The following is a 270,665-nucleotide window of genomic DNA, read 5'->3' on the forward strand; positions in this document are numbered from 1 at the left end:
GTGTCTCCCTCTCTCTCTGCCCCTCCCCTGTTCATGCTCTGTCTCTCTCTGTCTCAAAAATAAATAAAAATAAAAACGTTAAAAAAAATTAAAAAAAAAAAGAATAAAATGACTATTTGTACCAGAGGACAGCTTATTTTAAAGAAAAGTATTGGTAAATCCTTTTATTTTTTTATTTTTTTTTAAACAGTAGGGGATTTATTATCTCATGTAACAGGTCCAGAGCTGGAATAGTTCCAGAAGTATTTAATATCACATTTTAACAATAATCCTAAGACCTAGATTTCCTCCCTCTTCCCTCCACTTTGCTCTATTCAACATGATCTCATATGAACTCTCTTTGTGGTTCCAAGATGGTACCTCAGTTCTAGAAAGCACGTACAGATACAACCATATCCAATAAAAGAAAAGACAGTAACTATACCATGCACCATGATTTGAGTGAAGAATCTTTTCCCATACCCCACACCTGTACCCCAGCCTTTCCCACCAGACTTCCCTTGAAATTTCATTGGCCAGAGCTTTATCACCATCAATGAATAATTTGTAAACAAACCACCACGAAGCTAGATACATTTAGAGGCTTTCAACATTTTTGAGATATGTCCACAGTGAAAATTACATTGTACATCCCAACTCACTACATGCATAAACACATTTCATAATTCATATATAAAATGCAAATGAAAGTTTTACAAATTAAAATACATCCTTACTATGTGATGCATTCAGATATTTTCTATTTTATTTTATTCTCTATATTACTCTATTCCTTTAATCAAAAAAAAAAAAACAAAAACAAAAACAACACTAAATTGATTTTGCAGCTCCCTAATAGACTGACTGTTACCTGCACTTCAAAAAACACTGGCTTGTGTTAATGAGAATGTACTCAAGTATTGTTGGAGAGAAGTGAACTCAAGAATATCATTGAGTCAGTATGGTGAAAGGGGAAATGACTAGTTTTTTTTTTAATTTTATTTTTTATTTTTTAAAATTTACATCCAAATTAGTTAGCATATAGTGCAACAATGATTTCAGGAGTAGATTCCTTAGTGCCCCTTACCCATTTAGCCCATCTCCCCTCCCACAACCCCTCTAGTAACCTCAGTTTGTTCTCCATATTTATGAGTCTCTTCTGTTTTGCCCCCTCCTTGTTTTTATATTATTTTTGTTTCCCTTCCCTTATGTTCATTTGTTTTGTCTCTCAAAGTCCTCATATGAGTGAAGTCATATGATTTTTGTCTTTCTCTGACTAATTTCACTTAGCATAATACCCTCAAGTTCCATCCACATAGTTGCAAATGGCAAGATTTCATTCTTTTTGATTGCCGAGTAATACCCCATTGTATATATATACCACATCTTCTTTATCCATTCATCCATCGATGGACATTTGGGCTCTTTCCATACTTTGGCTATGTTGATAGTGCTGCTATAAACATGGGGGTGCATGTGTCCCTTCAAAACAGCACACCTGTATCCCGTGGATAAATCTCTAGTAGTGTAATTGCTGGGTGGTAGGGTAGTTCTATTTTTAGTTTTTTAAGGAACCTCCATACTGTTTTCCAGAGTAGCTGCACCAGCTTGCATTCCCACCAACAATGCAAAAGAGATCCTCTTTCTCTGCATCCTCGCCAACATCTATTGTTGCCTGAGTTGTTAATGTTAGCCATTCTGACAGGTGTAAGGTGGTATCTCATTATGGTTTTGATGGTAAATCCTTTTAATTAAAGAATCACTTTATAATCTCTAAAGCCAGGTTTTCAGGTAGCAGATTTGGTTAAAGAGAGGTACATCTGTATGCTGTATATTAAAACATACACCTTTATCCATTCATCAGTTGATGGACATTTAGGCTCTTTCCATAATTTGGCTATTGTTGAGAGTGCTGCTATGAACATTGGGGTACAAGTGCCCCTATGCATCAGTACTCCTGTATCCCTTGGGTAAATTCCTAGCAGTGCTATTGCTGGGTCATATGGGGGAGGGGAAGGAAAAAAAAAAAAAAAAAAAAAAAAAGGACGTTAGAGTGGGAGAGAGCCAAAGCATAAGAGACTGTTAAAAACTGAGAACAAACTGAGGGTTGATGGGGGGTGGGAGGGAGGGGCGGGTGGGTGATGGGTATTGAGGAGGGCACCTTTTGGGATGAGCACTGGGTGTTGTATGGAAACCAATTTGTCAATAAATTTCATATATAAAAAAAAAATAAATAAATAAAACATACACCTTTTGAATCTGGCTTGTTTTGTTCTAGAAAGGCCAGTTTTGCAGGGTTAGTAGCATTACTAATCTTCCCCAAAATGAAATTGTAGGTTATTCATTGTACACTAAAGTTGAAGGTACTAAAGGTCTGATTTGGGCCCCCACAATTTAGATGGAAACAAAACAGAAAAAGATTAGCAATAAATGAGGAGAGCATTTCAAAATAAGACATTTGAGAAAAAGGCTAACAGGAAGGTGAAGGAGATTTTATAGTTTAGAGAAGAAAAGTTATAGGGGAGATTTTACATTAACTTTGAGATTTATCTATTTAAAAGCATATCACCAAGTGCTTCTTTTGACATGAGCGACTAAAAAAATAAATAACCCAGAATTACCACCAAAAAGATTTTAGGTGAGACGGTAAAGGACACTGAGGTGAGTTTCTGAGAAGGCCTGAAGCACACAGTTCCATACATCTTTGGTTCCATTTGCCACGAAGCAAGAGGCTTGACCAACAAATGATATCTGGATGCCTCTTCTCTCTGGTTTTACCATTCTAAAAGGAGGAATTGAAACTCCTTCTGTCTCCTTTTCCTTTCTCAAAAGTAGCCTTCCTTTTCTACTTTTGCTGATCATCTCTCCCACCAAGTTAAAAAAGAAAGCATTAAGAAAGAGAAGCCTCTGTAAAAATAACCAAGTAGTGTTCAAGTCTGGGGTGATTGCTGATTACTCCATTTGGCATGGTGATGCTTATATAGTAAAAGTTTGGTTTTGGTTTAAAGAAAGCCATATTGGGACATAATAACACAGCCTAAAAAAAATTATGCCATGGGGCGCCTGGGTGGCTCACTTGGTTGAGTGTCTCACTCTTGATTTCGGCTCAGGTCACCATCTCATGGTTGTGGGATCTAGCCCCATGTTGGGCTCTGCAGAGCCTCCTTGGGATTCTCTCTCTCCCTCTCTCAAACCTTCTCTCCCTTCAAAATAAATAAATAAACTTAAAAAAAATTTAGTCATTTATTCCATGAATATTTATATGCAGGTTTCAAAGGGAGATGGAGAAAGGATGAAGACGTAAGTGTTGACTTCTTATGGAAGAAGAAAAGTGCTCACCAATGGAGAGAGCAAACAAGCAGCCTTCCTTCAGTTTTAGCCAGGGCTGCCTCTCCTCCTGAGTTTATTCCCATATGGCAAGCATTTCCTCTAGGCTCTTATAGCTATGTAACGCCTGAGATGGAAATTCCTGGAACAGGGGGCACAAACCAAAAGTTTTCAAAGATTAGGAATTGCTGGGTTTTGGAAGAGTCCAGGTCCCAGCTCAAAGGCATTCAAATAAAATCAAATGTTAAATATTATACAGGCCAGGGGCACCTGGGTGGCTCAGTCTGTTAAGCATCTGACTCTTGACTTCGGCTCAGGTCACGATCTCACGGTTTGTGAGTTTGAGCCCCACGTTGGACTTGCTGCTGTTAGCACAGATCCTGCTTTGAATCCTCAGTCTCCCTCTCTCTCTACCCTTCCCCCCACACACTCTCTCTGTCTCAAAAAAATAAATAAATATTTTAAAAAACTATATTATACAGGCCAAACAAAACACAGCTGACAGGCTGAGTTCAGCTCCAGGCTCATTATGATTTTACTCCTTTCCTGGAGAATAGATATTAAAGTATTCTCCTCTTACATGTTAAATATGTAAATAATACAGAAAATCTAAACTAGTTAAGAGTAATATCTAGATAGAACATAATTTGCTGAGAGTCTATCTACTTTAGGACAGGTTATTTCTAGAATTTTAGTAAATCTATGATTTAAAGGAATTGTACTTCTGATTTTTTAATTCTTCAAATCAGCTTTGTGTTGCTAAGAATTTTCAGGTTGAAAGAGGTCCTGTTTGAAACACATGGAAGACTTGATATATGTGATATAGTAGAAACAGCCTTCAAATTTAAAAGGACAGATGTTTGGAAGATGGAGGGAAATGATTTCTCTTTTGAGAACATGAGAAAATAATAGCTCTGATTTAGGTAATAAAATAATATTGAAAATTATCTAGCATTCCTGAAATAGGTAATCTGAAATCATATTCAAGTCAGATTATGATCTAATATTGCTCAACATTCCCCTTATCATTTGGGATATTTTGGTTTATTAGGCTAGATGTAGCAATGTCTCATTCATCCCTCACTATTATTTTTTCATCTTAGGTAAAGGAGATATCAGTAGCTGAATTTACTACCTAAAATTCCAAATAAGTTCTTTTTTTTTTTTTTTTTTTAAGTAGGCTTCATGCCCAATGAGGGGCCCAGGGTGCGGATTGAACTCATGACCCTGAGATGAAGATCTGAGCTGAGATCAAGTGTTCGAAGCTCAACCAACTGAGCCACCCAGACCCTCCTCCAAATAAGTTCTTATAATTGGGGAACTTCCAGGGTGCCTGGTGGCTCAGTCGGTTGGGCGTCCAACTTCAGCTCAGGTTATGATCTCACGGATTATGGGTTCAGGCCCCATCTCAGGCTCTGTGCTGACAGCTCAGAGCCTGGAGCCTGCTTCGGATTCTGTGTCTCCCTCTCTCTCTGCCCCTCCCCCACTCGTGCTCTGTCTCTTTCTCTGAAAAATAAATAAACATTATAATTGGGGAACTTCCTGTCAGTTTATAAATCAGAAGTCTTCTATTTTTCTTCTCTTTTCTTTTCTTTATTTTTTTGGTAATGTAAGCTCTACACCCAACATGGGGCTTGAACTCTCGATCCCTAGATCAAGAGTCACATGCTCCTAGGCACCTGGGTGGCTCAGCTGGTTGAGTGTCTGACTTCCTCTCAGGTCATGATCTTGTGGTTTGTGAGTTCAAGCTCCACACTGGGCTTGCTGCTGTCAGCCTGTCAGCACAGAGCCAGCTTCGGATCCTCTATCCTCCTCTGTCTGACCCTCCCTCACTTGTGAGCTCTCTAAAATAAATAAATATTTAAAAAAAGAACACAACAAACTTAAAAATAATCACATGCTCTTCTGGCTAGGCACCCTTATACATCTGAAGGCATGTATGGAAACTTGATGGAAAAGTTAATGGAAACTTGATGGAAACTTAAAGACACAAAAATTTTATAACAATAGAAAAAACTGATACTTTTTTCCTTTTTATGATAATATACAGTAATTCTTTTATTATTATTATTTTTTAATTAATTAATTAATTTTTAAATTTACATCCAAGTTAGCATATAGTACAACAATGATTTCAGGAGTAGATTCCTTAATGCCCCTTACCCATTTAGCCCATCCCCCTCCCACAACCCCTCCAGCAACCCTCTGTTTGTTCTCTATATTTAAGAGTCTCTAATATTTTCTTCTGGTCCCTGTTTTTATATTATCTTTGCTTCCCTTCCCTATGTTCATCTGTTTTGTATCTTAAAGTCCTCGTATGAGTAAAGTCATATGATATTAATCTTTTTCTGACTAATTTAGCTTAGCACAATACCCTCCAGTTCTATCCACGTAGTTGCAAATGGCAAAATTTCATTCTTTTTTATTGCCAAGTAATAGTCCATTGTATGTATATACCACATCTTTATCCTTTCATTTGTCAATAGACATTTGGGCTCTTTCCATACTTTGGCTATTGTCGATAGCGCTGCTATAAACATTGAGGTGCATGTGCCCCTTTGAAACAGCACACCTGTATCCCTTGGATAAATACCTAGTAGTGCAATTGCTGGGTCATAGGGTAGTTCTATTTTTAATTTTTTGAGGAACCTCCATACTGTTTTCCAGAGTGGCTGCACCAGTTTGCATTCCCACCAACAGTGCAATAGAGATCCTCTTTCTCCTCATCCTCACCAACATCTGTTGTTGCCTGAGTTTACACAGAGTAATTCTGAAGGCTGTTCAACAATTCTGAATATTATTTATTTATTTATTTTTTAAAATTTTTTTCTTTTTCAACATTTATTTATTTTTGGGACAGAGAGAGACAGAGCATGAACGGGGGAGGGGCAGAGAGAGAGGGAGACACAGAATCGGAAACAGGCTCCAGGCTCCGAGCCATCAGCCCAGAGCCTGACGCGGGGCTCGAACTCACGGACCGCGAGATCGTGACCTGGCTGAAGTCGGACGCTTAACTGACTGCGCCACCCAGGCGCCCCACGCCCCATTTCTGAATATTATTTAAATGCAATTTTAAGGTAGAAAATAATCAGCAAAGAGAAAAATAAGGGGAGAAAATAATCAGAAATTGTTTTCTCAAAAAATGAATTATCGAGAAAGCCAAAGTCAATAATGGTTTTTAAAAAAATCTAGAACCTAGGGGTGCCTGGTTGGCTCAGTCGGTTATGTGTCTGACCTCGGCTCAGGTCATGATCTCACAGTTCGAGGCCCATGTCGGGCTCTGTGCTGACAGCTCAGAGCCTGGAGCCCGCTTTAGATTCTGTTTTTCTCTCTCTCTGCCCCTCCCCTACTCATGCTCTGTCTCTCAAAAATAAATAAATGTTAAATTTTTTTTAAAAATCTAAAACCTGGGGTGCCTGGGTGGCCCAGTCGGTTAAGCGTCCAACTTCAGCCAGGTCACGATCTCGCGGTCCGTGAGTTCGAGCCCCGCGTCAGGCTCTGGGCTGATGGCTCGGAGCCTGGAGCCTGTTTCCGATTCTGTGTCTCCCTCTCTCTCTGCCCCTACCCCATTCATGCTCTGTCTCTCTCTCTGTCCCAAAAATAAATAAAAACGTTGAAAAAAAAATTAAAAAAAAAATCTAAAACCTAACTTGGCTTACAAAATGCCTTCCTTCATAGAACTCTGCTAAACTTTGATAGAATCCTGGCAAATGCTAGTATTCCATGAAAATGTTCGAACAACTCTGGATTAGACACCTCTGCCAGTGTCGCAGGAATTGTAAATTATGTTTCATTGCAGTACTAAAGTGAAGTCGTAACAAGGTCTTGTTTGTTAAGTTCTGGCTTTGGTATTTGTGTTGTTCTTGAGAGAAGGGGTAACCTGCAGACTTTTGCCTCCTAGCCCCAAACTTCTCTGCCAATGCAAAGCATTGGACTCTTCTAATTTAAATAATGTTTATGGGGCCTGTTCGTTCATTATTCAAACTCAGTAAGAAAACATTGTTACCAAATTTAACAAAACACAACTAGACATTGAAAAGAATGGAGAGCTCCAGTTCTTAGAACATGGAATAAGGGAGCCGCCTGGTGGTCAAAGTGGTACACGGTCTTGTTGCTTTGGTACCTGAGGAATAGTGATTTTACTGTTTTATTAACATAACTGAAAAAGTAAGGAGTAAAAAAAACCAAAACACTGTAGTAAAAAAAAAAAAAAAAAGATACAAGCATTCAACCAAAGGGCCCTCTAACTCACCTTTTCTAAAACCATACTTACTGAAAGTGGTTTATGGAAAATATTGGAACTTGTTTATTTAAAATTTAAATTTTAAAATCCTCTCTCTCTCCAGATATATATCACATCCACACATTCTATCAGTGCTTATCATTTTGTTCAGTTTTAACCCTAAAGATATGCCACAAATCTGACAGAATAACTTCACTGAATGACTTGCAGTTAAGTAACTTTCAAGCACATAGAGAGTCAGATTAAGAAGTCCGATTAATCACTCATCATCAGGGAAATACAAATCAAAACCACAATGAAATACCACTTCACACCAGTCAGAATGGCTAAAATTAACAACTAAAGAAACAACAAATCAGTGAGGATGCAGAGAAAGGGGAACACGTTTGCACTGTTGGTGGGAATGCAAACTGGTACAGCCACTCTGGGAAACAGTATGGAAGTTCCTGAAAAAATTAAAAATAGAACTACCCTATGACCCTGCAATTGCACTACTACTAATTTATCCAAAGAATACAAAAATGCTCATTTGAAGGGGCACATACACCCCAATGTTTATAGCAGCGCAATTGACAGTAGCCAAATTATGGGAAGACCCCAAATGTCCATCAAGAGATGAATGGATTAAGAAGATGTGGTTTATATATGCAATGGAATACTACTAAGTGATGAAAAAATGAAATCTTGCTACTCGCAACGATGTGGATGGAACTGGAGGGTATTTATTATGCTAAATGAAATAGGTCAGTCAAAGAAAGACAGGTATCATATGATTTCACTCAAATGTGGAATTTGAGAAACTCAACAGATGAACGTGGGGGAAGGGAAGGAAGAATAAGATAAAAACACAGAGGGAGGCAAACGGTAAGAGACTCTTAAATACAGAGAACAAACTGAGGGTTGATGGAGGGGGGTGGTGGGTGGGAAGTTAAGTGGGTGACAGGCATTAAGGAGAGCACTTTTCAGGATGAGCACTGGGTGTCATATGTAAGAGATGAATCACTGGTTGTTGTTGTTGTTGTTTTCTAAATATAATTTATTGTCAAGTTAGCTAACATACAGTGTATACAGTGTGCTCTTGGTTTCGGGGTAGATTCCCATGATTCATTGCTTACATACAATACCCAGTACTCATCCCAACAAGTGCCCTCCTCAATGCCCATCAAATCACTGGGTTCTACTTCTGAAACCAGGGCTACATTGTATCTTAACTAACTTGAAAATAAATTTAAAAAGAGAAAGAAAAAGAAACCTGATTAGCAGAAGTTAAATGAAATTCTTCTTAAAAATTACAAAACAAAGCTATTTTGGTATCAGCATATTAGTCAATTAAAATCAGTACTTGAGGGACAGAAAAAAATTAAGACTTCGTTCATGATGCAAAAGCTGACAATCTAGTGAGGAGATAAAGAAGTAACTAGAAACTATTTAGTAGAGTGGTGGAAGATAAAAAAAGTAAATTGCTGCAACTTGGAATTTCAAGTTTATTGGTAATTTGGTAAGAATATTGACAAGATGACTGGCAAAAGAGTATAAAATTGCTTTATAGTAGGGAGAAACAAAAAAACAAAGACTGAATGCCTATTGCAACAGCTCACAGTGGGGTTCCGAATGTCATTTAAAAAAGGGCAGTGGGAGTTAAGGAGATACATATAAGAGTTTTTACTTTAAAATTTTACTGAAAATGTTTACTTTTATATATGTGAGAATATATGACTCCTAAAGGGCATCACTAGTGTCATGGATAAACAAGTTTAACAAACTTATTTTCTTGTACTTTAAAAACTAAATTTTTATTTTAAAAAACCCAAGGGGCACCTGGGTAGCTCAGTTGGTTAAGTGTCCAACTTCACCTCAGGTCATGATCTTGCGGTTTGTGGGTTCAAGCCCTGCATCAGGCTCTGTGCTGACAGCTCAGAGCCTGGAGCCTGCTTTGGATTCTGTGTCTCCGTCTCTCTCTACCCCTCCCCTGCATGTGCTCTGTCTCTCTGTCTCTCTGTCTCTATCTCAAAACTAAATAAACATTAAAAAACAAAAAACAACCCAAGTAGTTCTGAAGTTCTACATGACATCTAAAGAGAATAATTTGTTGAGGCACCTGGGTGGCTTAGTTGGTTGAGTGTCCAACTGGCTCAGGTCACGACCTCACAGTTCATGAGTTCAAGCCCCACACTAGGCTATGTGCTGATAGTTTAAAGCCTGGAACCTGCTTCAGATTCTGTGTCTCCCTCTCTCTCTGTCCCTCCTCTGCTCATGCTCTGTCACTCTCCCTCAAAAATAAACATTAAAAACATTTTTTTAAGTTTAAAGAAAATAATTTGTTTTCTTGAATATATTTTTCTTAGGAATTGAGGTATATTTTCCATGATGTCTTACATAAATTATGGATTGGTTCAATCTATGGAAAGGTTGTTAAGCAAAAGAAAACCTCCCCTTTTATCTGTTCCATTTATCCAATTAAAAACAAACCACACGTTTGGGATACTTACTTCCTTGAATAGGAAATAGTTCCTGTGTTTTTCCATCTTCCTTTTTAACTATATAGAGAGGGAAACATGGCTCTAGGGTTGAGAAGTTAAGTAGGTTGAGGACTTGATGGGAGAAGGAAACACTGGGCAAGAGAAGGACACACATCTACCATCAATACAACTTCTATGTTATCTTTCCACCATCTACCATCTTAGGATATCTTTCAGTTGCTGTTCTCCTTTAAAAATTTTTTAATTTATTCATTTATTTTAAATTTATTTACTTATTTTAAGAGAGAGAGAGTATGAGTGAGAGCAGGAAAGGGACAGAGAGAGAGGGAGACAACAGAGCCTGATGTGGGGCTCGATCCCACAAACCTTGAGCTCATGACCTGAGCAAAAATCAAGAGTTGGACACTTAACCAACTGAACCACCCAGGCACTCCTGCTATTGCTCCTTTTACAGCTGCTTTTGATACTCATTTTTATCAGGAGGGCTACCCCCAATGCCCTAGTACAATACTATGTGCAACAAGTTGGTCCAACAAGGCACTCACTCAAAAAGATAAAATTGAACTTCCGTGTGACTTACCTAGGGAAGGCTCTGCTCTTGAAGCATTTCTACAGGTAATAGGTGAAAGGTGTCTGCATATATTTTTGGAACCAAAAATTTGAATATACGGTGTCAAAGCTGTTCTGTTTAGAAAACCTATAAAGACAGTTAGTTGTACATTCTCTGAGATTTTTAATTTCTCTCAGTCTTTACCATATTAGAACCTTGAAGTTACAATCTTCATCTCTACAGTGCTCATCCTAGTGGTTCACTAGGTCCCACTGCCTATCTTTAATCCTGACTGAATCTGCTTCCTTTTCCCCTTCATCGCTCAATTTTGGATTAGGCTCTCATGATCTCTTGCCAGTGCCACACTGGTTTCCATGTTTATCAATTCCCTTCCTTTCAATTCATTCTTTATAGTATCAGCTGAGTTACCTAATTTGAACCTCCTATGCTTAAACTCTTCCAATGATTTCTAGGATAGGTCCAGACTCTTAGCATAGCATGCTAACCTGTCTGTGATGTAATCCCATCTGGATCATCTGGGTTCTTCTGGGCCATTTCTCTTCATACTTTGCCGTAGTATCCCAAACTCTACTCCAATCTGATATCCTCCCATCCCCTTGGAAAAGCATCCTCTCAGGCCTCTACAGGGCCTAATACCTACTCATATTTTAAGACAATGAAGAAAGTTCTCTCAAAAGGAGAAATTATCTCTGACTCAATTAAAGTGGATTAGGTATCTTTGCCATGTACTTCTGTAATACACTGGACTTTCACTCTGCCATAACACTTATAAACTATACTATAATTTTCTCCAAATCATCTATGAGCAACTTGAAGGTGGGGCTGTGTTTTTTATTTTCTACTATGGTACTTGTTACAATTACACATTAGGTGTTCAAAACGTATTTTGGGGCAACTGGGTGGCTCGGTCAGTTAAGCGTCTCACTTCAGCTCAGGTCATGATCTCACGGTTTGTGAGTTCGAGCCCTGCATGGGGCTCTGTGATGACAGCTCAGAGACTGGAGCCTGTGTCTTCCTTTCTCTCTGCCCCTCCCCCACTCATGCTGTCTCTCTCAAAAATAAATAAACATAAAAAAATAAAAAAACAAAAAACAAAATATATTTTGATGCCCTTCTGAAAAAGGAATTTTCTGGTCACAATGGAAACTGCATTTTTTTTGCAGTTTCTCTCATGCCTTCAGTCCAATCACTTTCCTTTCCAATCTATCCTGCATACCTGTCAGTCCCAACTTCTTCAAATTACTGTCAAGGTCCTTCCTTACTAAGAAAATTTGATCTCCTTATTGTCTATGACAGCAAGTCTAGACATCTGGGTCTGGCTTTTAAAAGATGTTTGGAACTACTTCTGCCTAATTCCCAGTCCCTATTCTCCCTTATCTCTGGTCATTTCAAATACTCTGCCTTTATTCTTCCTATTGAAATCCCACCCATCCTTTTAAGACCTTGCTTAGCAATCATTTCCTCACAAAAGTCTTCTTTGGCTCTTCAAACACATATTGAGCATACAGTTTACCACTAATTTGGTGACTTACATGTCATCTTCTTTGGATGTAACTATTTCTTGTGTAGGCCTTCCCTCCACCACAAGATGGTTTAAGTTCCTGGGGGGAAGGAATAAGATCATACTTTTTTGTATCTAGTAACAGTGATTCAATTTCAAAAAAGTGAATATTATAACAATAAAATGAAAGCTGTCCAAATGTAGAATTGAATTTGAAAAACCCTAGAGAATAAAGAGGAAGACTCATCATTAGGATTAAAAAGAAAGATTAATCACTAGCTTAAGTTAGTCACTCGCAGAGGATGTAAACTAGGAAGATGGATCAGATAGGTGTAGGTGTAAATGAAAATAATTTTACTTGTGATAAGTCCTTATTAAAAGTTTCAGTAGGCCATTATTACACATTTTTCTCAAGCCAACGTATTCATATTTTCTCTAAGGACATTTAGTTATCACCCTGAATGTTCTGCAGAGAATTGCAGCAGTGCCTGCAACATTATATTGTAAGGTTGTGCATGCAAATCTATTATCCTTAAAATATTATTTATGGTGACAACAGAACCTCCTAGAGTAGGCTATGCTTCTCCTGAAGCAAAAACTCCCTTGGCATCTACATAAGACGGGGCCAACACTCTTTTGTTCTATTTTTTTGGTAATATTTTAATTAATTAATTAATTAATTCTATTATTTATTTATTTATTTATTTAGAGAAACAGAGAGCATGAACATGGGAGAGTCAGAGAGAGGGAGAGAGAGAATCCCAAGTAGGCTCGGGCCAACACTCTTTTGTTCTATTTTTTTGGTAATATTTTAATTAATTAATTAATTAATTCTATTGTTTATTTATTTATTTATTTAGAGAAACAGAGAGCATGAACATGGGAGAGTCAGAGAGAGGGAGAGAGAGAATCCCAAGTAGGCTCCATGCTGTCAGCACAGAGCCCGACACAGGGCTCAATCCCATAAACCATGAGATCATGACCTGAGCTGAAATCAAGAGTCAGCCACTTAACTGACTGTGCCACCCAGGTGTCCCAATTTTTTAATTTTTTTAAAGTAATCTCTATTTGGGGCTTGTACTCACCTCCCAAGACCAAGGCTCACATGGCTCTACTGAGCCAACCACACGCCCAAATCTAGCACTCTTTTAAAACATGCTTGTCCCTGTTCCGGACACTTAGCTAATACACTGGATTCACCTAGAATCAAAAACAATGTGTTGCCTTCAAAAACTCATATTGCATTTTAACAAGGACTTATAAAAATTCAAGGATCTGAGAAGATTATTTGATGATGTTTAGCACAAACACAATGTTAGGCCAATAGAGATGTTTTGGTACCTGCTAGGTTTTCAGTAACTGAAAATTGCTTCATGTATGTCCCAGGCTATTCTATTTAACCACTGGGCCATTTTCACTTCTATTTTTGAATTCTCTTGGCAAAATCAGAGGTTGAAAACTGTGTTTCAAAGCAAAATGCAAAATACATTAGAATCTCAAACCAGTTCTGTGGCTTTGGACAATATATTTAACTTCTTTAGCAACAGCTTTTTAAAAATGGAGACAATATGTATTTTGTAGGATTACTATGAGAATTGTCAACCTATGTAGAAAAACTACCACTGTGCCTGGCAAATAGAAAGTATGCAACTATTATTCTAACGTTAGATAATTGTTTATGTTATCATGCTGAGTAATGACAGTCATATTAGGACATTTACTACTCTGGTACAAAACACCTAAAATATCACACTAATAGTCATAATTTCTGGTGACCTCATAAAAATCAAAAGATACAATTATTGTTGTCATTAATATGATCTTTAATAAATGGAATAATGCACCATTTTACAGCAAGCCTTTTTTAAACCTAAAGAACTGTCTTAAAATCTCCTTCTCCAATGTCTCTGTAGCAATACAATCTTTTTATTTAGGTTTATATATATCAAAGCATTTACTTACAATTATTCATAAAAAACTCTTTAGTGGCTTAATGTCAGCTTTCATAGTGGCATCCATAGATAATACAAAAGAAAAGTGATTTGCTTTATTTCATACTCACACTGATCCATCAAACACAACTTATACAGCATAGCAAGGTCTCAGACGGCTTTTACAAAAGCAAAATAACTGAAAGTAATTTTTCATAAATTCATATGATATTCTATCTGTAATGTAAGAGCAAAACACACCAACAAAAGATACCCGTTAACAAGAAAGAGGGTTCTGAGGAATTGCCAATATTTTTTAGCCTTTCTTATTCCAGAAAAGCATCCTCAGAAATGAATACTCTGTAGCTTATGTTTCTCCTGTCCATTCAGAAAAAGCATGGCAGCTACACATCTCCATGTTTCAGCTACTACAACACCCTAAGAGTTAGTGTACTTTACAATTATCCACTTATCTTTATTTGAAAAATTATCAACAGAAAATTAAGGATGATTCCAGCTTATACACTTATACAATATAATTTCCATGGAAACATGACAACAAGGCATACAAAAACTTTAAATAAATAAATGTGACGAGAAAAAGAAAAGCCACAGAAGCCAAGCAATTCAATTTTAACTGGAACCTATCTTTGAATTGCATCTTTTAGTAACTTAGTTTTATTATTAAGCTTCTTTAAAAATGTTTCCCTATCATACACAAGAGAATTGGTAATACGGTGGAGAGCCTGAGACAAGAGACTGGTTACAAATAACTTCACTGCTAGGATTTTAAGTATCCAAACTTTGGGAGCTTGAACATTTGTTTCTGACAAAGTGATAAATAGCTTACCATAGGTTACCTTCTTAAAACCATCCAAACTATTACTAAAACTATAAACTCATTATTTCACTTTTAGAAGACAGTTTTATAATGTTAAATTACCTCAAGAAAATTTTATCTCAGAGGAACTATTTTACTAAGTTCTCCCATTAAAAAACAAAGCAAAATTAAATGATTTGTCCCATCATGTATAACCATTTGCCCAAAGAAGAGAAATGGTCTTAAGATGGTGTTTCAACTCTAAGGCCTAAATATGCTGCAACATGTAGCCAATTAGTTGAGTCATTTCCCTCTATTCAGTAATTATAGAACGGGGCAAGTTTTTATGATTAATGAAATCTGATGTTATGTCTATTAAAATTAAGTCAAATCATAAGATGAAACATTAAAGGAACTGTGTGTGCAACAAACACTTTAAATATTCAACTGGACTAATTGCTTGTTTGCTACCAATTAAAGTTTCTCATGTGCAAAGGGATGAAAAGGGCCCTGAGTTTTTAAGTAATGTTAGGTCTACAGTGTGCGTCTAAAACATGAAGATGTTTCTGAAATCTAAAAGTACAAATAAAATGAAAAAAAAATCTATATGTTGCCTTTTGAAACATTTTTAAGAAGTTGTTTAAAATCCAGTAATTTGCTTAAAAATTCAATGATGAACTGGACGCCCTAGTGATATGATTTATGTCTAAAGATTCCTTCTCTCTTACCCAAATGTTAGAATCTGGGTTGCAAATTAAGTTTAAAAATGAATGTCACTACAATCAGTAGTAGCATTATGAACATCATACTAATAATAACAGAATTGAAATTTTTAAGATCTGATAAGATTTGGGGCACAATTTTAATATACAGCATAAAATCTGAATTATTTTCAAATGTATCAGTCATGAAATAAAATCCTAAATTTTGCTTTATATGCACAAACACTCAATTTTAGCCAGCCACTTAAAAGTTAAATGAAAATTGTTATAGTCCAGTTTATGTTGCAAAATAATAAGTATTTCAAAAGTGGTCTGCAGAAATGTTCATGGATAATACCTAATTATTATAAGGTTTGTTTTTGGAAGTTAATCTTGCATTTTGTGTTTAATATTTGATACAAAGAAATATGTAAAATGTTGTGGCTCAATCATAATGCTAAGCTTGCTGCAATATAGGTTAAAATTCTTAATGGCAAAATTACATACAATTCTGTATGCATGGCTTTTTAGTTGTAACTAATGAGAATATAAAACTGTAAAACTCCACAATAGAAAATGTTAGATAATATAAACTTAAGTACTGATTTTCTGACAATCTGATGGTTGGATCCATTGTCAAACGGTACATCCTAATTCTTAATTCTATTCTACTGAACTATTACTTAACTGAAGTAATGAATTTGAATAGAACATAAAATATAATTTTAGGTGTTCTTAAGCATAAATAGTTCTAAAAATAGGGCTGAGAAGAAAATACTAAGGGAGCCAAAGTAATTTTGTCTGAAGAACTGGCTTAGATGTTGAGAAGCCTGAAGCATACTGAAGAATAACAATAGTAGAGAAGATAACAACTCACTCTCTTTTTTTTACTGCTGGAGAAGAGAAATGCTTTTAAAACAAAACAGGAGGGAAGCAGAATAGACATGAAGAAAATTTTCCTGATACAGAAGATTGCAAATCAGATAACCAAGAGACAGAGTAAGTCAGAAAGAGGTGATTGAACGAAAGTAATGGGTAGGTGCACCAGAGCACCCTGAGATTTCCTCTTTTCTTCTATGTTAGTTTAATCTGAGAAGCTATAGAAAAGCCTTATTTTGATAACATTTGTGTAACTAGCTCAAACAGTGATTTGCCAGACTTACTAAATCAAAGAATATATTTAAGAGTAGATCAGGTAGTTTTGGCTAAAGTTTGCATCGTTCAGAATCTACAAATTAAAATGCAATTTTATCTGCTGAAGAGCAAACTGACAGCAAAAGGTATATTTAGAAACATCTCGGTCTGAAAAAAAAAAACTCCTGGGGTGTATGTGGGAGTGTGACACAATTTCTGGAATAACAGGTCTAGATAATCAACTTACATGTGTACAGATTCTAACAAGTTAGCTTGGAAGTTAAAGTAACAGAGAAAGCAATCCGTGAATAGTTACACAATCACCTGCACATAACTGGTCGTTAAGTTCAACATAAATTTATAAAAGGTTGTATAGAAATACAATGTAATCTCAAGTTCTAGGAGCTAACTACCTCCAATAAAATATTCATTTCCATAAATATAAAAAAAGAAACAAAAAATGTATTGACGTATTTTTCCATAGCAAATGAGTATGAAGAGAGGTTTATAGAGAATGTAAATTCAGTAAATAACTGCAGTCTACCAGGTATTCCATTTGGCTTTAGATACCAAACTTGAAAATATTTTAAATAAAAATACATGTCAAATTTTGTGACAATTCCCACTGAAACACATAACTGCTTGTGTGTTCTTACCTTTCTTTAGTTATTTTCACATTCAGAACCAATGTATATTTTCTGGAATAAGTGTGTACATATAAGGAAGTTATTGAAACTCCTTCATAAGAAAGATACTGTCCTTGTATCCTTCCTACATCCTCCTCAATTAGTTTTCTGGATTAATAAAATTTTCACTATAAGCAGAAATTTTCAAGATGAAGTCAAATGATTGATAACACTTAAAGTCCACGTTAAATTAATTCCTTCAAATCAAGTATGGAATCAATTTAGGGGAAAGTCTCTGTTCCTACAAGCCACCTTCACTTTTCCCTTAAAATTTGCTTTACCTTTATTTCTGCAATGTAAGAATATTAGGAGTGAAGAAAAGTGAAACAATTTTAAGAATCATGATGGCAGATGTGGGATTGAATTTTATCTTGAATTAATAATTATTTCTCAAGCAATAGTCAGTATAGACATGTCTACATGTTTTATGTTTGCCTAACTTCTAAAGGCATTAAGGTATCTGGTTTGGCTTATATACAAGCCACAACTGTATTGGAGTGTTGTAACTGAATTTCTTACAAAATGTCAGTATATTACACATCCTTCCATACAGTGTGTAGGCAGTGTGGTGTGGATGAAAGAGATGTGGAGAGGTAAACCCCAGGTTAAAATCCAGCTTTCTCTATTACTAGGATGTGGAACTTGGGCAAATTACTTAGCTTCTCTTAGTTTCAGTTTTCTCAATCTGTAAAGTGGGAATATTAACTATAATCCTCAAATTGTTGCTATGAAGATTACAAGAGATTGTGTATATATACCCCAGCATTCAGTATATAATAAATTGTATTATTTAATTCCTGTGCCTTCACATAACATTTTGCACTGATAATGTTTTCCCAACCAAATTATGAATTTAAAAAGGGGGAACAATGTTAGGATTCATAATTAAATCATTTTTGTTTAAACACAATTCAAATCAAGTTCTTTCAATGACTTAGTTCTGATACACAATTAGGATAGTTAAGGGATTAATATTAGGCTTTGGTTATCAATTACAAAGCTTTTGAGGTTGTAAAATCAGCAAAATGAATTTTAATATTTATTCATTAAATATTTTATTTCATTCAATATTTTATTCAAAAGCACCCAAATGCTTTTCTACATGCAAAATTTTGTGACAGCAGTTAAATATTAGCTTCAAGAAACATTTATTATTAGATGAATAAAGTTACCAAGTATTTTAAGTAATTTTGCCTGCTTGTAGATTACAGATTCTGAATCAGTCTGATATACGATTTAATTTAAAATTTATTAAAATGATCTACTTTCTACTTCTATTTTTTTCAGAGTCTACTAAAAAAACTAGGGAAAGAAAATTATTTGTTTTAAATATGCTTGCATGAAATGGGAAACTTATAAGGATTCTTCTAATTTGGTATATAAATTTTTGAAAGCATTTTATTAGTCAACATCAAAAAAAAATGCTAGAAAAATTAAAACCAACTAGACTAAACACAAAGTAGAATGTAAGATAACTCTTCTTCTGTCAGGAAAAGATGATCAGGTCTAACTGATGTTAGACCTCCAATGGTTATTTATCCTCAATGCTTTCAATTGGAGAAGGAATATCATTTATTTTGACTCAAAGATATCCTACAAATGTTTGAAAATAATATTCTGAAATGCAGTTCAAAGACATTTAAAGGCAAGAGAACTAAGTGAAAATTTGGTGGGAAAGATATAATTTGTTTCACAGATAGAAGAATAACTGTATCAGAAGACTGAAAAATATGTTAAAGATCTGAATCAACAGAAGGGCCAATAAAACATAAAAGGTGGAAGTCCTAGGCACTAGAAAAATAGAATAAATGTTAAGTGATGTAACATCTAACTCATAGGATCATAGCAGATGGCAAAAAAAAAAAAAAAAAGGTGGCTTATATAGTAAGTCATAAATATTTTGGACAGAAAATTGGGAAATTTAGGTTGTCTTTAGCTAAATGAAGATAGAAGAATATGAGTGAGAAAATATTGTTCAAGAGATAAAAACCTAAAAGCAAGAATATGGGGATTTGTGTTTTCCTCTTAGCTTTTTAACCTCCCATAGAAATCTTAGATCTTAAATAATGTCTATATAGAGAATTTGGAAAAATTAAGTGAGATCATCACTGTTTGCAAATTGATAGAAAATAATCTGTGCTTATAAAAAAAAAGTCCCTTATTTGACATAAAGTGCTTTATTTAAAAAAAAAAAAACATGCTGAGGTGTTGTTTAGAGATAGTTATCAGTATTGAAAGAAGCAAAGGAAGCTTTTAAAAAGACAATATGATTTGAAGGATATATAACATGTTATCACTAAAAGGTATATTCTATTATAATGTAAATAATAAATGCTTCTCACATATCAAAGATCATATGAAAAACTGGCAAAAAGAGAAATTATGAAAATAGGATTAGTGAGGAAACAGTTATGAAAAAAGAGGTAAGCCTCAGTCTGCTCAAAAATGATAGGTTTGGCAGCAATCCTTCCTTCCACAGGGATGTGGCATGCCAGATGAATGATTTTTCCACACAGTGTTTTAGGTCATGGGAAGAGGACTCATTTTCAGATAAAGTCACCAGGCTTTGCTTAGGAAGGGAATAAAAAGATATTACCAGTTCAAAACTACAAATTATTTTTGAAGTTATTTTAAATGGGAAATGTAATTTTATTTGAGTGAAAGACGGCCTATTCAGAGAATGAAGGCTATAGCATTATGTAGTCTTAACCATCTACCTACTTAAAAATTCCATATAAGTATAGCTCTATAAGTTTTCTGATAAAAATGTGTTTCTTAAATAAATGAATATGGAACATGAACATACATACAAAAAATAAAATAAAATGAAAAAAGGCTAATATTTGACTTTGTCTACTTTGTTCTATGCTCTCTTATGAACTTCCAAAAACCAGAACCAAATACGTTTGTTAAAATGCCTGGAAAGAAACATTTAGGACTTGGAAGGTTAAAATAAATGGCATTTCAAATTAGGTTTTGGTAGTTCCTTCTCTAGAGCCCTTTGAGACAATGTTTCTGCATTCTCCATTAGGAGAGAGAAAGCAAGAAATCAGGTAGCTGCTTTCTCTTGTGCAAAATTCACTGTCATAGAACTGACCTGCCAAAAGTATGGGGGGTGGGGCAGAAAAATGTACTCATGGAAGAATGTGTGCTCTGTTAGGAAGAGAACTTATAAGAAAGCTTATTTGTGGACTATAGACTATTGCACGTTCAAACAAAACACAAGAGAAAAGAATGTCCAACAGATAATATGTTCACAACAGTTCAACATATAAACTAGCTTGGGCCCAGAAATAAAACATGGATACCAGACACCACTGCAGTCAAACCTGTCTTAATTTGCTTCTGTTTTAATGACCTTTAGAAACTGGTCCAAACTGATTATCAGCAATACATTGTTTTTGCTTTTTTTCTTAAAAAAATATTTTGAGACCACTTTTGATACACACACATATAATTCTGTGGTCATAACAGACAAATATAACTTTAAGGAGACTACACAAAAGTGCAAAACTTAAAAAAAACAAAATTAAAAAATATGGAAGCATAAGCTAAATTTTTCTGCATAGCTGAAATCTATTTAAAGCAAGTCCTGTTGCAGGGGTGGGAGGGGATACTGACAGGAAGATAAAGCAGTTTTAATGTCTTCTGCACATTTAAATGATGCAAAAAATAATTTCACTCCATAGGCTTGAAAATATTTCACAGACAGTTCATTCCTATATCTTTAGACACCATGGTAGTAGCAGTGCCTCCTTCTGCAAGGTAAACTGCGGTGCTGGATTTGGAATGAACTGCCCTGTCACTGCCATTGTTGTTGACCTCACAGTCCAGAGGTTCAGTGGAGATGACCCAGGTGGAGGGGCGCCACCGCTTAAGAGAATAGGGAGTTTTCACACGTTTCTTGATCTTTTCACCAGATCCTGATTTGCCATCTTGTGTTGATTCACCTACTGGAAATAAAGGTACAGAAAAATAAACTATATATAAAGAAACTATTAAATAATAAAAACTTAGGGTTGTAACTTAAGAACAGAATAGACTAATTATCTACAGGAGATTTTAATAGATATTACTTGAAATTCATGATGCCAGGTAATTATTCTCTAGGCAAAACTTAACCAACTTATTTTGAGACTCTTCAAGTCCAATGTTTTTATAACTGGTTGAATTATTATATAAGGACAAGCAAAAACAGAGGAGGAAATGAAAACTTCTCAGCTGTATTCTCAAATCCTTTGGTTATTGGTAGTGATCCTAACTTGGCAAATGCATTTAATCACTCTACTTAATGTTCAAAGCAGATCAAACTTTATTTTTAATTTTTAATTTTTTGAGAGAGAGCGAGAATATGTGTGAGTGAGCGGGGGATGGGCAGAGAGAGAAAGAGACAGAATCCTAAGGAGGTTCTAAGGGCAGAGCCCCACGTGGGGCTCCAACCCACGAACTGTGAGATCATGACCTGAGCCAAAATCAAGAGTCAAACACTTAACAGACTGAGCCACCCCAAAAAAGATCAAATTTTAAAGGCACCTGGCATATAATATTTTCAGAAGAATGACACAAATACTATAATACAAATTTTCTAGTAATTCCCCCTTCCCACACTGACAAGACATTTTATTGATATGAAGCCCTGCCACAGGGTGTGTCAAATGATCTATGATACAAGCCACTCAAGCAAAGGGCTAGATTCTACTGATTTTTTTTTAATGTTGTTTTAATGTTTATTATTTATTCTTGAGAAAGAGAGAGCATGAGTGGGAGAGGGGCAGAGACAGAGGGAGACATAGAATCTGAAGCAGGCTCCAGGCTCTGAGCTGTCAGCACAGAGCCCAATGCAGGGCTTGAACTCGTGAACCACGAGACATGACCTTAGCTGAAGTGGGATGCTCAACCGACTGAGCTACCCAGGCACCCCTTTACTGATTAATTTTTTAAGTAAGCTCTATGCCCGGCATGAGGCTTGAACTCATGACCCTAAAATCAAGTTGCATGTTCCACTGACTGAGTCAGCCAGGTGCCCCTCTACTGATTAATTTTTTTTTAATTTTTTTAATGTTTTATTTATTTTTGAGACAGAGACAGAGTGTGAGCGGGGGAGGGGCAGAGAGAGAGGGAGTCACAGAATGTGAAGCTGGCTCCAGGCTCCAAGCTATCAGCACAGAGCCCGATGCAGGGCTCGAACTCATGAACCGTGAAATCATGACCTGAGCCGAAGTCGGACGCTTAACCGACGGAGCCACCCAGGCGCCCCACTACTGATTAATTTTTGAGACCTAAATCCCTTCAGTCCATTTTGTAGTCCTTGGCAACAACCATATAATATGACTTTGAGTTTTTTAATAAAGTGCCGTCAGTCTAAAACATAAATTGTTTTGTATAATGATGACTATTAAAGATTTTGGTGAGCTCTCCTGTCTTGTGTTATAACCTCTTTATAGCCAGAAACCAAGTATCAAGTTATTTGTTTAGATTTCTAGGGGACCCAACGACACAATGCTATAGGCATGTAGGAGGCTCAACATGTAACTCTTGAAAAAGATGACACTAAAAAAACACACAAAAAAAAACAAAAAACAAGAACAAGTTTGTTTTTTTTTATAGTGACTTTTTCTGAATTTTCTCTGGACTTCTCAGATTTATTAAGTTTAGTCTGATAAAATCTACATGTGTCTAAAACAGATGTTAATATACTCAACAAACTGTTTCAAAAGTTCTACTGGCATCATTCTACCTGGAGCTTTTTTTTTTTTTTTTAATGTTTATTTATTTTTGAGAGAGAGAGAGAGAGAAACAGAGCATAAGCAGGGGAGGGGAAGAGAGAGAGGGAGACAAAGGATCTGAAGCAGGCTCTGTGCTGACAGCAGACAGCCTGATGCTGATGCAGGGCTCAAACTCACAAACTGTGAGATTATGACCTGAGCCGAAGTCAGACATTTAACTGACTGAGCCACCCAGGTGCCTGTTACCTGAAGCTTCTAAACTTGTATTTACTTAATCTCAACCATTCACCACAAGTATGTAAACTGTGTTATAAACCAGGAGCTATATAATGTATGTATTAAGTTGGTAATTAATTATTCTGACTATTGTGACATTGACTATTTCATTATCAGCAACAAAAAACTACTTTTTTTCTTTACAATAGTCTGATCACTTTTGAGGTTCAACCAAGTAGTTTATTTTATTTCCAAAAGTGGTAAAAATAAGTAATTGCTAGTTGAAACACATTTTGATTTTATCTAATTAATTATTTAAATGGTCCCAAAAGACAAGCAGGAGAGATTAAATGATCCCTGCACTTACACTGCAAACTGCTGCCATCAAGAACGTTTGTGGCTGAAAGATCCAGAGAATTAGGCCTCTGTGCTTTTCTGGGCTTTGATGGTCCAGGATCTGCTACTGTGCTTGAAACACCCTGCGTAAGATCATCTTGCTCTGAACATGGATTACTGTTGTTGTTATTGGAATTAGTTCGGCCACCTTCCAGTGGCCGTTCCCTCCTGTCCACAAGACGATCCAGAACACCTTCATCATGGCCAGCCTGTTGCTCTCGTCTCAGTAAAGGTTCATGCTCATCAGGACTGGAATTAATATTCAGCCGGGTATCCTCACCAATGAATTGATTCTGCAGCATTTCTTGGCCCCTATGTGCCACTGTGTTGGTTGTCTGGCCATTTGGTACTGTCCCATTAACATACTGGGTAGCGGCAGTGTGGGAGTTAACACTGTGGTTTCGACCTGCCACACCATTCATTGTGACCGTCACCACATGAGGTTCTGCAGCATTGATTGTATTCATCTTGGCAACTCCAGTTTCTACTTGTTTCAAGTTTGATTTGTGCTTGCTGCCAAATTTCAGCCGGGGCTCCTTGGTTGAATTTTTGGTGTTTAAAGGCAAACTAGTAGGTCTCTTAGGAAGATTCTGTTGCTTGGGCAGAGGATAGATCTGAGTGGGTGGAACATCAGGAATTAAACATGCTTGGCCATTTGCAGCTTGAGTGAAGTCCTGCTGTCCAGTCACTTCTACTGCAAGTTTTATGAGTGGGTAAAGCAAGCTAGAACTGGTACTGCTCAGTGGGTCTGGTCCACTGAACTGTTTAAGAGAATGCTCCATGAGATTCTCATCAGAACTTTCCTTGAGGTTCTTATCAACTTCTTTTGGGTCCAGCTTGTTGGTCTCCAAGTCTTCTTCTGTCAGTTGTAAGCAGACAGGGGTTGGCCCAATTGGTTGTGAAACATTTGTGGCATGCAGATTTGTTTCATCTGAGTATGGCATCTCAGATATAGTGGTCATGCCAGTGCTTGGAGTGAGGCCAGTGGTGTTTGTGGTTGTTGTATTGGTGGACAGGCTGGTGACGCTTGTTTCAGGGCTGGGGATTCGAGCTTGTGCTTGCTGTCGTTCATAGTTAATTGAATTTCGGTTCTTTTCCCCTATAGTCAAAGGTGTGCTAGACATTGAATGCTCAGAGGAAATATTCTTCACAATGCTGTCAGTATGATGGATAGAGTCTTCAATGTATGAGGAAGAAGAATAATCAGGATAAGGGCCAATCTTTGGCACACGCCTATTGTGTGACAGGTTGCTTAAAGAAAGAAAAAAAGTGCCACATTGAGAATGTAAATTTATGACAAACTGACCCTCCAAGTTTAAGACCTCTGATTTTAGAGTATAAAATGCTCTTCATTTTATTCCTAACCCATATTATTCTAGAAGTTATTTTAAAATTCTGATCGCATAATCAAGTATCAATTAATAACTTGCTAAATGATAGTTTTATATTATTTAAGACTACTGAAAAACTTATGTTGATCTAGATATGATTTTCATAGATGTTCATTATTTTGATTTATAGGACTTAATTTAAATATGTCCCCTATAGTTTTGTAACACTACCAAATATATTTTTATGAATTGTATTCTTGCACAACCAGACAAAGTTTCATGAGAGGAGGAGCCATGGTGTATATTTCTTTTGTACTCCTACAATCCTAGATACATCATTGTGGCTACTCAACAAATACATTACCAGTTAAGTTCCAATGGCCAAATGGTATAAAGAATATAAGCGTTTAGGTTGTTCTAAAGTGCTTCCATTAAGAGGCAGTCTAGCAATAGAATGTATCTTCCTGGGGGTAAACTGAGCCATATCAATGAAAGTCCTACAGCCTAAGAGTATAATGCAGAGTGAGACAGATAAAGGAACAACAATTCAGAACTGCTCTCCAGTTCTTCACAGCCATCAACACCCGCTGAGAGGGATGGTTTTTGAGCATTACACTGTAACTTATTTAGGTTATTTAAAATAAAAGCCAGGACTAGCTTTAATTAAACAATGGCAACATTAATAGATACAAAATGTTATAGGAGAAAAGCAGCAGCTAAAGGAAAAGAGGTGCTATAAAGAAAGACTAATAAAGTTATGAGGGGAATGACAGGAAGGTGAAGAACAAAAAAGCAGCTGTACTGCACAAGGAAAGGACGTCTAGGTAAGGTTCAAAATAATGAAATCTAGAGTAGAATGACTATGGGATGAACCATGATTTAGGGGAAACTATTTAGAAGTGACTGGACATGAGAAACAGCATGTAAAGCATAGAACCGAAGGACTGTGGGGGGCAAAAAATGGGCAATGCAAGGAGGGGGGAGTAGCATCAAGGATTTCTTCTTACCATTCAGGAAAAGTTCAAAAGCACTTAAAAATAAAAGCAACTGACTCTTGAGAGAGGTAGAAGTAACATGCTAGAGTATAAAGAAAATACAGAGATCAGGGAAGACAGAAGTAGAAGACTATCCCCAGGTATGCATAGAGTGAGAAAATTTATATTTAGAATTGCTAGTTTTTACCTTCCTTGACTTGCTGATACATAAGGAATAAGGGTTCACATGCTGAAGCTAATTCAATCTAAACATAAGCAGTATAAACCCAATTTTGGGTCTATAATTCATAATACAAATTGCTCTTAGAAATTAGAACAATAGAAAATAGCAAAAAAAAAATATTCAATAATCAAGTATATTTTTATCCCAGTTTTCTCTGGTAACACTTTCCTGGGTGCTTTTCTGAAAAATTTTTAACATGTATTAAATAAAATGATAACTTTGTGGGAAAATTCCACCCCCAAACATGGAACAAAAAAAGTTCCAATTTTTTAAAGAAATTTTTTTTAAAGCCCATTTATTTAGAACCAAAAATCATAGTTCTAACAGAGAAATGTCTCATAAAGTAATATTCATGATGGGATAGAAAGACCTTATGAATTGCTTTCATGTAAAAGTAATAGAAGTATATTCTATACAAAAGAGCATTGGATAGGAAGGCTGGAAACCTTAGTCTCCAGGGAAACAGTGGTTAGATACACAGGCGAGTTCATAGTTTTATTCTCTCTTAAAAAAAAAAATTAAAAATTAAAAAAATTTTAAAAAGCAAGAGAGAGAGGGATAATAACAACCAACGATAAATTAGACAATTTATGTAGAAGTGCTTATAAACTTTTGGAACTATGAAAGTGTTTTGCCTTTATATTTTAGGGAAGTAGGAGCATTAGTAAAGACTAGTCTCTTTTATTATATTTTGAGATACAGAAAAACATAGATTCCATCTTGTACTTCTCCCAAGCAAAAATCTCTGTGAAAAAACAGGCATATTGAAAGAAAAATTATAATGTTAAAGTATATGAGTTAATCATTGCCTTATTAGACTGGTTTAATAGCATTTTTTTTTCCTATTCTCTGTTTAGTCTCAATTTTCAATATTGACTGATGAATGCCAAAGCCCTCTAAGTCTTACCGTTCATTTTGCATAGCAGTAGACATGGGATTGACTGTTGGGCTCACAGATTTGTTTCTTTCCCAAATCATCATAAGTTCAGCCATCCTCTCCTCAGCACACTGTGCAGTAAGCCTAGCTTCTGCATCCTGGTCCCAACAGTCTTCGATTGTCTCCTTGAGTGACCTCACTGCCTGTAATAAAGTAAATGTCAAATAGTATATCTTTAAAGAAAATTAAGTATTGAGATTTTGAGTGACATGAGATAAAAGAATGTTCTTTAACCAATATTTTACACAGCTATCATAAAATATTTTAGACTTCAGAGATTTGTAAAGGGTCACATTTCTCAAAAGATGAGGAACAGCTAAGCAAGCAGGGTTTAACTTAAACTCCTAAAGAATTACCCATAAACGTAAGCAGTTGTAAAAAGTTACATGGTTCGCCAAGGTCACAGGTTTATGTCATTATTCATTCACAGGACTGTTATTTCGATCAATAACCATTAATCTCACTTCAAAAATGAGCTTTGAATTTGATGGAATTTTGGCACGAGGCTATCTTCAATCTCTAGGTGAGCTTTTTTACTATTAGTAAAGAGTACTACATTCTAACTATGAAATTTAAAGGGTTGGCATTTTCTTATTCTTTAAACTAGTTTCAATAGTAGTATCTAAAGCAGTCTTATTCTGTAGTATTCACCCAAATCAGTAGTGAACAATAGTCTCCCTTTTGGGGAAAGTTGGTTTGAACTTCCTTTTAAAAAACAGATTTTTGGGGTGCCTGGGTGGCTCAGTTGGTTAATTAAGGGCTCGACTTCGACTCAGGTCATGACCTCGTGGTCCGTGAGTTCAGGCCCCATGTCGGGCTCTATGCTGACAGCTCAGAGCCTGGAGCCTGCTTCAGATTCTGTGTCTCCCTCTCTCTCTCTCTCTCTCTCTCTGTCCATGCTGTCTCTCTCTCTCTCTCTCTCTCTCTCTCTCTCTCTCTCTCAAAAATAAACATTAAAATAATTTTTTTTAAGTAAAAAACAGATTTTGTGTATTTGACAAACTGTCCATCCAGAATCCTTTCAGACTTGTTTTTGGATTTGTTGTTATTAAGCTTGAAAGTTTTTCACCTGCTGATATTCATAGTTCTTGTGCCTTTAAAACACATTAAAAAAAAATTAAGGTAATGGTTGTCAGATTTAACAAATAAAAATATACTACTTAATTTTAATTTCAGATAACTGACAAATAATTTTTAGTATATATTCCATGCAATGCTTAATCTGAGCATTTTATCTCATAAGCCTATTTTAAGCTAAAATCCTTGTTAGCAATCTTGGCAACATTTTTTGTGTTTTCCTAATAATCTCTGTTCTTGACAAACAGATCCAAACATGTAGGAAATTTGATAATGTTTATTCTGGGCATAGGCTAAATGAATACCTGCACCATGGCCCACCCCTGACACCATCTTTCCTGCTCCCTTGGGTCTTCTAAGCTGCCTGCCTCAGTGCCACAGCACAAATCCAAGACTATATCTTTTAAGGCTGAAATTTATATTGAAATTTTTTTACGTTTATTTATTTATTGAGAGAGAGAGAGAGAGAATATCCCAAGCAGCCTCTGCAATGTCAGTGCAGAGCCCTATGCGAGGCTCAAACCCATAAACCATGAAATCACAGCCTGAGCCAAAATCAAGAGTTGGATGCTCAACCAACTGAGCCACCCAAGTGTCCTGAAATTTATATTGAATTTTGAAATCTATTTTAATATATGTTCCAGGCTCTGACTACTGAGTAAAATTCAAACAATATAGATATCAATTAATAATCTTCTCATTAAATAATAATCTACCTATTTCTCAAATTTTAGAAGAACCTGAAGAATAGATACTGATCATACAGAGTTTAAGGGCAACTGTGTAATTTATGTTATGTTATGTAATTTATTTATGTTAGAAGTAAAGTTGAATCTGTTATTTATGGTAGTTATGTTCTATAAAGTTGCTGTAAATGCTGAATTAGTGAACACTGAACCATTGTTCCTGGGGGAAATACGGGGTTAGACTCCTGTGAGCCTCTGGCCACAAGATTTTTGCCAACTGATCAACACATAATCTTGTTTTGTGTTTCTGTTTAAAGACATCTTTTTTCTTAAAGTTTATTTATTTTGAGAGAGAGAAAGTGTGGGGGAGGAGAGGCAGAGAGAGAGGAGAGAATCCCAAGCAGGTCTGCATGCACAGTGAGGCTAGAACCCATGAACTAAGAGATCATGACCTGAGCTGAAGTTGGATGCTCAACCAACTGAGCCACCCAGGCGCCCCCCTGTTTAAAGACATCTTTAAAAACAGTTATTAATTATTAACTATGCTCATGGCCAATAGCACTCTACATAATCGCCTAACAAAGTAAATCTAGCATACATTTTTCTTCTTCAAAAGGCACATCACAGCCTTTTAATGCTTCGGAGCACTGTACTCAGCACTTCAGCACTGCATGTGGGGCTATTTTAACCCAGAAATCACTAACAAAATGCCCCAAATGTGAAAAATATGCTAAACAAATGCCAAAAAGGACACTTGTTTATAGTATAAGAGATGAAACAAAAAGACAGAGTGCCTTGTTGATTTCATTTGGGAAAATATACATCTGATGACTAAAGTTTTTTGCTGCTCTGTGTACATCCATGAATGACCATAAAAGCGTTCAGAGTACTGATTTGGGGATTACAAATCAATTTTAGCAGGTAGTCAAATTCCACATATGAAATCTGTAAACATGAGAAAAGACTGTATGTAATGGATTTAAAACTGACTTGGATTTGAAGACCACAAAGGAAGTTCAGAAATCAACTTAATTAACTTTTTAAATAAACGCACCTCTAAAAACTAGTTATACATTTATCTTAGTGGATTTTGATATTGGTTTGATAAAATGAGTTTGTCTCCAGTTATGAAATGAGAATTTTTTCTTTTTATTTTGAAATAATTTCAAATTTACTTTCTTGTCTTTCACAGCCTTGACATTTTTGAGGATTATAGGCCAGTTACTTTTTAGAATCTCAGGATTATAGGCCAATTACTTTTTAGAATCTCATGATTAGATTCAAAGTTTGAAACTTTGACAGAAAAATCACAGAAGGGATGCTGTGTTTTTCTCACTGCATCTTATCATGTGGTTCACAATTTTGATTTATCTCATTACTAGTGAAGTTAACCTTGATCACATGTCTGAGTTGGTGTCTGCCAGGGTTCTTTCTCTATTGTAAAGTTCCATTTTTCCCTTTTATATTCAATCAGTGGGTTTTTTTTTTTTCAACGTTTATTTATTTTTGGGACAGAGAGAGAGAGAGAGAGAGAGAGAGAGAGAGAGAGAGAGAGAGAGAGCATGAACGGGGGAGGGGCAGAGAGAGAGGGAGACACAGAATCGGAAACAGGCTCCAGGCTCTGGGCCATCAGCCCAGAGCCCGACGCGGGGCTCGAACTCACGGACCGCGAGATCATGACCTGGCTGAAGTCGGACGCTTAGCCGACTGCGCCACCCAGGCGCCCCAATCAGTGGGTTTTTTAAAAACTTCCATCAGTGTTTTTGGGGTGGGAGGAATACTTAAAGTGTCTGTAAATATAATGTTCTCTATACACTTTTCACCCACCATTTTTGGCATCTCGATGTTTGTTGGCTGAATTTCTGTGATGATTGCTAGTTACAAGACATTTAAAAAATGATAGTAAACACAAAATAGAAATATGGACAAAGGGCACATAAAGGAGAAGTGCAAATGCCTTATAAAATATGCAAACATGTTTAATCTTATTCACTATGTTGAGGCAGTACAGTGTAGTATTTAAGAATATTAGTTCCCAGGGGCGCCTGGGTGGCGCAGTCGGTTAAGCGTCCGACTTCAGCTCAGGTCACGATCTCGCGGTCCGTGGGTTCGAGCCCCGCATCAGGCTCTGGGCTGATGGCTCAGAGCCTGGAGCCTGTTTCCGATTCTGTGTCTCCCTCTCTCTCTGGCCCTCCCCCGTTCATGCTCTGTCTCTCTCTGTCCCAAAAATAAATAAACGTTGAAAAAAAAAAAAAAAGAATATTAGTTCCGGTTTTGTAGCAAGAGTGCCAGCTCAGTTAAGAACCTGGCTTCAAATCTTGGCTCTACTACTTACTAGCTGCAAATTAAAACAAGATCCATTTTCACCTATAACATTAACAAAGATTAACAAAGGTTCCTATCCATCAACCATCTGTTCTCCTAATTTATAGGCAACCAATGTTACTAGTTTCTTGGGTATTCTTTCAGAGAAACTTAATGACATTTTTCTTCAAACAAATACCTGTCATACACACAAATTTATAGCTCCATTCATTACTAAACATAAAGTGTAACACAGTGAAGTGTACACAGTGAAATCTTTCTAAAGCCAAGATTTGGACAGCTTTCCATATAAAACTGAAAGAGACTGTTCTTCCCCAAACAGAGCACTGTCTATTGCACAGAGTCCCATTCACCAATTGCTGGCCCAGAAGACTCAGAAATACCAAAATCCAAGCAGCTAAAAATTGTATATTGACTGTTCTCTGTATCTGAAGTTAAGAGAGACATGGAATGAGGCTCTATTTATTACTTTTCATTATACAGTTGGGAAATAATTTTCAAAAAACTTTTTCAAAAAGAGACCCCACCCTCCACCAAAACAAGACAACTCATCAAGGCATTGTCCTGGATGTATGAAAATTTGATAAACAGAAACCTTGGTCTCTACCTCTATGAAGTTTCCATTTTTATGATAGAATCATCACTGATGCATAATAATACATAGTGGTTAACAACTGTTGAGATCTTACTATATACTAGACTGTGTTCTAACTCATTTAATTCTTTTATATTTTAAGGAGGCTCTATGCTTAATGTGGGGCTTGAACTCATGACCCAGTAATCAAGAGTTGTATGCTCCACTAGACTGAGTCAGCCAGCCCCTAATTCATTTAATTCTTATTTGAAATAAGTGGGAATTATCATCCCCACTTTTCATATGCAGGAAAAGAGACCCAGAGGAGAAATTAGGGCACACATCTAGTAAATGGCAAAGCTAAGGTCAAAGCCCAGGCTGCATAGCTCCACAGTTCATACATTATCGTATGTTGAATGCCTCTAAACTATGCTGATAGAACACAGCCAGTTCCTAGTGAATAAATGGGTTCTATTATAAAAGTTGTAAGTTGATTTTTTTTTGAGAAAAATCTTTATAAGTTCTAAACAAAGTATAAATAATGGTTAGTAAGTCATTTACACAAGTAAAGATTTAGAAGTAAATTAATATAATGAAATAGGGGAAGGGAAAAATAAGAAAAATAGCTGAGAATTTAAAGAGGTTGACTACAAACAGGATTCTGAGGTCCTGAATAACGATTTGGTCATAGATGGTTGTTCTAAAAGTAAGTAAAGCAATACTGAATGTCCCAGAGTAAGTAAAAAAATAGAGAAGAGAAGATTAAGGAAATAAACTGTATAGAAACAGAAAAATTAAGTCACCACTGGGGAGTTAGTTTAAGGTCTTTAAACAAATATTGAAAAAGGATTTGACAATTTAGATGAAATGGACAAATTCCTTCAAAGACATAAGACATAAACAACAGATGACTTGAATGGTTTCTGTATCTATAAATACGTAGTTAAAAAATTTCCCATTGAAGTAAAAGCAAAAATGAACTATTGGGACCTCATGAAGATAAAAAGCTTCTGCACTGCAAAGGAAACAATCAACAAAACTAAAAGGCAACCAACGGAATGGGAAAATATATTTGCAAATGTCATAGGACAAAGGGCTAGTATCCAAAATCTATAAAGAGCTCACCAAACTCCACACCTGAAAAACAAATAATCCAGTGAAGAAATGGGCAGAAAACATGAATAGACACTTCTCTAAAGAAGACATCCAGATGGCCAACAGGCACATGAAAAGATGCTCAACGTTGCTCCTCATCAGGGAAATACAAATCAAAACCACACTCAGATATCACCTCACACCAGTCAGAGTGGCCAAAATGAACAAATCAGGAGACTATAGATGCTGGAGAGGATGTGGAGAAACAGGAACCCTCTTGCACTGTTGGTGGGAATGCAAACTGGTGCAGTCGCTCTGGAAAACAGTGTGGGGGTTCCTCAAAAAATTAAAAATAGATCTACCCTATGACCCAGCAACAGCAATGCTAGGAATTTATCCAAGGGATACAGGAGTGCTGATACATAGGGGCATTTGTACCCCAATGTTTATAGCAGCACTCTCAACAATAGCCAAATTATGGAAAGAGCCTAAATGTCCATCAACTGATGAATGGAAAGAATTGTGGTTTATATACACAATGGAATACTACGTGGCAATGAGAAAGAATGAAATATGGCCCTTTGTAGCAACGTGGATGGAACTGGAGAGTGTTATGCTAAGTGAAATAAGTCATAAAGAGAAAGACAGATACCATATGTTTTCACTCTTATGTGGATCCTGAGAAACTTAAGAGAAGACCATGGGGGAGGGGAAGGAAAAAAAAAAAAGAGGTTAGAGAGGGAGGGAGCCAAAACATAAGAGACTCTTAAAAACTGAGAACAAACTGAGGGTTGATGAGGGGTGGGAGGGAGGGGAGGGTAGGTGATGGGTATTGAGGAGGGCACCTGTTGGAATGAGCACTGGGTGTTGTATGGAAACCAATTTGACAATAAATTTCATATTTAAAATAAAATAAAATAAAATAAAATAAAATAAAATAAAATAAAATAAAATAATAAAAATTTCCCATAAAGAAAACTCCAGGCCCAGATGGTTTCATTAATTAAGTCTACCAAACATTCAGGAAGGAGTTAATGGCAATTCTACCCAGGTCTTCCAGAAAATCAAAGAGGGAAGAATATTTCCCAACTTATAAGGGTATCAGAGAAAATAGCAGAGGAAGGAGACCAGTGAAAATTCTTCCCTGGAAGTACTAAAAATCCTGGTAAAAACTGTCAGAATTGGGGTGCCTTGGTGGCTCAGTCAGTTAAGCATCTGACTCTTGGTTTTGGCTCAGGTCATGATCTCGCAATTTGTGAGTTTGAGCCCCACATTGCGCTCTGTGCTGGAAGTGCTGAGCCTGCTTGGGTTCTCTCTCTCTCTCTCTCTCTCTCTCTCTCTCTCTCTCTCTCTCCCTCCCTCCCTCCCTCCCTCCCTCCCTCCCTCCCTTCCCCTCCCCAGCATGTGCATGTGCTCTCTCACTCTCTCTCTCAAAATAAATAAACATTAAAACCCCCCACAACTTAAGAAAAAAAACTGTCAGAATCAACCTTATTGAAGCTCTGAAAGTTGCTCAAATGTTTATAGCAACCAAGTAAAATATGAAGATGGTAGCCTGTGTTCCCCATGTGGGTATCTGGTCCCAGAGGGAGGAAAGTAATATTGTTTCCAAGAAATTATGTTGTCTGTTTTGACAGGTCTATGAATTCCTTGAAGAACCCATGAGAGGGGCCTGTCTTTATTCTGCCTAAATCAGAACTCTCTCAGGAAAGAGAAGTAGATATGACTAAATGGAGAACATTCCTTGAAATCACTGAAAGTCAAATAACAAGTGTTAAAATACAACAAGTGGGATAAAATACAACAATTGAGCCACAAAACAGAAATGCTGAAAGTGAGGGAGGAAAAGCTGGGGTGTTTGAGACTTTGGGGGAATGAGGGTTTTGAAAAGCTCCTGCATAGGGGCGCCTGGGTGGCGCAGTCGGTTGAGCGTCCGACTTCAGCCAGGTCACGATCTCGCGGTCCGTGAGTTCGAGCCCCGCGTCGGGCTCTGGGCTGATGGCTCAGAGCCTGGAGCCTGTTTCCGATTTTGTGTCTCCCCCTCTCTCTGTCCCTCCCCCGTTCATGCTCTGTCTCTCTCTGTCCCAAAAATAAATAAACGTTGAAAAAAAAATTAAAAAAAAAAAAAAAGAAAAAAGAAAAGCTCTTGCATATACTGGGAAACCTAGAAAAGTCATGCATTTATCCAGGATGGGATGCATGCTCAGAGAAGACCATAAGCTTTCATAACTGGCTGTCTTTAGGCTCTGCACTAGCAGAAAGTGAAGGCTAAAGCAGAATCGTAAAAGGTCTGGATAAATGTTAAAGGAGGGCCTCAACACAAGGTCAATCTGCAAAGACCCAAGGAGTCTTTTCTTTTCTTTTTTCTTTTTTTCTTTTCTTTTCTTTTCTTTTTGCCCATCAGGATGTTAAAAATGTCCAGTCTTAAATAAAAAATTACAAAGCAGGCAAAAACAAAAACAAAAACAAAAACAAAAACAAAAAACCAAGAAAGTATGGCCTATTCACAGGAAAAAAGAAATTAAAGAAACTGTCCCTGAGGATACAAAGATACTGGGGTTACTAGAAAAAGAGTTGAAATATGCTGAGGAACAGAAACAAAAAAGAAATGAAGAAAAATAAACACAGCCTAAAAGATTTGTGAGACACCATCAATTTTACCCAAATACACATAATGGAAGCCCCAGAAAGAGATGAAAGAAAAAGGGGCAGAAAGAATATTTGAAGGAATAATGGTCAAAAACATTTTAAATTTAATAATAACTTAATAATAATAATAAATTTAATAACAGAAATGAATCTACACATCCAAGAAACTCAATGAACTCTAAATAGGAAATACTTGAAAAGATTTATCCTGAGACACACTAGAATCAAACTATAAAAAGCCACAGATAAAGAGAATCTTGATAGCAGCAAGAAAGAAGTGACTTGAAATACACAAGTGATCCTCAATAAAAGTTAATAGCCAATTTCTCATCAGAAATCATGAAAGCCAAAAGGCAGAGGAATGATATATTTAAAGTGCTGAAAGAAAATGAGTGTTAACCAAGAATTGGGTTACACAAGGATTTCTAAAATATGAAAACAAAAATATATCCATGAAAGAAAAAATTGACAAGTTGGACTCCAGCATAATTAAAACCATCTGTTCCTATAAACTGTTAGGAGAATAACACAAACCATGGTCTGGGAAGAAATATTTTTAAATCATATATCTGATAAGGGACTTGTATTCAGAACATATAAAGAACTTCAAAAGTTAACAGTAAGAAAACAATCCAATTTAAAGTAGGCAAAAGACTTGAACAGACATGTCCTCAAAGAAGGATGGCAAAAGCAAGTGAAAAGATGCTAAATATTATTAGTCACCAGGGAAATGTAAATTAAAACCATTATGAGATACTACTACATACCTATTACAATATCTAAAATTAAGAAGAATGGCCATACCAAGTGTTGGTAAGGATGTGGAGGACTAGATAGAACTCTCATGTACTGTTGGTGTGAATAGAAAATGGTACAGCCACTGTGGAAAACTGTTTGGCACTTTCTCAAAAGGTTACACAGACATGTACTACATTCTATTCTTAGGTATTTACCCAAGAAACTGAAAGCATATGTCCATACAAAGACTTGTATATGAATGTTCATAGGAGGTTTACTTGTGCTAGCCAAAAACTGGAAATAATCCAAATATCCACCACCAAGTGAATGGGTAAACAAATTGTAGCATAACCATTCAAAGGAATGCTACTTAGTAATAAAAAGGAATAAACTAATGACACACATATCAACATGGATGAATCTGAAAATAATTATGCTATGTGAAAGAAGCCAGATAACAGTACGTACATATTGTAAGATTCCACTTATATAAAATTCTAGAAAATGTATATAAATCACTAGTGACAGAAAGCAGATCAGTAGTTGCCTGGTGATTCATGGAAAATAGAGAGAGGCAGGAAGGAGACTTCGAAAGGGCACAAGAAAAATTTGGGGGCTAACTGACATGTTCATAATAAGGACTGTGGTGATGGTCTTGGGTATACACATATGTCAAAACTTAATGAATTATATATCTTTTTTAAAAAAAATATTTACTTATTTTGGGAAGAGCACAAGTGGGAGAGGGGCAGAGAGAAGGGAACAGAGGATCCGAGGTGGGCTCTATGCTGACAGGCTGACAGCAGCGAGCCCAATGTGGGGGCTCAAATTCAAGAACTACGAGATCATGACCTGAGTCAAAGTCAGATGCTCAACCAACTGAACCACCCAGGTGCTCCAACAAATTATGTACCTTAATATGTGCAGTTTAATCTATATAAATGATCTCTGTTTAAATGTTAAAATTTGTTGAGGAGATAAAATAAGATTAGAGAAAAATATTCAGGCAAAATCAGATGAGTGCTTCAACAAGGGACTCTAACTGCAAATATATAAATAATGATACCCAGCATTTGGGTAAATGAGATAAAGGGGTTATCATTATTAACAATGATGAAGAAAAACAAGCAGAAAAAGTAGGGAAAAAAAGAAAAGAAACTTTAAAATCTTTCCCACCTAATGACAGGAAAACGGAAGTGAGGGCTCATGGATGGGTCATGACATGAAATTAGCTTAGTGGGTTGGGAAACAACATTTAAAACAAACAACTATACCAGTCTCCCCAAACTGAATACTCTAGGCTAGAATAGAAAATACCAAAATATAGAGTATGTAGTAAAGTTAAGTATAATCCTCAAGGCACTAGATCATGAGGTGCATGTGTTATTTCTTAATGTAGATTGTGTGAGAGGGAAAAAAGTATGGGAAATGCTAAATTCCAGATCATAGCAAAAGTTTGCTGATTTGTCAAGAAGAGAATAGTAAAAGTTGAAATAAGTATGAAAAGAAGAAGGGAGGGATAGTTTCTGGGACACATAGTATATGTTAGAAGACTGGATTTAATGGGTGGAGAAAGAAAAGATTAGAGGAAAAAAAAACAACTGAGGAACTTTCAAACTTTTACATGACAATACATTGAGATAAAACTGTTGAGAAAAAGAGGTTATACAGAAATAAGACTAAGGAATAAAGATAAGCCAGACAAATGATTTCAAAAGGGGAAAGAGAATAAGCCAGTATTCAAAAGAGATTAAGAAACAGAGGCTCAGAATTTGGAAAAGAATGAAAAATATGAAGAATGGTGGTGTGGTTAAACAAATTATAATCTGGACATTTTGTGTATGAGAAAAAAGCTATTTAAAAAATAAATTTTGCCTATAATTTCTTATTATTCCAATTGAAACTGTGTGTATGTGTGATTGTTACAACAGTTCATTTTTAATATAAACTCTGTAAGTTCAGGGGAAAAAAATAAGTCATTCATAAATCCAATATTCAGAGATAACTATGGTTAACATTTTCATGTATTTCCCTCAGACTATTTTCTATACTTCCATTTTTTATAAGAAAACTATTCCCCTCCCCCTTTTTTAAATGCCTATTTATTTTTGAGAGAGAGTGTGAACACAAGCAGGGGAGAGGCAGAGAGAGAGAAGACGACACAGAATATGAAGCAAGCTCTGGGCTCTGAGCTGTCAGTGCAGAGCCTAACACGGGGCCCAAATCCATCAACTGTGAAATCATGATCTGAGCCAAAGTATGACACTTAACCAACTGAGCCACCCAGGTGTCCCCTTCCCCCTTTTATTGCCTGATCTATTTTAGGTCCCTGGCAGTTTTTCAAAACTAGTTTTTACACTCATTTATATTTGGAACATTTTGAGTTTTGTTATTATAAAATATTTTTAAAATTCAATGCAATTATGAAGCAAAAATATCTTCTTTTAGATATAGAGGTATCTTTCTCTTTTTATAAACTATGCATTTGTTATATTCCTCTCTAGTATTGGATTGTGTTTACAAAGAAGCAGTTATATTGACTATAGCACATTAGACTTAAATGGATTCACTGGAAGTAAACCAAGTATTACTTATTCCCTACTTCCCTACTCTAAATTGGAAGCACAAAGTTTTCAGGTAAATATGAATACGATGCATATCCTGTAATGGCAAGGTTATTAAGAGATACTTGAAAATAATGAGTCAAATTTCTTTGGTGAAATAAAATATTAAGATGAAGTATTTTACTAGATAAAATTTCATACAGAAATTTTTCCTTAAGAGATGCTTTACTGTGAGGCTAGCATATCTAGTGAATCCTGGTACGGGATTCAGCCTCACCTCTGCCAAAGCCTTTTTAAAGATATGTCCCAGTTCCCAAACAGGGACTGCAGTTTAGAGGCAATCTTGGGCATATGTTTTTGGCAATAGGTCTTCAATTGCCTTGAAGAAGATGTCAATCTCATCTGAAGCGGAAGCCTTCCTTGACCAATGGACAAGATGACAAGTGGAGATGACCAATGGAGAAAATATTCAGTCTAATTCTGTATGGAAAAATATGACATCTCTAGCCTCTCTTTGACATGCCGCCATCCCATATAAGTGGGGATCAAGAATGAAAATACGCCAATCCTATGAAGACAACCTAAAATTAAAATGCAAAAATACATAGTAATATGATTTAAATTGCTTAATGAATTTTTCATTTTTGTTCTTTAACTACAGTCAAGAAAATTATTTGTACAAAGTATCAAAAATTCTGATTTACACCTTGAGAAATAATCGAGTACCTATCACATTCTTTTTTTTAATGTTTTTTTTTTGAGACAGAGAGGGAGAGAGAGAGAGAGAGTGCACACACATGTGAGTGGGGAAGGGGCAGAGAGAGAGGGAGACAAAGGATCCTAAGCAGACTCTGCACTGATAGCTGTGAGCCCGATGCGGGGCTCGAATTCATGAACCGTGAGACCATGACCTGAACCGAAGCTGGATGCTCAACCAACTGAGCCACCAACGTGCCCCACAAATTCCTGTCATAGTCTTTTTTTTTTTTTTTTTTTTTCACCGTTTATTTATTTTTGGGACAGAGAGAGACAGAGCATGAACGGGGGAGGGGCAGAGAGAGAGGGAGACACAGAATCGGAAACAGGCTCCAGGCTCTGAGCCATCAGCCCAGAGCCTGACGCGGGGCTCGAACTCCCAGACCGCGAGATTGTGACCTGACTGAAGTCGGACGCTTAACCGACTGCGCCACCAAGGCGCCCCTCCTGTCATAGTCTTAAAACAAGAACAGATTATTATGGAAGAAGCAAACACTAAGAATTTCTAGAAATTATAAATATAAGAGTGGAAAGTAAAATTTTAATGAACAGATAACCAATAGTGTGGTGAAGGTGAAAAATGAAAGAGTGATTTAAAAGCTAAAGCTGAGTAAATCTTGAACAATGTAAAACAGAACAAAAAAAAAATGGAAAATACAAAAAACAAATTGAGACCTGGAGTGTCAAGTGAACCAATATTTTGAGAAGGAAGAAATGGAAGAGGAGAAATAATTTTTATTTTTTTTTATTTTTAAAGTTTACGTATTGATTTTGAGAGCGAATGAGAGAGAGAGACAGAGCATGTTGGGGGGGGTGGGGGCTGGGCAGAGAGAAAATCCCAAGCAGGTTCTACACTGTAAGCACAGAGCTCAAACCCATGAACCATGTGATCATGACCTGAACCTAAATCAAGAGTTGGATGCCTAACTGACTAAGCCACCCAGGTGCCCCAATTTTTAATAATACAAGAAAATCCCTCCGAATTGAAGAAACTTCTGAGTTTTCAAACTGAAAACCTGTCTACTGCAAAGCAAAATGTGTGAAAAGATCCACGCCTACATATGTCCAGGTGAAATTTGATAATTTCAACAATAAAGTAAAAGTGTAAAAGCTTATAGAGACAAGAAAACAAGGGCATAAAACAAAGAGACAAAAAATAATGAAATGAGATTAGATGACTCTGGAATTCTTAATATGTCTGAATGCTTGAGGACAATAGAGTAGTGATTTCACAGGAACCACTATGAGGATTTTGTGATTTTGATCTTGAAATCATTACCTGGCCAAATTATTATACAAACATGAGGACAAGATAAAAACATTTTTGAGGGTGCAGGTATTCATACTACCCATACTCATACTAACACATATCACTTAAAGAGGCTTCATCAAAGAAATAATGACTTACAAGAAAAAGAATGAGATTTTTTTTTTTAATGTTGCTTCTTGGTAGAATCTATAGAGAAGAAAGAAATTAAAAAGCGCCATGTATATCAAAGAGAATCCAGTGGATGGTGACTTTTGAAACATTCTTTCTCAAGCAGCAGAGGCTTATATTAACTAACATAGGATTTTTACTTCCTTCTCTATGAGTCCAAGCACAATACTATATTGTACAGTGGATGTTTACATAATCATAATTCTACAATTTCTGATGTTTTTATTTTGAATTTTAGAGCAATCTGTAGACAAAACACAAATTATTTAATAATAGTTACAGCATTACAAAACTAGGAAAGAGCAAATGAGAGATAATAAGAAATAATAATAGATATGGTAGTCACAGTTATAACAGTAACCTCCAGAAGAAAAAGTTAGAAACAAAAACCAAAACCTCAGAATGCTGTTAACAGGAGTTACTTTTGAAGAGTGGTGCTAGGGATATGTAGTCTTTTCCTTTTCCATTTCCTTTTTTATGCCCTTCTATTTAATTTGATTTACCATGTATAGGTATAACTTTATAATTCTTTAAAAAATGTTTAAAATAAGAAATATAGGTACTACCATCAATAAAGGGTAATTCAATAATTAGGATATATCATACAATAGAATACTGACTAAATGGATAAAGAGATACATGACAGGTATTGACATGAAAAACTGTACATAAGCAAAAAATGATACTGGATAATGAAATGATCCTACTTATGTTAAAAGAAATTATATGACAAAAAGAGAGAGAGAGAGTATGTGTGTGCATGTGCGTGTAAATTTTGTAAGATATTTATAGTGCTGTAGCAACAATTTACTAAAATGGCAGAAGCCTTTGTAGATATTTTAGCATTTTAGACCACATTTGTTTTTTAAATATTTTATTTTTTTTAATGTTTATTTATTTTTGAGAGAGAGAGAAAGACAGAGTGTGAGTGGGGGAGGGGCAGAGAGAGAGGGAGATAGAATCCGATGCAAGCTCCAGACTCCGAGCTGTCAGCACAGAGCCTGACGTGGGGCTCAAACTCATGAACTGTGAGATCATGACCTGAGCCTAGTTGGACGCTCAACCAACTGAGCCACCCAGGCACCCCTAAAGATTTTATATTTAAAAAAAATTTTTTTTAAATGTTTATTTATTTTGGAGAGAGAGAGTGAGACAGAGTGTGAGTGGGGGAGGGTCAGAGAGAGGGAGCCACAGAATCGGAAGCAGGCTCCAGGTTCTGAGCTGTCAGCACAGAGCCCCATGTGGGGCTGGAACTCATGGACTACGAGATCATGACCTGAGCTGAAGTCGGACGCCCAATGTACTGAGCCACCTAGGCACCCCTGAGATTTTATTTTTAAATAATCTTTACACCCATCATGGGGCTTGGACTCACAACCCTGAGATCAAGAGTCACATGATCCACCAACTGAGCAAGCCAGGAAGGCCCTAGAATGCATTTTTTAATAGGCAGAATTTAAAGCATACCTTGGTTTCTTTTTTAGGTAGTTTAAATTTCTATTGAATATGTAAGTCTGCACTAATTAACATTTTTGGTACCACTCTCAAGAGAGTAAGATGGAATTTCAATAATGTTTAAAAATATTAATCTGTTAATTATTCCAGCTGTTATTCAATTTGGCAAGCTCAGACACAATTTAGTCTCTCTAGTATTTTTACTTGGAAAAAACTACATCTGAACCAAAAAGAGGACTTTTTTATATTGAAAATTTTGAAACTGTATAACATCATAAAAGTCAAGCAAGGATTTTTGGCATTAGACAACTCTAAAAACTATTAACATTAACAGTCTATTTTTGCTTCAAACAACATTAAAACATATTCAGTCATAAGTCCTCTTTTTAATAATTTAGTTTTTTTCTTACCAGGCTGTTTTCTTTCCAAGCTTCTGGGAATTTGGGTCTCTGTTTTTCCCTAGACACCAGAACTTGCATATCTTCAAAAGTGGGATGGTTTCCAACTTCTGTCTGAAAAGCCATCTGGTATTCTGGTACAGATTCACCTGTGTATTTTTTTAAAAAATGAATAAAGTAAAATTTTGAATTATTATAAAATGATGGAACAGGAGCAGAATTTCTGATACTAAGTAAGCAAAGAAATTATGTCACAATCTTTTTTATTTTTTTTTAATCCTTTGGGCCTATTTGGAAATGCAAAAGAGATCCTTTTGTGGGTTTAATACAATATTAATTAATAAAGGTTTTAACTAAAATAGTCTTTAATAAATTAAATGTCTGTTGATAAATCAAGTGGTAGTTTCAATAATGGACATAGCTATTTTTTTTTTTTAATTTTTTTTTTCAACGTTTATTTTATTTTTGGGACAGAGAGAGACAGAGCATGAACGGGGGAGGGGCAGAGAGAGAGGGAGACACAGAATCGGAAACAGGCTCCAGGCTCTGAGCCATCAGCCCAGAGCCCGACGCGGGGCTCGAACTCACGGACCGCGAGATCGTGACCTGGCTGAAGTCGGACGCTTAACCGACTGCGCCACCCAGGCGCCCCCGGACATAGCTATTTTTAAATGGCTTCTAGAATTACTAAATTGGGGGGGATTATTACATACATAAGGTGCATTTAATACTTGAAAATGCCTGAATTCTTACCCCATACAGGGATTGAGGGTGGTGAATATAAGGAGAAAGCCCAGGATATAGTATAACACATGTCTGTAGAACCAAATGTAAGTGTCTAGGATGTATAGTCATCATGTCTTAATATGTCACTGGCTCTATTATAGTCCAGCCAGATTGTATCAAATGTCACAAAAATTTTTATGATAATGGCCACGACAGAAAACTCAATATACTGATTTTTAAAAAATCCCTAAGAAGTAATATCTAGATCAAGGATTTTTAAGTATCATTAACTATTCTACCACTATTTAATAACCCTATTTATCACCCCTAAGCACAATCAGCTGCTTGTGATAAGAAGCTTTGATTTTTACAAAATGTGATCAAATTAAACTTAATAAACATACTGTGCCATACAGAAGACTGCTGGGACAAGGGTCAGAATACCAGTGGTCTAGTCAAAATCTTGACAAAGAACACAGGAGAGAGACTGTCTGCTGGCCCCAGCTCCCATCCCATTAGAGTGACACGATAAATTAGAAGGAAGAACACCAGAATGCAGGATAAGGCACTTAAGCTCCAATCGTGTCTTCATCTCTACCCTGGAAAAGTCATTTAACAATTCTGTGTTTTACTTTTCTTGTCAGCAAAATGGCAATGTCTGTCTTCCTTATCTCACTCACATGGAAATAATACAAAAGTTATGATGACCAGATAGAAAATACTTTATAAAACATTTATTTAAGTTTTACGTTTCAATTTTCAATTTGGATATTCAAAAACCTATAAACATTTTCCCTCCACCAATATTAAAAAAGATTATATTACAAAGATTAATTTTATAATTTATGCAACATAACCCAAAAGTTTTGGAATATTGCAGTATCTATACAAATGATATTTTGTAACTCTAAAGATTTAAGCAAATACTTATTGTTTTTTAAGTTTATTTATTTACTTTGAGAGAGAGAGAAAGTGCAAGTGGGAGAGGGTCAGAAGCGGGGTGGGGGGAGGCGGGAGGGAGGGAGAGGGAGGGAAGGAGGGAGAGGGAGAGGGAGAGGGAGAGGGAGAGGGAGAGGGAGAGGGGGAGGGAGGGAGGGAGGGAGGGGGAGAGAGAGAGAGAGAGAGAGAGAGAGAGAGAGAGAGAGAGAGAGAGTCACAAGCAGGCTCCATACTGTCAGCACAGAGCCCAGTGCGGGACTCTAACTCATGAACCATGAGATCATGACCTGAGCTGAAATCAAGAGTCGGATGCTTAATTGACTGAGCCACTCAGGCACCCCTAAGCAAATACTTACTGTTGACAATCACCATCAATATTGAACTTGAAAGACAAAACCAGAAGTTTTAATCCTGCTAGTTAGTATATCACTTTTGTTCATGAAACCTCATCTAATAAAACCTCAATCCATAATGTTTGTGAACCAGAAGATATTTACTAGTACATCATATCTGTTTCTCTGAGACATATACACAACACATATAGATGTCTTCCAAGTATTATTTATTAGTCACTTTTTTTTCAAATGCTGGTTAAGTAGAATAACTAAAAATTCATAATTTTACTTATTTGTTTTAAGCAGGTCTAAAATATAATTAGAAAACCTACTAAATAAAATTGATATACAATCTTGTTTTGTGAATGAAATGACATTAAGAATTGCAAATTTCTTTTTTTTTTAATTTTTTTTAAGTTTATTTATTTTTGAGAGAGAGAGACAGAGCGTGAGCAGGGGAGGGGCAGATAGAGAGACACACACACAGAATCCAAAGCAGGCTCCAGGCTCTGAGCGGTCAGCACGGAGCCCGATGCAGGGCTCGAACTCACAAACTGCAAGATCATGATCCGAGCTGAAGTCCGATGCCTAACCGACTGAGCGCCCCAGGCGCCCCAGAAGAATTGCAAATTTCTAAGAAATCTTCATGGTTCTTAATCTAATTGTTCAATAGATACTTGTTTAGAGCTAACTTAGTATTAGGCACTAGGGACACAAAGATGAATGTTAATGACATCATCATCATGAATTATATTAGTCTTACTGGATTTCCTTAAAACTTTATAAACATTGGATTGCTCAAGGGAGGTTTTATAATCCCACTTTCTTTCAAATTGTCCAAAATAGATCAAATATCTAGAATATCAGATACCATTCCCTGCTTCTCACCTCATTTGCTATTTGTTAATTATGTCTCTAAGCAGTTAGGAACATTTTAGTTCCCTTCTTAAATTATGCTTATTCTTTCTTCCTTCTTCTTTCTCTTGCCTTCCTTTTTTATCTTCCTTTCACATTCCTTCTTTATATAAACATTGCAGCATTTCACTCTTTCTTTGTAATACAAACATCTAATTCATTTATTCTGCATATATTTTACAGCGAGAATCAGTCTACATTACATAGTGTTTACATTTAATAATAAAGCATGTACTGCATTTGGAGGTGTATCATATAAATCTGAAAAAAATGTTTTCCAAAAATGTTATAATTATAACATGCTATTCTCTATGCTTATTAATATGTTTAAGGGTTCCTTTTTATTCAACTTCCATCCCGTTTCATTGTTAACATTTTTAAGAGTATCTTGTATCTTCTTCCTGTGCTTTCCTAATACTTTTCCTTCCCATACTCTGATATTTCCATCTTCTCTATTCCACAGAAACTCCTCTAGAATACTAATGACCTCTTGTTATTTAAATTCAAAGATCATTCTTCAGTTCTATTTCCTTTTGACCTTATATTACATCTATTGCTATCAATCTTGGTTCTTAATATTTTCTAACACTGACTTCCAAGATACTATGATTTCTTGTGGGAGATGCAGGAGAGAAGCATCAAAGGAAAAGACTCCAAAAGGGAAGGGCTGGAGAAGGTGCAAGGCCTTAGGACATGTTTACACAGCTGAACATGGCTGTGGCAGTAAGGAACCCCTAGAGCCATTAACACTGTCCAGGGCCGATCCTCCTTCACACCTGACCCTTCCTAGTGTTACAGAAACCAATTAACTCGAAATGTAACCTTGAAAAGCTAAACCATTAGACTGATTAACACTCTTGCTTAGCTGACTTTATGCACATAGTCTTTAGCAATTATCCTAATAAAAAGACGCTTCATCCTGGAGTTGGGACTCCAGTATGAGGACCTTCACTTAACTGCACTTTGTTTGCAGACTCATCTTTTGCGACTCCGGCCATACTCCCTACAACAATTTCTTAGTTTTCTCACTATTTTTCTGACCAACAGTCTTCTAAACTAACCTACTGGTACAGGGAGGTCCCCCAATATTCAGTCTTTATGCAATAATTTTTTGCACTCTTCATTTGTTCTCTTAGCAGAGTGCATCTACTCATAAGTTCCCATTTACCATCTTTACATAAACAATTTCTAAATCATTTCACTTTTAGTTCTCTCAACATCCTTTTTATTTAAAAAATTCTTTATTTTTTAAACTTTTTAGAATGTTTTATTTATTTTTGAGAAAAAGAGAGAGAGAGAGAGAGAGAGAGAGAGAGAGAGAGAGAGAGAAACTAGCAGGTGAGAGGCAGAGAGAGAGGGAGACACAGAATCCAAAGCAGGCTCCAGGCTCTGAGCTGTCAGCACAGAGCCCAAGGCAGGGCTTGAACTCATGAACTTTCAGATCATGACCTAAGTTGAAGTCGGATGCTTAACCGACTGAGATACCCCGGGGCCCCTTAAAAATTATTTTTAAAAACTTTCTTCAGCTGTCCATCAATACCCCATCTGAAAGTCTTCATAATTGGAGAAACTCATGTTTCCAATATAAACCAATATTTTTTCCTAAGTTCCTGGCTGCCACCCTCATTATTTCTTAGATCTCCTAATATTTCTCAGTTCCTTAGATTTTCTTACAATAGCTAAGCAGAACCACACATTTCTTCTCTCCATTTCCATATCCAAGATTATAAGATCTCTTAATGCAACTCTCATTTTTTTCCTTTATTTTTATTTTCATTGTGGTTAAATATACATAACACAAAATTTACCATTTTAACAATTTTTAAGTGTATAGTAAGTTCTATGGCAGTATGTTAATAATGTGCAATGATCACTACTACCCATCTCTAGAACTTTTCCATCTTCCCAAACTGAAACCATGAATCCATTAAAATAGTAACACCTTATTCTTTTACATGTTTTTAAAAGATGCTTATTTATTGATTTTGAGAGAGAGAGAGCATGTGCATGCACACGAATGGGGGAGGGGCAGAAAGAGAGGCAGAGAGAGAATCCCGAGCAGGCGCCGAGCTGTCAGCATAGAGCCTGACACAGAGCTTGATCCCATGAACCATGAGACGACGACCTAAGCTGAAATTAACAGTCAGACACTTAACCAACTGAGCCACCTAGGCACGCCTTACCTATATTTTTTCTTTTAAACTATTGTTGTTGTTGTTTTAAGTAATTTCCACTCCCGGTGTGGAGCTGAAGTTGTGACCCTGACCCAGAGATCAAGAGATGCATACTCTACTGATTGAGTCAACCAGGCACCTGTCTTTTTCCTTTTTAAACCGCCTCTAGTTCTATTTCAATTCCAACTACATATCTGCTAAATTAATCTTCTGCAAATAAGATTTAATTGCCTTTCCATTTTCATACACCTGATATTATTTATCAGGGCAAAAGCAATAGTTATTCTTTGAATGCAGTAATTGTTGAAAAAATATTGCTGATGGTAATGTACTAATGCTGGTTTAAGAATTTTAGTCAGTCATGTTTCTAAAAAAACAAAAATTCTGAATTAGGATATATAAAAATATCTGTGGTCTAAATTCCAGTAATATAAATAAAAAGTTTCAAAGTTCTAATAATGCTGTGATACTACTGCAATTCTGCTATGCCTAGAAAAACACCTCAACTGAGTACTCTGTACTTCCAATTAACTAGAAAATATACTTCTAAATAATAACTGCCTAACCTGTAGTTAATCTAAGTAATTATTAATTTATTTTATTTTTAGAATTATAAACTACTGCTAATTGTTTACTGTTTTTAAAGCAAAAAAAAAAAAACAAAAAACAAAAACAAAAAACAAAAAACACCTCAACCCCACTACTAATCTTTGTTATTATTAAATAGTTCCATTATATAGTTTGTCCAGTGCTGGTTCAATTGACCATTTTTCCTGTTTCTATACTTTTAATGGTATTATTCCTATAAGATAGAAGCCATATATATCAAGTCATTTTGTACACCATCTAGCAGAATGCAATGCACACATATTGGTAGTTAAAGTTTTTATAGGACAATAATGAGAGTAATGTAATCCTAACAAAAAGAGAAAAACTATAAACTCATTTGGTTAATTCAAATAAGGCTTAAATAAGCATTCATATTAAATGGGTGTTCTTTCATTGAAAGGAAGGAAGGAAAGCAGGAATCAGGAAGTCAAGAAGGAAGAATGAAAAAAATAAAGGAAGAAAGAAAGAAAAAAGTGTTCCAATGGTAAATTCATTGTTTCTAACTTCTTGGGTCAATTCAGGGAATATTTTAAGTATAGCTTATCAAATGTTCAGAGGGTGCATAAGGACAACAATGACTGCTAAAGCAATCTAACTAAACACAGATAAGTTATTATGAACAATTAACTAAATTGCATTCAGGGGTGCTTGGGTGGCTCAGTTGGTTAAACATCCGACTTTGGCTCAGGACATGATCTCCCAAGTTTGTGAGTTCAAGCCCCACATCAGGTTCTGTGCTGACAGCTCAGAGCCTGGAGCCTGTTTTGGATTCTGTCTCCCTCTTTCTCTCTTTCTCTCCCCAGCTCACACTCTGTCTCTCCATCTCTCTCAAAAATAAATATAAAAACAAACACCTGCACTCAGATGCAAAGTTGGGATCTGTTTACAAAGTTATTTCTAATTGACATCCTTCTGCTAATAATGTTTCTGAACACTAGATGGCAATAAACTAAAGGTTTAAGTGAAAGTAAAAACATAAAAGTTGATTCAATTTAAAAGTCGAAAAAGAGGATATAACTGCTTCACTCAAAACATGTATCAATTTTTGACAGCAATTCTCTTACCTGGGAAGAGGTCTGTACATCTCATAAATATCTCCCAATAAATGAGTCCAAGTGCATACATGTCTACTTGTTTCAAAGCTGATTCACAGTCCCTCAAGTTCACAGCTCCTTCTAGAACTTCTGGTGCCATATATCTGATTGTGCCAACCTGATAAATTAGAGTGACATTTTTCAGAAACATAATGTAGCATATTCTGACATGCATACATCAGACCAGAAGTTATACATAAATTTCATGTCAACTATATGTCAATGACACATTATTTGACCTTATGTATATCACTGAAACTTTCTATACCTAATTTTTTACCTACAAAACACCCTTCTTGAATAAACTGTGGTAAATCTTTTCTATTGAATACTATTCATCAATCAGGAAGAATAAGCTAAACTATCCTATGTATGTCAATGAAGAAACATTTGCAAGACACAATGAGAAAAGTGCAATACAATAGTATAATATAAAAAGTATAATAGTATGTACGTCATTTAATATATATATATTTTAATATTTATTTTTGAGAGACACAGACAAAGTATGAGCAAGGGGGGGCAAAGAGAGAAGGAGACACAGAATCCGAAGCAGGCTCCAGGCCGTGAGCTGTCAGCACAGAGCCCGATGCGAGGGCCAAACCCACAAACCATGGGATCATGACCTGAGCTGAAGTCGGATGCTCAACCACTAAGCCACCCAGGCACCCCCATAATTTAATATTTAAAAAAATTTTTTTTAATTAAAAACATACATACACATGGAGAGAGAGACGTGTATGGGGATGCAGAGAAAAAGGTCAGGAAGGATGTGGTCCACATTTCAACAGTGATTATCAGAAGGTGACTGTCCTGTCTTAAACTTCGAAATTTTACTCCTGCTTCAAAAACCAGTTCTTAAAAAAGAAAATACAGTTCCTACAATCCTTCTCCCAATGCCTCTCAAAAATGAGTTGTGAGGGGCACCTGGGTGGCTCAGTCTGTTACGCATCCAACTCTTGATTTTGGCTCAGGTCATGACCTCACAGTTCATGAGACTAAGCCATGCATAGGGCTCTGCGCAGATGGCACGAAGCCTGCTTGGGATTCTCTCTCTCCCTCCCCTGTGCTTTCTCTTTCTCTATCAAAATAAATACATAAGTAGATAGATAGATAGATAGATAGATAGATAGATAGATAAACATTTAAAAAAATGAGTTGGAACAAGCAGCGATTTCCATAAAGAACTGATAAACTTCATGCAAGGTCTTCTGTAGGTCTTAATTTTATAATTCCTAATATGCTGTAATTGGTAGCATATAAGGGTAACTGTCCTGGATAGATTTTTTTAATGCTTCATTATCTTCTCGAAGTACATCAGAGTGATACCTTTTGTATACACTCACCTCACTTATGGCTGCATTATCTTCTTCCCCTGGGCGTACCAGTCTATTTCCAGTTAGCCTCATGGACAATCCAAAGTCACTAATAACACAGGTTCCATCATTTTTCACCAGGACATTTCTGCTGTTCAAATCTCGATGGGAAATCGCAGGTTTATAATGATCTGTTTAGATAATTTCAAATATTTATTAATGCTTAAATAGCACTGTTGGACATAAACATGCAGGTAATAGGGACTACAAAAATATAGATGATTGTATTATTTTTCTGCCATTTAATTTTCTAATAACAGAAAGGGACACAAGAAAGCAGTTTCAACTCATAATCATCACTATTTTCACTATATTTTACAACATAAACTACTGTTGCATGTGTAATTAAGCTTTAAATATTTAGCTGCAACTAATAGCCAACATGCTATTGCTTCTAATTTTAAAACATACTTGTTTTTTTCCCCTTTTTCTAAGGGTAGCAAAAGGAGGCAACAGAGAAAGAAATATTTAGTATAAATAACTAAAAAAAGTCAACTTGCCAAGATGCCTCCAAAATCTGTATATTGTATGTTATACTATTCTCCTATGGCTTCACTGATCAAACCTATGACAGAACATCCCAGTTCTGCCCTCAGGGTTAGCCCTGTTTCTAAGCCCACCTCAGTTATTCAAATCAAACTAGAAAAAATTTTACAATGGACCTGGAGAATAAGTATAGGAGCTGGTATCTCACAAGATATGAAAACCTGTTTTCTGATTTTACAGAGAAGCAGAGCACTATTATACTCACATTACTTATCACTAGACTATATGCTCCATGAAGGTAGAAAGAGAACATGTTTTACCTGAATTCAAAAGGCTTGGCACACAATAAATGTTTGCTGACTGAAAGAATGTATCTAACCTAAGCTGCCCCACCAAAAACATATTTCTTTCCTCTCTTTAAGGAAACCTTATATAAATATTATATTAAGCAAAACTATAGCTCCTGAGTTGAAAAAAATTGTTATACAATTTCTGAAATTTAAAATAAGTCTCTAGGTATACAAAGAAACAGAGCAATCAGAACAAAGTCAATGATAACTTTATTGAGTATTTATATTTAGGCCCAAATAGGCTCAGTATTTACATTCATTACTCTCATTAATGAATATCAGACTATAATTTCACCAACAATGAAACTAAAAACAGAAGATAATGATTCCTGTCACAATTGGAAGACAAAAATAGTAGTTAAAAAAGAGTTGATTTCTTGTTCATTTTCTCCCCTCTCACCTCCTGGTCTAGCCTTCCAAAGCTTGTACTAACATGGCTCACTCAGCCCCTAAAAGAGTTGCATTTCTTATTCTGGATAAAACCACAATACTAGTACGTATAGTATAATCTCAAGGTGATATTTATACAAGAAACTTATAGAGATATAAAAATGTTTCTATATTTGGAAAATTTTTGTAAATTAATACCAAATCAATACTTAAAGATCTCACACTTAAGGAAATTAGGCAAAAATAATGGGGAGAATGGGCAATGAGTCAATGATACAGCCAGAGAAGAAAATAGGGTAGTACCTTCTGTTACTATACAAGAAAAAAAAAAAAAAAGACATGAAATAATGAAAGAAGAGGGGTGGGGAGCAAAGAAGGAAGGGGGTAAAGAAGAAAACAAGGGAAAGGAAGAGAAGAAAGGAAACAAGATAGGTTTCATTACCAATGTAAAGGGTAGAACTATAGACTGCCCTTTTGAGAGACTTTTCCCCTTAAAGTTCTCCTCGGTATTCCTTTTAATCCTTTTCATTTGGGGGTAGGGAGTGCAGAGAAAGGAGAACATACAATAATTTTGCCCTGGACAGTAGCACTGTACTAGGCAAATATTTCAAAGAAAAGCAGGGCATACTATTATTTTAATTGTGTTAAAAAATAAAACCTGAACAACAAATAGTCTCTGTGGACACATACACACAGCAAAGGACTTAGAAGGATGTACATAGTTAATAGTAATTTTCTGTTAGATTTGAGTGATCTATAATATGTTCTTTCTTTGTTAGATTCGGGGGGAGGGGGGAGTATGGTAATAAGTTTCACTGACATTATCAGGAAAAATTCATAAGGAGGACAGTTACAAATAAATAAGCAGGCTCAATTCCTCCTTATTCTGAAGCTAAAAACAGCTAAATAAAATAATAATAGTATTATTTCTTACCATAAAATTTCTATGCCAAACAGCAAAGTTACATTTGAAGATACTGGGGGTAGGGGGTGGGATAGGGAGTGTGCCTGGGTGGCTCAGTCAGTTAAGTGTCCGACTTCAGCCCAGGTCATGATCTCACAGTTTGTGAGTTTGAGCCCTGTGTCGGGTTCTGTGCTGAAAGCTCAGAGACTGGAGCCTGCTTTGGATTCTGTGTCTCCTTCTCTCTCTCTGCCCTTCCTCTGCTCGTGTTCTCTCTCTCTCTCTCTCTCTCTGTCTCTCAAACATAAATAAACGTTGAAAAAGAAATTAAAAAAAAATGAAGATACTATGAAAAATAGTGTTCTCTGACAAAAAGTGAAATAACACTTTAAATATTTTGAAATAATACTGTATATTTCCAATACCTTTAAAATATTAGGTAAAAGCACAAATTCAAATAGCTACTATACTAAAAAAAAACCACAAAACCCCCAAAATAGCTATTGTATTTATTTATTTTTTGCAATACTATGTATATACTCAGTTTAAAAAAAAAAAGTTAACTAAAAAAAAGGGGGGGGTTAACTAGTTTAAGTGATATTAGCTAATAATTGAAAGTAACATCTACATCTAAATAAAACTCTTATTTGATGGCAATCATTCTTTTCATTTTTTTGAAACCTTGCTAAGTCATGCAAGTCTTGAAAAGGGGAATGAGGATGGTATTTTAAGTTCTGCGCTAAGCCAGCTTTTTAAGTGAATTATAATAATACTTAAGAGTAAGGAAGCATAGTCCAAATGGTTAGTGTCCTAAAGCACCAGAATAAGTGCATCAAACTGCTGACATAGGCGATAACATTGGTCAATTCTGTATTCAGGAAAAGCAAGATGTCAAGATAAATGAAGTGATAAATTATTCAGGAGAAATTTTTTATATATGAAGCAGCAGCTAGAAAAGATGACCCACACTATTATACAATAGAACAAAGATCTAAGAAACTGATATATTAAAGATTCTCTTATCTACAGGGGTCAAAGAAACTGAAAAAACAATATTCTGGGGTGTAGTATGACAAGAAAATCCGTAAGGGATGAGAGCTTGAGAAAGCACTAAGACTGATTTTTGCAACAAAGCTAATTTAGATGTGCCTGTGATGTATGTTTTGAAACAAAGTGAGAAAGTAAATGTATTAAAAAGATGTTTTGAACAACTACCAAAAATGTGCACAGATGCTGAAGAAAACTGTAGTTATGACAAAGAACACAAACCACAGTTCTGAAACACTGGCGAAGATCAACTCCCCAGCATGCATTATCCTCCTTCTACTCAGTAACAGAATCCAATATTATTTGATATAGCAACACAGCCAACACAGCCAGCTTAAAAACAACAACAATAATAACACCAACAACTGTATTTAAGTGTGGTAGTTCAGTGTGAACTAAGTTCTGTAAAATAAAATATACGTATGAGAGTAGAGCTTCTGGAGGCAGAAGGGGGCAATTCCTTCTACCTTCCCTTCCTTTCCCTTACTGATTAGAATATAGCATGATGGACAATGAGGTGACCTTGAAAATGTAAGCCATATGTAAAGAATAATGGAAAAAAAAAAAGAATAATGGAGGAGAACTATTACTGGAGGCTTAGGCTACACCAAACCAATTTTAGACTCTCTCTAAATTCTTACATAAGAAAGAAAAAAAAATTCATTCTTATTGAAGCCTGTGATTTTTTCCCCCTGACAGATTTGACCAAACCTAATCCTAGCTAAGAGAAACACTAAGTTATAAAAAGATATGTGTAGGTTTTATACTAAAGACCAGTCAAATATAGAATAAAAATCCATATGATGTTAAAACTAAAGAATTGGTAATGTACTGTATTTCATTTAAATAAGCAAATAAATGCAAGGAAATGTACTACAGCCTAGCTAAGAGCTTCTCAACCTAAGTTCATTGATGGACTTTAACGGGTCTGAGAACCCCTAGAATCAAAAGAACATTTTTGAAAGTTTGCCATACATGTATCTTTACAGAGGTGTTCAGAGCTTTAATCAAAATCTCAATAGGATCCATGACCTCTCTAGGGTCTCGAAGTCCTTTTTCTTATTCTTCCTGTTATATTTCAAATATATTTCCTCAAGCCAGATACTTCAAACAACTGGCTAATAATAAATCTGCTATTATATAAAATATACTCTTAGTTTGAAGATATGAATACAATTTCCCTTTGTGAATTTTGCCCCACATGAGTGTCATTCATCTTCTACTCATTGTCTTACCTCCTCGTGGCAATTCTGTATGAAGATAAGCCAGACCTCTAGTCACAGAATGAGCCAGACGGCAAGAACTGACCCAATCACTTGTATGGAGACTCAAATACTTGCAGAGAGATCCCTATATAAAAGAAGAAATACACAAATACAAAAAAAAAAAAAAAAAGTGGAATTAATTTACTTGTACATAAGGAGGTAAATTAGCAGTAGCCTGACAAAGTATTTAAGTAGGTTAGGATTCCATGGAGATTTAATGAACTATGACATTTCAAAATCTCAAAACAGTAAGACATTTCTGTGAGTTGAGAGGGGAGAAGATGATGGAAAGGATAATTTAAAATTATTAATTTTTTTCTCCAATGTTAAAAAGTATAAGTGAGTATTTCATATTAAATGTTTCTTTTGTTTCTGAAATTAAGATAGAAAACATAGTCTTTTACATTCTTTCTTTATACTGTATCTCTTACCAGTACAAATACAAATTAAATTGTTATGTTTTACAAGTATGAAACAGAAAGCTTTCATAAATACGTATGTGTCAGTGCTATTCAAGGTGCTCATCCACAAAGTATTTACCAGTCAGGGATAAGGAGCTTGCACAAGAATGAACGTCAGTCAAAACACTGTTTCCTTCATCAAGAAAGTCTTGCTGAGAGGGAGAGACAGACAGACAGACAGACAGATGAACTAAAAAGTTAACTAGTGACTTGGTTGATTCACATTCTGATGTGAGATCCTTATCTCACAGCAAACCATTATTAACCAGTTTGCAAACCACCAATGTTCTACATAACAGTAGTCCTCCTAAAATTCTGATTGACAGCTAATATAAATGTCAGTTTAATTTTTATAAAGAACTTACATTGGGATAATACTCCATCACAAGCAAATATTCCATGCGTCCATCTGCAGTAACTCTCTCATCTCCAACTATAAAGCGAGCAATGTTGTCATGTTCCATTAAAGGCACTCTGTAAATGTTCTTCTCATTGATAAAATTCTGACGGTTTGCAAAGGAAAACACTTTTACAGCAACTGGACGTTCATCTAAGGAACCTTTATATACTGCTCCATATCGACCCCGGCCAATCAGCTGTAAATTTGTTTTGAAGAAAGCAAGGTATTATTTCATATCACAACTGAACAATCAATTTTCTAGAAAAGTGTAAATCCAAATGTATACCACAGTTCTCTATTGCTTATAGTTTAAATTACTCCACTGTCAAGAAACTAATAAATTCTACATCTCATATGGCTCAGGAAACTCCTATCAGACCCAGCCCTCCCATAGATAACAACTATGAACTCTGAACAAAATTTTAAAAAGAAATCTAAAAGTGCTAGAGAATGAACAAAAGGAAGTAGATTCTGAGGGGAGTCAACACTTAAAAGAAAGGAATGCCATAGGGTGAACTACTCATTTTTATAGCTTTTAGCCTGAAAGCAGGCTGACACGAACACTGCACAGTGCAGTTAGAACTGCGATAGAAAATCTATAGTCTTCCTGGCCCTAGGAGCCAGAGGACAGAATTTAGGGCAACCAAAAATGCTGGAAAGGGAGAGGAGAATCCCACAAAGAAGACTGAGAGAGGGGGAAATGAAATGAATACTTGAGACCAATTCCAGCTAAAGATAAAACAATTGCAGTGAGATTTGAGCTTCCATCTAAGAGACAAGGAGTTCACAGTACGTCCAACCAAGTTAACTGCCTACTAAAACAAATAATGGAAATAAACACACTTTAGAAAAACCTACCAGAACACAAGGTCTCCTCAATATAACATTCACAATATACAGGACACAATAAAAAAATAAAATCAGCAAAATGCAACCCATTCTCTTCATTTTTGGCTTCTGGGGATTTTACTTTACTGAAACAGGTTAAGGATTTACCATCATTTATTTAATATTTTTGTCATATTTAACTATTTCTAGGTTAATTACTTAATAAACAGACTGCCTTTTAGAAAGGCTGTATCAATATATAGTTAAATCAGCAATGTTTGGGAGTATTTTACTCAGTCCAGGATAAAATCCTGTGGTTTTAACTAGTATTTTTTTTCCAATTTAGTAAATTGGACATCTTATTATGCATTCAAAAGCTACCTTTAATTCTTTTATGAATTGACACTTCATCTTTTTGGTCCATTTTTTATGGATTGTTGCTTCTATATTGATTTATACTAGCTCTTTAACAATTGTACTTTATGTGTTGAAATGCTTTTTTGAATATTTTAACTTTGTTTATTGTATTTTTCTCCCAAACAGAAGGTTCCTAAAATGTTTTATATAACTAAATCTACCATATCTATTATTTAACAGTCTCTAGTATGGGGATCATAGTTTATTTATTCTAATAATAATCATAAAAACATTCATCATGGTAAGACTATAACATAGGTTCTGAGATATTACCATATAACAGTTGTATGTACCTATAAAAATATGCAATATATGCACAAACAAGGAATATTTATTTGGCATATACCATGGGTTGCTTGAATGGCACATTCTTCTCAGAATTTCACATGTCTTTATTCCTATACACTATTGCAGTCTATACTCAAAGATCATCTCCTTTCTGGGGCGCCTGGGTGGCGCAGTCGGTTAAGCGTCCGACTTCAGCCAGGTCACGATCTCGCGGTCCCTGAGTTCGAGCCCCGCGTCGGGCTCTGGGCTGATGGCTCGGAGCCTGGAGCCTGTTTCCGATTCTGTGTCTCCCTCTCTCTCTGCCCCTCCCCCGTTCATGCTCTGTCTCTCTCTGTCCCAAAAATAAATAAACGTTGAAAAAAAAAAAAAATTTTAAAAAAGATCATCTCCTTTCTAAATACACTTTCCATCTCCTTTCTAAATATACTTTCTTTACTAAACCGTTTTCCATCTTTTTCTTTTTATCTGTTTTATTTTTCTCTATAGCACTTACTACTACTAGAAGTAATATACATTTATTTGTTTCACCTCTTTGTAGACTCTTTCCCACTAGAATACAAGTCTCAAGGCGGCTCTCTGTAGTTTTTACCTATATTCTCAGTGCCTGAAATAGGCCTTGGTACCAAACTGATAGTTAATAAATGCTCAAGGAATAAATGGATGAATGATGCAGTGAGTGAATGAAGTTACTGTCTCAGATATACTATGAGAGCAGAAAGAACAGTCCATATGTTCTAAAAGCAATCTTACCTCCAACAGTTTCAGATTATCTAGGTCAAGAGAGGGTTCTGATGCTGCTGCCTCCATCATGTTCATACTGTGAAGACCTTGTTTACGGTCTCCTATAACAATAGGAAAAAGAAGTTGCTAATGTACGGTTCTCTTAAAATCTTTATTACACTTTTTCTTATAATTGCTAAAAAAGAAGAACTACAGAAGGCAAGCAGCAAGATTTATGCCCAATGTCACCAAGAGTAAAACTATTTACTAAACTAAGAATTATCTATAAATGAAGATGAATGATGAATAATAACATTAAAGCTGAATTTTGGGAGATAGTTCCAGTAACAGACCTAATTTAAAATTCGAAGAAATATTGCAGAAACATTAAAGAAGGTTTTAATAACTTAAAAAAAGTGATTCAAATGAATGAATGGGTACTGATTTTCTAAAAAGCTCATTAAACCTAAAATTTATTAGCACTGACTGGACAATTGGGGTGCTTGAGTGGCTCAGTCAGTTGGGCATCCAGCTTCATTCAGCTCAGGTCATGATCTCACAGCTTGTGAGTTCAAGCCCCACGTCAGGCTCTGTGTTGACAGCTCAGAGCTTGGAGTCTGCTTCAGATTCTGTGTCTCCTTCTCTCTCTGCCCCTCCCCTCCTTGTGCTCTGTCTCTCTCTCTTTCTCAAAAAATAAATAAACATTAAAATAAATATTAAAAAAAAAAAGAACTGACTAGACAGTTGATGATACTGAAGATTTATTTATTTATTTATTTATTGGTGTGAAAATAGTATTGTGGTTACATATATTTTGAGTCCTTATATTTCAGAGATAATACTAAAGTTTTTACAGATAAATGACATATGTAATTTACTTCAAAATACCCAGTACCATGAAGGGTGTGGTGAGTGGGGCTATGGATGATATATAGATGTAATAATCATTGAAGTTGGGTGATAGATATTTTATATATGCTTGTAACTTTTCATAAAAACTAAGAAAAAAAGTTTGCGAAGAGAGGATGGGACCTACTGTAGCACAGAGTTTTTTTTTAGCATAGAAACTTTAAAAAGGAAAAAACTGATTCTGACTAAATGGTATATTTGATACAAAAGAACAAAAGGAGATACTTTTACCTGTCAGCATCCTGTATCCAAAGCATAAGGCAACTATCAAAACAGCTAATACAGAGACTGATGCCAAAGCAATGATTATTGTCTCATCTCGGTTAAATGAATGAGGTGGACCTAAAAGAAGACAAATTTTAAAACACAGTTATTTCTTATTTTATCATTTTGTTAAGAACTGACAGAAAGGCTATATCAATATATAGTCAATCAGCAATGTTTTTGCATCAAAGGAAATTAAAGAAAAATAATAAATTTGTGATGGTCACAAATTATGTGTTTTTAATCATACAAATGATCTTATAGATTTACAACACTGAAACACCTGTTGGCTGTGCTAATTAATGAATATCAACTACATCATGGAACAGCATAGGCAGAATAATACAATATTAAGAGAACAGTCTTTGGAATCACATTTGGTTCTAAATCCTGACTACGCCACTCTTAGTGGAATTTGGAAAATTATTTGCCTTTTCTGATCTTTAATTTTCTCATTTATAAAGTCAGTACTGTCTACCTCAAAAGTCTTCTGTGAGGCTTAGATGGGAGTCTAAGTACTTAGTACCTTGTTGAGTATATATTATTTATGCAATAAATGGTAGTTTATCAATATTGATATTATGATTATTAATGAAAAGAACATGGCTTTACAGGCAATGAAATCTGAAGTGGACTTAAAACTCAGTTCTTCCACTTATTGCATGACCTTGGAAAAATTTCTTCACCTGTCTGAGCCAAAGGTTATTCACCTGCAGATAGGGAACACACATATCTAAACTACAGGGCCATTACAAGCATGTAAACTATACTATGTGTTAGTTCCATTCTGTGGACCAGATGAAACACACTTTAGGATGGATTTCCACAAACCGGAGCACATTCAGAAGAGAATAGTGAAGAACTCTAAATTGTGATGGGTAGAAAGAACTGAAGTGTCTGGTGTGGAACAAGAAAAACACTAGAGAAGATAAATAATTGTCTTTATGTGGAAAAAAGGACTTAACAGCTAGCGAGAACATAAGATCCAATCAGTGTGTGTTCAAGGACAGCAGTTTTTAACTCAGTATGCACAAGAATTTATGGCTGATAAATAGAGCTGTCTAAAATGGAATGAGTTACCCTATGAAATAGCTGTTCACATATTTTTTTTAATTGAAGGTATTCACTGTTTGGTAATAATGACCAGAGGGTAGGCTTGATGACTGATAACATCATTATTTAATAATTGTTTACATTCAAGGGGCGCCTGGGTGGCTCAGTCGGTTGGGCATCTGACTTTGGCTTGGGTCATGATCTCATGGCTCATGAGTTCCAGCCCTGTGTCGGGCTCTGTGCTGACAGCTCAGAGACTGAAACCTGCTTCAGATTCTGTGTCTCCCCCCGCCTCTCTCTGCCCCTGCCCTGCTCATGCTCTGTTTCTGTCTCTCAAAAATAAATAAACATTAAAAAATAATAATAATTCTTTAAATTCAAATTCAAGCATATGTTATTTTAAATCTTTTTCACTTTGGACATTATAATTATGTGTTGTATCAAACTAGAAGCCTCTGGCAAAGTCAAAAGCTTCTATAACAAAGAGTTCCTCCAATGTGCATTCCTGTTCTAAAGGAATGTATTTGTGTCAAATTAAACACAACTGAATATTACAATGTCAAAACAATATCTCTATAGAAGAATCTTCTGGTGCACTATAATACTTACTCATTTAGCAAGTCAAACTCCAGGCTTGTACCTAAACCCAGAGTCACTTTATTATTTTTAATTTTTATTTATTTATTCAAGTATAACATATAGTGTTAATATTAGTTTGAGGTGTACACAATATAATGACTCAAAAATTCTATGTATTTCTCAGCACTCATCAATATATGTAACAATCATTTAATCTGCAGTATATTTGGGGCGCCTGGGTGGCTCAGTCGGTTAAGCGTTGACTTCGGCTCAGGTCATGATCTCATGGTTCCTGGGTTTGAGCCTCACGTTGGGCTCTGTGCTAAAAGCTCAGAGCCTGGAGCCTGCTTTGGATTCTGTGTCTCCCTTTCTCTTTCTGCATCTCCCCTGCTCACACTCTGTCTCTGTCTCTCTCTCCCAAAAATAAATAAACATTAAAAAAAATTTTTTAATCTGCAGTATATTTACATACTTATCATTTAACATAATGATAATTGTACCTTCTTCTATAGAATAAATTATAGGGAGAAAGCTACATATAAAAACTCATTTTATGGGGCGCCTGGGTGGCGCAGTCGGTTAAGCGTCCGACTTCAGCCAGGTCACGATCTCGCGGTCCGTGAGTTCGAGCCCCGCGTCAGGCTCTGGGCTGATGGCTCAGAGCCTGGAGCCTGTTTCCGATTCTGTATCTCCCTTTCTCTCTGCCCCTCCCCCGTTCATGCTCTGTCTCTCTCTGTCCCAAAAATAAACGTTGAAAAAAAAAAAACAAAAAAACTCATTTTACAATCAGATATCACTTCTCATATACTAGGATGGCCATAATTTAAAAAAAAAAAAAAACAGAAAATAAAAAGTGTTGGCAAGAATATGGAGAAATTAGAACTCTTGTACATTGCTGGTGGGAATGTAAATAGTGTAGCTGCAGTAGAAAACATTCTGGAAGTTCTTCAAAAAGTTAGACATAGAATTACCATAAGACCTAGCAATTCCCCTCATAGGCATATACCCAAAAGAACTGAAAACAAGTGTTCAAACAAAAACTTCTACAGGAATGCTCATGGCACACTAATCATAATAGCCCAAAGTGGAAACAACATGAATGTTAATAAACCGATGAATGAATAAACAAAATGTATTACAGACTGAACTGTGTTCTCTTAAAATTCATATGGTGAAGACTTAACACACAATGTGATGGGTTTTGGAGATGGGACCTTTGGGATTAGGTTTAGATGAGCCACGGGAGTGGGGCCTTCATGATAGGACTAGTGCCCTTATAAGAAGAGATGTCAGAGGACTTTCTCTCTCTGCCATGTGAGGAAATGGTGAGAAGGTAGCTATCCACAAGCCAGAGAGTTCTTAACACAATCCAACCAGGCCGGCACCCTAATCTTGGACTTCTGGCCACTAGGACTGTGAGAAAATAGATTTCTGTTGTTTAAGCCACACAGTCTATTCTGTTTTATTGTGGCTGTGAGGGTGGCAGAATATAATACCTCATAATATGCCTCTTTGGCATAAGGACTATCTTGAGCTGGTTATTTTTAAGAAACACCAGACACAGAGGCAACTGGGTGGCTCAGTCGGTTAAGCATCTGACTTCAGCTCAGGTCATGATATCCCGGTTTGTGAGATTGAGCCCCGTGTAGGGCTCTGTGCTGACAGCTCAGGGCCTGGAGCCTGCTTCCAATTCTGTCTCCCTCTCTCTCTGCCCCTTCCCTGCTTGTGCTCCCTCTCTTAAAAATAAATAAACACTGAAAATAAAATTAAGAGAAAAAGGGAACACCAGACACAGAAGCAGCTCTGAAAACCAAGTAGAAGTTACCCTTTTATAAAAGGCATTTACATTTGTAAGGAAAATCTCCATTTGTAAGGTGTCTCCCTCTCGGTACTAGGAAGACAAAAATGACTAAAACTCTTGAAACTTTAAAAAAAATTTTATTTATTTAAAAAAAAAAAGTTTATTTATTTTTGAGACAGAGAGAGACAGAGCATGAATGGGGGAGGGTCAGAGAGAGGGAGACACAGAATCTGAAACAGGCTCCAGGCTCTGAGCTGTCAGCACAGAGCCCGACGCGGGGCTCGAACTCACGGACCGTGAGATCATGACCTGAGCCGAAGTCAGCCGCTTAACCGACTGAGCCACCCAGGCGCCCCTAAAACTCTTGAAACTTTTATCAATAGAGAAGACAAGGACTTAAATCTACATAACAACCATACACTTGTTTACTGTGCTTTTCCTAGTAACAATCCGTTACTGGTCTTTCCTTAACCCACTCCCCCTTCCCCATTTTCTTTTGGCTTAGCTGGAGACAGTATTTACCCTGGTTACTTGGGCTACTTCAGAGATTTACTCAATTTTTCTGGGAATCTCTCATGTATGCAGGAAGTATATATGTTAAACTTCTATTTGTTTTTCTCCTGTAATACTGTCTTTTACAATGAAGGTGGAAGGGATGTGACACTATTTTTGAGAGAGAGAGAGAGAGAGACAGAGAGAGAAAGAGAGAGCTAGTGAGCAAGGGGCAAAGAGAGAGAGGGAGAGACAGAGAATCCCACCAAGGGCAGAGAGAGGGAAATGGAGGGAGAGAGAGAGATGGAGATGGAGAGAGAGAGAAGGAGAGGGAGAAGGAGAGAGAGAAGGAGAAGGAGAGAGAGGGAAAGGGAAAGAAAAAGAGATGGAGAGAGGGGGAGACAGAGAAAGAGAGAGAGAAAAGTGAGGTTCACATTCACTCGGAATGGAGCTTGTGCTCACCCAGAGCAGGGCTCAAGCTCACCCAAAACAGGGCATGAGCTCATCAGATGTGGAACTCAAACTCACAAACCTTGAGATGATGACCTGAGACGAAGTCAAATGCTTAAGGACTGAGCCACGCAGGCCCCTGTTTTCCTATTGTTAACAGTTCTTTGCATATTTTAGGACACAAATCTTTGATATGTGTTTTGCCAATATTCTATCCTAGTATGGCTGGTCTTTTCATTGTCTTGGTATGAGGGTAATGCTGGCTTCACAGAATGAGTTAGGAAGTGTTCCCTCTGCTTCTATTTTCTGAAAGTGATTTAGAGAATTGGTATCATTTCTTCTTTATTATTTTTTTAAATTTTTATTTATTTATTTTTGAGAGGGAGAGAGCACAAGCATGAGCAGGGGAGGGGCAGAGAGAGGGGAAGAGAGAGAGAATCCCAAGCAGGCTCTACACTGTTAGCACAGAGCCCGATGTGGGGCTCGAACTCACAAACTGTGAGATCAGGACCTGAGCAGAAATCAAGAGTCCGAACGCTGAACTGACTGAGCCACCAGGCACTTAGGTATCATTTCTTCTTTAAATGTTTGCTAGAATTCAACAGTGAAACCACCTGAGCCGAGTGCTTTCTGTTTTAGAAGGTTATTGATTATTGGTTGAGTTTCTTTAATAGATAATGCCTATATTTCTCTCTGAATTTTGATAGATGTGTATGTTCAAGGCATTAGTTACCAACCTTGTGGGCAAAGAGTTGTTCATAATATTCTTTTATTATCCTTCTAATACTCATGTGATTTGCAGTGATGACCTTTCTTTCATTCTTGATTATTAGCAACTTATTTCTCTTTTTTTTCTTAGTAGCTTGGTTAGATATTTATCAATCTTTTTGTTCTTTTCAAAAAAACCAGTTTTTGGTATGGTTGATTTTTTTCTCTATGAACTTTTTGTTCTCAATTTAATTGTTTCTGATCTTTTATTCTGCTTATTTGGGATTTAATTTGCTCTTTTTCTAGCTTCCTAAGGTGGAAGCTTAGGAAATCACTAGGATTTATTATCTAAAAACAAACAAACAAAAAAACCGGTTATACACAATTAAATCCAATTTCATTCAGTTAACATTAAAAAAAAAAAACCTGCCCCAAATTTTACCACCAATGTGACAGACAAAATACACTTATATTTTTCATATAGTGAGGCTGCTCTTTACCTGGATCAAACAAATTCACAAGTCTATTATGAAACAAAGTTTTGGTATTTTCAAATTAGAAAGGCTGCATTTTAAAATGGGTTTTAATTTTCTTGTGTAATTCAAATACATGAGTTAATAAAAAAGATTCTCTAAGTCTATATAAGAAATAATATATATATATATAAGAAAATAATAATAAAATATTGAAAATTATAATAGTAATGTGACATTATGGAAAAACCATCTCTGCAAATGAACAGCCAATGTTGTAATTCCCCAAAGAATTGAAGTACACTACTTATATGAAAAGTGTATTTTAAATTCAATCAGGAATAAGAAGTCATGAGAAATCTAGTTTTATTTTAAAAGTCTTTAAAAAATTTTTAAGTTTATTTATTTATTTTGAGAGGCCGCATGAGAGCAGGGGAAGGGCAGAGAGGGAGGGAGAGAGAGAAAGAATGGGTGAGAGAATATCCTAAGCAGTCTCCATGCTCAGTTCAGAGCCCAGAACCCCAGGCAGGGCTCAATCACACAATGTGAGATCATGACCTGAGCGAAAATCAAGTCACTCACTTAACTAGGTGAGTCACCCAAACACCCCTAAAAAGTCTATTTTTAATTTCTGAAATATGTTGACACTTTAAAATTTTAAGAATTTAAAACTTAATGTTCTTTAGTTTATGTGACATTACAAACTGAAATTTAAAATGTAACAAAGCATACATTCTCTATTCTAAAATAACATTGTATATTAAAAAAGTATAGACCGTTTAACACAAGTGAAAATTATTAAAGATAGAACATTAAGATTTGGCCTTCTAGGTTAGATATTCTTGTTTTTATACTTTTTAAAAAATGTTTATTTATTTTTTTTTAGAGTGAGAGAGAGAGAGACAGAGTGAGAGCGGCGGGAGGGGCAGAGAGAGGGAGACACAGAATCCCAAGCAGACTCCAGGCTCCACACTGTCAGCACAGAGCTGGACACATGGCTCGAACTCATGAACTGTGAAATCATGACCTAGGCTGAATTTGGATGCTTAACCAACTGAGCCATCCAGGCAGGTACCCTTAGATATTCTTATTTTTAACTACATTATGAAAATACTGTATACTGCTAAAGTGATGTATATTTTAATTCTATCAAACTTTTATTACAAAATAGGAATAATTTTCCTAGTCTATTTTTCTTGTTACTAGATAGTAATTTTAGCATTACAAAAATTTCTGGAAAAAGGATACAATTATGTAATAATAATATAAATAGTAAGGTTTCCAGAAATATTCCCATTAAAAAAACTGTTTTTGTCACTGATTTAAGCAACAGAAGCGTTTCACAACCTATGAAGAAGAGCAATATCTTGAACACACTACAAATGTTAACCATATGGTACTTACATACTTTTTTTTATTTAGAGAAAAGAATACTCTACTAAAAATTATGCTGCTTAAACTATAACTAAAACTATGACTTATAACCTTGAATATATATTTTTTATTTATTGAAATGACTCCTTAAGATTATCTAGTCATAGATTTTTCTTTTTCTTTTTTTTTCTTTTTCTGGAGAGGAAGGGCAGGTGAGTCATAGATTTTTCAAAATCAGTTTATAAAAAAAATCAGTTTATGTGAACTTTAAAAAGACAATAAAAACAAACTGGCTTAGGTATCCCTAATACCTTTTCACAGAGTCTGATTTTTCTGAGTCTCTTTTTGAATCTAACATCTATATTCTGTTTTCCATACACTTTTTTTTTTAATTTAGATATAATTTACTTCTAACATTACGTTAGTTTTCGGTAGGCAATATAATGACTCAACACACATTCTTTCTTATGTGCCATTAAAAACATAATTGGGGGGGAGGTTGCCTGGGTGGCTCAGTTGGTTAAGTATCAGATTTCAGCTCAGGTCATGATCTCACAGCTCATGAGTTCGAGCCCCACATCAGGCTCTGTGCTGACAGTTTGGAGCCTGGAGCCTGCTTCAGATTCTGTTTTTCTCTCTCTGCCTCTCCCTGGTTCTCACTCTGTATGTGTGTGCCTCTCTCTCAAATATAAACATTAAAAAAATTTTTTTTAACTCTTTTTAATGTTTATTTATTTTTAAGAGACAAACAGAGACAGAGCACGAGCAGGAGAGGGGCAGAGAGAGAGGGAGACACAGAACCCGAAGCAGTCTCCAGGCTCTGAGCTGTTAGCACAAAGCCCAATGCAGGGCTCGAACACACAAACCATGAGATCATGACCTGAGCCGAAGTTGGATGCTCAACCAACTGAGCCACCCAGGCATCCCAAAACATAATTGAGAAGAAAAATACAGCATTTCTTAAAAGAGAGCTTTCCACTATCATCTCTGGAATTTTGTTCCCAACCACTGATATCCAATCTAAAAATGTTAATGCAGGTGCTTGCTTGCTTGCTTTTTTAAAGTAAGCTCTACACCCAGCATGGGGTTTGAATTCACAACCCCAAGATCAAGAGCTCCATGTTCTACCAAACAAACCAGCCAATCACCCCAATGTAGTTGCTTTCTTGTTCATACCAGAAAATGCCAACGGGAGATTGCTTGCTTTATTTTTAATCTTTTCATTATAAAAACTTCCTACTATACACAAAAGTAGAAAGTACACAGAATCTTCAATTACCCAACACTACACCTTAGCAATATCAACATTTTTGCCATCCAATGTAGAGTTTTCAAACAACAGAACTCCTATGATTTCCTCAAATGGCCTGTTGACAGAAACATTGAGGAGTTGATGTTGAGTGGATAATCTACCAGGATAATAAGTTCACATGTGTGCAGATGGCAAGCACCATATTTAATCAATTTTGACACTGATCTCATCTAAAAATCTCTTAAGGTGGGATGCATCAAGCAATTGACAGCATTTTACAATTAGTTGATAGTGTTTTTCTTGGTGGTAGGAAAAAACACCCCTCCCCCTTACATCCTAAGGATAAGTCTTTCAATTATTGGTTGTTTAGATAGGATGAAATATCACATCAGATATGCTTAAATGTGAAAAATTTATTTCCAATTCTGCTTAAGATGTAAAAGGATGCAAGCAAATTTTGCTTCTACCCTAATAACAAGCCAAGACACCTAACAAGCCACTTAATAAACCTACAAAATCTTTTCTCTAAAGCTCATTAAGAGCTAATGACACAAAGAAACCAGTATATTAAAAAAACTAGTAAGTTACAACCCTTTTCTAAGAGAGAAGATTTCTAAAACTGCCTTTATCCTTGATGATGCAGTGAGCTGAAGAGGACACCTCCCATAGATGTGAGTAGGAAGAAACAGCTGAACATTTAACAAATTCTTAAAGCATAAGAGTACTGGATAGCATGACAGCTAAGAGTATCTAGGGCTGTGAACACAAAAAGAGCTTACAATCACCTGCCAACTCTTTTCTATAGGCCTTTACCAAGTACTCACAAGTATGAATAGAGGCAGGACAAGAGAACTGAGAGAACCCTCTTAAGTGTGGGTACACAAGGCCTGCGGAAGCCTGAAAAGGGCAAGAGAGCTGAGACAAACCTTTTGGGCAATGCTGGCTTTCACTGATTACAAGACAGTGTCCAACTGTGGTTGGCCAAGGGGTATTAAAGTTTAGAGAGTTTTCGGGTGCCTGGGTGGCTCAGTTGGTTAAGTGTCCAACTTCAGCTCAGGTCATGATCTCTCGATTCGTGGGTTCAAGCCCTACATTGGGCTCACTGCTGTCAGCCCATCAGCGTGGAGCCAGCTTTGGCTACTCTGTCACCCTCTCTCTCAGTCCCTCCTTTGCTTGCACTCTCTCTCTCAAAAAATAAATGAAACATTAAAAAAAGAAAAAAGTTGTGAGAGTTCTTTCCTGAAGTGCCAGAGTATAGGGTTTACCAAAGACTAAAGGCATAGAAAGAGAACTACAAGAAATCCTATAAGCACTGAGGTCTTAAACCAAACTTAGGCGAATGTTCATCCTGCCCTCAAATCATTTGAAACCTATAATGAAATGAATCAAACTAAGCCAACAGCAAAGCCCAGATACAGCTAACAGACTACATTCATTTAGCCCTTCATCATAGTAGCTTGACAAAACAGTGTATCTTTTTCTGAACATAAATATTTTAGACTCTTCTTTTATCCACAATGTCCATTACTAAACCAAAAGTCAAAAGATGTGAAGAAGAAAATCTGGTTCAATCTCAAAAAGTAAGTCATCTGGGGCACCTGGGTGGTTCAGTCTGTTAAGTGTCTGACTCTTGACCTCGGCTCAGGTCATGATCTCAAGGTTCCTGAGATGGGGCTCTGCACTGACAGCGTGGAGTCTCCGTGGGATTCTCTCTCCCCCCCTCTCTGTCCCTCCTCTGTTCACGTACACACACACACACATACTCTCTCTCTCTCTCTCTCTCTCTAAGTAAATAAATAAACATTAAGGGGCACCTGGGTGGCTCAGTTGGTTAAGTGTCTGTCTTTGGCTCAGGTCATGGTCTCGCAGTTCGTGAGTCTGAGCCCTGCACTGAGCTCTGTGCTGATAGCTTGGAGCCTGGAGCCTGCTTTGGATTCTGTGTCTCTCTCTCTCTCTTGCCCCTCTCCCACTCTCTCCTCTCTCTCTCTCTCTCTCTCAAAAAAGAATTAAACAAAATAAATTAAAAAAATAAACATTAAAAAAAGTAAGTCATCAACAGAAACAATCACTGATGACGAAAATATCAGACTTAAAAAATAACTATGATAAATGTGTTTAAAAATATAGTGGAAAAAGTGGACACATGAATGAACAGATGGGAAACATCAGATGAGATATAAAAAAGCCAAATGGAAATGTTAGTGGATGTAAAGAATTCTTTTGAGGGGTGCCTGGGTGGCTCAGTCAGTTAAGTGTCCAACTTCCAACATTTATTTTTTTGAGAGACAGAGACAGAGCATGAGTGGGGAGGGGCAGATAGGGAGGGAGTCAGATTCTGAAGCAGGCTCCAGGCTCTGAGCTGTCAGCACAGAGCCCGACACAGGGCTTGAACTCATGGACCGTGAGATCATGACCTGAGCCGAAGTCGGACTCTTAACCGACTGAGCCACCCAGGCACCCGTGGTCTGCTTCTTTTCAATTAACATTGTCCTAGATCATAAAGAACCCTCCAATTTATGTTGTTTATACTACACTGCTTACCAAAAAAAAAGCTTGTGAACATCTTTCTGTATGTTCATTGAGTTGTTCAAATCTTCTGTTTATTGAATATTTGACTGCTTATCAATACTAGAAAGTTGTGTTAAAATCTTCCATTATAGGGGCGCCTGGGTGGCGCAGTCGGTTAAGCGTCCGACTTCAGCCAGGTCACGATCTCGCGGTCCGGGAGTTCGAGCCCCGCATCGGGCTCTGGGCTGATGGCTCAGAGCCTGGAGCCTGTTTCCGATTCTGTGTCTCCCTCTCTCTCTGCCCCTCCCCCGTTCATGCTCTGTCTCTCTCTGTCCCAAAAATAAAGAAACGTTGAAAAAAAAAAAAATTTAAAAAAAAAAATCTTCCATTATAATTAAGAACAGAATTTGTCTACTCTTTTAGTTGTATCCATTTTTGGTGCATGTATTTCAAACTATATTACTAACTACATACAAATTTTAAATTGTTCTATCTTCCGTTAAATGAATATTTGTCATTATAAAGTAACCCCTTCTTTGTCTCTGGTAATGTTTGATGCCTTAAGGTCCATTTGATCTGATATGAATATATCTAATATTCATATATTTTCCCCACCAATTTATTGTTTATCTTTCTGCATCCTTATGATTTATATGTATCTCTTGTAAATAAACTAAACAGGATTATTAGTGTGTTTTTAATTTTTGTTTTTTTTTAAAAAGCTTTGTTGACATAATTCACATAGCATACAATTCATTCATTTAAAGTGTACAATTTAATGGTTTTTGGCATATTACATTACTAATTTTTAAAACTTGTGATGAATATATAAAGTTTGCCTTTTTAACCATTCATGATTATAAAAGGGAGTGGCATTAATTACAGTGACAATGTTGTGCAATCATTAACACTACCTGTTTTCACAACATTTTTATCACTCCAGTGAAAAACTTTGTAACCATTAAAGAATAAATCCCTATGCTCCCCTTCTCCCAGCCCCTGGTAACCTCAAACTACTTTCTGTTTCTATGAATCTGCCTACTCCTAATATTTCATATAAGTGGAATCATGTAATATTTGTTATTTTGTGTCTGGTTTATTTCATTTAGCATAGCACAATGCTTTCAAGGTTCATCCATGTTGTAGTATGTGGGCTATCTTTTCATTTTTTGATACATGCTTTGAGGCACAAAAGTTTTTAAATGTGATGATGTCCATATTTGTCTATTTTTACTTTTGTTGCTTGTGTTTTTGGTGTCATAGGTAAGAATTCACTGCTAAATCCAAGGCCATGAAGTTCTAAAAGTTCTATGGTTTTGGCTTTTATATTTAGGTTACTGATCCATTTTGAGTTAATTTTTGTACATGGTGTGAGGTAAGGGATCAACTCCATTCTTTTGCAAGTGGATGCTAGTGCTTTAAAATCAACCCAAACACTCTTTGTCTTTCAACTGGAGTGTTAAATTCATTTACATTTAAGATAATTAGTGACATCTTTGTGTTTATTTCTATTATCTTATTTTAGACAATTTGCCTTTGCCCATCTGTTTTCTGGGCAATAGAAAGACTTTAGAATACTTTTCCAACCCTCTCAATTATTTGCTAGTGATGTTTTATATTTTAATACCTTTTTTAAACCTCATAAAAAATTATTAAGAGCAAAAGTATTGGCATACAGAACTTTAATATACTTCTGCTTGTAGTCCAAATTGGTACAACTGTTTTGGAAACAGTTCAGCTTTATTTACTAGAGCTGAAGATACATACACACAATGACTAAGCAATTCTACTCCTAGTTATATACTTTGGAGAATTTTGTGCATATGTGAACCAGGACATATGTTCAAGAATGTTGATAACTGAATCATTCATAGTATACAAAAATTAGAAAAAAAAAATATCTATCAACAAGAGAATAGAAAAGTAAATTGTGGTATAGCCATACAATAGACTATTATACAGCAGAACTGACTTGTATTCATTATATTTTTAAAAAGACAAAACACAAAAAATACCAGAAGAACTATAGTTTTCTCAATAGCACAATTTTTTTAAAGCTTACTTATTTTGAGGGAGAGTGTGCACAAGTGGGGTATGGGCAGAGAAAGAAAGAGAAAGGAGGGAGGGAATACCAACTAGGCTCTGTGTTAACAGCCCGATGCAGGACTCAATTTCATGAAACGGGGCTCGATCTCACGAACCAGGACCCGATCTCATGAACCGTGAGATTATGCTGTAAGCCAAAATCAAGAGTCAGTATCAGGATACCTGGGTGGCTCAGCTGATTAAGCTTCCGACTCTTGACTTCAGCTCACATCCTGATCTCACAGTTTGTGGATTCAAGCCCTGACAGCCTGCTTGAGATTCTCTCTCTCTGCCCCTCCCCCTGCTGGTACTCGGTCTCTCCCAAAATAAGTAACTTAAAAAAATGTAAAAAGAGTCACTTAAATAAGTAAGCCACCCAGGCACCCCTCAATAGTACAAAATTTTAAAACATATTGTGTGAAGCAAGACACCAAAGAAGATGCTATGATTTAATTTATATAAAATTCAAAAGCTGAAACAATTAAACTACATTAAACTTGGGCATATATCAGAACATAGAAAAGCTATGAAAAGCAAGGAAATGATTATCATAAGAGTCAGAATAATAGCTACCCTTAGGAAGGAATTATGAGTTGTGATTAAGAAGAGATAAAATACAGGGGTCATCTGGGATATTCTCCTTGACACAGGTTTGATGATACTTCATGTTAAACTATGTTTTACATGATATGTTTTACTATAAAACACACACAGAAAAAAGACTAAAATAAAATGCACCTAAATGTTAACAAGGATTTTTTTTTTATGTTTATTTATTTTTGAGAGAGACAGAGACAGAGCATGAGCAGGGGAGGAGCAGAGATAGAAGGAGACACAGAATCCGAAGCAGGCCCCAGGCTCCGAGCTGTCAGCACAGAGCCTGTCACTGGGCTTGAACCCACGAGCTGTGAGATCATGACCTGAGCTGAAGTCAGACGCTCAACCGACTGAGCCACCCAGGCGCCCCTGTTAACAAAGATTTTGAGCAATTTTTATAAATGTACTTTCTAAATTTTCTACAATAATATGCACTATTTTTATTCTTTTTTAAAATTTTTTAAATGTTTATTTATTTTTGAGAGATTGAGAGAGGGTGAGTGGAGGAGCAGAGAAAGGGAGGGACACAGAATCCGAAGCAGGCTCTAGGCTCTGAGCTGTCAGCATAGAGCCCAACGTGGGGCTTGAACTCATAGATGCTCACAGATGGTGAGATCATGACCTGACCTTAGTTGGACACTTAACCGACTGAGCCACCCAGATGGCCCTGCCCTATTTTTATTCTAAGCAGGAAAAAAAAAAACAAAAAAACCCAAAAAACCAAAAACCAACAGCCATCATTTTAAAAGAGCTCACTTCTTGCTTTCTAGGGGTTCACAGTGTCGTACCAGTTTTTGTGCATGATTTGTCCTTTTCATTAGTGGGATACAGAGTGTGCCTGTTTTGTTATCAATGAAGAATTATCTGAATTACTATGTTGTACACCTGAAACTAATATAACATTGTACATGAACTACACTCAAATAAAAAAAATTAAAATAAAAAAAAGAATTATCCTCCAACATCTTACTTTTAGTGTCCCAGCTTCTCTTAAAGTCTGAGTTTAGAAATTCTAGTATATGATAACATAAGATTTACTGAAGAAATACAAATCCTCCTTACCCTCTATGCCAAACAAACTGCATAATAAAATGATAGTTTTCAACCTATTTTCCTTTGTCTACAAAATGTAAGCTTACTACGGGCATCTTATCAACTTCACAGCAATTTCATACTGTTACCTTTGAATCCTAGTTCATATTAAATGGCCAGGAAGTTTACCCAAAGAGAAGCTATTATCCTCTGCTCGCTCCTTATTCCAAAATATTCAAAGATAAGATTACTGGGGTCCCTGGGTGGCTCAATCAGTTAAGCGTCTAACTTCAGCTCAGGTCATGATCTTGCGGTTTGTGAGTTCAAGCACCACATCAGGCTCCGTGTTGACAGCTCAGAGCCTGGAGCCTGTTTCAGGTTCTGTGTCTCCCTCTCTCTACCCTCCCCCACTCATGTTCTGTCTCTCTGTCTCTCAAAAATAAACATTAAAAGTTTTTTTAAAAAGGTAAGATTACTGAAACAGGCATATAATAAATCAAATGCACTGGGCTATCTAAATCTTAGAAGAATCATCAACATAAGATAATCAAATGATTTCTTTAGAATGAACCACAAAAGTAAATAAGGGAGACAAAACCACTTAAAAGATGTTCTTAAGTACACTTAAACTGTTGTGTGTAATTACGGGCTATTGAAAAACCATGAGGCAGATAGATCAGCCTGATATGAAAAAAAAGGTCTGGAATGCTGTTTATGAGCAGAAGCTTGGGGCTGATCATGAGGCCAACAAGAATACTGCAAACAGATTCCAAAAGGAATAAATGCTTTTGTAAATCAAGGAATGTTCCTCATATGTGTGTGCCTATTCAAATATCACCCTTTTCAGCATTTATCTATATGTAAAGAAAGGGCTTTGTTAACAACATCCCCAGATTACAAAGCAATGACAGACATCCAAAATATACAGTTAGGTCCCTTTTCTTCTGCAAACGATCCATATTTTATTCAGCAAAATTAACAAGCATGGTACTATCTTTAAAATAAATTATGGTATCAAACTCTTTATGGATAACACCCATAAAAAAAAAAAAACAAACAGGGGCCAGCAATCTAAATTAAAAAGCCATCCTGGGGTGCCTGGGTGGCTCAGTCTCTTGATGTTGGCTTGGGTCATGATCTCATAGTTCGTGGGTTCAACCCCTGCATCAGGCTCGATGCTGACAGCACAAAAAGCCTGCTTGGGATTCTGTGTCTTCATCTCTCTCTGCCCCTCCCCTGTGTGTAAGCGTGCTCTCTCTCAAAAAAAAATAAATGAACATTAAAAAAAAAGACATCTTATTCTCCATAAACAAAGGTTGTAGAGGGTGTGATTACTTTTAAGTGCATTTTTAAAGTGTATTTATTTGTTGAGAGAGAGAGAGAGAGAGAGAGAGAGAGTGCGTGCAGTGGAGCGGCAGAGGGGCAGGGGGAGAGACAGAATCCCAAAGAGGCTCCACACTGTCAGCACTAAGCCCAACCTGGGGCTTGATCCCATGAACTGTGAGATCGTGACCTGAGCCAAATCAAAAGTCAGAACTCAACTGACTGAGCCACCCAGCACCTCATAGAAGGTGTGATTTAAACATGCTTCGTAAGAACGTAAGTGCTGGTTTTACTTGGAATAAAAGGCAAGATAGCCTTGAGTGGTATCTTCTCCTCTGCATGTCATATACAGATAATCCTTGAGAAAAACTACTAGAATAGAAATGTGAGGTACTACATTTTACATTTTGTCTAACAAAAGATATTCTTAAGTAGGGAACTAGAGGAGAGTCAAATATTGATTACCTAAACCAACAGTGAGGAGCTGGAACTTAACAAGCTTTGAATAATTTTTATTTTATTTTATTTAAAAAAAATTTTTAATGTTTATTTATTACTGAGAGACAGAGACAGAGTGAGAACATGGGAGGGGCAGAGAGAGAGGGAGACACAGAATCCGAAGCAGACTCCAGGCTCTGAGCTGTCAGCACAGAGCCCAACATGAGGCTCGAACCCACAAACCATGAGATCATGAACTGAGCGGAAGTCAGACACCCAACCGACTGAGCCACCCAGGCACCCCAAAAGCTCTGAATAATTTTTAACAGGGAACAAAGAAAACGAGTCTCTGCCTTCCACCTGACTCAACTGTTCAGCTAAGGAAGAAGAAACGTGTGTACCAGGAAAAGCTCTTTGATTTGGAAATACAGCTGCTGGACTGATTTCTGAAATATATGGATTAAATACTGCGTGAATCAATTCATGTACGTACAGAGCTTCTTTAACAAATATACTTTGTTTCCCATTGAATATTTTAGAGAGATATACATACAACATACTCAAAACTAAGCTCATTATTTCAACCCATCCCCCAAAAGGGGCAATTTCCCTTGACTATTAATGTCACTGAAAAATGATTAGTACAAGATACAAAATTGCTGGAAAAAAAAGCCAATGAGTATCTGCAATTAAATATGTTTTTAAACTTGAACCACTTTGTATAAAATACTCTTAAAAATACAATGTACATTTTTCCTGCCTTCTTAAACTAGACATATTAAAGCAAATTTCTTTTTATATGACTGGGTTTATAATGCTGAATAGCACTTGGTCTACAGTGATACTCTTAGAATCTATTAGGGACTCTTGGACCACTGAGTTTTTCTAAATTATTACATCTGATTTCCAATTTTTCCATCTCATCCTTTTTCTGCTCTTTTTGATGTTGTCAATGTACTTGACAATGTTTTTTATAATCTGGACTAACTTGTTATAAAGGAATGTAAAGTATAAGAAAATAGACTAAAAAGATTTTTCTAAAAATTATGTGAGTTTTAATACAAAAATTTTGTAGCATCTTTGCTGCTTAAAGAGACCTCATGATTACAGTCTTGATACAGTTATAGTCCATGAAATTAAGATGTTATCAGAATCCAATGAAATTCTGATTCCCAATATTCCTTTCCAGCATTTGGTGTGAGAAATTGCTCACCATGTCAAAACAGATCTGCACTTCCAGAGTGTGTAGCCATTGGTGCTTTGCAGGAGGTAAGTGAGGCCTGTTTGGTTGTCCTTTTTTTGAAGACGCCAGCCTGGGTATTATCCATGCCAAATGTGTAACAATTATGCCAAAGTAGCACACCACACATGTGGAGAATGTGCTTAAGAATCCACTATGACAGGAAACATTTCATTTAAAAAAATTTTTTGACAATTTATTTATTTTTGAGAGAGACAGAGTGCAAGCGGGGGAGGGGCAGAGAGAGAGGGAGTCACAGAATCTGCAGCAGGCTCCAGGCTCCTAGTTGTCAGCACAGAGCCCTACACGGGGCTTGAACTCACAAACTGTGAGATCATGACCTGAGCCAAAGTCCAATGCTTAACCCACGGAGCCACCCAGGCGCCCCGGAAACATTTCATTTTTAGACACCAACAAAAACCCACTTTTTTCTTTCTTCCTGTTATTGGTAGTTCTGAATGTTAGACATTTTCCCCCATAAGGTCAAAAGGTACCTACCTTAAAAACAAATAAAACAAAACAAAACAGTACCTACCTAAGTATATAATTGAAAAGGGAAAAATAGGGGACAAAAATCAGGTACTGGTAGTTTTTCCATTTTCATTTGTATGTGATTTTTTTTTAAAAAGAGAGAGAGTATGTGTGAGTGGGGAAAAGGGGAGGGAGAGGGAGAAGAAGAGGGGGAGGGGGAGGGGGAGAATCCCAAGTAGGTTCCATGCTCAGTGGAAAGCCCAACACAGGACTCAATCCCACAACCCTGGGATCATGATGTGAGACGCTAACCAACTGAGCCACCCAGGCATCCCATTATGTTAATTTATGTAAGTGAGGGGACAGAAAGCATTGGCACAGTCTAAATGTTTCAGTGAACAAGTTTCAGCAGTTTAACTTTATCACAATTATAAATAAACCTGCAAATGTTTCTGGACAACCCTAGCATTTGGATTTTTTAAAAACAAGTAAATTTCTTACCGACAGAAACTAAGTAGTGTTTGCAGCATTTTTATCATACAGTAGATTCCATCCATTCATTACACTTTTCTGAGTTGTCCTACATACAAGTAAGTACATGTTTTTAATGTTGTCTGTCTTCTGCACTTTTCCTGTAAGTTTGCTATTAAAATGAATTAAACTAGTTTTTAAAAAGTGGTTACACAGGTAACTTTTAAGGTCTTTCAAATTCCAAAATTCTGTATGAATCTTCTAATCTTTTTCTGAAGGTTTAGCATTCTCTTTGCTTTTATTCTCAAATTTACAAAAGAAAATGCAATATAGCTTTTACATAAAAATATTCATTCATCCAAAATCTGAAATAGGAATTACTAATTTATAGAATAGTGAAGATGAAAAAAGTGTTAAAAATTGTTTTAAATATGTTAAAAAACCATGCCAATGGTTAATATTTCAAATAAAAAACTTTCCAGGATATGTCATATGGTCTAAAAATATGAGATCCCTGAAAAACTGCCAGGAAAAATATTTCAATATGTGCATTCATATATGCGTGAAATAAAAGAGGCCTTTGACTAGAAAACTCATAACTTGTTTTTTGTTTCTTTAAAAATCTTTCTCTTTTAAACATATATGCTATACCCTAAATTGTTTTGTTCCCCTAGCTCTAATAAACCCTCTATTTCCTCCCTATTAGCTTTCTCAATTAAATACTCAGCCAAATGTAAATACTGCTATGTATGCCTGTGTGCAAAGGCTGGGCTTATGCAAGCAAGCGCTTCCTGAATGCAGAACAGACAGGGAACCGCTGTCTGCCTTATTGGAGCCTGGGATGTTTCTGTTTACAAATCCTGGAGCCAGGCAGGGGCTACTACTGGAGGCGTGCTGTCTGCTTCCTTGCTACACTCAGCCTTTGTCTGGGTCTGTGTCAAAGAAAGAACAACATTGTTGCATGTGCAGCAAGCAACAAAGGAAATCCTAACTATAACACACTGGTGGTTTTGTTGGCTCCTTAATCTTTTACAACTCTGTGTGGAAAGGCAAATTAGGGATTAGGTTTAAAAACATTTTTTTAAAGCAAGGTACTTATTCATAAAAACAGAAAAACATTTAAAATCAAAACAATCAATGTGATCAGTTAAATGAACTCCTTAACAAAATAATTCAGATTCCTAAATGTCATTTCTGTAATGATGATATACTCTGCAGCTCAATGTTTTGAACAAATATTTTTACAAGGAATAAACAATGTTGATTTATTCTAATATGTTTGGAATGGTAATTATATAGTAATCATAATCAGATTAGTGTTTATGTTTAACGTCTAAAAAAACAAACTAAGAGGAAGCAGATTTCTTGTTTATTTCTTTTCCAAGTTGGTATGTAATACTGAATATTTAAGACTACTTTAAATTTAACTTGTCTCTTTAATCACTGTGAATAGACCTAGCTTGTAAGAAACAAACACAATAAATAACAACAATAACAAAAACAGTTCATGTTCTGCTGAGTCCAGGCATTTTACGGCTGAATTATACAAGGAATAATGGAAAACTAAAGGAAAGAAAAAGAGAAACAATCCAAGTTAAACCAAAAAAGGGGGGAGAGAGATGTGACAAGAAAACACAGAAAAGACATTCAATGCCTATCCTTCTTAACTTTTTTTTTTTAACTTTGTAAGTATTTATGATTCTAATTTCTTTAAAATAGCTGTTTTGTGGTTAGAAGAGACTGAATTTTAGTATTTTATTTCCTTCATTAAAGAATGAATTAAAACTAACAAAATTAATTACATTTCTTAGAATAGTCATTAAATAACAGAAGGATAAAATAGCATTTAGGTAAACAGATTAAGAATTTTTAGTAAATACAAGAAAACAGAAGATAAAGATTAATCTCTACACTATGCTACCATAAAAAAGATTCATTAGAGTATAAAGAAAACAACATTTAAAATGCTCTCAAAATATCTTTGATATAATTCTACCAGGCCAAATTGCCTTTTTCTATTGATATTTTATTTTTTAACTTTATACATAGATATGATAAAACAAAAGGGTTGTTACTCCATGCAACAACTTTGGAAAATAATTATTTAATACTTCTTAGAAAACATCAGTAACCTAAATAAGTAAGAATTGTCAATTCAAGCCTAAATTAACATGGAAATGTAACTATTACAATATCTGGTATTTAAAATAAAACAAAAACAAATAAAAAATTAAAATCTCACAATACAGAATGAAACCAAAGAGGTGAATCACTCAGAGATCCCTACTCAATTCCTAACTGGTCTACAAATGATACTTCTAAATCCAGAATTCATGCTAAAGACTCTTGTTCTCAGAAAATGACCATGAAATAATCCAAGTATAAAAGTGGAAATTTATCTTCCAGTCATTTGCTTATTACTAGAAAACAAAATATGAGTTGCATTGTACATATAACTTCCCCTATTTGATGTTCTTTTAATTATGATAGTAATGTGCTCAATATTATAAGGAAAGCAAGAAAGATGTGTACAGAAAAATAGCTTTTTGCCTATTAAATTTGTTTTCTAGTTTTTCCCATGTTTTCCTATTTTTTAAACCATTTTTATTATGAAACAAATCCCATATACACAATAGTGTTTATAATACAAATGTACAGTTCAGTGAATTAGTATGAAGTAAACATGCATGTAGCTATGACAAGAAATAGAATATTTAGGATCATAAAAACCTCCTACTTGCTCCTTCTTGTTCATAACAGCCTTTCTGCTTCCAGTAACAGGCACTACTCTGACTTTTGTGGTAATCATTTCCTTGCCCTTCTTAATAGTATTACATTCTCTGTATGCTTAGGTTTTGGGTTTTATTATGCCTATTTTTGAATTTTATATAAATGGAATTTTTATGTCTTGCTTCTTGTTTTCAATATGTTTTAAAGATTTAACCATGTTGTTGTATGCACATGAAATTAATTCAGGGTTGCTTTTCTATATAACAAATGCAGTTATTTTTCCTTGTAATGAGTCTGTGACTTAAAATGATAATTAGGAGATTATTGTAGCTAATCCCTATTACGCTCATAGAAACATTCCACAAATGTATACATTGGGATTTCAGTTATATTTAATACTTTTAAAGTACCCAATTCTGTTGGCAAGAGAAAAATATTAAACAAAGTAGACAAATGAAAAGCTGCGTATCCTCTTGCTGTTTCTAATGTTTTGGCAGCAGAGGCAATAGCTAGCAGCCAAGAAGGCCAGAGTTATTAAAAGATGCACTAGTGTAGGAACAGAGCAGAAAAAAAAGCTTACAGATAGGGAGATAGGACAGAGGAAAATGTGTCTTTTTAGACAAGGCTTTATGAAATCAGCACTGTTCAGAAGATCATTCTTTTGTTTTTTAAAGTTTATTTATTTATTTTGAGAGAGACAGAGAGAGCATACGTGAGGGAGGGGTTAGAGAGGGAGGGAGAGAGGGAGAATCCCAAGCAGGCTGCGCGCAGTCAGTGCAAGCCCAATGCGGGGCCCAAACCCACAAAACCATGAGATGATGACCTGAGCCGAAATCAAGAACTGGACACTTAACCAACAGAGCCACCAGGTGCCTGCAGAAGACCATTCTTTTTTTTTTTTTTTTTAATTTTTTTTCAACGTTTTTTTATTAATTTTTGGGACAGAGAGAGACAGAGCATGAACAGGGGAGGGGCAGAGAGAGAGGGAGACACAGAATCGGAAACAGGCTCCAGGCTCCAAGCCATCAGCCCAGAGCCTGACGCGGGGCTCGAACTCACGGACCGCGAGATCGTGACCTGGCTGAAGTCGGACGCTTAACCGACTGCGCCACCCAGGCACCCCCAGAAGACCATTCTTAATCCACATTTAAAACCACTGAAACCCTTAATTCATCCTTTCCATATTTCTCAGATTGTTCCCTCATCCCTTACCCTCAAAATATCTACAGTATCTTATTTGACAATTCTTTAAAGGGACCTTTCTAAACATGCACATCTGGTCTTTCTTAAAAGGACAGTAAAAGGAATAGGGTCTTCATCAGACCATTATTGATATTCTTACCCAAACTGTCCCTGAATATTTGTCCAGTTCCTATTAAACCCCACTCCTTAGATGGTGAGAACAGGGAGGTAAAGTGACAAATACCGAGACACTGGTAAGGCCAAAGGGGAGTTAGGGTAATTCTTGCTGGTACTGTATCTTTCTCCAACACAGACACTTCTGTTTTTACCCTTCCTTTTCTTTTATGTTCCTTTCTTTGTCCCTTTACATATTCCTGTCTGCAAACCTACCTTAGAGGCACGCAATGGATGGGGAGCCTGGGTGGCTCGATCAGTTAAACATCTGACTTCGGCTCTGGTCATGCATGATCTCACAGTTAGTGAGTTCGAGCCCCATGTTGGGCTCTGTGCTGACAGCTCAGAGCCTGGAGCCTGCTTCGGATTCTTTGTCTCCCTCTCTCTCCGTCCCTCCCCTGCTTGCTCTCTCTCTCTCTCTCAAAAATAAATAAACATTAAAAAAAATTTTTTAATGAAAAAAAAAAGCAGCACTGGTGACATTCTGTACAATGTAGGAAGTTCTATTTTTAATCCAAATTTATATAACTTTTCAAACAAAGAAGCCTTACTGATCTTATGATGTCTATATGATAAAGATGAGATAAAAGCAATTTAAGTTTAAAATGAACTCTCTGAGCCAAAGCATAAGAGACTGTTAAAAACTGAGAACAAACTGAGGGTTGATGGGGGGTGGGAGGGAGGGGAGGGTGGGTGATGGGTATTGAGGAGGGCACCTTTTGGGATGAGCACTGGGTGTTGTATGGAAACCAATTTGTCAATAAATTTCATATATATAAAAATAAAATAAAATAAAATGAACTCTCTTAGTATTTCATCAAATTGCAAAACAAACCACAGTAAGCTTTTTAAATGATTGTTCTGTAGCTCTAATCCTTTGATAGATCCAACACTTCAGAAGTTATCAACTAAAAACACTGACTTAAAAACGAAAATGTATTGATCCTCAATAACTGACAGGCTATATTAAACAATGTAGAAAATTACATAACTAAGACATTTGCATTAAAAGCTAGCAGAGTGAAAAATAATTTTTATTTATATCATTTGCAGTACATTTTGGATGTCCATTCTAATATACAACAATTTTTATTTTAAAAGGAGTGAGCACTTTTTAACATACAAAACAGAGTTAATACTAAATATGTGGTAGGGTCCCCTCACTAAGGAAAAAAAAAAAATGTCAAGGTAACCTGGCTATGTGCATACGTGACAACATCCCTCAGGACTTTATAACATGAGACCACTTAATCAGACTGCATGTTTGTGTGTGTTACCATATATGGGAGACAAAAAAGTAAAAAGAAAAAAAATAAATGTACTCCATGTGGCGTTCGGGGCTCAGTTCTTTGGGTACGAACCCAACTGAGCAGTGCCGGCACAAATAAAGTTGTTTCCTAGAAAGAAAAGCCTTGGTGTCACGACTCTTCTGTGTGAGAATCCTGCTACAAATAAATAGGTGCTAAAAGAAATTTGCCTTTTAAATTTTGAAAGTAACTCTTTTTTCATTGTGTTTGTACTCCTTGTGATCAAGTAATCCACTATGAGAATAACTTATTCTGAGTAGATGTTACTCCTTGATACTGAGGCCAGACAGAGAAGACCTCAAGTGACACTGCAGCCACATGACTAGGATGGGAGGACTATAGCCTTTAGTGAGTCTTAGACCAGGGACTTTAAAATCCTTCAAGATTTAGGGGCGCCTGGGTGGCTCAGTTGGTTAGCTGTCTGACTCTTGATTGCAGCTCAGGTCATGATCTCACAGTTCATGAAATTAACAGTTCAGAAGATCGAACCCCCAGGTTGTCAGGCTCTGTGCTGATAGCATGGAGCCTGCTTGCGATTCTCTCTCTCTTCTCTCTGTCCGCCCCCAACCTCTCTCTCTCTCGAAATATTTAAAAATAAATAAATAGATAAATAGATAGATAGATAAATAAATAAATAAAATCCTTCAAGATTTGGAACAGTCTTGCACAACTAAGCTATTATCCAAAATGCAAAATAGCAGCCCTACTAAAAAATATCCTTGGCCATGCAAACTTGAAAATGTTATTACTGAATCTACAGGGAACATCAGATAACACTTGTAATAGCCTTAATTTTTTTTCTATATATACAGAAATTTTCATATGAAAATTCATATGAAAAATTTCAGAGGAAAAAGCAGTAATAAAAAAAGGAATTGTGGTCACTGCTGTCAAAAACTTGGAAGTGAAAAGAAAATAATAATTTAACATTGAGGGGCAAGAATAGAAGCTGACAAAAGTCAAAACACTTTTTATTTAAAAAGTATTACCTTTTATTGCATGCTCCATCACATGCAATAAACATACATTATGTTCAGAGGTCTTAATACATAACTATAAATATTTAACTACATATGTATTAATTATCTATTGTTACATAACAAACTACCCCAACACATACTGACTTAATATACATCTATTATCTCAGTTTCTGTGTGTCTCAGGAATCCACACACTGCTTAACTGTACTCTGCTTCAGGATCTTTCACAAGGCTGCAGTCAAGGTTTAGGTCAGTGCCAAAGTTATTTCAATGTTTAAGTGGGCAAGTATCTGAGCTCACTCAGTGGTTGTTGGTAGGATTCAGTTCCTTGCAGGTTGCTGGACTTTGGGCTTCAGTTCCTCTCTGGCTTTTGGCAGAAAGTAGACCTCATTCTTTGACAAGCAGCCCTCTTCATCAGAGCAAGATACCAGCAAGATAGAACTCTCAGTCTTTTAAAATCTAATTACAAAAGTGATATCCTATCACCGTTGTCATATTCTTTTTGTTAGAATCAAGTTACTCAGTCCTGCCTACATTCAGGGAGACAGGATTATACAGAGGTGGGAATACCAGGAGGCAAGGATCACTGGGAGCCACGTCAGAAGCTGCCTACCACAATATACTGGTATCCTCCACTTTTTGAAAGTTTGAATTACATCACTTTGCTTCATGAAAGACACAGTACCTGTTTTCACTAGCCAAATTAAATCTGGAGAGGATTTTTTTAAAATAAAAAACGTCAAAGAGTGAAAACAGCATTCAGCATTTGCTGTTACAGGAACAGTACACAACCTGAGCAGTGAGAGTGGTTCCACCAAAAGCTCTTTCCCCCGGAAATATGCTCAGCATCTCAGCATCAAGCTGCCATAGCTGTGAACTGTGTTTGTGAGCATTTGTTCTTTATCTTGATTTATTCTGTGTATCCATTAGCAAGATGTGTCCTAAGATACTAGGAAAGCCTAAGAGATGTTATTTTTTGGGGTCTTGGAATGCTCAAAAAATTTCAACTTAGCAAAGTTTCATAGGAACATACTACTTTCACACAGTGGGGAAAACTGTATATATATATTTGTTTCTCATTATTTATGGTAGTTATGTTATATAAAGTCATTGCACACACTGAATTAGCATATACTGAACCAATGCGCTTATAGGAAATACAGGGTTAGGGTCCTGTCAGCCTCTGGTCAAAACATATTCACCAATCCCATCAATACATAACCTTCTCTTTTATGTGCTTCTATTTAAAGATGCTTTCTTTAATATACTGTATATTGTTGATTCATTAACATTGAACTCACAGCCAACAGCACTATAGCTCATGCCCCAAAGAAGCTTACCTAACACATTTATTTTCTCTGTAAGGTACATCACAACCTTCTTGTGCTTAGAAACACTAGGGCAGCACATCAGCCCTACACTTGGGGGCCACTTTAGACTGAAAAATCACCAAGAAAAATGCAAAAAAGTCCATTAAATAGGCTGAAAAGGACACTTGTTTCCAGTATGAAAGCTGAAGCAAGAAGGCAAGAACATGTCCATGATCAACCTCAGCTGGGAACAGGCATGTCAGGCAAGTTTTTGTTATTATGTGCATGTCTGTGAATGACCAAGACAGCGCCATGAGTATGGACTTTGGAGTTACAAATAAATTTTTAGTAAGTAAGAGAAGTCATAAACATGGAATCCAAGAATAATGAAGACTATTTTATTCATTGCTAAAAACCCTGAAAAAAAAGTATATACCTCAGAAAAATAAAGCAGAATAATTCATTGTTTCAGAGATAACTCCTTATGGCTCTTTTTTTAGTGGAGGCTGGAGTTAATGAAAGATGAGAAAATATTATCTTTGTTCTGTTTCTCAACTGAGAAAGACATAGGAACCTGAATACATTTCACAAGAAACTCAAAAAACAATCCTTTCTTCAAATAAAAAAAGGTCACAGAATATAGGCTCTCATATAATAAATAAAAATGAGCAAAAAAAATGTCCTTAATGGTAAAAGAAAAATTAAACGAGGAATGATGTTTGTAACAGCTGGTTTTTAGAAAGACTTAAGGACAGTTCTCTCCTAATCATAACTATTACTTATTAAATGTTTAGTATATGGTAGGCACTTTATATGCACTACCTCATTTGTACTATACAACAATCATATAAAATAGGTAGTATAACTCTGTATATGAGGTACCTGATATAGAAAGAGGCTAAGTAACCTGTTTAAAGATATGTTTAGCAAGTAGAACAGCAAGGTTTTTAACCCATGCACTGAGACTGAGAGCCAAAGCTCTTAATCATTATGCTATATACCTCCCAAAGAATCAAGTGAATATTTCTGAAACAATGCACTTCCCCCCCCTCTTAGATGATCTTGTTTTTTTTAGCAGCTGATCAGGCTAACTTATTTTATACTATAGCTAGAACATAATGTACTTTTTTTACAGAGACAATTTGAGAAGAGCTTATAACAGTATTTGAGTTGTCAATGCATTTCCAACCAAAACTGTATCTGTTCAACTACTATTAAATATTATTTATCAAAAAGACAAGAAATAACGAGTGTTGGTGAGGATGTGGGAACGGAAACCCTTGTGCACTGCTGGTGGGAATGTAAATTGGTGTGACCAACTATGGAAAAAACTATGGAGGTTCCTCAACAGTTTTAAAATAGAACTACAACATGATCCAGCAATTTCAATTTGGGTATTTGAAGAAAACAAAAACAGTAACTCAAAAAGATGTATGCACCCCTATGTTCACTGCAGCATTATTTACAGTAGCCAAGATTTGGAAAAAACCTACATGTCCCATCAATGGGTGAGTGTGTGTGTGAGTGTGTGTGTGTGTGCACATGTGTGTGTGCATAGGAATATTATTCGGCTATAAAATAGAAAGAAATCTTGCTATTTACAATATGGACAGATCCTGAGGGCATTATGCTATATGAAATAAGTCAGACAGAGACTAGTACCATATAATCTCACTTACACGTGGAATGCAAAACAAAACAAAACCCAAGCTCATAGATACAGAGAACAGATTGGTGGTTGTCAGAGGAAAGGAGTGGGTGAAAGCGGTGAAGAGGGTCAAAAGAACAAACTTCCAGTTATAAAATAAAAAAGGCATGGGGATAAAATGTACAGCATGGAAACTGTAGTTAATAATGCTGCACTGCATATTTGGAAGTTGCTAAGAGAGTACATATTAAAAGTTCTCATTACGAGAACAAAAAATTTTATAATTACACACAATGAGAGATGTTAACTGGACTTACTGTAATCATTTTGCAATACATACAAATAGTGACTCATTATATTGAACACCTGAAACCAATAGAATGTTACATGCCAATTGTATTTTAACTTAAAAAAAAAAAACAACATACTACTATAAAGCCAGTTGCTATTCAAATCAAGCCTAGTTTCATCTTGGTTTTGAATGTTTTTGAAGTATTTTCATGTTTTTGTGACTCTACTTCTTATGTTATGTTGGAAGATGAAACCACTAAATATTTATTAAATGGATAATCAGTTTTTCTACATGAACATATACAGAAAATTGTCAGTGATCAGAGAGATACTACAAGGAAATGAGAAACAGTTAAGGCAGGTAGAGAGGAACACACATGAATTGGAAATAAAAGGCAAGAAAAATTACATATGTTAAAATACACACATGGAAATTATATCTTGCTTCTAAATCCAAACTTGTCTAGTATTTCAGAAGACATTTATTTTTAAATACCAGTTAATTCCATCATACAGGCTCGGGTCTTAGATTTTACAGACCAAATGTTTCCACTGAGTTTGTCAGTAAAGCCAGATTAGTCACAGGTTTTGCCTTGCTCATCAGGACAATCAAGTAATAATAAAAATTTTGAAAACACCAACATGGAGGATTACTTTTTGTTTTGTTTTGTTTTGTTTTGCGAGAGAGAGAATAGGGACGAAATATGTAGGTATGGATTAGAAGTGAGATTCAATAGGGCAGAGCTAGCAAAACTTTAGAATGAAAACTGACCAACACCACATAATATGTGAAAAAATCTTGTGGAGCACCTGGGTGGCTCAGTGGGTTAAACATCCTACTTTGGGCCAGATCACGATCTCATGGGCAGTGAGTTCGAGCCCCTCAATGGGCTCTGTGCTGACAGCTCAGATCCTGGGACCTGCCTCAGATCCTGTGTCTCCCTTCTCTTCTGCCCCTCCCCTGCTCACCCTCTTGCTTCTGTCTCTCTCTCAAAAAATAAACATTAAAAAAGAAAGAAAGAAAGAAAGAAAGAAAGAAAGAAAGAAAGAGAAAATCTTGTTACTATTGCATTAAAAAACCAGTATTTTCTGAAAGATACATACTTTACTTCTCTTGCACCACCCTTTCTCCACTCATTTTTTTTTAAGTTTATTTATTTTTGAGAGAGAGAGAGAGAGAGAGAGAGAGAGAGAGAGAGAGCATGCTAGTGGAGAAGGGGCAGAGAGAGAGAGAGAATCCCAAGCAGGCCCCACACTGTCAGCACAGAGCCCGATGCAGAGCTCAAACTCACAAACATAGATCATGACCTACGCCAAAATCAAGAATTGGATGCTTTATCAACTGAGACAACCAGGCACCCCTCAACTAATATTTTTATTTTTTATTTATTTTATTTAAAAAATTTTAAGGTTTATTTTTTTTGAGAGACAGAGAGAGAGAGAGCAAGCACAGGAGGGGCAGAGAGAGAAAGAGAGAGAATCCCAAGCAGGCTCTGCACTGTCAGCACGGAGCCTGATGTGGGGCTCGAACTCATGAACCATGAGATCATGACCTGAGCCAAAATCAAGAATAGATCGCTTAACCAATTGAGCCACCAAGCACCCCACTAATATTTTAGTAAGTATAAAAAAGAACAACATATTTTGTTTTGTCTCTTGCTAAAATGCTTCATGAAGTACTAAGCAAAGACTTCTAGCCATCCTTATTTCCCTTTTGTCTATTTAATCACTTTAATGCTGTCATAGAAGCAGTAAAAACTGAAAAATCATTATAAATTCACAACAGCTAAAAACCTATCTGTGGCTCAATGCCATATGTCAGCTTCTTCAAATGTAGGCTTTCTTTTCTATTTTCTAGCTTGGTGTGAGATAAAGATATTTGCTGCCAGACACTGAAGTTAAAATACTTAATCTGAACCACACAGCATAAATTAGAATGTGACTTCTTAAACCTTTATTCAATCTTTGTTTCTCATCAATTTGATATAACCATCAACTTAATGAATGATTTAAATAAAAGAAAATAAAAGTATTCTATATCTTTATACTGACTTTCATCGGAGAACTTTGAACATCAAATACAACAACTTAAGTCTATTTAATTTTTTAGAAAATGACAAGTTTTTGTCTGCTTTTCTACTAACTTAATTACTTTGTTTACTTTGTAGTTAGGGAGGTTAATTACACTAATTCCAGAAAACTTATCAAGAAGCTGTTCTAAAATAAGTGTTCAAACCTTACAGTAATTATACACTTCTTTCAAACTCTGGGAATTTACAAACACATAAGCATGAATTAAGGGGATAAGAAAGTAAAATACTATAAATATACATTAATTTACTTAAAGACTGATTTTATTTTTAAACAAAATGAATACTACAAAGTCTCTTATGGTTTGAAGAGACTCAGAATAATACAGTTCACTTTGCTGAAGTGTCAGACTTCTGGATTTAGGTGGTACATGGACATGTAATAATGAAAGTTAGCTTCCTTTCTTCTGTCTAATTATAAAAGAAGAAAACCTCAACTTGGTGACAATGTATCTCTATTACCTCTCAAACATTTGGTATTCTCTTTTAACACAGAGAAAGTAAGCTTCAAGTTTCAGACCATTTGGCAAACAACAACATCCAGCTACCTAGTATATATAATATGGTTTAGTTTTCTTATTTTATTTTTAGATAAATAATTAAAGTTACCTTTACTTATGACATTGGCTTTCCATTTATAGTAGTAACGGAAAGTTTCCCTTTAAAGGACATATAATTTTTAATGAGATCATTTGAAGAAAAATATTAAATAATAAAGTAATATGTCATGTGAATATAGAAAACATGTTATGATACTCAGTGGTACAGAGATATGGTGAAAAAATCATGAAGAGTCCTTAAATTTTAAGAAATGTAACCAAGTATTTTCAAAATGATCTTACCTCTCTTCCTTCCAAATGAACGAGCAAACAAATATAAACTGCCCCCCCCGTTTGAGTGTAAGAGTAATGATTAATAACAACTGATTATGAAGAGTAACAGGTAAAAACACTAGAAAGTAATGGTTAATAACAAATATTCTGGAGTCAAAACACCTAGGTTTGAATCTTGGCTCTTCCACTTACTAGCTGTGTGACTTGGTAAATTACGTATCTGTGTTCTCAACTTAAAGTAAGAATGTAACAGTAACCATTTCATATGTTTCTGTAAAGGTTAATTGTACAAGTTTAATGCATAGACAACACTTAGAACAACATCTGACACATAATAAATATTTCAAAGTATTATTTAGCTAGTTTTGATTTCACTATATGCTAAATGCCTGAATTTCTTTTATATTTTTATTGTAAAGAGACTGCTCAGTCTAGTAAGTCTATAATCCTGATAAAGTCAATTAAAATTTCACTACCACATGTATCCCATCTGGAACAACATTTTATAAGAATCTTAAGTTTACTGCAAGTATCTTATGATGCAAAACTCATTAAATAATTAATTTGTGCCCTATCTCATTGTCTCCAAAAATATATATAGGGCAGTTTTATAAGGCTACATAAAATCTTTAATCTGTAAAAAAAAAAAAAAAATTAAGAACTAAAGGTTAAGTGGAATAACTTTTCTCCACTCCCCTAACTCCACATCAAAGAAATCTTGAAATGATTATAAGACTCTGTGGCTCAGCAAAATTACAGATATTCACTTATGGCCATGGGTTAGTCTGTCATATTTTCCCTGACAACTCCTGCCCCACCTTAAAGATTCCCTGCTCTCATATGCTTTAGTTTCTATCACTAAGTACCTTATGGTCTTCAGCTTCAACTGAGGTTGGTACAAAAAACAAGCTTTTTCTAAGGAAAGAGAGCTAGAGCTATATTTTGTTATTCTCAGTCACCCATATATTTATTTCTTCACTGCCACCAGGTCTAACCCTACTCCGTGTATGAGGTATAGCAGTAAGAGGGCAAGTAAACATGGTTCTGGATATTGTGTAAATGCATACTTGATGAGAAAGATATAATTCCAGTAAGAGCAATGAATAGTTTGATGTCAGGAAGTAAACTGTTCAGCTGAAAACAATCGAGAGAGAAATGAATAAGCTAAACAGAGAACATTAAGTACCTTCTGTTGTTCCCTAGAACATAACCTTTTAAAAAGCCGTAACTTACTTGTGCATCATTTTCTTTACCAGTATTAAAATATGCCACAATTGCACGTTTTGAGTAAGGGTCTCTGAATATAAGATCATGTAACAGCATCTATTTAGGAAAAAATTTCTATATTCCTGAATTATTTTAAAAATTAAAATCTGGTGTTTCATTTTTGGGATGGCAAAGAAGAACAGGAAAAAGTAGGGCTTTTTTGTACTTTACCATGATGAATCTAAAATAAGGGAGTTAATAATTGTTTTTTGTCTGCACTTGGCATCTCATGAACTATTTGTCCTTTTTGAAAGTAGCAACCAGCTTTCATAAATAACTGTCCATTAGTGAGTGAATCCACTGAATTCACTATTGCCAGATTACAAATAATAACAAATCCTATTCCTTTCAAGCATTTGAAAATATTTCCAAACTTATACATTAGCATATATCCCTTTGTTTATTAAATTATTATTTAACAAACATTTACTGCACTTCTACTACTACATACCTAACACTGCATGAGTCACTATGGAGACAAAGGGGCATTAATAAAAAGTCCTTATCACCAAAGACTTTAGACTCTCATAGAAGAGTGTTGTATGAAAGGATAAGTTAGCACTCCCCTTAACAAAGATGTAAGAGGCCCTCAGGCCTGACAATACACATATGGTTTAAGGCATTGCCATGTACTTTGTGGCACCAAACTATCGTCTTTATGATTTCACTTATGTGTGGAATCTAAAAAACAAACCAAATGAATAAACAAGCAAAAAAAGATTCAGTCCTACAAATACAGAGAACAAAGTGATGGGTACCAGAACAAAGGGAGTAAGGAAATGGGCAAAATGGGTGAAGGAGAGAAAGAGATACAGGTTTCCAATTATGGAATGACTAAGTCATGGGAATAAAAGGTACAGCATAGGGAATAGAGTCAATGATATTGTAATAACGTTGTATGGCAACAGATGGTAGTTACACTTGTGGTGAACATTAAATAGAGATATTGAATTGCTATGTCGTACACCTAAAACAAACATAACATTATGTGTCAACTATAATAAAATGTTTAAAAAAATGAATCTAGTAAAAGAGACAAGAGGACAATTACAAAATATGTGAAAATTTAGGTATGATGCCTGTAACTTCTGCATAAAAGGTTCAGAAAAAAAATAGTGATATCCATATGTATATAGAGAAAGGGAAAATAATAAGGCAAATATGCCAGTATGTTTAATAACTGGTGAATCTGTGGATAAAAGGTATATGGAAGTTTTTATAAGTTTGAAATAACTTCAAATATAAAAGTTTAAAACATTTTTTTTGTTTGGGCCCCAAATAGTAACATCTGACATTTACTGTCAATACAATAATAGGCAAAAAGTTAAAAAAAAAAAAAAAAGATAAGCTGTAAATCAAATCTGCTAAAGACAACCATTTCAATGAATGACCATTCAACCTGAGTATTAGGCATCGTTACTCAATAGGACAAAGGGTTTTTTTTAATTATTATTATCTAATGGTTAATATTTACTTTTGAGGGAGAAAGCATGAGCAGGGGAGAGGCAGAGAGAGAGGGGGAGAGAAGATCTGAAGTGGGCTCTGCACTGATAGCAGCGAACCTGATGGGAGTCTCCAACTCACAAACCATGAGATCATGATGTGAGCCAAAGTTGGACACTCAACTGACTGAGCCACCCAGGCTCCCCCAAAAGGGTTTATTTTTGACTGAACTACCCAAATATTAAGGAGACATCTTCAAAGAATTTATAGATGTGACAGCACTATGAAATTTAAAAATATTATGCAAATGCAAGGCTTTAATAGCCATCACAAAAATGTCATGTGAGGTATGGAGATACTGTTTCAGTGTAAGTTTTATTTTAACACCTTGATTAATGTACAATTTGGCGCTATAAAATGAGCATTGAACTTTTAATGAAAGCTATTAAGGGTGTTTCCTTAGAAAGGGCCAAGGTTCAAAAGAAAAATTTTTTTAATGTTACAAATGCATGTTAAATTACTACTTACAATGTAGCTCCTGTCATCCCTATGGTATCAAGACAAACTGAGAAGGGATGAAATGACTAGATTTCCAATGATTCTAAATCATTTTTCTCAAAACTAATTAGTTTCATTATTGAGAAAGAATATTACAAATGAACAACAAATATAGGAAATTAAAACAGTAAAAACAGGGGTGCCTGGGTGGCTCAGTCAGTTGGGCATCTGACTTCAGCTCAGGTCATGATCTCACAGTCTGTGAGTTCAAGCCCCATGTCAGGCTCTGTGCTGACAGCTCAGAGCGTGGAGCCTGCTTCAGATTCTGTCTCCGGCTCTCTCTGCCCCTCCCCCACTCTGTGTCTCTCCCTCTCTCTCTCTCCCTCAAAAAAAAATAAAAACATAAAAAAAAAAAAAAAACGCATGTGAACCTCACTGATAAAAACAATCCAAATCATTTTTCAAAATGATCTCAGCAAAGTTTTATTTAGCAATACTAGTGCTGATAAAGATATGATGAACTATGCATTCTAGTATATCACTGATGGAAGAATGTGAACTGTTTCCACCAATGGAAACGCATTCTGGCAATAAACGAAGAATTTTAATACTGATGCCACTGGATATAGAAATTATAAATTCTGGGGGGGTGCCTGGGTGGCTCAGTCAGTTGAGCGTCTGACTTTGGCTCAGGTCATGATCTCACAGTCCCTGAGTTACAGCCCCACATCGCACTCTGCTGACAGCTCAGAGCCTGGAGCCTGCTTTGGATTCTGTGTCTCCCTCTCTCTCTGCCCCTTCTCTGCTCATACTCTCTCTCTCTCAAAATTAAATAAACATTTAAAAAAATTTTAATAAAAAATTATAATTCTGGTAACTGTAATTTAATATAATATTACATATACAAGGATGCCTATTGTAACAAAAAACCAGAAACCGTCTAAATGTCCAAAACCAGGGGAATGCATAAGGAAAATATCTAGTTGATGAAATATTATACAGCTATTAAAACTGATGACTATGAAACATACACAATAACCTAGGAAATACTAGTCTACTAAACAAAAAACAGGATCTAAAATGCATTTTTTTCTTATTCTTTTTTCTTTTTCTTTTTTAAGTAGACTACCCCCAACATGGGGCTCTAACTCCTGACCCCAAGACAAAGAGTCACATCCTCCACCAACTGAGTCAACCAGGCACCCCTAAAATGTGTTTTTATCACTAATACAACTATACAAAGATTAAAGAGAAACACTAGAAAACAAACATTCAAAATATTAACAATGGTTATATTTGGATATAGGTAATTTCTCTCCTTATCAATTATCTCATTTTTCTATTTTTCTAATTTAACAAGCAGGTATTCCTTTAATATTTTCCTTATTTATTTTTTCAAATTTTAGTGAAAGAGAGAGAGCAAGTGGGGGACAGGGGCAGAAGGAGAGAGAATCTCAAGCAGGCTCTACACTCAGCAAGGAGACTGATACAGGGCTCAATCCCACAACCCTGGGATCATGACCTGAGCCAAATCAAGGGTTGGTTGTTCAACTGAATGAGCCACCCAGGTATCCCTAATATTGTCTTATACAAGTAGTACACAAATATACGAACAGGTTAAAGATTAAAAGACTACAAGAGTATGAGAATAATATGTAACCTTCCCCATCAACAGTCACCTGACACTATCCCCCTTTTCCATCTCTGATAAGTTTGCACTGTGTTTCTAGTAATTAAACATATTTAAATGTTTTTAACAAATATTTATGTTAAATATTCAATAAATGATATTTTTATAACAGAAAATTTTAAAGGAGAAAAAAATCACCATCACCAAATTTTCTACTGATGTATTATTTTATAACCATGAACAAAAAGTTCTGCTTAATTCTATATTTTAATTTCTTTAAACTTCAACACTTACAGATTTTTTATTTTGATCAAGCACCTATTATTTATAGACTAAATGTTATTCTATATAATAATGATTATTTTTCTTGAGATTAATGAAAAAAATAATATCCATTTTATGCACTAACTTCAAATTTACTTGCTTTGTTTACCACAAAATATATAAATGGGTTAATGCTCCCAAATTAGAGCATTTAATTAAAACATTTTCCCTTTTTATTGGGCTAACATTATTGATTCTTTGTTGGCAACACTTCTGCTTTTGGTTCAAAAGGTTACAGCAGACCAAAATCTAGGTAAAAATCTAAAATGGGCCATAAAAATCTTGAGAACTTATGCATAAATTCACTTTTCTTACAACTACCTAGATGTAAAAGTGAAATTTAGAGACCCTGTTTTGTTTATTTCTTTGTGGAAAATAAATGTAGTCAATTGAGTATAATTTCTTTTTTTTTTAATTTTTTTTTTAACGTTTATTTATTTTTGAGACAGAGAGAGACGGAGCATGAATGGGGGAGGGTCAGAGAGAGGGAGACACAGAATCTGAAACAGGCTCCAGGCTCTGAGCTGTAAGCACAGAGTCCGACGCGGGGCTTGAACTCGCGGACCGCAAGATCATGACCTGAGCCGAAGTCAGCCGCTTAACCGACTGAGCCACCCAGGCGCCCCAGAGTATAATTTCTTAATAAAAGCTAATGACTTTGAGTAGATAGGAACTACATGAAAAAACTTCCTATTGCTCTCAGTTTAGTTAGTGTTTCATCAAAACATTAAAGGAAATAATCCCAAAATGAAGATCTCAGGGTATGGACTGATAAAAGCTATTGACTGAGAATTCTTGAAATGTGCTACATCTCAAAAATATTTCTTAAAATTAATTTTTTATTCAGAAAAAATTTAAGACTTCCAGAACAGTTATAAGAATAAGAATAGTATAAAGTATACCCACATATTTACCTTTATCCATATTCAATTATTGTTACCATTTTACCCCATTTACTTGTTTTACCATTCTCTCTTTCTAGAATACACACATACACACACACACACACACACACACGCTTTTTTTAAAAGTATTTCAGAAAAGTTAATATATATACATTCTAGCTCCATGTTTCTAAACATTTCTTAGAATGTTTCCTAAGAATATGGATATTCTCTTACATAACCAGAGTACTGATATCAGGTTCAGTACATTTAACATTGAAATAATTCTTTAATTAGGGCACCTGGGTGGCTAGGTTGGTTAAGCGTCTGACTTTGGTTCAGGTCAAGAGCCCCTACTTCATTCAGATCCTCTGTCTCCCTGTCTCTCTGCCCCTCCTGGGCTCAAACTCTCTCAAAAATAAAAATTAACATTAAAAAAAAAGGAAATAATTCTTTAATCGTCTCTTTTGTCAACTGGTCTAACAATGTTCTTTATCACAGTTTTTTATATCCAGTATAGGAGAGTTAGGTATGGCTTAGTTGTCAAGTTTCCTTAGCCTCCTTTGATCTAGATCTTTCCCACAGTCTCTTTGCCTTTTATGACACTGACATTTTTGACAAATCTCCTTTTTGTAACAGAGCATTCCTAGTTCATGGTTTTTCTGATGATGCCTCATGATTAGATTCCAGTTATGCAAATCTTACCTGAAATACAGTATTCTATTAGTGAAACTGTGTCCTTCTCAGGGTATCATGGATGTCCATCTACCGTCTTCACTAATAATATTAATTTTAATGACCTGGTCAAGGTCTTATCCAATTCCCTCACTTTATAATTACTAATTTCTCCCTTGCAATATGTGGGAGAGACTTTAAAACAATGCATATATCCTGGTTACATATTGAAAATGCCCTTAGATTTAGGATATTTTTATTATTCTTGTCTGATCCAATCTTTACCATGATAGCTGCAGGATAATTTCCAACTCCTTCATTTACCAGTTGGAAACCTGGCATTCTATTATAAACAAGTACCCTCTCTTCTACCTTCTCTGCTTTCAGCATAGATGCATGAGTTCATTTTCCCTCCAATGGTTTGCAATTTGCTACTGTACTTTTTTAGCACTCAAATTGTCCCAAATTTAGCCAGTAGGAGTTACTTCAAGCTAGCTCCTTTGTAACAAGTCTCCACCTGTTTGGGGGCATTTCTTTTCTTACTTTCTAGTGTTATAAGACACTTTGGGCTTATCTTGTACCTATCCTGCTCCCATCCTAGAATAAGTCATTTTTCCAAGGAGCCCAACTTCCTTTCAGTGGGAAGTGGTATAAAAGTCTAAATCTGGGTGCGCCTGGGTGGATAAGTTGGTTAAACATCTGATTCTTGACATGACTTGGGTCATGATCTCATAGTTCCCGAGATCAAGCCCCACATTGGGCTCTGGGCTGACAGTGCAGAGACTACTTGGGATTCTCTCTCTGTCTCTGCCCCTCCCCTTCTCACATGCATGTGTGCGCTGTCTCTCAAAATAAATAAATACACTTTAAAAATATGGGGCACCGTGGGGCACCTGGGTGACTCAGTTGGCTGAGCGTCAGACTTCAGCTCAGGTCATGATCTCACAGCTCGTGAGTTCAAGACCTGCATCAGGCTCTGTGCTGACAACTCAGAGCCTGGAGCCTGCTTCAGGTTCTGTGTCTCTCTCTCTCTGCCCCTTCCCTGCTTACGCTCTTTCTCTCTCTCAAAAAAAATAAACAAACATTTAAAAAAATGTTTTTTTTTTTAAATATGGAGCACCTGGTTGGCTCAGTCAAACATCCAACTTCGGCTCAGGTCATGATCTCATATGTTCCTGAGTTCGAGCCCCACATCGGGCTGTGTGCTGACACCTCAGAGGCTGGAGCCTACTTTGGATTCTGTGTCTCCCTCTCTCTGCCCCTTCCCTGCTTACGCTCTTTCTCTCTCTCAAAAAAAATAAACAAACATTTAAAAAAATGTTTTTTTTTTTTTAAATATGGAGCACCTGGTTGGCTCAGTCAAACATCCAACTTCGGCTCAGGTCATGATCTCATATGTTCCTGAGTTCGAGCCCCACATCGGGCTGTGTGCTGACACCTCAGAGGCTGGAGCCTGCTTTGGATTCTGTGTCTCCCTCTCTCTGCCCCTCCCCTGCTCATGCTCTCGTTCTCTCTCAAAAATAAACATACATACATACATACATACATACATACATACATAACTAGGGACGCCTGGGTGGCTCATTGGATTAAGCGTCAAGCTTCAGCTCAGGTCATGATCTCACGGTTTGTGGGTTCAAGCCCCACATTGGGCTCTGTGCTGACAGCTCGGAGCCTAGAGCCTGCTTTGGATTCTGTGTCTCCCTCTCTTTCTGCCCTCCCCTGCTCATGCTCTGTATCTCCCTCTCTCAAAAAATAAATAAACTTAAAAACAAATTAAAAAATAAATAAATAGAAACAAATAAATAAAGTCTAAATCTGGGCATTACATTTGCTTACTGCTACTGGGGTGCTAATGCTTCTTGTCCTTTTCAACAAATAGAGCTAAGAAATCTACATAGGTATGTGTATGGGTATACTACACACATGAATATAAATATATACACATACAAATATATACACATATTTATATGGCCACCTATCCATGCATGTAACACATACATATGTATGTTTTTAAAGTCATAAATCCATACTTACACCTTGAATTATAATCTACTCACATAATATTCTCTTGTCTTCCCATCTATAATTGTATGTGCATATTCCCTCAGTAACAGCACCAGCTCCCAAGAACAACACCATTTACTCATTTTTTCTTAATCCTATTATACATCTAAGGTTGTTTCAGAATTGCTGTGTTCCACACTACCAAAAAGCAAACCTAAAAGAGTTCAGTACTTGTTTGCAGTTCTCTTCCATCTCTTATATCCCATCTTGTCCAAAAGAGTATATATAATCAAACACTGTGTTTGCAAAATCCTTATATAAGTTCTTTCATTCTTTTTTGTATACTTTCCACTCTACTCTCTCCTTCCATTGTTAGTAGCCAACTTCATTATTTTCTGGTTTATCTTTTGTTTTTGTAAATTATGGCAAGCTCTGTTTTACACCAAAGACAGCATAGTATATATGCTTTTTATTCACCTAACATTATCTCTAGAAATCACTCCATATCAATTCACAGGGATCTTACTCATTTTTTGTTATAGATGTATAGGTAGTTCTCCATTATATGTATATACCAGAGTATATTTTAACTAATCTCCTATTCCTGAACCTTTAGATATTTTCCAATATTTTGCAGTTACAAATAATACTGCAATGGATAACTCTATGCATATATATTTTAAGTAAGCTCTATGCCCAATGTGGAGCTTGAACATGACCCTGAGATCAAGAGTTGCATACTCTACCAAGTGAACCAGCCAGGTACCTCTATGCATATGTATTTTTGTACTGTTAGAAATATATCTTCAAGATAAAATCCTACAGATGGGGGTGCTGGATGAAAGAGTAAGAAAGCACACATGTAGTTTTCTTAATATTGCCAAATTCTCCTCCACAGGTGTTGGAAAAGTACCATATTTTGATTCAAAATTATTTGGTAATCTACTGATACCTTAGAAATCCTGGTGCACCTCTTTTGGATTTCAGGTGGTAGTTAGAGTAGTCTCATGAAGTTTTGAACTCTCCCTCTCACTCCTGCCCAAACTGATGATTTTATATATTTTTAAATTTTGCAAATCTTTGCAGAAAGGAATTAACAAGGAAAAGTAAGATACTTAAAGTACTTACTGAGTGGTGTTGTGTCTGGAGGTGGAAAATTCTCAGTAAAGTTGACATTACACAAGTCTGTGCTACAGCAGCAGAAACGGTATGTTCCATTCTGAATTGAAGGAGGGGTAGTAGTTACTACACATTCTTCATAGTGACATTCCTGGGGATCTCCAATGTGAGACCAACATCCTACAAATTGATATTAACGTAAACAAGTTAGGGATTAATACAATATATAAAATTTAAAGAAAAATAACAAATTAATAATTACAATCAATGTGACAGAATAAGTGCATATACATACATGTTATAAAACACTCCTGCAAATCAATAGGAAATACACATTGTTTAAATAACAAAAAAATGGCAAAGTATTAATAAGCATTTCATGGGGAGAAAAGCCACTAATAATGGTTTAACCTCATCATTAATCTAAGAATTACTATTAAAGTAACATTAATATTTCATTTTTATCTATTAAATTGTTCTAGGCTTAAAAAAATAATATACAATTGTAACAAGGTTTCAGTAACACTCCCATATACTCCTGGAGGGAATGTAAATGTATATAGCATTTCTAGAAAGCCATATGGCAATTTTTATAAAGAGCCTTTAAAATATTCATGCCTTATAACTTAATAAGTCTACTTCTAGCAATCTATTCCAAGCAAATAATCAGATATAATCAAAGATTTAAGTTCAAAGATATCTACTGAAGCGTTATGTATTATAGTAAAACTGAAAAACAGTAAAATGTCCAACAACAGAGTAATGTGTAAGTAAATTGTGTGTACACAATATGTGTGTATACAGTGAAATATTGTACAGAGGTTAAAAATGTTCTCAAAGAATATTTAAAGATATGGGAAAATGTTCATACTATAATTTAAGATAGGGAAAACTGGGTATGAAATTGTTTATACATACTACATCATTCTAATTTTGAAAAATAAGTATACGCACATATAATAAACATAGAGGTACATAAAAAATATACCTGCAGGGAATAAACTAATATGGTAAAAGAGCTTGTAAGAGGATGGAATTGTAGACATTTGTTTTTCTTCTAGTTTTTTATATTTTCTAAACTTCATAGAAAGAAAATACATTGTTAACATTATAATAGGAAAAATATTATAAAAATAAGCTAAAATCTAACTACCTTTCACAAATATGGAGTTTATGGATGAATATATACATGGATATATATTTTAAAACTGTTTTCCTAGAGAGAGTTTTAATCCATGTCCATGTCCTTGTTAGATAAATTTCAATGATATGAAACACAAAGTTATTTCAGGTAAGAAAAGTATGACTTGCCTTGTTTTACGAGGTTTATATCCCCTTTTGATTTCTCCCAAAGGCCATAGCAAGTGCTACCTTTTGAACATAATATTGTTCCATTTTCATGAGAGATTCGACTCTCACCTATGCCAAGGTCTTGTTGATAGGGATCTTTAAATGCACAGAGACGTTCTTGGTTCTGAGAAGCTAAAATAAATAAAAGAATGACAAATTTATTTTTATGACAATCTTAGCAAAGCATTATTTTATGAAATCTTAGTCATTTTGAAAGGCATAATAAATTTTCCACTAAATCCCTATCAAGGCTTGAATAAATTTGTAATTTTATATTTATTCAATAACTTCTTCCTGTTCATTAACTAGCACCAAAGAAGAATCAAACCTGAAAACTGATTTCTCAAAATCAATCCCTTCTCACACAAATTATTCTCACCACTCTATTAAACAATTTAGGTATGTGAGTAAAGAAATATCATTTTAAAAGTTCATGGTTTAAATTCTCAAAACTTCAAAACATAAAAACAAACAATTTAATAAACTAGAGGGCTAAATAATCTTGTAAAATTCTGCAGGACTCACATTTATCATAGTTTAAAGTCATTTGTAGAAAGCTAAACATACATCATTGGGCACAGTAAACTATGGATAAGGAGAGTGACTACCAGTGGAGTACATGGTTTCTTTTTAGGCAGATGGAAATGTTCTAAAATTAGATTGTGATAATGGTTGCACAATTCTGTAAATTTACAAAAAAATAATCCATCACTTAAAATAGTATACAAATTATACCTTAGTAAATTTGTTTAAAAAAATTTTTTTAACGTTTATTTATTTTTGAGGGGGGGGAGAGAGAGAGGGAGAGGGAGAGAGAGAGAGAGAGAGAGTGGAGGAGGGGCAGAGAGAGACAGAGACAGAATCTGAAGCAGGCTCCATGCCCCAAGCTGTCAGCACACAGTGACACAGGGCTCGAACTCATGAGCCGTGGGATCATGACGTGAGCTGAAATCAGACACTTAACCGACTTAAGCCACCCAGGCGCCCCTAATATCCTTAGTTTTTAAAACAAATTTACTGGGGCACCTGGGTGGCAGGTACGCAGTGCAGAGAAGTGAACTGGGGGATAGAAAAGCTGCAGAGAAAAGGGAGCTGCTTTCGCAGAGACTGAACAGGGAAAGAAGAGAAAGGGGAAGAGTGCAGGGCATCGGGATCTGTGCAAGAAAAGCATCCCCCCAAAAAGCAGCTGGAGAGAAAGAAAGAGAAAGAGTGAAAACACTTGCAGGAGACTGACTAGGAAATCCGTTCCCAACAATCATTGACAGGGAGAAAAGAGAGGTTTTCAATACCACCAGGATTCTATAAACAGTGGAGCACAAAGTGTGAAGTTTAGGATCTCAGTGCCTGGTGGTGCTCCGGTGAGGAAGTAGGGTGAATCATCAAGAGCAGGCAGTGCCGGTCTGTGGGGTCCATGTGCCACAGAGGGGAGAAGCAGTTTCCTTGCTTAGAGTGCATCTGGTAGAGGTGTTATGGTCTCCCCACAGGCAAAAGTCCCAGTGGACCCCAGAAAACTGCCATATTTATTGATATTGGGACAAAGACGCCAGATTGTGGCAACACCTGGTGCTAGCTGTGTGTTATGATTTGCCATAATCTCTGAACCTTTGCTGCTGCACAATCACTGAAAATGCTGAACATTTTCTGAGACAAGCTGGAACCCGGCCATTGTCCAGTGAGAGACTGTCCCCAAGAAAGTCTGCACAGGTCCAAGCTGCTGGGCCTCTGAAGTGTGGGATTTTTAGACACAACCCCTTCTGGCATAAAACTCTGGAGGAAGGTGCCACCTGGCAAATGGACAGCTTGGACACAGACAGGATAGAGGCAGGAAGTGGATGGAGGCCTGAGACAAAGGAGAGACGCCTGATCAAGGCTCAGTGAGAGTGCGAAGTTCCTGCACCAGAGACTAGGAAGCTGGGTGAGCCATTACCACCTCTCCCATGATGTGCATGCACACATCCATAATCACACCACACAGATCCATCCCAGTAAGCTAAGCAGCACCACTTCAATGGAGAACGGAGCCATTACATCAACACCTGCCCAACTACACCCTCCAAGCACATCCCCAGAAGACCAACAGAAGTCACTCCACCTGCTTAGTGTATGGACTATAGAGTGATTCATAGTTTCAGTTCCAGGGGAAACTGGATATAAGTTCATTCAGTTTTCATTCTGTTTGATGGTTTACTTATTTGTTCATTTTCTTTGCTTCTGTTTTTGCTTAAGTTGTTTTCTTCTATTTCATTTTCTTTTATTTTATTCTGTTATATAATTTTTTTTTTATTTTTAAGTTTTATCTTGCCTTTTTTTCCTATCCTTTCCCTTCTTTCTCTACTCTATCAAGCTTCTTTCAATAAGCAGACTGAAACATATCCAGGATCTAGCTTCCTTTATTTGATTTTTGTACTGTTTTTAATTTTTTAATTTTAATTTTTTATTAATACATTTTTTTCTTCCTCAAAAATGACAAACCAAAGGAATTTACTCAAAAAGAAAGAACAGCAAGAAATGACAGCCAGAGACTTAATCAAACAGATATAAGTAAGATGTCTGAACTAGAATTTGGAACCAGGATAATAAGAATACTAGCTGAGGTTGAAAAAAGCATAAAAGACACCAGAGAATCCCTTTCTGTGGAGACACAAGAAACAAAATCTAATAAGGCTGAAATTAAAATGCTGTAACTGAGATGCAATCTTGAATGGATGTCATGACATCAAGGATGGGCAAAGTAGAGCAGTGAATCAGTGATGTAGAAGATAAAATTATGGGGGTACCTGAGTGGCTCAGTTGGTTGAGCTCCCAACTTCGGCTCAGGTCATGATCTTGTGGTCCGTGAGTTTTAGCCCCACGTCAGGTTCTGTACTCATGCTCGGAACCTGGAGACTGCTTTGGATTCTGTGTCTCCCTCTCTCTCTGCCCTCCCGATTGTGCTCTCTCTCTCTCTTTCTCTCTCTCTCTCAAAAATAAATAAACATCAAAAAAAAAAAAGAAGATAAAATTATGGGGAATAATGAAACAGAAAAAAAAGAGGGCAACCAAGGCAAAAGATCACGATTCAAGACTTAGAGAACTCAGTGACTTATTAAAAAGGAAAAACATCCAAATCATAGGAGTCCCAGAAGATGAAGAGAGAGAAAAGGGGGCAGAAGGTTTACATGAGCAAATTATAGTGGAAAACTTTCCTAATCTGGTGAAGTACACAGACATCAAAATTCAAGAAGCACAGAGAACTCCCATTAGATTCAACAAGAACCGACCATCACCAAGGCATATCATAGTCAAATTCACAAAACAGACAAGAAAAGAATTATGAAAGCAGCAAGGGAAAAAAAGTCCTGAACCTATAAGGGAAGACAAATCAGATTCACAGCATATCTATCCACAGAAATGGGGCAGCCTAAAAAGAAGTGGCAGGATATACTCCAGTGTGCTGAATCAGGAAAATATGCAGTCAAGAATTCTTTATCCAGCAAGGCTATCATTCAAAATAGAAGAATAGATAAAGAGTTTCCCAGATAAATAAAAACTAAAGGAATTCATGACCACTAAACCAGCCCTGCAAGAAATTTTAAGGGGGGACTCTTTGAGTGGCAAAAAGACAAAACAAAACAAAAAGACCTAAAGCAACAAAGACAGTGAACGTCACCAGAAACACCAACTCTACAGGGAACACAATGGCACTAAATTCATATATTTCAGTACACATTCTAAATGTAAATGGATTAATCAGGGAAATACAAATCAAAACCACACTGAGATACCACCTCACAATAGTCAGAGTGGCTAAATTAACAACTCAGGAAACAACAGATGCTGGTGAGGATGTGGACAAACAGGAACTCTATTGCACTGTTGGTGGGAATGCAAACTGGTGCAGCTGCTCTGGAAAAGAGTGTGGAGGTTCCTCAAAAAATTAACAATGGAACTACCCTTCAACCCAGCAATAGCATTACTAGGAATTTATCCAAAGGATACAGGAATGCTGATTCATAGGAGCACATGTACCCCAATGTTATAGCAGCGCTTTCAACAAGAGCCAAATTATGGAAAGAGTATAAATGCCCATCAACTGATGAATAAAGAAGATGTGGTTTATATATACAATGGAATATTATTCAGCAATCAAAAAAATGAAATCTTGCCATTTTCAACAATGTGGATGGAACTAGAGTGTATTACACTAAGCAAAATAAGACAAAGACAAATATCATGATTTCATTCATATGTGGAATTTAAGAAACAAAACAGATGAACAAAGGGGAAGGGAAGCAAAAATAAGATAAAAACTGAAAGTGAGGCAAACCATTAACGACTCTTAATACAGAGAACAAACTGAGGGTTGTTGGCAGGGTGTGGGTGGAGGGATGGGCTAAATGGGTGATGGACATTAAGGAGGGCACTTGTTGGGATGGGCATTTGATGTTATATTTAATGATGAATCACTAAATTCTATTCCTGAAATCATTATTATACTATATGATAACTAACCTGGATTTAAATTAAAAAAAAATTTTTTTAGGGATGCCTGGATAGTTCAGTCAGTTGAGCGTCTGACTTTGGCTCAGATCATCATCTCACAGTTCATGAGTTCGAGCCCTGCATCAGGCTCTGTGTTGACAGCTCAGAGCCTGGAACCTGCTTTGGAATCTGTGTCTCCCTTTCTCTCTGCCCCTCCCCCACTCATGCTCTGTCTCTGTCTCTCTTTCAAAAATAAATAAACACTAAAAAAAAAGAGGAAACTTTGGAAATAACCTAAGTGTAAAATATTAAAAAAATTTTTTTTAATCAATATAAAGCCAGAAACAGAAATGTTCAATCACACCTTTTGCTGAAGGAACAACCAATCTATTTCAATGCTAGTTAATCTTTTTCCATACACATAATCTGATTTAACTAATTCTAATAGAATATTTGCCACATAACTTATCAGTTAACAAATATTTATCAACATTGCTGAGAATACCAAAGAAATAAAAGGTTATCAAAAGCAACAGCTAATCTTTATTTGGTTTCTTAAAGTTGACTTTCCTAATATGTTTGACTAGTCAGAATAACAGTCTAATACACATGACCAATATATTTATTACTCATGGGCTTCTGACTTATTCAGAAGAAGAAATAAGTGACGTAAGATACACATGAAGATAAGGGTGTATCTTATTTTATATACTATGGCTTAATTCACTAGCACCTTAGCACTGGAAATAATCTGTGAAAATAATGTTTTCTGAACCTACAAAACTAAGCACCAAACTCTGAAGAAAAAATAAAAGAGCCAAGAACTATGTACCCAAATCCATTTCGACACATAGACCTGCCATATTTATCATAAGAGAAGCACCATCAAAGTATTGGGCAAGGCAAATAAGATATTCACAAGTAGGTAATATAGAGTTCTACCCTTCAAGCATCTTACATGATCTGTTTGGAGATACACAGTAATTACTGATTTCAGTAATCACAAAGAATAATTACTAAAAATAAATGTAACTTGATTTCCATATTTAAAACCATTTAGGCAGTCTTCTATGAAATATTACTAATATCAACTAAAGAGCCAGAAAATAAAGTACAGCCTATTTATAAAAACCAATTCTAGGACATCAGTGTAATTATGATTCTACCATATTTCTGCAACATGTAGCCACATATTCAAAGTCATTTAATGACAAGTTTAATTATAGTTACTAGGTTATCTCGCACATTTAATACCAGTATTTCTTTAAGCTATCCTAATGTGCAAACTTTACAAATGATTGCAAAGGTTAAAATCAAACATATTTCTAGATATAAAGTAGATACAGCAAAAGATTCATACTTAAAAGTTTTGAACTATAAACAAAAACTTTGTAATGCACATATAAAAAAGCATATCTATATGGCATAATTGCTTTTTCCTATCCCATCTCGTTTAAAAAATTTTTATTATTTTTTTAGTAATCTCTACACCCAACATGGGGCTCAAACTGACAACCGTGTGATCAAACATCTTATGCTCTTCTGACTCAGCCAGCCAAGAGGCCCCTCCATTTTATTTTGAAGGTTTTGAGGATTTTTTTTTGAAGTCTAATGCCTCCCTCCTCAGTGCAAACATTCCACATAATCACTACACAATACCAAAATCAAGAAATTGACATTAAGATAATTCATACAGTTTATTCAGATTTCACCAGTTATGCATGCAATAATCTATGTGTATGAGTGTAAATCTATGCGATTCTGTTACATTCTATCAAAATCACAATACTCAACTGTACTATCCCAAGATTCCTTCATGTTAACCATTTATAATCACCATCTGTTTCCATTCCTAAAAAATAGCAACTACTAATCTGTTATCCAGCTTGATAATTGTTATTTCTTGATTGTTATATAAAGAGAATCATGCAATACATATCCATTTGAGATTGGCTTTTTTCACTAAGCAAAATTTCCTTAAGGCTCATCCAAGTTGCTGCCTGTATCAACAGTTTATTACTTTTTATGGAGTCATATTCCATTGTATGGATGTACCACAATCTGTCTAACTTTTCACCCTTCAAAAGGTCATTTGGGTAGTATCCAGGTTTTGGCTACCAGAAATAAAACTGCTACGAACATTTGTGTACATGTTCAATTTTAACAGAAATTTTATTTAAAGTAAAACGAGAATAATATTCTATAAAGTATGGTGTCTACAAAAAGGAACTTGACATTAGACCATTTGCTCTACCAACAGAATACATTATGCCCCATCATATACATTTGTGCACTAAAAACTTACATAGCATTCAAATTCCCTTTCTCTGACCAAGTACTTATAGTACTGTCAGTAATTGGCTTGTATTACAAAATCTTGGTTTAAAGAGTCATGCAAGTAGTAGTCCTTACATATAAACAAAGTAAAATGTGGCAAAATAAATAACAGCTAATTATGGCATTAAATATCTGAAATGAGAGACTCCAGTTACGGGGTGTTTTTTTGTTGTTTAAACAAAGACTGGTCCTTTGTAATAAGGTCAAACAGGCCAAGTATGCCCTCTTTCCCTTCTGATGCCTGGACACCAAAGGCCGTTTAATGTGGAAACCTCTGCTGGCCAGCTTTTCCTAGAAGCATGCCAAGGACAAGATTGATCCATCAATCTTTATCTCTATTTTCTTTCCCCTACATTAAAAGTAAATAGGCATTTGGCAAATAAGTTTTCACATAATAAATTGTGAATTTCACATTAAAATACTCAAAACTACAATGAAACAACAGTACTACCATCTATTAGAATGAGTAAAAGTTAAAAATAAAACAAAACAGAAACCTCTCGACAATATCAAGTAGTGCCAAGGATGTTGACACAGATGGGGAAACAATTCTAATAAAAATGTAAAACAGTACAGCCACTGTGGAAAATAGTTTCATATTTTCTTATAAGTTAAACATTTAACATTTAACTCATTAACCCCACTCCTAGGTGTTGACCTAAATGTAATGAAAATCTATGTTCACACAAAAACTTACATGTAAATGCTTATAATGACTTTATTTGTAGCCACCCAAAACTATTTATAACCCAAACGTCTCTCAACTTAAGAATGGATAAACAAAGACATGGAGAACTTGAAAGCATATTATTAAGTGAAAGAAACCAATCTGAAAGGCTACATACTGTATTATTCCAACTATATGACATTCTGGAAAAGGCAAAACTATGGTGACAGTAAAAAGATCAGTGGTTGCCAGGGGTTGGGGGAAGGGAGGGATGAATGGGCAGAACACAGAGTATTTTTAGGTCAGTGCAATTCTTCTGTATGATACTGTAATGATGGATGCATGTCATTATACATTTGTCCACAGAATGTACGATACCAAGAATGAACCCAAGATTAAACTGTGGACTCTAAGTAATTATGTGTTATCTGTAGGTTCATTAATTCTAACAAATGTATCACAGAGGTTCAGGATATCAATAGTGGGGGCAGCTGTGCCTGTACTTTTCCACTTCATTTTGCTGTGAACCTAAGTCTGCTCTAAAAAATAAAGTTTATTTAGGGCACCCGGTTGGCTTAGTTGGTTGAGTGTCAGACTTCAGCTCAGGTCATGAGTGCAAGCCCCTCATCAGGCTCTGTGCTAATAGCTCGGAGCCTGGAGTCTGCTTTGGATTCTGTCTCCCTCTCTCTCTCTCTCTCTCTCAAAAATAAATAAACATTAAAAAAATTTTTTTAAGTTTATTTTAAAAAAATGGTACTTTTGAGAAATGCAATGCTTTATCTCAAAAAGAAATTTCTGATGCATAAAATTCAGATATAAAGTAACTTGGTATGGATGATTTTCAAGGATGTGAGAGGAGGGTGAGGGTTCTTGTGGCCACACATCTCAAATTATATCTAAAAGGTGACTGAATGGTGTAACCTATTGATGGTGGAATATTTATTATTTTTTAGCACATAAAAGAATTATCAATAGTTCATATAAGGAAAATTCAGATTTTATACTTAGGATAATTTTCATTAGTTTACCTATAATTTATAAGGGAAAAGAACAAATGCAATCAACACTAAGTGCTTGTTCCGTTCACTAGCTGCAGAATTACATGCATTTTAAAACATTTTTGATTTTGTAACATTCAGTGATAGACAACAAGCCAAAACATCAGACTATATACATTATCCTTCTCACACTCCATTTATTTGTTTTACCTCTTCCTCACATCAACCTTTTTCTCATAACCACAAATATTCAACATGCCAATTTCCTCAGAGAGATGCAATCATATACATTTTTAATTCTACTATACAAGCCCTACTTAGTATCACAAAAGTAAAACCTGAAGCACAGATAGAGAAATCTCCTATAAAACATTCTTCTTCTTAACATAAACCAGGCTTAGTCTTCAACAGTCATGTCTACAAAGTAAATCTAATGAATGGAACATGTGACCCTGTATTGTGTTTACATCTATCCATTTATTTATGTCAAATTAAAGAGGATTTTTTTGTGTGTGTTCCCTTTAACAAATCAAATTTAGTTCTGAAAATTAGCTGGCTCATATTCAGTATTTCCAAGATAGTGATACTGAATATATTTCTGAGGAAATATACTGAATATATTTTCTGAGGAAGTCAATGTCATGAAGTATTTATCCCTAACCTAAAAACCTCAATGGCTATATCAGAAGTTGAGAAGAATACCACCATAAATACCAGTCTCCAGCTTATGTTCAACCAATTCTGCCCTCATCAGCCATTAAAATGTACAACCACTTTATTTCTAGTGGAAGAACTGCCACTTTCCCTCATCTGCCTCTCTAGCTAGGATCAATAGGAACAGTTATAATACAATAATGAAGATTTGTCTACTACCTTCAATCAATTCCTTCCTGAAAATTGGCAAGGTGGTAAAAAAAAAAAAAAATCTAGTCAATGATAATCCTACAATGTCAAAATCAATTCTCACCTAATAGAGAGATATTTACATTTCAAAATATAAAACATGCTAAGTATAAATCTTCCCGTAGCTTTGGTCAAACATTTCATCCTTTGCAAAAACAAACTAACTTCCTTCAATTAATAGCAAATATTTGTTACCTTGAGACAGAAAAACATACATTTAACTATTAAATGGAAATTATAATTGGAATCTTTGCGATATTCCCAATAATCCTATGAGATGGGCATTATCATTTCAATTTTACAAAGAAGGATACTAAAACATACAGAGGAATAAAGAAGTTATCCCAAATCACCCAGCTGCTAAGTATCAGGGTAAAGTTTCAATCTCATGTTTGTCTGATTCCAGAATGTCTGCCAAATAGATATTAGGCTAACTTATCAGAAAATTTAGGGTTTTTTTTAATTGTTTCATAATTTTATTTGATGTATTTCATTTTTCTTTGTAGTTTCAAGTTTTTTGTTGTTTTTTTTTTTTAATTTCAGGAGAATTTAGTGATTCATCACTTACATATAACACCCAGTGGTCATCCCAGCAAGTGCCCTCCTTAATGCTCATCACACATTTAGCCCATCTCCCTACCTACCTCCCTTCCAGCAACCCTCAGTTTGTTCTCTGTATTTAAGAGTCTCTTGTGGTTTGCCTCCCTCTCTTTTTATCTTACTTTTGCTTCCCTTCCCCTAATTTCATCCGTTTTGTTTCTTAAATTCCACATGAATGAAATCATATATTTATCTTTCTCTGATGCAGTTTCAAGTTTTTATTTGAATTCCAGTTAGTTAAAATTCAGTGTAATATTAGTTTAAGGTGAAACTTAGATTTTTATTTTCATTATTTTTTCTTTTGAATTTCTAATTATTTTCATTCAATTTGTTGTATTTTAAACTGTTTACATAGCAAAAACCAAAGGTATAAGCAGTAATCTTTGGATAGAGAGAACTGAATGTTCTTTTGATTTCTGTGCCCTTTTGAATTCTTTTTCTATAATGAAGACCATGCATTATTTCTATAATGAATTTTAAAACTAATTTAACAAAAAAATTAAAAGGGTCTAAAGTTTTTTTTTTTTTTTTAATTTTTTTTTTTCAACGTTTATTTATTTTTGGGACAGAGAGAGACAGAGCATGAACGGGGGAGGGGCAGAGAGAGAGGGAGACACAGAATCGGAAACAGGCTCCAGGCTCTGAGCCATCAGCCCAGAGCCTGACGCGGGGCTCGAACTCCCGGACCGCGAGATCGTGACCTGGCTGAAGTCGGATGCTTAACCAACTGCGCCACCCAGGCGCCCCAAAAGGGTCTAAAGTTTTAAAAGGGCTCTTTTTCTTCTTAAATTTTAATGATTATACTCTACTTATAGTAATGTTTTGATGGATATTTAGTTAAAAAGTATTTTCAAGTATCAATTTATATTTCTAGCAATATAAGACTAAAAAAGATAAAATGCCCAAAGAAACACAAAAGATAAAATACCCAAAGAAATGCCTTCCAAACAGCTTTGTTGCACCATAAAATCATAACTGGAAAAAGTATCCTTCAATTATTTTGTTATTTTGATAAACACAAACAACTCATTTCTCAGTAAGTTGCTTTTCATCATATATCATGGAAGGTCAAATTTTTTTAAAATTTTTTTTAGACATTTATTTATTTTTGAGAGACAGAGCACCAGCAGGGGAGGGGCAGAGAGAGAAGGAGACACAGAATCCGAAGCAGGCTCCAGGTGCGGGGCTTGAACCCACAAACCGTGAGATCATGACCTGACCTGAAGTCGGATGCTCAAATGACTGAGCCACCCAGGCGCCCCGAAGGTCAAATTTAATAAATGATAAGAATCATTAAATAAGTTTGACTCTAGGTGGGCCTAGAACCAAAGCTACCAGCCTGCTAGACAGATTACAACCATGGGGGTACTCCAGAATTGTTCCAATGGGTCTGTAGCAGGTGCAACTGCTCCTCAAGCATCATCTGTGAACTGAATGAGTATGTTGTCCACAATAAAGGCATTACTGATTTGCAAATACACTAGATGCCATTATGAGTCATAAATGCCATTTAAGAAAATTTTTTTTAATTGTTTATTTATTGTTGAGAGAGAGAGACAGAGTGTGAGCGGGGGAGGGGCAGAGAGAAAGGGAGACACAGAATCTGAAGCAGGCTCCAGGCTCTGAGTCGTCAGCACAGAGCCAGAATGGGGTTTGAACCCACAAGCCACGAGATCACAACCTGAGCTGAAGTCGGATGCCCAACTGACTGAGCCACCCACGCGCCCGGTAATAAATGCCATTTTAAAGTATGGATAAATTCAGTGATTACATATTTCTTTTTTCTCTCTAAAATCTTTAAAAAAAATTTTTTTTAATGTTTATTTTTGAGAGAGACACAGAGCATGAGTAGGGGAAGGGCACAGAAAGAGAGAGACAGAATCTAAAGCAGGATCCAGGCTCTGAATTGTCAGCACAGAGCCTGAAGGTGGCCTTGAACCCACAAACTGTGAGATCATGGCCTGAGCCGAAGTCAGACGCTTAACCGACTGAGCCACCCAGGCGTCCCTCTAAAATCTTTTTTAAATAGGCAATGCGCTGCATGGTTTAAAATACAGAAATATAGGGGCGCCTGGGTGGCGCAGTCGGTTAAGCGTCCGACTTCAGCCAGGTCACGATCTCGCGGTCCGTGAGTTCGAGCCCCGCGTCAGGCTCTGGGCTGATGGCTCAGAGCCTGGAGCCTGTTTCCGATTCTGTGTCTCCCTCTCTCTCTGCCCCTCCCCCGTTCATGCTCTGTCTCTCTCTGTCCCAAAAATAAATAAACGTTGAAAAATAAAAAATAAAAAAAATAAAATACAGAAATATAAAGATACATAGTGAAAAGTTTCACTCATACCTTTGTTCCCAGTTGCCTATTCAAATGGTCCCTTCATTCCACCTCAGGAAACAACTATTCTCAACTAAGTTACTTAGGCATCCTTCCAAAGTTTCTTTATCATTACATATTTTCTAAATCAACAGATTCTAAAAGGCTGATGTTAAAAAGAAAAACTATTTATTACTTTGACAATGCCCCAAATTAAGGCAAATATATAACTGAGAAGCTTCAGTAGCCATTCAATCCTGGCATCATCAAAGAATGGAATGTAAGTAGCCTGGTATATGATAAATCATGGGCTTCAGAGTTGGGTGAATCAGAATTCAAATTCCAATTTCCCTACTTGCTTCAGTTTCTTAATTTGTACCAAAAAAAATAAAAATAAAAATAGGGGCACCTGAGTGGCTCAATCAGTTAAGCATAAACTCTTCGTTTCTCTCAGGTCATGATCTTGCAGTTCATGAGTATGGGCTCTGTGTCAGGCTCTACACTGATGGTATGGACCTGCTTGGGATTCTCTCTCTCCCTCTCTTTCTCTGCCCCACTGGTAAGCGCGCGCGCTCTCTCTCTCTCTCTCTCTCAAAATAAATAAATAAATAAACTTTAAAAATTTTAAAGAAAAATAATAAAAATAAAAATAAATATCCTAATTTGATGGATGGTTGGTAGGATATTTGTGTAAATCAATTTGTGCAAAATATGGGAGTAATATTAATCTTACTCTCCATGTAATTTTTTAAAAAATGGTTTTTAAAAACATTATACAGTATGATATCATTTATGAAAAATAAAATAACCCAAAATAATAATGTAGGTTGTTTATGGATGCATATATGTGTTGAAATTATAGGTATAATGAAAAAAAAAAGGATTCATACCAACTTCAGGAGAGTGATCAGTTTTGGTAAGGACTACAGGAAATGAAATTAGGGAGTGGAGATTTCACTAACCTAATACATGCACACAAACATTTTTTAAACAAATCAAGTGCAAATATGACAAAATGTACCACTTGTTAAATCTTGGGCTAAGAAGAAAATCATGATAAAATCAACAGATGCAGAAAAAGCACTTGAAAAAATCCAATACCCATTCATGATGAAAACTCTCAGCAAACTAGGAATAGAGGGAAACATCCTCAACTTGATTTTGAAAGTGAAGATGGCATGTCTGGGCAGGGGGTATATTAGAATTCTCTGTACTTTCCATTCAATTTTACAGGTAACATAGAACTATTAATAATATAGACACTCTTTAAATATATATATGGGGGGAGATGAAGAGGTATGATGAAAAACTAGGTAAAAGATGGAATTACTGCAATAATTACATTTTTAAAAAGATTTAGACAGTTACACTTTGTATTTTGATTGGTACATGCTGGTCGACACCCTGAGTACAAATCAACACATGAACAGCAGTTTCTAACTTAGGCAGGACCACTTGTCCAGAAGAATCAATTGGAAATATGTGGAAGCAATAAAGACATACCTTGTTTCATTGAGCTTTGCAGATACTGGATTTTTGACATACTGAAGGTTTGTGGCAAACTTGCATCATGCAAGGCTCTCAGCACCATTTTTCCAACAGCACTGGCTCGCTTTATGTCTGTGTGTCTTATTTTGATAATTCTCACAATATTTCAAACTTTCTTATTATATAATCATTATGGTGAACTTTGAATAGTGATCTTTGCTTTCACTATTGTAATTGTTTTGAGTTGCCATAAACTGCAACCATATAAGATGGATAATTTAATTGATAAATGTTGTGTGTGTTCTGATTGCTCCACTGACCAACAGTTCCCCCATCTCTCTTCTTCTCCTTGGACCTTCCTATTTTCTGTGACACAACAATATTGAAATTAGGGCAGTTAATAACCTTACAATGGCCTCTACATGATCAAGTGAAAAGAAGAGTCACACATCTCTCACTTTCAATCAAAAGCTAGAAATGCTTAAGCATTTATTTACCCTCCGTATCCAGAGCCTAAATAGGCTAAAAGTCAGGCCTCTTATGCCAGTTAGCCAAGTTGTGAATACAAAGGAAAATTTCTTGAAGGAAATTAAAAGTGCTATTCCACTGAACATATGAATGATAAGAAAGCCAAATGGCCCTATTGCTGATATGGAGAAAGTTTTAGTGGTCTGGATAGATCAAACCAGTCACAGCATTCCCTTAAGTCAAAGCCTAATCCAGAGCAAAGCTCTAGCTTTCTTTAATTCTATGAAGGCTGAGAGAGGTGAGGAAGCTACAGAAAAGCTGGAAGTTAGCAGAGGTTGGTTCATGAAGTTTAAGAAAAGAAGCCATCACTATAACAAAGAAGGGCAAGATGAAGCAGCAAGTACTGATGTAGAAGCTGCTGCAACTTATCCAAAAGATCTAGCTAAGATAATTAATGTAAGTGGTTATACCAAACAACAGATTTTCAAGGGCACCTGTGTGGCTCAGCCAGTCAGGCATCTGACTCTTGATTTCAGTTCAGGTTATTATCTCATGGTACATGGATTTGAGCCCTGAAGGGACAGTGCCGAGCCTGCTTGGTATATTCTCTCTCTCTCTCTCTCTCTCTCTCTCTCTCTCTCTCTCTTTCTCTGTTTCCCACCCCCCCTCTTTGCCCCTCCCCTGCTAATGTCTGCTCTAAATAAATAAATAAATAAATAAATAAATAAATAAATAAGTAGGTAAGTAAACTTTTTTAAAAAAGAGAGATTTTCGATGTGGATGACATAGCCTTATATAGGAAAAAGATGCCACCTAAGACTTTCATAGCTAGAGAGAAGTCAATGACTGGCTTCAAAGCTTCAAAGCACAGGCTGGCTCTCTTGTTTGTTAGAAATTAATGCAGCTGGTAACCAAAATGAAACCAATGTTCATTGACTAATCCCCAAATCCTATGGTCCCTAAGAATTATGCTAAATCTATCTTCTTATATTCCATAAAAGAACAAGAAAACTAGATGACAGCACATCTGTTTACAACATGGTTTACTGAATATTTTAAGTGCACTGTTGAGACCTACTGCTCAGAAAAAAACAAAACAAAAAAACCTTTCCAAATATTACTGCTCACTGAAAATGCACCTTGTCACTCAAGAGTTCTGATCAAGATGGACAAAGAGATTAATGTTGCTTTCATGCCTGCTAACATAACATCTATTCTACACCCCATAGATCCAGGAGTCATTTTGACTTTCAAGTCTTATTATTTCTTTTAACTTTATTTATTTATTTTTAGAGAGACAGCACGCACAAGCAGGGAAAGGGCAGAGAGAGGAAGAGAGAATCCCAAGCAGGCTCTGTACTGCAGGGCTCGATCTCACAAACTGTGAGATCAGGACCTGAGTTGAAATCAAGAGTCAGACACTCAACTGACTATGCCACCCAGGCACCCCTCTAGTCTTATTATTTAAGAAATACATCGTGGAGTGCCTGGGTGGCTCAGTTGGTTAACTGTCTGACCAGTGTTTTGGGCTTAGGTCATGATCTCACGATTCGTGGGTTTGAGCCCCAAGGAGGGGTCTGCGCTGACAGTGCAATGCCTGCTTGGGATTCTCTCTCTCTCTCCCTTCCTGCCCCTCCCAAGCTCATTCTCTCTCTCTCTCTCAAAATAAATAAACAAACAAACAGAAAAAGAAATACATGTGAATGGCTATAGCTGCCATAAACAGTGATTCCTCTGATGGATCTGGGCAAAGTAAATTGAAAACCTTCTGGAAAGGATTTGCCATTCAGGTTGCCATTAAAAACATTAATGATTCATGGAAAGAGGTCAAAGTATCAAAATGAACAGGAGTTTGGAAGATGCTGATTCCAACTCTCATGGATAACTGAGGAGTTCAAGACTTCAACGGAGTAAGTAATTGCAAATATGGTGAAAAATACAACAGAACTAGAATTAGGAGAGTCTGAAGATATGACTAAATTGTTGCAATCTCATGATAAAACTTGCACAGATGAGGAGCTGCTTCTTACAGATGAGCAAAGAAAGTGGTTTCTTAAGACAGATCTACTCCTGATGAAGACACTGTAAGGACTGTTGAAATGACAACAAAAGATTTAGAACATTACATAAACTTAGCTGATAAAGGAGTGGCAGATTTTGAGAGGATTGATTCCATTTTTGAAAGTGTTCTACTGTGGATTAAAATGCTATCAGAAGTATTATGTGCTACAGAGAATTTGTCCTTGAAAGACAGAGTCAATTGATGAGACAAACTGTTGTCTTATTTTAAGAAATTGCCACAGGTACCCCAAACTTCAACAACCACCACCCTGATCAGTCAAAAGCAACCAACATCAAGATAAGACACTCTGACCCCCCATTAGCAAAAAGATGATAACTCACTGAAAGCTCAGGAGAGGGTATTTTTTAGCAATAAAATATTTTTATTTTTTGAAGCTTATTTATTTATTTGGTGGGGGCAGGGGAAAGAGGGACAGAAAGAGGAGAGAGAGAATCCTAAGCAGGCTCCATATGGTCAGCACAGAGCCCAATACTGGGCTGGATCTCACCAACCGTGAGATCATGACCTGAGCCAAAATCAAGAGTTAGATGCTTAACTGACTGAGCTACCCAGGTGCCCCAGCAATAAAGTGTTTTTAAATTAAGGTAGGTACATTGTTTTTAGATATGATGCTATTGCACACTTAGTAGACTACAATATAGTGTAAACATAACTTTTATATGCACTGGGAAACCAAGAAATTCATTTAACTCATTTTTTTAAAGTTTATTTTGAGAGAGACAGAGGCAGGGCAAGTGGGGGAGGGGCAGAGAGAAAGGGAGAGAGAGAGAGAGAGAGACAGAGAGAGAGAGAGAGAGAATCCCATGCAAGCTCTGTGCTGCCAGCACAGAGCCCGATGTGGGGTTCAAACTCACAAAACCATGAGATCATGACCTGAGCCGAAACCAAGAGTCAGATACTTAACTAACTGAGCCACCCAGGCGCCCCCCCATTTGACTCACTTAACTGTGATATTCACTTTACTGTAGTGGTCTGGAACCAATCCACAGTATTTCTGAGGTACGCATTTATTTTGTTTGTTGTTTTGTTTTGGTTGTCACATGACTGGGGGGGGTCTTCATTAAGCTTTAAGCCCATGGCCAGCGGTACTAAATATTCTGCAATACGCAAAAAAGCTTTGCTGGTAAAAGAAACATCCTCTCCAAAATGCTATCTCACCCCCACAGTAGGGAGGTACAAAGGAAATTTATGATATGATTCTTGATTTTTAAAAGGAAGACAGGAAAATATAATATACATAATTAATTCAATTATGTGAATATGTTTGTCAAATAAGAGAATGTAAAAAAAATGTGATTTTTAATTTTCCTTAGATTAGGTAGTCAACTGAATCCAATCAATTCTCTGCCAAATGAACTGCTGCTTCTGATTTAAAACTCAGATTTTCGGGGCGCCTGGGTGGCTCAGTCGGTTAAGCGTCCGACTTCAACTCAGGTCACGATCTCACGGTCTGTGAGTTTGAGCCCCGTGTCGGACTCTGGGCTGATGGCTCAGAGCCTGGAGCCTGCTTCGGATTCTGTGTCTCCCTCTCTCTCTGCCCCCACCCTCGTTCATGCTCTGTCTCTGTCTCAAAAATAAACGTTAAAAAAAAAATTAAAAAAAAAAACTCAGATTTTCTTGCTTCCTCTCTATCCTGGAATCATTTTTGTGTCAGAACTGTTAGCACAACTCATAATGAGCATTAGACTTTCAGAGGTGAAGCTAGATTTTAGTTCCTCTTCACCAACCTGGGAATGGTGGACTAATTACAAATGTTTATAGATTTTCCTTCTTTTTTTAATCCAACCAATTTATTAGCATCAGCTAAGTACTGTTCTCTTTTTATCATGTTTGTTGATATCCTGAATCCTTTCAATGCAAAGAGTTCGGTCTTCTTTCAGAATAGGAAAACAATACTGATTTATGCTTTGATAACAGTTTTCATTCCTTTTTCTTATCTCTGCTTCAGAAATGACAGTAATATTACAAATCCATAGTCTCCAAAATCAGTACATTCTATTTCACTATTTTCATTTTTTCCTCTGCTCCTGTGAGAGCTTGTTGAAGTATTCTTCCAGGCCATTATTCAGTCTTTATAGTATGTACCATGTCTGGGTTTTTTTTTTTTTACTTCTTTTAATACTAATTTTATTTTTCCTATTGATTTTTTTCTCCTTTTAATAAAACAAATTTTCAAACCACAGAAAAGTATGACATAAACCACATCACCCACCATCCAAATAAAACAAATGTTAATACTTGGGCTTAAATAGCTTGAATCCACTCTAAATGTTACATTTACACCTGGAAATTTCTCTGGACCCTTCCCTGATCCTGTTTCCTGAGAAGAAACTGCACTCATGAAATTTGTATTTAACCTTTAAATCTATGCTTTCATATTTTTACTACATATATATATGTATCCATAAACAGCATTTGGCATTGTTTGAGGGTGTTTACTAAAATATGCATAAAATTGGGGTGCCTGGCTGGCTCAGTTGGTAGAGCATGCAACTCTTGATCTTGGGGTCATGAGCTCAAGCCCCACATTGGGTGTAGAGTTTACTTTAAAAAGAAATCTGCATGAAAAGTAGTTCACAGAATCCTGGAACTTTTTAAATTTAAATATTATTGTTTGTAAGATTCATCAAAGTTTATTGAATTTTTAATTACATCCTTCAAGATGTAAGTAAGTACAAGGATGTTCTTCCTCTCTGTTTAACAGTACTCTTGGGCTCCTGTTTGATTCAGTTAGTAGAGCATGTGACTCTTGATCTCAGGGTCATAAATTTGAGCCCCATGTTGGATGTGAAACCTACTTGAAAGAAAGAAAAAAGTACTCTTAGGATTCTTAATAGCATGAGTATTCTAATGCCAATTTAAACACTGTGGCTTTTTTTTTTTTTTGGCCTCTTTAACTTCATATATTTTTCAAATGTAGAATCAATTTCTAAGAATTCTAAATAATGTTCTATTTCTCCATGATATGCAATTTTCATTACTTTTATTTAACAGAATTAAGTAAAATTCTATTGAATAAATCATGTTTGCCAAATAACTAAAAATGGGTTAAAAGAAGGGGTGTGAACATTCTAGATCTGAGTATCCAGGTAGTAGCTGACAAAAACAGTGATAAGATTCCAAAAAACTAGAACTTTAGAAAGCAAAGGAAGAGAGTTCACTTAGTCAAATGGAAATGCTTAAAGAAAAAAAGCAAGGATTCTAGCAAAGACAGTATGAAAACAACCTTATTTTTGGCAACAGGACATCTTACTTTCTCAGTCCAACATTTTGAGAACAGCCTACACTTTTTCTATCTTCAAGATATAGCATACAAGCTAAGACTATAAATGTAAAACTCTAGAAATTGTACACAATTATAGAGAACAGATTTTTCAAACGAACTCTATAAAAGCTTTTTAAAACTTAGTGATAACTGGGGTGCCTGGGTGGCTCAGTCGGTTAAGTATCCAACTCTTGATCTTGGCTCAGGTCATGATCTTAAAGGTCTGGAGATCGAGCCTGGAGTAATGATCCGTGCTGAGCATGGATGGAGCCTGCTTGGGACACTCTCTCCCTCTGCCCCTGCCCCACTCCTGCTCTCTCTTCCCCTCTAAATAAATAAATAAATAAATAAATAAATAAATAAATAAATACCAATTTATACTTTAGAGAGATTTGGCAGACATGAAAATTGTAGTTATAAGTATCAGTTTACTTATAGGCAGATACATACTGAAGAACAAAATAAATAAGAAAATTGGTTCAAAGAATATAAAAAATTCATATGTCAAAATGAAGGCAACTTTTTAAATTAAAGAAAAATGTGAAGAGGAAAGAAATGATTATGTCTTAGCTGGCATCTACTTTGAATATCTGTTAAAATCAGAGATACAGAAGGGGTAAAAAGGAGAGATTGAAATAATAGAGGCCAAATTCTAACACAAGACACTGACAAAGAAAATAAGAGAATGAAGCATTCAAATTTTTTAAAAAATCAATTTTATAGATGTGGTAAATGAATGTTTTCAGCAAAGAAGTATCAGTATATAAAACTGGCAATGTGTTAATATGCCATTTAAGCTGAAGATGTCCAGTCATTTATTTAAAAAAAAAAAAAAAAACAAAGAAACTTTATAATCCATGTTTTCATTTTTAAAATTTTATTTTAAGTAGGCTCCATGCCCAGCAGGGGGCTTGAACCCTGAGATTAAGAGCTGCATGCTCTACTGACTGAGCCAGCCAGGCCCCCCTTTGTAACCTATGTTTTTGTTGTTGAGTTGTTGAGTAGCAATGCCTCATTCTACTGTTTGATACTGGGGGGGGGGGGGGGGGAGGGCAGTAATGAAAGATTGACAGAGGAGAATTAGCATATGTTTCCAAAGATCTCAATGGCTTATCTGTAGTAATTTTTTTTAATATGAAGCTGCTTTCTAAAAATAAATTGATATCTCACTTTATTATTTTTCTATTTACTCTTTTATTCTAAAAAAATCATTATAGATGTATATTGCTGAAGAAATCACCAGAAAATTTGTTATGAGAAACTATTCACTCATATCCCTATAAATAAGTTATGCTAATACAGATTCCTATAATAGAGCCAATATCAAGATCTATTACATGGGACTTTATTATAGAATTTTATTATTTGACAGTTTATAAGAAATGGCTAAAGTTTTTTAAGTATTCTCTATTTTAACCAGATCTCCACTTATGAAAAATCTTGAAATGGATGTCTTAGTATAGTACATATAAGGAGCACACATTAATAAACAAGAACTGACTCAGTGGCCAATACATACACAGTATTGTGTTAGATGCTATATGAGACTGTAAAGTATTCATAAGACAGTTGTCATTGGTTCTAAGTTTGTTCAATGAATAATTATAGAGCACCTTCACAGTGACTGGGAATGAAGCAACGAACAAAATCCTTCATAGTACAAAGCAATAATTAACTGCACTAGATGTGACCACGACAAATACAAAACCCCAACATATATAAGGCTATTGGTCTAGCTCAAAATCTTACAATATGAAGTGTAATCTCATTCATTATTTTGGAGCACCTGGCTGGTTTGGTCTAAAGAGTATGCAACTCTTGATTTCAGGGTCCTGAGTTCGAGCCTCATGTTGGGTACAGAGACTACCTAAATAAATGAATAAATACAACTTAAAAGAAAATCTCACTTATTATTTTGGATCAATAATAATACTAGTGTAGACAGACAGACAGTTAGATGATACATCTATTTTGAAAATAGGGGCAATGTGGCAGACCACCGGTATATGGGTTACTAGAATGGTATATCCCCTCCCTCTAAAATGAACAAATTGGTATTTGGCACTTTAAAAAAATAAATGAAGGAAGGGAGGGAAGAAAGAATACCAATGACCTGATACACCTGTTGTTATCAGAAAGAACAGTTCATACTACACTGCACCATCTAGGAGATACCCACAAGTGAAGTTACATACACTGTATGCCATCTCCAAACTCAGGTTCACCATGACTTGCAGCGATATATGAAAGGGCTTTGAAAAGTGCTATACATATAGAAACAATCTTTCTGATAAGATCTGAAACAAGTAATTAGCAATACTCCTTTAAAGTAAAAATTATACAAAAGAATACACTATGATGATAATACAGCAAGCAGGTTTAAAAAAACAAAAACGTTAAAATGAAACTAATCATTGCACCGAAACAAAAAACTCTACTTTTTAAAAGAGTTCATTATAATAGTTTTTCAGGAAGGACAGCAGACTCCAAGTCAGAAGCAATCAGAGCTTTGCCTCTTACCCAAAATGGGACTAACATCTTTCTTATGATCTGTAATGATCTTGAAAGGCCTCCAAATATTCTCTAAATCAGTACTATCCAATATAATTTTCTGCAAGTACAGAAATATTCTATAATCTGTTCTGTACAATAAAACAGTCAGTAGATATATATGGCTATTCAACACCTGAAATATGGTTAATACAACTAAGCCACTGAATTTTTTTACTGTTTATTTTAATTAATTTTTTTAAGCTTCAGTTAATTTAAATGTAAATTTAAAAAAATTTTTTAACGTTTATTTTTTGAGAGAGACAGACAGAGTATGAATGAGGAAGGTGCACAGAGAGAGAGGAGACACAGAATTGGAAACAGGTTCCAGGCTCTGAGCTGTCAGCACAGAGACTGGTGGAAGGCTAGAACTGAGGAACAGCGAGATCATGACCTAGGGCTGAAGTTGGGACGCCTAACTGACTAAGCCACCCAGGTGCACCTAAATGTAAATTTATTATTTTTTTTTTTTAAATTTTTTTTTTTCAACGTTTATTCATTTTTGGGACAGAGAGAGACAGAGCATGAACGGGCGAGGGGCAGAGAGAGAGGGAGACACAGAATCGGAAACAGGCTCCAGGCTCTGAGCCATGAGCCATGAGCCCAGAGCCTGACGCGGGGCTCGAACTCACGGACCGCGAGATCGTGACCTGGCTGAAGTCGGACGCTCAACCGACTGCGCCACCCAGGCGCCCCCTAAATGTAAATTTAAACAGATACTGCTATGGACTTATGTCTCACTCAAAATTCATGTTGAAGCCCTAACTTCAAGTGTTTAGAGATGGAGCCTTTGGGAGGTAATCAGGTTGAGTTGTAACCTGAGGGTGGGAACCTCACGATGGGATTCGCACCCTAATAAGAAGAGAAACGAGACAGCTGGCTTCCTGTCTCTCACTCATCCCTCTCTACCATGTGAGAACACAGCCAGAAGATGGCATCTGCAAATGAAGAAGACAGTGCTTACCAGAGAACAGAATGAGCCAGTATCTTGAACTTGGACTTCCAAGCCTTCAGAACCATGAGAAAGAAATTCCTGTTGTTTAAGCCATTCAATCAAGGTATTGTGTTTTGACAGCTCAAGTTCACTAACACAGCTTAGTGGCTATATTAGTACATATTACATAGTGCAGCTCTAGTAGTTTATATAATATATACACAAGGCACCACATATAAACAAAAATAGCATGAGATTATACTCACTTTTTGTTTTTATTCTTTAAAGTACAATTTTTTTTCTTAACGTTTATTTATTTATTTTTGAGAGATACAGAGCACAAGCAGGGGAAGGTCGCTCAGAGAAAGAGCGAGATGCAGAATCTGAAGCAGACTCCAGGCTCAGAGCTGTGAGCACAGAGGATGTGGGGCTTGAACCCACAAATTGTGGGATCATGGAACTAAGCCAAAGTTGGATGCCCAACAGATTAAGCTACCCAGGCACCACTCTTTAAAGTACAATTGTAAACTGTTACAATTGTCACAATTTTAACAACCCTGATCCTCCATAAAAATTTCCTTTTCCTCAGATCAAATACTATAAAAGAGTTCTTAATATCATAACGTGTTACTAAGTTACAAAAGGTCATCAGACTATAACCAAGCATTATATATCAGGCCTCTTGCCAAATTTGTTTCCTGCAAATAGCCTTTTCTTAGCTAAATGGAAGTTTAAAACACCAGTATTCCAGTAGTATTTTGATATTTAAATTCTTTATTTTTTTATTTTTTATTAAAAAAATGTTTTCATCTTTATTTATTTTTGAAAGAGAGACAGAGTGTGAGCAGGGGAGGAGCAGAGAGAGAGACCCACACACACAGAATCTGAAGCAGGCTCCAGGCCCCAAGCTGTCAGTACAGAGTCCGACGCAGGGCTCGAACTCACAAACTGTGAGATCATGACCTGAGCTGAAGTCAGACGCTCAACCGACTGAGCCACTCAGGCACCCCTGATATTTAAATTCTCAAAAACAAATTTTTTTTTTAATTAAGTAAGCTCCATGCTCAACACAGGGCTTGAACTCATGGCCCCCCGAGGATTAAAAGTCACATGCTCCACTGACTGAGCCAGCCAGGCTTAGCCAGGATATTTATTTATTTATTTATTTTAATTTATTTATTTATTTACATCCAAGTTAGCTAGCATATAGTGCAACAATGATTTCAGGAGTAGATTCCTTAATGCTCCTTACCCATTTAGCCCATCGCCCCTCCCACAACCCCTCCAGTAACCCTCTGTATGTATATATATATGTGTGTGTGTATACATATATATATATATATAGATGTGTGTGTGTACATATATATATATATGTACACACACACACACACACATATATACACACACACACACACACACACACACACATACCACATCTTCTTTCTCCATTCATCCATCGATGGACATTTGGGCTCTTTCCCTACTTTGGCTATTGTCCATAGTGCTGCTATAAACATTGGGTGCACGTGCCCCTTCAAAGCAGCATACCTATATCCCTCGGATAAATACCCAGTAGTGCAATTGCTGGCTTGTAGGGTAGTTCTATTTTTAGTTTTTTGAGGAACCTCCATACTGTTTTCCAGAGTGGCTGCACCAGTTTGCATTCCCACCAACAGTGCAAAAGAGATCCTCTTTCTCAGCATCCTCGCCAACATCTGTTGTTGCCTGAGTTGTTAATGTTAGCCATTCTGACAGGTGTGAGGTGGTATCTCATGGTGGTTTTGATTTGTATTTCCCTGATGATGAGTGATGTTGAGCATTTTTTCATGTGTTAGTTGGCCATCTGGATGTCTTCTTTGGAGAAGTGTCTATTCATGTCTTTTCCCCATTTCTTCACTGGATTATTTGTTTTTTGAGTGTTGAGTTTGATATGTTCTTTATAGATTTTGGATACTAACCTCTTATCTCATAATCGTTTGCAAATATCTTCTCCCATTCTGTTGGTTGCCTTTTAGTTTTGCTGATTGTTTCCTTTGCTGTGCAGAAGATTTTAATTTTGATGAGGTCTCAAGAGTTCATTTTTGCTTTTTTTCCCGTGCCTCTGAGGATGTACTGAGTAAGAAGTTGCTGAGGCCAAGGTCAAAGAGGTTTTTGCCAGCTTTCTCCTTGAGGATTTTGATGGCTTCCTGTCTTACATTTAGGTCTTTCATCCATTTTGAGTTTATTTTTGTGTATGGTGTAAGAAAGTGGTCCAGGTTCATTTTTCTGTATGTCACTGTCCAGTTTTCCCAGCACCACTTGCTGACGAGACTGTCTTTATTCCACTGGATATTCTTTCCTGCTTTGTCAAAGATTAGTTGGCCATATGTGTGTGGGTCCATTTCTGGGTTCTCTATTCAGTTCCATCGATCTGAATGTCTGTTCTTGTGCCAGTACCATACTGTCTTGATGATTACAGCTTTGTAGTATAGCTTGAAGTCTGGGATTATGATGCCTCCTGCTTTGGTTTACTTTTTCAAGATTGCTTTGGCTATTCGGGGTCTTTTCTGGTTCCATACAAATTTTAGGATGGTTTGTTCTGTGTGAAGAATGCTGGTGTTATTTTGATAGGGATTGCATTGAATATGCAGATTGCTTGGGTAGTATTGACATTTCCACAATATTTGTTCTTCCTATCCAGGAGCATGAAATACTTTTCCATTTTTTAGTATCTTCTTCAATTTCTTTCATAAGCTTTCTATAGTTTTCAGTGTATAGATTTTTCACTTCTTTGGTTAGATTTATTCCCAGGTATTTTATGGGTTTTGGTGCAATTGTAAATGGGATCGATTCTTTGATTTCTCTTTCTGTTGCTTCATTGTTGGCATATAGGAATGCAACCAATTTCTGTGCAATTGATTTTATATCCTGCCACTTAGCTGAATTCATGATCAGTTCTAGCAGTTTTTTGGTGGAAACCCAGGATAAATTCTACTTAATCAAAAAATAAATAAATTCTGCTTAATCAGAAATAAATAAGAAAATAACATGAGGAATGGTCTCAGTCTTACTCCAATGTTCTGCTCATCTTCTTGACATTCTTTACCAAAACTTAAAATTAACAGCATTCCTTACTAAAATTTATGATTAAAGGTAATCAGCACAATTAAAGATGAAAGATAGAATTTGGGGAAATAAATTGACTATAAAGTACTTATTCAAAAAACCTGACCACAGTATAAATTTAGCTGAGATCCACAACTGGACCATGTTATTGCTTTGCTTGATTTTCATTTCCCAAATCCTTAAGATGGTGTATAAGGGCCTGCATGATCTAGCAGCTGCAAATCCTTCCCTCTACCTTCATCCCAACAGAAGCCACAGAGTACCATTCTTTCTCACGTGAAAGCCTTCATGAATTCTACTCCCTCTACCTAGAATGCATCACTTACTTAAGTCCTATTCACTTTAACTTTTCTTCTTCAAACAATCTTTCCCTAATCACCCTAGACAAGTGAAGGGGGAACTCATATTATATGCTCTATAGGATTGGATTCTTCACAAAATCTCCACACTTACTATTGTAATGTGCCTGGCTTAATTCACCAAATTATAAACTCTATGACAGCAGAGTCTGAGTTCTTGTACACCACTGTGTCTTTAGCACATGACACTATGCCTAGCATTCAATATATGTTTATTTAATGAGTAAATGATTGATGTGTTTCCTTCCCCTATTTTTTTGCCAAGGACAAAAAGTATTATGAGAACCATTTTTTTTCCCCAAATGAACAAAAGGAAGAGCATACAAGCAAAATGGAACCATATGTCTATGCAAAAACTAGTATAATAGTAGCTTTATTTAAAATAGCCCCCAAACTGGAAGCAACCCAAGTCCATAAATTGGCGAATGGGTCAATAAAGTGTAACATATTCATATAATACTACTAAACAGTAAAAGGAATAAACTATTGATACATGCAACAAATAAGGATGAATCTTAATATCTTTGTGAAAATGATATCACTGTGAATAACACTATGTATGAGAACATATCCTAGAGTTTCATTAATATGAAAATTCCATTTATATGAAATCCTAGAAAATACAGAGTAATCTAAAGCAGATCAGTGGTTGGCTGGTGCTAGGGGCAAAGGTAAAAACAGAATATAGAGGGACATGCAGAATCTTTGGGGAGATGATGAAAATATTTTGTATGCCGATTGTGGTGGGAGGCTTTCATGAGTATACAACTACAAAAATTCATTGAACTGTACAGTTTAAACACATGCAGTTTATACCTCAACTAAGTCCATTTTTTATTCACTTTTTTTTGACAGAGAGAGTGAGACAGCATTCGAGTGAGCAAGCGAGGGAGGGGCAGAGAGAGAGGAAGAGGAAGAGGGAGAGAGAGAGCAAGAGAAAGAGGGAGAGGTAGAGAGAGGGAGAGGGAAGGGAGAGAGAGAGAGAGGAAGAGGGAGAGAGACAGAGGGAGAGGGAGAGAGACAGAGAGAGAGAGAGAGACAGACAGAGACAGAGACAGAGACAGAGACAGAGACAGAGAGACAGAGAGAGAGAGAGAGAGAGAGAGAGAGAGAATCTTAAGCAGGCTCGATGCCCAGACACAGAGCACAATCTCATGACCTGAGTTGAAATTAAGAGTCCAATGCTTAATAGAAACCCAGGCACTCCAGTCCATTTTTTAAAAGGCAGAAACACAGGGGGCGCCTGGGTGGCACAGTCGGTTAAGCGTCCGACTTCAGCCAGGTCACGATCTCGCGGTCCGGGAGTTTGAGCCCCGCGTCGGGCTCTGGGCTGATGGCTCAGAGCCTGGAGCCTGTTTCCGATTCTGTGTCTCCCTCTCTCTCTGCCCCTCCCCCGTTCATGCTCTGTCTCTCTCTGTCCCAAAAATAAATAAACGTTGAAAAAAAAAAATAAATAAATAAAAGGCAGAAACACAGTAAAAAGCTGAACAAGAACAGGATAACATAGTTCAGAGAAATTTTTTTTTGCATGTTGCAAATAACTAATATATAGAGATGTTTTATTGAGTCAAATCTATAGTCCTTTTAAAAACGGGTTCTGCGGATAAACGTAAATTCTCATTTTAGTTTTTGTTGGCAGGATTTTTTTTAAGACCTTCACTGTCTGTCCAAACAACCCAAGAGTCACATAACACCCATTTTTCAGTAGCTTTAACAATATTTATCTGTACTGGAGAAGTCTAAATGTCTTATCTTTACCCTGGAACAAAGTTCAGGGACTAATTCTGGGTATGTTTGTGTTTTTGGCTTCTGTTTATCTAAGTGTCAAAATGAACTATCTAAAATAAACAACACAAGAACCTTGCAGTAATGGGGCAAATAATGGAATAGTTGAAGCAACAATATCCCTATCCTAGAACACAAATTTCTTAGGACAAACAAAACTGGGATTTCAGAGTATCATTACAATTCTATTAAGAAATACGCAAGGGAAATAGTGGCTTAACGTAACAGAAATGTCCCTATAAAATCTGGTATAAAAATTTCTAAAATTTGATTATAATCAAGTACAGAAGTCTTTTATTATTCCAATCCTTTCAAAAATTAAACAATTGTCCCTTAATTTATATTTCTGCATCCAGATTATAACAGATTAAACTGTCATTCTGACATTCCCATAACGTCAAAGAGAGAGCAGAGTGGGAAGAAGATTATAATCTTCATAAGATGCATCTTTAAGATGGGTTCAGTGATTCACTGACAGGACTCACAGAACTCATACTCAACAGCTGTAATTTTTTCCAGTAAAATAATACAAACCAAAATCAGCAAAGGGAAAAGCCCTGTGAAGCAAAATCTGAGAAAACGAGGTACAAGCTTCAAGAGTCTTTTCCCCATGGAGTCATACAAGAGGCACTTAATTCCTCCAGCAGTGAATTATGACAATATGTATAAAATACTGTCTAAACAAGGAAGCTTACTAGAGATTCAGTGTCCGAAGTTTTTATCGGGGGACTCGTCATGCAGGCACCCTCTACTTAGCACAAACCAAAATGCCAAACTCCCAGAAGAAATGGAGGTACTCAACATAAACCACACTATTCGTATAAACAGTTTAAGTATAATAAATCACTCTTATCAGTTATGAACACTTTTCTGCATAGATGTCTAAAGAGAAAGGCAATCAAAAGCTGATTAAAACACACAAATACATACACACTCAACAACTGTGAGCTGACAAAATCTGTCAGGTAATCCAAGCACTCTCAAACAGCAATGAGATACATTGTTCTCCCCTAATTCACAACAACAGTAAACCACAAATAACAACAACAACAACAGATAAGCCAGGCTCAAACCACCAAGAGGTTTATATATCCTCGGGCCGACAAAACAATCACTCATTAATGATTCAGTCAACTATTTATTTATTTTTTTTTTTTTTTAATTTTTTTTTTTTCAACGTTTATTTATTTTTGGGACAGAGAGAGAGACAGAGCATGAACGGGGGAGGGCCAGAGAGAGAGGGAGACACAGAATGGGAAACAGGCTCCAGGCTCTGAGCCATCAGCCCAGAGCCCGACGCGGGGCTCGAACTCACGGACCGCGAGATCGTGACCTGGCTGAAGTCGGACGCTTAACCGACTGCGCCACCCAGGCGCCCCATCAGTCAACTATTTATTAAGTGCCTGTTCTATGCTAGGCAATGTTCTAAGTCTGGAGATATGGTGAGAATAAGATACAGTATACATATACAACATAATAGTACCCATACAAATAAACAAGTCAAAAAACTGTAAACAAATACATAAGAATTTCATAAGAAGGCTTTGGATGACTCAGTTTTTCTTCCCATGTTGTAATCAGTGGTCATTCTCAGTAGCTATTCTTAAAAAAAAAAAAAAAAAGAATAAATTTTAGAATATCCTAAAAATATCCTTTATCTACATAATTTGCCACAGCTTTCCTGGAGAGCAACTTAGTGTTTTACATAATTTTTTTAAGGATTTTATTTTTAAGTAATCTCTATACCCAATGTGGGGCTCGAGTTTACAATCATGAGATCAAGATTCACATGCTCCACAGACTAAGCAAGCCAGGCACCCCATTACATAAAAACTTTAAATGTAAATGACCTTAGGCCCCAAATTCTCTTTTAAATTTTTATACAAAAAAAAAAAAGAATACATAAATATGTATGAGTGTACTTATTGGAACATCATTTATAACAGTAAAAATTGGAAATAATCAGTTCTCTCAGATAAATATTTAGGCTATCAAAATCGTAGTATATTCCAAAATAAAACACTATGAAGCCATGGAAAGTTGTTTAGATTTGATAACTATAATATATTTTTTAATAGAAAAGACCATATTAAACACTGACAACATAATTTCATTTTTGTTCATTATGTATGAGAGAGAGAGGAAGGGAGAAGAAAGTGTGTGTGTGTGTGTGTGTGTGTGTGTGTGTGTGTGTGTGTGTAAAAGATCTGGGAGGATATATTCCAAAAAGTGGTGAGATTATGAGTTGTCATTGCTGGTACAGTCTTTATTATACACAACTAATGGGCCCATCACCATGGTTTACAGACAGATCAAGTAGTAAAAGCAGAAGCAAATGTAAAAGTTTAGAAACTGCAAGTTATTGTGCATAATTAATTATATAGAATTCTCACTAGCATATTAATTTTCAAGTTTTAAGTTGTTTATATACAATTATGTTTGTATATTTTGGAAGTTATCTGTAATAAAAGGACTGACACACTACCCTGAAGTTTATGGTGATGGAATGTAGCAAGAATCTCACATATTTACTATTCTTTAAAAAAAGAAAAAGTCTAATTCCCAAGGAAGTTATTTGGTTCAGTTTTTTAAAGATTAAGAAGCATAAGATATAGAGAGTTAATAATAAGATAATAATAAGATAATGGAGAGTTAATTCTATAGGTAAAAAAAGGTAAATAAAAGAGTGCATTGTTTGATTCAAAGTTGATCACATGTCTAGTGCTCTAAGAAAACAAAAAACAAAAAACAAAAAAACAAAAACAACAACAAAAAACCTGGCAACCTCCACAAAAAATATTTCTACCCAAAAAAGTCTCACGTACAGAATAGACTTACTAACCTCTCTAAAAATCACGATATAACTACATATATAAACAAACACAAAAAACAACCCGAACAATCATGTGGAGCAATCAGAGCTCTCATACATTGCTGGTGACAATGCTAAACAGTACAGCCACTTTGGAAAAGTTGGGCAGTTCCTTATAAAAGTAAACATATACTTCCCATGTTACTTAGCAATTTCCCTTCTATGTACTCTATGAAATGAAAACATATGTTCACACAAAGACCAGTATACAAGATATTCATTTATAACAATAATTCAAAATAGCCATAAGAATACTACTCAGCAATAAAAAGGAATGAACTACCGATACATGTAACATGGTTGAATCTAAAAAACATACTAATGAAATAAGTCAGACACAAAAGACTATGCATAGTATAACTTCATATACAAATGTACATATACAGGGGCGCCTGGGTGGCTCAGTTGGTTGAGAGTCCAACTTCGGCTCAGGTCATGATCTCGCAGTTTGTGAGTGTGAGCTCCACGTCAGGCTCTGTGCTGACAGCTCAGAGCCTGGAGCCTGCTACAGATTCTGTGTCTCCTTCTCTCTCTGCCCCTCCCCAACTTGTGCTCTGTCTCTCTCTATCAAAAATAAATAAATGTAATAAAAATTTTTTTAAATGTACATATACATATATGTGGAATATCACAAATACAAAAATGTCTAATTTAATATGAAATTGAAAGTCTTTTTTTTTTTTTTTTTTTTTAATGAAACGGATAGGGGCACGCCTGGGTGGCTCAGTTGGTTCAGTGTCTGATTTCAGCTCAGGTCATGATCTCACAGCTCATGAGTTCAAGCCCCGCGTCAGGCTCTGTGCTGACAGCTCAGAGCGTGGAGCCTGCTTCGGATTCCGTGTCTCCCTCTCTCTCTGCCCCTAACCCACTCGCATTCTGTCTCTGTCTCTCTCAAAAATAAATAAACATTAAAAAAAAATTTTAAAACGAAAAGGATGAGGCATACCTTTTTTTTTGTGAGAGAGAGAGAGAGAGAGAAAGAGAGGGTGCAAGTGAGCAAGGGGCAGAGAGAGAGGGAGAGAGAGAAAAAATCCCATGAGAAGCGGGGGGGGGGGGGGGGGGGGCGGGGAGAGAAGCAGGCTCATTCAAAGCAGGGCTCGGACTCGCCTGAAGTGAGGCTTGACCTCACCTGATGCGGGGCTAGAGCTCATGAACCGTGAGATCATGACCTGAGCTGAAGGCAGATGCTTAACTGATTGAGCCACCCAGGTGCCCCAATAAGGCATACTTCTAAATGAACAGTTAGTTCCATATAAGTTAATTTATTATACTAATTAATAAATCAATTTCACATATATGAAATACTAAAAATAAAATTATTGAGACAAAATTATAGAGACAGACACTGATGATAGTTTGGAGCAAGGGGTGAAAGCAGGAAGCAATGGTAAACAGGCAAGAGGAAAAATTCTGAGGATGAAAATGTTCTTCATGATTATGGCGGTGGTTACACAATCATATTCATTTGCCAAAACTTAACAAGTTGAATACTTAAAAGGGTGAATGTTATTTTACTTAAATTTCATCAACACTGTACAGAAAAAACAAAAACAAAACACCAAGCCAACAACCCAGCCATAACCTACTATCCAATACCCACCAAAACAAACCTGGCTAAAAACATCTCCAAAGTCTTAGGTAAAATATGCATGCTATTTGGTCAAATGTCATTACAATAATACGTATATTCACATGGACATACAAGTATATGTATCTGCTCCCAAATATCTAAGAATATAAATTCTTTTTTTTTAATGTTTATTTATTTTTCAGAGAGAGCATGAGCAGGGGAGGTACAAAGAGAGAAGGAGAGAAGATCCGAAGTAGGCTCCATTGAAGGGCTCATGAACCATGAGATCATGACCTGAGCCGAAGTTGGATGCTCAAGCAACTGAACTACCCAGGCACCCTGTCACTCCCCATTTTTTTATGTTTATTTATTTTTGAGAGACACAGAGAGACAGAGTGTGAGCAGGGGAGGGGTGGAGAGAGACAGAGACACAGAATCCAAAGCAGGCTCCAGGCTCTGAGCTGTCAGCAGAGAGCCCAACTTGGGGCTTGACCCACGAGCCATGAGATCATGACCTGAGCCAAAGTCAGATGCTTAACCAACTGAACCACCCAGGAGCCCCTCCCTTTTTTAAAGTTTATTTATTTGTTTTGAGAGACAGTGACAGAGAAACAGCATGTGCACACTGGTGGGGGGAAGGGAGCAGAAAGAGAGAGAGAGAGAGAGAGAGAGAGAGAGAGAGAGAGAGAGAATCCCAAGCAGGCTCTGAGCTGTCAGCGCAGAGAGTGACATGAGGTTCCATCTCATGAATAGGGAGATCATGACCTGAGCTGAAATCAAGAGTGGGACACTTAACCTGACACTTAACCTGACACTTAACGACTGAGCCACCCAGGCATGCCAGAATATAAATTCTTAAAACCAAGTTCTAGGCTTTCACTTTGCCCAGATATTCGTTCATATGTAAATTAATATCAAACTACTTATTTATATAAACAACTATGTCTTTTATAGTATAATCTATCCCAGAAAGAACAGAGCAAATTAAATTGGGTGGGGAAAACTTATGCTCTCAGTAAAACAGTGTAATGGAGAAAGTGCTAACCTGGGAATCAAAAGAACAGGTCTTTCCAAGGATTTAATGGAATACAAAAGTTTTATTTTGTTAAAAAGCAAAAGGCCCAACTTTCTATATTATCAATCTATCAGGATCTTTTATTTTCCCATCACATTAAATACAGAAAGGCCTTTTCTTTCCAGAGATTTGATATGTGTTAGCTTCTTTTTTTTTTTTTTTAATTTGCTTGGTTCTTCCTTTTTTTTAAGGCTTTTTTCTTTTTCTTTTTTTTTTTTTTTTTTAGGGCAGTTTTAAGCTGACAGCAAAATTGAGGAAGTACAGATATTTCCTGCAGACATCAGCCCTCACACATGCATAGCCTCCCTTATTATCAATATGCTTTAGCAGAGAGGTGCATTTCTTACATATGATGAACCTACATTGACACATCATAATCACCCAAAGTCTACAGTTCATTTTTGGTGTTGTATATTCTATGGGTTTAGACAAATATATAATGACATGTCTCTATCATTACAGTATCATACAGAATATTTTCACTGCTCTAAAATGTTGACTTCTGTCTTACTCTATTTTCATTGCCTGACTTTTTTTAAACTTTTTTTTTTTACTGTTTATCACTATAATCCATCTGTCACTTACTTGTATGTATAATTTGAAATGAGACTATAAATTGACTTTTACCCCAAAGCAAACTAATCTTTCCATTCCTACATATCAAATGAACTTACCTTTACCACTTAAAGGACAAAAACAAAAAACAAGCAAACCTCCCCTGTCCCAAAAAACCCCACCATAGGTCTTTTTTTTTTAAGTTTTTACTTAAATTCCAGTTAACACAGTGTAATATCAATTTCAGCTGTGCAATATAGTGATTCAACACTTCCACACAATACTCAGTGCTTATCACAAGTGCACAAGTGCACTCCTTAATCACCACCATCTGTTTAACCCTCAATCCACCTCCCCTCTGTGTTTTGGTTCTATCTCTGTCACCAATCAGAAGGTTACTTGAAACAAATTACATTATTTTTTTAGGTTTCGATCTAAAAATCAAAAAAATATGTTAAGCTTTCTTCAAGGCCCCATCTAACTCAACATCTTGGCTTATATAATTCTAAAAATTTCCTTACAAGCAAATGTGCCCAAATCACTTTATTTCAATAGTAAACTTTCTAAAAAAAATTAAAATAAATGAAAAAATTTTCTCTCTATTCTATGAATCTAAGTTTAAACTCACTAAGGAAAAACTTCCCTGAGAATTATTTAGCAAAATTTTAAGGCAGGAACTGAGTTTTCCTACTAGAAAAATTAAAGTTTTGTAAAATTTTATGGAGCAAAGTTAAACATTCCTGTGAATGACAAAAAATAGCAAAATCTAGACTGACAAAAAAGGATATGATTGTATTTCTTTCTCTAAGCCAGTAAAGTCCTCAACTAGGGGCAATTTTACTCCCCAGAGGACATTTGACAATGTTTGGAGACCATTTTAGTTGTCACAACTGCAGGTGGTGGTGACACTGACATCTGTGGGTAGAGGCCTGGAATGCTGCTAAAAATTTTACAATGCACATATGTTCCCCCACCCCCCCATGCACACACACAAAAATTATCCAGCACAAGATGTCAATAGTGCCAAGGTAGAAAAACCTTGCTCCAAGAGTATTACATGTAATATATCTTCTCAGTTAGTGGGCAGAGATATATCAATAGAAATATCCCATGTGGAAAGCAGACAAAAAGGCATGTTCTTTCTTGTACCAATCCTGAAAAACCTTTTTATGTGATACTTCCAGCACCCACTAGGATAGCTATAAGCAATAAAAATGTTGGCAAGGATGCAGAGAAACTGGAATCCTCATATATTGCTGGTGGGAATATAAAATGGCACAACCACACTGAGAAACAGTCTGGCAGATCCTCAAAAGGATAAACATAGAATTACCACATGACCCAGCAATTACTCTCCTAGATATGTACCTAAAAGACTGAAAACATATATCCACATAAAAACTTGTACACAAATGTTCACAGCAGCAATAGTCATAAGAGGAAAATAAAAACTTGCAAACCCCTCAAATTTTTATCAACTAATGAATGCATCAATAAAATGTGATATGGCCATACAATCGATTTTTGGTTTAAAAAAAAAAAAGCATTCATGTGGAATCTCAAAAGGCCCTTAAGAGCCAAAACAATCCTGAGAAAGAACAAATCTGGAATTCTCACACTTCCTGATTATGAAACATTACAAAGCTACAGTAATGAAAACAGTATGGTGCTGGCATGAAGACATACTTATAGACCAAAAGAATAGGAATACAGCACCCAGAAACAAACCCTCACATATATGGTCAAATGATCTGCAACAAGCATGCCAAGACAACACAATGGGGAAAAAACAGTCTCTTCAAATAAATGGTGCTAGGAAAACTGGATATCCAAATGCATAAGAAAAAAGTTGGACCCTTCCTTACCTTACACCATATAAAAAAACTAACTCAAAATGAAGTAAGACCTAACTATAAGTCCTGAAACTATAAAAATCCTAGAATCAAACACAGGGGGAAAACTTTATGACATGTGATTTGTCAATAATTTCATGAGTATGACACAAAACGAATAGACAACAAAAGCAAATAAATACAGACAAATGGGGCTATGTTAAACTTCAAAACTTCTGCCCAGCAAAGGAAACTATTGAGACTAAAAAGGCAACCTATGGAATAGGAGAAAATATTTGCAAATCACATCTCTGATAAGGGATCAATATCTGCAGTATGTAAAGAACTCCTACAACTCAAGCACACACACATACACACACATGCATAAAGCCAAAAAACACGACTAACCAATTTAAAAATGGGAAATGGATCCGAATAGACATTCCTCAAAAGAAGATACAGGAATGGGCAATAAGCACATGAAAAGATGCTCAACATCACTAATTAGGAGGGAAACGCAAATCAAAACCACAAGGTATCACCTCATGCCCATTAAAATGGCTACTATAAGAAAGAAAGAAAGAAAGAAAGAAAGAAAGAAAGAAAGAAAGAAAGAAAGAAAGAAAGAAAGAAAAACAAAGAAACTAAAGAAAAGAAAAGAAAAGAAAAGAAAAGAAAAGAAAAGAAAAGAAAAGAAAAGAAGAAAGTTAAAAAGTGTTACTAAGGATCTGGAAAATTGGAACTCTTGGGCACTGTTGATGGGAATGTAAAATGGAGCAGATGCTATGAAAACAATATGGAGGTTCCTCAAAAAATTTAAAATAGAACTACCATATGATCCACCAGTCTCACTTCTGAATATATATCCAGGAGAACTGAAAACAGAATCTCAAAGAGATATGTACACACCATTATATTAGTCAGCTAAGGCTGTTATAACAGAATACACAGACTGTGTGACTTAAACAATAGAAACTTATTTCTCACAGTTCTGGATGCTGGACGTCCAAACTCAAGGTGCTAGGCAATTTAGTTCTCTCTTTCTTGGCTTGAGACAGTCACCTTCTCATCATGTACACACATGGCAGAGTGGCAGAGAGGGGGGTGGAGAGAGAGACAGAGACAGAGACAGAAAGAGAGAGAAACACATGATGAAGCGCATGCACTTGAGAGCACGCTCTGGTAGCTCTTCCTCTTCTTATAAGGACATTAACCTATTGGATTAAGGGCCCCACCCTAACCTTTATCACCTCCTTACTGGCCCTGTCTTCACATACAGTCACAATGGAGGGCACCTGGGTGGCTCAGCCGGTTAAGCATCCGACTGCAGCTCAGGTCATGATATCACATCCATGGGTTTGAGCCCCACAGTGGGCTCTGTACGGACAGCTCAGAGCCTGGTGCCTGCTTCAGATTCTGTGTCTCCCTCTCTGCCCCTCCCCCCCATCAAAAATGAATAAACATTAAAAAATTTTTTAAAAAAGGGGCACCTAGGTGGCTCAGTCGGTTGAGCATCCGACTTTGGCTCAGGTCATGATCTCCCGGTTCGTGAGTTCGGGCCCCGCATCGGGCTCTGTGCTGACAGCTCAGAGCCTGGAGCCTGCTTCAGATTCTGTGTCTCCCTCTCTCTCTGCCCCTCCCCCACACGCACTCTGTCTCTCTCTGCCTCTCAAAAATAAAGAAAACTAATTAAAAAATTTATTTTAATTTTTTTAAAATACAGTCACATTGAAGCATTGGGCTTCAACATGTGAATTTGGGGAAAACATAATTCAGTCCATACCACCCATTATTCACTGCAGCATTATTCATAGTTGCTAAGAGGTAGAAGCAATCTAAATGTTCATTAATACATGAATGGGTAAAGAAAACATGGTAAATACATACAATGAAATATTACTCAGCCTTTAAAAAAGAAGGAAATATTGTCATATACTATCACGTGGATCAGCCTTGAGGACATTAAGCTAACAGAAATAAAGCAGTCACAAAAAGACTGTTAGGGTGGGGCTCAAATCCAATTGGTTGGCATGCTTATTGCAAGTACGCAATAGATCCCCAGACCCCCCCATGCTTCGTGGCTGAAACTCTAAACCCAGGAAATAACACCTCTGCACCCCTCCACCTAGCCCCTGGCAACCACTTATATGAGGTATGTAAAGCAAACTCACAGAAATGGAAAGTGGAAAGAGGGCTGAACAACAATTTGCATCTACTTGCACACTTGCAAAATGTTGGGAGGGTGAATTTCATGTTATGTTTTTGCCAAGAAAAGGAAGAAAGTAAGAAAGAAGGGGGGGGAAGGAAGGAAGGAAGGAAGGAAGGAAGGAAGATGTAGGAAGGAAAAAAGAAAGCAAAAAGCTCTTGATACATGCTACTTAACATGGGTGAAATATTAGAGCAAATATGTGAGTTCAGCAAGGTTGCAGAATACAAGATCAATATACAAAAATCAATTATATTTGTAACACTAGCAATGAATAATCCAAAAGTGCAATTAAGACAATTCCATTTACAAAAGCATCAAAAAGAATAAAATTATTAGGAATAAATATAACAAAAAATGCATGATTTGTACACTGAAAAGTACAAGATAATGCTGAAAGATATTGAAGAAGCACTAAACAGAAAGACATCCCACGCTCATGGATTGGGAGGCTTAACATTGTTAAAATGGCAACACTCTCCAAATTAACCAACATGTTCAGTGCAATCCTTACATAACATTAGCTGCCTTTCTTGCAGAATTGACAAGCTGCTTCTGAAATACATATGGAAATGAAAAGAACTCAGAATAGGCAAAACAATCTTGGAAAAAAACAAAGTTGGAGGACTTGCATTTCCTGATTTCAAAATTTACTACAAAGCAAAAATAATCAAGACAGTGTGGTAATGACATAAAAACAGATATATATCAATTATAGAGAACTGAGAGATCAGAAATAAACCCTCATATTAATGGCCAAATGATTGTTGACAACAGTGTCAAAAACTCAACAGAGAAAACAGCCTTTCCAACAATGATTGAACTGGATATCCAGGCAACTGGACATTCAAAAAAAATAAAGCTGGATCCCTCACCTCACACCATATACAAGAATTAATTCAAAATGGACCACAGACTTTAAATATTAAGAAAAACTATAAAATTCTCAGAAAAAGAAAACATAAGCATACATCTTTGTGGCCTTGAATTAGGCAAGTTTCTTAAATATGACACCAAAAAATTATAATAAAAGCAAAAATAGGTAATTTGGACTTAATTAAAATTAAAAACTTTAATGCTTCAAAGTGCACCATGTAGAAAGTGAAAAGACAATTCAGAGAATGAGGGGGAAAACTGCACATTATAGATCTCGTCAAAGGCTAGTATTCAGAATATAAAAAGATCTTGGGGCACCTGGGTGGTTCAGTCAGTCAGGCGTCTTAACTTCAGCTCAGGTTATGATCTCCCGGTCCGTGAGTTCAAGCCCCGTGTTGGGCTCTGTGCTATCAGTTCACAGCCTGGAGCCTGCTTCGGATTCTGTGTCTCCCTCTCTCTCTGCCCCTCCCCCACTCGCTCTCTCTAAAAATGTTAAAAAAATTAAAAACATATATATAAAAAGATCTCTTACACTTCAGTCAATTATGATCCCACACTTCTACTCCCAAGTATATACCCAAGAGATATAAAAACATATACTCACACAAAAACCTGTACACAAATATTCATGACCACATTACTCATAATAGTGAAAAAGTATGAATAACCTACATGTCTATCAATTGATGAGTGGATAAATAAAATATGGTATATCCATAACAGAATACTAGGCAATAAAAACAAGTGAATCAATGATATTTGCTGCAACATGGATAAACCTTGAAAACATTATGCTCAACAAAAGAAGCCAGACAAAAAAGGTCACATACTTTATGATTCCATTTATATGAAATGTCTGGAATAGGCAAATTCTTTTTTTTTTTTTAAGTTTATTTATTTATTTTGAGAGAGAGAGCGAGAGAGCAAGAGCATATGTAGGGTGGGGTGGGGAGAGAGAATCCCAAGCAAGCTCCACACCGTCAGCACAGAGCCCTGTGCGGGATTCAAACTCACAAACCATGAGATCATGATCTGAGCCAACACAAAGAGTTGGACGCTTAACTGACTGACTGAGCCAGGTGCCCCCGGAACAGGGAAGTTCTTATAGACACAAAGTAGATTAGCAGTTGCCAGGAGCTGGAGGAAGGAATGAATGAAGAATTCCTGCTAATGGGTACACGGCTTCTTTTGGGGGTGATAAAAACACTCTAAAATTGACTGTGGTGACAGCTGAACAACTCTATGCTAAGAATTGCTGAATTCTTATTTGGGTAACTTATATGGCACGTAAATTATTTCTCATAAAGTTGTTACAGAAAAGAATATTACCTGCAAATGTTACACTTTTATTAAACGATATATAACATGTTAAAATTTATTTGCAACAACTGAAAATAGACAAGGAAAAGATATAAAAAAATCATTTAAAATTCCTGAAAGTGGTAAATTTAAGGCTTTTGAGGGAAGCCCAAAAAAGAGATTTTAATTTACTACAAAGAAGAATTTTCAGGGGTGCCTGGGTGGCTCAGTCGGTTGAGTGTCCGACTTTGGCTCAGGTCATGATCTCGCTGTCAGTGAGTTCGAGCCCCACGTCGGGCTCTGCGCTGACAGCTCAGAGCCTGGAGTCTGCTTTGGATTTTGTGTCTCCCTCTCTCTCTGCCCCTCCCCTGCTCATGCTCTGTCTCTCTCTCTGTCAAAAATAAACATTAAAAAAAAACCTTTTTTTTTTAAAAAAGAATTTTCAATAACATGGGAAAGCATGGAAATAAGAAAAAGCAAAGTCTGAAGCACAATTCCTACTGCAAACAATATATTTTTGCAAAGATTTAGTAAAAAATTCTATAGCTCTGTGTCTTGCAAAACTGCCAAGTCTGACAAAGCCAACTCAGGCTGAGGTTATTTTCAGTACTGCTGGAGAAACACTTTTGGGGGGGTGGGGGGAGAAGTGTATCATTGTAGGGGGTGGCGGGAGATGAGACAAATCTTTTAATGTTCCTTGGCCACAGCAAGTTTTCTTAAACTCTAATTCATCCTTAAGGTCCAAAGAGCTTTGCTTTACATTTTTCCATGTTGTTTTTTCCCCCTACACTGAACTTAGAAAAACTGCAAACACAGACCCACAGATCTGTACAAAAAGCTGTACAAAAAGAATGCATCATTTTCTAGGAATAGGACCATAAATAAGTTAGAAATATGAACTATTACTTGAAAAGAACCAGGGAAGTCAAATTTTCTGTTAAAAAGCTGGAATTTGGGGCTCAGTTGGTTGAGCATCTGACACTTGATTTCAGCTCAGGTCATGATCCCAGGGTGGTGGGATTGAGCCCCGTGTTGGGCTCTGTGCTGAACATAGAGCCTACTTGGGATTTTCTCTCTCTCTCTGCCTTTTTTCCCCACTTGTACTCTAAATAGATAGATAGATAAGATTCATCCTATATGTAACATCTCTCTAATAGATGATCTACTTAAATTTTTCAGGAGCTTACTACAGTTGACCCTTGAACAAGATGGAGGTTAGAGGTGCAGTCAAAATTCCACATGTAACTTTTGACCCTGAAAACTTAAGTAGCAGCCTCCTGCTCATTACCAATAACGTAAACATTTGATTAACACATATTTTGTATTATGTGTATTATATATTGTATCTCGCAATAAAGTAAGCTAGACAAAAAAAAAAGTTTTTTAAGTTTATTTGAGAGAGAGACATCGCACACATGCGTGCATGAGAAAGCACATACGAATGAGCAGGAGACGGGCAGAAAGAGGAAGAGACAGAATCCTAAGCACGCTCCACACTGTCAGTGCAGAGCCTAAAGCCAGGCTTGAACTCATGAACCATGAGATCATGACCTGAGCTGAGATCAAGAGCCAGATGTTCGACTGAGCCACACAGGTGCCCTGACGACAAAAAAAAAAAATTATTAAGGAAATCATAATAAGGAAGAGAAAGTACATTTACCATACTATACTGTATTTATTTTTAAAAATCCACATATAAGTAGACCCACATAGTTCAAACCCCTGTTGTACAAGGGTAAACTGTAATTCAAATCACAAGGTCAAGAAGCAAATAAGATCTCTTTATCAAAATAGTTTTTTCATGAAAATGGCCAATTTATTATCACTATTACCAATGATGTGTCATTATATAGTTAACTTAAAACAGCATAAGAAATGCTTTTGAGTCATCACCTAATACACACATACACACACATATATGTGAAACAAAAATTTCATAAAATTTTTTTACTGTGTGCAATATACTCTTATTTTCTATTCTTTTTTTTTTTTAATGCTAGTCACAGCCCACAAATCAAATCAGAAGTACAGAAGATAAAACTCTCCTGAATCACAATGGAAGTACAGCTTAGTATAAATTATGTTTTTGAATGAAAACACAGTAGTAAACATGGATTCTTATTCCTCCCAATTTATTGGCTGGGTTGTTTGCAACTGATTTTGCACTTCCCCTCTTTTGCCAGGTGGCTGTGTTTTGTATCAAATTAAAATTAACTCCTATCCCTGCATTCGATTTTTTTAAATGTTTATTTATTTATTTTGAGAGAGAGCAAGCAAGTGAGAGAGGGAGACAGAGAATCCCAAGCAGGCTCTGCCCTGTCAACACCGAGCCTGACCATGAGATCATGACCTGAGCCGAAATCAAAAGCCAGATGCTCAACTGACTGAGCCACTCAGGCACCACTCTGCATTCGTTTTTATACCAAAGAAATTGTTGGGACAGGTGAGGGTGTGGAAGGTGATCTTCCATTCCTGACACACGTACAATACGGGCACCTATACCCATACACAGAGGATAGATGGATGGATATTTATTTCCTAGAATTGATACTTCATTCAATTAATTTGTACATATCTGTTGTCTATGATCATAGCTATAAACTTTGTGTAACCACTTCTGAAAATGTTCTTGGGAATGAATGCAACCAGTTATCAGTACGGGAAACACAATCACTTGTAAATCATTTCCCTTAAATTATACTCTTTCTCCATAGTTGCAACATGTTATCTCTTTCACTATGTTACTTTTCTTCAGAAAATAACAAACTTAAGCCTTTGCTAAAAATTCAATAATCTATCCTAATCAGAAAAAAAAAATCAGCAGTGACAATTGAAAAGACCAAGACATTAATTTTGCCTGGGCCCTAGCATAGAAACACTTAGGATCAAGGCCATGGTCTCAATCCGGAGAATGTTACACCCAAAAGCATCTTTGCTCTTTCCTCCAAAAGTTGATTACTGTCCTCTGCTCTACCACAACCACTATAATTAGACACTGCTTCTTATGAACTGAGCCTTAATCTTAATATCTGTCCCAGGGGTTCTAAATCTAAAGGTTTTGAATTTTTTTTTAAGTTTATTTATTTTGAGACAGAGAAAAAATGAGCAGGGAAGGGGCAGAGAGAGCAAGGGACAGAGAACCCCAAGCAGGCTCTATCTCATGAACTGTAAGATCATGACCTGAGCTGAAATCAAGAGTTGGACGCTTAACTGACTGAGCCATCCAAGTGCCCCTAACCTTAATTTTTACTTCTGGTTTTCCTATCTCTCTGGTCAGTTCTTAGCTATTTTGCAAGCCCCTTGACCTCTATAGACTTCCTAAATATTGGTAATCTCCAGTGTTCTATTCTGAACTGTTTTCTATTCACTCTAAACTTCTCTGAACAATTCATTAGCTTCAACAGCCTCATTACCAGCTGTTCACTAATGACTTACAAATCTCAAACTGAAATCTTTTTCTTCAGCTCCCAATTAGTGTATCAAATAATGTTCCAGACATTTTAACTTAGTAATTCATAACCATCTCACATGAAGAATTTCCCAAAATCAATTAATCATTTCTCTTCTCTCTCCAGTTTCTAATCTGTTCCTCCTCTTGCATGGGAAAAGTGAAGAAGGTTATAGGGGGCATAGAGGGAAGATGGTCTAAGAGTACAGTGGGAAGGTTATGAGTGACTTAAAACATTCTCTTATCTTCCCTATGAAATACACATCTTCTTGAAATTATCACTCAATCCAGAGATGTTCATGTCACCTACTCCTCATGATTTGACTTCCATCAGGAACCACCTTCACTGTCAAATTGCCGATATCCAAAGAAAAATTACATTATTAATATCCCTAAAGAGCCTGGGTATCCAGTAAAGATGAAGTTTAGACATAGACCTTGCTTGCCTCCAATCTGGCAAACAATACTTTTGAACAACCTAGACAGTTGCTTGCTACCTTACCAGCTGGCAGATGACTTTATAACTTCAGCCTCAGTGGATCACGGAATAGGGTCAGGTCAAACTTCAAAGCGGCAACATATAATGAATCACTTTATCATTTTAGTTTAAGAAAATTTTATCTTCTGCTGTCTTTGGCATGTTTTTAATTAAGGTTAAAACTTACAAAGCAAATGCCAACAGTATTTGATGAAATCATTTTAAATATTTTAAGATTAGAATCTAAGAAAAAACAGATGTACACATCTGTTGCACATTAGATAACATCTTAATCAGGGATGACTTGAGATTTAAAATTAGAAAATCATGAAGTAAAGAGTGAACATAGACTGTAATTTCAGAAAGAATGAATGAGGCCATGATTTATACTCAATTCATTATTATTTATGCTAACTACTATTTTCCAACATCAGCACTACTGGCATTTGGGGCCAGATTATCATTGTGGGGGCTGTCCTGTGCATTGTAGGATATTTGGCAGCATCCCTGACTTCTATCAAGTAAATCCTAGTAACACCCTCTAGTTGTTAACAACCAAAAATGTCTCCAGACATTGCCAAATGTCCTGGGTAAAAAAATTGCCCCTGGTAAAGTACCACTGTGCTAAGGAAGGAAACATGATGATAGAGACTAATCTCAAATAACTAGTAAGAAATAATTCATTACCTATAGTTAGATAATGAATTATTTTTCTACTTATATGTGAATATGGGGAAACCACTGTGACCTGAAAATTAAAAGTATTTTAAACTATAAAATGAAAACAAAACCTAAAAGGATTTTCTGACTGCATGACCCCTTAAGAAGCCATCTCTTCCTGAAAAGAAGAGGAAAGAAACTAAGATTTGTGACTTAAAATCTATATTGTGTTGCATCAAGCTAGTTATTTTATAGAATTTATTATCTGTAATGACAAAAACCCTACAGTGATAAATATATATAACATTCACATGTAAATAGAATGTGTAAGAAAAAATATATAAGAAACTGGTAATAATGGTTGCCTTGAAATATGAAGACAAAGAATATGAGACATGCAGTAGACAAAAAATCAATCACAATAGTCCGGAAACCCTGCTTAGGCATCTATCTGACTTAAATAACACATCATCAATCTCATTCTATAATTCAATTACCTTAGCTCATTCAACTCTTCAAAATCCAAATATTCAAAATCCAAGAAATACAAAAATAGAAATAGTCCCTACTCTCAAGAAATGTATAATCTAGGGGCATCCGGCTACTTCAGTCAGTAGAGTGTGTGATTCTTTATCTCAGGGTTGTGAGTTTGAGCCCCAAATTGGGTGTAGAGATTGTTTAAAAATAATATCTTAAAACAACAACAACAAAAGAAATGTATAATGTAGGGTGCCTGGCTGGCTCAGCTGGTAGAACATGTGACTCTTGATCTCAGGGTTATGTGTTCAAGCCCCACGTTGGGTGTGGAGGCTACTTCAAAAGAAAGAAAGAAGGGCACCTGGGTGGCTCAGTCAGTTAACTGTCCAACTCCTGATTTTGGCTCAGGTCATGATCTCATGGTTCTTCAGTTCGAGCCCCACATTGGGCTCTGTGTGGGGTACCACATGGAACCTGCTTAGAATTCTCTGTCTCCCTCTCTCTCTGCCCCTCCCCTGCTCATGCTCTATCTCTCTCAAAATAAGTAAATAAGCTTTAAAGTTTATTTTAAAAAGAAAAGAAAGAAATATATAATCTAATGGCAAAAACAATCATGTAAACAGTGAATCATAAAAAAAATTTAACAGTTCTTTTACCAAATACTAAATACTGCTATGGATTGATGCATACCCCCAAATTCACTGTATCCCTCCAAATTAAGTGTAACCTCCCAATGTGACTGTATTTGGAGATATGGCTTGTAGGAGGTAATTTTTTTTAATGTTTATTTATGTATTTTGAGAAAGAGTGAGTGGGGGAGGGGCAGAGAGAGAGAGAGAGATTGAGAGAGAGAGAGAGAGAGAGAGAGAGAATCTCAGGCAGGCTTCATGCTGTCCGTGCACAGCAGGGCTCAGAGCCACCCAGATCCTCCTAGGAGGTAATTAATTTAAATGAGGCCACAGAAAAAAATAATAAATGAGGTGGGTCATAGGGTCCTAATCCAATAGCAATGGTGGTCTCATAAGAAGAGGAAGAGAGAGATTTCTCTTTCTCTCCACATGTACATATCAAGGAAAACCCATGGGGGCACACAACGAGAAGGTAAGGTAGCTGTCTAAAAGTCAGGAAGACAGCCCATACTAGAACGCAACCATCCTGGTACACGGTTTTGGACTTCTATCTTCCAGAACTAAGAGAAAATAAATTTCTGTTGTTAAAACCACCAGGTCTATGGTACTTTGTTATGGAATCCCAGGCAGATTAACACAAATATGTACTAAGCCAGACACTATACTAAGACTAGAATAAAAAAGATACTCATTCTAGGGGCACCTGGATGGCTCAGTTGGCTGAGCATCCGACTCTTGATTTTGGCCCATGTCACGACCTCAGGTTGTGGGATTAAGCCCCACATCAGGCTCCACGCTCTGTGTTCCTGCTTAAGATTCTCTCTGTCTCTCTCTCTGCCACTTTCCCCTGCTCACACACTGCCACTCAAAAAGAAAAGAAAAGAAAAGAAAAGAAAAGAAAAGAAAAGAAAAGAAAAGAAAAGAAAAGAAAAAAGAAAAAGAAAGAAAAAGAAAAAAGAAAAAAAAGAAAAAGAAAAAGAAAAAGAAAAAGAAAAAGAAAAAGAAAAAAGATATTCATTATAAAATCAAGAAAAAAAATTCTACCCATGGGGCACCTGACTAGCTCAGTCAGTAGAGCATGCAACTCTTGAGCTTGGGATCATGAGCTCGAGCCCCACACTGAAGGTAGAGTTTACTAAATAAAAAAGAGAGAGAGAGAGAATTCTACCTTTCAAGGACTCCACTGTTTAACAGGTGAGAAAAACAAAATACAATGTGGTAAATGCTCTACTAGAAGCAAAATAAGAGGACTTAGAAAAGCCAAATACAGGGGTGCCTGGGTAGCTCAGTTGGTTAAGTGTCCGACTTTGGCTCAGGTCATGATCTCAATGGCTCGTGGGTTCAAGCCCCACATTGGGCTCTGTGCGGACAGCTCAGAGCCTGGAGTCTGCTTCAGATTCTGTGTGTGTGTGTGTGTCTCTCTCTGCCCCTCACCCATTCACGCTCTCTCTCTCACTCAAAAATAAATAAACATTTAAAAAAAAAAAAAGAAAAAGAAAAAGAAAGAAAGAAAAGCCTAACACTGATTCATCTCTCTAGAGAATGTCAAGGAATATTTTTAAATATTCTCATCATAGGCCTGTAGCTTGAGCTGAATTGTGATAGATAAGTAAGGATTTACAAGGGAGGCCAGGAGAGAAGGAAATTCCAAGCAAGGGGAAAATTCCAAAAGCAAAAAGCTTAGAAAGAACATGTTAAGTTCCAGTAACCATCAACAGTTCTGTGTTGCTGGAATGCAGACTGGGAGAGTAGTAGGAAATGATGCTGAAAATGTAAGCAGGAACTAGATGATGGATGTGCCATGATAAGGAGTTTGAACTTCATTTTGTGAGCCACAGGGAACCACTGAAGAATTTTAAGCAGGAGAACAAAATGAAGATTTGTATTTTAGAGAAGTACTCTGGCAGAGTATGAAAAAGAGATTGGGGTGGGGGGGAGAGGAGAGAGGAAGAGGCATTATACCAGTGAGAAAGCTAATGCAGTAAGCCAGAGAGAAAAATTATAAAGGCAGGAACAGAGAGAAATAAGAAGGGAAGAGATTAAAGAAATATTTGTGAGGCCAAATGGAAATACTAGCACAGACTTTGAAGTAACACACAAATAATTAACAGTTAACTTTGCACAAGTTACTTAGCCTCTTTGAACTTTGTTCCCTTACCTATATAATGGGAATAAGAAAAATCACTCAAGGCTTATTGTAAGCGTTAAGAAAATAATTTCTGTATGCTATAGTTGTTTCTAGATAATGTTAATTTCCTTAGAAATGATAGGATTATCTTGGTATCTAGTTGGATGCTCTGGTGGAAATAGGCATGGAAGTTAGAAGAATAATCAAGAACCAAAGATCACCCTGTATTTGTGGCCTGGGCAAGAGGGTAAATACTGGTGTCAATAAGTTAGCCAGGAAATAAAGGAAGAAAAATTTTGAGAGGAAAGTGCCCTGACAGAAGTAAATAAGATGCTATGGGCACATGCAAAAACTTCTAGCTAGAGGCATGAGGAAAGATGGAGAATTTATGATGCACCCAAAAACGCCAAGTAAGATGTTGAGAGATACAAAGGCATTCAAGAACAATATGAACAGAACCAAATGAATAGGAACTATGAATTATTAAGTTCTGATGACTACAGAGACTGAATGTGTGTGTGTGTGTGTGTGAGAGAGAGAGAGAGAGAGAGAGAGAAAGAGAGAAATTGTGTGTGTGTGTGTGTGTGTGTGTGTGTGTGTGTGTGTGTTAGGGAAGGAGTAACAGGAAAACGCAAAGTTAATAATGTAGAATGTTACAGTGTGTCCTATAAACTTTGGTCTGTAGATAGGAAGCTGCTACAGTTCTTGGAGCCTGTAAAAAATGACACTGCAACTGCACCTGGGGAAGATTCAATTCCTCAAAATGTGGAAGAAGTGTAGTATGAATAGATAGGGAGTGGGTGAAACAATAAAAAGCGTTTCCTTTTTTTTTTATTAAATTTATTTATTTTAAGAGAGAGAGAGAGGAGGAGAGAGCATGTGGGGGAGGGCAGAGAAGTGGGGGAGGGAGGGAGGGAGGGAGGGAGGGAGGGAGAGAGAGAGAGAGAGAGAGAGAGAGAATCCCAAGAAGGCTCTATGCTGTCAGCACAGAGCCTGATGTGGGGCTCGAACTCACAAACCATGCAATCAGACCTAAGCCAAAATCAAGAGTCTGACACTTAAAGAAATCAGCCACTCAAGCACCCCGATAAAAAGCATTTCTCATAATAATGCAATGGAGGCATATAAAAATTTTAATTAGAAAAGTGCTGTAAGAATGGAAATAAAGATGCAAGTGAAGTGAAGAAATCAAAGTACCTCAGAGAAATAATATAGGAATGAAAGGGTTTTGTTTTGTTGTGTTTTTTGGGGGGGGGGAGAGAGAGAAAGAGCACATGTACACACAGGGGAGAGGCAGAAGGGGGGAGAGAGAGAGAGAGAGAGAGGGAGGGGGAGAGGGAGAGAGGGAGACGGAGAGGGAGAGGGAGAGGGAGGGAGGGAGGGAGGGAGAGAGGGAGAGAGAGAGAGAGGGAGAAGGAGGAAGAGAAAGAGGGAGAGAGAGGGAGAGAGACAAAGGGAGGGAGAGGGAGAATCCAAAGCAGGCTCCAAGCTCAGTGCAGAGCCTGATGTGGGGCTCCATCTCATGACCCTGGGATCATGACCTGAGCAAAATCAAGAATCAGATGCTCAACCGACTGAACTACCCAGGTGCCTGAGGAATGAAAAAGTTTTAAGGCTCTTGTTATAGGCCTCTTTTTTTTTTTTTTTTTTTTTTTTTACTTAGTAACTTTATTTTGGCCTGCAAAAGTATTGCATGCTCACCACAAAATTCTATTGCAGAAATATATAACATCCAGTTAATCACCAAATACAATGAATTTTACCTCCAAAGTATCTCTAGACTTCATCTACATAACAGATACTAATCTCTACCCAATGCACGATCCTAGTCTAGGCTGTTATCATTTCTTGCCTGAACAAACATTGATAGCCTCTTTACTGATTTCTCTACATCCTCTCATAATCCAGTCTCTATGCAGTAACCAGAATAATTTTACTTTTTAAAAGTAATATATACACAAAATAATTTAAAGGTACACCAGGAATATATTTAAAAGTCTCCCCCCTTCATCCTAGTCCTAAAGCCATTTACTTCCTCTCTGTTATCAATCAAAATAAACTAGATTATATACTGTAATAATCACAAAATCTCAATGATTTTAAACAACAAAAGTTTAAAAAACAAAAAAAAAAAACAAAGGTTTATTTCTTATCTTGTTCGATATCCTACTGGTCAACAGGCAAGCTCTGTTCATCCTGATGACTCAGAACTTAAGAGATGTGTTAATTCCAGCCATGTATTTAATTGTTAATGTCAGACCTTCCAGAATTTTTTTTTATCCTCCTTCTGGCATTTCCTTGATTAATGATGCATCTGTTCAGATGTTTATTAACCATCCAGGTTGCCTATTTTGTGAATTGCCTATTCAAATAATTTCCCACTTTCCCTTTAACTTGTTACTTTTTTTAAAGGTGTTTTTCATATTTTAGATAATACTTAATTGGTTGTATTTGTTACAAATTACTTTCTCAATCTGTAGCTCCTTTTTCACTGCAGTATCTCCTGTTGCACAGAATTTTAAAATTTAATGCAATTAAATTTTCCTTTATTCTTTGATTTTTTTGTAACTTTTAAAAGAAATCTTTTCCTAAGCCAAGGTTATAACATATGTTTTCTTTAAGTTTTACACAGATTTTCTTCCCCCACATATGAATACAGATGTCACTTTTGGACCATTTCTAATGACCTTCCTCAGTATCAGATTTTTTTTTTTTCATATGTTTTGGAATCTGAGTTTGCAGGCTCAGAGTTTCTGTTTGCTCTCTCCAATTCCCACTCACTAACTCCTCTCCAGCATATTTTCAAGTGTTTCCCTTAGTACAGAACTAGTTCCTATAATGGCATTTTGACATTCAAACTCTGCAAAGATTCATGGGGTATTGCAGATCCTGTCACGGATTCAGTGACCCTGGCTAAGTTCCTGGTATACAGATGAGTGTCTTCATTCTCATATTCCTTAGGTCCACAATTTATGAAAAAATTCTTAAGCCCCTGGTTTTTTTTGGGGGGGGTGTCAGGGGGGAGGGGGGACTGTTTTTGCTTCCTTTCAAGGAGAAAGTTTCAAGCTGGGACCTTGGTTCTGATCTTCCTACATGGTCATTTTTGGACCCAGTAACCCTACAGGAACCTAGTTTGTGCTCATCATTGCTAACTTCTAGCCCCATAATTTGGTTATGCACAATACTTTGCTTTACTATCCCAAGAAGATGTTAACTTGTTTTTGACCTTAGATGTTATCTCTTAATATTACTCCTGTTAATGCTGTTTTTGGAATAGGCATCACATATCAAATCACAAAGAAACACTTTCACTAACAGTCCCTGAGTCATCATCTGGTCCTCATGAGAAGGAAAGCTGGTAAAAAGCAGATAAAAAGGGCCAGCCAGATGTCCAAGACCGGATACTTCCCTTGCATGCTTTTGCCTTCTGCAATCTTGCTTGCCTCTTGTATCAGCCTGCAGCCAGGAACCAGAAGCTTGACTGTACTAGTCCCACCCAACCGGGAAGCACATATGTATGAAAGACCAGTAAAACTGAGCCAGATGCTCAGCCTTTGGAGGTAACTCTGCTGGGCCAGAACTGGTGAAAAATAGTCTTTTCTGACTCCCCGAGTGCATATTGCTTGTCCCTTCCTGAGTGCCAAGTATTTGCTGTAACATTTTGGTGCACTGGTCGGGAAGCTGTGGAGCACCGGCATTTCAGGCACCATGACAGGAAGGAAGGCCTGCCACCAGTGGTTTCACTGAACCCTGACCCTCACTGGCCGGTAATAAACAGCTGCTGCCTCATTCTAATGGACCCTAGGGGGAATCAGAAAATTCTGCCAGAATAGGACTTCGGATCTGGTGAGTGTATCCGGGGTCCCAGGACCAAGTTCAGGTCCTCCCTAGAGGCAGAAGGGGAGCTTGCTCACCTCCCAGGTGACATATTTGCCGAATAGGACACGGAAGTCCTGGGTGGAAGTCTGCAATCTGTCTGCATGTGTGTTTGAGTGCTTGTGCTTCACGGTTCGGCTATGGAGCCTGAGTGCATCCTACCCTGAGATACTGTAACGATCTCCTATGGCTCAAGCAGAATCAGGTCCACAGAGGCTTGATCCAAGTCATGGGTTTATACTGACCTGCCAGTGCTAAGAGGCATCTAAGTCCCCGCAAGGGGAGCAGCTAGACAGATGAAGTGGCCTCTTCCCTCGCGTTTGTCCTGTGACACCATACATTGGAAGGATACCAGGATTGGGGGGGGAGGGGTGGAGGTTAAATTCCTCAAACCAAGGTTTTGGAGGATATGAGTAAGAATTTTAAAAAGGAATTTGCAGGTGATTATGGGGTCAAATTGACCCCAAGGAAATTACATACCCTCTGTGAATTAGAATGGCTTATGTTTGGTGTAGGCTGGCCCCTGAGGGCACCCTAGATGTCCCCACAGTCCGAGCTGTTTATAAAATAGTGGAGACCCCAGCCACCCGGATCAATTCCCATACATGGATCAGTGGCTGGAAATAGTCCAAGTCAAGCCTCCTTGGGTCCAGTTCTGCCTTAACAGTAAGGGACAATGTAGGGTTTTAGTGGCATGGGCCAAGAAGAGACCTCAAGCAGATAAAACCGCCCCCCATCCTCCAAGAAAATTCAGAAATCCTTCCATTTCCTCCACCATATGCCCCCAGTACCCCATCAATCAAGGGAGGGCAACTTTGCCTTCCTGATAGTCCACTCTGACGGTCTTGCTTCAGCCAGCAGCTAGTCGGCCCCAACCAGGGACACCTGAACTGGTAGGTCCACGGCTCAAGACCCCCAAAAGCGATGAAGATGCCACTGTGGGAGATGATTAGGGGTCGCCAGAGAATAGGCCCTGATGGGACCCTACAGGAGGTGGGATCAGTTTTCTACTAGCAACTGTTCTCCAATACTGACCTCCTAGGCTAGAAGCACCACATGCCGCTCTACTCTTGAGAAGCTGCAGGCGATGACAGATCTCCTAGAATCCAGAATCCAGACTCACCGCCCTGCCTGGGCTGACTGTAAGCAGCTCTTGCTTACCCTTTTCAACACAGAAGAGCGCTGACGAATTGTCACCAAAGACAGAAAATGGCTCCAGACTCAGGTACCAAATGGACAACCAGACGTTGAGGCTTGGGTACGGCTCGTCCTGAAGAGGAGCCCCACTGGGACCCTAACACAGAAGCAGGAAGAGTCAGATTATAAAGACACAGACTTGCCTTCCTCCACGGGGTAAAAGCAGGGGCCAAAAAGCCCAACATGGCAAAGGTATCTAAGGTCCTACAAAATCCAGAAGAGAGTCCCGCTGACTTCTTTTTTTTTTTTTTTTTTTAATTTTTTTTTTCAACGTTTATTTATTTTTGGGACAGAGAGAGACAGAGCATGAACGGGGGAGGGGCAGAGAGAGAGGGAGACACAGAATCGGAAACAGGCTCCAGGCTCTGAGCCATCAGCCCAGAGCCCGACGCGGGGCTCGAACTCACGGACCGCGAGATCGTGACCTGGCTGAAGTCAGACGCTTAACCGACTGCGCCACCCAGGCGCCCCAGTCCCGCTGACTTCTATGAAAGATTATGTAAAGCCTTCAGAGTTCATACTCCGTTCGACCTAGAGGCCCCCAAAAACCAGTGCATGGTCAATGCCGCCTTCATGGGACAGGCCCAAGGTGACATTAGACAGAAGCTCCAAAAATTGGAAGGATTCCCTGGAAAGAATGCCACTGAACTACTGGAAATCGCCAACAAGATTTTTGTAAATCAGGATCGAGCTGCCAGAAAGGAGGCAAACCGAAGAATGAAACAAAAGGCAGCTCTCTTGGCTGCGGTTTTGGGCGACCACACCCTCCAGAAAGGCCTCCATGGAAACCACGAGGGATTCAAAACAAAAAAGAAGGGCACCACTGGGATGGGATCAATGCACCTATTGCAAAGAATTTGGACACTGGAAAAATGAATACCCCAACAACCAAAAAGGAAAACCAAAAACCTCTGCTCCAACCAGCTACTACCAACCAGAACCACCTGAGGCTGACCTGATCAGACTGGGAGGAGTGGACTCTGATTAGGAAAGACTGGGCTCTATCCAACTATGCCCCCATGAGCCCATGGTCAAAATTAAGGTAGGGGGCCAGATCTTTCCGTAGAGAAGCCACCATCGTAAGAGCCCCTGGGACATAAACCCAAAGGCTATTTTGTGGTCCCCAACAATGCTGGCTGTGGGAGGAGGGGGGGGGGTGTCACAAAATAGTTCATGAATTCCTGTATCTACCTGACAGCCCGGTCTCACTGTTATGTAGAGAACTCCTAGCCAAGTTGGGCCCAGAAACAGCTGTCACTTCTGATGGACAGACTCAACTGCACCTAAACAAAAAGGCCCAACTCATGATTTTGTCCCTAACAATCCCACAGTAAGAGGAATGGAGACTATATACTTCCCCTCATGGTGAGCCAATCATGGCCCCCGAGCTAGAAGCTGAACCTTCAGTTTGGGCAGAAGGAAATCCCCGTGGTCTGGCACCCCCCCCCCCAATATTAATTGACTTAAAGCCTGGGGCCCAACCTGTCAAAATACACCAGCATATGGTCCCACTGGAGGCACTCCTGGGGATCCAGACACACTTGGACAGGCTACTCAATGGGGACTTCTAAAACAATGCCAGTCCATATGGAATACTTCCCTGCTGCCTGTGAAAAAGCCTGGGACAAATAATTACCGCTCTATACAGGACCTAAGAGACATTAAAGAAGCAGTCGTCACACTGCTTTCAGCGTTGCCTAACCCATACACTCTACTAGACTCACACCCTCTGAAGCAGGATGGTTCACATGTCTAGATTTAAAGGATGCCTTCTTCTGCCTCCAGCTACTGGCTAATAGTCAACCCCAATTTGACTTTGAATGGGGAAAACCCTACCACAGGGGCAAAGGAACAATTCACTTGGACTAGACTGCTGCAAAGATTCAAAAATTCACCAACCTTATTCGGTGGGGCGCTGTTATCTGACTTAGCCAGGTTTCTGGGATGGGACCTAGGATGTGTCCTCCTCCAATATGTGGATGATCTCCTGCTAGCCAGTCCCATGTGGACCCAGTGCCGGAGGGAACCAGGGCCCTATTCAGGTTACTAGCAGAGGCAGGATACCGGGTGTCAAAGAAAATGGCACAGATTTGCCAATGGGAAGTTAAATATTTGGACTTCAAAATTACCCAAGGCAAATGGAAGCTGGAAGCTGAAAGGAAACAGGCAGTCTATGCCATTCCAGTTCTCACTACCCTTCAGCAGGTCCGAGAGTTCCTAGGAGCAGCAGGACTCTGTCGGATACAGATCCCAGGGTTTTCAGAGTTGGCCAGACTGCTACACCAGGCACTAAAGGGGGAAGAAAGGGCACCCCTTTTCTGGGGCTCTAATCAAGAAAAGGCATTCAAAACCATAAAAACAAAACTCACAGAAGCACCGGCCTTGGAACTCACAGATACATCACAAGATTTCAACATGTTCACACACAAAAGGAATGGGGTAGCCCTGGGGATTCTCACCCAGGAAGTCGGACCTTGGCAGAGACTGGTGGCATACCTTTCAAAGCTCATTGACTCAGATGTGGCAGGATGGCCCCCGTGTTAGGGCCCTGGCAGCCACCACATTTTTATCAAGGAAGCAGACAAACTCACATTGGTGCAAAACCTAAACGTTAAGGTTCCCCATTCTGTTATTACCTTGATGGATGCCAGAGGGCAACCCTGGCTAACTCATGCTTGGATGACACAATATCAGGGACTGCTATGTGAGAACCCACAAATAAGAAGGAAAACCATAAAAACTCTAAACCCTGCCAGTTTCTTGCCTGCAGTGGCAGGGGCCCCAAAGCATGATTGTCTAGAGGTACTTGATGAAGTCTATTCTAGCCAACCCAATCTATCAGACAGACCCTTACAAAATCCTGACCTCATCCTGTACACCAACAGCAGCAGCTTCATGAACATAGGCAAAAGATATGCCTGTTATGCAGTAGTCTCTGACTGTGAGGTCATAGAAGCAAAGGCCCTTCCATAAGGATGGTTAGCCCAAAAAGCAGAACTGTGGACCCTAATGAGAGGACTAGAATTCAGTAAAGACAAACGGCCCAACATATACACTGATTCATGCTATGCCTTTGCCACTCTACATGTACATGGGGCTCTATATAAGGAGAGTGGACTTTTGACCACAGGAGGGGAAGAAATCCTAAAACTATTAAGGGCAGTCAAGGAATCGGAAGTAGCAGTCATCCATTGCAGGGACACCAAAGAGGAAAAAGCTCAGTGTCAGAAGGTAACCAACAGGTAGACACTGCAGCTAAACAAGCAACGGGAAAACAAACAACACCCTCAAAAATCATGCTGGCCCTGGAACTGTCAACTTCCACAAGGTACATAATCCAAGAAACAAAATGGGCAAAAAAGGAAAAAGGAGGGCAGACAAAAGAAGGGTGGTGAGTACTTCCAAACCAAAGAGTCTACATACCAGAGCAGCTAGCCGACCAGGTGGTTCTCCAACAGCTCACCCACCTAGGAAAAACTGCCCTTGACACCTTATTGAGCCGTTACTATTTAATTGCTCGACTCCTGTCCCTCTGTGCCTCGGTCTCTCAATGCTGCCTCCTCTGCGCTCAAAATAATGCCAAACAAGGCCCCACTGGGCCCATGGGAATCCAACGCTATGGACAGGCACCATTCGAATATCTGGAGGTATACTTTACTGGAATAAGACCCAGCAGAGGATGCAAATATCTTTTGGTATTCATCTGCATGTTTTTGGGCCAAGGTTGAGGCCTACCCCACACACACCAACAAGGCAGGAAAAGTAACCAAGGCCTTGCTAAGGGACATCATTCCCAGACACGGAATGCCATTAACCACAGGCTCAGACAATGGCCCGGCTTTTGTGGCCAATGTGGTGCAACAAGTAGCCAAATCCCTAGGTATCCAATGGAACTTACATGCAGCCTCCCGGCCTGAGAGTTCAAGGAAAGTGTAACATATGAATCGGACCCTTAAATCAGCCATGGCAAAACTATGTCAGGAAACTAACTTGCCCTGGCCAGATAGGCTACCCCTAGCTCTCTTCTGAATATGCTGTACACCCCGGGCAAAAATAGGATTCTCCCCATTCAAGATCCTATATGGAAGGCCCCCTCCACTAGTCAAATTCAAGGGGGACCTGACAGAGCTAGGGAATTTAGAAATACAAAATTTAGTAATACAAAAAGGATTAGGAAAAGCTGTATTTGAGATATATAGATGGGTAACAGATGGGATATCTATTTCCCTAGGAATAACTGTACACCCTCACAAACCTGGGGATCAGGTCTGGATAAAAGATTGGAAAAGGGAACCACTCAAACCTACCTGGAAGGGATCCTATTTACTTGTGCTAACCACACCCACAGTCCTCAAGGTTGCAGGACTAACCGCCTGGATCCATTATCGATTAAAGGCAGCCCACCTGTCACCTGACAACCACTTGGAATGGAAAGTAACTGCTAACCAGAATAATCCTTTACAGATCACCCTTAAGAAAATAGCAGATGAGGGTCACTTGAGTGGTTCAATCGGTTAAGCGTCCAACTTTGGCTCAAGTCATGATCTCACAGTTTGTGGGTTCAAGCCCCACGTCCAGCTCTGTGCTGACAGCTCAGCCTGGAGCCTGCTTTGGATTCTGTATCTCTCTCTCTCTCTCTCTCTGCCCCTCCCCTGCTCTCTCTCTCTCTCTGTCTCTCTCTCTCAAAAATAAATAACATTAAAAAGAAACTAAATTCATTGTGGAGCGCCTGGGTGGCTCATTCAGTTGGGCATCCAACTTCGGCTCAGGTCATGATCTCACAGTCCATGAGTTCGAGCCCTACGTTGGGCTCTGTGCTGACAGCTCAGAGCCTGGAGCCTACTCCGGATTCTGTGTCTCCCTTTCTCTCTGCTCCTCCCCTGCTCATGCTCTGTTTCTCTCTGTCTCAAAAATAAGTAAAAACACTAAAAAAAAAAAAAAAAAAAGAAGATAGCAGACGATAAGCAGCCTGTAGCCAACAACTGAAAACTCTCTGTAAACCAAAAGCTTGAGGAAATCACCAAGCAACTTAACTATAACAAATCATTCTCTCTCAAATTTCATTGTCATCCCCTACCTATTTCTCTTTCCATACTTGTTGCTATACTGTTTGCTGTAGGGCTTACCCAAATTACTTCCACAGACTGATGCCTCAGTAATGAACTCTTGTTAGCCTTCCTCTACTAGCGTCATGATGCCTTATTCTCCTTAGATGTAGATGATCTGAATTATGATTGCTGTCCCGACTTGGAATAAGAAATTGTTGGAAACCTACCCTTAAAAAAAAGAAAAAAAAAAAAAAAGAAATTTCTCCTGTTAATGCTAAATACTCTCGTAAGAAACGATGGCCCTCCTCAATGTAATGATGACTGTTTCAAGACCTATCACATGAGCTCCTCCCTTTTCCCTGCCCTGAATTGCCTAAAACAACTCCTAGGACAGGGAACTAACAAGGCTTTCATCACATACACATATCAACATGCAAAATGTTATCAATCTGCCTTGCTCTGTTCCTATGACGGAAAAACTTATTGGCAAGGAAGAATTGGCAGGGAACATCATGTCATGGAACCCCAGACAAATATGCCTGCTGGTCACAACAAACCCACTTTGGATTGTCTGATGATGGGGGAGTCCAAGACCAGGCCCGTAAGGAGACAACCCAATAGGAGGCATAAAATTCTATAAAGCAGACTTCTGGAAGTCTGCCCAGTAGACCCAAGCTTCCAAAAATCAGACGCAGTGGGCCTTATGACTTTAACTCTCACTTATACCAGATTCTAAATTCAACACATCACCTCCTCAACTCCTCTAACCCTAAGTTACCCAAGGACTGTTGGCTTTGTCTCTCTCTAACCCCCTTATATTATGAGGCCACTGCAGTCCCAGATAACGTAACCAATATGGCTATCCCCACAACATGTCAACAGATAACATAACTGTCACAATAGGGCCCGTGGTTACTGATATAAAACTAATAGGGCGGGCCTCCTTATGTTTTAAGGGCCAATGGGGAACAACCCCTGTAGGTAACTTAACTAACAACCAATGCAACCAAACTGAGATATACAATCAAACAGGTAAAAACTAAGAGTCATGCTGGTGACTTCTCCCTGCGAGAATATTCTTTGTTTGTGTAACCAATGCTTATTTGTGCATGCCTGCTAACTGGATGGGAATTTGCACCTTTTGCATTCCTAACCCCCAAATAAATATTCTCCCCAACAACCAATCCCTTATAGCTCCCTTGGCTGCACATACCTGGTCTAAATGAGCTATCCAAGCTATACCTCTACTAATTGGGCTGGGAATCACTGCCAGAGTAAGTACTGGAGTCAGGGGAGTAGCCTCATCTATTTCCTTTTACCAAAACTATCCCAAGATCCGACAGATGACATAGAACAAGTTGCAAACTCCCTGGTAACCCTACAAGCCCAGGTAGACTCTTCAGCAGCAGTAGTATTACAACATAGAAGAGGGCTAAACCTATTAACTGCTGAGAAGGGGGCGGGGGGAGATATGTCTCTTCCTAAATGAGGAATGCTGCTTCTATGTTAACCAATTAGGGATAGTTAGAGATAAAGGAACAGATAATCAAATGGAGGCATGAATCAGCAGACTCATGGAACTCTTGGCGCAACCTGATTCCTCCCTTTAGCTGGTCCTCTCCTAACGCTTTTCATAGCCCTCCTGTTTGGTCCTTGTATTCTTAATATGCTAACCAGATTTGTTTCCTCTCACCTAGAAGCTATAAAACTCCAGATGATGCTCCAGCTGGACCATTCCAGCTGTTGCTACTCTCCTTTTGATGGCAAAGAACCCTAGCTGTCACATTCCTCCCTTCGACATCCTTGTCTAGCAGGAAGAAGCCAGAAGGGTCTTTGCCCCTCTTCCTGTGGCAGCAAAGGGTTCCCTGTCCCCCACAAACTGATCTTCTCTAAGTCTGCTACAGCAGCTTAAGAATCAAGAGGCAGGAATGAGAAGGAAAGCTGATAAAAAGCAGATTTAAGGGCCAGCCAGATGTCCAAGGCCAGATACTCCCCTTGCATGCTTTTGCCTTCTGCAATCTTGCTTGCCTCTTGTATCAGCCTGCAGCCAGGAACCAGAAGCTTGACTGTACTAGTCCCACCCAACTGGGAAGCACATATGTATAAAAGACCAGTAAAACTGAGCCAGATGCTCAGCCTTTGGAGGTAACTCTGGTGGGCCGAAACCAGTAAAGAATAGTCTTTTCTGATTCCCCGAGTGCGTGTTGCTTGTCCCTTCCTGGGTGCTGAGTATTTGCTATAACACTCATATCTTTGTTGATACTTTTGTGCAAATATCTTTATGATTTTATAATTGTTAAAAAGAGAGAGACAAGGTGCACCTGGGTGCCTCAGTCAGTTAAGTATCCAACTCTTGATTTCGGCTCAGATCATATCTCATAGTTTGTGGGATTGAGCCTCGCACTGAGGTCTGCACTGACAATGAGGACTCTGCTTGGGATTCTCTCCCTCTCTCTCTCTGCCTCTCCCCTGCTCATGTGCTCTCTCTCAAAAATAAACAAACATTAAAAGACAAAGAGAAAGAGAAAGAGAAAGAGAAAGAGAAAGAGAAAGAGAAAGAGAAAGAGAAAGAGACAATAGCACCCGGCTGGCTCAGTGGTGGAGCATGCAACTCTTAATCTTGGGGCTTGTTAGTTCAAGCCCCGTGTTGGGTGTGGAGATTAGTAAAAAATAAATAAACTTAAAAAAAAAAAAAAAGACACACACACACACACACACACACACAAACTGAAGTCACTTATGCCAAGCCCCACATTAGCAAAACCAAGACCTAATACACAACCTGACTGCAGTTTCAACTTTTCCCAAGAATGCAATGTTAAACCAGTAAATCTGGAATTTCCTGATCAGCACTAGTGAGGTAATCTGCCTGATAGACTCTGTCCCTCAAAGAAACATGAGGTAATCTCTTTGTTTCTGCCTCCTTTGGCCTATTAAAGTCTCCCATTTGTTCTTCAGAGCTCCTTCCTGTTGCTAGATGGGATGGTCCTGATTAATAAATCACTGAATGACACCAATTAGATCTTCAAATTCACTCAGCTGAATTTTGTTTTTTAACACAATATGCAAACTTCACTGACAATCAGATACTGAAAATAGCAACTTGAAGTACTCTGTAGTGAGCACTTCAAATTAGCTAAAGAATAAGATAAATAGCAGCTGTCATTCACAAGTTTCTCTTGAAATATTTTCTGCTTTTTGAAGTGAACTCAAGAAAAACATTTAATAAACTTTAAAATGACAGTACATGTAATTTAGTGTACACTCACTTTTCAAATTCCTGCATTCTCCTTCATGTACAAAAAAAAAATCAACAGTTACCCCACTTCTGCTTTTCTAACATCTATGAATTTTAGTGGAACTTTTGTTGTTGTTGTTGTTGGGGGAAGGGGGGAAATTTCTTACCTATGGCTGAACTCTGATGCTATTCAACTATCTCCAAATTCCTAAAATTCCTCTCCTCTAAGCACCTCTCCATCCTAAATCATGAAAAACTTGTTTAGAAACATGTTAAATAGGGACAGATTTGCTACCAAATGCTATAGAAAATGGCAAGAGTACTAGTTACACAGACTTAAGATTCTAGGAAGGAAAAACCTTCAGTGATAGGTAACTGTAGGTCTGCAAATACATAATTTCCTAGTTTAAAAAACAAATGCAACTTTTTTTTTAATGAAGCTTGTAATATTTTTCTCCTAAATTGGATCTCATATATAAAGCACAACTGCTAAGCATTGCCTTAAAAACTCTTCACCCTTCTACAGGTGTTTTCAGACCCCAGGCAGGATGTGTGTGTAGGTAACAAATGCATATTCAGGAATACCAGCAGGTCTCATCCTCCAACTTAAATCAAGAAGCTTTAATTGGAAGCAATATTTGAAAGGGGTCTGGTTATGTAAAGTAAAGCAATAAAATTCACTGAGTTTCTGTATATAAATTAGTCTAATTAACTCTACTGTCCTATTTAGTAAAGATATTCCCTTCAAACTTAATTTTGCAATTGCTCAATATTTCTTTGGATATATGTATTTTTTTAAAGATTTTATTTTTAAGTGATCTCTACCCCCAATATGGGGCTCAAACTCACAACTCCAAGATAAACAGTTGCATGCTCTCCCAACTGAGCCAACCAGGCATCCCTGTACTTTTATTTTTTAAATAAAGTTTTTTTCTAATTTCTCAATGTGCTTTTCGGAGGGAAAAAAAAGTAGTGAAAAGCTCAAGAATTAACAGGGTACTGTTTCTTCTGGAGACAGTAGACATTCTAAGCATATAAGATCATACTCAAGGAAACTAAAACTCTAGTGGCACCTGGGAGGCTCAGTTGGTTAAGTGACCCACTCTTGATTTCGGCTCAGGTCATGATCTCACAGTCCTCAGATGAGCCCTGTGTGGGTCTGAGCTCAGCACACAGCTTGCCTAAGATTCTCTTTCTCCCTCTCTCTCTCCTTCTCTCTCTCTCTCTCTCTCTCTCTCTCTCTCTCTGTCCCTCCCCTGGACACTCGTGCACTCTCTCTCTCTCTAAAATAAATTAAAAAAAAAACCAAAAACTAAAACTCTATTTCACATTTCCCAGGCAAGACTGTACTTAAACATAAATCCAAATGAGAATCAACAAAACTACCTGGAAAAGGTTTTTAAATCAATCACTAAAGAAAAAAAATTTTTAATTGTTAAAAAAGTATAATGTTGAATTTTAAAATGAAAACAATTTAATTTTCAAATAGATGAGGGGAAAACTTACTCTTCCTGAAATCTCAGTGAATGTCAAAATATATTTATATGTGCTTTTATATATTTTTTAATGTTTATTTTTGAGAGAGAGAGAGAGAGAGAGAAAGTGGGGGCGGGACAGAGAGAAAGTGAGAGAGAATCCCAAGCAGGCTCTACACTGTCAGCATGGAAACCAACACGGGCTCAAACCCACCAACCACCTGAGCTAAAATCAAGAGTCAGCAATTCAACTGACTGAACCATCCAGGTGCCTCCAGACACGTGCTTTTATATTTCTTAGGCAAAGCAGATAGTATAATCTAAAATGAATATAGACTTTGGAGCCAGATCCTGAAATCTGGTTATTATATTGGACAAATCACTCACCTAATTGTATCTATCTTCCTTTTCTTCATCTATAAGGTTATGGATGTTTTTGCAGATTTAGATAAGGAAGGGATATATATTAAACATATATAATTAATAATATACAACATATGTAATATCATCAATAATATATAATGTTTAACATATAATATACAAATAGGTTATCATACACACAGTTGATTTTTTTCAGTTGATTCTTATATTTTCTACAAAGTCGTTGCAAACAATAAATTAGCAAATACTGAACATTTAGGAGATAATACAGTTAGGTTCCTACAGTTGATTTCATCAGCTAATCAATATATAACATTGTTATATGTGTGTCTCAGTTTAAAGATGCCTTATTTAATATATGTTGTTAATTCATTAACACTGAACTCATGGCCAACAGCGTTATAACTCATAAGAATGAAGCTTGTCTAACATAGGTATTTTCTCCATAAGGAAAAAAGCCTTCCTGCATTGAGACACACAAGATAACACTTCAGCACTTTGTCTGTGGGCCATTTTAAAGAGTGAAACAACGAACAAAAAGCATAAAAATGATAAAAAGGTGGCACTAAACAGACCATGTAAAGGACACTTGTTCATAATATGAAAATTGAAATATGAAGGCAGAGTATCACCTTGTTCAACCTCAACTGGGAACATGGGTATCAGATGACTCAGATTCTTTGCAGCATGGCATATGTCCATAAATGAGCACAAAACTGCCATGAGTATCAGTTCTGGGGTTACAAATAAATTTTAGTGAGTAGGCAAATTTGCAAATATGGAATCCATAAATAATGATGATCAACTGTGTGTATGTACATATACACACATACGCAAACACAACATATAGTACACATGCAAAGAATATTTTTCCTCTTTCTGCTTAAATGATATAACTTCAGAGCTACCAATGAAATAATTACTGAAGACATTGGACCAACCACAGGTATAAACATAGGAAAATAAGTGTGCACACCAAAAAATTTTTAATAGTGTGGTTAATGATTATATAAACTCTAGTTTTTAAGGTTTATTATCACCTGATTATAAAATTCACAAAACTAACAATTCTTGCCTGTATTTTTATTGAGAATTCTAGGTACCAAAATATAAGTTATATCTTAAAAGTATAACAGAGCATAACTCATAAGTGATAACAGATTGGGCTACTATTCCCATCATAGGAAAAATAATGATATAACCTCTAGCAAATGAGAAAATGCATGTGAGAACATTCTGAATACAATACAACTAAAATTCAAAGTGATAATCTTTGATCTTGGTAAAGTTCTCCTGGATATAATATATATTTTCTTTATATGACTTCAAAAAAATAGTAAAAACTCAGAACACATTCTAGGCTAAAGGGAAAAAAATTCATTCCATTTGGCACAAAGCCATAGGACAATAGCACTGTTACAAATTAGCCATTTCAGGGGCGCCTGGGTGGCGCAGTCGGTTAAGCGTCCGACTTCAGCCAGGTCACGATCTCGCGGTCCGGGAGTTCGAGCCCCGCGTCAGGCTCTGGGCTGATGGCTCGGAGCCTGGAGTCTGTTTCCGATTCTGTGTCTCCCTCTCTCTCTGCCCCTCCCCTGTTCATGCTCTGTCTCTCTCTGTCCCAAAAATAAATAAACGTTGAAAAAAAATTTAAAAAAAACAAAAACAAATTAGCCATTTCAAAACAAGGTTAGTAGGTAATGGGGGAGCCTGAAATATGCTGTTGTCCTTTTTCACAGACACTTAAATAACATTTTAACAAACAGAATACGTTGGCCCACCATGAAGAATATTCAGAAACTATCATTTGCATTTCTACGCAAGCTCTAACAAAATTCAACTTTTCTAAATTTTTTAAAAAGTGTTTATTTTTGGGTTTTTTTTAAATTTTTTTTTCAACGTTTTCATTTATTTTTGGGACAGAGAGAGACAGAGCATGAACGGGGGAGGGGCAGAGAGAGAGGGAGACACAGAATCGGAAACAGGCTCCAGGCTCCGAGCCATCAGCCCAGAGCCTGATGCGGGGCTCGAACTCACAGACCGCGAGATCGTGACCTGGCTGAAGTCGGACGCTTAACCGACTGCGCCACCCAGGCGCCCCAAAAAGTGTTTATTTGTGAAGGAGAGAGAGACAAAATGTGAGCAGGGGAGGGGCAGAGAGAGTGGGAGACAGAATCCGAAGCAGGCTCCAGGCTCTGAGCTGTCAGCACAGAGCCCTGTTGTAGAGCTGGAATCCACAAACTGCGAGATCATGACCTGAGCCAAAGTCAGACACCTGACTGAGCCACCCAGGCACCCCAAAATTCAACTCTTTTTTTTTTTTTTTTTTTTTAAATTTTTTTTTTCAACGTTTATTTATTTTTGGGACAGAGAGAGAGACAGAGCATGAACGGGGGAGGGCCAGAGAGAGAGGGAGACACAGAATGGGAAACAGGCTCCAGGCTCTGAGCCATCAGCCCAGAGCCTGACGCGGGGCTCGAACTCACGGACTGCGAGATCGTGACCTGGCTGAAGTCGGACGCTTAACCGACTGCGCCACCCAGGCGCCCCAAAATTCAACTCTTTAAAACTGCAGCCAAAGGTATTCAAAAGAAAGGTACCAACATAGGGCAATTTTATTTCATATAATATTAAATTCATAATACATAAATTATGGAAGAACAGCTATACTCAAATGACCTATCTTTGGACCCATACTCCAAGGTGAAGAGTTGTTCTAACTTACGATAAACATGAATCCAAACAAACAGGCCTTGCTTCATTTCTCCCAGTTTATTACCTTTAGCTCATATCCTTTTGTTTTATTACATTTTTCCATGACTTTCTACTCTTCGACAAACCTAGTATAAAAATGCTCAGGCTTATCCACTTTGGGCCTTCATTTCCTTATGAAGGCTCTCGTGTCATGTAAAACTTATATTAAATAGATTTGTATGCTTTTCTCTTATTAATCTATTTTTTGTCAGAGAGCCCCAGCTGAGAACCTAGAAGGGTAGAAGGAAGTTTTCTTCCCTACAATATCATTCTATGTTTGTGACAGTCTGAATCTCAATGTAAAATTTCAAATGGAACTGAAAATAAACCCATGTTAAAAAAAAAAAGGTGGGGGAGGAATGAAAAATAAACTGAAAATTCAGTATTTATAATGAATCTCGTACCAAATAGTTTTAGAAACTATTAAATCAATAACATTTGGGATACCAAGATTTATGAGACTGAGCACCAAAAAGGAAACTCTTAAAATCTTAACTATACCGGGAAGCTTCCTCTCCTTCTATGCAGAGATACCATACCAAAGGACATTTTTTGAAAGCTTTCATTTTAACCATTCTAAAATGACATAGTGGCAGCACAAAAACACCTGTATGTTCAAGTACAAGGGAAGCCATATATAAAGTATGACATGTTCACCTAGGTAGAGTTATGTTACAGCTAATTTCCTGATGTAATGCTTTATATTTTAGATTAAACCTGAGGGCTGAAAAACTATTTGAGGATTCACATAGAACCAAGTCTATCGGGGCTCAGTTGGGTAAGCGTCTGACTTCAGCTCATGTCATGATCTCACGGTTTGTGACTTCGAGCCCCACCATCGGGCTCTGTGCTGACAGCTCAGAGTCTAGAGCCTGCTTCAGATTCTGTGTTTCTCTCACTCTCTGCCCCTCCCCTACTCACACTCTGTCTCTCTCTCAAAAATAAACATTAAAAAAAAAAAAGACAGAAAAAAAGAACCAAGTCTATTCAGGCTCAAAAGTCAAAACTTCCATTGCAAAAACTTCTGACAATTCCCCTAGAAATTTCCTGACTAGCTTCTATTATATACAGAGAATACAGAAACATATATTCCACTTCTCTAAGCTAACTCTTTCCATCTTGATGAACACATACCACAGAAGTCCCCTATAGCTTGCTCTCTCCTCTCCATGTCTTATTTTAAAACTTTCCCAACAGCTTAACTGACTCCCCGTCTTACCATCCTGCAATCTCTACAAGTTAAAGGTTCCTACTTTTTTCCTCATAACCTGAAATCATTCTATCTATACTAGATCCTAGTCATTAATCTCTTTCATGTATGAAATTCAACTATTCAGACATTTCTCTTCTCAACTATTTCCTTTCTCTACTCAAATACAGCACCCCTCCTCCCTGGGATGAAAATAACCTCAATTCACAATGATTTTGGACAGAGGGTTTGTTTTAATTTTTGACTCAAATGTAAAGAGTCAATCCAAAACTGGAATTATCTTTTTTTTCCTAAGATTTGATTTTTACGTAATCTCTTCATCCAATGTGGGGCTCGAACCCACAACCCCAAGGTCAAGAGTAGCATGCTCCACTGACTGAGCCAACCAGACACCCACCACTGAAATTACCTTTCATATGTCTATGATTTTTTCTCAGGTGAGGGAGTTCCTTGTTTTTCATTTTGTTTGTTTGTTTATATGTATGTATGATTTTATTTTTATATGTATGTATTTATGATTCTATTTGTAAGTAATCTCTCCACCCAACATGGGGCACAAATCTACAACACCGAGATCAAGAGTTGCATGCTCTACCAACTTAGCCAGCCAGGTACCCCAGGAGTTACTTATTTTAGATTCAAAATTTTTAATTCCTGGGGTCCCTGGGTGACTCAGTCGGTTAGGCATCTGACTTCAGCTCAGGACATGATCTCACAGTTCATGGGTTCAAGTCCCGCGTCGGGATCTGTGCTGACAGCTCAGAGCCTAGAGCCTGCTTCAGATTCTATGGTTCTCTCTCTCTCTCTCTGCCCCTCCCTGTTCATGCTCTTTCTCTGTCCCTCAAAAATGAACAAACATTAAAAAAAATTTTTTTGTAGTTCTATTGCTGGGTCATAAGGTAGCTCTATTTTTAACTTTTTGAAATGTGGATAGAACTGGAGGGTTATTACACTAAGTGAAATAAGTCAGAGAAAGACAGATATCATATGTTTTCATTTATGTGGAACTTGAGCAACTTAACAGAAGACCATGGGGGAAGGGAAAGGGAAAAAAATATTTACAAACAGAGAGGGAGGGAGGCAAACCATAAGAGACTCTTAAATACAGAGAACAAACTGAGGGTTGATGGCGGGGTGGGGGAGAGGGGCAAATGGGTGATGGACATTGAGGAGGGCACTTGTTGGGAGGAGCACGGGGTATGCATGCTGTATGTAAGTGATGAATCACGGGAATCTACCCCCAAAACCAAGAGCATGCTGTACACACTGTATGTTAGCCAATTTGACAATAAATTACATTAAAAATTTTTTTTATTTCTAATTCTTAATTCTAATGGTGCAAAAAAATTTAAGATAATAACTACATGGACAAAATACTTCGCCAAAAGAAAGGATACTTTTCATAACAATTTTAAAATAAAATTTATCAAATATGAATGAATCTGCCTAAAGAATTAATAGAAATTTAGTCTTAAGTTTTGGTGACTTCATCATTTTCTTACCTCAAGAACTCCTTCTACCACCTTAAATATTTTTAGAATTATAAGGGACACTATCTGTCTTTTCAACATTATATTCTGAATATACTTTAGGGGCACCTGGGTGGCTCAGTCGGGTAAGCGTCCAACTAGTGATTTTCCCCCAGGTCACATGGGGCTCATGTCAGGCTCTGTGCTGGCAGTGCGAAGCCTGCTTGGGATTCTATATCCCCTGTTTCTCTGTCCCTCCCTCACTCTCTCTCTCTCTCTCAAAATAAATAAACTTAAAAAAATAAAAGAAAATATTTTAAACTCACAGAAAATGTGCCAAAATAGTACACTTTTTGCATAACCATAACTCAGCTTCTCCTAATACAAGATCTTATACAACCAGAGTAAAATTATGGAGACCAGAAAATTAATACTGATACAATACAATTAACTAATCTACAGACCTTATTCAAATTTCATTAATTTTCCCACCAATGTGTCCTTTTTCTGGTCCAAGGATTCAATCCAAATCTGAAAAATTGTCATGTTTCCTAGTCTCCTCCAATAAATGTAGTTCCTTGGATTGATGTTTTTTTCCATGACCTTGAGACTTTTTAAAAGAAATAGTAAGTTATTTTATAGAACGTTCCTCAATTTGGGTTTGTCACTGTTTTCTCATGATTAAATTGAGAAAGCTTTTCTAGCAAGAATACCAAAAAGGTGATGGGGCATGTGGGTGGCTTAGTCGGTTAAGCGTCTGACTTCGGCTCAGGTCATGACCTCACAGCTTATGGGTTCGAGCCCCACATCCAGCTCTGTGTTGACAGCTCAGAGCCTGGAGCCTGCTTCAGATTGCATCCCCCTCTCTCTCTGCCCCTCCCCAGCTCACGCTCTCTCTCTCGAAAATAAATAAACTTCAAAAAACATTTTTAAAAAAGAGTATCAAAGAGGTGATGCTGTATCCTTCTCAGTATACGTTATCAGGAAGAATATGAGATGATAATGTGTCTGTGAGGGTGGTGTCTCCAGATTTCTCCACTATAATTAGGGTTTCTCTTTGTAATTAAAAAATATCTTGTGGGGAAGATACTTTGAGACTATGCAAGTATCCTGTTTCTCACCATACTCTCACCCACTAATTTTAACATCCAATGACTGATTCTTGACTGCAACAAGAACCTGTGTGGTATTTACCTAATTTCTTATTTATTTCCCCATTCATTCTCCATTTATTAACTGGAATTCTACTGTAAAAAAGAGATGTCCCTCAATGTTGTTATGAAACAAACTGCTCTAAAATATAAAGTTTATAGGGGCGCCTGGGTGGCGCAGTCGGTTAAGCGTCCGACTTCAGCCAGGTCACGATCTCACGGTCCGTGAGTTCGAGCCCCGCGTCAGGCTCTGGGCTGATGGCTCGGAGCCTGGAGCCTGTTTCCGATTCTGTGTCTCCCTCTCTCTCTGCCCCTCCCCCGTTCATGCTCTGTCTCTCTCTGTCCCAAAAATAAATAAACGTTGAAAAAAAAAATTTTTTTAAATATAAAGTTTATTAATTAAAAAATAAATTTAATTTTAAAAGCTGTCCCTTCTCCCTTGTTTATGTTAGTATAGACTCGTAGATATTTATTTTATTCTATGGATTCTGATCCAATACTTTTTTTTTTTTTTTTTTTTTTTTTTGGTCTCAGCTTTAGCTAGCAGAAGTAGCTTCAAGCAGGCTGTATCTTTCCAACATACCCATTACCATTTTTTGAGCACCTCCTTACTTTCTGGTACCATTAAATGTTCCAAGTTCATCTTGATTTCCTTGCTCCAGCCCTGGAATCAATCCTTTCCCTCTGAGTTCCTTTTATTGGAGAGTGTTATTCAGAAACCAAGATCTGGGCAATAGATTGCCACTGTAGCATCATTACTTCTAGGCTGTCTCTGTGGAGACTTAAGAGCCTAGATGTCATTACAATATTTTTACTTATTAGTTCAAGACAAGTATACACTTAAAGTAGAATTGCTAAAAGCAATTAAGAAACATTAACCCATGCCTCTATGAAAAATAAATGTACTAATTAGAGTACAATATTTGTGTATAATATTTTTGTCTTTTATGGTTTTTCAAAGTAACTTAAGCTAGTTCTTTTTTTCTCCACCCCTTCAGTATGATATTATTCATTTATAACATAATTAGGTTCATTTGTTATTATTTATATATCTTCTTGAGTTCTTTCCACATTCTGTTTGATCTGATTTATTTATTTTTGGAATCATGAATCTGTTTAAAGGAACACTTAAGAAGAATATTTTATTTTGTTTCTTTGACTAATGAATGAGAATGGGAAGAAAACATTATCTCCTTGACAAAGAAACATTCACAATGTTCCTCATATTAATGAATCCATTCAAGACATTCCAGACATGTCTAGACACAGGACACTCCATCCCACTATACTAAAATCAAAATATAATACAAAGTAGATAAAGAAACAGATAAAAAAGAAAAAAAAGCCTTATACAACCATTGTTTGATGCTTTACCCTGTGTTTCCAAGATAGTTCAAGTGGAATGTGAAATAAAAATATGGGCAGACTTCCTGTTTCCTTGTAGGCCCTACGCCCTATTTCCTGCTCTTTCAAATCAGAAGACTGATTACAGTGACTGAAAATCCTTACTATAATTAATACTAATGCTTACAAGAATCTAAATTTTTATCTATTTTAAAAACACTTGTTAGAAGCATCCTCTGTGTGCTTTATACACCTTTATCTTTAAATGAGAGCTTTAAGGAAGACCCATTAACTCTGCTATGGTTCACAATCATTTGTTTTCTCCCTAGATTTTATATACTGTTGTGCCAGTACATCTGGTGATAATGAAAAGCTAACAGCAAAAATTTTGTCAAGACCAATTTTTTTGCGAGAAGCAGTTTAACCAATAGTGCATATGGGTGGATATTTGATAGAGCTAAGAAACAACCATAGATATATGGTTTCTGAGAGGAAACGAACATATGAAATTATTTTGCCACTTCGAGTGCCTGGGTAGCTTAGTTAGTTGAGCATGCGGCTCAGGTCATGATCTCATGATTTGTGGGTCCGAGCACTCTGTCAGGGACTGTGTGCCGACAGCGCAGAGCCTGCTTGGAATTCTCTCTCTCCCTCCCCCCCTCCCTCCCTTTCTCTACCCCAACTCCCCCCACCCCACCCCAAATAAATAAATAAACTTAAAAAAATTATTTTGCCACTTAAAACTGCACAGTTTTGGGGCGCCTGGGTGGCGCAGTCGGTTAAGCGTCCGACTTCAGCCAGGTCACGATCTCGCGGTCCGGGAGTTCGAGCCCCGCGTCAGGCTCTGGGCTGATGGCTCAGAGCCTGGAGCCTGTTTCCGATTCTGTGTCTCCCTCTCTCTCTGCCCCTCCCCCGTTCATGCTGTCTCTCTCTGTCCCAAAAATAAATAAACGTTGAAAAAAAAATTAAAAAAAAAAACTGCACAGTTTTTAAAAAGCACTTCACTGAAGATGTTTTATATAAAATAACCCAAAAATTTTTGGACATCACATCCAAGCCATATATTATATCTTAGCTTTTTACACATCATCTCATATACAATTATATTTGAGAATTATACACTATTTTTATACAGTAAGTAAATTTAATTTTTCTCAATCAACCCTCTCTGTTTTATTAAATTCCAAGTTAAAAGAACTTCTTTAAAAAAAAAAACACTATGGGCACCTGTCTGGCAAAGTCAGTAGAGCATGCACTCTTGATCTTGGGGTCATGAGTTTGAGCCCCATGTTGGGCATAGAGCCTACTTAAAAAACAAAACAAAAAAACACTAGTTGCACACCTTCAGAGCATAATATTTATGCAGAATACAATGTGAATACATTATTACGAAGCAGTACCTTAACTAGATCACACCAATATTTATAATAACCAACAAGGTACCTCAAATGGACAGAACAAATATAAGCATGGAGAATGATGCCTGAACAGACTGCTCAGGCATACTAACCGAGACCTCAGTCACTACTAACATTGATTACACCATCACCACAGCTTCAAGTTTATTAGACTATTCTTGCCATCCCTGCATAGCAGCCAGGGCACAGTAGTGATAGGGTGAAACGTGTATTAACCAAGTTCACAACTTTTCACATGTGCCTAACCTGGAATGACACCACAACCCAAAAATTTTGCCAGTCTCTGGCACAGAGGTTTATTTATTCACTGATATTCAACTTGGTATGGTTTCCCCTAAAAAGCAGGGTCCAACCATAATGGATTGGTTAGGTGTACCCAGAGAGCAATTTTAATTTGCTAAAAATATTTCACACTCATGAAACGATGTTCATGTCCCAGAAAACAGAACAGTTAGACTCCTGAACAGAACAGACTCCTAACAGAACAGTTAGACTTCTGGCCTGATTCTTAAATTCCTATTAAATAATTTAATTCTGTACAAATGGTTAATAGTATATAATCAATTTCCTTAACTCATTGGTTATAACCTGAGATCCTTCTGACAATACAAAAGAGCTAGCAAGGATACTCAGAAAAATAATAGTCTCTCACCCAGCCACAGAGTACAAAAAAAATTATGTTACTTCTCATCTGGGGAGGAGGGTGCTCACAGCTCTGAGAGTATACAACTTACTTGGAATCCAGAAGGCAACATGAAACATGAACAACCAAAAAAACTTCTATCATATCCCTTCTTACTCCTATTACTTGCCCATCTTAGACAACTACTTATGCTGAATTTGATACACAGAAGAAAAGGTAAAGATAGGGCAACCCATAATTCCTTTTCCTCTCAGTCCTTCCTTACTCATCAGTAAGCCAAAGGCAGAATGTCGGAAGAATATGCATTTATCAAAAATTAAAATAAAAGCAGCTGAATTAGTTTTGTACAGTGCTTCTACTGTTCTGATATAAAACAAACTATACATACAAATACAGCTACAAAATATGATTGTATAATTTCAGTGATTGCACAAATGAGTTAATTATTCTTATATTTGCATCTTGTTTTATTTTATTTTTTAAGTTTTTATTTATTTTAGGGGCAGCTGGGTGGCTCAGTTGGTTGGGTGTCCAACTTTGGCTCAGATCATGATCTTGCAGTTTGTGGGTTCAAGCCCCACATCGGGCTCTGTGCTGACAGCTCGGAGCCTTGAGCCTACTTTTGGATTCTGGGTCTCCCTCTCTCTCTGCCCCTCCCCTGCTCTCTCTCTCTCTCAAAAATAAATGTTAAAAAAAATTAAGTTTTTATTTAAGTAATCTCTGTATCCAAAGAGGGGCTTGAACTCACAACCCCAAGAACAAGAGTCTCATGCTCTTCTGACTGAACCAACCAGGCACCCCCATATTTGCATTTTAAATGGACACTGCACAATGCAAAAAAGAATGGTAAAAGTCAAGCTAATGATTTAAATTTTTAATTATTCTTTACTTAGAATGATATTAAATGATAAAAATACCTTATGATAAGTCAAAAGAAAGACTGCAAAAGAAAGGGAAAAGTTGTGTATTTTAGTATCTTTTGGGGGGGAAGGGTGCAAAAAGGTGGTTTGATTAAAGCATGGGGACAGGACTCATGGGCAGGAAGAGCTGCCTACATTTTAGTATTTTTAACAGCACTTTCTTCTTGTTTTTGAACAAAAGGGCCCACATTTTCATTTTGCCCTAGGTCCCACAATTATGTACTGCCCTGCCAACAGTCAACCTTTCCATATCTGGACTTCTTATGAATGAATAAAAACATGATAGCAGAGGAAATGACAGAAAACAGTACTAACTACTGTATCTGGTTTTCTCTTCGGGCTTCAGGAAAACAAAACTTCATTACTGTCAATTTATAGTCTAATAGGAAAAATCTGGGAACCAATGCTCTAAATGGAGTTAAGTATCCAGACATAGTCTGACATGATAAAAGGTTATCAGTCAGGGAAGGTGACAGCCTTGACACAGCTTGAATCATAATAGTCTTTTATACTTAATTAGTACTATTACAATAAAAATTTTGACCAAAAGTCAAGTTCTATGAAATATACTCCCATAAGCAATTCTATGAAATACATGCCTAACCATGTAAAAACAGAATCATTAAAGCATCTGAGGCTAAGTTAAAATACTATCCAAAGAATTCATCAAGTCAAATAGGAGTAAGTATCTTTTAGAGTTAGAAAGGGCCTTTAAGTTCAACTACTTATTTTATTTTAATTTTTATTTTTGCTTTATTTTTATTTTACTTTACTTTATTTTATTTTATTTTATTTTATTTTATTTTATTTTATTTGTCCCCACAGAACGAAGTTTATTCCTGACAAAGTTCCACTCTCCCCTCACCAGCCCAGGACAAGCACAGACTACCTGGGGTGAAGATGGTGGGCCTCTGAGAAACAGGAAAGGACCTGGCCTCAACCACCTTTTTTTTTTTTTTTTAAAGTTTATTTAATTTGAGAGAGAGAGTGTACATGCATAAGCACGGGAGGGGCAGAGAGTGAGGGAGAGAGAGAATCCCAAGAAGTCACCCCGCCATCAGCACAGAACCCCACGTGGGGTTGGATCCCACAAACTGTGTGATCATGACCTGAGCTGAAATCAAGGGTCAGACACTTAACCGGGGGGCGGGGGGGGGGGGGGCCTGGGTGGCTCAGTTGGTTAAGGGTCTGACCCTTGATTTTAGCTCGGCTTATGATCTCATTGTTCAAGCCCTACACTGGGTTCCTCACTGGCAGTGTGGAGCCTCCTGGGATTCTCTCTCTCCTCCCTCTCTGCCCCTCCTATCCACCCCCCCTCAAAATAAATAAATAAACTTAAAAAAAATAACCAACTTTGGATCCTCTGCTTTAGATCTTCTGTCCCTCTCTCTCTCTGCCCCTCCCTTCCTTGTTCACTCTCTCTCAAAAATAAACAAACATTTTTTAAAAATTAAAAAAAAAAAGATATGAGAGGCACCTGGGTGGCTCAGTCAGTTGAGTGTCCAACTCTTGATTTTGGCTCAGGTCGTGATCCGAGGGTCACAGAATGGAGCCCCATATTGGGCTCCAAGCTGACAGCCTAGCCTGGAACCTGCTTTGGATTCTCTCTCTCCCTGTCTTTCTGCCCCTCCCCCCATTCTTTCTCTCTCTAAAATAAACTTAAAAAAAAGATATCATGGGCACCTGGGTGGCATGGTCGGTTAAGCAGCCAACTCTTTTTTTTTTTTTTTTAACGTTTATTTATTTTTGGGACAGAGAGAGACAGAGCATGAACAGGGGAGGGGTAGAGAGAGAGGGAGACACAGAATCGGAAACAGGCTCCAGGCTCTGAGCCATCAGCCCAGAGCCTGACGCGGGGCTCGAACTCACGGACCGCGAGATCGTGACCTGGCTGAAGTCGGACGCTTAACCGACTGCGCCACCCAGGCGCCCCAAGCAGCCAACTCTTGATCTCAGCTCAGGTCATGATTTCACGGTTAGTGAGTTCAAGCCCTGCATTGGGCTCTGTGATGATAGTGCAGAGCCTGCTTGGAATTCTCTCCTTCTCTCTGCCCCTCCCCCACTTATGCACGCAAGCACACTCTCACTGACACTCTCTCTCTCCCAACATAAATAAAAACTTAAAAAAAAAAAAGATCACATGAAAACCGCTTCAACCAGTGTTTAAAAGGCAGGGTGAAAATTACAACCCAGGCCAGGAGGTCTGCATTAGTTTGGTAGGAATGGTGAAACAAAAGTACCACAAACTGGGTGGCTTAAGCAACAGAAATTCATTGTCTCTCAGCTCAGGAGGCTAAAAATCTGAGATCAAGGTGTCAGCAGGGTGGTTCCTTCTAAAGACTATGAGGGTTAAATCTGTTCCATGTCCGGTCTTAGCTTCTGGTGATTTCCTGGCAATCTAGCATTCCTTGGCTTATAGATCTCTACCTTCATTTTCACATGGTGCTCTCCCTGTGTGCATGTCTGTGTTCAAATTTTCCCTTTTTACAAGGACATCAATCCTATTAGACACCACTCTGAGTGTCTATTTGTATGACTGTGTATGTAAGTACACATATATAGGTCATGTGTTAAGAGAGGGTACATAGATTTCATCAGATTCTTAGAGGAATACAGGACTTTTTTTTTAATTGTGTTGTTTTTATCCATTTTATGTTAATGCATAAACTTTTTTTTTTTTTTTAAGAGAGAGCACAAGCAGGGGAGAGGGGCAGAGGGAGAAAGAAAGAATCTTTTTGTTTTTCTAATGTTTGTTTATTTTTGAGAGGAGGGTGTGGAGAGAGAGGGAGAAAGACATCCAAAGCAGGCTCCAAGCTGACAGCAAGGACCCTGATGTGGGGTTTGAACTCTTGAACTTCAAGATCATGACCCGAGCTGAAGCCGATCCTTAACCAACTGAGCCACCCAGGTGCCCTGAGAGAGAATCTTAAGCAGGCTCCACACTCAGCCCATAGCTCCACATGGGGCTCGATCCCACAACCCTGGGATCATGACCTGAGCCGAAACCAAGAGTCAGCCACTCAAATGACTGAGCCACCCAGGCATCCCAGGAATACATGACTTTTAATAAAAAGGTAAGCATCATTGGCATAAGCAAAAGATCACTGTATTAAGGGCTTACAAAATTCTAGGCTTCCCATTATCTTTAACTGATGAGATAGGATCATTACCTTCTAGAAGATCTGGATCCCAGTTCTCATCATTCATCCATCTATGTGAGACTTTTCTACAAAACTATAAACCTCCTGAGAGCAAAGGCAGTTTTGTTCATTTCCATATTCAAGAACTTTACCCATGGAATTTGGCAAACTGTAACTTTAACTATATAACTTTCCCCAGTCTTGGCATAAATTTAAGAATATTATGAATTTTTAAGATTTTTCAGACATCCAGGAGTTGTTTTATTTTAAGCTAGGTATGCCAAAAAAAGATGGAAAACAATCAAGACTGAGTAAAATACTCTCCTGAGTCATTCAATCTAATCATTTCAAATTATAATCATGTGGGCACTAGAACAACCATAACTATTCAAAGTTACTTTCAGGGTGCCAGTCAGTTAAGCATGTGACTCTTGATTTCAGCTCAGGTCGTGATCTCAGTGGTTGTGAGAGCAGGGCATGCTTGGGATTATCTCTCCCTCTATCTCTGCTCCTTCCCTGTTTGTCCATGCCTCCGTGCATGCATGCATGCATACATGCTCTCTCTCTCTCAAAATAAATAAATAAACTTAAAAAAAAAAACCCACAAGTATTTTCAAGCTGTTGGTCTCAATGCAGAATTTTACATTTCAGTAGTTCAAAACCTGAGCCAGGCAGGAACCCCTGGATACTCTCTTTTGATATTACACCAAAACTCAGCAAGTAGCAATTTCTTAATAATTACAAAATGGAATCAGAAAACCATATATTGATGAACTTTTTATACTGCTATAAAATTCATTCATTTATCTTGCCCTTTGAAAGGATCTTTTACTCATGCAAAATTGTATAACAACACACAATGTCCACTTGCAATATCTGCATCATCTACGAATGCCCAGATTAGTCCGATGAGAAACAGAATATTCACAGAGTCTCAAATATCTCTTCACAAGTTGCCTTTTAATTACAAAGGGAAAAACAGTAACTTTATCTGGCAGATACCATTTAAACCAAGTGACAAAAGTTAACAACAACAGTAATGAGGCAAACTGATGTCATGTGCTCCTTGATATGATGCACTGAGAAGAACCCAACATTACTTCTCTGATATTTCTGCTGAAAATCCATTACTTGACTCTAATCATGAGGAAACATCAGATAAATTCAGATTGAGAGGCATTCTACAAAATAACCGATCTGTACTCTTTCAAAATGTCAAGGTCATAAAAGATAAAGACTGAGGAAATGTCACAAATTAAGTAAGTATAAATAAACATAACAACTAAATGTAAGACACGATCCTGAATTGGTCTCCTGGACCCGAAAATTTTTTTTTCTTTGGCTATAAAGAACATTATTGGAACAATTAATGATACTTGAAGGTCTCTTAAAAAATGGTATTATGTTGATGTTAATTTCTTTTGTTTTTAATTTTTTTAATGTTTATTTATTTTTGAGAGAGAGAGAGACACAGCACAAGCAGGGGAGGGGCGGAGAGAGAGGGAAGCAGGGGTAGAGAGAGGGAGACAGGATCTGAAGGGGCCTCTGCAATGACAGCAGACAACAAAAGAGAGCCCAATGCCAGGCTCAAACTCAAGAACTGCAAGATCATGACCTGAGCCAAAGTTGGATACTTAACCAACTGAGACACTCAGGTGTCCATAGCTCATTTCTTTTTTAATCAAAGGAAACTGGGAAACTCCATCAACACAGAGAAAAACATTATGAGAAAAAATGATGTAAACTAAGCATTTCCTATAAATCATCCTCATAATTTTTAGATGATGAAATTTTTACCTACATAATTTAGCAAACATACAGAAGTAGAGTCACTTTAGAGAAAACATTTTTAAGTATTTCTTATAAATCCACACTTAGGCAATGTTAATATCTGAAAATGAAACACAATCTTTATTCTCTTTTAAAAAAAACAAAAACAAAAGAAACTTAATGGAGCACCTGGCAGACTCAGTCAGTAGAGCATCCAACTCTTTATCTCAGGGTCATGAGTTCAAGCCCTATTTGGGTGTATGGCTTACTTTAATTTTTATTTTATTTTTAATTTTTTTTTGTTTATTTATTTTGGGGAGAGAGAGAGCATGAGCAGGGTAGGCACAGAGAGAGAAAGGGAAACACAGAATGGGAAGCAGACTCCAGGCTCTGAGCTGTCAGAACAGAGCCCAATGTGGGGCTCAAACCCACAAACAGTGAATATCATGAATGAATAATGTCATGACCTGAGCCGAAGTCAGACACTTAACCAACTGAGCCACCCAGGCGTCCGGGGTGTAGAACTTACTTAAAATTAATTAATTAATTAATTAATTAATTAAAACCACTACTAAGTCTCATTTGTGAAGCAAAATTTTCATTAAATTTTTTAATTACATCTTTTCATGAAAATTATAGCAGAGATGTGTTTCATGGAATTATTTCACATAGTTTATGAATGGTACATTCTTGACGTTTGGGATACTATCTTTTCATTTTTAAATTGTCCTGGGCATCAGAAATGTATTTTAAAAGACGTGTGGAGGTCAGGTTGCAACTTGTCCTGCTCCGCCTGCTTCTATCCACCTAGGTAAAGGGCAGCACCGGTCATGTGGGTACCTTACTCTGTTCCTACCCCAGATCCAGGTTATTGGATGGAGATAGACACACAGATAAAGATTTTTTATATGACCCTGCTCTTCTCTGGAAAACAGACCCAACTCATTTATTTCCTATTCTTCAAAGATACCTTACCAGAAGAAAGGAAATTATTATTGGCAGGTCTTGAGCATAAAACAGTACTACTGACCCATCAAAGCCAAGTATTGGTTTCTTTTAACTTAGACCCATAGACCCTTTATAAGAACGAAGAAGAAAAATCTCATTGATATACTGTCAATGACAGGGTGAGCTCAGGAACCAGACTACCTGAATTCAAACCCTTGCACTATCACTAGCTAAAGTACCATGGAGAATTACATAATTTTTCTAAGGCTGTGGTTTCTTTTTTTTTTTTTAATTTTTTTTAATGTTTATTTTTGAGAGAGAGAGAGAGAGAGACAGAGACAGAGCATGAGTGGGGGAGGAGCAGAGAGAGAGAGAGACACAGAATCTTAAACAGGCTCCAGGCTCTGAGCTGTCAGCACAGAGCCTGACACGAGGAGGCTCGAACTCACCAGCCCAGCATGAGATCATGACCTGAGCTGAAGTCAGACACTTAACTGACTGAGCCACCGAGGAGCCCCTAAGGCTGTGGTTTCTTAAATAAGATTCTATACGTCATAGAGGTTGAAAAGATTTTTTAAAATAACAAAATTGGCACAATATCTCACACGTATTAAGTACTCAAAAAATGACAGCTAATATGTTGTTAGTTTTTCAAATCTAACATATAACACTAATTTATAACACGTACAGAGAAAAAGAGCTCTTTCCCCTTTTGGACAGGTTAATTTTAATGACAATAACTAGAGGGGTGCCTGGATGGCTCTGTCAGTTAAGCTTCCGACTCTTGATTTTGGCTCAGGTCGTGATCTCCCGGTTAGTGGGTTCGAGCCCCTCATCTACCAGCCCAGAGCCTGCTTGGGATTCTCTGTCTCCCTCTCTCTCTGCCTCTACCCCTCTCAAGCTTTATCTCTCTCTCAAAATAAACATTTACAAAACTGAAATAAAATAAAATAACTAGAAAAGCCTACAAAAGAAAAGGAGAAAATGAAAATTAAATCAATGGCATGGCCCAATATTTCAAACTTCTTAGGCTAATCTAGCTAAGGTGGTCTAAAGTTGGTTATTAAATTTAAAATCTACATCCATTACAAAAAAGCTTGAAATTCAAATAGACATAGGTCTGTTTTATTTTAAACATGATATATTCATCAAAATCTTTTAAATTTAAGTATTTGTTTTAAGGGATGGCTATTTTCTCTAATATTACTCTGGTAAAAAATAAATTTAAAATATAAAGGCTATTAAATTTTGTAACTTCTAGAAATACTCTTAATAAAATTATAAAAGTAATTGCAAAGGGTTAAGAAATCTAGTAGTAAAAATGACAATAAAACAAGGGGCCACACAGTTAACATGTGTATATGTCTGGTGTTGGTTTATTTTGTTTCCTTGCTTTTATGTTTTTAAGGATGGGGAGACCTGGTTATGATTCTGTTGATAACAGGGGAAAGGAGATAGAAGAATACAGTGACTCCAGATGACCAGCAGAAGAATAAGCAGTCAAAAAGAGTATATACTATAGTGAGAATGTTTATGAAAAAATGAGTTTGATGCACCAATTATTCTTCAAAACCTTTATGTATATTATGCAGATGTCTTGTTCTGATACAAGTATAGTAATAATTCAACATCTCTTGCTGATGGAAAAAAAAACAGTAACTTACAGGAAATCCTCTCAACTTCACAAGCATTTCAGTCCTTTATAAAATATTTCAAACTTTTGATAACTTATTATAAACCAAATTGCATATAAAATATACCAAATAGGGGGGCACCTGGCTGGCTCTTTATCTCAGGGTTGTGAGTTTGAGCCCTATGTTGGGTGTATCGATATATTGGTATTTTGGTATATATACCAAATATATTTCTTCAGAGAACATCAATAACACTGTATGGCTTTTTTAGCAATTATACTTCACTAAACCTTGTATGACTGAAACCCAAAGGTTCTTTGGTGAGCACTATAAGTATGGAGTGAATTAATGAGCTACATAATCATAATGAAATATCATTTTGAGACTGGAAATAATTATTGTACCTTGGAGTCTGAGATCTTTTTAAAATTTTTTTTAACGTTTATTCATTTTTTGATAGAGACAGAGCATGAGTGGGGGAAGGGCAGAGAGAGAGGGAGACACAGAATCCAAAGCAGGCTCCAGGCTCCGAACTGACAGCACAGAGCCTGACGCGGGGCTCGAACTCACGGACTGTGAGATCATGACCTGAGCCGAAGTCAGACACCCAACCGACTGAGCCACCCAGGTGCCCCCTGAGATCTTTTTAAAACAGGATTAAGGAAAAGTCATCTCACTAAAGTATTGTGTCCCTCATTACCAGGAAGAAGGCTAAGTGATAAGTTCAACCTTTAACTAGGCACAGTAATAACCACAGTAACTGCAGGACTAACAGAAAAATAAAGAAAAGGAAGCTATCAGGAAAAAAAAAAGTTGGATAGTCAATATTCTCTGAAAATTAAGAGAAAAAAGTAGTTGCTTTTCCCTATTAAGACAAATTCACATCAAATTTTAATTATTAGGGACACCTGGGTGACTCAGTCAGTTAAGCATCGGACTCTTGATTTTGGCCCAGCTCACAATCTCATGGTTCCTGGGATCAAGCCCCACATTAGGCTCTGCACTAACAGCATGGAGCCTGCTTGGGATTCTCTCTCCCTCTCTCTCTCTCTGCCTCTCCCCAGCCTGCTCTATCTCTCTCTGTCAAAAAAAAACAAAAACAAACCCTAAAAAATTTTTTTTAATTAGACTAAATTAGTAGAAAAGATACACAGTAATACTACAGTAAATGCAATCCAGCATGATGAACATCAAACTTAAGAATTAACATTCAGGGATGCCTGGCTGGTTCAGTCAGTAGAACATGAGACTCTTAATCTTGGAGTCATGAGTTCAAGCCTCATGTTGGGGGTAGAGACTACTCACACAACAACAACAACAAAGAATTAACATTCAGTCTATAACAGAAAACACGAATAGCCACTTTTCCAAAGAAGGCATCCACATGGCCAACAGACACATGAAAAGATGCTCAACGTCACTCATCATCAGGGAAATACAAATCAAAACCACACTGAGATACCACTTCACACCTGCCAGAGTGGCTAAAACTAACAACTCAAGAAACAGATGCTGGCAAGGATGTGGAGAAACAGGAAGCCTCTTGCATTGTTGGTGGGAATGCAAACTGTGCAGCCACTCTGGAAAAGAGTGTGGAGGTTCCTCAAAAAATCAAAAATAGAACTACCTTATGACCTAGCAATAGCACTACTAGAAATTTATCCAAAGGATACAGGAGTGCTGATTCATAGGGGCACATGTACCCCAGTGTTTATAGCAGCACTTTCAACAAGACCCAAATTATGGAAAGAGCCTAAATGTCCATCAACTGATGAATGGCTAAAGAAGATGTGGTTTATATATACAATGGAATGCTACTTGGCAACGAAAAAGAATGAAATCTGGCCATTTGCAGCAACATGGATGGAACTGGAAGGTATGCCGAGTGAAATAAGTCAGAGAAAAACAAATATCATGTTTTCACTCATATGTGGAACTTGAGAAACTTAACAGAAAACCATGGGGGAAGGGAAGGGGAAAAAATAGTTACAAACAGAGAGGGAAGGAGGCAAACCATGAGACTCTTAAATACTGAGAACTGAGGGTTGATGGGGGTGTGGGGGAGAGAGGCAAATGGGTGATGGGCATTGAAGAGGGCACTTGTTGGGAGGAGCACTGGGTGCTATATGTAAGTGATGAACCACAGGAATCTACCCCCAAAACCAAGAGCACGCTGTACACACTATAGGTTAGCCAATTCAACAATAAATTTATACACACACACACACACACACACACACACACACACACACACACACATTAGCAGAAGTGGTGAGCATCTTTTTTTTTTAATGTTTATTTATTTTTGAGAGAGGGAGAGACAGAGTGTGACCAGGGGAGGGGCAGAGAGAGAGGGAGACACAGAATCCGAAGCAGGCTCCGGGCTCTGAGCTGTGAGCACAGAGCCCAATGCGGGGCTTGAACTCACCAACCAGGAGATTGTGACCTGAGCCGAAGTCGGTCACTTAAGCGACTGAGCCACCCAGGAGCCCCAATAAGTTATATTTTTAAAAAATTCAGCCTATATTCAATACTAAGCTACAGCTTAGTCAGAATGGTGACACACAAAAAAAAGTGCAATAGGGCTCCCAGAGTTAATGTATGGGATGCTGGTTATATGCACATTTTTACTTTGTAAAAATTACTCTATGAAAATTCATTATGCTAAGTACTTAAAGTTTATGCACTTACCATATACCTTAAAAAGTCAAATATGGATAGAATTTGGCTCTTAATAGCTAACCTCCAATTTATTTAGACTTGTTTTTCTTTATGAGTCTATAATCTTATATTTTTCTAAATTAAAGGCTTTAGAAATGAATAATGCTGCTGCTGCACACAAAAAAAGTGCTAACTTATAAATAATTCTCTTAATTCAAGATATTTTTTAAAAGATTTTATTTTTAAGTAATCTCTACACCCAACATGGGGCTTGAGCCCACAACCTGAAATCAAGAGTCATATGCTCTACCAACTGAGTCAGCCAGGTACCCCAATTCAAGACAATTTTTTAAAGTATAGGAAAACTTGCCATAGAGAAAACTATTTCGAAAAGAATTTTAATATACTGGGATATTGCAGAGTAGAAAAGCTTCTTCTGAGACTAAAAAGGAAAACTGATAGAAAACCTTTTTTTAAATATATACTCTGTATATCTGCTAGTTTTTAAATAACAGAAGAAAAAAAAGCCACTAATTCTACATATCTTGTGAATGTTTAAGTATCTACAAATTAAAATAGTAAACTGTGTAAAATTCTGCTGTTGAGGTATCAGATTCGGAAAACAGACTTTGCTAGCTATGTTAGGTCTTCTTGCAGTTAGCCATTATTATAATTTTTTTTTGTATTTGTTAAATGTAACATATTTGTATGGGATCTTATTGACCACTGTGTATTCTTATGTGTGTTTACAGTACTTTTTAAAACAGAGATGATAATATTTCATTTACTCATTGACATAAAATCTTTATTTCATTTAAATTCCACCCTGATTTTACCCCCAATTATTCCATTTCCTTATGGAGCTATCACTTCATATCACTCCATATCACTCCTATCACTTATAGGAATATAAGACATCTTCATTGGTCAAAATCTGTTATTGCTCATAATCTGAGGTCTACTTAGAAGATTTTTAGTGGGGGGCACTTGGCTAGCTCAGTCAGTAGACCATGCAACTCTTGATCTTGGGGTCATGAGTTCAAGGCCCTAATTGAGTGTAGTGCTTACTTTGGGGGGAAAAAAAGGTGTTTTGTTTTGTTTTGTTTTGTTTTTTGATGAGACATTAGAGACTGCAGTCATGCCAACTTTATTCCAGAGTCCAAGTATGAAAACTAGCAGCCTCCAATTTGAAAGTACCTAAGGATGAGAAAAAGTTTCACAGACAAAAAACTACTAAGGATATATGAATGAGGACTTCCTGATGATATGTGGGCAGAGAGGGTGGGGTAGAAGACCATCAACAAAAAACAACAAAAATCTCAAAGTGATACACTGAACATTACCTGTACTTTAAATGAGAATACAAATGAGACATGACCCAAGTCTTCAAACAATGCAATAATAAGCCTTTTAAGAACAGGATGAACAGGAAAGTCCTCACTTACAAAGGGCCATGTAACTAGGAATTATTCCTGTAGTCTGTATTCTCTGCATCATAAAGGGTATCTAGGGGGATGGATTCTACCCTTATTCTTTGAATTATTACCTGAGGCAAAATACTTTCTATGTTGACATAAATAAATAAAAAAGTATAGATAACACTAACACATATTTGTAGAGTCCTTGAGGGGCACTTGGGTGGCTCAGTCGGGTAAGCATCCAACTTAGGCTCAGGTCATGATCTCATGGTATGTGAGTTCGAGCCCCAAGTCAGGCTCTGTGCTGACAGCTCGTGAGTTAAACCCCTCGTCAAGCTCGGTGCTAACAGAGCAGAGCCTGCTTGGGATTCTCTCTCTCCCTCCTCATCCCACCTCTCTCTCTCTCTCTCTCTGCCCCTCCCCTGCTTGCATTTGCACTCTCTCTCAAAGTAAATAAGTATTTTTTAATGAAAATTAGATCATGAAATTACCCTGCTTAAAATCTTTCAAAAGCATTTTTTATTATCTTAGAATAAAATTCAAACTCTTCATCTTTATACTATCGCCTAAAAGGCGTCACATGATTTGGCTCTGGCCCACCTATCTAAACTTTAGTCATGCATCTCTCTTCCTACATCACTATACTTCAGTCACACCAGTCTCCTGTCTAATCTTATAAAATACCAACCTCTCCCACCTCCCATCCTTTGTACTTTCTGTTCCTCTACCTGGAATGTTCTTTCTGCAATTATTCACATATCTGGCTCATTTAAATTCTTCAAACATCACCTTGCAAGGAAGGCTTTATTGACCACCTTAATTAAAGTGGCCTTCCTATTTACCCTCTAATACAGTCCTGTGGCATTTATCATAATCTCTAATTATCTTGTGCATTTACGTATTTACCACCTATGATCTGTCTTCTCAACAAATATGTAAGTGCCATTTGAGGCAGGGATCCAAACACCTTGTTCTTAGCTCTAAGACACTATGACATTCTTTTAATCTTCATAAATATAACATGTAAAAGCTAGATTACAGAATGTAAGTGTTCCTACTCTTTTGCTCAATATTTCCTTACAACACTATTAAATAGTGTTCAAATACTAGAAAACATAGAAAGGAATATTTTTAAAACGAGCAGGGGAGTGCTTTATCTCATTTCATGAGTGTTACAAACTTGCCTTCTTATCCTTAAACTCATGATGTCTTCACACTTATTTTAACTGCTTCCCTATAGAAAAGCACTATGCCTCCCTGGGATGGCCATTTAGCCTTGCCTCCTTCATTAAGCATACTTGGCAACATTAGGTGCATTACAGTATATAATTTGCTTCACATACAGCCCTTTTTCTTATACAACCAGTTTTTTCATATGTAATTAGAAAAGAGCTGAATGAGAAATTTTCCCAAAAACACTGGAAAAGAAAATCTCTGAAGATGACAATATGAAGAAGCATTTTTTTTTTAATTTTTTTTTTCAACGTTTATTTATTTTTGGGACAGAGAGAGACAGAGCATGAACGGGGGAGGGGCAGAGAGAGAGGCAGACACAGAATCGGAAACAGGCTCCAGGCTCCGAGCCATCAGCCCAGAGCCTGATGCGGGGCTCGAACTCACGGAGCGCGAGATCGTGACCTGGCTGAAGTCTGACGCTCAACCGACTGCGCCACCCAGGCGCCCCGTGAAGAAGCATTTTTAAGTTATCTATACTTTTCTCCTTAGAAATGTACTCATAAAATACTGAAACCAGAGAATCATTTTCTCCTACTACTGTGATCTATTTAAATAAGATTATAGATATAGGGGTGCCTGGTTGGCTCAGTTGGTTAAGCATCTAACTCTAGATTGCTTGGCTCAGATCATGGTCTCACAGTTCATGAGAGCCCTGCATGGGACTCTGTGCTGGCAGGCCAGAACCTGCTTGAGATTCTCTCTCCCTCTCTGTCTCTCCCCCTCTCGTGCTTATTCTCTAAGATAAATAAACTTAAAACACATGAGATTATAGATTTAAAAAATTCATAGGTTTAGTGAAACATGTTGTTTTTTAGGGGAAAAATAACTTAGTGACCTTGATCCCAACCTTAGTATGCTAAAGATGTAAGATATCATTAAAAAGTGTCTTGCTGAAGAAAACGATAAAGCACTCACATCAAGGAAATATATTGTTGCTGCATCTGTAAAACCCCCAAAATTCAAGCAGACAGTATCTATCATGAACCATTTAATATATATATTACCTAATAATTAAAATAGGGTTCTTTCCCTCACATCTCTCTTTGACATTCTCTGTCTTCTTTTATTATCTATATCTCAGTTCAAGTGTTTCCTCTCACCTGATTTAAATTTTGTAGTCAAATAAAATAGATGTGACTAGATATCCCCAAAACTCCAACTGTCAAGAATAAATGTAGAGGGGGCGCCTGGGTGGCTCAGTCGGTTAAGCGTTTGACTTCGGCTCAGGTCATGATCTTGAGGTTTGTGAGTTCGAGCCCCGCATCAGGCTCTGTGCTGACAGCTCAGAGCCTGGAGCCTGCTTTGGATTCTGTGTCTCCCCCTCTCTCTGCCCCTCCCATGCTCATGCTCTGTCTCTCAATAAATAGAAGTTAAAAAAAAAAAAAAAGAATAAATGTAGAGGGACAAATGCGGCTGTAAATGCAACCCTAAACAGTATCAGTGAGCTCTTGCATGCATATCTCTATCCTGGACTGCTACTTTTATTGTTACCTCCTTAGCCCATCTATACCTCCTCACAGCCTTCCCCCACAAAGGATGATGCTATTAGCCAGATCTCAACTCTTCACAGCAGAGTACAACAGCTAAGCCAACTTAAATAAAGCAGAATACATAACAAATAACTTCAGCCTTCATCACCATCCAGCTCATCCAGGGACTCAGTAGGATGACTGTCAATCAGATCTAAAACTCACTGGCCACAGGAATGATAAAGGATAACTCAGGTTGCTGAATTTTCCCCTTCTCTTTTTTTGTACAGTTCAGCCCACTTGACTAGTCCTCTCAGCCTCTGTCCCTGCTCCTTAGGATGGCTTAAACCTATGTTTACACACATTTGGTCACTATGCCTTGGCCACCTGGCTGCTCTTCTACAGAATAAATTCATAATCGAGCCAATTCTCTTAGCCCAACCTCAAGGGAACTGTTAACTCTATTACACTCTTGTCCAGTCACAATGACCTATCCACTGCCCAAATTGTTACCATACATTTTTTAAATAACTGTCTATATACATTCTGTATATCTTATTTCAAATTAAGATTTTTTAATCCAATCAGCAGTTGAGCATACACAATTGTATTTACGCTCTTGTCCTATAATAGGGTAAGTAATAAGTATGTTAAATATTAGGACCACAATTCATACTACTCTAGACCCTAAAACAGTTACGATATATAGATACATATATACTGTTTTTTCAATGAATACATGCTAACTTAGAAGCAGAACTGATCAAGCAGTAATAGTCTTTCTGCTAATGAATCAAATATTCTTATTATACAGCTGATGTGAAGATGTTAATTTATCCTAACTTTACTGCTTTAAGGAGAACAATTCATAGAATTTCAAAGTTGAAAAGCATCTCAATGTGATGGATTTTTTTAATTTTATTTTTTATTTTTTAAAATTTACATCCAAATTAGTTAGCATATAGTGAAACAATGATATCGGGAGTAGATCCTTTAATGCCCCTTACCCATTTAGCCCATCCTCCCTCCCAAAACCCCTCCAGTAACCCTCAGTTTGTTCTCCATATTTATGAGTTTCTTATGTTTTGTCCCCCTCCCTGTTTTTATATTATTTTTGTTTCCTTTCCCTTATGTTCATCTGTTTTGTCTCTTAAAGTCCTCATATGAGTGAAGTCATATGATTTTTGTCTTTCTCTAATTTCACTTAGCATAATACCCTCCAGTTCCATCCACGTAGTTGCAAATGGCAAGATTTCATTCTTTTTGACTGCCAAGTAATACCCCATTGTATATATATATACCACATCTTCTTTATCCATTCATCCATCGATGGACATTTGGGCTCTTTCCATACTTTGGCTATTGTCCATAGTGCTGCTATAAACATGGGGGTGCATGTGTCCCTTCGAAACACCACACCTGTATCCCATGGATAAATGCCTAGTAGTGCAATTGCTGGCTTGTAGGGTAGTTCTATTTTTAGTTTTTTGAGGAACCTCCATACTGTTTTCCAGAGTGGCTGCACCAGCTTGCATTCCCACCAATAATGCAAAAGAGATCCTCTTTCTCCGCATCCTTGCCAACATCTGTTGTCTGAGTTGTTAATGTTAGCCATTCTGACAGGTGTAAGGAGGTATCTCATTGTGGTTTTGATTTGTATTTCCCTGATGATGAGTGATGTTGAGCATTTTTTCATGTGTCGGTTGGCCATCTGGATGTCTTCCTTGGAGAAGTGTCTATTCATATCTTTTGCCCATTTCTTCACTGGATTATTTGTTTTTTGGGTGTTGAGTTTCCTAAGTTCTTTATAGATCTGGATACTAACCCTTTATCTGATATGTCATTTGCAAATATCTTCTCCCATTCTGTCGGTTGCCTTTTAGTTTTGTCTTTTTCTTTTTAATATGAAATTTATTTTCAAATTTGTTTCCATAAAACACCCAGTGCTATGGATTCTTTTTAACAGCATGAGAACATCTTGAAAGGAAATATGGTTAAGAGCAGAGACTTTGAGAAATCAAGTCCTTAGCCTGAATTCCAGCTCTTCCACTTTCTAGGTGTATGGTTTGGGGTGATTTATTTAACCTCTGTGCACCTCAGTTTCTTTATCTATTAAAAAATAATACCTAGGGGTGCCTGGATGGCTCAGTTGTTGAGTGCCAAACTCTTGATTTCGGCTCAGGTCATGATCTCAGGTTTGTGGGTTTGGACCCCATGTCAGGCTCTGCATTGGCAGTCCCGGATCCTGCTTGGGATTCTCTCTTCCTCTCTCTCTGCCCCTCCCCTGCTCATGCTCTCTCTCTCCCCCTAGATAAATAAATAAACATTAAGATAATAGTAATAATAGTACCTGTATCACAAAAGTGATATCAGAATCGTATGAAATAAAGTAAAAACCTTAGCATAATACCTGTCAAAAAGAAATAATAAATAATTTAATAAGCAATCAGTAATTATTAGAAGTACATTCAATTAAACAAACTACCTAATCTGTTAGTCTTTTCCCTAATTCAAAAATAAGAAAAATACCTTTCAGCTATTTTGATTAGGGAAAAATATACATAAAAACATTGCACTGGACATGCATTTGACATTCATAAAGAGGGATGTTAGTTATTAAACAACAGCTATTTCTCTTTCTCTTTGTTACTCTCAGTAGTTATCTAGTATAGTTCTCTGTATTCAAGTATTACTTATGTAACATTTTTTGATATATCTTTTATACAACAGATTCTTTTAAACAATAATGAAGTATTCATTAGCTGCAGAAATTCACTGTTTCTCCAACACAATTTTCAAGATAATTACTGAGGTCATGACTCAGTTGAATCTCACAGGAATCTCTTTCCAAACACCTTAACTAGATGCCATGTTTTAAACAACAAAAGTCTCTAATTAGTGACCTAAGTAAGTAAAATGGGCTGAAAAGACTTCAGGAATCAGCTCACCAACCGGATGATAAATGCAACCCACAGTAATTTTAGTACTCTTAACCATATTAACTTCCTTCTGATAGTCACTTATTTAATTATTCAGAGTTCTCTTTTCAAATATAATTTCTTGCTTTATAAAGTCCATTTTTTTAATTTAAAAAAGTTTTTTTAATGTTTATTTATTTTTGAAGGAGAGAGAGACAGTGAGAACTGGGGAGGGGCAGAGAGAGAGGGAGACACAGAATCCAAAGCAGGTTCCAGGCTCTAAGCTGTCAGCACAGAGCCCTGTTGCGGGGCTTGAACTCACGAGCCGCAAGATCACGACCTGAGCCAATGTTGGGCGCTTAACCGACTGAGCCACCCAGGCACCCCTAATTTTTTTAATGTTTATTTTATTTTGAGAGAGAGAGAGAACTGGAGAGGGGCAGAAAGAGAGAGGGAAATACAGAATCCAAAGCTGACTCCAGGCTCTGAGCTGTCAGCACAGAGCCCAATACAGGACTCAAGCCCAAACCACAAGATCATGGCCTGAGCTGAACTTGAACTATAATTCTTCGCTTTAAGTAATAGCCCCCAAACTTTACAATTTCATAGCTACTGTTTAAAAATGTCTGAATTCACAAACTCTGCAAGAGCTTACCCAATGAAGAATAGTATGCTTCTTTGGAGCCTACACCAGTACAAAGATCAAAGAAAGGCAAGGCCACAGGAGGCCTGGGGGCTCCATTGGTTAAACGTCTGACTTCAGCTCAGGTCATGGTCTCACGGTTCATGAGTTTGAGCCCTGCATCAGGCTCTGTGCTAATAGCACAGAGCCTGGAGTCTGCTTCGGATTCTGGGCCTCTCTCTCTCACTGTCCCCCTCCCCTGCTTGTACTCAATCTCTCTCTCTCTCTCAAAAATAAATAAGCATTAAAAAAAAAAAAGAAAAAAGCAAAGCCCCACCAAGCTGAGAGAATTTGGGTGGAAAATGACACACAATATAAGAGGAAATTAAGTAAATTACTTTTTCTCCCTTCTCCCTGAGACTTCCTCCAACTCTGCCCTTTTACCTTTTGCTACTATTCTTCTTTCCTATCTCTATATACATCCTATGAAATATAACCACTAGACTGCACAACTAGGATTACAAAAATGTTCCAGTTAATGCTATGTATTTCCATACACCAACTCCAGAGAATAGGTGTTGTTGTTGTTGTTTATGTAGGATTCACATCCAGTGCAGAGCACAACTCAGGGCAGGGCTTGATTGAGATCAAGACCTGAGCTGAGATCAAGAGTTGGACACTTAACCAAATGAGCCACCCAGGCACCCCACAGAAAATAGGTTCTAACTCAAAAATATTCTACATACATTAAATGTATGTACGTGCTCATGCATTTTAAGCCACTCATATTAATCATCTATTGATTTGATATTCCCTCAATTTTTATAAGCTAGAAACCCAAACATCTAAGGTTCTAAGAAATTTTTAAATTTAAGTAATAGGTAAGGCTCTAATTGAGAGCTAAAAATGTCTAGGTTCCCATGCTCAGGCATTTCAAGCAATTGATATTAGACATCTATTTACCATGACAAACAAAAAAATCTATTATGACATGTTAACAGAAGTATATTTTATGCATTTCAAATTAACTTCCCCAAATAGTGCCTTTCAGTGGAATTCAGTCATTAAAAGACAATTTGGTCATTAAAAGACAATTCAGTGAATTCAAATGGAATTCAGTAACTAAAAGACAACTTGGCTATATAGGAAGTAGTAAAGCACAGCAGTTAAGAGCATAGGCTATCTATGTCTATATTACAGCTTTATTAGTTATGTTGCCTTGGGCAAGTTTCTTAATATCTCTATGCCTAAAAATCCTCATCTGTAAATGAAGATAATAATACTATCTGTCTCATACTACTATTATGAGTTAATATATATACAACTGAATAGTTCAAGGTGCATTAAATCATCTAAACATTAAAAAAAAACAAAAAACAAAAAAAAACTATAGACCTACCTACTAAATTGGTTACTTGTGGATATAGAGAAAGCTTTTCTAAGATAACACAAAATCCAGAAGTCATAAAGGAAAAAACAAACAATTCTAATTGCATAAAATCATATAAATATCACCTTCAAATCAATAAGAAAAAGAAACAAATCATTAGAAAAATTAATCTGATATATAAACAGGTAATTCGGAGAAATACAACTGAACAATAACCATATGAAAAGAAGTTCAGTTTCACTAATAACTAAAGCACTGCAAACAGAAACAAAATACAGTAAAACCCTGGATTGCAAGTAACTTGCTCTGTGAGTATTCCACAAAATGAGCAAACATTTCCAGTAAATTTTAATTTGATAAATGAGAAATGTCTTGCAATATGAGTAGTATGTGAGGCTGAATGTCACATGATCAGAACTGAGCCAATGGTCCTTGAAACTCGCTCTAATATATGACTGCTTTGGATTACAAGCATGTTTCCAGAACGAATTATGCTTGCAAACCAAGGTCTTACTATACGATGCTTTGGCTTTGGCAAAAATTGAAAAGATATTATATAACATTGGAAAAGGTAGAAGAAAATGAAAGTTCTGTGAGTGCCTGGCTGTTTCAGTTGGGGGAGCATGCGACTCTTGATCTCAGGTTGTGGGTTTGAGCTCCATATTGAGTGTACAGATTACTTAAAAACAAAATCTTGGGGGGGGCGCCTGGGTGGCTCAGTCGGTTAAGCGGCCGACTTCAGCTCAGGTCATGATTTTGTGGTCCGTGAGTTCGAGCCCCGCGTCGGGCTCTGTGCTGACAGCTCAGAGCCTGGAGCCTGTTTCAGATTCTGTGTCTCCCTCTCTCTGACCCTCCCCTGTTCATGCTCTGTCTCTCTCTGTCTCAAAAATAAATAAACGTTAAAAACAAAAAAATAAAATAAAATCTTGGGGCACCAGAGTGGCACAGTCGGTTAAGCATCCAACTCTTGATTTATGCTCAGATCATATCTCACAGTTCATCAGTTCAAGCCCCTCATTGGGCTCCGCACTGACAGAGTGGAGCATGCTTGGGATTCTCTCTTTCCTTCTCTCTGCCCCTCCCTGACTCGTGTGAAGGCACACTCTCACTCTCACAAGTAAGTAAACATTTGCAAAAATAATAAAATAAAACCTTAAAAAAAGAAAAACCTTAAAAAAAACAAAAGAAAATGAAAATTCTGACACTGATATACTACTAGTAGAAATGGAAACTGGTACAATCTTTTGGGGGGGAAATTTGGAAGTTCACATCATATCTAAATTTTAAATGTGCAAACTTTGACCAAATGATCTTACTTCTACAACTCTCCTTCATGACTAATAACAAAAACTTGTACATAAGATATATAATATAATTCTACCTTTATTTAAAAGACAAGGGGTGCCTGGGTGGCTCAGTCAGTTACATGTCTGACTTTGGCTCAGGTCATGATCTCACGGTTCGTGAGTTCAAGCCCCACTTTGGGCTCTGAGCTGACAGCCTGGAGCCTGGAGCCTGCCTCGAATTCTGTGTCTCCCTCTTCTCTCTGCCCCTCCCCCACTCACGTTCTGTCTCTCTCTCAAAAAAAAAAAAATAAATAAACATTTAAAAAAATAAATAAAAAATAAAAAATAAATAAAATAAAAAACAAACTCTAGGGGCACCTGGGTGGCTTAGTCGGTTAAGTGTCTGACTCTTGGTTTTGGCTCAGATCATGGTCTCATAGTTTTGTGGGTTTGAGCCCCACGTCGGGCTCTGCGCTGACAGCACAAAGTCTGCTTGGGATTCTCTCTCTGTGCCTCCCCAACTCATGCCATCTCTATCAAAACAAAAATAATAATAAACTTAAAAAACAAACTCTAATTACACAGATGTTTATTTATAGTGCATACAAAAAAGTATGAAAAATTATCCACCAAACTATTAACAGTGGTTACATCTAGGGAACAGAATTTAATAAAAAGTAAAATGGAAATGAATTTTTTTTAATTTTCTATATTTCATTATCATTTAAAATCGTTTTTACAATATTTAAAAAATTTTTTTTTATTTTACTTATTTATTCTGAGAGAGAGAGAGCAAGCAAGCAGGGGAGGGACAGAGAGATAAGATGAGAGAGAATCCAAAGCAGGCTCCGCACTGACAGTGTATAGTCTGATATGGAGCTCGAACTCACGAACTGTGAGATCATGACCTGAGCCAAGATCAAGAATGGGACGCTAACCAACTAAGCCATCCACATACCCCTACAGTGATCTTCTATTACAACTTTAGGATTCTGAAAAACAAGAAAGATTGTTAAAAGATATAAAGTCAAAATCTAAAAGCCAAAACAAGTCTTAAAATACAAAGCAAAGCCAACACATGTTTGTCTTATTACTTCCTTACAGTCACCATTGGTCCTGTTTCCCAAATTCCTTTTCTAGATACTTGGAAAGATCTAGAGGTTAGGGGAGACTAAATAGTGAGTTTTAAGTGAAAGCGATGGGACGGTCTTCTAGGCAGAGCATATAAACTGCCATGAAAGACCTTCTTATACGTTCTTTTACCTCTAGCACTGCAACCATCAACTTTCAAGATGGTAGCATTCCATCAAACCAGATTCCTGAATGATGAGCAGAATACTCCTGCCAGTCTTCAATGGACATACAGTATGAGCAAGAAATAACCACTGCTGTTTTAGAATAACCTAGCCTATCCAAGTGATATTCTTCCAAAACCACGCATTAACACACTGGCTTTTAATTCCAAATAACTAGAATTTAATCTATTTTCAGGTAATGAATTTAATCTATTTTCATTAATCTATAAAGCCTATTAGTTGCTTAGTGTACAAATCTGAGGTTAGTATAAATCTAAGACTACTGTCTTGCTCTTAGTAGAGGGACTTAGCAGCAAGGATCAGTAAAACTGAATTTTTCATAAACCTAAGTAAATGGACAAAACAATGATTCCTACAGAAGAGCTGGATAATAACTAGTGCGAAAAACTAAACTTCATTTAGAGATTAACATTCTTAACACCATTTCATCAAGCTAACACATTGGTTTAGCCAAAGGAAAAATAAATATCCCAGAAAAGTTATCTCTCACAAAAAAACTTTATTTCAATAAGTAACATGAATAAATTCATCTCTTGTTATCATTTGGCTGTTTTTATCTTGCCTTTCATGTCATCACAATATGGCCCTTTGTGTAGTAACTAAATTTAAAAGTTGCTCTTTACACTAGACTGGCCCCTAAGGATTCTAATCAGTAACAACAGATGGAAACCTTAAAAACTTATCCTCAACTAAATATGTCATCGTTATTCTTCTGATCTAACTAGTGTTCCTTTCCAAAACTGAAGCTTTGAATCATTAATGAAAATGTTTATTATCTATCAACATTTGAATGCTACACACAAAACCAAAACCTAAAACATCTGTTATCATTTACTGCAAAATAAGAGACCATAACCAAGACATAGTTCAGCCTGAGAAATTATTCCTGAATGATTAAAATCCAGTAAGATATTCAGATGCCTAAAATACTGTTCCAAGTATTTTATACCTTCAGGCTAACACGATATATATTTCATGAATGCTTTGCTTTGGAGTTATAGAGGCCTAAGCTTGAATCCCAGGTCTCCCACTTACTCAGTTTACTCATTTATAAAATAAGGAAGAATAATAGTACTGATTAGCTTGTTTAAAGGATGAGATCACACAATAAATATGTAAGGCACTTAGTGGCTATGTTAGAGGCTCAAGAAATGTTCATTTGACTCCTCCTTTATTCTCCCAATGTATAGATTTATTCATTACATGTAGCCACTGTCAAATTATACAGAATAAAGTATCTTAAATCTAACCTCTTCTAAAACATTTGATTTTCTAAATGTTTTCTTCTGTGTAAAGTTAAAAGCACAATAAAAGTTGAGCATGCAGAGATCAGCAGATGCAGTCATAAGAAGTAGGGGCCAGATTATGTAGAATCAAATGATTGTGACTTTTATTCTGAATGACAGGCAGAGGTTTTGGAGAGTTTTAAGCAGAGAAACGTCATGATCTGACTTCTGTTTGAAAAGGTGACCCAGGATACTATATTGAAAAGCGAATATAATAAAAGTGACTGTGTTGGAGAAAACAAAGGCCACTGAAAAATTACAAGTGAGAAAAGATGGTGGCCTTTAAACTAATGTGGTACCAACAGAAGTGTTAAGAAGTAGTCAGATTCTAAATATATTTTGAAGGTAGAACCACGAGTTTTTGGTATCAGAGTGGATATGAGTGTAAAAAAAGAAAGAGACAAGAATATCTTCAATTTTTTTTTAATTTTTTTTAACGTTTATTTATTTTTGAGACAAAGAGAGACAGAGCATGAATGGGGGAGGGTCAGAGAGAGGGAGACACCGAATCCGAAACAGGCTCCAGGCTCTGAGCTGTCAGCACAGAGCCCGACGCGGGGCTCGAACTCACGGACTGCGAGATCATGACCTGAGCCGAAGTCAGCTGCCCAACTGACTGAGCTACCCAGGCGCCCCCAAGAATATCTTCAATTTTTGAGGGCTGCCTGAGTGGCTAAGGCAGTTAAGCATCTGGCTCCTTATCTCAGCTCAGGCTTTGATCTCAGGTTTGTGAGTTGAAGCCCCATGTTGGGCTCCACACTGAGCTTGAAGTCCACTTAAAAAAAAAAAAAAAAAAAGAGGAAAAGAAAAGAAAAGAAAAGAAAAGAAAAGAAAAGAAAAGAAAAGAAAAGAAAAGAAAAGAAAAGAAAAGAAAAAAATATCTTCAATTTTTGGCCTAAACAACTAGAATGACAGAATTGCCATTTGCTGAGTTGGGTAAGAATACAGGAAGAACAGACCTATAGAAGAAACTAAAGGAGTTTGTTTTAGGACATATTAAGTGTGAGATAACTATCAAACATCTAAGCAGAGATGCTGAATACACAGATGGTTACACACAACAGGATTTCAAGAAAAGAGGTTTGGGATGGAAATAAATTTGAAATTTGTTCACCTCTACATGCTATTTTCTTTTATAGGGAAAGTGTAACTTTTTTTAAGTTTAATTATTTATTTTGAGAGAGAGAGAGAGCACAAGTGGGGGAGGGCCAGAAAGAGGGAGAGAGAGAATCCCAAGTAGGCTCTGCACTGACAGCACAGAGCCCAATGTGGGGCTCAAATTCATGAACCATGAGATCAAAACCAGAGCCAAAACTAAGAGTCAGATGCTTAACTGACTGAGCTACCCAGGTGTCCCTCTACATGCTATTTTTAAAGCCATGAGAATGGATGAGAGCAGGAAGATTGAGTGGCTCAGTCAGTTGAGCATCTGACTTTGGCTCAAGTCATGATCACACAGTTCATGGGTTTGAGCCCCACATCAGGCTCTGTGCTGACAGCTCAGAGCCTGGAGCCTGCTTGGGATTCTGTGTCTCCCTCTCCCTCTTCCCTTCCCCCACTCACACTCTGTCTCTCTCTCAAATATAAATAAACATTAAAAAAAAAAATTAGAATGGATGAGATCACCAAAGTATAGACAGAGAAAAGCAAAGGTCCAAAGACTGACCATAGAACTGAACTGAAAGTCCAGAAATAAATCTATACATCTGTGCCCAACTGACTTTTTAAGAGTGGGCATTCCATTCAATGGGGAGAGCAGTCTCTTTAACAAATGGCACTGGCACAACTGGATTCCCACGTGCAACGAATGAAGCTGGATCCCTGTCTCACACCATATATAAAATTTAACTCAAAAAATAGATTAATGGCATGGGGCACCAGGTAGCTCAGTCAGATAAGAGTCAAGTCTGACTCCTGGAGCGCCTGGGTGGCTCAGTTGGTTGAGTGCCCGACTTTGGCTCAGGTCATGATCTCGCAGTTCATTGAGTTCAAGCCCCGCATCAGGCTCTGTGCTGACAGCTCAGAGCCTGGAGCCTGCTTTGGATTCTGTGTCTCCCTCTCTTTGCCCCTTCCCCGCTCATGCTCTGTCTCTCTCTCTGTCTCTCAAAGATGAATAAACGTTAAGAAAAAAAAAAATTTAATACGGCTTTAAAAAAAAAAAAAAGAGTCAAGTCTGACTTATGATTTCCATTCAGGTCATGATCTCACGGTTTGTGGGATCAAGCCCCATGATGTGTGCAGAGCCTATTTGCAATTCTGTCTTCCTCTCTCTCTGCCCATGCCTCTCTCTCTTTCTCTCTCACAAAATAAATAAATAAACATTTAAAAATGGATCAATGACATAAGGGCTAAAACCATAAAGCTCTTAGAAGAAAAAATTGGAGTAAATCTTCACAGCCTCGGATTTGGCAATGGATTCTTAACTATGACACCAAAATTATGCATACCACCAACAACAAAATATAGATAAACTGGACTCCATCAAAATTAAAAAATTTTGTACATCAAAAAATATTATTAAGACGATTTTAAAAAATAGGAAAGAAACCTAGAAAATAGGAGAAAACATTGGTGCCCTAATCCATTCAGGCTGCTATAACAGACTACCAGAGACTGGATGTCTTCTAAACAACATTTCTCACAGCTCTAGAATATGGGAAATCCAAGATCATGGTGCCAGAAGATTCAGTCACTGGTAAGAATCTATTTCCTAGATGGCCATCTTTTTGCGTAACCTCACATAGCAGTAAAAGGAAAAGATCTCTCTGGGGTCTCTTTAATAAGAACACTAATCCCATTAATGAGGGCTCCACCCTAATGACCTAATCAACTCCCAAAAGCTTCACCTTATAATACATCACCTTGGGGGTTATGATTTCAACATGAAATTTGAGGGGACACATTCAGCCCATAACATACAGAAACCATCTACCTGATAGAAAGTTAACATTCATAATATAAAAGAACTCTTACCACTCAACAACAAAAAGACAATCCAATTAAAAAAATAGACAGGGGCACCTGGGTTGCTCGGTCGGTTAAGCATCCGACATCAGCTCAGGTCGAGCCCCACGTTGGGCTCTGTGCTAACATCTCAGAGCCTGGAGCCTGCTTCAGATTCTGTCTCTATTTCTCTGCACCTCCCTTGCTCACTCTCTGTCTCTGTCTCTCTCCGTCAAATATAAAATAAAACATAAAATTTTTTTTAAAAAATAGACAAATGTTATTTAAGGGTACAAACTTGCAGCTAGTAGATGAATAAATCCTGGATACAATGCACAGTGATTATAGACAAATATATTATAAATTTCGAAGTTGCTAAGAGACTAGATCGTAACTATTCCCAACACAGACACAAAAATGATAATTACACGACGTAATAGAGGTGTTAGCTAATATTATGTAGGTAATCATAATGTGATATAGAAATGTATCAAATCAATATGTGGTACACCTTAAACTTATAAATGTTATGTATCAATTATATCTCAATAAAACAAATTCAAAAGAAAAAAAAGGTAGACAGAGGACTTGAGTAGACATTTACTCAAAGAAGATATATAGGGGTACCTGGGTGGCTCAGTCAGGTTGAGTGTCTGGCTCTTGGTTTCAGCTCAGGTCATGATCTCACCGGTTGGTGGGTTCAAGCCTGAAGCTGGGGCTCTGCGCTGATGATGTGGAGCCTGCTTGAAATTCTCTCTCCCTCTCTCTCTGCCCCTCCCCTGCATGCTCTCTCTCTCTCAAAATAAGCTTAAAACAAAAGAAGATATGCAAATTGTCTATAAGCACATAAAAAGATGCTCAACATGATTTATCATTAGGAAAATCAAATAAAATCAAAACCATAATGAGACACCACTTCACACCCATTATGATGGCTCTAATAAATAATTTTTCACAAAAATAAAACAGAAAGCAATGAGTGTTGGCAAGAATGTAGAGAAACTGGAATACTTGTTCATTACTGGTAGGAATGTGAAATGGTACAGCCACTATTGAAAATAGTTTGGCGGTTCCTCAAAAAAAACTAAACATAGAATTACCATATGATCCAGCAATTTACACTTGTGGGTATACACCCATAGGAATTTAAAACAGAGACTAGAACAGATACTGTATAATAATGTTCACTGCAACATTGTTCACAATAGCCAAAAGGGGAAAACTCAAGTGTCCATCAACAGATAAATGGATAAACAAAATGTGACATATACACACAATGGACTATTATTCAGCCCTATAAAGTAATGAAATTTGGACACATGCTATAACATGGATAAACTTAAAAACATTATGCTAAGCAAAATGAGCCAGTACCAAAAGGACAAATATTGTATGATTCTACTCATATGAAATATCTTAGAGTAGGCAAATTCAGAGACAGAAAGTAGATTAGAGGTTACCAGGGGCTGGGAGGAGGGCGGAAATAGGAGTTATTGCTTAATTGTTAAAGTTTCTGTTTGGGGTGATGAAAACATTTTGGTGACACACATTCAATGTGTGTTACACAACACTGTGAATGCAATTAATGCCACCAAATCGTATACTGGAAAATGGTTAAAGTGGCAAATTTTATGCTATATATGTTTTACCATAATTTTTTTTAACATTTATTTATTTTTGAGAGAGAGGGAGAGGGAGTGGGGGAGGAACAGAGAGAAAGGAGACAGAATCCAAAGCAGGCTACTAGCTCTGAGCCCTCCACACAGAGCCTGACTTGGGGCTCAAACTCACAAACTCACAAACTGTGAGATCATGACCTGAGCTGAAGTCAGACACTTAACCAACTGAGCCACCCAGACGCCCCTGTTTTACCATAATTTTTAACTTAATAATATACCAAAACAATGAATTGCACATTTGATTTTTTAATGTTTTATTATTTATTTCTGAGAGAGAGAGAGTGAGAGAGAGAGAGAGAGAGAGAGTGTGTGCGCAGGGGAGGGGCAGAGAGAGAGGGAGACAGAATCCAAAGCAGCTCCATGTTCTGAGCCATCAGCACAGAGCCTGACACAGGGCTTGACCTCACAAGCAGTGAGATCATGACCTGAGCCGAAGTCAGACACTTAACCGACTGAGCCCCCCAGGGGTCCCATGTACATTTTAAAGGAGTAAATTGTATGGTATGGGAATTACCTCTCAATAAAGCTGTTTTACAAAATTTACTTACCAGAAGTTAAAATGGCATTAGTTAGATCTCAACTGATTTAGAATGTGTGATAACTGAGTCAAAAGCTACGCTGAAATTGACTTTGGCATTATTTATCTTTTTTTCTTTTTATTGTTTATTTATTCTCGAGACAGAGACAGAGCGTGAACAGGCAGAGAGAGAGGGAGACACAGAATCTGAAACAGGCTCCAGGCTCTGAGCTGTCAGCACAGAGCCTGACACAGGGCTTGAACCCACGAACTGTGAGATCATGACCTGAGCCGAAGTCGGACACTTAACTGACTGAGCCACCCAGGCACCCCTGGCATTATTTATCTTAAAATTAAAATAATTTCTTACACCATTCACAAAAATAAATTCAAAATGAATTAAAGACATAAATGTGAGACCTGAAACCTTAAAAAATCTTTGAATAGAGCATAGGCAGTAACTTCTCTGACATCAGCCACAGAAACATTTTTCTAGATAGGTCTCCTGAGTCAAGGGAAACAAAAGCAAAAATAAACTATTGGGACTATATCAAATAAAAAGCTTCTGAACAGCAAAGGAAACAATCAACAAAACTAAAAGACAGCCTACTGAATGGGAGAAGATATTTATAAATGACATATCTGATAAAGGGTTAGTTTTCAAAATATATAAAAAAGTTACACAACTCAGACACCAAAAGAACCAAATAATCCAATTAAAAATAGGCAAAAGACATGAACAAACATTTCTTCAAAGACATACAAATGGCCAACAGACATGTGAAAAAATACTCAATATCACTCATAATCAGAAAGATGCAAGTCAACAGATTCAGTAATTGGTAAGAATGTGGTGTGCTGAGAATGTGGAGAAAAAGGAACCCTTGTGCACTGCTTGGAAATGCAAACTGGTGCAGCCACTGTAGAAAACAGTATGGGGTTCCTCAAAAAATTAAAAACAGAATTGCCATGTGATCCAGTAATTCTGCTATTGGGTATTTACCCAAAGAATACAAAAACAATAATTCAGAAAGATATACGCACCCCTATGTTTATTGCAGCATTATTTCCAAATTATGGAAGCAGTCCAAGTGTCCATCCATAGATGAATGGATAAAGAAGATGTGGCAAAATTAAATAAATTAAAAAAAAACAGGGGCACCGGGGTGGCTCAGTTGGTAAAGCATTCAACTTCAGCTCAGGTCATCTCACGGCTTGTGAGTTCGAGCCCCACGTTGGGCTCTGTGCTGACAGCTCAGAGCCTGGAGCCTGCTTCAGATTCTGTGTCCCTCTCTTGCTCTGCCCCTCCCCTGCTGTGCTCTGTCTCTCTCTCAAGAATAAATATAACATTAAAAAAAATTTTTTAATAAAAAATAAAAAAAGTTCTAAAAAATATGTGGCATACATATGTATATGTATATGTATACATGTACATATACACACACACACACACAAAACAATGAAATCTTGCCATTTACAACATGGATGGATCTAGAGAGTATAATGCTAAGTAAAGTCAGAGAAAGACAAATATCATGATTTCACTCATATAGGGAATTTAAGAAACAAAAAAAAACAAACAAAGGAGAAAGAGATCAACCAAAAAACCGACACTTAACTGTAGAGAACAAACAGAGAGTGAGGGGAGGTCACCATGGGGGGGGGATGGATCAACTAGGTGAACAGGATTAAGAGTACACTTATCATGATGAGCACTGAGTAATGAATAGAACTGTCACATTACTATATTGTACACCTGAAGCTACTGTAACACTTCAAGTTAACTATATTGAAATTAAAATAAAAAATTAAATTAAAACAAAAGACATTGTATAAAAGTTAACCTTCTTAGACTAACTTCTAACTAAACTTCTTAACTAAACTTAAAACTATTTAAAGTCTACCCTAAAGTCCTTTCCAACTCTAAAATTCTAGGATTCCAACTATTTTAAAAGCACCCTTAAATAAATAAATAAATAAATAAATAAATAAATAAATAAATAAAGCATCCTTTATATTTATAGATTATTCTTAGTTATGGATTGTTCTTTATACAGCCTTTCTTTAGAACACTTTGGTGATCCTAACTCAACATAGACAATCAACATATAAAATGTATTTGCAAAAAATTAAGTTTCTTTCAAAGCAGTACTTTTACCATTTCAGAATATCCCACAGATTTCCCCAATCTAAGCTAAATTCAAAGTACTATATACATATATATATACTCAATAATAACAAAATATAACATTCAAAATGCTATACACTTACTACTAACTAAATATACTTTCTTTTCTCATACCATAAGCAAAAGTGCTATAAATACTATACACACCATACAGGTGAACCCCTTCACTTTACAATGAGGATATTGAGACCAAAAGAAGTGATATGCCCAAAGTAAATAGTTGATGGTACCATTAGGAAGGAACTCAAACCTTTCTAGCTTCCAATTCTGGTTGCCTGTTTGACTTAGAAGTCATCTACTTTCCAGAATAATTAAAGCTTAGGAGAAGAGTAACAATAAAAGAAAATCAACAAGGAAGAGGAGTTGCAATAAGAAAAAAGTATACTTAAGACAATCTAAGGGAGATTTAAAAAAGAAGAAGAAAACATTTATGGAGAAGAGAAGATGGAGATGATATATAACCAGGGAAATGCAAAGTTAATAAAGTCAGATGAGGAGAGTTAGAAGGAAGGGGTGACCAAAATTGTCAAATTCTGTAGAAAAGTCAAAGAAAACAAGATTGAAAAGTCACTTGGATAAGGCAATTAGAAAGTCACTGATGATTTAATATACAGCATGGGACAAGTAAGGAGTTGAGGATATAGAAGTCCATAGGTGTTCACTCCTCTTTCAAGAAGGCTGGCAGAGAAGAGAGAAATAAAAGGAGGGTAGAGATCAGCTAGAAGACACACAGGAACACAGTCTCTTTCCCTGTGTTGCAGAATACCTTCAGGAATTTCTCATCCTGAAAGAAAGGCAGAGAAGAAATAATACAATGCTAGTAAGATTTGCAAAATACCTACTCTTGCCAAATAGCATGAAATCTAATTCTCTTTCTTAAAGTGATATAGGGTATGGCATAAAATGTTTGGGGGAGAAGAGGAGGCCCTTATTTTTCTTTATATCCACCAATATTTTGAAAAGAACCCTGCACAAAGGAAGCACTAATAAATGTTTGTTGACTGGACATTTTAGTTCTCCTTCCACATGTTATCTATCCTATTCATGCCCCCGTACCCTTCTCCCTGGTCCCATAGGTGCATACTGGAATAGAAACTACATCTAGTCAAACACTTACTGTATTAAGTACAATTAACAGCAAGAAATAAATGTTGTGTTCTAATAGTTCTGATAATACAATGTATTCTAAAATGTTCATGTCAGGGGCACCTGGCTGGCTCAGTAAGTAGAGCATGTGACTACTGATCTCGGGGCTGTGAGCTCAGGCCCCACATTGAGTGTAAAGATTACTTAAATATAAAATCTTAAAAATAAAAATTTTTTTAAATAAAATATTCATGTCATTTACCCACAAGCTTATTTCTAATGTCACATAGACCATACATAAATTATAAATGTATTCTTGTAATCCAGCAGCCTTAACTGTCATATCCATCGCACAGATCTAAAAAAGTTTAAGGGGCAGCTGGGTGGCTCAGTTGGTTAAGCAACAGACTTCAGCCCAGGTCACGATCTCACTGTTCGCGGGTTCAAGCCCTGAATTGGGGTCTGCACTGACAGTGCTTGGGATTCTCTCTCTCTCCCTCTCTCTCACTGCCCCTCCCCCACCTGATCTCATGCAGGCACTCTCTCTAAATAAATAAACTTAAAAAAAAATGTTTTAAAAATTTTTTAAATAAAAAAAGCTTAAAAAAAACAAAAACAAATCAAGTCTATTGCCCTCAAAATTCTACTAAAGCCATCTTTATTGCTTCTAGAAAGGATTCACAGACTAGACCATTTAACTACAAGGGGGAAATAGTCTGGTAATATGGGAGTCTCTTCAACATGTGTAAGTACTATGCAAGATGGTAAAAAATAGTGAATTTTGAGATATCACAGCATTCATATTTAATTTTTTTCTAGCAGACATCAATTAAATCAGAATATAATTCTTTGGTGGACAGAAATTTAAAAAATGCAATTTATCCACTTGGAGTACTTACTCCATGGAATACTAATTTGTAACTAAAACCAAATCAATGTTATCTAGTCTAATTTAACACTATTTCTATTGTAAATGTTTCATCAACCGTTCTCATGTAAATTTACTAAAAGTAAAACCATTTATTTCTACTAACAAGTAGTTTTTCTTTTTGGAAGAAGGAAAAGGAAAATAAAATGGTCAAAATACAAGCTAAATGAACATATACAATATTAGGTGAGCAAAGCACTTTTTATTAAAGAGCAAACCACCTTTAAGACCAAGATTAAACAAACAAATAGCATTTTTTAAATTTTAAAAAAGAAAAAGGTTTTAGATAATTACTTAAAGCTTAAAATAAGAAATGTTTGTACTAATGTGACTGAATAAAAGACCCAGAAAGGCACAAAAAATTAAATAAATAAAGTAAAATCTGAGAGTTAAAAGAAATCTTAGATCCTATACTTCTCAAACATCAGAGTACATAAAATTTACCTGGGGAAATGTTTGTTTAAAATGCAGATTCCCAGGGCACCTGGGTGGCTCAGTCTGTTAAGCATCAGACTTCAGCTCAGGCCATGATCTCACACTTCATGAGTTAGAGCCCTGCATCAGGCTCTGTGCTGACAGCTCAGACCCTGGAGCCTGCTTTGGATTCTGTGTCTCCCTCTCTCTCTGCCCCTCCCCCACTCGTTCTCCCTCCCTCTCTCTCTCTTTCAAAAATAAACATTACAAAAATAAATAAAATTTTAAATATAAATAAATAAAATGCAGATTCCCAAACTCACTGTTCAGATATTCAGATTAAGTAGGTCTGGGGTAGCTGCCTGGAATCTGCATTTCAAACATAATCTGGTCCAATCCCATAATATTACAATTGAGAAAACTAAATTGTGTAATCTGTCCAGAATCACACGGAATTCAGGTCTCATTAACTCAAGACAGGGGTCTTCTTACAACACCACTTAAACTACTTTATAGTTGAAGGAATTAAAACAAAGAAAGAATAAATTAATACATCATTTGAATAAGTGAGCAATCTTAGAACACTTCCTGGCTCCAATTTCTTTTTATTATTCATTCATGTAGTATTTCTTTTTTAATTTTCTTTTAATGTTTATTTATTTTTCAGAGACAGTGAGCACAAGTGTGAGAGGGGCTGTGAGAGAGACACAGAATCTGAAGCAGGCTCCAGGCTCTGAGCTGTCAGCACAGAGCTGGACACGGGGCCTGAACCCATGAACTGCTAAGATCGTGACCTAAGCCAAAGTCAGACGCTCAACCAAATGAGCCACCCAGGCACCCCTCATTTAGTATTTCTTAAACATCTTTTATCTGCACAACAATATGATAGATTGCAAAACAGTTTAAGGTAGGAACCCTGTCCTCAAAAAGAAATTTGGAGGACAAAGCAAATACATAAACTGACATTCAACAAATATGTGAATAAGTACCAAAATAAGTGGTATGGTCATTTATAAAATTGACTGATTTACTCTGACTTCATTCTGTACCTTTTCTACTTAGAATTTACCCATCAGAAATCAATACTCAATTTCTTCTCTTTCTATGTTAAAGTTAGCCTTTAAGGGCTCCTGGCTGGCTCAGTCAGTGGAGCATGCAATTCTTGATCTCAGGGTCATGAGTTTGAGCCCCATGTTGGGTGTAGAGATTACTTAAAAATAAAATCCTGTTTTTAAAAATATTCATTTATTTTGAAAGAGAGAGAGAGAGAATGCACACACAAGAGTGGGAAGGGCAGAGACAGAGGGTGAGAGAGAAACCCCCACACTGTGTGTAGAGCCCTACTCGGGCTCATTCCCACAACTGTGGGATCACAACCTGAGCCAATATCAAGAGTCTGATGTTCAACCGACTGAGCTACCTAGGTGCACCCAAAATATTTTTTTTAAAAAGAAAAGTTGGCCTTTAATGAGAGTTGTCCTCATTTGAAATTAATCTCTCTATTCCCACTTTTCATATTACAGGAACACCAACACCACTACTACCACATCACCCCACATGCCAGGGTAGGCTTGTGGAGAGATCAAAGCTGGTATAATTTTTATGCAAAGGCCTAATTAAAAGTCTGGCCCTGGGGCACCTGGGTGGCTCAACTGGTTTAGCACTGGACTCCTAATTTTGGCTCAGGTCATGATCTCACAGTCTTGAGATCGAGCCTTGTGTCAGGCTGTGCACTGGGCATGCAGCCTGCTTGGGATTCTCTCTCTCTGCCCCTCCCCCCCCTCTCTTTCTCTCTTAAATAAATAAGGGCTCCTGGGTGACTCAGTTGATTGAGCATCCAACTCTTGATTTCAGCTCAGGTCATGATTTCAAGGTTTGTGGGATTAAGTCCCACACTGGGCTCTGTACAGACAGCACAGACCCTGCTTGGGACTCTTTCTCTCCCTCTCTCTCTCTCTCTCAAAATAGATAAAGATTTTTTTAAAAAACTTCTTTAAAAAATAAACAAACAAACAAAAAAAGAGTCTGGCCCTGCTCAAACAGTAAGAGTTTGGACTATCTTCCTGACCATATGTGGTAGACTGACGATCCCAATTCTTCATTCTCCAGCAATAGTACCACATGTCCATATATTACCATGGCCTCATTATAGCCAAAGTGTACTTCACTACTCCTTGTCTTTAGTCTTGGCCAAATAAGATGTTAAAAGAACAAGAGTCTAAAAATGGCTAGGGACTGAACTTATCCTCTTGTACTTCTGCCATTGCCATAAGACAAGCTTCCCTGCAGAGAGATGTTACCCTGACCTCCAGCCTGGGCCCAAGAATGAGACAAATGGAGCAGAATAAATGCTTATTGTTGTATGCCACTATATTTTTATGGCTACCAGCTATTATGCACCAAAAGCTGACTAAATCACAATACTTTAAAAATCCAAACAATCACGACTGATTATATAAACTTGCCTAAGGGAGAATCTTTCAGGGTTTAAGTTTTAAAAAATGTATAGTTCCCAGAGAGATCCATTCAGTACATCTACGCTATAGTGCCAGAAATACGTATTTTATCAAAAACCGCAGGTGATCCTGTTGCAGTGTTCACATGGCAAGAAACACAAAAGTAAAGATTACTAAATTTCTAATTCCTCAACAATATTTATTAACTTCAATGCTCAAGAACACTAAATAGGTGCATCTTCCTGTAGACAATGTATTCCTATAGAGATATAAAACTGAAATCTAATTAAGTGTGGCACCATGGCTGGCTCAGTCAGTAGAGCACATGACTCTTAACCTCAAGGTTGTGAGTTCAAGTCCCAGGTTGGGCATAGAGCTTACTCAAAAAACAACAAAAAAAATTTTTTTAAAGAAAGAAATCTAATCAAGTGAATTATTTCAAATGCATAAAGATTCAGCTAACATTGATGTCAGACAGCCATTGGACACATCTAAGCCAGCCAAGGAGGAGGAGGATTATGATGTGATGCAGAATCCTGAGTTTCTTAGTTGTCCTGGAGAACCTTCGAGGAGTGAATCCCAACAATAAGGCTATTTGAAATGCCATGGGTTCCCTGGCCTCCCAGGCCACCAAGGATGGCAAGAAAGAAGAGAACAAGAAGACTGGAGGAAAAGGTAGCTGAGCCTGCTCAAGCACAGGGGGGTAGGGTGGGATATAGGGTTAGCTATGTAACCATTACAACCTAAATGAAGAATGAAGACTTTTTTTCAAAAATTTATTTTGTTAATATTTATTTATTTTGAGAGAAGAAGGAAAGAGAGAACACACACAAGTACAATCAGGGGAGAGGCAGAGAGAAAGGGAGAGAGAGAGAGAATCCCAAACTGACAGTGCTGACAGCATAGAGCCTTTTGCTGGGTTCAAACTCATGAACTGTGAGATCACGACCTGAGCTGAAATCAAGCAGAATGCTTAACAGACTGAGCCACCCTGGTGCCCCCCGAATTTTTTTAATAGAAGCTGGGTCTGTGGTAAGTACTGCATTGTATTTTATCCTTTGATTAAAATTAAGAATTCATTTATAAACCAAACACATTTTTTAATAAATTCTAATTTTTTGCATACAAAATGTTCTTAGAATTAAGGAATCCAAGAACTAGATACACTAAATGGAAAAGAGGGATTCAAAAGAAATAAAGGATTCACCTATGGCCCCAAAGAGGGATGTGATATCAGCAGGTCTTCTAGTATTTTTTTCCTGTTCAGCAGTACTATTTGCACCTGTCTGGTTACATCATTACATCTATGTAACCCAAGTCTACGTAGGCCCTCTCTAGTCACCTTGTACCTAATGAAACTGAACTCGCCACTCCCATATTAGGCAAAGTTTTCACATTTAGAATAACATCCGCAATAACCAGTGCTGAATGAAGAACCTGTCAAGTGTCCCTACTTCTTTTCAAAGGCTGATTTAGTGAAGGCACTACTCTATCTTATGTTCCCAATTAGAGTGAACTGTTGTTATCATTAATGTGATAGGTAAGGGTACAGGCTATAATCCTGGCTCCACAGTTTACGGTGTGGTGAGTTATTTAAATTCTCTGCACTTCACATGCCCTCTCTGTAAAAGGAACATAATTACAGCTGGAGTATGGAATTGTCATAAGGATCAAATGAGAAAACACATGGAGAGCTGTTAGAATAGTTGCTGGCACAGAGCAAGCATTCAATAAACACTATTATTATTACATTATTATTATTACTATTATTGTTATAGCTTACAAATTTTGGCATCTGCTACTATGTAATACTAATGAAGACTAAAACCACTTTAAAGTAGTGATTCTTTCAATCCCTCCTTTTTAAAGGACATTATTCTAATATTTTATTTACCAAATACAAATTAAATTATTTTTAAATCAGTGTTCTTTCCTTTACTGTTATCAGTTCTGATCACAAAATGATAAGCCTGTCAGCTATAAATGAGAATCTACATTCTAAAAAGGTGAAGAATAACAAAGAACATGAAAAGTCTATGTTCTGAGATCTCTGATCATAGAATGACTGCTTAAGCCTAAGGCCTTTTATTCTCTTCATATTTTACAGGAATCACAAGACTTACAGCTAGAGAATTTAAACAACTAATACAATTTGAAGAAATCTAGAGAAAAACTGTTTGTTTTAATCCCCAAAGGAATTGTGATGATTAAGAATTTAAAATACCAGTTTCAAAATATATTCAATTCAAAAGTTCAAATTCTTTTAATACAACTACACAGATTTATCATAGACATAAGACATTAATCAACAATATCAAAGGCACTAAAGGAAACTTCAAATTTTCTTTCAGAATTTTCCCAATGCAGACTCTTAAAATGGAAATAAGCAAGCAACCTCTGTGTTTAACATAGCAATGAGAAATGTGAATATTAAAAATACACTTATAAAAATAAAAAAGTAACTGGAAAGCTGTTATATTGTCCTTCACTCATTTTTAAATTCATAATCTATTTGGCCATCCTACACCAAACTTAAGAATTATATGTACAGTTCACTCCCAAAAATTTCTAAGAGCGTATCACCAAAAGACCGCTTGAAAAATAATTGCAGATGAAACATGACGCTTTCTCTCAGGTATCTGAGAACTTAAAAAAAAAAAAAAAAATCCTAAGGAAAGGATGACTACTGTTTCCCTTTAAGCTTAGTAAAATGTCAAGGAACTTTTAGGACTCAAATCTCCTACACCTCTAATGTGAGGTCAAAGTTGTCTCAATGACAGGAAAGCCAATTGATGCCAGATGACTAAAATGTAAAGTTATCGAAAATGCTTTTAAGGCCAAGAGTAATTCCAAAAGCATATAAAATACGAGTGTATCTAGGTTGAAAAATGGAAATATAATTACTAAAATACTTTGGGACAAAACAATACCAATGATAATAATTAACATTCTTATACAATGTATTAAGAATCTCAAAGTTCTGGTTTACTCAACATTTATTCAATTCATTCCGTAACATTTCTGAATAATGAAAGTAACATGGACTCCCAAAGAGTGATCTAAATCTAAAAATAAGGTTCAAGTGTGCGTTCTATAGTTGATGTTCTTTTTAATGTAAGCCAAATCCGCTTCTTTACATTAAAATAAAAATCTACAGCTGTGTTTGCAAAGATCTCATAATAGACACTGTTCATTGGCGATTAAAATATTATTTTTAATCCTTGCATTACCTCACAGCTAAAAATGTCAAGATACCACACCCAGTATGTCTTTCCCCTCCCCCCGTGGGGGGTGAGGGGGGATATGGAAGTAGGGATTCGAAACTACAAAAACATGCAAGGTTATTTCCCTAGAAGGAACGGGAAAGGCGCGCAGGTACGGGACGCGGTTCCCTCCACAGCGATCGCTGGACGCGTCGCGAAGGGCGAGCTCAGGCCTTGGCCTCTGCGGGCTCCCCGCCCGCCACCCGCAGGCAGGGGCAGTGGCCCGACGCGCCGCCGGGGGCTACTCACCGGCCGCAGTGCTGACCAGCAGGACGGTCCACACGAGCGACGGCATCCGCCGGGGCCGCGGCAGCGAGGAAGTCATCCCTGGGCCAGCCGAGAAGCAGGAGAGCAAAGAAATATGGAAAGTAAACACGGGCCGAGAGATACGGCCGGGAGGCTGGTCCTCGCTCTCGTCCGACTTGTCCGGCCCGGTATTACAATGCAGTCTGAAAGGACAAATGGCAGATGAGAGGACCTAGCTGCAGAGCTTTCATTCCGCTGCAGAAATTCCCTTCATTTCTCTCCCTCGCGGCTGGAGAGGTTCATTCGCCTAGAACCGGGTGTCTCGGCCACCCAAACTGAAGGCATGTCCGTGTGGAGAAGCAGGGAGACAGAAAGAAGCCCCGCAGTTATTTCCCTCGTAGTTTCACGATGTCAAAAAAATATCCAGGTCTGGGAGAAAACATATCCAGGGTGTAGGGGGATGGAGAGCGGAGATTCGATGGCGGGGCTGAGGATCAGAACAAGTTCCCGACTGCCTGGAAGGGCGAAGCCGGGCGGGCGGCGGCGGCACCCGGCGGCACAAGTCGCATCGCCCGTGGCTCCAGGAGGGCAGGATTCCTTTTTAAGTTTCGCTTCGGTGCTTCCTTCACTCGGATTTCGAGAACAACAAACCCTGTTCATCGACTGGATCGAAAAAGGTGCCTGCCTCCATGGTCAAACCACAGCCTTCAATTCAAGCCTTCGCCGAACAATCCTTCGAGGTTCTGCCAGGGCCCCGCCGGAGGGCTGAGGGGCAGTAGGAAACGAGGGGGGGAGGGGAGGGGTCAGCAGGCAGGGCCCGGAGCTCCCCGAGACGGCGGGCGGAGGGGAGGTGCGGGGAGCTGCCCTTTCCAGCCCTCCTGGATTCGCCTCTCTCTCTCTTTTATTGCAGCCGTTCGATCTTGCCTGAGGTAAATTCCACGAATAAAAGCCTCTTCTCCCGTCAATGGCTCCTGTGAGCGAATCACAACCCCTCTGAAGAAGCCGCCGCCGCCGCCGCCGCCGCCGCCGCCGCCTCGTTCTCCCGCAGCTCTGGGCTCCGGGCGGAGCTCGGGCGTCGCGGGCCGAGGGCGGGGGGCGGCGGGAGGGCGGAGGTAGGTGGCTGGTTGGGGAAAAGGGTGGGCAGCGAGGCGGCGAGACACCCCGCACCCCTCCGGGAAGCACTTCCAGTGGTTCCGAGCAGACCAGACACAAAGGGGGGAGTCGCCGCAGCTGCCAGTCTGCGGCGCTCCCGGTCACCGGAGTCGCCCCGCCTCCGCCGCCGCCGCCGCCTCCGCCTCCTCCTCAGTCTCCGGCTCTTCCCGGCCCTGTCTGTCTCGGGCCTGTGGTGCAGCGCGGGCGGCGGCGGCAACAGCGGCGGCGGCGCGAGGAAGCCTACACCGCGCCTGCGCGCTCGCGGCCCCGCCCGGCCCCGCCCCTCACTCCGGGGCTTGCTGAGAAGGACTCCGCGGCCCTCGCGCGGTGTGTCTCCCTGGAGCCGCCGAGGGCAGGGTGGGGCCGGCAGCCCGCAGTGGGCAGCAATGGCCATTCTCCTTAAGACACACATACCTTCCATACGGCCACACTCGGGGTGTGTGTGTGTGTGTGTGTGTGTGTGTGTGTGTGTGTGTGTGTGTGTTTAAGAGAGAGCGGCCACATCTTTTGTCCAGCCTTGGCAAACTGTTCTGAGCTGGCTGATTTGGACTTGGACTGGGGCGTCGCGGTCTCCTCCGGGACTCCTGGAGTAAAGCCTTGAGGGGCAGAACTGCCTTCGTTGTTTCCTGGGGCCAGAGCCTGCCTCTCCGTAGCCCAAAGAATCCAGAAGAACTCTCCTTTCCCAGAACTGGAGACCTTGGCCTCCTCGGGCTCCCCTCCCTGACTCAAACAAAAGCAGAAATTGGAAAGACCACCTCTAAATTGATATTTTTGGTCTTATCGGTGTCCTGCTTCTCTCAAGCGCCCATTACCGTAGCCCTTCTTAGCTGACAGAAATATTTAACATTTGAAAGGATGCGAAGCCAGAAAGGAAACACTTTCTTTTAAAATTCTATGCATTGTTCAACTGTATGTGCCTATCTGTCTATGCCGCTCGGTTTCCACTTCCAGGGTGGGCCTTTATTCACAAAGGCTGAGGGCCTAAGGGGCTTTTTAGGGCCTGTGAAAGGAAAATTTCGGTGAGGAGTTGTTGCCTAAGGGTAAAGAATGACTTCGAACCCAAGGAAATGAAGAGGTCCTGTTGGTACTCAAGCTTCCTGGAAAGGATCTGTTTAGTCGGTTTTTTGAATTGCAGAAACCTAAGCAACCAGGATAGGGGAAGGAATTCCTCCCCCACTCCCTGCAGCCTTTACACACCTCCTGCGGGATCAGGTCGACTTGGGTGGGATTTTGCTGGGGGAAAAGGGAGAAAGTGACGTGCGTGGCGCCATGATCGGAAGTCTGTGTTTAATTCTTAGCTGCGAGGTGGAAAAATTTGCGTAGGTGGGCGATCTTAGAAGTGAAGTCTAGCTTTCCTTCTACCAAGCAGAAGGGCTATTCTGAAAGCTGGCTTTGCTGGTCTTTCATTGTGGATAAGGGCAGTTCCAAAGACACATTCATAGATAGACTCCTGAAGTTATACTCTTTGCTTGCTCAAGTCCCCTTTTATCTCTATCTGAACTTGATGTGAATAAACCTCCACATTCCTTAAACTAGTTGCTGTTATCATACTAAACATCCAGTATAATTATGGGTTTTGATAATAGCAACCCAGGATTCTCAGACTTTTTAGTGGAAATATTTTTATACTGTTTACCCTTCAGGCAGAAAGAAATTTTTCTTATAGTAAGATCCCTTAAAAAGAAAAAAAAAAAATTAGGAGGAGCATATGCTTTAATTCATTAGCTTTATTACTATATTTTGTTTTGCCCCAAAGGCCTAAAATAAGAAACTGGTATTGTTCTACTGTTTGACTTTCAAGAAATAAGAACTAGCACTCAAAGAAATTGGATTTTAGTAAGTTAGAAGTGTAGAAAGTTTATTAATTAGTAGTATACTATTCTTTCTCAAATTGGGATCAACTACTTGGTTATTCTATTTTTATTTGCATAAAATTTTTCTAAGAAACATTAAGTACCAGGGTGTCTGAGTGGCTCAGTCGGTTGAGCATGGGACTTTGACTCAGGTCATGATCTCACAGTTTGTGAGTTCCAACCCCACATTGGGCTCTCTGCTGTCACCATGGAGCTGGGTTCAGATCTTACATCCTCCTCTTTCTCTGCACCTCCCCCCACCTCTGTCTCAAAAATGAATAAACATTTAAAAAAATTAAGTACCCTTATGCATATTATAAATGTGTGGTAAAATATATAAAAAAGAAGAAAGGGTCCTAGGAAGTTCATGTGAAAAAAATATATGCCACTGACCTGGTAGGAATAATTAGTAGACAACTAGACAGGCAACCCTCTTCCCTTTTGTGTTGCTCCTTGTAATATCTCAATTGGGACATGGCTGTTCACTCACTATGAGAAAAACCATCAGAGAAGAACTAGAACGTGGCCATCAATCCATCCACAAAACAAGACAGACAATACAAGTCAAGCTCTAGTGAAAACAAAGGATTGGCAGGGCAGCCAAGGTTTGGTGTCTGTAAACCAGGATAGGCTAGTTTGTAGCAAACATCTTATAGCTTTGTAGCAAGCAGCTTATAGCAACAAGGGTTTATTTCTCATACATGTTACATGTTTGATACAAGTCATCAGGAAGCCTGTTACAAGTAGGATTCACTGGGAAACCATGAGATTTGAATGCAGGAGGTTATTGGGTAGTTCTCTCAAGAACAATCTCTGGAGACCAAGGGTCACAAAGTCTCTGGAAGGGGAAAGCTTGAACTGCAACACAACTGCAACTGAGGCTTCAGCCAGTTCTGCAGGGAGCCCTGGAGTTGGGATGGCCCTTTAACATTGTCCTAAATTGAGACAGGAGGCTAGGTCTTATACCCTCCTATCAACCTGTCATTGGATATGGGCTGCACCCAGGGAAGGGATGAGAGGAGCTCTCTTAAGTCAAGAGCAACCCTCAGAGAGGGCCCCAGCTGAAAGTTGTCAGCCACCAGCATGTGCAGCAGTTGGGAGAGGTTGTGCCTTCAGTCCTAAAGGGTGGATCTGGGGAGCTCAGTACAACATCCACTACATGGATTCTGCTGATTTTAGTCACTGAGGTCACCAGACTATTGGAGGCTTCACTGAGATACATTCTAGATTCCTACATTAGGGGAGCACCTGGCTGGCTCAGTGGGTAGAGCATGTGACTCTGGATATTGGGGCCTTGAATTTAAGCCCCACATTGAGCATAGAGCCTACTTAGAAAAAAAAAAAGATTGCTACAGTAGGCATCATAAAATTTAATTGCTAGTACTGCAGGGAAATGTAATACTATACAATGTTACTAAAAGAGGTACATAAAACTTTGTGAACAACCTTAATACTACAATGGTGTGTGCGAGGGGAAAATAATCAACAGTACTCTAGTCACCAAAGCCCAAGCAGGATAGAGAAGAATCTTCTAACATATGAGAAAAATTCCGGGGTAAGAAATCAGAAATGAAGGGAGCCAACAGAGAAATCCAAGGGAACAATAGTGTCTATAAGACTGATGGATCTTCACTATGTATTATGGCCCCTCATGGATTATAGCTTTCCTCTGAGGTGGAAGATTTGTAAAAGCAAAGCCCTGGTCTTAAGAGAGATGTAGAGGACTAAGCAGATTATTAGAACAAGCATTTGAATAAGGACCAAGGCAGAATCCCTGTTATATGAATAAGGACAAATAGGAGTTACCTGAGCTCAGAGATACTGAGTACTTCTTTTATTTTCAATGTTTACTTATTTTTGTGAGAGAGAGTGCAAGCAGGAGAGGGGCAAAAAGAGGGGGAGAGAGGATCTGAAGTGGGCTCTACACTGATGGCAGTGAGCCCTATATGGGGCTTGAACTCAGATCACGACCAGAGCTGAAGTTGGACATTCAAGAGACCAAATCACCCAAGTGCCCAGATACTGAATACTTCTAAGAAAAAGCTTTATCATTATAAAGGATGTTGTCAAAGAAAAATACAATAAAAACTCTCAACTCTAGAAAAAAAAATAATACAGACACCCAGAAGTTAGCTCTGGGACACACTTCAGGGTCAAAATAATGAAAAGCAACTTAAAACAGTTTAGAAAATTTAGGACTTAATCTTTAGGACTAAAATGAGGAGTGGGACATGGCATAATGTTCCTTTTGGAACATTAAGGTGTAGTTGTGGGGAGAGGGGAAAACCCAGTTGTGGCGTACAAGGAAAATGAGGTTGGAAACTGACAAACCCACACCTCCAACTTGACATTCTCTGGACCTAAAAGTAACCTTAAATTTCTCTCTTTCTAAAACAAGAAAAGCTTAAAAAATAAAAAAATTTAAAAATAAAATAATAATAATAATAATAATAATAATAATAATAATAAAGCTTTGCTTTTGGAACCTAGATCTATTGTCCCATTTCTTTCCTTCTCCTTTTGTCTAACTTTTGAAATTTTAGTTAGCCTAGTATCTGGAATCACCCTTCCCTTTCCTTCCATTTAGAATGAAATAAAATCATCTGAACTTCCCATTCTGAGTGACTGACAGCAAGAAAACCCAGTTTCTCCCCAAGCATTAAAAGACCCTGGAGTGAGGGGGGGAGGGGGGCACCTTGGTGGCTCAGTTGGTTAAGCATCGAACTTTGACTCTGGTCATGATTTCATGGTTTGTGAGTCTGAGCTCTGTGTCAGGCTCTCTGCTGTCAGCCCAGAGCCCACTTTGGAGCCTCTGTTTCTCTCTCTCTCTCTCTCTCTCTGCCCCACACGCATGCTCTTTCTCTCTCTCAATAAATGACTAAACATTAAAAAGAAGAAGAAGAAATCCTTCCTTTAAAAATAAATAAATAAATAATCCCAGAGGAAGACTATATTTTCCACAAGTTTACCTCATTTGCTCTGGACTTTTCTACTGACATCTTTTTTTTTTTAATTTATTTTTTAAATTTACATCCAAGTTAGTTGGCATATAGTGCAACAATGATTTCGGGAGTAGATTCCTTAATGCTTCATCAGAGCTTTTCCTTGGTGGTGCCAGACACTGAGCTCTGCTTTCCACCAAACAAAAAGATCCTTTATTTATTCTCAAAGCTACCCCAAAATATGGTTAAATTTTCTACTAAGGTTTACACATTGGAAGAAGATGGAGGAGGAGATGGAGGAGGAAAATTATAGTAAGCCTTGAACAATGCAGGGTTTAGGGGTGCCAACCTCCAGGCAGTTGAAAATGTGCATATAACTTTTTTGTCACATGTAACTTTCAACTCCCCCAAAACTTAATTACTAATAGCCTACTGTTGACTGGAAGCCTTATAAACACTATAAACAGTTGATTAGCACATATTTGGTATGATATATGTATTATATACACTATCACAATAAAGTAAGCTAGAGAAAAGAAAATGTTGTTAAAGAAATCATGGGGGGGGGGGTGCCTGGGTGGCTCAGTCAGTTAAGTGTCCGACTCTTGATTTCAGCTCGGGTCATGATCTCACAGTTTATGGGATCAAGCCCCATGTGGGGGTCTGCCCTGACAGCTCAGAGCCTGCTTCGAATCTCTCTCTCTCTCTCTCTCTCTCTCTCTCTCTCTCTGTGTGTGTGTGTTCTCCCCCATTCATGCTCTCTCTCTCAAAATAAACAAATAAAATTCAAAACAAAGAAAGAAGAAGAAAATAATAAGGAAGATGGGGCACCTGACTGCTCAGTTGGTAGACTGCCCCATGACCCTTGATCTCCAGGTCATGAGTTCCAGTCCCACATTGGGCATAGAACTTACTTTAAAAAACACAAAAACAGGGGTGTCTGGGTGGCTCAGTTGGTTAAGTGTTCAACTTCAGCTCAGGTCATGATCTGCAGTTCAGGAGTTCAAGCCCCAAGTGGGGCTCTGTGATGACAGCTCAGAGCTTGGAGCCTGCTTCAGATTCTGTGTCTCCCTCTCTCTCTGCCCCTCCCCCACTTGTGTGCACATGCATGAGCTCTCTCTCTCACTCAAAAATAAAATTTAAAAACATGAAAAAAAAAAAAAAGAAAACCACAGAAACAAAACTGGGCACCTACCTGGCTGGCTCAGTCAGTAGAGCATATGACTCTTGATCTTGGAGTTACAAATTCGAGCTCCACGTTGGGTGTAGAGATTACTTAAAAAATAAAATATTTTTTAAAAAAAGAAAATTATAAAGAAGAGAAGATACATTTATAGTACTATACTATAGTTATCAAAAGTAATTCATGTGTAAGTGGATTTGCATAGTTCAAATCCATATTGTTCAAGGGTCAACTCTATAATATAGTAAAGGAAATCTTAAAACAGTATATCACCTATCACTGCCCCCTGAAGTCTTTGAACCATATGTATACCTGCTTGATGGATCCCCCCTAACCCCATCTCTGAAAATAGTATTCCTTAGCTGATGGTCACTAGCCATGTTCCAAGGATTCAGTCCTATCCTCTCTCCCATCCAGCTGAAATTCATACATTCATCCACCTTCTTTTTATTCATTTATGTAACCAACAAATGTTTATTAAACTATGTGCCAATCACTAGTCTAGGTATAGTGATATAGCAAGAACAAGAGAGCCAAGTTCCTTCCTCTCATCCTCTCATGGTATTTATCTGTATTCAAATTTTTTCTTTTCTTTTTTGTTTCTTTTTCTTTTTTAGTGAGAGCACAAGCAGGGGAGAGGAGCAGAGGGAGAGAGAGAGAGAGATAAAGAGAGAGAGAGAGAGAGAGAGAGAGAGAGAGAGAGAATCTTAAGCAGCCTCCACGCTCAGCATGGAGCCTGATGCAGGGCTCAATCCCACAACCCTGGGATCATGACCTGAGCCGAAATCAAGTCAGACACTCAACTGACTGAGCCACCCAGGTGCTCCAACCTGTATTCATTTTCTAATGCTGTTTAACAAATTACCACAAACTTAGCAGCTCAAAACCACACATATTTATTATCTCACAGTTTCTATGCATCTAGAGTCCAGCCTTGATTTAGCAGAGTCCTCTGCTCAGGGTCTCCCAAAGTTGTAATCAAGGTTGACATCAGCCAGTTGCTATTCTCATCTGGAGGGTTGACTAAGGAAGAATCTTCTTTTAATCTTATTCAGGTGCCAGGGGCTACTCTCAGCTCCCTGGAGGCTCCTAAAGTTCCTTGCCATGTAGCCTTCTCCATAGGTGTTCTCACAACATAACTTATTTAGTCAAAGTCAACAGAGAGTTTCTCTTATTCCAGTGTGTTAAGACAGAATCTTATATAACATAATCATAGGAGTGGCATCCCATCACCTTTTCCATATTCAGTCATTTAGAAGCAAGCCACACGTTCTACCCACACTCAAGGGGAAAGGATTTTACAAGGGTGTAGATAATTGGAGATGACCTTAGGTTATTTCACCACATTACCTTTTAGAAAGGGGAGACAATATGAGAGGAACAGCTGTTCTATCTTAAAAGGATTTTTCAGGAAGTCCTGTTTAGGGAGGTATCACTTGACCCCTGAGGTATCGATCTCTGCTAGGCAGAGATCTGGTAGAAGACTCTTTTTGTCTTAGGAAATAAGCAAAGGCCTTAAGCTGGTTAGAACAATCTTGGTATATTTGAGAAATAAAAAGGAGGTCAGTTTTTACATGTGAAACAAATGTAACATTGTGCATCAACTATATCCAAATAAAAAAATAATTAAAAAGTATATTGTTTTCCAATTGAAACAGGAAAGAAAAAAAGAAAACAAGAAAAGGAGACCAGTTTATTGGAGCATGGGAGAGGCAGGCATGTTCCACTTGATACAAAGCTGTTAGGTCATAAGAAGGGTGTGGATCATTTGACTATTTGCTCTCAGTTCCATTTCCTTCCCTTTTCTTCTTTGTTCAGGGACTGACTCCTACAAACTAAATTTCCAAGACTCCCTTGCCCACTGGCTTCCAGTCAGCTTCAGCCTATGGGAGCTATAAGATTAAATTAAACTCCTCAGAATGACACAAGGCCCGTCTCTTTTATTCTTCTGTTCAGCAAATATTTATTGTTCATTGTGGTCCAGGCTCTGTATTAGGCTACTGTGGATACAATAAGCAAAACAGTCTCTGCTCTTGCAAAGCCCTGTGATACCAAAGAATTTACAGTTCCTCAAATATACATGCCTTTGTGCTTGCTATTTTATCTGTCAGGAATATCCTTTCCCTTCTGGCTGTCTCCTTAATTTTTGTTCACCATACAACACTCAGCTCAAACAGTACCACCTCTAAGAAGATTCCCCTGACCCCAAACCCCAAACAGAATTAATTATTCCCTCTTTGCATTACTTTTTTTTTTTTTAAGTAAGCTCTAGGCCCAACATGGGGCTTGAGCTCACAACCCCGAGATCAAGAGTCATAGGCTCTACCAACTGAGTCAGCCAGGCACCCCTTCTTAGCATTATTTCTATACGCTTTTTATAAGCTTCTAATATTGTGCTTATCAGGCTGCATTTTGATTCCTTGCTTTTGTTTTCTCCTCTACTAGATTAAAAAGGGAGATAATCTCGGGGCACCTGGGTGGTTCAGTCAGTCAAGTGATTGACTCTTGATTTCAGCTCAGGTTGTGATCCCAGGGTCGTAGGATTGAGCCCCAAGTCAGGTTCCACACTGAGCATGGAGACTACTTAACATTCTCTCTCTCTCTCTCTCTCTCTCTCTCTCTCTCTCTCTCTCTCTCCCCCTCTGCCCCCTCCTCGGCTGAAGCTATTTGTATAATTTTGAGTTCTCAGTTCATACAATTTCATAGCAAAAAATCAGTTTTTTACATTTTTATTTTTTTAATTTTTCTCTTTCTTTTTTTAAAGATTTTATTTTGCTTTTTTTAAACACTTATTTATTTTTGAGAGAAAGAGAGAGAGAAAGAGAACAAGCAAGGAAGGGGCGGAAAGGGGAACAGGCTCCAGGCTCCACATTGTCAGTGCAGAGCCCACTTCAGACTCTCTGTCCTCCTCTCTCTGCCCCTTCCCTACTTGCACTCCCTCAAAATTAAATAAAACACTTGAAAAAAAGATTTTATCTGTTAAGTAATCGCCACACCAAATGTGGGACTTGAACTCACAACCCCAAGATCAAGAGTCTCATGCTCCATCAACTGAGCCCCATTCACTTTTCTTCTTAATGTATGTGATTCCCACTATTCATAGTCAGAATGTAGAAGCAAGTGATTTTTCTACTTATTTCCTAATATGTGACCAAAGTATATAATTTACCCTTTATAATCCTCAGAAAGGTCTGAATCACCCCTTACAATTTATTCAGAAGTACTATGACTTGTGAAAGCTACTAATCAATCAATAAGCATTTACTGAATCCTTTTTGGAGTTGTACAAATGCTATATCAGTATTAACTTTTTAAAAATTTTTTAATGTTTGTTTTTGAGAGAGAGAGAAAGAGAAAGACAGAGGAGCAGGGGAGGGACAGAGAAAGAGGGAGACACAGAATCCTAAGCAGGCTCCAGGCTCTGAACTGTTAGCACAGAGCCCGAAGTGGGGCATGAACCCATGAACTGTAAGATCATGACTGAGTCGAAATTGGACGCTTAACCGACTGAGCCACCCAGGTGCCCCCAGTATTAAGTTTTAAAAGTTCTCTATTTCAGAATGATGAACATAACATAGTTATGCAATGTTGTCAAAGAAGTGATAAAAGCACAAATTATGGAGTGCCTGGATGGCTTAGTCGGTTAAGCATCAGATTCTTTTTTTTTTTTAATTTTTTTTTTCAACGTTTATTTATTTTTTTGGGGACAGAGAGAGGCAGAGCATGAACGGGGGAGGGGCAGAGAGAGAGGGAGACACAGAATCACAAACAGGCTCCAGGCTCTGAGCCATCAGCCCAGAGCCTGACGCGGGGCTCGAACTCACGGACCGCGAGATCGTGACCTGGCTCAAGTCGGACGCTTAACCGACTGCGCCACCCAGGCGCCCCAAGCATCAGATTCTTGATCTCAGCTCAGGTCTTGATCTCAGGGTGGTGAGCTCAAACCCCGAATTGGGCTTTATGCTAGGCATGGAGCCTACTTAAAAAAAGTAAAATAAGAAGAGGAAAAGCAAAGTTATTTCTCTTTAATTATTTCACATACAATTACTTAATTGTGAAAATCTTTTTTTTTTTCCTTAAGTAAACTCTGTGCCCAATGTGGACACTGAATTCATAGCCCTAAGATCAAGGATTGCATGCTCTACCAACTGGTAGAGCCAGGCAGGTGCCCTGTAATGTGTAAAAATCTTATTTCTCCAGAAAGATTTATAATATCGGAGAACAGTGACTAAATCATATGCTGCTGCACACCTAGAAAATGTTTAGTAGTCACCGAAATGAAAAGTCAGCCAACTGAGGACACAAAACAAGGAAAAAAATTTGATCCTACATAGGCTTCTTTGTATCTCAAGGATTAGAAAAAAAGGCATAATAGAATATATTTTTTTACTGTACTTTCTACAAATATTTGATACATTTGCTTTTTTAAAGTTTATTTATTTTTGAGAGAGACAGAGGGAGAGAGACTGAGCAGGGGAAGGACAGAGAGAAGAAAATAGAGGATCCGTGCTGACAGCAGAGAGCCCAATGTAGAGCTAAAACTCACAACCGTGAGATCATGAACTGAGCCGAAATCAAGAGTCAGATGCTTAACCAACTGAGCCACCCAGGCACCGCTAAAACTTTTTCAATACTTTTTCCAGTTATTAAGCATGTCAACATTTTTCTCACTTGGATGCTGAGGCTGTTGCATAAGCATTTGAAATGTACTGAAGTAAGACTGTCTTATGGCCTTGCATTTTCATTTTTCTGGCTTTTAATAAATATTTATCTGCCCTTTCATAATGACCTCCACATAACTGCACTAGACTATCTTCTTGTAGAAATTACACAAATAACTTCAAGAGCAGCTGAAGCTACTGTAATACTCATCCTCACAACCTTCCCCCAAGATAGATATTTATTCATCCTTTTTAGAGGACTCTAGAACACAGAAATATCTCATCAAAACTTACTTTTTCTTCCTTAATCTAGAATTTTCTCTGGTTAGAACTGATTAGATATTTAGACCTAAAATGTAATGATTTTATTTTCCAAACACAAAACTAATCATGCTTTAAACTTTGAACTTCCTCCACTTAAAAGGGTTCCCTTTCCCTTCAACTAAAAGACCAATTTCCAAATCTCTTTTGTGCTAGGAAATCAAATCATACAATAAAATTTAGGATAAAATCTTTGTCTAAATGTTCAAAAAGCAAGATGACCACCTACTCTTTTTTAATGGAGAGAAATCCAAGCTTCAGTTATACAAATAATTCAAAAGAGGACTGGTTATAGCTGTTCATCCCAGGGCATATCTGTTTTTTCTTTTACTTCAGAACCATCATTGCCTACTACTGGCTAACTCATTGCTCTTGGAGGTTGAGGGGGGATTGTTTTCCATTATATGATTCTCATATTAATCAGTTTTCTCAGTGTGTATCTGCTATTATCCAAAAATAGGCTGTACACATTTATTCTTCTTAAAGCACAGAATAAAAAAGGAGAACTATCAGACTTGTGGGGGGTTTTCCTCTTTCAAATATTACTGAATAATCTTTCCAAATTTCCAAAAATAAGTGCCTTTAAGAAAATATACCAAACACAGACTATTACCAGAATGGTTTCACAGCTAAGGATTACTCATATGCATTCTGTTTGCCAAGTTTTTATGTAGAACATCTGTAAGAAATGTTTGCCATTGTCTTGCCTTCCTACATCTCCCTATAAGGATTGTTTTATCTTGGCCACAAGGCTTCAGTAATAGAAAAATAGGGAAATAGAGGACAATATGATGGCGTGATTAGGCCAAGTAACAATTTTCTAGTTAAAAGTTTCATGACCAGGGAGCGTGGCTCATTTGGTGGAGCATGCAACTCTTGGTCTCAGGGTTGTGAGTTGGAGCTCTATGTTGGCTGTAGAGATTACTGAAAAATGAAATCTAGGGGGCACTTGGATGGCTCAGTGGTTAAGTGTCAGACTTTGGCTCAGGTCCTGATTTCACAGTTCATGAGTTCGAGCCCTGTGTCGCACTCTGTGCTGACAGCTCAGACCCTGGAGCCTGCTTCAGATTCTGTCTCCCTCTCTCTGCCCCTTCCTCGCTTGCACTCTCTCTCTCTCTCTCAAGAATAAACATTAAAAATTTTTTTAAACATTTAAAAAATAAAATCTATAAATAAATAAATAAAATATAATATAATATAATAAAATCTTTTTTAAAAAAGTTTAATGACCAACATCACATTTCCAGTTATCCATTACCTCCCCTATTTCAGTATAGCTAAGGACAATCCTTATGGTACAAAGCCTAACTTCTTAGCTTTCTTTCTTTCTTTTTTTTTTAAATGCTTATTTATTTTTGAGAGAGAGAGCCAGTAGGGGAGGGGCAGAGGGACAGGGAGGGGCAGATTCTGAAGCAGGCTCCAGGCTCTGAGCTGTCAGCACAGAGCCCAATGTGGGGATCAAACCCGTGAACCGCGAGATCATGACCTGAGCTGAATGAAGTCGGACACTTAACTGACTGAGCCATCCAGGTGCCCCCTAACTTCTTAGCTTTATGAACAAAGGCCTTCACCATCTTTCCTTCACAAGCTTTATCTCTCTTTTTTTACCCCTCTTAAACCTCTTACAGTTCACTGAATATACCGGGCCTTTTCCCAAACTTACCTTCTTTCTAATGAAAAGGAAAAGGGAGAAGCGTCTCTCTCATTTTCTTGTCTTTTTTTTTTTTTAAGGTTTTACTTTTATTTATTTATTTATTTTTTATTTTTTTTTAAGTGGGCTCCACGCCCAACATGGGGCTTGAACTCAACCTTGAAATCAAGAGTCAGATGCCCTACTGACTGGGACAGTCAGGTGCCCCTGGCTCTGTCATTTCCTACAGATTTTTCCCTCTACCTTCAATGCCTTTCCTTGTCCCTGCTCCAGGCACCTTCTTTTCTTTCTTCAGGGGCACCTGGGTGACTCAGTCAGGTAAGCATCTGACTTGGTTTTGGCTCAGGTCCTGATCTCATGCTTTGTGAATCTGAGCCCCAGGTCAGGCTATACGCTGACAGTGCAGAGCCTGCTTGGGATTTCTCTCTCTCCTCTCTCTCGGCCCCTCTTCCCGGCTCACTCAAAATAAATAAATAAGCTTAAAAAAAAAAACAAAAAAACAACCCACACACATAGCATAATTGGAGGGTTAAGCATTCTCCAATCCCCAGATCATCATTTACCTGCCTTGTCCTCTGAGTTCACAAAAAGCTTTGTTCACACTCTGGAGTAGTATAACATTCCTCTTCTGTTTTTATTGTTGCTGGTTTTGATTTGGGAAGGGAGGAGATTATGGGTGATTTTTTATTTTATTTTCTTCCTTACACTTTTTGATACATTTTGACCTCCTACAATGTATTATTTTTTTAATTAGAAAAAATATTATTTCAAATAGTAGTTCTAGACAAAGAAAAGTAAAAAAACAAAACAAAACAAGTAGTCTTTGGTATCCAGAGTAAATATTATACTCATGGTAAGGAAATGAAAAAAAATTAAGCAAACTCTCTGAACATTATCATAAAACAAATTATTTTACAGATGACACTTTATCATCAGCATCATATCCTAATATTTATTTAAATATTCTGGATATGCTAATATTATATTTAGTACTCTGGTTTACTACTGGGTAGATTATGACAATCTTTCTTATTTTAATTTTTTTCTATTTTATTGTATTATATCATCTATGTAAGCTTCCTCAAGCCCTTGATGGGATATAAATAGAAACAATGTAAATAAACCATTCTGGCACTAGAATTTTAATTGTCCCTGCTGGGTTCCACCAGATCCACATATTTAGCTGGGATGGGAATGCTTTCTCTGAGCAAGGGATGGATCATGAAGACAGCGAAACAACTTACCAAGTGGCTAAAATGCGTGGTATAAAAGAGCTCCCATACACAGTCAACATAAGTATGTCTATGTGCAACAAACCACAAATGAAATGCAGAAGATTCTGATATTTATTTCTATCTCCTCTTCTTTATACAACTTGTTGAAACCCTTAGCTACAAAGGGCTAAGTCATGTTTTCTGTTTTGATTTATTTTCTTGTGTAGTCCAATGCTGATTTTCTTTTATGTGTTATGTGTTTTTATCTGTTTCACTTATTATTATTATTATTATTATTATTATTTTAATTAAGTAGGCTCCATGCCCAATGTGGGACTTGAACTCACAACCTTGAGATCAAGATTAGCATGGTCTACTGACTGAGCCAGCTCCTATTTTATGTGTCTTATGTGTTCTTGAACCATGCATATCTGGCTGACATACAAGATGGCTTTTGAGATCAGTGCCTTTATTATTACTTGGAAAGGCAGTGATATTTTCTATAACCTGTAATTTCTGAATGATATGCTCAAATATTATCAATTGTATTGCCAAAGAGGCTTGTGCTCTGCCCTGCAAGTTCTTTTTTTTTTTAGTTTTTTTTAAAGGTGGAAAGTGATCCACTTTTTTTTTTAATGTTTATTTATTTTTGAGAGAGAGAGAGAGAGTGCATGAGTGGGTGAGGGGCAGAGAAAGAGGGAGGCATAGAATTTGAAGCAGGCTTCAGACTCTGAGCCTTAAATTTTCAAAGAAATTTAAGATATGAAAGGAATTTCATTATCATTATCATTAACCATTAGGGAAATACGAATCAAAACCTAAGTGAGGTACCACTTCACACTCACTAAGGTGGCTAAGATAAAAAAGATAGATAAAAGTGTCAGAAAGGATGTGAAAAAATTGGAACCCTGAGATATTGCTGATGAGAATATAAAATGGTGAATTTACTTTCGAAAACAGGTTTGGCAGTTCTTCAAAAGTTAAGCATTGACTTACCATATGATCCAATAATTCCAATCCTAGGTATATACCCAAGAGAAATGAGAAAACCTCTACACAAACATTCACAGCAGCATTGTTCATAATAACCATAAAGAGGAAACAACTCAAATGTCCATCAACTGATAAATGGGTAAATAAATATGACATATCCATGCAACGTAATATTATCTACCCATAAAAAGTAATTAAGTACTAATACATGCTACAATATGAATGAACCTTGAAATCAATATGTTGAGTGAAAGAAGCCAGTTACAGAAGAACACATAGTGTATGATTCCATTTATATGAAATGTCCAGAACAGGCAAATCTAAAGACAGAAGGTGGATTAGTGGTTGCCTGGGGTTGGAGGGAAAGGGGAGTTGGGAATAAATGTGAACAGACAAGTACTAGGTAAGGAGTTTCCTGCTAGGGTGATGAAAATGTCTCAAAATGGATTGTGATAGTTGCCCAACTCTATGAATACACTAAAAAAAATTGAATCGTCCACTTTGAATGGATGAATTGTATTGTGAATTATATCTCAATGAAACTGGTTTAAAAAAAAAGGAACTAAAAGGCATTTTGCCAGTAACAATTACATTGCTAACGCTCCAACTTTTACTTCTTTTGCAGGATAACTTTTAAGAATAAAACTATACACAAGAAATGCAGCAGATTCTTAAAGGAAAAAATCTCTTAGTCCTTATACTAACACTAGGAGCAGGATAAAATCAATATGATGAAATTGGATCACTTCTCATGGATTTTTACCTAATATTATCAGTATATTTATAAATAATGTGGCTTGTTGAAAACAATGGTGAAATGTTAAGCTGTTTTATGATATAGAAAGGGGAAAAACCCTGAACCTATAAACTTTACACCTTTAAGTAAATAAATTTTTAAGCTTTGCTTAGATTAACAGCAGCCTTTCTACTTCCTTCAAAACTCTTGTACAAGCAAGTAGTACATTAGGCAAGAGACAGAGGTGTCATAAGAGGAGAATTTTTTATAATAGTGTACCTGCAACCTCTGCTGAGATATCATCTATTTGGTCACAGGTTTGCTTTAATTTTTCTCAAACAACTGCTAGCCAGTAACACTATCATTCAATTCCATGCAACAATTACAGCAACCAGGATGATGAAACTGATAACCAATGGTACAAATCCATTACAATACCAAAGCTGGTTTCTACATCACAGAGGATTTCAGTACAAGGGCTAGAGAAAGAAAAATTAATGAGGTCAGAATGGAAAACAAACGACAAGAGAACAGTGAGTGAAGTCACTAGCTCACTGGGATATACTTAGAAAATCAGCTGAAGTCTGAAAGCAATTTTGCAAATAACATTACAGCAAGGAATAGGAAGGTGTGTGCCTTCTAGAACAGTTTCAGGAGATGAATTATATGACTTGTTTTAACAATAATTAAAGTGACATTTACTTAACTTTAACACATTACAAAGCACCTTCACATCTATTTTTGCATTTGAGCCTCCCTCTGATGAGGTGGCTGGAGCAGGTAATACTTGTCTCATCATTACTATCATAAGAAATGACCTATATTGAATTCCTGTATCCCAGGCAAAAAGGGATGTTTCGACCCTACCTCTTTAACCTAATAAATACTTTGGATGAGAGGGAAAAATAAAGTTTCATGGAAATAATAGCTACAAAAGAAAGGTCACTATAGCAGTAGTTTAAATGGACAGATTTTGATGAGAATAAAAAGCTGATGACTGAAATGAATCTCAATGTAAAATGTGCATGGAAAAAGTTGCTCCTGGACATAATCATTTCAGTAAAATAAAAAATGAGAATTGAAAAAAAATTGGAAATAGTTTCCCTATTACTGCATAAAAATTTGACCAAGAATTAAATAGATTACAACTATTGTTTAAATGGGTATATTCATAAATACAGAGTTCAAAATGGCAGGTTAAAATCGTGCACCTCATTCAAGTGGGGGAATAAAAAACAAAAAGGAGAAGATGGCAGGATCAAATAGGCATTTTTTTTTTTTTTTCAAATTGGCGTTATTGACTTGACTTTTGGAATCCTGCCTGCCTTCTTATCTTCTTTAACATGACTCATGTTAGGTAAGTCTCACAATCAGGCTCTCTCCCTACCTGTAAAATGAGAAGTACAATGTTGTGGATTAAATGAGATAGTGTGAATAAAGTTGTTAGCATAGGAGTGGCACAAGTGAAGTGTATTTTAATCCTCCCTTTTCCAAGAATTCATTGTACCCTTTCAGTGTGCCAGGCCAGGATCTTTAAAAGTAGATCTCCAAGTCACTAAACCACATTACTTCATCTGTAAGTACATTTCTTATAATTGACAAAATACCCAAAGCAGATCTCTGATCAACAAAGCTTTACCTCTGGCTGTCTATATATTTTAAAGTAGAAATGTTAATTTAGAAAATATTATTCCAACCAACTATTGGAATATAAATTTAAAATGCTCCAGATTGTTTAAAAAATATAAAAATAAAAATACCTATGTGTCTTAAAAATGTTTGGTGCATAAATAGCTATTTTGGTTTGACTTATCCACCCCCAAATTGCTTTATTTCTTCTCAAGAAATAAAAAATGGCCAATTAAGTAATGGCTTTCTCAGTTTCACTAACAATATGAGGTATGGAATACTGGGAAATCATACAGTCTATCAGTCTTATCATATGGAAAACAGACATGATAATATACACCCACTTCAGAGTTGTGAGAGCTAATTAATATCTTTAAACTGCTTTGAAATTCCCATATGAAAGACACCTAATCTGATCTTTATCTAGAGACAAGGGTACGGCATGCATGGGAAGACACTATTCACATAGAAGCTAAAATTGGCTCTTGCTTGTGTAACTTGAATTTCTACTTGCCAAGAATGTAATTTAGCAGAGGGAATGCTGACGCTTTTTTTTAAGTTTATTTTTAAGTAATCTTTACACCCAACATGGGTCTCAAACTCACGACCCGAGATTAAGAATCACATGCTCTCCCAACTGAGCCAGCCAGGGGTCCCTGTCATACGACTTTCTTTCTTTCTTTTTTTTTTTTTTAAGTTTTTATTTATTTTTGAGACAGAGACAGACAGAGCATGAGCAGGGGAGGGGCAGAGAGAGAGAGGGAGACACAGAATCTGAAGCAGGCTCCAGGCTCTGAGCTGTCAGCACAGAGCCAGTCACCGGGCTCAAACTCACAGACTGTGAGATCATGACCTGAGCTAAAGTTGGACGCTTAACTGACTGAGCCACCCAGGTGCCCCATACAACTTTCTAAATACATGTTTCAAAAACATATGATACTCATTCATTTTTTCATTATTTCATTTTTCACGTAGTAGCGATGTGATACCAACCACAGATACACAAAATGCTCAATTCAGTATTCAAACACATATAGCACATGGAACTCTGTGTGATTACCCTATTATTTTTGAAAATCCTCCTTGCTTTTTCTGTAACCAAAAATATGCAATTGTTAATTGATTGCTGTTGTTTGTTTGTTGGTTGGTTGGTTAGTTGTCAAATTATCTTATATTGAAATAAATATTTTCCTTGGGGCACCTGGGTGGCTCAGTCGGTTAAACGTGTCTAACTTCGGCTGAGGTCACGATCTCACAGTTCGTGGGTTTGAGCCCCGCGTAGGGCTCTGTGCTGACAGCTCAGAGCCTGGAGCCTGCTTCAGATTCTGTGTCTCCCTCTCTCTCTGCCCCTCCCTTGCTTGCATTTTGTCTCTCTCTCTCTCTCTCAAAAATAAACACTTAAAAAAAAAAATTTTCCTCTGTAGTTCCTAACTAGCTGGACATTCCTCTGTACCATTATTGATGTCATCTATGATGTCATGAAGGTGGCGGCCATCAACACTGCAGCCCACAGACTGGACAGTCCCCAGTATCTCTTTAATGTTTCCAGAGAGTTGCCTGACTAAATATCGGTGCTGCATCTGTGGGGCAATGTTGAAGGCTTTGATAATCAGGGCAGAGGCAGAAGGTAGCACTTCAGTCTGGGCCTGTCAGTTCTGAATGGTCACTTTCACTGTAATCCTCAGACCCATCCAATCACCAGTTGCCTTGGCGATGTCATCACCAACCTTTTTTTGGAGACGGATCCAGCGGGCCGACCTTGAGGGCCAGGGCAGACATGGCACCTACTTCACCATCAGTGCACCTCAGATATACAACTTTGATTTCGCTGGGGTCAAACTCAGGCAGCATGGTAGAGACAGCTGGTGATGGATGAACCTGGATTCAGGATGACCAAAGACAGTTGCACCTTCGCCTCCTCTGAGCCAAAAAAGCCAAAAGCTGTTAACTGTTTTTTAACACAAGATTTCAGAAGTATGTGACTGAGAAAGTGAAAATCTCCCAAAATCCCATGCCCCAGAAAAAACACTGGTAATAGTTTGATATATATTCTTCAATGTTTTTTCCCTTTAACTATCACACACATGCACACACACACTAATATATATACTGTGTATATACACACTTATATATAGGGGCCCCGGGCTGGCTTGGTCAGAAAAGGATGCAAATCTTGATCTCTGGGTCCTGAGTTCCAGCCCCATGTTGGGCTAGAGATTACTTTAAAACATAAATGAGGGCGCCTGAGTGGCTCAGTCAGTTAAACATCTGACTTCAGCTCAGATCATGATCTCACGGTTCGTGGGTTGGACCCCCACGTCAGGTTCTGTACTGACAGCTCAGAGCCTGGAACCTGCTTCAGATTCTGTGTCTCCCTCTCTCTCTGCCCCTCCCCTGCTCATGGTCTGTCTCCCTTTCTCTCTCTCTCAAAAATAAACATTAAAGAAAAAAAATTTTAAATAATAATAAATAAAATAAAACACACACATACATATGCCCTCTAAAAAGTTTGTACCAAATACACACAATTATAAATATTCATTTATATACACAATTATTGTTATTAACAGATACAGGACTATATTATGCAGTCTGTAGTGCAGGGCTGAGACTAGAATAAGGCAAGAGAAGAGAAAGACTAGGATGTAAAATTGAAGGAGGCACTCACTCTCAGGGTCCAGCCCTGCACTCCTACTACTCTAAGAGTATCTCCTTAGGTGTTCTGCTTGAGGCCTAGGCCTTGCCTCACCTAGTCCCAATTCCTCCTGCAACTTGCTTTTTATTTTTCCCAATTAATTTATCCTCCCATATAGAACTATCTTTTTCAGTGGCTGCATAATCTCCTTTAATGAATAGATCATAACTCCAATCATCCTTTGAAGGACATTTGTTTCTAATTTTCTAGTGAGCATCTGTGTTATATACCTCTGTGCCTATTTGTGCTAGAATTTCTGTGTTAAATTTCTAAAAGAGAATAACTGGGTGAAAGTCTAGGATGCACTTTATTTTATATAACTAAAGGCATTTTGCCCTGAAGAATATTTGTTCTAATTTCTACTCCCATCAAAAATGCCTATTCCGTGGTGCCTGGGTGGTTCAGTCAGTTGAGTGTCTGACTTCGGCTCAGGTCATGATCTCACAGTTCATGAGTTTGAGCCCCACGTCGGGCTCTATGCTGACAGCTCAGAGCCTGGAGCATGCTTCGGATTCCGTGTCTCCCTCTCTCTCTGCTCCTCCCTTGCTCACACTCTGTCTCTCTCTCTCTCTCAAAAACAAATAAACATTAAAAAAAAATGCCTATTCCCTGGGGTGCCTGGGTGACTCAGTCGGTTAAGCATCTGACCTCAGCTCAGGTCACGATCTCGAGGTTCATGGGTTCAGGCTTCACACTAGAGTGTGGAGCCTACTTGGGATTCTCTCTCTGTCTCTCTGCCCTTTCCCTGCTTTCTCTCTCTCTCTCTCTCTCTCTCTCTCAAATAAATAAATAAACAAAATCTTTTTAAATAAATGTTTGGTCCCTAACACTCTGACCAACCCTCGGTATTATGAATTTTTAAGAGCTTTGGAAGTGGATAAAATAATAGGTAAAAACAGGTTAAAACAATAATTGTAATAATAATAGGTAAAAAGGTAAAAATAATAGGTTGTTTTGGTTTTAACCTGCATTTATTTTTTTATCTTGCATTTCTTTTTCATTTTTAAAGATTTTATTTTTAAGTAATCTCTACACCCAGTGTGGTGCTTGAACTTACAATGCTGAGATCAAGAATCCCATGCTCCACCAACTGAGCCAGACAGGTACCCTTAACTTGGATTTCTTTAAATGATATAGGCATTTCTTCCTCTTAATTAACTACTGGTATTATTCCTTTTGAGAATTGCATGTTCTTTCTTGCTCTTTGGCAATTTCTTCTCAACATTGTTTTTTTCTTGAAATTTATAATACTTTGTAAAGTAGTCTTTTTAGTCTTTAGTCTTTCTAGTCTTTTTTTTCTAAATACATTTTGAAAATATATTTTCCCTGATTTATTTTCTGTCATTTTGTCTTTTGATGTTGCCCAGTCATCATTTTTATTTGTTTTGTTTTAATTTTTCTTTGAGTTTTTTTTTAAAGTAATCTCTATGCCAAAAGTGGGGCTCAACTTCATGATGGCAAGAGTCACATGCTTACCAACTGAACAAGCCAGGTGCCCTGAGTTCCAAGTAGGATCCACACTCAGTGTGGAGCCTGACATGGGGCTTGATCCCATCACCCTGGGATCATGAACTGAGCTGAAATCAAGAGTTGGACACTCACCCAAATGAGCCACACAGGCACCCCAATTCACTGTCACTTTGTAGTATGTTTTGAAATCAAGAAGTGTGATTCCTACCCCTTTGTTCTTTTTCAAGGTTATTTTGGCTTTACTGGTTTTCTTTCTTTCTTTCTTTCTTTCTTTCTTTCTTTCTTTCTTCTTTCTTTCTTTTCAGAGAGAGTGAGAGAGTGCTAACAGGGGAGAGGGGCAGAAAGAGAGAGAGAGAGAGAGAGATTGAGAGAGAGAGAGAGAGAGAGAGAGAATCCCAAGCAGGTTCCATGCTCAGCATGGAGGAGACGTGGAGCTCGATCCTATGACCTTGGGATCATGGCCTGAGCCAAAATCAAGAGTCAGATGCTCAACTGACTGAGCCACCCAGGCAACCCTCCCATGATTTTTTTTAAAGGACTTTTGCTATGGCAGTATTATCAACAAATCCCTCTCAAAGGCACTTTATTTACTGACTTCAGTCTTGTGGTCTAGAAACAGGATGCAAAAAGATATAGAATTTTCAGACTCTCTGAATACTTGCCTTCTCTAATTAGGCATAAAAGATGCCAAACACCGTAATATTTGATTGCTACCTATAGGGAATCATTAGTTTCAAGTATAAGTGTAACTTAGTGTTATGCCCACATCCAGAAACCAGATTGTGAATCAGATGTTGTAGCACTTGGTTTACCATCACTACCTTGAAAACTTTCCTCCCATTTTATGTCTATGTGCCAAATGACTGCAACTTTCATTCATGCCTATTAGTACCCTATTAATTCCTGCTTATTTATGCCTGATAGTATGGCATGAAGTCAAAAAGTGAGACACTTTGACTAGCAAGCAAATTCTATATCTTATTTTGTAAAACATCTCTTAATGTTTTACAAAAATGAATTAATCATCGATTTGATTTAGCTTTAACTGCCCTGGCCAAAATTATAATTCTGAGAATTACTCTCTATTATATGTTCTAATACAAAATGTAGACCATGCATGTAGAACTCATTCTAGGATACTTGCATTAAACACTATAATACATTATATGAGTAGTATCTTAGTGTCCTTGTCAAAATTAGCATTTGGATATTCATCTGCTAGGGTTAGCTGGAGTTAGCTGACAATACCTTTTTGTGACAAGTATTTCCCTTTCTTTGCAAACTGCTCTACCATGTATGTTTATTTGCTCCATTAGTGTAAGTCTTCCTGTATTACCATTAATAATGTAGCTTTCTACCCAATAGTATCAAAAACTAAAAGTTAATTCAATCTTCTACTTCATCGTACTTTGTCTTCCAAGCCATAAACTTAAAGAAAAAAATCTACAGGGGTGCCTCGGTGGTTCAGTCAGTTAAGCGTCTGACTTCAGCTCAGGTCATGATCTCATGGCTTGTGGGTTCGAGCCCCGTGTCAGGCTCTGTGCTGAAAGCTCAGAGCATGGAGCCTCCTTCGACTTCTGTGTCTTCCTCTCTCTCTCTGCCCCTCCTTGCTCACACTCTGTCTCTCTCTCTCAAAAAATAAATAAACATTAAAAAAATTTTTTTAAAAGTCTACACCTTATTTATTTACTTTTTAGTACATTTAAATCCTTGAGGGGTATAGCATCACACAGATTCTGTAGCCAATGGCTTTAGCAGGAAGGTTGCTTTGGAATACAAGAACCATGCCACTGTTTCCACGAGCACAAATTACTTTTTCCCAGATCACTGTGGTTTTGCTTGGTTTGCCACCAGGAGTCACTGTATTATCTATCCTTTGCTTTGTACACATAAGCGTATCTCTTGTCTAGATAGAATTCAGTTTCATCTTGAGCATAAACACATTCAGTTTCAAGAGGAGCTATGTGCTCCCTCTGGTTCCAGAGACCCCATTTATAGCCAGCAAAAATGGCCTTGGACCACAGCTTTCCAAACATATTTGTTTTTTTAGGAGTCCTGTTCCCAGCAGGCCTCCATAGGTTCCAAGATGGTGGAAAGAGAAACATAAACTTTTTAACTAGCCAGAAAATCAACATGAACGAACATCTTCAAACTTCAGAAGCAGATTCAACAGTAACCTGGCAGAGTCAGGCAGAAGGTTGCTACATAGTACAGAACAATGGTCCTTAAACTTGTGGCCACTATTAAATCCAGATTCCTAGATGTCCTGGTCAGCTTCAATGTGTAACGGCATGGTGTTGAGCTTTCTCAACTGAATTTAAAAGTTGTTTCAATTGTACTTTCACAAATCTGTTGAGACAACATAGATTAATAACAGATTCATTGTTAAGAGTGTGGGCTCTAAAAAAAAAAAAAAGAGTGTGGGCTCTAAAGTTAAATTACCTGGATTTTTTTTTAATTTTTTTTTTTTACATTTATTCATTTTTGAGAGACAGAGAGATTGAGCACACGCGGGGGATGGGCAGAGAGGGAGACAGAATCCGAAGCAGGCTCCAGTCTCCAAGCTGTCAGCACAGAGCCCAACCTGGGGCTCGAACTCAGGAGCTGTGAGATCATGACCTGAGCCAAAGTCGAACACCTAACCGACTAAGCCACCCAGGCGCCCCAAAATTACCTGGATTAAAATCTCAGCTCTGCCACTTTCTAATTGTGTAACCTTGAGTCAGTTAACTAATCTGTCTATGCCTTGAGTTCCTTATATGAAAAGTAGCAATAATAATATTGCCTTCCTCATGGAGTTATAACAAACTCTAAATTAGTTAATATATATAAAACATTTGGAAGAGTGCCTAGCATATAAAGATTACTTAATAAATGTTGGCCTATTAGACATTATTATCAAGGTGTCTTAATTTGTAATATATAGAGGAACTTCATGAACTCTTTGAAATTCTGTACAGAATATTGGAAGTATATGTATACTGCATTGTCTGGAAGGTTCATATTTTATCACATTCTCAATGAGTTTCCATGGGTGTAAGTCTTTTTTTTTCAACGTTTTTTAATTTATTTTTGGGACAGAGAGAGACAGAGCATGAACAGGGGAGGGCAGAGAGAGAGGGAGACACAGAATCGGAAACAGGCTCCAGGCTCTGAGCCATCAGCCCAGAGCCCGACGTGGGGCTCGAACTCACGGACCGCGAGATCATGACCTGGCTGAAGTCGGACGCTTTAACCGACTGCGCCACCCAGGTGCCCCTCCATGGGTGTAAGTCTTAAGAACCATTGTCTTTCAATTAAATATCCTAGAATTGTTTACAAATTCACATAATTTTAAAAGTTTCTCTACTGTACGTAAAATTATAAGTTCAGCTGACTCTTGAACAAGACAAGGATTAGGGGTACCAACCTTGCTCAAAAATTTGCATGTAATTCTTAACTCCCCCAAAACTTTACTAATAGCTTACTGTTCACTGGAAGCCTTACTGATAACACAAATAGTAGATTAACACATATTTTGCATGGTATATGTATTCTATACTGTATTCTTACAATAAAGTAAAAGAAAATGTTTAAAAAATCATAAGGAAGAGAAAATACATTTACAGTACTGTACTGTATTTATAAAAAAAAATTCCATGTACAAGGGCATCTGCACAGTTCAAACCTGTGTTGCTCAAAGGTCAACCATATATTATTATCTTACCTTACTTTTAGTGTAATTTATTTATTTATTTTCAAATGTTTATTTATTTTGGGAGATAGTGGGGGAGAGAGGATCCCAAGCTGGCTCCAAACTGTCAGGGTGCAGCCAAGCGTGGGGCTATATCTCACAGACAATGAGATCATGACCTGAGCTGAAATCAAGAGTCAGATGCTCAACAGAATGTGCCACGTAGGCACCCCTTAGAAGGGAAAATACAGATGAGAAGGAAACATATAAAAAAATATTAGCAATAGTTCTCTTGAGGTAGTAGTTTCATTTATTTTTTTATTTTCTTCTTAAAATTTTCTTTACTTTCCAAATTTTCTGAAATCTCCAATCTTGGTTTTGTAATCAGAATTTAATACAATTTTAAGGATAGAAAAAACAAATCTGACAAAAATTGAGACATTTTATTAAAAAATCTACCTCAAAAAAAAAAAAATGAATCAAATTTTATCACACTTCTCTTTAACACCAAGTACTAGAAGACAGGAAAAATTAGCCACAAATGTGAGGAGGGAAAATCCTATACCCAGCTAAGCTGTTCTTCATATGTACTACACCAGGAAGTATTCTCATACATTCTTCATTCTTTCAAGGACCCTTTAAATATTCTGTATGTGTACATTTTGTAGAACTATATTACTGAGGGAAGTACCCTAGCTCACCTTCAAATAATTTAGCTTAGAAAAAGCTATGGGGGCACCTGGGTGGCTCAGTTGGTTGAGTGTCTGACTCTTGGTTTTGTCTCGGGTCATGATCTCAGGGTCATGAGATCTAGTCCCACATCAGGCTCCACGCAGATTCTCTCTCTCCCTCTGACCCTCTTCCCCACTCATGCACTCTCTCTCTCTCTCTCAAAAAAAAAAAAAAAAAAAAAAGCTATGGTAAAAGGAAGTATCACATGCTTAAATAGTAAGTTAATCCCAAATGAGTTATATAAAAAAAAAAACAACAAAAAACGTTTCAAGTAAATTTTCCCACTTATTTACTCAAAAGTTTCTTAAGAAAAAGAAACCAGGACTCTTTGCTTCCTGTTAAGCATTTTAAAGTAAAGTTCTCTCTTGGCAAATAACACCTACTTACTTGAGAAATTTTCATCACAAAGCAGAGGTGGGAAGAAATCAGCCCTCAGGTGTTTGGGCTGCATCCCATAGCATGTGATCAACTGACTTTAGTAACTCAAGCCAAGTAATAAACAAAGAGTGAATTTGATGTCTGTGCAGGACCCAACTTGATGGGGAATCAAGGGAATTCAAAAACAATCATCCAACATTACATGGTTTCAGCCTTTGTTTTTCAGAACACTATAATTTTTCACAATGTTTGCCTCGAACTTGCTATTATTGAATATATCCCTTCCTGTGGATTCTTTTGAAGGTCTCTCATCATGTCGCCCTGAGGGCCATATTTGTTCCAGAAGTGCAATGAAAAGCATGCTAGACATAGTCAAGATGCCTGGATTCTAGTCCAGCTCTGCTAGTTAGGAAAGTGATCCTTCAGCTAGTGATCAAAACACTCTTTCTGAGCCTTAGTGTCCTTATTCTTCACTACCTCAGTCAGAGTTAAATAAATTAATGATTGCAAAAATGATTTGAACACTTCTAGTTCTAATCTTTTTTCCCATTTTTCCAGGAACCCAGAATTCTTATGTTACCCTGGAACCTTCAAATAATTGGGAAAATAAGTCAATAGACTAACTTAGAGTAGGATGGTAGTGTTATCTCTAATGTGTTATCTCTAGTGGTGTATTTCTATTTCAAAAGAAGTATCTTATAATTAAAGTGCATGCTGGGGTGCCTGGGTGGCTCTGTCAGCTGAGCATCTGACCCTTGATCTCACGGTCATGATCTCACGGTTTTTGAGTTCAAGCCCCAAGTTGGGCTCTGTGCTGACAACATGGACCCTGCTTGGGATTCTCTCTCTCCCTCTCCCCCAGTCACATTCTTTCTCTCTCTCTCTCTCTCTCTCTCTCAGAATAAATGAATAAACTTAATTTTTAAAAAAGCGCATGCTATTCTCTTCACCTGGAAAAACCTTTGTGTTTACCAGGCAAAATTCTATCCATCCACCAAATGGATGGATAGACTCCTGCAAGCTTCCTAGTGAAACCTTTCCAAATTTTCCTTAAAGAGTTGCTACTCCCTCCTGTGAATCCCATCACCCTTTGCACATGCTTCCATTATGCTTGTCACTTTAAGGGTTAGCACATATGTTATGATGGAAACATTTGTATATGAAACAGCTGCACTGGTGTTCTTAGAGGTGAAGAGTAGAGGTGTTAGCAGGTAAGACTTTGAGGGGCAGGCATAACAAGGAAAGGAAAGATACAAGGAAAGGCAGATACAAGGAAAGGAGCTTGCAGTCAAGTTTAGTGCAGAGGTGTGAGGCAGGTAAAAGAGATACTTTAGATAAAAAAGAATATCTGGGGGCGCCTGGGTGGCTCAGTCATTTGAGCATCTGACTTCCGCTCAGGTCATGATCTTGCAGTCTGTGAGTTTGAGTCCTGCATTGGGCTCTGTGCTGACAGCTCAGAGCCTGGAACCTGCTTTGGATTCTGTGTCCCCCTCTCTCTCTGTTCCTCCCTGGCTCATGCTAGTGTCTCTTCTGTGTCAAAAATAAATAAACATTAAAAAAAAAAAAAAGGATATCTGGTGCTCTTCAAATCACATTTCTGAGGACTGTCTCTATAAAATGACACCTCTGTTTGGTATCCTTTGGGTCTTCTCTGGGGAAAAGTTAGGATATTTAGGACGAAAAACTTTAGATGAATATTTAAACCTTTCTCTTTTACCTGCCTTGCTGCATGTAGTTTGTGTGAGAACCACATGAAATAGAATCAAAGGTGGGGCCCCTGAGTGGCTCACTCGGTTGAGCATCTGATGTTAGCTCAGATCATAATCTCACAGTTCATGAATTTGAGCCCCGCATTGGCTCTTTGCTGTCAGCACTGAGCCTGCTTCAGATCCTTTATCCCCCCCCCCCCGTACCTCCCTGCTCTCTGTCTCTCAAAAGTAAATAAACATTAAAAAAAGAAAAGAAAAGAGAGAAATAGAACCAAAGAATATTAAAGCTGTCTAGTCCCACCATACATTTTACAGATAACAAAACTAAGGTCTAGAGAACTTAGGACATGTTGAAAGCTTAAGGACATGGGGGCTCAGTCAGTTAAGAGGCCGACTTCGGCTCAGGTCATGATCTCATGGTTTATGAGTTCGAGGCCTGTATCGGGTTGTCTGTGGTCATGGAGTCTGCTTTGGATCCTGTCTCCCTCTCTCTCTCCCCTCCCCTGCTCTCTCTCTGTCAAAAATAAATAAACACTTAAAAAAAAAGAAAGAAAGTTTAAGGACACAGATGTGGCTGAAGAGGTCTAGAACACAGATCTGACAGTGTGGCACTTTTCCCCTCTAGACTTCATTGCCTCATTTTATGCAAAATATTTAAAAATATACATAGCATCTTAGCCAATGTTCTTTCTACTGCAAGCAGGAGAAACCTTCCCAGAGGGTAGTTTATTGTAAAGATAGCCTAGCAATTAGCTCCCGATAGCTCAGTGCAAAGGCCAGACTTCTGTTTGGTTAATTCTTCACTATGCAGGCTCACTCCCATTTGTGCAGAAGGAGAAAATGTTCTCAGAGTAGGACATCTCAGTTAAGGAAATATCCCAAAAGGTATATTTCTTTTTTTTTTAATATGAAATTTATTGTCAAATTGGTTTCCATACAACACCCAGTGCTCATCCCAACAGGTGTTCATTGTATATTGCATAGAGAAACAATTCAGCTGTCATAATAAATGAACCCTGAGAGTCTAGTGGTTTGACATAATAAAAGTTTGTTTCTCTTGTTTACAGTCCAATATGGGTTGGTGAAGGGGCTGGAGAGAAGAAGGAAAAAAGAAAGGAAGAATCAGAAGGAAAAGAGAGGGGAAGGAAAGAGAGGGGAAGGAGGAGGTAGGACAAGGAGGGGAAGGGGCTCTGCCCCATATAATCATTCAAGAACACTGGCTTTTTCCATCTTGTGGCTCCACCCTTTTCTTTGTCTTCAAAGTCGTCTCCATTCAGCAGGAAAATGGATAGCCAAAGAGTGAGGAGTGTGCCGTGAGGTTTTTATGGACCTAGAAGTGGTGCCTTTCAGTCCTGCTCACATTCTGTTGGCCAGAACACAGTCACATGGCCACCCAACTGTATTGGAGACTGGCAAATGAATTCTGGCTTGGGCTAGGAAGAGAAGAAACCAGTCAGCCAGGTGCCCCATCAACTGACCATTTCCCACTTGCTACCTTAGTAAAGCAAGAAGTGAAAAATGAATTTTTCTTTGTATTCCAAGTAAAAGCAAATGTTTTCTGATTTAAAAAAAAATAAAAGTAAAAAATAAAAATAAAATATATACAAGCATTTTATAATAGCAAAGAAGTAGAAAACAAGTTAAATATCCATTAAATGTATCTAATGATGTAAGAAAGATGTTAATATCCTGGTTGGAGGTATATGCACATGAATACATGCACATCCTGGGAAGGAAAAAAGTACAGGAAGATATAATGAGATAATGGCTAATTTCTTCTGTTTCTTATCTGAATTTTCCAATTTCTCTACAATGAACTCAGATTACTAGTGTAACATTTTTTAACAAGGGAAAAAAAAAAAAACAAATCAAAGTAGTTAAACCATGACTCATAATATCAGCACAATCAGATTAGGAAAACATTACCTTTTAAAGTGAAATCTCTTCTAGAGTCACTAGGGGATTGCCAAGACCTTGTATGTAATGTTAAGAAAAAACTGCCTCAAAATATAAGTGATCAGCTTTCATTTGTATATTTTAAAAGTTTTATAAGGACAGGGGCACCTGGGTGGCTTAGTTAGTTAGGTGGCCGACTCTTGATCTTGGCTCAGGTCATTCTAGCCTGGTATCAGGCTCTGAGCTGATAGCATGGAGCCTGCTTGGGATTCTGTCTCTCCTTCCCTCTACCCCTCTCCCCTGCTTGTTCTCTCTCTCTCTCAAAATAAATAAATAAATTTAACAATTTTTGTAAGACAGGAACATGTCAAAGGGACACAAAGACCAACCTGAAAGAACTCCAGATGGCCAAAATGAGAACAATTTGAGTAATAAAGTTAATACATGTTGGTTTACAACTCAAAGTAAAAATTCGTATGAGTCTTTTAGATAAATATGAATTAATGAATAAATAAATGGGGAAGAAGAAACAAATCTTCCTGACAAAAGAATTCCATTTAATACATGTAAATGCTCCCTCTTCCAGGAGGTGAGCTTGATCTCCACGCCTTGTCCTACCCCATTCCTCCTCCACTGGCTTTTCTGGGGAGGATGGCCTCTACCCACAACGTGGGGCTCAGATTCCTGACCTAGAGATCAAAAGTTGCATGCTCTGGGTGCCTAGGTGGTTCAGTCAGTTAAGATTAAGCGTCAACTCTTGATTTTGGCTCAGGTCAAAATCTCATGGTTCATGAGTTTCAGCCCCGAGTCAGGTACAGTGCTTACTAAATAAATAAATAAATAAATAGGACAATCTGAGAAACTGTCACAGCCCAGAGGAGCCAAAAGATGTATACTATGATATTGTGGATGGAATCTGGAATGGAAAAAGGACATCAGGGAAAAAAACTAATGAAATCCAAATAAAGTGTGGAGTTCAATTAACAGTAATGGGCCAATATTGATTCCTTAGTTGTGACAAATGTACTGTAGTAATTAAGAAAAGATGTTAACAACAGAGGAAACTGAAGAGGATTTTATGGGCACTCTGTACTAACTGTGCAACTTTTCTCTAAGTCTAAAATTATTCCAAAATTAAAACTTTTATTTAAAAATTCTTAGGGTATCTGAGTGGCTCAGTCGGTTAAGCATCGACTTCGGCTCAGGTTGTGATCTCAGGATTCTTGAGTTGGAGCCCACATTGAGCTCTGCACTGACAGCACAGAGCCTGCTTTGGATCCTTTGTCTCCCTCTCTCTCTGCCCTACCCCCGCTCGTTCTCTCTCTCTTTATCTCTCTCTCTCAAAAATAAAGTAAACATTTAAAAAAAATAAGATAAATTAAAATAAATTAAAATTCTTATAGAAAATGGGAGAAAAGATAATTCTTTGGAGGGAGCCATGGATTGCAAAATACACTTTAAAATAAGCTATTTCCCCCTTGAAAGTGGCCCTGTCAAAAGACAGAGGCCATGAGGGAGAGGGTGAAGTGCCTTTAATTTTATAAATGTGTTTTAGGGCAGAACTTATTAGCATTTTGTCTAAGAACTCCAGGCTCAGCATTTATGAGGAAATTTTTAGAATGTTCACATAAGCAACATAAGGACCTGCCTGTCCTTGCCCGGGGCTTTATTCATCTGTCCCCAGTTTTCTGGTAGAAGCTGTGGCTTTGACATCTAAAGGAACATTTTCCCACTGATTTCTCATGCTAGCCTGGGGCCTCTGAGAACCAGGGGGGGCGGGGGGGTGAGCCTTCAAGCAAGCTCTGAATTTGGGGAGGGCCAGCAGGGGGGTGATTATGCAGACAGAGCTTTCTGCATTTTCCCCTCCTCCGCTTGGCAGCACAAGTACAAAGTTCTGGAGATAAAAGGCTTCCATTAATACCAAACCCATGGAAGTCAAAGAGATTTCTTGACTATGGGTAGGTCATAACCACAATTTCTTTTTCTTTCTTTCTTTCTTTTTTTTAAACATGTTTATAAATCAAAGTCAAGATTTTGACTCCCTTGGGCTACTTTCCAGCTTCTATACCACAGGAGTGCAGTAAAGATTCAAATGACGAGTAGAAGCAAATGCCTTAATCCATGGCAGCTCCTTTTCCAGCTTCCAAGGACGGGAAGGAAATAGGGAAACAATAGGAACTGTCTTTTCCTCCTATGCAACATTATTGTTCTGTGCTCCATAGATATCTACTTTCTTCATTCATCATTTATTCAGTGAGCTGCCTCCAATGCACTGAGGGATTCACACCCACTTTTACACCCGAACCTCATCATCAACACTGTTCCACTTCCTTCACTAATGTGCTCTCTGGCAACAATCTCCTTCCTCATTTGTTAATTTATTCATTCAAAAACTATTTATTGAGTAGATCCTTTTCTACTGAATTGGGTGCAGGAGGTGGGGTGATGCTCAAGACAAAGTAGATCCTGCTCTCTGGGGATTTTTGGTCTACTGGAGGAGGCAGACATAACTGAGATACTGAAAAGTCTGGGGTAGACGGATGAGAAAATGTTAGAAGTGTGGTTGGGGAAAGCTTCTTAGAGGAAGAAATCTATGTACTACAACCTGAATGAGAAATCCGTGCTGTGCTGAGTTGGAGGAAGAGTATTTCAGAAAAAGGTAACTGGAAGTCCTAAGGCCCTGAGGCAGGAATGAGCTTAAAGTGCTCCAGGATCCATGTGGCTGGAATGCTGTGATGAAGAACAGAATGAAAGGAGATAAGGCCAGACAGATAAGCAGGGCCCACATCTCAGAAACCATGGAAGTCCTAATGAATTTTGATTTCCAGGTCATGGGGAGTCATTAGAGACTTAGTTACAAGCAGGGAATTAACATGATTTGCTCACTTGTCTTTGGAGGGGGTAACTTTTCCCATTTACCCTTTACCCTTTACACAAATCCACCAATTGTTTATATTTTTACCCTCATTTTTTTTCTCTCCCATCTTGTAAAACCTCTCCTATCTTGCAAAATAAACATATCAACAACAACCAAAGCCCCTCCCTGAACTCCACTTCCCTTTCCAACTGCTGACCTCACTCTTCTCTGGCAGCTTCTCCATCTCCTTCCACTAGGCTACCTTACCTCTGCCTAGGTGGCTCACGTTTCACTTGGCTAACACCTATTTCTTCAGGTCTCACCTTAGAAGTTATTTCCCCAAGGAGACATTCCTTAACCTCGAAGCTGGAAAATCTCTTTGCTCTGTATTTTCCTAGAGTACTGTACTGTCCCATCACATCATTCCTCACACCTTGTTACAAATTACCCACCTGTCACCTGCTTTCTGCCCTATGCTCTATGAATACAGAGACTGTTTATCTTTTTTTCTTTTTTTTTTAGATTTTCTTTCTTTTTATTTATTTATTTATTTATTTACTTACTTACTTATTTACTTATTGGATCTGCACCCAACATGGGGCTTGAACTCACAAACCTGACATCAAGAGTTGTATGCTCTACTGACAGAGCCAGCCAGGTGCCCTGAGACCGTTTTTCTTGTTCACTGCTGTATCCCTAGAATCTGACACAGTGCCTAAAACAAAGCTAGTACTCAAGCAATACTTGCTAGTGAATGTACAGCTGATCTTCAGGTGTCTAGTACTTGCAAGGGCCATATATTGTTGAAGTGAGAGCTACAATGTGACAAGTGTTTTTTGGAATCCCAAAGGTTTCTGTTAACTCTGTCTATGGATTGTTAAATTGGATGAGCAGCAGGTAAAGAATTTGCACTGACAGCAGTGGACACAGCAGACTGGATAAAGGCAGATTTCTGGCCTCATTCTCCAGGGTAGCTAATTCCCCACCCAGAGTCTCTTCAACAGCCTAAAACAGGCTTGTTTTACTGTGGATGTCTCTCTGTTTCAGGCCTTTGCTCAAACACAGAAGCTTTGGGGTAACAGTTTGGCCTGAGGAATTTCACTCCCTTCAGAGTCCGGGTTTATACCCTGGCCCTAGCTTCTACTAGACCATAGGGGTTGTCCTCCTGGGTAACCTCCTCTTCTGTCTGACACTAGTCCTCACTGTGGAGTCCTGAGTATGGACAGCAGCAGCCAAATGACATAAAAGTCAGGACTCTGAAGTCACTTAGCCAGGGCTCCAATCTCAGCTCTTGCACTTTCTAGCCTTGGACCAATTATTTAACATAGCATCTAAGCCTCTCTTTCCTCTTCTGATAAACATGTCTCATTCAGAGTGCTGGGGTGAGGAATAAGAGAACATGAAAACAAAGCTCTTAGCGCAGTGCCTGGTACACAGTAAGTGCTCAGTAAATGTTATCTGTTATTAATATGGCAGACTGTGAGAGCATACCTGCCATCTGGGGATACCTCCTCTCTCCAGAGTTTCTCAGACCCTAAGGAGAAGGCACTCCTGTTAATTGAGATTAATTACCCACTTCCAAATAGTCCTTAGATTCTGAATTACCAGGTTTACTCAGCATCAGACACCTCCACTTCCATAATCAACTCACTTTAAATATTTTATTTTTAAGTAATCTCTATACCCAACGTGGGGCTCAAACTTACAACCTTGAGATCAAGAGTTGCATACCCTACCTACTGGGCCCACCAGGAGCCCCCATAATGTAATAAATATAATAAAACCAACTTTATTTATTTATTTACTTATTTACTTACTTATAAGTAGGCTCATGTCTAGCATGGAGCCCAACATGGGGCTTGAACTTACAATCTTGACATCAAGACCTGAGCTGAGATCAAGAGTCAGACGCTTAACCCACTGAGGCACCCAGGTGCTCCACCAACTCATTTTAGAGCTAGGATCCAAAGGGACCTCTTCTGTCTCTAGAACTCACCTTTCAGGTACTGATGCCTGACTTTGTAGGGACCAACGATGGCTTTGCATCAGCTTTTATTTTAATTAATTAATGAATTTATTTTGCACCAGCTTTTACTGGTATCCCTGACAATGGATACTTTTCAAATGTCCAGCAGATAACAGGATATTAGTTGGCAGAGGTACTGCCCACTCTACACGAGGGAGTCTGTTTTTTAGTTATGCAAATATAAAGACTCTCTTTTGAAATAAAAATGTTTTATATTAAGAATAAAAAATCAGATTTATGTTTTAGAAAGAACGGGTAAAAGTGTGACTATTCTGACTTTTGGAAAAGAAGAGCTAACCGGGAGAGTTAATGATCCATGGGATGGTGGTGAGGGAGAACCAGGACCAGGAACTTCAAAGTTTTGAAATGGGCAGTGGGTATCAGTAAAACAGGTTTAGAGATGAAGAAACTTTTATGGCACACAGTGAATCTGAATTGCTCATGAGACATTCAAATGATACAACTGAGAATTTAAAATTTATAAATATGTATGGTCATAGAAAAAATTCTGGGAAGACACACACCAAATTGTTAACAGTTATTATCTCTGAGTGACAGAATTATGGGTGATTTTAATTCTTTAGTATATAATTTTTTTTTCATTTTTTTAATGTTTATTTATTTTGAGAGAGACAGCATGGGCAGGGGAGGGGCAAAAAAAGAGGTAGACACAGAATCTGAAGCAGGCTCCAGGCTCTGAGCTGTCAGCACAGAGCCTGATGCTGGACTTGAACCCACTGACTGCAAGATCATGACCTGAGCTAAAGTCAGACAGTCAACAGACTGAGCCACCCAGGTGCCCCTAGTATATAATTTTTTGTTTATTTATTTATTTTGAGAGAGACAGAGAGTGCACAAGTTGGGGAATGGGCAGAGAAAGAGGGAGAGAGAGAGAACCCCAAAGCAGGCTCCCCACTGTCAGTGAAAAGCCTGATGCAGGGCTCAAACCCATGAACCTCAAGGTCATGACCTGAGCCAAAATCAAGAGTCAGGTGCCCAACCGACTGAGCCACCCAGGTGCCCCTGGTATATAATTTTTCAAAAGATTTTATTCATTCATTCATTTATATATTTTATCTTTAAGTAATCACTCATTCATTCATTCATTTATAAATTTTATCTTTAAGTAATCTCTACACCCAATGTGGGGCCTGAACTTACAACCTCGTGATCAAGAGTTGAATGCTCCACTGACTGAGCCAGCCAGGTGCCCCAGTATATAATTTTTTTTTTCTGTGATGAACATGCATTATTTTTGTATAAAAGAGGCATAGGAGGGGCTCCTGGCTGCCTCAGTCAGTAGGGTATGTGCTTCTTGATCTCTGGGTCATGAATTTGAGCCCCACATTAGGGGTAGAATTTATTCCATACATACATACATACATACATACATACAAACATGCAGCATAGGAGATGATATTGAAGCACCCCTGTGTTACTCATGGCACCTATCCTAAATTGCTTGTTCTCATTTACTGCCCACTTTGTTTCTTGTCTATTCAAAATTTTCCTGGATTCTGACCTCAGGCCTTTTTTTCCCACATAAGTACTCTCTTAGGGGCACCTAGGTGGCTCAGTCAGTTAAACATTCGACTCTTGGTTTTGGCTCAGGACATGATTTCACAGTTCCATGAGTTGGAGTCCTGCATCAGGCTCTGTGCTGGCAGTGCAGAGCTGCTTGGGATTCTGTCTCCTCTCTCTGCCCCTCCCCCACTCACATCTCTGTCTCACTCAGGATAAGTAAACTTTAAAAAAATAAAAAATAAAAAAACAACAAAAAAAACCTCTCTTAGATCTCAGACCAGACTCCAAGCCCAAGCAGTCTTCTTAGCCTTGCCGCTTGTTTCTTCCTTCTAAGCACAATGGGGGCTCTCCCTCCAGCCAGGGTGCTGTTGGACACCCTGACTAATAGAGAAAAGATGCGGGGATGCACAGCAAGGTGCTCTTCCCTGTGAGATATTATTTCAGTCTGTGGAATTCTGAGGGATTTTGAGAACTTGGAGAGAAAGATCACAAACACAGGGGTTCCTGGATGGCTCAGTTGGTTGGATGACCGACTTTGGCTCGGGTCATGATCTCACAGTTTGTGAGTTTGAGCCCCCATCGGGGGCTGACAGCTCAGAGCCTGGAGACTGCTTCAGATTCTGTGTCTCCCTCTCTCTCCCTGCCTCTCCCCCACTCATGCTCTGTCTCTCTCTCTCAAAAATAAATAAATGTTAAAAAAAAATTTTTTTAAAAAGAAAGATCTCAAATACAAACTAAAGCATTGGCAAAATGTGACTGACTTACAAGGCAGATGAAAGAACAAGACTTATTTAAGATTGAATTGTTGATTTTTTTTTTAATTTTTTAATGTTTACTTTTGAGAGAGAGAAACAGAGTGTGAGTAGAGGAGGGGCAGAGAGAGAGGGAGACACAGAATCCAAAGCAGGCTCCAGGCTCTGAGCCATCAGCACAGAGCCTGATGTGGGCTTGAACTCACAGACTGCAAGATCATGACCTGAGCTGAAGTTGGACGCTTAATCAACTGAGCCACCCAGGCACCCTGTTGATCATTTTTTGAAAGGCCCTTAAAGTAAGCTAGCTACTATTTTCTATCTTCACAGAGGGAAGACCAAAAGAAAATGGGCTGAAATTGCAAAAAGGAGATTCTGGTTTTTTTATGGAAACCTCTCCATATATAAAACAAAACCTGGGAAGGTACAAACTTACAGTTATAAAATAAATAAGTCACAGGGATGTAAGTACAATGTAGGGAATAGTCAGCAATATTGTAATAACTTTCTGTGGTGACAGATGGTAACTAGACTTCCTGTGGTGATCATTCATAATGTATGTAAATGTCATATCACTATGTTTTATACCTGAAACAAATATAATATTGTATGTCAACTATACTTCAATTAAAAAAAAGTTAAGAACTCCCAAAACAAACAAACAAACAAACAAACAAACAAAAAATCCCCCAAACCTGGGAGCCCCAATTATAAAACAGGAAAAAGGGGGATGGCTACAATAATGAAAGCCTGAATTCGAATTGCCAAGTCCAACCAACTCTTTTTCCCCTCAGAGGACTTGCCAAAGCAGTTTAAAACCAGTAATTTAGATGAAGGGTCAATAAACTATAGGCTTGTTTTTATATAGACCATGAGCTAAAAAATTTTCATTTGTAAATGGCTGGGGAAAAAAAGAATTATTTTATGTGATGTGAAAATTAAATGAAATTCAAATTTCAGTGTCCACAAAGTTTTGTTTGTTTATTTATTTATTTTTAACCTTTATTCATTTTTGAAAGACAGAGACATAATGGGAGTGGGGGAGGGGCAGAGAGAGAGGGAAACAGATTGGAAGCAGGCTCCAGACTCAGCTGTCAGCATAGAGTCTGAGGCGGGGCTCGAACCCACGAACTGTAAGATCATGACCTGAGCCAAAGTCAGACGCTTAACTGCTGAGCCACTCAGACACCCGTTTTTTGTTTGTTTGTTTGTTTTTGTTTTATTGTAGTTGATACACTAATGTAGTTACATTAGTTTCAGGTAAGTGCCTGCAAAGTTTTGTTGGAAAGCATGCTCATTTGCTTAGGTATTGTCTACAGCTATTTTTGCTGTAGTTGCAATAGAAAGCATATAGTCTGTGAAGCCTAAAATATTTACTGGTCCTTAGCAGAAAAAGTTTGCCAATCTCTTGATTTCAGCTCAGGTCATGATCACTATGTCATAGTGATCCTTAGCAGAAAAAGTTTGCCAATCTCTGTTTTAGACGAAAAACAATGCTTTATTGTATTGTTTTTAATGCTGTTGTGATGAATAGAGTCGTATGATTTCTCCTTGGAAAGCATTAAAGTTCTGCCAGGCTGTGGTTTGAAAGAGGTCTTGTCTGTATGGAAGGAGAAATGACTGGTCTCAATCTCCCAGGATCCCTGAAAGTCTGTCCCTTGCAGCCATGGGAGACTGTGGTTTTACCCTTGGGCTCCAGCCAGTCGCCTTCAGTTGGCTAAAGGGAAAGAAGGCAATTACCCGGCATTATGCCAAAAAGTCTCCCCCCCCCACCCCGCCCCCCCAAGTTTGGAGCCTGAAATTCCTGGCAGTTAAAAAAAGGATTTCCTTCAGAAGAACACAATTGCCGTAATGCTCTCGCCAGCCAGTCACTAGATTTCACAGGCTGGGAAAACATTTGTGATTTGAGAAGAATTGATGAGAGATGGAGGAAGCCTCCACAGAAGACTATGGGAAAGAGAAAAGCACATCTAGAACAAGGAGAAAATGAAGCAAAATCTTAATATCTATTTGTGCTCTTCCAAATCATTATAGATCACTTAAGATGAAATCAGATCATTTGTATTAACTTATATTTACAACCCTTTGGTCCTCAATCTAGCATTTCACAAACATGTTTCTCAAATACATTAAACAGGTAGAAGCTGGAGTTATAATTCTCCTACCTTAATTCTTCTATGATTCTAGTTCTACAAAATGGGGATGAGACATTCAAAACCTTCAAAATCATGGAGTGATTTCTCAGCCTCAAGTATAAAGACTGGTAATTGGGGATTAAGTAAGGGCAAGTGTGGGGAAATGATGAATCTCAAATAATTTGTTCATTTATCCTCCCACTTTCCACTTTGTTCTTTACTGGAAAAGTCTTGCTGATTACACTGATGAAACCACAATACTATCAAAAAATATGTACCCCCTCATGATCTCTGCAGAGAAAAAAACCAAATCAATAAACAAAAAACCAAATAGCCAGTGTCATAGCTTCAGATAAAACATACATCATGATAGTTTTATTTTTAATTAAAACTTTTTTTAAGTTTATTTATTTATTTTGACAGAGTGAACAGGGAAGGGGCAGAGAGAGAGAGAGAGAGAGAGAATTCCAAGTAGGCTCTGCACTGTCCAACCATGAGTTGGATGCTTAACTGACTGAGCCACCCAGGTGCCCCACATTGTGATACTTTCTGACTACAGGTTCAATTATTTTACATTTTTATTTCAATTTTTTTAAGTTTATTATTTTTTTTTTAATTTTTTTTTTCAACGTTTATTTATTTTTGGGACAGAGAGAGACAGAGCATGAACGGGGGAGGGGCAGAGAGAGAGGGAGACACAGAATCGGAAACAGGCTCCAGGCTCTGAGCCATCAGCCCAGAGCCTGACGTGGGGCTCGAACTCCCGGACCGCGAGATCGTGACCTGGCTGAAGTCGGACGCTTAACCGACTGCGCCACCCAGGCGCCCCAAGTTTATTTTTTTAAGTAATCTCTACACCTAATGTGGGGCTCAAACTAACAACCCTGAGATCAAGAGTCACATGCTCCACTGACTGAGCCAGCCAGGTGTTCCTTGTACACTCTTTATTTGTTTTAGTTTTAATTTATTTTTAATATTTATTTATTTTTGAGAGAGAGAGAGAATGCACAAGCAGGGGATAGGCAGAGAGAGAGAGAGGGAGACACAGAATCTGATGCAGGCTCTGGGCTCTGAGCTGTCAGCACACAAATTGTGAGATCAAGACCTGAGCTGAAGTCGGATGCCTAACTGAGCCACTCAGGTGCCCCCCTTGTACACTCTTTTTGTAAGATTACGTATTATTCGTATTTTCTTTTTTCTTTTTTAGAAAGACACAGAGCGTGAACAGAGGGGAGGGGCAGAGGGAGAGAGAGAGAGAATCCCAAGCAGGCTCCATGATCAGTGCACAGCCTGACTCAAGGCTCATCTCACGACTGTGAGATCATGACCTGAGCTGAAATCAAGAGTGGGTCGCTCAACCAACTGAACTACCCAGGCGCCCCAGTCTTTTCTTCTATCTTTTTCTTATTAATTCAACCTCTTTATATATTAAAGAAACCATCTCTTTGTCACATTTTGACTATTTTACACTATTTTTGCCATACAAGTTTCTACGTGGTCAATTTTGTCAATCATTTCCTTTATGTTTTCTGAATTGCATATAATTTTTTTATTAAGTAATTTCTATGCCCAATGTAGGGCCTGAACTCAGGACCCTGAGATCAAGAGCTGCATGCTCTACTGACTGAGCCAGCCAGGCACCCCTGAATTTCATATACTTTAGAAAAAATTTCTTACCTCTTTTTAAAAAAATGTTTATTTTTGAGAGAGACAGAGAGAGCAAGAGGAAGGGAGGGGCAGAGAGAGGGAGAGAGAGAGAATCCCAAGCAGGTTCTGCACTGCCAGCACAGAGCCTGATGCGGGGCTCAAACTCCAGCTGTGAGATCATGACCTGAGCTGAAACCAGGAGTTGGACGCTTATCAACTGAGCCATTCAGGCACCCCTCCTTCCCTTTTTTTTTTTTTTTAAAGTAAGCTCTATGCCCAGCGTGGGGCTTGAACACATGACCCCAAGATGATAAGTCACATGTTCCACTAATGAACCAACCAGGCTCCCTTCCTCGCCTCTTAATTATAAATTTTTCTGTCTCTCTTTTAAGATCTAAATAGTTTAATTCTTTGTTTATTAAAGAGGTTTTGTCCTTTTGTCTTCCTTAGTTTTTGGTTTTAGGTTTTTTTGCTTTGTTTTGTTTTGTCTTTTGCTACATTGATTATGAAGGTCAAAAAACAAATGACATAGAAAATACATTTTTGACTTCTGCATGATTTGGCTCTGAATTCAACCTTTGAAAACTATGTGGGCCAACATTTTGTGGAGCAAATCATGTATTTTTGCATCCAAAGCTGGATCAAAGGCAAGCAGTTTATAATCTTTGTTCCATGAGCTCAATAATAATAATTTTCCTTCTCACCTTTGAAAATGTGGCTGTCAAAAAGACTTCCTTTAAAATGGCGTATTGTTGGGGCGCCTGGGTGGCGCAGTCGGTTAAGCGTCCGACTTCAGCCAGGTCACGATCTCGCGGTCCGTGAGTTCGAGCCCCGCATCGGGCTCTGGGCTGATGGCTCAGAGCCTGGAGCCTGTTTCTGATTCTATGTCTCCCTCTCTCTCTGCCCCTCCCCTGTTCATGCTCTGTCTCTCTCTGTCCCAAAAATAAATAAACGTTGAAAAAAAAATTAAAAAAAAATAAATAAAATAAAATGGCGTATTGTTACAGTGGCTGCTAAAGCAAATCAAATGATTAGGGAGAATCATATGAAATTAATTAAAAAAAATTTATATATGTATGTATGTATGTATTTAAAGGAAACTCTACACCCAACGTAGGGCTTATTTAAAATAAACTCTGGAGGGGCGCCTGGGTGGCGCAGTCGGTTAAGCGCCCGACTTCAGCCAGGTCACGATCTCGAGGTCCGTGAGTTCGAGCCCCGCGTCGGGCTCTGGGCTGATGGCTCAGAGCCTGGAGCCTGTTTTCAGATTCTGTGTCTCCCTCTCTCTCTGCCCCTCCCCCATTCATGCTCTGTCTCTCTCTGTCCCAAAAATAAATAAACGTTGAAAAAAAAAATTTTTTTTAAATAAAAAAAAAAATAAAATAAACTCTGGGGCACTTGGGTGGCTCAGTCAGTTAAGTGTCCGACTTTGGCTCAGGTCATGATCTCACGGCCTGTGAGTTCGAGCCCTGCGTCGGGCTCTGTGCTGACAGCTCAGAGCCTAGAGCCTCTTCAGATTCTGTGTCTTTCTCTGTCTCTCTGCCCCTCCCCTGCTCACACTCTGTCTCTCAAAAATAAATAAACAATAAACAATAAATAAATAAATAAATAAATAAATAAATAAATAAATAAAATAAAATAAACTCTACATCCAACGTGGGGCTTGAACTTAAAACCCAAGATCAGGAGTCATATGCTCTACCTACTGAGCCAGTCAGACATCCCTATTTTTTTTACTTCATAAAGTCAAATATTGGCAAGTTCATATGGTTCAAGCTAATTTAATGGCTCAAATGTAGTAAGTTTATTTCTTCCTCTATAGAGTTCAGTGGGTAGCTGGCCTCCAAGCCACTGGTGGTGACTCAGGGCCCCAAGCTTCTTTTACCTCGTAGCTTCTGTATCTCAACACCAGGCCTCCAAAGTTACCATTTGTCTGCATGGAGCCAGTAGCAGCAGGGATAGGGCATTGGGTGCAGTGAGGATTTTTACAGAGCAGGCCTTCAAGAGATGTACGTCAGCACATCACTACCATTCCACTGGCTAGAACTCAGTTACATGGCCACATCTAACTGCAGGTAAAGCTGAGGAATATAGTCTAGCTGTGTGCCCAGAACTAACAGAAAATGGGTCCAGTAAATGGTTGGCTAAGTGGCTTTCAGGGAAGTTTCCCTAATCCCTCCTCCTGACTTCTCTGGAATACTTAGCTGTTGGATCTTCTTGTTTTTAAGTAGAACAGATTCTGAGTAATAATGTATTTGTTCACTTTATAAGGAATTTTTGCATAAATTACCTCAGTTTCCAAGTACTCTGTAAGATAGAGAATTATTTCCATTTCATTTTGTTTACACTGACTTATTTATTTTGAGAGAGAGCGTGCACAGGAGGGGCAGAGAGAGAAAGAGAATTCCAAGTGTGACTGGATTTGCACTGTCAGTGTGAGGACAGTGCATGAGGATGCTGATGAGGCACTGGAACTCACAAATCCATGAATCAAGAGTCAGACACTTAACTGAGCCACTCAGGCTCAGTTTATAGGTGAAGACATGGAGGCTCAGAGAGGGCATGCCCAAGGACATGAAGTAGTGAGTAGTGAAACCAGCTCATAACAGCAAGGACTTTTTTTTATAGTGCTTTTTGGCTCATGCAGCCGTTTCATGTATATCCTTTTCTCCGACCACTAGTGCAAGGATCTTCCTATTCTGACAGTTGGCTTGTGGCCTCTCCATCATATCCAGCTGGTTAGCATGTTGCTGGCCCAGCAGATTATAGGTTATAAATAGATGCATTTGTTGTCTGACCAATTCTTTTCCTGGAGTCAGGTACATCCACCTCTGCGAGAAACCAAGGCCTTCTCTGCTTCTTGGCTAAGGTTAGGAAAGCAGTTTTGAGGTCCCAAGGACTCACATATGGCTTCTGTGCACTTCTATAGCATAGCACAGCGCTCCAGGTACCAACCTGCCAGAGCTCAAAAGATCTTGGGAAGTGATTTTAGGGTGGAGATATGGGGTACAAAGGGATGCAGCTGTACTTACAACTCGATTACCTGCCAAGGGATAGGTCTTTGCTGCTGTTATTTCTGTTTTCTACTTTCTTCAGTGTGTAGCTAGCAGAGGAAGGGGGAGGGATTTCTCTTCCATAAACTCAAATTCCACTTTGCAGCTTTTGTCTTCATCATTTCTCATGCTCTCGCTCTATTTGTTGCTTCCCTGAGCTCCCCCTTACTTAAGCAAGAAAGGACTTAAATGATAACCTGACTTCAGCAGGAGGGTCTAACGTTTGAGGTTCACTTTGTGAACTGTGAGGGCAGAGCAGCTGCATCTTCTGCTTCCTTGAGTTCTATCGAACAAGCACCTGGCCCACGGTGGATGTCTGCAAATGTGTGTTAACCAAGAATGTTGTAAAGTTCTAATTTACAAGTTTTTGTTGTCTTAGGGGCACCTGGGTGGTTCAGTTGGTTAAGCGTCGGACTCTTGATTTCGGCTCAGGTTATGAGTTTGAGCCCTGCATTGGACTCTGTGCTGACAGCACAGAGCCTGCTTGGGATTCTGTCTCCCTCTCTCTCACCCCTCTCCAACTTGCTCTCTCAATAAACTTAAAAAAATAAAAATAAAAATGAAGTTTTCAGAGTTACTTAGAATTAAAGCCAAAATAAATAGAATGCTACTGCTTTAAAGAGTAAGATTTTTTGGGCGCCTGGGTGGCTCAGTTGGTTAAGCGTCCGACTTCGGCTCAGGTCGTGATCTCGCAGTCCGTGAGTTCGAGCCCCATGTCGGGCTCTGTGCTGACAGCTCAGAACTTGGAGCCTACTTCTGATTCTGGGTCTCCCTCTCTCTCTGACCCTCTCCCCGTTCATGCTCTGTCTCTCTCTGTCTCAAAAATAAATAAACGTTAAAAAAAAAAAGAATAAGATTTTTAATTATGATCATTTTCAAGCATACAGGAAAAAAAAGAGAAAATGATGAAAATCTATATACCTGCCAGATATTTCAACAAGATTTGAATTATCATCAGGCTATTTAGAAAGTGTTCCAACATAGAGTAGCTTGTGCTTTTCAGAATCACAGAGCTTTAGAGGCATTAGAAATTAAGAGGCATTCCTAACGACTCAAGTGGAATTGACTAAGTTCCTTTCCTTAAGCTCTCTATGCATCAGCTTCCTCATATGTGAAGTGGGCATAATAATAGTATTTGTTAGAAAGGGTTGTTAGACTAGAAGTCAATAGCACCTGACACATGGTAAGTGCTCAGTGAATGTTAATTATTTTAAGCCTACTACTTTATACTTTCCAACAAATGATAAAAGACCAGAATTAAGGGCCACCAGCCTGGCTCAGTGGGTAGAGTGTGACTTTTTTCTTTTTTTTTTAGCATTTATTTATTTATTTTGAGAGAGAGAGAGCACATGCACATGTGAGTGGGGGAGAGGCAGAGTCCCAAGCAGGCTCCACAGCTTGAGGAACCTGATGTGGGGCATGAACTCACAAACCTATCAGATAATGACCTGAGCAGAAATCAAGAGATAGATGCTTAATCGACTGAACCACCCAAACACACCAACTCTTGATCTCAGGGATGTAGGTTTACCATGTTGGGTATAGAGATTACTTAATAAAATCTTAAAAAAAAAAAGCCTGTAATTAAGAACCACAGAAGCAGTGCAGGGCTGTGCTTACAACTGTGCAAGTTATTCTTTACATAAATCTGGGGTCGGTGGTGGGCATTCATGTTCTAGTCATTGAATCATAGGCCAATTTTCTGGCACCTAGTGGTACAGTGTTCTGAAGAAGGGGTTAATTTTCTATCCACACAAATTCCCACTTTGGGTTAATAGCACAAGATTGGGTGGGAGTGTATAAACCTTGAACGTGATTTCAGTTCTGTACTGATAAATCCTCTTGTACATCTTGACTACAGAATTTTAAGAGGTAGAAAGGGAAAATTACCTGATTTTAAACCACTTAATTCAAGTTAATATATTTTTTAAACGTTTATTTTTGAGAGAGTGCCAGTGGGGAAGGGTCAGAGAGACAGGGGATCCGAAGCAGGCTCTGCACACCGTAAAAGCAGGGCCTGATGCGGGGCTTGAATCCACAAACTGTGAGATCATGACCAAGCCAAAGTTGGATACTTAAATGACTGAGTCACTCAGGAGCCCCTCATGTTAGTATTTTTAAAAAGTTAACTATGTAAAAAACTATGTTAGCGAGTAAGGGGTTAGGGTAGATGCTAATAGACAATTATGAGACAGTTCCTGAAAAGGCTTTCTCTTAACACTATTGGTTGGAGTATAAATTTACTGGAAAATTTTGAAGGCAAACTGGCACTATGTTTTAAGTCATTTTTGTTTTAAGTAGACTCCACACCCAACATGGGGCTTGTAACTCACAACCCTGAGATCATCAGCTACATGCTCTATGGAGCCAGCCAGCCCCACAAACTGGATACCATTTTACACTTGTATATCTTTGATATAGTAATTCTACATCTAGAAATTTATCCTAAGGAAACACAAGTACATAAAGACAAATGTATAAAGACATTCATTGCAGCTTTGTAATGAAACAGCCAGAAAAAACAAAACCAAAATCTAGAACTACTCCAAAGGAAAATACTAAATAGTAGACACTTGGAGATGATAAAATAATGATGCTAGTATGAACGTTGATTTTGCGTTCTTTTTAAGGTTATAATCAACCAAAGGAAGACCGAGAAATCTCAGCCACTTGCATATATGGGGTTAGTCCATAAATTTATCTCATTGATGTTTCTTTCAGAGATGCTTTTGTGTGCTTTTTCCTCTGTGTGTGCTGCTTTAAGTTTACTTATTTAAGAGAGAGAGAGAGCGAGAGAGAGAGAGAGAGAGCACATGAGTGCAAGTGGGGGAGAGGCAGAGAGAGAGAGAAGCAAAGAGAGAGAGGGAGAATCCCAAGCAGGCTCCACTTGGGGCTCGAACCCACAAACCGTGAGATCATGACCCAAGCCAAAGTTGGAGGCTTAACTGAGCCACCCAGGCGTCCCTGTACTGCTTTAAATCTGTTTTATTCTCACAAACTTAATAAAACATAGGCTAAGTTTTTTCACTTTTATAGTAAATATGTACAGAACACTTATAAAATCAACAATTAGATTCCTTCAAAATCAAACTCTTAAGACAGGAAAGAAGGTTGATAATTTTATTTCTTGTACCCAACCAAAGTTTGCCTCTTTTATGTGGGAAAAGCACTGTACACATTAAGTCCCCAGCCCCTGGAGCTTCCTCAAAATTAACTAGTGAAATAGCACAACTGCTGCCCAATGACAGTATTGCAGTGGTGCTCATTTTATTTATTTTTTTTATTTTTATTTTTTTTAATTTTAATTTTTTTTATTTTTTATTTATTTTTTATTTATTTATTTTTTTTTTATATATGAAGTTTATTGACAAATTGGTTTCCATACAACACCCAGTGCTCATCCCAAAAGGTGCCCTCCTCAATACCCATCACCCACCCGCCCCTCCCTCCCACCCCCCATCAACCCTCAGTTTGTTCTCAGTTTTTAACAGTCTTTTATGCTTTGGCTCTCTCCCACTCTAACGTCCTTTTTTTTTATAAGAGGCACAGGCTTGACTTCTTGGCCATCAAAGTAGGTATTAGTTTGTAATATAAGGGAATCCTCCTAGTATAGTGGTCAACGTATAAACATCATCAGCTTGTCAAAGTGCATATTCCTTATTTTTTTAAAGTTTATTTATTTTGAGAGAGAGAGAGCGAGAGCGAGAAAGCAAGAAAGTGAGCGAGCAAGCAGGGGAGGAGCAGAGAGAGAGAATCCCAAGCAGGCTCCACAATGTCAGCACAGACCCTGACTGGGGGCCTTGATCTCACGAATTATGACATCATGACCTGAGCTGAAATCGAGTCAGATGCTTAACCGACTGAGCCACCCAGGAGCCTCCAAAGTGCATATTTAAAAAAAAGATGTTTTTATTTATTTTTGAGAGACAGAGCACAAGTGGGGCAGAGAGAGAGGGTAACACAAGATCTGAAGCAGGCCCCAGCCTCTGAGCTGTCAGCACAGAGCCTGATGCTGGGCTTGAGCCAAAGTCAAGACATTTAACTGACTAGGCCACCCAGGCACCCCTTCTCTTTTTTTAAAAAATGTTTTAAAATTTTTATTTTGAGAAGGAGGGGAGGGACAAAGGATCCGAAGTTGGCTCAGAGCTGACAGGCTGACAGCAGTGAGTCCAATGCAGGGCTTGAACTCACAACCTGTGAGATCATGACAGGAGCCAAAGTTAGATGTTCAGTCACCTGAGCCACCCAGGTGCCCCCAAAGTGCATATTCTTGAGCCCTATATCCTAGATCTACCAAATCAGCAATGTACCTTTTTAAAAGTTCTCGGGCCACCTGGGTAGCTCAGTTGGTTAAGCTTCTGACTATTGATTTTGACTCAGGTCATGATCTCATGGTTCCTGAGATTGAGCCATGCATCCGGCTCTGCACCATCAGTGCAGAGCTTGCTTGGAATTCTCTCTCCCTGTCCCTCCCCTCCCTGTGTGCTCTCTCTCAAAATAAATAAATAAACTTAAAGAGAAAAAAATATTCTCTCAAAATAAATTTAAAAAAATTAAAAAGTCCTCCAGGTATCTGTAATTCCCACAAGTTTTGAAAACCACTTCTCATTACTTCTAATTTCTTCTTAAAACCAAACCCAGCACAACTATAAATACTTGAGAAGAATCACCATTTGACATTTGCTACAAGAAATGTTTTTAATGGAAAAATTATTAAAAAATAATGTATAAAGTTGTATTTGAAAGCAATAAAGTTTACAGTTAATGGCCATAGGACATAATAGAAAACTGAGCTCAAGGCCCAAAAAACATGAGTTTATCATTTAGGCTCTTATATTTAGTGGTCTTCTTAAAGCATTTTCATAAAGAAAGAAAAAAATCACAAAACAAGCCCCAACAAATTAAAGAAGATGGAAGTCCATACTATGCATCTTTCTGACCACACGCTATGAAACTATATATAACCTAACCACAAGAAAAATCTAGAAAGACCACAAATGCATGGAGGTTAAATAACATGCTACTAAATAATGAATGTTCAACCAGGAAATAAGGAAAGAAATAAAGAAGTACATGGAAACAAATAAAGATGAAAACACAATGGTTTAAAACCATTGGGACACAGCAAGAACAGTTTTAAAAGTAAAGTTTATGGCAATTCAGGCATACATCAAGAAGCAAGAAAAACCTTAAACAACTTAACCTTACACCTAAAACAACTTGAAAAAGAATAAACAAACCTAAAACCAGCAGAAGGAAGGAAATAATGATTAGAGCAGAAATAAATGATAGAAAAACTAAAAAAACAATAGAACAGATCAATAAAACTAGGAGCTATTTCTTTGAAGAAAAAAAATCAATAAAAGTGATAAACCTTTAGCCAGACTTTCCAAGAAAAAGGACTAAAATAAATAAAATCATAAATAAGAAAGGAGAAATAACAATCAACACCACAGAAATACAAACAATTATAAGAGACTATGAAAAACTACATGCCAACAAACTGCACAATCTAGAATGGATAAATTCCTAGAAACATATAAACTACCAAAACTGAAACAGAAAGAAATAGAAAATTTGAACAGACCCATAACCAGCAAAGAAATTGAATCAGTAATAAAAAAAATCTCCCAACAAATTAAGTCCAGGACCAGATGGCTTCGCAGGTGAATTCTACCAAACATTTAAAGAGTTAATACCGGGGTGCCCGCGTGGCTCAGTTGGTTAAGCGTCCAACTTCAGTTCAGGTCATGATCTCAAGTTCCTTGTGCCCTGCATCGGGCTCCGTGCTGACAGCCTGGAGCTGGAGCCTGCTTAGCATTCAGTGTCTCCCTCTCTCTATGCCCCTCCCCTGCTTGTGTTCCGTCTTTCTCTCAAAAATAAAGAAACATTGAAAGAATAAAAAGAGTTAATACCTATTCACAAACTATTACAGAAAATAGAAAAGGAAGGAAAACTTTCAAATTCATACATGAAGCCGTCATTACTCTGACACCAAAATCAGATAAAGACACCACAAAAAGAGACTACAGGCCAATCCTCTCATGAACATAAATGCAAAAATCCTCAACAAAATACTAGCAAACCAAATCCAACAATACATTAAAAAAAAATCATTTGCCACCATCAAGTGGGATTCATTCCTGGGTTGCAGGGGTGGTTCAATATTTGCAAATCAATCAATGTGATTCATCACATCAATAAGAGAAAGGATAAGAACCATATGATTTCAACAGATGCAAAAAAAAAAAAAAAAGAAAAAGAAAAAAGAAAAAGCATTTGACAAAGTACAACATCCATTCATGACAAAAGCCCTCAACAAAGTAGGTTTAGAGGGAACATACATCAACATAACGAAGTCCAACTAAAAACTCACAGCTAACATCATCCTTAATGGGAAAAAACTGAGAGCTTTTCCCCTAAGGTCAAGAAGAAGAAAAGGATGTTCACTCTAACCACTTTTATTTAACACAGTGCTGGGAAGTCCTAGCCACAGCAATCGGACAACAAAAAGAAATAAAAGACATCCAAATTGGTAAAGAGGAAGTATACCTTTCACTATTTGCAGATGACACGATACTATATATAGAAAATCCGATAAGGCACCTGGGTGGCTCAGTGGGTTGAGCGTCCAACTTCTGCTCAGGTCTGTGGGTTCGAGCCCCACGTCGAGCTCTGTGCTCACAGCTCAGAGCCTGGAGCCTGCTTCTGATTCTGTGTCTCCCTCTCTCTCTGCCCCTCCCCCACTGATGCTCTCTGTCTCTCAGAAATAAACATTAAAAAAATTTTTTTAAATAAAAAATTAAAAAAAAATTTTTTTTATGTTTATTTATTTTTGAGACAGAGAGAGACAGAGCATGAATGGGGGAGGGTCAAAGAGAGGGAGACACAGAAACTGAAACGGGCTCCAGGCTCTGAGCTGTCAGCACAGAGCCCGACGCGGGGCTCGAACTCACGGACCGCGAGATCATGACCTGAGCCTAAGTCGGCGGCTCAACCGACGGAGCCACCCAGGCGCCCCTAAAAAATTTTTTTTAAAAAAGTCCGAGAGACTCCAACAAAAAACCTGCTAGAACTGATAAACTCAGTAAAGTTGCAGGATAGAAAAATCACTGTGAAAACATCTGTTACATTTCTATACACCAACAGCAAAGCAACAGAAAGAGAAATTAAGTAAACAATCCCATTCATAATTGCATCAAAAACAGTAAGATACCCAGGAATAAATCTAATCAAAGAGGTGAAAGACCTGTACTTTGAAAACTATAAAACACTGATGAAAGAAACTGAAGATGACAAAAAGAAATGCAAAGACATTCCACATTCCATGCTCATGAAATGGAAGAACAAATATTGTTAAAATATCTGTACTACCCAAAGCAATCTACTCATTTAATGCAGTTCCTATCAAAATTTAATGAAATTCCTATCAAAATACCAACAGCATTTTTCACAGAACTAGAACAATTCTAAAATTTGTATTAACCACAAAAGACCCTGAATAGCCAAACCAATCTTGAAAAAGAAAAGCAAGGCTGGAGGCATCACAATTCTGGGTTTTAAGTTATATTACAAAGCTGTAGTAATTGAAACAGTGTGGTACTAGCACAAAAGCAGACATACAGATCAATGGAACAGAACAGAAAACCCAGAAAAAACCCACAACTATAGGGCCAATTAATCTTTGACAAAGCAAGAAAGAATATCCAATGAGAAAGTCTCTTCAACAAATGGTGTTGGGAAAACTAGACCACTTTCTTACACCATACACAAAAATAAATTCAAAATGGATTAAATGACCTAAATGGGAGATCTGAAACCATAAAAATTCTAGAAGAGAACACAGGCAGTAACTTCTTTGACAATGGCCAAAGCAACTTAAGAGAAACGAATGCAAAAATTAGCTATTGGGATTACATCAAAATAAGGTTTCTGCACAACAAACAACTAAAAGGCAACCTACTGAATAGAAGATATTTGCAAATGATGTATCTGATTAAGGGTTACTATCCAAAATATATAAAGAAATGATAGAGATGCCTGGATGACTCAGTCGGTTAAGCATCCAACTCGATTTCCGTTCAGGTCATGATCTCACAGTTCGTGGGTTCGAGCCCTGCACTGGGCTCTGCGGTGACGGCAGAGTCTGTTTGGGATTCTCTCTCCCTTTCTCTCCCTCTCCCTTGCTCGCATACTCTTTCTCAAAATAAACATTTTTTTTTAAAAAAAGAAAAAAGCTCATGAGGAGGGAGGAAAAAAAAAACATCAAAAGTGGCATTGTTAATTTTTTTTAAGGTAAATTCTACACCCAGCGTGAGACTCAAACTCACAACCTTGAGATCAAGAGTCACATAACTCTACTGATTCAGTTAGCCAGGGACCTCAGCATTCTTAATTTTGCTTTCTTCTGAATGTAACAGTTATGAAAAACTTAGTTAATTCATCCACAGGTCATATCCTCATCACTACACAAACACTAAGGCCCTACTATATTGCAGAAACTCGGACAGGTAAGAACACACAGGGAAGGTCTACAACTGGGGAATGAAGATATTCAAGGGATGCAAAAGGAAATTAATGGCTTTAAAAACTCCTTTAAAAATTCTCACCTTATTCTTAGAGCAACCCAGTTTCAGACAAATCTGAGAGTTTAAGTAATTTGCCTGAGTACCTTACTATATATCCTAAGTGTGGCCTCCAACAAGAATCACCTAAGAGCTAACTAAAAATTAAGAATCTTAGGCTCCAATTCAGATCTACTGACTCAGATCTAGTTTATCAAGATCCCCATGTGATTTTTATGCACGTTCGAAGTTTTAGGTACTTGGCCCTAATGCCCATTATTCTAAGTGGTACAGCTGGGATAGAGAATGGGCCTGAGCCAAGTTTTAAAAAATGGCCTTAGAAAAGCAACAAATGAATAAAGAACTGCAGAAAAGTGATCTGAGCTTGGAGTCTGGATTGAATACAGCTTATCCAAAATCTTGATAAGCACACTAAAGACCCAGAAAATAGTAGATATAGAAATACTTTCAGCCAAAAAATATAAATTTCCTTTTTTTATTTTTGAGAGTGCATGAGCAGGGGAGGGACAGAGAGAGAGGGAGACAGAGGATTTGAAGTGGGCCCTGCACTGACGACAGAGAGCCCAATGTGGTGCTTGAAATCACAAACTGCATCATGACCTGAGTCAAAGTTGGATGCTTAACGGAGTCACCCAGGTGCCCTATATTTACATTTTTGAAGGGAAAAATGTGGACTAGATCTTTTTTTTTTTTTTGAGAATCAGGAAATTTTGATTTTTTAAGTATATGCTCAATGTGGGCTTGACCTTATGACACCTCAAAAGCCCCATGCTCTATCAATTGAAGACAGCCAGGTGCTCGAGAATCATTAAATTTTAAAACATTTTATGTGGCACACTCACAGAAATTCAAGTTTTCTATCAAAATTAGGTATATAAAATTCACCTGTGCTTCCCATTTCACATTTAGATTTCAGGCTAAGATCCCAAGGCTCTTCAATAGAACAAGCACATCATGGGGCGCCTGGGTGGCTCAGACGGTTAAGCGTCCGACTTCGGCTCAGGTCACGATCTCGCGGTATGTGAGTTCGAGCCCCGCGTCGGGCTCTGTGCTGACGGCCTGGAGCCTGTTTCAGATTCTGTGTCTCCCTCTCTCTCTGACCCTCCCCCGTTCATGCTCTGTCTCTCTCTGTCCCAAAAATAAATAAACGTTGAAAAAAAAATTAAAAAAAAAAAAAGAACAAGCACATCATTTTAGCACAAAGAACCAGAATCTACCTTCAGGTTAGTGTTTCAAGCAGTTAAGACTTTAGTGCTTAACAAAGCTGATGGCTCTGTGATTCAACGAGGTTTTTAAGTTTATTAGCATTCTCAAGGTCTATCTTGTTTCAGATAAAAAGCTTTTGACCATAAAGCCCTTTGCAGGGCAACTTTCATCAAAAGCTGTTAAAAATCTGTTATGTTCCATATCAAGAATGTGTCTGGGGTACTAATGAACCATGCAAAATGATAACATTCTCTTAGAAGCAAAATAATCAGCTTTATTATACAATTGTATCTAGGGATGGCTACCTGTACTTCATGTAGCATATACTCTAAATATCTAATTGTACTTACATCTCTGAAAATTTCTCTAATTTTCTACAAACCAATGTTGGTGGAGAGGTAAAGCTGACCATCATCTCTAATTTCCAAGTGAGAAACTAAAGTTGAGGGGCTGTGGATTTGCTCCCAGTTACATGAAAAGCAGAGGTGGAACGCCAAGTTATAATCATTTCGGCTCCTCCACCTGTTGGATGCTTATTGAACCAGGCTTTAGCATCATGCCTGTGGCAAACACAGGGATGCAAGACCTAACAGTCTTATGAAACTTGTGGCTGCCATGATTATAGAGCTGTCAATCAGGCTGTTGTTCACTTACTAAATACTGCCATTTTAGAAACAAAGACTGCCCAGAGGGCATTTGTTGGGATAAGC

At 37.7% G+C, this 270,665-nt stretch overlaps 1 protein-coding gene, 1 non-coding gene and 1 pseudogene across 2 annotated transcripts; 1 reads left to right on the top strand and 2 right to left on the bottom strand.

Annotated features, from left to right (window-relative positions):
- Positions 1–13,903: 13,903 nt before the first annotated feature.
- BMPR2 (bone morphogenetic protein receptor type 2) lies at positions 13,904–216,602 on the bottom strand. The gene is made up of 13 exons (XM_047085535.1): positions 215,286–216,602; positions 101,896–102,066; positions 100,594–100,764; positions 59,814–59,924; positions 58,704–58,795; positions 56,386–56,616; positions 55,530–55,644; positions 51,091–51,251; positions 49,715–49,862; positions 42,965–43,101; positions 27,168–27,340; positions 23,683–24,962; positions 13,904–21,326 (listed from the first exon to the last, which is right to left on the bottom strand). The coding sequence occupies exons 1-13, from the start codon at positions 215,359–215,361 to the stop codon at positions 21,076–21,078; spliced, it is 3,117 nt and encodes a 1,038-aa protein (XP_046941491.1). The 5' UTR covers positions 215,362–216,602; the 3' UTR covers positions 13,904–21,075.
- LOC124516848 (U6atac minor spliceosomal RNA) lies at positions 92,540–92,663 on the top strand. Its single transcript, XR_006963237.1, has one exon. It is a non-coding gene; the product is annotated as a U6atac minor spliceosomal RNA (small nuclear RNA).
- An 18,442-nt stretch (positions 216,603–235,044) lies between the features above and the next one.
- Positions 235,045–235,531, bottom strand: LOC124514693 (60S ribosomal protein L12-like; annotated as a pseudogene).
- Between the last annotated feature and the right edge of the window lie 35,134 nt (positions 235,532–270,665).

This window comes from Lynx rufus, unplaced genomic scaffold, assembly GCF_022079265.1.
Source record: "Lynx rufus isolate CCGP_SWC_20201006 ecotype Redwood Valley unplaced genomic scaffold, mLynRuf1.p SCAF_2, whole genome shotgun sequence".
Lineage (NCBI taxonomy): Eukaryota > Metazoa > Chordata > Mammalia > Carnivora > Felidae > Lynx > Lynx rufus.

Bases quoted from the DNA above. Each gene is read 5' to 3' on its own strand.
- BMPR2 (XM_047085535.1), bottom strand. From the start codon at position 215,361: ATGACTTCCTCGCTGCCGCGGCCCCGGCGGATGCCGTCGCTCGTGTGG. The intron at 102,067-215,285 runs GTGAGTAGCCCC...TATTTATTTTAG, and splicing joins GCTGGTCAGCACTGCGGCCG to CTTCTCAGAACCAAGAACGT. The intron at 100,765-101,895 runs GCAAGTCATACT...ATCAATTTGTAG, and splicing joins TATAAACCTCGTAAAACAAG to GATGTTGGTCTCACATTGGA.